The sequence below is a fragment of the Lepidochelys kempii genome, chromosome 9 (genome assembly GCF_965140285.1).
Source record: "Lepidochelys kempii isolate rLepKem1 chromosome 9, rLepKem1.hap1, whole genome shotgun sequence".
Classification (NCBI taxonomy): Eukaryota; Metazoa; Chordata; order Testudines; family Cheloniidae; genus Lepidochelys; species Lepidochelys kempii.
In genome coordinates this window covers 74,598,300-74,886,657 of record NC_136388.1, presented here as the reverse complement: position 1 = coordinate 74,886,657, position 288,358 = coordinate 74,598,300, and the positions used below count along the sequence as shown (strand labels likewise).

At 41.5% G+C, this 288,358-nt stretch overlaps 3 protein-coding genes and 1 long non-coding RNA gene across 28 annotated transcripts; 2 read left to right on the top strand and 2 right to left on the bottom strand.

The window, feature by feature from the left end:
* Positions 1-6,851: 6,851 nt before the first annotated feature.
* Positions 6,852-87,544, bottom strand: RPS6KA6 (ribosomal protein S6 kinase A6). 3 transcript variants are annotated; one of them, XM_073360914.2, is made up of 22 exons: positions 87,242-87,544; positions 74,952-75,011; positions 65,345-65,461; positions 58,241-58,322; positions 57,300-57,380; positions 54,515-54,594; positions 50,108-50,214; positions 49,779-49,816; positions 47,091-47,233; positions 46,120-46,190; positions 44,663-44,751; positions 43,754-43,818; positions 34,224-34,326; positions 31,191-31,315; positions 30,736-30,861; positions 29,873-29,962; positions 27,694-27,852; positions 24,491-24,652; positions 23,156-23,232; positions 20,068-20,185; positions 16,640-16,780; positions 6,852-14,743 (listed from the first exon to the last, which is right to left on the bottom strand). In XM_073360914.2, exons 1-22 carry the CDS (start codon positions 87,320-87,322, stop codon positions 14,618-14,620), a joined length of 2,241 nt encoding a protein of 746 aa, XP_073217015.1. In that variant the 5' UTR covers positions 87,323-87,544; the 3' UTR covers positions 6,852-14,617. The 3 variants fall into 3 exon arrangements, with proteins under 3 accessions (XP_073217015.1, XP_073217017.1, XP_073217016.1); XM_073360916.2 differs by lacking the exon at positions 54,515-54,594 and having other exon boundaries at positions 50,108-50,201; XM_073360915.2 differs by lacking the exon at positions 74,952-75,011.
* On the top strand, positions 78,787-120,512 carry LOC140917646 (uncharacterized). 2 transcript variants are annotated; one of them, XR_012160939.1, is made up of 4 exons: positions 78,787-78,884; positions 112,979-113,041; positions 119,294-119,379; positions 120,283-120,512. It is a non-coding gene; the product is annotated as an uncharacterized LOC140917646 (long non-coding RNA). The 2 variants fall into 2 exon arrangements; XR_012160938.1 differs by having other exon boundaries at positions 78,787-78,931.
* Positions 120,513-164,652: 44,140 nt separating this feature from the next.
* Positions 164,653-276,479, bottom strand: HDX (highly divergent homeobox). Of its 12 annotated transcripts, XM_073360906.2 has the most exons (13): positions 269,460-271,555; positions 268,310-268,368; positions 264,292-264,589; positions 251,095-251,133; positions 246,319-246,465; positions 239,271-240,395; positions 226,759-226,812; positions 206,883-207,029; positions 199,021-199,228; positions 193,583-193,662; positions 190,872-190,955; positions 175,677-175,799; positions 171,921-173,107 (listed from the first exon to the last, which is right to left on the bottom strand). In XM_073360906.2, exons 5-13 carry the CDS (start codon positions 246,463-246,465, stop codon positions 172,982-172,984), a joined length of 2,094 nt encoding a protein of 697 aa, XP_073217007.1. In that variant the 5' UTR covers positions 251,095-251,133; positions 264,292-264,589; positions 268,310-268,368; positions 269,460-271,555; the 3' UTR covers positions 171,921-172,981. The 12 variants fall into 12 exon arrangements, 11 of the variants coding, with proteins under 11 accessions (XP_073217007.1, XP_073217006.1, XP_078710362.1 ...); XR_012160937.2 differs by adding an exon at positions 164,653-166,574 and having other exon boundaries at positions 172,916-173,107; positions 264,292-271,555; XM_073360905.2 differs by lacking the exons at positions 268,310-268,368; positions 269,460-271,555 and adding an exon at positions 274,624-276,479.
* LOC144930838 (uncharacterized) lies at positions 261,646-278,943 on the top strand. 11 transcript variants are annotated; one of them, XR_013636255.1, is made up of 7 exons: positions 261,649-262,412; positions 265,641-265,830; positions 271,777-272,130; positions 274,642-274,682; positions 276,372-276,532; positions 276,873-277,577; positions 278,253-278,939. XR_013636255.1 is itself a non-coding variant. In XM_078854239.1 (5 exons), the coding sequence occupies exons 2-5, from the start codon at positions 262,388-262,390 to the stop codon at positions 278,283-278,285; spliced, it is 567 nt and encodes a 188-aa protein (XP_078710365.1). In that variant the 5' UTR covers positions 261,662-262,257; positions 262,375-262,387; the 3' UTR covers positions 278,286-278,925. The 11 variants fall into 11 exon arrangements, 2 of the variants coding, with proteins under 2 accessions (XP_078710365.1, XP_078710364.1); XR_013636256.1 differs by having other exon boundaries at positions 261,652-262,412; positions 277,259-277,577; positions 278,253-278,935; XR_013636258.1 differs by having other exon boundaries at positions 261,646-262,412; positions 272,021-272,130; positions 276,372-277,577; positions 278,253-278,943.
* The last annotated feature ends 9,415 nt before the right edge of the window (positions 278,944-288,358 follow it).

Here is a 288,358-nt window from a genome sequence, read left to right as displayed (position 1 = left end):
ATTACTTGCCCTATGACGGACAGGTGATGAGATGCAGAGAGGTCAGGGAAAAGACCTAGGGAGGTTCTATGGGATCCAGGAAAAATACAAGAGATCTGCTATGATGACTTATGGAGGCAGACAAAAAGATAGTTTGCCTAGTTTGTCAACACACCTCCACAGCTATGTCCCAGTAGCATGCTTTGCCGTGATTATAGACTTAAAGGTTTGTCCACAAAATGGTTACGGGTAAAAATGTAATTAAAAAATTGAATTTCAATCCTCCCTTTTAGTATTTAGCATTTAATTATAATCTGACTTTAATAATTATTACAGATTAAAATCTATTTAATGAAATAAAAAGGTTTGTAAACTCTCAGTCGGATTACTCAATGGTAAAGAGGAAAGGTTAACTGCCTGAGTTTTCAGTCTAGTAAATGAAGCATACTTTTTGTACTCCCGTCATACTATGTAGCACCGCTTTGATAGTACCATTAGTTTAATTTAGGTAATGGCACCATCTAATGGCCAAAAGGAGAAGTACGGAGGAAAAGGAATAAATGGAGAGCTTTGTGAATAGCGTTCTAGGAATAGGGGAGATTTCCTTTGTCAACATTCTCTGACAACAAGGCCCTGAGTAGTGGCTGCTAAGTGGTGCAGTTGGTAAATGCACTTGATTTTCATAGCTAAAAATCCTGCTTCAGATTTGAGCAGATTAAATTAAAAGGAGCCTTTCATGTCTTGGTTGCTAGGTCACGTCTAGGTAGGATTAACAGAACCCCAAAGTTATCCTCTCAGAGCTGTGCAGTGGCCTATATGTAAGGCTATGATTTTGTCATGGATATTTTTAGTAAAAGTCACAGACAGGCCCTGGGCAATAAAGAAAAATTCACGGAAACCATGACCTGTCCTTGACTTTTAGTAAATATATCCATGATAAAACGGGAAGGGTCTGGGCAGCTCTGGGGCCACCACCACCCATGGGGGCTCAGAGCTGCAGAGGTCCCCTTGCCCTGCCATGGCGTCTGGGGAGCTGTGGGATACCCCCACTGCCCATGGCAACTTGGAGGCCCGCTGCCTCAGGCCAGGGCTGGCTCCACTGTGTTTGCCGCCCCAAGCAGCACGCCTAATTGCCACTGCCATAGACGGCTGAAGATAGAAGCTGCCACCGATTTGCCACCAGGGGCGGCTGAAGGGAGAGGCTGCTGCAGAATTACCACTGCCACAGAAATGCCCTAACGGCACCCGGACTGCCGCCCCTTGCAGATTGCCGCCCCAAGGACCTGGTTGGAACACTGGTGCCTGGAGCCGGCCCTGCCTCAGGCGGAGTGGGTACCTCACAGCTCCCTGCCACTGCCAGAGATGGCGGGACCCTGCAGCTCCCAGACCCTAGGCTGAAGTCACAGAGGTTTTTGGTACTTACAGATTCCGTGACCTCCATGACAAAATTGTAGCCTTACCTATGCAAAATGGGTTGGTGGGCTCAGACCAGCATTTAGTGGACAGTGTCCGTATCACTAAGTCACACGCAGAATGTTTGTAGGCAGTCCCCATAAAGGCATCATGACATTTTAGATTACCTGTCATTTCCTGTAGGTGGGGCACCGGCAGAGCTTAAAGCAGTCTGAAAAGTGTGTTTGTGTGTGTAGGGGGTCTGTCATTACCCCCACATCTGCCCATACCCTTGGTCCATCAATTCTGCCCCAACACCCAAATCTATCCTGCCCTCCAGCCCCATATCAATTCTGCCCTGTCCAGCCTCACCTTTACTCCTCCAGTAACTCCCAGGGTTCTTCACCCCACTCCCTCTCAGGTTGGGGACAGGCTGCATCAGGTTTCCTTTCCCCATTCCCAGGCTGGATGTTGCAGGGAGGGAGTGGGAAGGTAGAAAGAGGAAGTGGAACCACCCTGAGCTGCTGGACTCCCCACACTCCTTCCAATGAGCTTGGGGTGTTGGTTCCTGAGAGGAAGGGAAGAGGGCTTTGCCTGCTTCCTGCAGCAGCCCGGATTAGTTGCTCTTCCTCAGGAGACAAGCAAGTGGGGGAGAAAAAATCCAATCCAAGGGGATGTTCCCTCAGGTGCTACTAAAAACGTGCACCCCTCAGCAGCCCAGCTTGCTTTTTATAAACTTTATTTCCAAGGATTGAGACCTGGGGCACTTTAACCACTGGGCACCAGAACATAAACAAGTGGGAAGATAGGGTGGAATGCTGTATTGCTACTCCCTGCACTATAACCAGTTCTGTGACTAGAGGGCGTTGGTCACCCACGCTATCAAACTCATACAATCCATTAGCATTGGTTTACCACACCAAAAAAAAAAAAAAAAAAAAAAAAGAATTTAGTATATTTAGTGAAAGTGCATTGTGTGGGCTCATCCTAGTTCTCTGTAGATGTTTATCCAGATCTGTTCAGCAGACATCAATAAGGAGAGGCCCCGCAAGAGTGGGGTGCAGTTTCAAACTGAGCAGCATTGGTAGAGCTGTGTCTATTGTAGCGTTGCCAACTTTCTAATTGCAGAAAACCGAACACCCATGCCCTGCCCCCTCCCACTACATTCCCCCACCTGCACTCATTTTCACTGGGCTGGGGCAGGGGGTTGGGATGTGGGAGGGCTCTGGTTAGTGGTACAGGAGGGGGCTCAAGACTGGGGCAGGGGGTTGGGGTGCAAGCTCTGAGGTGGGGCCAGGGATGAGGGGTTTGGGATGCAGGCTCAGGGGGCTCTGAGAGGGGGCAAGGGATTGGGGTGCAGGAGGGGCTTCAGGTGCTCCCGGGAAGCAGCGTCATGTTCCTCCGGCTCCTAGGTGGAGGGGCAGCCAGAGCTCTGCATGCTGCCCCTGCCCACAGGCACCGCCACTGCAGCTCCCATTGGTTGCAGTTCCCGGCCAACGGGAGCTGTGAAGCCAGCGCTTGGGGCAGAGGCAGCACACTGTGCCCCCCTGGGCATCTCCACACCGGGGGGACATGTTGGTTGCTTCCCAGGAGCTGCACGGAGCCTGACAGGGAGCCTACAAGCTCTGTTGTGCCACCAACTGGACTTTTAATGGCCCTAGCCAATTGTGCAGATTATGCGCTGACCATGCCTGTGACCAGTGCCAGATTATGGCATGGTCAGTGCCTCCATATATGTGTCCTGAGTGTAGGCTTCAGAGCCCTCCCCCTTACCTTAAAAGCCAAAATAACCTATTTAAAGAACTAGGAATAATGGTGTCCCATTTTATGGGGACAGTCCCGTTTTTTGGCACTTTTTCTTATACAGGTGCCTATTACCCGCCACCCCGTCCCATTTTTCCACAGTTGCTATCTGGTCACCCGATCTACAGGCATCAACCGTGCAGCAGAGACCAAGACCCCTACACCTCCAAGTTCACACTACCCAACCAACAGTGACCTCCGCAAGGGTTGGAACTTGGAAGGAACCATTTGGGACTAGGAGACTGGGGCTGAAACTATTTGTGTTAATCTGTACACTGGGGTGTTGAGGGTCTGCACATATTGCATGACTGCCAGGGTAAGTGTGTAACTCCTTGTAGACCCACCTCCACCCCCAATCTATTCCTAATATTAACAGAGGGCTTGTCTCTACTCATGAGTGTGTTATATTGTTGAGTGTAGTATTTGTTCTTGAAGTTAATTCCTGCCTCCTGAAGGCTCAGGGACAGGAACCTGCGGGGAAAGGGGATTCTCAGGCACACAGATTAGGATTTGGGAACCAATATTTAAAAAGAGTAAATGGGATGATTCAGCTAATTATAGGCATGACAGCCTGACACAGATCCTGGGCAAAAGGAGTAGCTGATGCAGGACTCATTAAAAAGGGTAATATAATTAATGCTAACCAATTTGGGCTTATGGAAAATAGGGCCTGCCCAACTATCTTGATATCCTTTTTAGACATTACAAATTTTGCTGATAAAGGTAAGAGTGTTTGTAACAGTTCTGTAAGTCATTGGATTTGGTACCACATGACGTGATTAAAAACTATAATAATACAAAAACAATATAGCACATATTAAATGGATTAAAAATTGCCTAATTGTAAACAGGGAATCATCATCCACCAGGTGTATTTCTAATGGGGTCCTACAGTAATTGGTTCTTGGCTCTATACTATAACATTTTTATCAATGACCTGGAAGAAAACCAAAATCACCCCTGATAAAATTTGCAGAGGACACAGACTGGGGGAGTGGTAAAAAACGAAGAGGACACGTCACTGATCAGAGCAATCCAGATCATTTGGAAAGCAAGGCAACAAGCAAAGAATACGCATTTTAAAATGGGCAGATGTAAGTGTATACATCTAGGAACAAAGAATGTAGGCCATCTTTGAGCATAGTTTACAGGTCCCTACTCATGGAACAAACATTTGATCATGGACAAGGTATAACAAGATCCAGTATCTTGAAGTTCAAACTAAATAAATTCAGACTAGAACTAAGGCATATATCAACAGTCAGGGTAATTAAGCAATGGAACAACTTTCCAAAGATTGTGGTGGATTCTCTATCATTGGTAACTTTAAAATCAAGCCTTGATATGTTCTAATTCAAACAGAAATTAAGGCCTATGGTCTGTGCTATCCAGCAAGTCAGACCAGATGATCATAATGGCCCCTTCTGACCTTGGAATCTACGACTAGCCAGCCCCAGGTCCCCTCACCACAAGAGCAAAGAGCAGTCCAACATGAGTCACTTTGGAGAACAGGAAGCCTGAAAATGGACAATTGAAGAACGAACATCCTAAGGGGAAGGGCTGCTGCATTTCAAAAAGCTAGTCTGAGTATTTCAGGGTATGCAGCTTGATTGCTAAATAACAGTTGCAACAATCATGCCCTTCTGAAGACTGGATCATTCTTGCCAACTGTCACTTTGGCCAGGATTGCTTAAACCCTGTCCTGGGTGTTTGCATTAATGGACAACTGCCTGAGCTGTCCAAAAAAAAAAAAAATCCTGACATCCTACCATTAAAGTCCACTGTGGAGAACAAGGCAGCCTTATAGCATGGATCAACTTGCCTGGGTTTTTGTTTGGTTGCTTACAAGTAAGCCTTGCTCTGTGGAGGCCAGAGGGCTGGAGCTGGGGGGGCTTTTTCTGGTACGTGAGCGTCTAGGAGCTGCTGGCAGTAGCTGGCACAGGTCAGGGAGAATTCCAAGTTGTTCCTGCTGGAGTGCTCATGAACCACAAACTGCTAGAGGGATGTTAAGCAATGAACAGGTTAATGGGGCCTCAGAGGCCAATTATGCTAGCTGGCTGCACCTGGAGGATGGGCCAGACAAAGATGAAGGTCAGCCGGGGAAGGATCTGGATGGTTGCTTTAAAGGCAGGACATGTGGAGCAGAAGGAGCTGTGGCAGAGAAAGGGAAGGAGATCTACAGTTTCTCTCCTGGCACTGAAGAAAAGTCAGCAGGATCAAGGAGGAAGGCCCAGGGAGATCCTCTCTGAAGCAGGGAAGTCTGGCAAAAGGCCAGGACTAACCAGGAGCAGCCACTGGGGTGGAGCAAGCATTGGTGGTGAGCCCTGATAAAAAGGCAGGAACTTCCTAGGAGAGAGACCTGAAAGGCATTTAACTGAGGAACTGTGTAAGGGAAACTTGAGTAGTGACAGGTCAAGCCCAAGGAGGGCAGAGGTTAAATTGTACTTTTGGTTTGAGATTTATGGGGGTATTCCATGAGGAGGCCTGTCAGTCCTGGCTCCAGGAGAAGATAGAACATAGAGAGGTAGCGGGGAAGTGGCCTGGTAAAAGGTGATGGTAAGAAGCAGCCCAGGGAGGTAATCGGGGCAGGTCTGAATAGAGCTGGACTTTTCACCCTGAGATAAAGCAGGGGACCCTACATGCTTCCTGGGAGTGATCACCAGCTGGAGTCCATCTTTCCTTACTATTATGGGGGCCAGTATGGAGAAGCTGCTTCTTCAGAAACCACCTCTGAGGTATCTGGCAGCGTACAGAGCACTTTCCAGGTGCAAAGATGATGAGCAGGCCAACCAAAGCACCCTGGAGAGCTCTACAAATCTATTGAATGAGAAATGCCTTTTCTACCCCCACAAAAGGAGAACAATGTGTTGTTGGAGTCCCAGATATCAACCAAGAACAGGACAGTTGTACTTGCAGTAACTTGCTCGTGTGACTGAGCAACCTGGCTTATAGCTGGTGAACAAGCTCAGTGAAAGCAGATTTAAATTGAGCCCATAGTAGGAATATAAAAATCTGGGGACATGAAGGAATCAGTTTTCTTGCAACCAAGAGCACAGTCTGGGAACAGCATCTTTATCCCTCCACATTGGTTATGCCATTTCCTACTGCAATAATAGCCCTCTCATCTATGAGCCAGGCAAATTCTTCAAAGAGCTTGCATTGGTAGTTCAGTTTAAAATAAACTCAAATCGAAGTCAGAGACATGGATTGCAATTCGAGCTTTTAGACCCTCATCTGGCAAACAATGATTTCCATATTTAACTTTCAGCACTTGAGTAGGTCCCACTAGTTGCAATGGGGCTCCTCACATGTCTGAAGTTAAGTATGTCCATGAGTAGGATCGAAGCTTTTGTGAAAAAGCAATTCCTGTAGACCGGGGTAGTCAATAGATGGACTATGGGACAAATCTGGACCACCAGACACTTTTGAATGGACCTCAAAAATCTATTTACCTATTAGTAGTTATTTTTTTAAATGATTTTCTCTGGTGTCTGGACGTTGACTATATCTGGGCCCAGAAATTTGGGCCTCGACAAAAAAAATAATTGACTACCCCTGTTGTAGAGCATAAAAAGGATTTCTTGAACAACCAGGAAACCCACAATAAAAACACCAAAATCATGTGAAGTGGTGAATCATCCCACCGTTAAGTTCATACTTCACTCATATCTGTTGTGTAGGTATGTTTTTTACAGTGTTTACTATACACATTTTAAAACACTATGCTGTGATTACAAATATACAATGGGCTTTTGATTTATGCTTGAAATATACAGCAAGGTTCAATAAATAATGCAACTCACAGTAGAGGTTATTTTATGAAAGTTGGCTCACTGCTTTTTAAAAAAAAATTAAAATGGGCTTGGAAAGTTTCTGAATCACACGATCACACTTGGTCAGTTATAAAGTATAAATTTGCACTTTTTTCCTAGTACCCAAGGAACTGCCAGCTATTTAAAATTGTCCCTCTATAATTATTCACAACGCTTTTAACAAAAATAAATACAATTTCTAAGTCATCTTTGGCATGTTGTAATTCAAGGAGAGAGTAATATTTAGCAGCATAGTGTAAAAGAAAAAATACATACTGTATAATGCACTACTGGATTCAGCCTTACAAGGAGAAGAATGTAGTACAATGCAAACTTTAATGTCAATATATACAGAGCTTTAAAGAAAACATCTTTTAAAAAATGAAATAAATACAATATGATACAAAATCCACAATATGTTTAGAGAAGGAAATGATAGTTACAATATCTGACAACGGGGACCTTTTGTAAAGTTCATCTTTGAAGTACCTCAGCATATAATTGAATTGCACACTTTGTTTTAACTTTAATGCCCTTTCATATATTGAGATTTATGCCCAGTCACATGCCAAAACAGTTTTAGCTATAATCAGAGTATCAGTGCAAGAATGCCAAGTGCTTGGGAAATTATGACAATGCAATAGTTAGCAAATGTTCATAAGCCTAATGCAACGTACATATTATAGTAACACTTTGCCTTGCAAAGGAGATATCTTCTTGCTATTTTTTCCAGTACCCGAACAAAAACAGGTGTAATTACTGCTGATTACTATAAATGGAGTTTGAATGATTATTTCTGAAACATACTTATCAATAAGGAGACTTGCCAATTAGAGTTTAAAGATCCTCTACATACAGCTTTCAGAACTGTTCTTTTCATGAAAGAATTTGTTTTCCTTACACAGAAAAATCCCAATAAGAGAAGGATTTATATTATAAAAGGTTAAAAAAAGACTCGTTACTCTACTATTCAGCTTTAGCCATACAGCTGCTTTTCCTCAACTTAATTTCTGTATTATTTATACTCACAAAGAAATATGCAGGTTTATCAACAGTCAGGAAAATATTGCAGTTTGGGAGCAATTATTCTTAAAAAGATACACTGAAAATAAGGACAGCTAGTATTCTGAATGCACTTAATTGAACCGTTGCTAATACAGAAGTGTGGTATACAGCCAAGTACATGGTTTGTCTTCTATACACACACACACACACGGTAACATGTATGAATGCTTTAATAAGTAATTGTGGATCAATTGTTCTTTCAAATATATTGCTCCTGTGGTATTATATATGTAAAGGATTCCCCTCCTCCCCCCACTTTATCACTACAATTGAATCAAACAGGAGGTTAAACACACTGAAAATTAACTTCTAAAAAAAAATCTTTCATTTATCTTAAACACATGCATGCTTCCAGTTTTTGGCTGGGAGTAAGAAACATAACTGTTATAGTAGTGCACAAAACCCTGTTTGCATAGCTATTTTAGCCTCATTCTGTTGACTAAGTGTGGATAATCACCACACTCATGGACAATTTATACAACTTAATCTCAATCTTTTGCAGGCTCCCCCCTCCTCTAACTGTAACATCTGAAAAAGAAATTAAGTAGTTTGATGTTATAGCAACCTGTTACAATGCACTGATGAACAGATGCCTACAATGAATGTTTGTTAAAGTACATCTTAAAATTTGCTAGAAATCGTTTTAATTATTGGATGTTTCAATTAATTTATATTTTCAACTCTTACAATATACAGTGAGTGTATAAGTTTGTTTTAATTAATTTTTTCAAAGTTAAAGAGAAAAGGATAAGGATAATTCAGCTCTATAGCTAGAAGTCTAAAGATAACAGCTGACTGGTGTGGGGTTTGCTTTCATTTTCATATCCATGAGATGTGTTTGAGATGTGTTCTCTGGAAGTACTCACTAAGCAGGACATCTAAGCTATACAGCTGTGCTACCAGCAATTGGACAGCTTTTGTAGAACCACATACATCACAAGTTCCTAGTGGGGCCAAAGGAATGCTCTCCTTTTGAGCATAAGAAAAATGCATAAAAAACTACAACCTGTGTTCAATAACAGATCACAAAAGCCAAAACATGTTGGCTTAAGACAATCTGCCCATACTGAAACTCCCTAGATACTGTTGATTCTGCAACATCTGCAATTTAGCCACCACATAACTTTTGAGTAATGGGGCCAGGAGCACATTGCAGATCTTTTCATTTTACAAATACCCAGTACTTCAGTGAAACAATCCCGCAGCACACAGGGTATGACATCTTTTATTACAGATCTGCTCCAGTTCAAACTGAAGTCAATAGGAGTCTTGCCACTTCCTTCAGTGGAAGCTGGTCAGGCTCTATGTGAATACATATTTGAAAAGAAAGGCTGATTACAACTGCACTACTGAGACTATGACTTTTGGCATGCTTCTTGCTGGGGAATGATATTTGAGATACTAGCCCATATTGGATCATATTAGGTAGGATGGTAATTAGCACTACAGAAATAGCTCTCTATTCTGTTTTTATAAAGGACTTAAGGATGAAAAAAATTCACTATATTAGTGTATCTTATTTTTAAGCCAGTACCCACAATAAAATGCTAACCAGTTTAGTCTTAGGATTGCCAACTTTCTAATTGCACAAAACCGAACACCCTTGCCCCGCTCCTTCTCTGGGGCCCCACCTCTGTCCCAAACCTTCTCCAAGCCCCATCCCAGTTCACTCCATCCCCTCTCTTTCTGATGCTTGCTCTCCCCCAACCTCACTCACTCATTTTCACTGGGCTGGTGCAGGGGGTTGGCATGCAGGAGGGAGTGAGGGCTGCAGCTGCAGGCTCTGGGATGGGGCCAGAAATAAGGCATGCAGGAGGGAACTCTGGGCTGCGGGGTGGGGCTGAGGGGTTCAGAGCGTGGGAGGGGGCGGGTGTTCCGGCCCAAAACTGGACACCTGGCAACCCTGTGTGTGGTAGCTTTATGTATATGACACAAATTATACTTTTCAATAGCCCCTACCAAAAGATTCAAATAATTGTAATTCTCTTCATTTTCAAACAATTCACAGATTACTCATGAGGAGTTCATGTTGCTTACCTTTTAAATTCCATGACTACTGGGTTCTGCAAAACTGGCATTTTCCTTTAAAATGAGAAAAATCAGCTCAACCCCCAAAAGAGCATTAATGAAGGTTGTGTCATGAAACACTGTAGGGGGGTATTCTGCAAATATGAAGGTGAAATATTATTCTGGATTCCAGCAATACCCAGAGATACTGAAAGACTGACATGATTAAATTGTAAGTCTCCAGACAGGATTTTGTTTGCACTAGTTACAATAAGTGTGCCTTATTCCCAAAATAAAAGTGGAAATAGACATGCCATATATGCCTGATGTTTGTGTCAAATATAACAAAGGTGTTGTCTACACAGTTTATCTCTTTGAAAAGGTTACCCCTGTAACATTGCAGCCAGGGAAACCTTATTTTTGCCCTGGGAGTGCCATTCGTAGTAGAGCTTAGTGATGTTCTTATCTAAACTGCAGGGTTGACTTTGAAAGTGTTCTAAATTGTGTGTTCACCAAGCAGCATGTCTTTGTACATTTTTCTTCTTTACAACACTATCCTTCACTCCAGGAAGATACCGTTACATGCTAAGTATCTTGGCCTGTTTATTACTTATTTAGTGCACAATACTTGTAAGGTGCTTATTGCACAGTGGGTCTGAACAAGTTAAGTGAAAATATCAATGAAAACACTGTTAAATCACTCATGAATAAAACCAAAAAAGACCAGCTGCCACTTTATGCGGGGGGAAAATTGAAGACAATTAAGCTTAGCATCTTAGATGTTCTCTTTCCCTCATTTTTATTACTTTAACATTAAAATATATATTACATATAGATCTTTGTTTTTAAATGTGCTTTTTGCTCTTTGTTCCCCATCTAGAGTCTGATTTTTTGTGATCTCAATTTTGATAGAAATAATATTTAATATTACAAATGAAATTACAATATTAGGTGGGAAATATGGAGAGGTGTACACTTAATTGCACGCAAAGGTCTCCAGTAATGAAAAAATGTTGTAAGATGCAGAATTATTTCTAAGTAGTATGTTTCCCATGTGGCAGCTGTGTTCTTTGATATTTTTCAAGCATTTCAAACAGGCACCTCAAATTAGGTACAAATGGGCCCTAATATTTCAAATACCTATTATACCCGAGAAATTGAGTAGCAGGCATGACACTAGTGTACACATGTTCTTCATATTCATTACATCCCATACCAACAAGCATCCCAATTTAAAATACTTAATTCTTCAGTAAGGCAATTCCTACCTCCTGCACAGCAATAAAAAGTAACTAGCAGCATATCTACAATACTCCCAATGACAACAAAAAAAGTAGTGAGTCACCTCCATATTTTAGGATGAGTTGCTGCTTCTTTTGTTATTTCAGAATCCCCCCCAAACCCTTCACACCATTTTATTATCTCAGTATGCAAAGTCTCCCCTCCCCCCAGATTAACATTTTATGATCTGTTATAAAAACGTTAGGGGATTAAAAATTCAATGACAGCAGACAAGTCTGGACAACAATTGATTTTTGGTCATAATGATTCTCAATGTGTTCAAATTTAGCAGTAGATCACTAGGTATACTTTCATAATATTTAAAATATTTATCATGCTATTATATTAGAACAATTGTGTAGTAGTGTCTAAAGCGTCGTGATCAAATAAAGCATTTCATATCCTCTGAGAATTGCAAGAGGTTCTAGTTCACTCCTAGGTGCAATTCAAAGTGTTGGTTTTGATTTAGAAAACTCTAAAATCATTTGGGACCTGGCAGTGCTACAGATTAACTCTCTCTCTCTGGGGGCTGTGTGTGAGTGTGAGAGAGAGAGAGATACCAAAGTAGTTCAGGTCAACCGAGACACTTAACTAAATGCCCATACATTCAGAGAGGGAGAGGGCAGCAGGATATTTTCAGTGAGGTCCACAACTGTGGAACCTACTCCCCCTCTTTGGTCAAAATCCTGTACCTATTGACTTTAAGGGCACACTTCGAGGCTTACTTATTTTCCCAGGCTTCACCTGTAGTTAGCCAAGGAGAGGGTTTTTAATAGGGCCATGAGTCTTTGCATTTATCTTTTGTAGTATCTGTACATGTGCCAAGGGACATAGGAGCAATTACATACATTTAAATAAATAAAACTAATAAACTATGTGCCAAATATGCTACAATGAAATGTCAATTTACCTAACAATCCAGGATAAGCTAACATTGAATATACTGCTCTTCAACAGAAAAGATTGCCAAAGGAACAGCAATATAGTCCACATACAGAGGGATAGCCAGGTACTGATGGACAGCCTTTGATACAGTGGATAAAACAGCTTTATGGAAGTTGCTATGCCACTATGGAATCCCTCAGAAATCTGTGATCACACAGAGTTTCTGTGAAAATATGACATGCCAAGTAATAAGTAACAGTGAGCTAAGCCAATTGAGTTTACTACCAGCAACTGACCAGGATGCCTTATGTCACCCATGATCTTTTTACTGGTAGCACATTGGGTAATGAGAAAGACCACAGAACAATCAAGTGGCATACAATGGAGTTTCACACAAAAGTTAGAAGATTTAGACTTTGCAGGTGACATCAACTTGCTAACCCATGCTCAGAGAGGCATGCAAGCTGAAACAAGTTATCCTTGGGCATATGCACAATTAGTAGGGTTGAAAATCAACACAGAACAAGAAACACCAACACTTTCTGGGCCTGACATAGAATAGGTCCAATATTTCACATATCAAGTACAACAGGTAGGACAGACATTAAAGTCAGAATATCAAAAACCAGACATGCCTTCATAACTCTAAAGTTAATAAGAAACAGAAATCTTGCCCTTCAAATGAAATTTTGAATATTTAACAACATTGTGAAGTCATTCTTAATAAATTGCACTGAAACTTGGACAATTAAGACCTTACTATCTAAACTCCAAGTTTTCATAAACAACTGCCTTAAACAAATCCTTAATATCAGATGGCCAGGAAAAAAAATAATCAAACTCTGGACGACGACAAAATATACTGATAGGTCAGGAAATTATGGAACAAAAATGAAGATAACTAGAACATACATGGAGGAAAGACCCACATAACATAAGACAGGAGTTGGACTGAAACCCTGAGGGCAAGAGGCAACAAGGTAGACCAAGCACAACATGGAAACACACAACAGAAAGCTATCAAAATGATATGGGAAGAACTAAGACTACAGTAAGAGACTGTCAAAAGATGGAAAGCAGTGGTGAAGTCCCTATGTTCCTCACGGAATAGACAGGCATAATTCAGTCAAGTAACAGAAGGATAGACAAGGTAACTAAAAGCATATGGACTACTTGGAGATATATCACATGTCCTATCTAAAGTAGTACCAATACTATACAGGCTCTCACTCTTGAACACTTACAATCATTTTTATAGCTCAGTACAGAACACAAAGATCTTTTATGTTGAAATCAAGGGGTGTTTCCCCAAGCTTATGACTATTGACCAGTGGTGGGCAACCTGCGGCCCGCACACAGCCCGTCAGGGTAATCTGCTCGCAGGCCGCAGACAATTTGTTTACATTGACCATCCGCAGGCACAGCTGCTTGCTGCTCCCAGTGGCCGTGGTTCGCCATTCCCGGCCAATGGGAGCTGTGAGAAGCAGCATGGGCCACAGGGACATGCTGGCCGCCGCTTCCCGCAGCTCCCATTGGCCAGGAACAGTGAACCGCGGCCAGTGGGAACTGCGGGCAGCCGTGCCTGCGGACAGTGAATCTAAAAGTGTGTCTCAGCCCACCAGCAGATTACTCTGACAGGCCACAGGTTTTCCACCACTGCTATAGACAGAAATACATACTGACATTAGACACACACATTCCCTAAACAAGGTCAGTTGTTATCCAGTTGTATGGTTCACAAGTGATCATTTTAATTTTATGGACAAAGTTCAATGTCTCAGCTGTACACCATTTTTTAATATTTGTACACAAAGCTTTTCAATTCTTGGCACCAGGCAAGTGTAGCTCTCCCATATTAGCACTAATGCATTTTGCACTGGCACAATAAGGTGGTCAGTCTTGTCTTCTAGCATCAATGAGTTAAATGAATGGAGTCCATTAGTAAGTGCCCAATTACAAAGTAATTTAAGTAAGAATTTGCAGATTTTTTACAAATGGGTTTGATGGTAAAAATACGGACGCTGACACTTTCTACGTACAACTTGGTTATTGGTAATGGTCCCCTAAACCACTTCTTCATGAACCCAGCAAAACTATACAGTATGTAAAGAATATTTGCAACAAATCTCTGAAAGGACAGTGTACAGAAATTCTTTATGATCTTTGTGATGTACCCTGATGTTTAAGTTAAACAAACATGGACACCGCCTGTAAAACAACACAGTGTGAATCCCCCTGAACCTGTGGATTTTTTTCTTTTAAAAAAGGACTTTTACAGAATTCAAGTAGTGTAGCAGGAAACCATATATGTCTTTCGATCACAGGTCAGGCAGATATAGAGCCACTTATTGGCTTTTCCTTTGCTCCAGTTTGGCTAAGGTGCCCCAGTGGATCTATAAGTCTGTTGAAGTTAGCTTTTTCATGCTCCGTCGTTGAGCTAAACTTGAAGCTGCAACAGGCTCTAAGACTGGCTGAAATGTCTTGTGATTCAGTGCAGAATATGTGGCAGCCATGGCCCCCTAGAGAACAATGAAATCCACAAAGATTGTAAAAGTTATCTGGGAACGAAAACACTGAATGTTAAATATTAATTCTTTATGAATCCTGGAAAAGCCACAGAGAGAATGTGTATTCGGGCAGAATTACTTTTGTGAAACCTTGTGTTGATAAAGGGATAATTAATATTTATGCCTGGGTCCTCAAGGCTGCTGATCATGGGTTCTTCATAGACCTTAGGTCTGTTCCCTCTTTCCAGTTACATTTATTTCACTTTCCATTAAATTTCCTTTATGTACATGAAGCCAGCAGTGCAAGTAGAATTCATTTCTTACCAGTACGCTGCACCCAGGGGAAGGACACAAAGGAGGGGCACCAGCGACCTCCCCATATGATCCCGCCCCCAGTTCAGGGCTCATGCACTCTCCCCATCATCCATCCCACATTACTGTGGGGAGGGCCTCTGTCCTTCTCTCGCTGTGCTGGAGACTTCTGAACTGCAGGGCTCTCCAGAACAGCAGCGGTGAAAGGAACAGAAAGTGTGGCTGCTGGGCGCGGCTGTACTGCCCCCAGCCCTTCCACGCAGCTGTCTCTCGAGTCCTGTCTGGGGTTTGTACAGCAGCCCCGTCGGAGGACAGGGCTTGGGACAGTACAGCCATGCTGGAAGAGCTGCACATTCTGCTCCTTCTGCTGCTGTGGTTCCTGGTAGAGCCCTGCGCGCACCAGGAGGGGCTAGCCAGCCTGAGATGCTCCTGTCTGAGATGCTAGGTATATATTCAGGGTAGCTAGCTCTTCTTTGTGTTTGTGCTGCCGCAGCTACGCTATTTGTAGCATACTAGCTTGATCAGAGCTAGTGCTGGTAAGTCTCCTCAAGCTGGAAGCTCGATTAGTTTGTCACATTTCGTTTGAATGTTTATGAGTGAGAGTGTGCATTGTGACATGACAGAGAGAATGCTAATTCTAAGAAAGATGTTCAGCATTTAGCTCTGAAAGTGGCTGGTTCCATAGTCTAGGACCAGCTCCTGAGAAATTTCTATCATGAACTACCTTCAACAGTTTCATTGTTCTACATAGTGGGAGGTCACAGTTGCAAAAAAATGGATGCAGAGGTGATTCTCAGGTAACTAGGGCCAATCCCCAAGGAGGCTTTGAATACAAGGACAGAGACGTTGAACTCTGCATTCAATGAGGAGCCAGTATAGAATGGATGACTGGGTGAGGTGTTCATAGCAACACAAGTTGTTAAGTTGCCAGTCTTCCGTGTTTGGTACTACTGGAGTTTTTGGTGGCCATGGATATTCTGGCATCCAACTGAGGAGCCAAAAAGAACCAAAGACCATCAACCAAGGTAAGGGCATATAGTGAAGTATACTTCAAAAAAGGTCCCCAATATCTAAGGGGCATTTCAAACAGTAGATACTCTCCTTCTCACTCCACATACTCCCTTGTGATCTACAAAGTCCCTGATCCCACAGAAATGGGTCAGAGGGGCTTCTCTGGGCAGGGGAGCAAACCTGGGAACAACTGCCCTCCTCCTCATTTCCTCTGCCAACACCCTCCATAGGGCTCTCCTTCACTGGCCATACTGGGGAAGGAGGGAACAAGTATCATCCCCTCAGGCAACAGAGCAACTATGGAAAGGACAACTTCAAGTGAAGCACATAGAAAGAAAGAGAAAAAAAAAGGATTAACCCCTTTTCAAAAAGGTCCTTATTTCAATGCTAACATCCTCTATAATAAAAAAAAACTGAAAAATCCCCAAAGCCATATCTGCAGTTTAGGACAGGAAGTGAAAAGCCATCCTATATCCAGCTGAAAGTGCAACTGGAATTTAGGCAGATGATAATTAGAGTCAGAAAAAGACTGCTTTTCTCTCAGAAGTGTTAAGCTCACACATATTGGAGGACTTTTTGTTTTACCTTAACTAGATGTGGTGCATCTTGTCTGTTTAGCTGATAATGAGGCAACTGGTCCCTGCAGGCTATCCACGAGTGTTTTAATACTTGCTCTGCCGTATATCGTTGATGTGGATCTACATGAAGCATATGGGACAGCAAGTCCTAGATTAAAATAATAAAAACACATATACAGTTGTTACATACAAATATAAAGTGCCAGAAAGTTAGTGTTAATTACTAACATGAAAAAAGCCATTTAATTCATCTGGAAGGATCCAAAAAGCCACACCAAAGAAGAAAATCAATAGCTGAAGTGGGGCATTCTAGGTCTTGACACTGCAAATGTCTGAATACAATGTGTGACACTATATAGATACAATGAAGTCTGTCAACAGAGTGAGCGTTCATTCTAAATAGAGCCTTATTAGAATGTTCATGATTTTTCATATTTTGGTTTGCTTATGAATCCCATCATCTTTAAGAACAAGGACAGAAATCGTTAGCATTAACCCAGAACAAACAAATAAGCAATCCATTTGCCTTGGATGCATTTTTTCTAGTGGCAGATGCTCCTCCTCACTCCCACTATATAATTAATGTCTGGACTACCAGCTGCAAAATCTAAAACTCAAATATAGTGATATGCCTCTAAAGTTTTTCCACTTTAAGGTACAAACTTGAAAGCTAAAACTGACCAGAAGTGTACATTTGGTTTTGCCCTGTTGGAGTATTAAGAAAGTGCTATTTAAGTTAACACGCAATTTGCAAGGTTGGTCAAAGGAAGGTGGGAGAGAGAACAGATTAATTAAAACATTAATAGGTGGAATGAAGGATATCAACAAAAGCAAGAACAAAGAATGATTACTGAGCAATTGGAGTAAGGACAATACAAGGCATTTAAAAAAATATAACAACAACAAAATAAATCCTAGTAATGGTATAGGTCCCTTACTAACAGAGATGGGAAAAGTGTCACTAATGAAACAAAAAGCAGAAGTGTTCAGTAAATATTTATGTGGCTTTTGGAAAGAAGCTGGGTGATGCATTTACATCTCACAGTGATGATTTTTTTGCTTTTTCCAGCAGTAACTAAGTTGGATGTTAAACAGCTACTATGGTTCAACATTTTAAAATATAATTTGCACCTGAGTATTAAAAGAACTGTCCAAGGATCTCTCTTAACCACTGATGTTGATTTTTAACAAATCCTGAATTACTAGGAAATTTTCAATTGGCTGGAAAAAGGCTAATGTGCCAGAACTTTAAAAGGGTAAACTGAATGGCTTGAGTAACTATAGGCCAACACCGATCCTGGTGAAATCAAGGAATGGCTGATACATGATGGTAGATTAGTGCCACTCAACAATATTTTATGGAAAAACAGGTAGTATCAAACAAATCTGATATCATTTTTTATTAAATTACAAGTTGGGTTGAGAAAGGTAACCATGTTGACACAATATACCTAGACTTGTGTAATGCATTTGACTTAGTACCATATGACTGGAGGCTGAAGCTAAAACTCAGATTAGAAATAAATTTTATTTTAAATTAGATAAAACTAAGCAATAACTAATTGAACAGTCTTTAAATCTAGATTTAACATCTTTTTAAAAGATGTCATAAGCTATGGGTTTGACGTGGGAATTATGGGTGAAATGCTACCGCCAGCATTAAGGAAGTAAGATTAGATGATCAATAATGGTCCCTTTGTAGCTTTAAAGTCTATTAACCTACTAATGGGTTAAAATTTATAATTATACTAGCACCATTTTAGATTACTAAAACTGGGAGATTTAAAATAACCTATTTTTTACCATTGACACTGTGTGATTACTTTTGCAGTTCACATAGCTAGGTCATGAAAAAATAGATTAGTTCCTCCAGTTGATTTTCACTGACTAGCAAAACATTCACCACAGGAGATGCAAAAATTGCAGTGGAATGTTTGCTCCCAAACCAAAAACTTGGTAGCATCTAAACATTGTGAGTAAGAGGCAACTTTACATGTTGAAATACTCAGAATAAATAGATGGCAGTCAACTATTTTTTTCTTGTTTTGTTGATTTGAGTCATATCCTTATTATCGTTTGTGTTTTGATTATTAATCTGAGTAGATTTTCCTTGTTTTTCTCCACTATCATGTCATTATATTTCACTGAAATTTAAAGTTTTCCACCTGGAGTATTTACCAATTTTTTTCAACTTTTTATGCTTCTATTTTAATTTTCTAGTTAAAATTCTGAAGTCAAGCAAATCCTAAACAACACATTATTTGATTTAAATGTGAATTGCCATATAAAAACTGTTACTTTTGATATGTCTTTATTGACATACAAGAAACAGTTTTTCCTTTTTCTGGAAGTATTTTCCTCCTGGTTTTTTCATTGGGTATTATCAGATGCAGTCTTTCCAACTTTTTACTGGAAAAAAATAAGTCTTAGAAGAATCTGAAAAGTCACATTTGTAAGCCAGACTGAAACCTGAGCTGCAGTCTTCACGTCAGTCAACTGACAGGCTTGGTGATGGTTAATTTTAGGGAGCTATTTTAAAATGACTCAGATTTTTGTGCTGAATGTCCTCATTAGACAGGTTATGGGGAAATTCAAAGACATTTATAACTAACCCTTTAAAACATTTTTTCCTTTAAACTTCTCTTGGCTTCTAGTTTATTGGTTGTATCCCAGAATGCATTGTCCTGTGCAATCACAAAATACCATGGAACACAAAACTTATTAGTAATAAGTAGTTAGTATTTACATTCCAGAACACCTTCAGTAAACCAGAAGGTAACATTATTTTGTAGAGGTGGGGTGAATTTTAAAAGTCAGTAAAAAACTTATTTCTCTACTGAAATCAACCTTTATCAGCAAGAACATTCAGTACAGCAATTTTGGCTTAACACTTCTCATTTTGGTTTTCCAGTTCACATCAATACAGTAAAACATTAAGCTTTCATCCTTCTGACTTTGTGAATTTGGAGTCCATAATAATATGTTGTTAATAGTGCCAAACAAGAATCAGGTAGCCACAACTCAACAGGAATCAGATTTAAGTAGTCTCACACAATATCCATCCCACATCAGCTGACTGTTGGAAATACAACTCCGGTTTTAGCCCTGAAATATGACATCATCTTTGTCCTCCAAAAACTCCTGAAAGTCTTCCAGTAAGACAGAAGTTGTAAAACACATCCCAAACCTCTTATATAGAGCACGTGGGCTTTGTGAGGCACCGTAAAACATTCTCCCCTTGTTAAAAATGTAGCTTGATATAGCCCTAGCATCAGAAATCATCAAAAAATATACCCACAGGTTCCATACACAGACAAAAATAGACCAAGATATAATGGCTAAGAGTTAAGTTATACTAGTCAGATATCTGATCAAGTTTAACATATATTTGCTTGTACCCTAGATGGTACTATAGAAGATAAAATATATTTACACCTTTGCTGCATCTGAAACAGTGTCCCAGTTGCCTCCACTTAAAGAGAATTTTCCACTGCCTATTCGTAACAGGATTTCCTCAGGAGTATCATTGGGACCATTGGCAAAAGGAGTATAGCTATTTAAAAAAAATTACAAGCAAAGAAAGGATTACATGTATATGAAATCTTTAAAGAAACATGATGTAAGCAAATCTTCAGAAAGCACTGTCATTTTGTCTAAATGCTTATGACACTGCTGTGGTTTGTTACAACAACTAAATTATGTGATTTCAGATATTTACTAAAAATACATGAAAATGTAATCTTTAAAAACTTTTCTTATTACTCATTGCAGTGGCTTATTCAGTGGAACAAACGAAGTACAGACCAAAGACCACAGTAACTAAAGGTTAACAACTTGCAGGCTATACATTCTTGCCATTCCAGAGTTCATCAATTAAATTGAAATATTTCACAAACAGAAATGACCAGGAATATCCTCACGTAAGGTCACACTTTTTAAACTGAATGGCAATGAAGTGACCAAGAAATCTGACTGAAACCCATAAATGTGTCTACACCTTTTATCATGGACAGAAAATACAAAAAAAAACGTGACTGGGACTGATTATAAGACTCCAGTCTGGGAGGCTCTCATTGTTCAAATTACAGAAAAGCTGTTTTCAGAACCTTTTAGAAAGTTTTAAGAAACAGTCTCTGCCTGTAAAGTCAGATCCCTTAGTAACCATGAATCCAACTGTGGAGCGCTCAGAAGAGTTAAAATGACTAAATATAAACCACATCCAAGAGACCTGAACAGTTCCTGAGAATGTTACGTTGTCTTGTTCCTTCCATGTCCAGAAGCAAACACTGAGTAAAACTTGTACAAGATTAGCAAATGACACTGTCTGCAAACATTTGCAACTACCCTTCAATTGTAATTTATAGTGACTTCAATAATTTATTAATCCCAGATGTATGACTGCTTGCTACCCAGAAAGAGCTGCATTTTTGAGAACTTTGTGATTGAAGCCTCTTGCCTTTCCCAAGCTATGAGCATAAGGATAACATACATTAACACTAACATTTTAAGATACACACAGTGAGGGTCAAGTACCTGGTGCATACTGAATATTAATATCCTTTAAAAGTTAATGATTTCATACATTTTGTTTAAAGCTGAAGAATTAACCTATGACATTTGTTATGTAACTGCTTTCATGGAGGACAAAGTCCACAATGTTCTAAAACAATCCTCTTTCAGGTCCTGGAAGGGCACAAAATTAAGCCCCTTTGAAAAGCAGAAACCTGCATATTTTTGTTGCTTTTCTATATCTTAAAAATCAATTACATTCCAGATGTTCCAAAAATATTTATCTTTTGATTGCAAATAATGAGACATTTCAGTCCAGAAAAGTACTTTTTGAAAGTGTTACAGTGGCAACACTTTCAAATGGCAATGGCAAAATTTACCATTTCTTGTCATAAGGAGCATGTCCTCTAAGGATTATTACTTTCAGTACTGTATTCTTGCAAAATCATCTTTAATTGGCCTAACAATTAACGCAATGCCCCTTTAGCAGATTGGTATAGGATAGCCACACTGAGAAGCAGTATGTACCTCAAATTTCAGTAAAATGGGTTGGATTCTTGTCCAGGAATATTATGACAGCTTGTGAAAGTTTTTCCATGTTTATTGCTAAATGTTTGTGTCACTGATATTCCAGCTCAGAGAGATTACTCTGAAGATCCCCAAAATACCCAGCACCATTATATTTTCAGATTTTGTATTCAGTGAATTTGAATTAGCATTCTGGGGAATGAAATCTTAACACTAAGCAGCTGTCTACAAAAGGTTCACTAGAACCTTACACAAAACTAATTTGGCCTGTTCGCTGCAAGGCAGTTATAAAAAGACAGTATGAACGCTTGATCTGCAAAATTTCTGATGCTGAAGCTAGGGTAGAATGTGTGCTAAATAGGAGTTTGACTTCACAATTTTTTAAAGTATTAATTACACACTATCATTGTCATTAGGGTCACAATACAAATATTTATATTTTGAAATTCACATTGATGAATCAACTAATATACTCCTTCAAATAGGTAGATATGAATCTATAAATTTGAATTTGCTGCTAAAATTTAGTCAACTGTCTGCCTAAAAGGAATAGGTGGTAGTATCATATCCTTAATCTTTAGTACTATCATTTTACTAAAAGCCTCGCTTTAAATCTCAATATCAGTTTATTATTTGCTGTGATAACTTCAACAGAAATTGCATCAATTTATATCTGGATGCTACTAAAGAAAGTAACTCAGTTCATTTTTTCCATAATGCTGTAATTTAGAGATTTCAAAACCCATCTAATGTAATGTTTCATACCCATATAATGTATGATTTTTGTGTCAACATCAAAACCTTTAAGGGATGTCGGCCACTTGAAATCTGATCAGAAAAATAGTTGTGTATCTGACCCTAAATCTCCCTGCCAAATCTGGTAGTTTTGTACTCTTTTTTTTTTTTTTTTAAGCACTGTTCTTTCCCCTGTTCCTATACAAAAGATACAGACCAGGATAATTAGCTATTCAGAGCAAACAGTGAAAATGGCTACATACGTAGGGCTGTCAAACACATCAAGCAAAAATGAAATAGAGAAACATTTTTCTCATATTTTAGTTATAGTAATCTTAGATACTACTTATAACGATATTAGGTACATTTTTTTTCCAGACAGGAGCACAATTACATTGAAAGCAACAGATTCTAGATTTTGAATATTTCCACAAGTTTATGTTAAATGTTAACACAAAGAACACTGCTGAATTATGGAAGCCTTCCATTAAAATATACTTTATATTGCAACCCATATATTTTAAGACTGCTACTTGGCATGCCACAATGCCTGATACTGTACACAAAGCTTATTGCAAGTAGGGAAACAAAGATTTTCCTTCAAACAAGTTGTAAAATCTAGAACTTTTACATTCATTATCATGTCTAATCTATCTCGGGGCTGCTGTCATATCAGAATGTCTGTGTGTATACATCATACAAATAATTCCAGGAAACTAAGATGACATCTGAAAGCTGAGAAAAATCTTACCCTGCCAGCATTGTGTAAAGGAGAACACCCAAGCTCCAGATATCACAAGCAGCATCATATCCCTGTCTCATGAGAACCTATAAAACAAAGATCTGTTAAAGTTTTATTTGCTGCATGTAAAAAACTACAGTAAGGGTAGCCAATCCCAACATTCTTTCTTAAAACCAAAACAGAAATATAACAAATATACTTAAATATAGATAGCCAGTATAAATATTTTTAAAACATGCTTGTGTCCTCCTACTGGGGGCCACTACCACCATTTTATTTGGTTTGAGCCACTCCTTGAGAGATCAGCAGCACAAACACACTGATAGTAATATTGTGCTGGAAACCCAAGAACCTGATCCTACTGTCCTTAATCATGGAAAACTCCCATAGAAACAATTTCAAGATTAAGGTCTGCAGTATTGTATCCCAGCGAGCTTTAAGGACAGATATAAAAGGAAAATACTTTCAGTGTCTTTTATTGTGACATTTCTCGTTCTCTGAAGGAACGTGTTCTCTTTAAAGATCTCACTGTAATACTAGACGCACATGGCACAGTTGATACAATCTAAAGATGCAGAATACAAGCAACATTGTCGCTAAGGAAAAAAGCTTGGGAAAAATGAGGAAAAAAGACACGAGTATTTTAAATGCATTTCCTGGACAAATATTTAAAGGGAAGATAAAAATGTTGAAGTTGTAATTAGAACGGTATATCGCCTAAATTAGAGTCTCTGGAATTTATTTGGAACTAATCTTTTTGAGACTTAGGATGGCAATATTTAAGATCACCACTCTAGAAACATAACCAGAGCACTGTCATGACAGGATGCTTCCCTTTTTAACTGTAACAGCCATTTTAGTGTAACAATGACTTCTAGCGGTTTTGGGAAATTGCTATTAATACTAAGAGTAAAACTGAGGAAGGAGTCCACAAAGCCCAAAATGTAGACAGTATCAAATCAATATTTTGTAGGACAAAAAGGGATCTAAATGTTGGTTACACAGCAAGGAAAGAATGTAGAGTTGATTAATTTTAGCCCATTAAGCTAGGAAATAAATTTGTCTCAAATTTCTCATTAAGTCATTCTTTCAAATTCCAAAGGAAGAGAACATCTTATTTGTATTAAATAAAAGCCATCGTGAAGACTTATGTACAGACTGTGAATGACATTTATAGATAAGTTTAGGGGAAAGGAGAACAAGGGTTGGAACAATTAAATGTGTTGTTCACACCTTTTAGTAGAAAAATATGTCCATCTCAGAAAGGTTATAATGGTGGAACATGGTTTCTTCAAGAGTCAGAATGGTACATATAAAGTCAATATATTAAACTGCTGAAGATACCTCTGGTGCTACAAAGTTGGCAGTGTAGCAAGGAGTTAAAAGAAGTCCATTCTCCCCTCGAAGTTGTTTTGCAAATCCAAAATCACAAATCCTGATAGAGTCAGCATTGTTTGAGTCATCCATATATAAAATATTACTTGGCTTAAGGTCTCGATGCACTACCTTTAAAAAAATAAATAGACTTCAAAGTATAATACTTGTAAAGATAACAAATGTTTATAGGGCACATCTGCAAAAATATGTAACTTCCTTACCTGTAACTGTTCTATGAAGGTAGCACAATAGTGATCCATATAATTACTTAAAGTACATGATGTAACTCCAGAAATTCTATATCTTTTAAAGTAACATTACACAGGAGTATCAGAGGGGTAGCCGTGTTAGTCTGGATCTGTAAAAGCGGCAAAGAGTCCTGTGACACCTTATAGACTAACAAACAGATGTACTGGAGCATAAGTAAGGCACTGCATTTACCACTACATGCATCCGACGAAGAGGGTATTCACCCACGAAAGCTTATGCTCCAATACGTCTGTTAGTCTATTAAGGTGCCACAGGACTCTTTGCCACTTTTACAGATCCAAACTAACACGGCTACCCCTCTGATACTTGACACCATGCAAAGCACTGCATTTAGCCGTATGGAGTGGAAATCTCATGCTGGAAATTTCCACTACATGCATCTGACGAAGTAGGTATTCACCCACAAAAGCTTATGCTCCAATACGTCTGTTAGTCTATAAGGTGCCACAGGACTCTGCCACTTTTACATAGGAGAGCTCCCAAATCATGGTAAAGATGCAATTACCCTTTATTGACCCCCCTCCCCACCCCAAACTGAGAAATAAAACCTACTCCATGTCATAAGCTATCAGAACAGTATGATTGTTACTACAATGTTAAATGATTATTTATGATAAAGTATATAATTTTTCTATTTGAAATACCGTTTACATTCTAATCTATGAAAGGTCATTAGCACTGATGTGATGTCAGATACTTTAAGTAACAATTAAATTAAACTTCTTACTTAAAAACTTATGAAAGACCAAATGAAAAAGCAACTTTTCTTCTAAAGTTCTTTCCTGACCTTGTTAACAGGGCTAAATCTGGGAAATAACTCTTTGAAATAAACAGTGTATAATCATAGGCATAAAATTATTATTGTTTTAATTACTGAAAAGATAAATCTCCTGTACTGGATAAGACAAATTCCCTGTCTGATGATGCTAGGAAAGCTTGCAATAAAGTGATAACCTCCCTAACACAAGAAGAGAAAGAGCCTAGGATTGAAATGGATTATGAAAAAGTTACCAGTATTTCTACACAACATAAAAAGATCCTTCTCTTGTTTCGTTCATTGCCCCATACATATGGTTTTGTACTAAATATGGCATTGTTACATATAACAATTTAACAGTTACTTGTTTGCATATAATTTAACCCTGTAAGATTTGGAAAAATGTAATTACTACATAAAATCAGAACTCCTAAATGGGCTTTCATTTTATCAAAAGTGCAGCCTGTAGTGAAAACTACGCTAAGTAGTGGGATGCCTGTGTTCATTACTGAATCTAGGTTTGTACAAATGGAATCAAACTATCTTGCCATAATCTTATGATGCATCTTGTGTTCAATTCAGTAATTTCAAGAAAATGTGAGGGTTTGTACATTTATTAATTATTCTATTACTTGATAGGAGGATATTCGTGTTCATTTTGGTTTTACTATTTGGGTGTTAGATATCTTTAGTGATAGCGTTCCACATATACAGGGGGCCCAATCTTGCAACAATTTCTGATCTAAATAGTCTTTACTCATGTGAGTAGATACTTTATAGCCAATAATCCTACTCTTGAGCAAGAGAGAAAGAGAGGTACTAGGACAGCATCCTCACACAACTCTGGTAATATACCTCAATCATTGTCTTTAATAAATATTTTTTACCAGAAGGCTTCATTTATCTGAATTTTAACACGCTTACATGGTTGCATGTGGACATTTCGAATAAGACTAAGATAACCAATCTCATTTGTGATCTAGACATCTTCAAAAAGTGAAAAGTTGGTGCACTCAGTTAACTAGATTTTAAACCCTTAAAAGTCACTTTGCAATAGGACTTTCATAAGATACATATATGGATGAACTCTCACCACTAAATATTCCTGCAAATAAATGTGTAATTAAAAAAAATCTCTCGCATAAAAACATTTCTAGTACTAAGCATGTGCTTTAAACATTTTAAAAGCTACTAAAATTGGAGTATATTATTGAAAAAACGTATATAAAGATAAATGCATTAGTAGCATTACAGGTTTAACAGACTACAAACTAAAAGCTGGGGCCTTGTAGGTGAATAAATATAATACTGTAGTTAAAATCCAACTACATTTTATTCTGAGTTGATAGTGGCTTTGTATTAACAACGTGTATTAACTAAAACATACAGATTGTACAGATGTGTATATAATGAAAGCAGAAATTCATAACAAAATGAAATCAGACTTCCACAAAATGCCCACTTCGTGCTGTGTGATGCACAAACCTCATTAGTATATATAAGTAGTTATCTGGCTGAGCTCTTCAAGGGGATTAAGCATTATCTGGTCATTATAAATAAAAATCAGATTATGGCAGTGATATAACCCAATTGGTATTTCCAGCTGGATAGTTCTAATAATTCAGATCAATTTTAAATAGAATAGCTGAGTAAACTGTTTGTATACTTGAAGTTCACATACACAATCAGATCTTTGGGCGGCACATTTCTATAGAAAACTTTGTTTCTGGTGGTTTAAATACTAATTTATTTTACATAATTATTCTACAGGAATTAAATACTTCATATTAGAATAACTTTGCATTCTAGTTTTCCATTAGAGGAGCAAAAAGATTTTTCTTTGTCTAACTGCATGAGTCAAAACTGAAATCTTGGTATGAAATACAGAAAAGTACTCCTCTTCCTCACCCTCCACGGAGATGTAGGATAATTAAAGGTTGTGTAATCCAACTAATTTTCCAGCAAGACTTTTTATAAATTATGCATAAAGCTTTAATTATGTTGTACGCAAATGAAGTCTCAACTCTCTTCATAATGTGTTCACGTACTAACAAGTCAACAAAAATTTGTAAGAAACAAAGAAAATATGATTGTTAATTATACAAAGTATAAATACAATCATGACATAATATGTATCACTTACTCCTTGACAATGAAGGTAGTCAACTGTTTTAGTTATAGTGTACAATACAGCACTAGCCTCCCGTTCTGAGAAATACTTTTGTCTGAGAATCCGATCAAGCAGCTCTCCTCCCTTCATCAATTCAGTGACCAGGTAAATATATCTGCCATCATCATATACCTGCAGAAGTTTAAAAACATACACACTCATTTGAATAATTCACAAGTAAATATACGTTCTAAGAATTTTAAGCACTAAATAAAAAAAGTCCTCTCAATCTTCTAAGTGTATATGAATACAGACAGGTATTGCAAAATTTAATTCTTCAACTGAAAATTCATGCTTCATGGCACAAGGACTAAAGAAACCTTACATCTCACTGAACTAGATAAATTCATGGAGGATAGGTCCATCAATACCTATTAGGCTAGGGACACCATCCTTGCCCATCCTGGCTCTGTTTGCCAGAAGCTGGGAATGGGCAAGAGGGAATGGATCACTTTATGATTATCTGTTTTGTTCATTCCTTCTGGAGCACCTGGCATTGGTCACTGTTGGAAGACAGGATACTGGGCTAGATGGACCTTTGGTCTGACCCAGCATGGCCATTCTTATGCAATGTGAAGGTAGTGGGTCATTAAATGATGATTCTGGGATTCATTCATTCAGTCTATGAACCTGTGCTGCCCTGGGAAGAAGCATTTTGTTTCTCCGTACTTTTATCAGATGCAATTTTGAGTGACGGCACTTAATATATCGCCTCTTAAGTAGTTTATTTCTCCATTAGAGCAACATCATATCAGGTGTTCAGCTGAGATAAGGATGGCAAATACAAGCTTCCAATATCAGACTCAGATACATATATTAAAACTGTTCAGGCAGCCATGGAACTTTACATTTATTTATATAACGTAGGGCTCTTTGTTATTATTTTAAAAACTAAATAAGCTCCCCATGCGCTGGCAAAACATATGGAAGAACAACTGCAGTTAGCCAAAGGGCGGCTAGAGATTCTAAATGGGAAGAATCACCCCTGTATCCCTCTACCATGTGTTCTCCACCCTTGTTCAACTGTGACTGTCCCAATCTCCAGTGGCCCATCAATTTGCCACCCACTGAAATGGGAGTGGCATTTTGGTTCTTTATAGCTAATGATGAAAGCCCCAATAAACTTGGTTTCTGCTTGGTTTGGGGTTTTTTTTTTTTGGTTTGGTTTGGTTTTTTTAAACCTTAGAAATAGCAGGAGTATTTTTTTGGTCCTTTTTAAAATTTCTGCTAACAGAATTCTTTGCAATGCCAGAGCACTACAGTAGAAGCTTACTGAGGGCTTGTCTACACTTACCGGGGATCGACAAGCAGCAATCCATGTATCGGCGGTTGATTTAGCAGGTCTAGTGAAGACCCGCTAAATCAACCGCAGATAGGTCTCCTGTTGACTCCTGTACTCCACCAGATCGGGAAGAGTAGGGGGAGTCATCGGGAAAGCGTCTCCCGTCGACATCGCGTAGTGGGGACCCCGTGGTAAGTCAATCTAAGCCACATTGATTTGAGTTACGCTATTCATGTAACTCAAATTGCGTAGCTTAGATCGAATTCCCCCTGTACTGTAGACAAGGCCTGAGCCATCAGTTTAAAGTGTGTAAGTGTTGACTCTTTCAAAAGTAGATCTTTTAACTGTTAGGCATTTTGAGTTAAATCGACATTAAACAAAAACCAAGACATTATTAGTATCTAAAAATCCCATCCCCTCTCACATGCACAAATTCCATTAATTAATTATGGTATCATAACTCTACTAGCTCTCTAGCTGTCTACAGAATCTTCCAGTAGAAACATAACAAAATCTGAATTTCAAATGGGAGGGAAAGTGGAAATAAAAGCAAGTAAGTGCAGAATTTTCTTTTCTTTGCAGGGTCACCTTTAAAGCCCAGAATCATTTAGGAATTTAATTAATTAATTAGCAAAGGCCAAAAACATTTTGAGTCTCCCAAAACCTGGCACCTTTGCAAAAAAATTAAGATATAATTTTAAGTAACAGTATATGCCATATTTAAAATATTTTACCTTTTTTAAACTGTAAGTATTGTTTCCAGTATATTTTACTGGAAACGCAAAACATGGGATCCCTACCCAACCGTTATTTTATTTACTGTTTGACTGCTCTGTGGTAAGAATTGTAAAATTTAAAAAGAGTACATACATCTTTTAAAGTAATTATATTAGGATGTTGTCCATAGCGCATCAAAATCTCAATTTCTTCTGAGGGATCTCTCTTACTTTTATCAATTATCTGTGAAATAAATGGTGGAAAAGGCGTCAATGTTAAATGAAGTATTTCCTCAGACGCAAAATGGATGAAAATCCCGGATTTAGGGTAAGAGACCGCAAAAGCTACAAGTAACAAGAACTTTCAAACTGAGGAAGACAGCAGTTTTGACTATAAAAGTCACACATATTTCTCTTTACTTTCATGCTTCATCCTTAGTAGTCATGAATGACATTATCCAGCCTATTCACTTAAAGCTTGAGGTTAATAGTTACAAACAAGTTCCAGCATATATTGAAAATTGCTCTAATTTGAAGATATTAGTGAATTTATCAGACTATCCTAAATATTCCTACTTCCCTCCTCCCCACTTCCTCACCTGAAGAGCCCACTGATCTCACCTTTGTTGTACTCTTATTGTAAGGTTAAAGAAAAAAGGAAAAGGGAACATTTAACAGTATGTCTATTCAGTCTGTCTAAACATGTGATAACTGAAGTAATTTCAAAGCTAACAGAATTATGTTTCAAATAATTGGATATATTGTTCCATAAGTATTTTTCCAGTAAAGTTTGATGGCAACCTTCCCTCTAACAAGAAATAATGGTAAAAGCAAATACAAAATTTAGCTGAATGGAAAAATGTACTCTTTTTCATTTCTCAAAGTACATACAACATTACGCTGACTGAAAAATTAGGTTAAAAAAGGGGTCTCTTTACTTACTAGTACATTAAAAAGATACATGACTCGACTGTGGAGCAACTATTCAAATACCAAAAAAGAATTTACACCAAGTACCTTCACGGCAAACTCCATATTGGTAGCTATGTGCACACATCTCTTGCAAACAGAGTAGGAGCCAACACCAATATCCTCCTTCAGCTCATACACATCAGTGAACTGTGCACTGTTTCCATGAAGTTGCTTTAAACAAATATAAACTGCATTTTAAAACAATAAACTGTACTTTAACCAAAACATGATTTTTACTTTCTCAAGCAGCACATTTTTCTTTACTTTGCAGTTTTTTCCTTTTGAAATTTGCATTTAAAGAGACATTCAACTTGATTTTTGACACTGGATTAGTTTAAATTGCTGCACATAATGTTTATATATATTACAAGGGTTTTGGTGCTGCTCTGCCGATATAAGGGTCTTTCCAACAGAGGAGAATGGAGGTTAACTATCAATATATACATCAGCTTTAGGCATTTCAGTTAAGAAATATCTATACCAAGAAAAATAAATTTTACCTGTACTATTGGCAATATATTGGTGAGGGGTGAAATTTTATGATCTTCTATGGCAGTAGTTGCAACAAAGCTAAATCCTTTGAACAGCTGATGTGCGTTAGCACTAGGTGGAACTCCTGGAGAATCTAATTGTTAAATACACATGGTTTAATTAGAATCTGAAGAGTATTCTGTTACTACAGTATATTCAAGCTAAGCTATTGTGTGTGTTTACCACAGGTATGTTCTCAAAAGTATTTTGAGGAAAATACAAGAAAGTAGAATTGGTTCTGAACTATAAGATGTAGTCAGGGTGCCAATATATCACCTTTCACTTATATTCTCACTTTTACTTAGTTTAACAGTATCACATGCTAAATGAAATACATGCTTGCCCCCCCCCACACACACACTTTTTTTTTTGTAAACTACAAGGCTTCAAGATGTGCATAAACTAGAATACATGTAATTTCATCTATTCTCTCCAAAAAACAACCCTGTCTGATTATTCACAAAGAAGAACTAAAGACTGGTGCCACGGTTTCATTCATAGTAGCGAGCTCAAGTATGTGGAATCAAAAAGGGTGCATACGAGGGCACTACTTGCTAAAAGTTTCAAATACAGAACCATAGATGTGGGCATGGCAGAAATACAGGGATCCATGGCGACAATACTTGAAGAATGTAGTGATATGTTTCAAACGTCATGAGAGCCAAGATCTTCCCCAGTGTACACTGTGTGCAACTCTAACTTCACTGTACCCTGTCTAAACACAAAGCACAATTTGGCCCAGAGGTATTTTAACATATGTATGTAAACTTAAGAGCTATATTGGAATACAAACTGCTGATAATACCCCACGTGGCCAGCAAACCAGTTTTAAAGTCCAGATGAAACCCTCAAGGGGAGATTTATAAAAGGGACCCTTAAATGAACATACTAATTGCTGAACAGTAATGATTATAAGCCTTAATTGAGTGACTGAACATTAGAACAAAAACGTTTCACTGTGTAGTCATTTCTAAAAGGTATTTAAAAGATGACTTCACAAAAGATATTTACACAAGTTTACTTGAAGCACTCCTAAAATTGATTTGATAGCACTGGCTCAAGTCAGGCAAAACATTAACATACCATTTTACTTTCCCCACACATTGAGTTTTACCACTGCACCTCAATGCTGACATGGAAAAAGCCCTCATCTCTCAAACCTGGATTTCACCTAAATTCAAATTTGACTGGGCAAAAGAAATAGTAAACCCATCAAAAACGTAATTGAGCCAAATTATTTCCAGCTGTTGAGGATAGTGATCCTGAAATATACTCAAATATTCACAAGGGACTAGGATGTCAGTCATCTTCACTTCACTTTTGACAAGATGTGAAGAACTATGTATTAACATATCTAGGCTCACAAGCAATGTCAAAGACTCAGACATAGGACAGATCTGCTCCAACAATTGTATTAACTAGTCCCAGTAATAGGCACACATTCTGCAGAATCAAGGCTTTTAATATAAAAATGGTTCCCAGCTCTTACAGTTGGAAAAATAATCTCTCATAATGTGAAACCAAATAAAACGTACTGCTGTCTTCCTGATCTATAGACAGGCTGGTACAATACCTTTATGAGGGTGAAGGGCACTAATTCATTACAATGGGGTGCTAATTTTGAAATTACAACAGAATTGATATTAATAATTTCAGTGCTAATCATTTTAGCAAAAATATTCAATGTCTACTACTAAATACAATCCCATTAGCTGGATATCAATCACTTAAAAAAAGAACAGTTCTTTCTCTCCATGACTGTCTGGCAGCTCTTACCCTCTAACACACACTGGTCAAAATAGAATAGAAGAAAAATGCGTTGCTGCTCAATTTCCTCTCATCTTATCCACTTAGAGGAGAAGGCAAAGAAAAAACACTTTCTCTGCAGTTTCTCTCTCCAGCAGCTAGGAGGGGATGAATGGGAGAAAATGATTCACTGACTAAGAATGCTCCTCTCTGGGGCCTGCACTGAGGTAAGGATGGTTTGTAAAGGATAAGGAAATGAAGCTAGGTGGGGGAAATTATAAGTCACTTGGGGGAGAGGAGGGAGATTTGGATTTCAGGCCCCTTTTTACCATTTCAAGTCAATCCACCACTGGAGAAAATAGGGATCAAAGAAAGATAAAGGCCAAAACAGGAACAAGAGAAATGGCGAAGGGAAGTAAAATTGAGACAAGAGTAAAACACACTTGTCTATCCACTAAATGACCCCAATTCCACAGCTGATTTCACTATGATTGGTACAGGGGTGAAAGTAAGTCTCGGAACTTCCAGGTATGGGGCTGGGCTGGGGCCAGCTCTGGCCCCCGGAAGGGGGGGGGGCGGGCCTCGGGCGGAAGGGGCAGGGCTGGGGAGGGGTCAGAGCCAGCCCCAGCCCACCCTGTACCGGCAACTGCCTCCTTCCCCCTCCCCAGGGTAACAGCGGCAGCCGGGAGCTCTGGCAGCAGTTTAAAGGGCCCTGGGCAGTAGCGGCGGCTGGAGCACTGGGCTCTTTAAATTGTCCTGGGAGCCTCGCCACTGCTTCCCCAGGGCTCTGGCAGCAGGGCTCCGGGGACGGGGCTCCAGCTGCCACTACCACCCCAAGCCCTTTAAATCGTCCCCGGAGCCTGCTGGAGCCCTGGGAAAGCGGCGGTGGGGTCCGGGGACGATTTAAAGGGCCCAGGGCTCGGCCCCCGCTACCACCCCGGGCCCTTTAAATCTCCGCCCCAGCCCCGCCGCCACTACCCCAGGGCTCCAGCAGCGGGGCTCTGGCAGCAATTTAAAGGGCTGGGGGCTCTAGCCACTGCTGGGAGCTGCAGGCCCTTTAAATTGCGCCTGGAGAAGCCAATCTACCCCCGGTACGGCACACCGGCTCTTGCCTTTCATCTTTGTGCTAACTCCCAAGATCAGTGGCTCTAATTTTATAGCTCTAGCCCCCAGGTACCAAACAACAATGTAATTTAGCCCTCCCCATACAATGAGATCATCATATTGACTCGTTATTTTCTAAATATATGCATTACCTTTGGGGGTTTTTGCTGTGAATTCTGGATCAAAACAGAAGGTATCTTCTGGCTTACCAGAAGCAGGTTTAAATGGGGGCTGAATTTCTCTTCTGAACAGTTTCTGGAACAGAAAAGCCACAAAAGAAGTTTAACTAAAATTCAGAATTACTTTACAGATATTATATATTTTGCTAACCTAAAAGAACCACCACTAGAATGTTTTTCATCTATTTTCAAAAGATTTAGTTTTCTGAAAGAGCACACTTCAAAATAGCAGGCACAAAACAAACATGTATTGCTGATCCTTTTTTAAAAAAGATTTATTCAGATTTTTCTGCTCTCCTGATTCGAAGGGCCATAGCAGGGAAGATAGAGTCAGAAAGGCACAAGAATATACCAAAGCTTTCCCCTGCTCCTTCCGCTGTATACACCTTACCCACCAGGCCTCTCCCCTTCCAGCTTATTAAGTAAACAACAGCATACAATTGCCCCCACCAACTCATCCTTACCTCAGAAGGAGATGGGCTGGCAGTGGTGTATTCCCCAAATACCAGAACTGGAACCCAGTTTCTGGCTATTGTGGAAGGAGCCAGGTTCTCCATATCACTCCAATCCCAAGAGGAGGGAGAGAGGATCTATCCCATACTTTCCCATTCTGGATCCCTAGGGCAGGAGATTCTCCCTACTGTCTTGCTCTCCCTGCTTTAGGGGATGAGGGGATTTGCCACCTCTTAAAACAATAATCCAGGTCTTTCTTAGGTCCCTTAAGGGAACAATGTGGAAAGGCAGCTCCTCATTCTCCGTCCTGATGAGCAGTACAGTAGTAAAGCATTACCCCAAACAGGTACTCCCCAGCCCTATTCAGGGTTTGGGAAGAGAAAAAGGAGACTCATTCAGCATCTCTGTTTTCATCCTTGTATGTCGAGGCCTGTGGAAGGTTGAGTGGATTGTAGGGGCTTTCTGCCTCTACCCTGGCCAGGTGGTACTCCCTGACCATCACCAGACTCCCACTGCTCCCTGTCCTTGTGTGCAGGAATATCACTGAAGAGAAGTCATCCCAGGCCCACTATCACAGGGCTTGGGGAAAATATGCATGAGCTCACCCAGAGCAGTGCATGACACAGGAAGTGAAAATGACCATTACCAAACCAGAACTGATTACACACCAACTGCTGTCAAATATTCAAAGTGCACACTGTAAAAAAGCAGGTACAAAACTTTCAGGTAAAAGTGCAATTTCTCAGTGGTTTTCAACCTTTTTTCATTTGCAGACCCCGGAGAAAATTCTGAATGGAGGTGTGGACCCCTTTGGAAATCAATCTGTGGACCCCCAGTTGTCTGCAGACACAGGTTGAAAACTGTTCTAGATACTGCTCCCTTAGAAATCTCAGTTCCTTGTCAATAGAAATCCTCTTGCTACTGTATAAATATATTTTCCTATTACTCGGTATATAAAAATAGGATTTTTTTCTCTATTTAATATTTGTATTCCCATAACACCTGCCAGACAGAGACAGGTGAGTACAGGGAAATAAGTTAATATTAGTCAGCATGATAGGCAGTGGTCTCAGCACACCAGCTGCCGAGCTGTTAAGATTTTTGTAGGCATCACAGCAAAAGGACAGTTTTAAGGAGGATAATGTTTCATGGTTCAAGGACACTCCTTCAAAGCATGAAGGGAAGCATGGGAGAAAGAACAAAGGAACTAGTTTGAAAATTCAACAAGTGGGCACTGGAAGTTGGCCTCATGGGCTGATTGGAGATGGCAGTTGTCATCTTGGTAGTGAAGGAGAGATGACAGGTAGAGTTAAGACATGAAGGGCCTTGAAAAAGTGAAGACAAGCAGCTTATGTTTGATGGGACAGAGAAGGGGGAGCCAGTAGAGGAATGCAAAAAAAGGCAGGGAAGGGAGGTGATATGATTAAGTCATCGAGCTAGGGAAATTTTGCAGCAGCATTCTGAATACATATGAGCAGGGCAAGATTGCATTTGTGAAGGCCAGGGAAAAGGATACTGCAGTAATTGAGATGTGAGATGAGAATTTAGCTGTGTGGATGGGTTGGAAGAATTCATAGATGAGGCCAGAAGAGAGCACTGTGATCATCTAGTCTGACCTCCTGTACAACAGGTCTTTAGGACTTCCTTGCATTATTTCCTGTTTGAACTAGCGCATGTCCTTTTAGAAAAAGATACAAACACTGATTTAAAGGGCTGTATTTTAGAGATGTTATGCAGAAAGTATCAGTCAAGATTTAGACAAAGCCTGGATATGAGGACCTAGAGAGGTCCAAATGGAAGAGATACTGATGTTATGGGTCTGTAAGACAGTCAGAACAGTGGCGTTGTCCACAGTAATCAAGAAAGAAGGCATCAGGGAGGGTTTTGGTAGCAGAGATTAAAAGCTCTATTTTAGCCATGTTGAGCTTGGTCTGACAGCTAGACATCCACAAGGATATGTCAAAAAGAGGCAGAAGTTTTAGTTTGGACAAACTGAAAAAGATCTGGAGCAAAGAGGTAGATATACAAGTCAGCAGCATGGAAAGCGTAGGTTAATTTGGGCAAATGAAATTACCCAGATAACAAGTAGAGAAGAACCAAGGACAGAGCCCTGGGGAACCCACACAGAAAGCTGAAAGGGGAGGTGAGGAGGAGCACCAGGAGAGGACAGTCACAGAAGCCAAGATTTCAAGAAGAGCATGTCTGACAAGTCAATGAGGATGAGGATGGAGTACTGGTTCTGAGCTTGGGCAAAGAAAAGTTCAATAGAGACTTTAGCAAGAGGAGTACCAGGGATAGAAACCAGATTAGAAAGGGCCTCGCATGGAATTAGACAGGAACTCCAGACAGCAACTGTAAACACTGCATTCAATGAGTTTAGAGATAAAAGGGGAAAGGAGATAGAATGATAGCTGGGGAGGCAAGTGGGGTCAAGGATGGGGCTTTTTTTAAGATGTGAGACTAAACACGATTGTATTATGAAGGGAAGAGCCAGAGGAGAGTGAGATATTAACAAGTGCAAGGGAGAAGATGAGAGTGGGTGACTAGCTCCTTTAAAAGAAGCATGTCCAGCTTCCTTATATCATAGGAGGAGCTCTCATCTGGCCAATTATGAGGGTGGGGCAGTATCTGGGGCTATGGAAGAATCAGAAAGGAAGGAGGTCCATGAAGAAAGCTGTAGGAGGTTCCTGGAAAAAGGCTGAAGGCATGAGAGCAGCAGAGGATTGTTGTCTGACTTTCAAGCCAGACAGCCAGAACTGAGAGCCACAGAAGGCTGAGACAGGGGAGCAGCAGAGGGGTTTACCCTCTGACATTTCCATGGTACAAAGCTGGAACCAGTGGACTGAGCACCAGGATAACAGTGGAAGGGCCTACCTGCTGCCCTGTTTGAGAGTTACTGAACAGGGGAACCAATGGATGCTCTCCTGGTGAGGATGATCTCCCAGCAGAGAGGCAAGGGAGGGGTTACCTGCTGGGAAGAGCTGGGTTATGCTCCTGCTCTCATGGCAGAAAGACAGGAGAAGACCAAAGAAAACCCCAGGTGCGCTAGAAAATGCCAGAGTATAGTACATGCACTGTCGATGGACTAGATGGTTTGGAGTTTTAAGGATTCTATGGACTGGGGTGATAAATGACCTAGCTTTTGGGACTTTTGGTTATGGACTGGTTGGGCTATGCTAAGTAATAAACTGACCCCTGAGGAGGAGTATTACTGAGGCACGACAGCATGTCGTGGAGTCTTTACCGGCCTAAGAGAGCAAATGGAACAGTAACTGCAGCATAAGGACCACCAGCCACAAGAACGAACTCCGGGCAGAGGAGTAATTGTTCACAGGGTATAAATGTGTTCCGAGTACCTTCTCTCCTACCCTCATTTCCTTTCCCATCCACTCACCTTCTAATATTTATACTAATGAACAAGTGGGTTTTTTTAGGACATTTTCACAAAGCTCCACTGAAGAACAGTTACTTACTCTACAATAATTGGGGTTCTTAGACATGTCATCAGCATGGATCCCACTTTAGGTGCACACGCCCCTCATGAGCACAAGAGTCTTTTGAATAGCTGTGTCCACCTGAGTCGTACAGGCACCCCGCACCTCCCTTTGTGAGGGCATAAAGGGCAGTGCTTCTGTGACTCTCCCTCAATTTCCTTGCAACCTGAAGCCAGCATTAGCTGAGGACTCCTACAGCAGGGACAAAAAGTGGGTTGTAGGATTCGCACTGACAGCATCTCAAAGAACCAGTTACATAAAGGAACAGTTCATTCTTAGCTATGTGTCAGTATGGATCCCCTGTGGTTGACTGGCATAGAGAACTTCCCCCTCACCCCCCCCCCGATGGTGAGAATGAGGCATTCCAGCTGCATCAGTAGAATACAGACTGACTTGGTCTACACTTGAAGGTTATATCATCGCAGCAATGTGAGTTAGGGGGATGAAAAACTGCATCTGATCAGTGTAAATGCAACTATGCCAATGGGAGAGGGCTTCTGTTGACTTAGCTAACTCATTTGAGGAGATTGTGCTCCTACATCAACAGAAAAATCCCTTCCATCAGCGCAGACATACTTGTAGCACTGCTCTTCCAAACTTGGCACCTGCTCTGGCAGCTAAGTCCAAGGTATAGTGCTTGGCAGAAGTCAGCAGCTTGTTCTCCGTTGCCACCTTGCCGACCTTTTGACACTAACACATTTCTGAAGTAGGCAGAGGATAAGCAAATAGTGGAGTGAGGCTTGATGTTTGGCAGGAGAGCTGCACCAGTCATTTGTAACACAGCGTGATACACTGCATTATCCATTTAAATATTCTTTGTGTTGAGATGGCCTGACCCTTGGGGTGGCCAAGTCCACCCAGGAATAAATAGAGAGAGCCTGAACAATTTATTTTTCTGAGCATAGAGAAGCAAAACTCTGGAAATGCCCAGTATGTGCAGCTTCTCTCCCAATGCAGAGTAAGGCTTGGGGGGAGGGGGGAGCTGATTGATTCAGAGGGAACTCTGAAACCACCTTGGGAAGGAATGTAGGTTGACATTTCAATACCACCTCATCTCTATAGAATGTCACGTAGGAAGGATCAGCCATAATAGTGCTTGAAGCTCCTTACTCACTCTCCTGGTCTAAGTGATATCAGGAAGATTGTCTTCAGATTGAGATGAAACAAGGAGCATTCTGAAAAAGGCTCAAAGGAAGGCCCCCTTAGCCTCAAGTGGACAATGCTGATATGTCAGGCAGGAGCAGGTTCTTTGACTGGTGGGTAAGTATGTGATAGGCCTGTGAGGAACTCAGATACCATACAGAGGGAGAAGATGGCAAGCAGAGATTGCTCCGAGGGGGACCTTAATGGAGCTGAATGGAAGGCCAGAGGGTTCTAATTGCAGCAAATAGTCTGTATAAGGTCCAGGCCATGTTGGGCCATCCAGATAGAGCACTTCTTCCATTCTGACAAATAAGTCCTTCTGGTAGACATCCTCCTGCTCTATACCATGATCTCCTGGACTTATTATAACAATTCCTGTCCATGGTACCTAAGCAGCCAACATCAAGGCCAACAAGCTCAGGAACTTCAGGTGGATGGAGTATCTGAGGTGCTGTGAGATCAGGTCTGCGCAGTCTGGGATCTGGATCAGAGTCTGAATAGACATTTGTAGCATGTCTATCAACCAAAACTGCCTCAACTAACAGGCAGCTATGAGAATGACTGTAGCTTTGTCTCTTGATTTTGGACATCACGCTGAGCATCAAGAGAAATCAGTCAAAAGGTGAAAAGGAGGCCTGGATTCCACTGCAGAAAGAACACATCTGGCAACGAGCCCTGGCTCCAATTTCTTTGGAACAGAAATTCTGACACATGGAATTGTCCTTGGTCGCAAAACAGGTCTACCCTGTCCTACCATAACACTGGCATATCTTCTTTACAATGGATCTTTGCAGGGGACACTACTGACTGGTCATGTATGGTCTCCTAAATAAGCCAACCGAGTCACTGCTGACTCCTGGAAGATGAAGACCCATCAGGGTTCTCTCATGTTGGTAGCATTGTGTCCAGAATCCGACAGTCTCCAGAAGAGGAGCAATCAGCAGGGTCCTCCTGCTTTCACATGCAGTGGATTGCAGATGAGCTGTCAGTCAGAATCTGCACTGTGAAATTTCAGAGGACAGGTAGGAATGGCATACAGGCTAGCCTGACGAATGAGTTCCAGGACTTATGTGAAGTCCCATGTCTTCTGGGAACCAGGGGCCTTGCATTTGCACGTGGTCCAGGTGGGCTCCCCAGCCTGTCCCTGATGCACTCATAATTAAAATTCCTTTTTGGGGTGAGAGGGATGTGAATATTCCTCTTTTTTCAGGTTCTAGGTACCACATCAAGTCTACAAGGACACGAAGTGGCATAGAGACCTCCTTGTCCATCTGCTGTTACACAGAGGGAGAGACTATCCTGAACCAAAGCTGTAAGGGCCCCAGGTAAAGTCTGAGAAGCAGCACCATGGACACACATGCTGACATATGACCTAACACCCTAAGGCAAGTCTGTACTGTCATGTTTGATTTTATCTCAAGAAGCAGTGATTGCATAACAGGATTCTAACCTCTGAGAGGTCTGCTCTCTCTTACCAAGAGTTGATCATAACTCCTATGAACACTTATCTGCAAAGGAGTAAGATGATTTTTCATTCTTCACAAGGAAGCCCAACCACGCAAACAAGAAGAGTGCATCTTCTAGACTTGCCACCTTCTCCTACTGAGACTTGACTCTTCTCAGCCAGTTGTCCAGGTACGGGTAAATGTGGATGACCTGTCTCCTCAGATGCGCCGCTACCATCACCAACCACCATTTTGTGAAAACTCTCAGCGCCACAAGTCAACTCTCAGAGTTGAATGGCAGTAACCTGTGTGCAAATTTCGGGAATCTATCTGTACACCTTAAGAAATTCTGGCAGATATTATGAAGTTGTTACTATGAAAACTTCTGTGTATGTGGATTCCACCTTTGCTGACAAGGGCTGAATCACATCCCTCCCATACCAGGAACAAAAGGGGGTCATTAGAACTCAATGACTGCATATTCTAATAAAAGCATCTTGGGACAATGGATTAGCTGGAGCACAAGACAACCAGTTTTTCCCTACCCCTCTGCAGGGGGCTGGTGTTTGGAAAGTGGAAAATCCCCAAACACAGGACAAAGAAATCAAGGTGTTGATGCTAACCTTTAAAAACCACAGAGACGAGCTGGGTCACAGGAGATGACTCAGAACCACGCTGGAAGTTTTGGGCAGGAGAAGAGCAGAGATGAGCATGCTTGCATGGCAGGGAGCCCAGTTTAGCTGTAGGACCAAACAAGTCAAAGCAAGGTGACCTGGATAGAGAGGGGCTCTCTGGTTAAGAAACCAAGCCATGAGCTGCAGCAGAAGGGTCCCTCGGACACCTCTAGAGGATTCAAACCCAAGCCCAAAAAATGCTGCAGAGTGACGAGGAAACTGAGTCAGCGAAATGTGTTTCTTTTCTTTTCTTTTTTTTTAAATAGATCTACGCATTTCTTGTGCTAATGAAGAAGGAGCGATGGCTGTTTACAATCCTGTGCAAGGTCTGAGAGTGTGTGTTGTATTACACATATCACAAGCCCCTGAACAGTTAGTTTATGGACCAGAACACCCACGTGCCTGGAGTTCTGCGAGAGTGTGTTTAAGCTACAGGACAGTTTGAGATATCAGCACTGGTCCCAGGGGTGAGGCAATTGTACCAGGAGGTTTCAGCTGAGGAGAGTGTGCTAAACAGAGGTGCTACACACCAACTGTGTGCTCAGAGACCACACATCCAGGGGAATGTTTCAACAGTTCAAACTCCAAAGGTGGAAAGTACATGGGATACAGTGAGGTGGTTGCTCACAGCATGAGTGACCAACAGGGGGTGCTTAGCTAGATCCAACACTTGGTACTGACAGCGATTTGGACCCACTCAGCTATTTCCTGTTGGCCAGACGGATGGCTATGTGGAAGTATGAGTCCTGCAAGTCGAGAGCCACAAACCAGTCCTGAGCCTACATGGATGGAATGGCAGAGGCAAGAGTTAGCATCCTGCACATGGGGCACCAGTGTATGTATTTGTTCAGTCTCCTCAAGTGTAGGATACGACTAAGACCTCTTCTTCAGGATAAGGAAATATCAAGAGTAGAAGCCTCATCCCCTGTATTCCCACAATTTCTCTTCTATGACTCCTAGACAAAGTAACAAGGCCACATATGTTTGCAATAAGCTCTATAATACGTTCTCTGAAGCTGGCCAGGGAGGGTATCAGTCAACACTCAGGAGCAAGAGATATAGGGGGTTCTGCAAGGGCATAACATGGCTTGGTTGTGGGCATCAACACAAGTATTGGGGTCCTGTACCTTATGCTGTTTCCACGAAGGTGGAGGACTTAGAGCTTCCGTCCTTGGAGAAGTGATGGTTTCTGTCCTTGTAGGATGGCCCCAGTATTGTTTGGAGATGCATTTATGCTCCACATGAAATTATGCCTCAGCTTCTCTTCTTCTGTCAGCGTGGCATAGGTGTTGTTGAAGTTGCTAGCCCCAGTTTCAACAATGTCCTCTTCCCCACCTTTCTATCTCTACCTGATCTCAGGAAACAGAGGCATCCCTCTACATGATCGAGTGCTGGTCAAAGCAGCCTCGAACCTCCATCTTGATGGTGATTGTTTCTTCTAGGTCTGAAATGACCTGCATGGATTGCTCAAGCAGATGTAACTAGAACTGTGTGTCTCTGGACTCGTGGGTCTTGGAGGAAAGCAATCAGCACACTCAACACCTGTCTGGGATATGGCTGTCCCCTAGGCAAAAGACATCGTAATCTATGTCTGTCAGTGAGGGGATGAAGCTATGACAAGAGAGGCAGGGTTTGAAACATGACTATTTAGACTCCATATTGGGGGGGAGGGGGCCCCGCAGGGAGAATGTCTTTTTTATTGGAATATTCAAATTAAAGAAAACGAGATAAAAAGGGTGAAGATCAATTCTCCTTAACAAACTAATTAGGAAAAGGACAAGTTTGACATTCAGAGGATGTAATGGGTTGGACGCTCACTGGCAGTAGTAGGGAACTGAGGGAGAACTGTGGCCGCACTGCCTTTTATGGCTTCACACAAGAGCACAAGGAGGCACAGTATGCATGCACAGCCCTGACAAACACTGCTATTCAAAAGAATCCAGCCTCCTGAACACAGGCACCTATCTTGGGCTTACAATGACACACACAAAGGACTCAAATTTTTGTACCTCTCCCCTCTTAGTCATTTTGAAGGAGTTCTATTTGGTATTTTAAGATTTAGAATGTTGCAATTCTAATCACTATTAAAAATGTTAATGTGTGTTTTAAAATTTTAGTGAGACCCTCAATAAATACTGTACAGCAATGAGGAGAAATACAGTCTCAGAATACTATAGTCAGAAGTCTCATTTGTTTAGTATATCCTGTTTAATTACCTTGCAATTTACAGAGACATTGCAAAATGTTGTAGCAAAACTAAAAATGGCTTTGAAATTAAACTGTTTTGTACTTACATTCCAATCAACTGTTGAAAAAAAAGGATGTCTCTTGATTTCTTCAACTCCATCGGAACCAGCTCCTGTAATTAAAGGGAACGAAAGTGACAATTAAAACCAGATTCAGCGTAAAAATCTCTAAACAAAATTGCATTAAAAAGTTAGTCACTTGGTTTCTTAGAAAACTGCATGGAATCACTTATTCATGGAATACTGACTAAGGTTAGCGTTTTCAAGCAAGATATTTGACTGAGAACAGACTGGTGTATAGCTAGTAGAATTCACACACGTTGAAGAAAAACAATCACGTTAAAAGGGAACCTGGAAAAAGGAAAAAACTGGACTTGTGCCTTGTTTGCTTCTTTTGGAAATATATAGGAGCCCTCCTCACAGGGCATCTTTACATCAGTTTACGAAGAATCAGGAGTACTTCCCTGCAAGTCACTAATTTAATATTAAACCTCCAAACAAGTAATTGGAGACTATGGTTGGGGGAGTATAACAGCATTTTCCAATCTGCTTCCTGATTTTTTGTTTGGCAACTTAATATCTAGTTTTTACTCCAGAATTACAGCCATTTGGATGGTCTGATAAGCCACTGTTCCATGCACCTGTGGAGGGCTGCCAGCAAAAACAGGAAGTTAAAATAAGACACAGACAGGCATATTGAGGGAGCTAAAATAAGAGAAAGGCTACTTTTTTCTGAGTGATGGCCTGCTGACCTTCCTCTGTCATTTACTCAGGTGAGCCAAACCCAGAACTCAAGCCATACTGCAAACTCAAGAAAATGAGAAAATGAAGACTGTTGAATAACCAAGAACTGATATGGCTATTCAGTGAAGCTTCACAAGTTCACAAGTTATGCTGTAGATGGTTTTACTTCAAGATCCAGGTCAAAAAGAACCAACCAAAACAAGATCACATTACCTAATCTGTTTGATGGGTTCCTTTTAAACAACATCCGTAGAAGGCTTTGCGCTTCAGGGCTAAGGAATTGTGGCATTCCAAGCTTTGCTCTGGAGAAAGACAATGAAGAAATTATGACTTCAAAAAGCATGTTTTGCTAAAAACGCTCTAGATGGACTCATTAAACTGAGGGTAAGAAACTCTGCCATCAGATCTGTCAATGAGTGTCACAAGACAGTGGAATTGTGTGAACGAGATTTCAAATTGAATATAAATATTAAAATAGCTACCCATTCAAGAAACTTTTAGAAAAAAACACATAGTGTGGCATAGTGGTTTTCAACAAATAGGCTGCTTCAGACTAATGCTGCATAAAGTACTGAAAAGTTGTGTATCCCTGAAGAGATCTAAGTCTATCCAAACATGCTGGCATATGACAAACAGGAAGTATTCATCCTTTCCTACCAGAACCAACTTTTGAAGGCACTTGGAAAGAACCAAAACGACCCCTGTAATCTACACAACCCCACAAGTCACCTTTTTATTCCTCCATTCAGAAAAAGCCTCAAGAATTAGATCATAAAGTCATTAGAGAAGGCCAAAGGGATCAACTTAATGGAGATTATTTTGTAAGGACAATTACTAAATTTAAAACAACTTTAGTGATTTGAACAATTTTATTAATAATCGAAGTGTCTAGTTCAGCCTGAAATTTCTAGGCAGAATTGTAACATTATGTTACACACGCACATATTCATTTTGCTACAAATCCTGAAATAGGTGGTGAACTAACCTATCTTCTGCAGCAATGCTGCTATACATTAGCCACACACAGGGTTTAGTCCCTCCTGCCATGGAGTCAGGACTAAACCCCCTTTTCTTTAGCACCCATCCCCCTCAGAAAGTCCCAGAAGTCTAACCACATGAGCTGCAGGATACCCTTTGACTACTCATAAAAGCAATAAATTCTTGCTTCCCTCATTTAAAGAGTGGCAAGAGTGTACAGTTAGGACTTGTTTACCAATCACCACTGTACACTTGTCTTACTATTACAACATGGATTAAACTATTTGATACAGAACGTGTGTATACACACACGCTTGTACACAGAGAATAGCATACACACAATCTGTATAAAATAGGTTGTTTTGTTTTTATATAAGCTATGTCGTAACACAGACGAACAGCATATAGAGAGGTTGTTGGCAAATAACTCTCTAGTGTACTTTACTGCCCCTATTTTTAATACTAACTTTACACACACACAAGTTTATGTTTACAGTTTTAAGCCTCAGAGATATTCTCCAGTATCCACATTGTTTGTGATCAAATTCTTACTTTTGTGTTTGACATTTTATAATTTCACATCCTGAAAATGAGCAAACTACAATACACAAGCTAAAGCATAATATCTATAGCTACATTTTGGGTTACTTTCAAAAACAAGGGTAATTCTATTAAAAAAAGAGAATACTTACTTTAGTATCATATTCATAGTTTCATTTCGATCTTTACCTTGAAATGGTAGTGTACCAGTAAGCATTTCAAACTGAAAAGAACAAATGTTTAATCAACATCAAGTGGTTAATTTTTTTTTTAAAAGTACTCTTACAAGATTTTAATTAAAATGGTATTTCACTTGTACTACACACACTAAGACCTGAGAAGTCTTCAGGGTGATTAGCAAATACATAGTAATTTTAATTTTTAAAATATCCAAAAGTTAAACATTTTCTCTTCAAAGGCAATTTACATGACAATCAATATCAACAGTAGATGGGATAAAAAGATGATGTAGAACACCTTGGAGGGCTTTACAGACTAATGGTGGTTCAGGGACCATAATTCAAAAGCTACTTGAGGAGTCAAATGGAATTCTCCCTGAAGTCATGTACTGCTACACCATAAAAAAGTAATCAAAAATTTGGTTTTTATTTTTCCTCCTAAGTACAAATGCTAATGGTGTAACAATTTACTATCCACAATGGCACATATATTAGTATTACTGGTGTATTCCACTTTTCTGTGTTGTTCATTCAACAGGCTTGCTGTTAAACATTTTTTTTAAAGGAATGCTTTGTCAAACTCAGTTTTTTTGTTTTTTACTAATAAGCTATATGTCAAAGAAACATTCCAACTGAAGCCTTACAACAACTAGGAAAGTGACTGAATAAAATTGTTCTGGACTGCTACAAAGTCACGTATATGTTAATAATCCTTAGAGGTATGCATTTCCTTAAAGGTCTAAACAAGTCAAGGTTCGACTTATTTCAAAACTATTGTTTCTTCAGTAGTAATCTAGTTACCACCTTCTCCCAGGTCTTCCCCTCAACCTAAAGTCGTCCTAATTCTATTTAGGCAGTTTATTCTAAATAAATTTAACATTACTCTGTGGAGGCATGCAGACTATTTGACTGCAAACAACATTATGCAATTAATCATACAGTACCATAAGAACACCAAATGACCACCAATCGGCACTCTGGTTGTGGCCTCGCCTGTTTACTACTTCAGGTGCCATGTATTCTACAGTACCACAGAAAGAGTAGGCCTTCTTTTCTTGATCTACTGATTCTTTGCTGAGTCCGAAGTCTACAACAACAGCATTACAAAGATATATCTAGTAAAGAACTTTAAAAGCAATATTTTATACAATAATTTTATATTTTGGATTCACACAACCAAAGACTGTTTATGAATAACGAAATGGTAATCCTAAAGCTCACTGGAGAATGAGAGTTAAATAGTGCATTACACAATCTATTGTACTGTGCCAGGAACAAGTGAACTGAAAGTCTCAGCAACCATTATGTTGCTTAGTTTTTCTGCCATTAGGTATTTAAAACTTTACATATTTAGAACCTTAAAATTATGAAAGGTTCTACATTTATATTTCTTATTTGCTGAGACTTTGCTGCTTGCTGTATAGGATGGAAAAACTAGATTTAAATGAGAACGCTTCATCATAGAAAACACCAGACTACAAAGGCCATGTCTATACTTACAAGCTTGCAGTGGCACAGCTGTACTAATATAGATGTGCCGCTGTAAGAGCCCTCGTGTAGTCTCGTTATCCCAAGGGCAGAGAGCTCTCCCGACAACATAATGAAACCAGCGCAACCCGCGGTGGCAGCTATGTCAGCAGAAGAGCGTCTCCCACCGACACAGCACTGTGCATATGAGCGCTTATGCCGGCAAAACTTATGTCGCTCCAAGGGGTGTTTTTTTTCACACCACTAAGCAATAAAAGTCTTGCCGACGTAACTGCTGGTGTAGTCACGGCCTTAACTTACGAAAACAGCTTATGTAAAAATCAGACTTAAGGTATTTCTACACTTAAAAATGCTACAGCGGCACAGTTACACCACTGCAGTGTAGACGCTCCCTTCGCTGACAGGAGAGAGTCTCCCATCAGCATAGGTAATCCACATCCCTGAGAGGCAGTAGCTAGGTCAAAAGAAGAATTCTTCTGTTAACATACCACTGTCTACACCAGGGGTTTACTACTGCAGATATTAGTAGCAAATAATAATTTGCCAAAGTCAGACTTGTTTATATCAAGCACACCTCTCAGTTCTCCTTTCCATTGTAAGAAGGAAAATGGAATTTTATAAGTGCTTGTTCATTCAAAAAGCTGCCTTACAAGCAGCTTCAAAATGCTGATGGGAAAACAAAGCCTCAAAGAATTACAAGAGGTTTTTTCCTTTGGACCCAAGTTGAAACTGAATTTAAGTATTGATGTACCCTGCAAAACAATATAATCTTGTAACCCTGATTTCTCACTACCCCCCACCCTCCCGACCCCACTTTCCCACTAGTCCCTGCACTGTGAAAGCCCCAAATGGCTAAGGTGTTTAAATGTGGTCTGGAAGGAGAAGTTAATCTAAATTAAATCCCTCAACTGGGCATTTCAAGAGAAGCAGAAAGCAAGAGAGAAAACCGCTCAGAGGCTGAAGGAGTCCAAGAGAATGGTATCCAGAAATCAATAATATTGTATAGGGATTCAAATCCCTGTTGTTGCCTAAGAGTCTAAAGCAAGTCTGAAACAAAAACACATCCTGTAGTGCTTTTAAATAATGAATATCCAGTAATTCTGTAATCTAAGCAAAGCCCATTTGGCTAAAAGTTCTATCAGAAACAATAAAAGATTACAAGTAAAACTATTGTGTATATTGTGTACATTGCACTAAATGGATGAGAGTTTAAATAATGTATCTCTTTTTAATCTTGCAAGGCGATTCTAATAGCTGTTAATACTTATACAGCACAGCATATAGTGAACTTCATGATATAATCAAAATGGTTACTTTACTATAATTTTAATATGGTAATATAATTTAAGAGTAAACTAGTTCACACTTTGTACTTATCCCAATGTTTATAATGCAAGTCTTGTTGGTGAACTTTAATTTTCCAAAAGAAAATAGCATTATTTTTTCTTGTAATACAGAATTTTTCTACACCTTTGTTTTTAAACTGATTAGACTATAATTTCTGAAATCACATTTTATATTTTTTAAAGAACATGTTGTCTGCACTAAATCTTTATCTTCCTTAAAAGACCGAGTCAGCATATTGACATTTCAGCTTTGCTGAACATCTGCCTTGCTCAATCGCATTAGCTGTTGATCTTCAGATAAAGAGACATTTTATAATCAACCATCATATAAGCCACTTAAACCTGAACAGTAGTTTATTTCTGTTATTGATGAAGTGTCATCTGAATTTATTTACCTTATTTTTAAAAATGAAGTAGCTTTCAATGTCTATTTTATAAACATTAATTTCTAGAACCACTTTACCCACAGAAATTAACCTTTACAGTGGTTTTTGGTTTTAGGTTTAACATAAATACGATGGCTCCAATCCTGCCATCTAATCCACGCGGGAAGATCTCACTCACGTGGAGTCACACTAACTTCAATGGGATTCTGCCGAGGCATAATAGTCTGCTAATGTAGATCAGACTGCACAATCTAGGGCTATATCAGTTAATTTAAAAAACTGTTAAATTAAGTACTGGTATATCAAGATTGTTATACAAGAAATGCAACTCCATACTAAAATACCTAATTTCATTAAAATATTTGTAATTTCATGAAAATATTTAAGAGCTAATCTATTAAATTTTACCTACCTGTTAACTTGATATGTCCTGCTTCATCAAGCAAAATGCTGAAAATTAAAATTCACATTCACCAATACACGTAACAGGAATATTTATATATAACAATTTAAAGATAGTAGCTAAAGACAGATCTCAACCAATCTCCCAATCTTTAATTTAAGAACTCTGTACATTATATTGCAATCAGTGCATATATTTAACTATTAAACCCAATACATATAGCTTATAAAAACATCTTTTACTCCATTTTTATAAAATTATAGAGATGTATAATGAAAATGCAAAGAAGCAATTAAACAAAATACATGTAATAGTGGATAAAATAAATTTTACTTTACTTTTCTGGCTTCAGATCCCTGTATACAATCCCCAAGCTGTGTAGATGATCCAAAGCAAGGGCCAGTTCTGCGAGGTAGAATTTCACATCTTCCTCTGTAAACATAACCTAATAAGAACTGTATAGATTTACCTTCAGATCTTGTCAGTTTCTAATACTGCAATCTAAAAACAGACAGTTCTTCTGCTTCCCTAAATTCAAATATTTCTCATAACTACTACATTTCACAAATTCTCAGGAGACAATTTCACTTAATACAGATGATATGCAAGAATAAACTATAGACTATGAAGTTTTCTGTAGATCTAACCCTGAAATTATTTTAGTGTTCCTCACAATCCAGCTCTTAAAGAATTAAAAGTAAAAATAAATGTTATTGCAACTGTAAGGTAGCATAATTAAAGGAAAGTTAACTTTTGTATCTGCCTTGCTGGTTTACCAGTATTCTTTCAGCCACAGTGCCCTATACAGAGCATTTCCTATTCCTGTTTTTCCAGTTTAACATGTAGTTTGATGTACTATTGCTTACAATAGTATAAAATATACAGGATGTGTAATTGTAACCTTAAAATTTTATATTTCCATTTTATAGTTTTCAATTGAGTGATGTTAACACTATTAAGACTTATTAAGTTTCCTTCTAAAAAAGGAACTGCTTGTTCCTAAAGTTAAGTTCATACTTCACTGAGGTGAACAAGGTTGAAGAGTGGACAGAATCTGCACATCATTTACATGAACAGAGATGCATTCAAACCTTTTCTGCTCCCTTTTTTGGAGGGGGGGGTTTGAACATTTTGCTACAAGGTTGGGCTGAACAGCAACGGTACATCTTTACATTTTGTTGTATTTTGTCAATGGGAAAAAAAATGAGATCCAGGAATTTTCTTCTTTAGTTTGCCTGCCTCTCTCCCTTATCACCATGGCTTTTCATGTAAAAGAGCCAAGGATGTTAGGGCAATGTCTCTACCTATTCCTCCCCACACCGCCCCCTTCTCCTCTCTTTGGTGTAACAGAAGTAGAGATGTTCTCTAGCAGCCCAGAGATTATTCACTCTCCTTATTCTAGACCTGCTTCAATACATTCTAAGACTTCCAGGTATTTAACTTGCGCAAAAAATCACAGCAGCAGTGTTGACAACTCATGATATTAAGTCTCATGGCATTTGTTGTTCTTCTCAAAGCCCTGGCTCCTCGAGTCAGGAGATTATGTGAAAATCTCAGCTTTCATTTAAAAACAAGTTTGTAGCCCAACTAGTTGTAGAAAAAAGCTCTCTCTCTCACACACACACACACAAATTTATTTGTGTGTATCTGTGTCGCTCTTCCTCCAGCCTCCCTTTCTCACTCTCTGGATATATCATTTTCAAATGCTTTGGTAATACTGTAATAGGTTTATATTTTGTATGCACACCATTTAGACAGTCTCTGCACAGACAGAAATTAGTCTGGGGGAGAACTATTTCAATGGCCATGATTCTCCACTGCATCACAGGGGATGGGGTGGAGGAGGCGGTGGGATTCTCAAATGATCATCTCTGTTCACTTTGTGCAACTTGGCCTATTAGACAAGAAATTCACACTCTAAATGCCACATATAACCCAGGAGACTTGAACATATATTCAATTGTATCTAGCCAAATGTTACACCAGGTGAGGTTAGTAGTGCCTAGACAAGAAGCAGGGAGATTGAGGGAGTTAGTTAAATAAAATAAGGAACAACTAGTCACATATGTGGGGTACAGATAAAGCATTGCTTTACCTATATACAATGCCATGTACGCTAGCTGGTTGACCCTGCATGACTGGGGCCTAACCAGGACTGAGAAAAATATATTTGCCCTCAGTAACAGAGTGAGTTCTCCCTTCTGCTCTCACTACTTGCTGTTCCTTTCACGCACCTTTCTTCACTTAGTTACACATTATTTTACCATTTTAACATGCTGGTACCATATGGCCACACAGACAATCATTATCTGAGGAAATTATAACATAACCAGTAATAACTTCAAGCATTTTGGATGTCTATATTCTTAGAATATTTTTTTTAGGTCTTTAAAACCTCAAATTATATTCCAAGATGAACTATTCTCCATTTGCTGAAATCATTGAGAGTACGAAAGGAGCGTAGAAACTTTGTTCATTTAGTCTCCTTCTATAGGACTAGTTAGTCTTGTGTAAACGATGTTGATTAAGCTTAGTAATATACATCAACATTTGGAACTATGAATACAAGATGTACTCTTATTGCTGAACAGCTCTGCTCAAGATTAAGAAATATTCCTAATTTGCACAGCGCACAGGTATTACTGTAGTTTGTCATGTCAAAGTTGTATGCAACAGAAATAATAAAAGAATGAATTAAGAATGAAGTACAATGAACAAAAATGACTGTTACAGTCCAAAGACACAAGTGAAGTTTCCAAATCTCCAAATACAATTATTCTAATTATTACTTTGCAACCTAACAAGATTGCACAAATTCATTTTAAATACGATTTTCCCCCCAAATTAAATGTGGTAAAAACAAATTGCATTAAGTTTTACTTCTGAAGGGAAAGCTGCAGTAAAAGTGCTTTATTGGATGGATATCAGACATTTTCTGCATTGCAGCGGAAAAAGTCCCATACGTTAGAATTTTAAAAACCAAAATTAACACTTAAATATCTTATTAACAGCTAAACAATCAAAAACAATTTCAAATATGCCTGATAATCCATGTGTGGGATGGTTTCAAGTGGCCCTAGGAACTGACCCCCCCCCGCATTGGCCTGGGTCATTCACTTTCCATTGCCATGTGGTATTGCAATAGAAAACAGTGTTTTTAAAACTATTGTGTTTTCTTTATAGAAAACATCAGGTGTTTTTTAATATACAAAATTAAAAGTTTTAAAAAATCATGGTACTTTAGAAATAATCTGAAGTTTGTTGAAAACCAAATATAAACTTGAGTAATAAGTGACCTCAAAATTATTGCTTATTTCTTTACTCCTAAAAGAGAGATTTCTCTCTTTTTCAGATACCCAGCCAATATTTTTACAGCCAGATTTGCACCCTTCATTTAAGTGTCTATTTTGGAGGATCCGTATATTCTAGCTGCACTATCACAACAAGACCTGAAGTCATTTCCTATTATACTGAGATTTCTTAAGGGAGACATCTCAGATCAAATGGAAATAGAGATTGACCACTTTCCTGGTTTATGCCTCATTCATTCTTAACAGGTCTGCTGACTCCTACAAATAGACAACTCTCTCAATATTTTCATAGCACAGCTACAGGATATTTACATTGAGTTTAGTTGTGAAATACTGAAAGATCACTATTGCAAGCTAATAAAACGAGTTCAATGTAATTTTAGGGCATATACTAGGTATATGTTCCCTGACCCATCCTCAATATGTAGCTTGACTTTAGGAAACAGATGCACTGAGAAAATCCAGCTCATTGGTTCTTAAAGCTTAAGGATACTAATTTGAAACAACTACTGACAATCTATTTCACATCAGCCAGCTAGTTTGCCCAATTTTAGACAATGTCCTCTGTTAGACATTATCGAAAGGAATGTCTTGAAATCATATGGAAGTAGATTTAAAATGAGAAACAGACTCGTGAAATTTATGAAGCACTAAAAACTCATTATGAAGATATTTTCAAAAGTTTAATTCAACACCTAGAATTTTTACAGAAAAGTTTTGAAAAACAGAATATTTCTTAGCTTGGAATATTACAAATACCATTATAGTCCACATGCAATTTCACAGACTGACAGATTTAAAGACATGTCATCAGAGTAGCACAATTAGCATTCCTCCCCAAACAAACAATAGTGAGCTGTCAATCAAGGTTGTGATTTCTCCAAAATTGGGGGGGGGGAGGAAGGAGGGGGGAGAAAAGTATTTTACCTAGAAAAAAAATATTCGGTTCAAGAAACTAAACACTAAAATGATTCAACAAACTCAGGGGCAGCTAAACTGACATCAAACTCTAATCACACCTGTGTTCTTTATTATATAAACCTGATTTACTTCAACTAGGTCTTTATGCAACAAGACCACTTTTAGATTAGAGAATTTGGTATGGGGAGGTACAAAAAAGAAATTTTAGGCCAATTATCAGTAAAAGTTTGACACTGAGGTTTCTTAAGCGATGGAATATCATCCCAAGGGATGGATATTATTATAATATATATATATTTTAGGAGCTCAGTTGAACTTTCACTTTTATATATATAAAAATGAAAGTTCAACTGAGCTCCTAAAAATAAATGGGTCAAGAATTAGAGAAAAAGACAAAAGGAACAATCCAATATTGGTAGGGGGTTAGACAAGGATGTCATTTTCCAGCTCTAATTTCTTTGCGTCTTTGAACCAATTTTTACTATTGTATTCAGTTAAAATGTAGGTACTTACCTCTTTGGATAATCGCGTGAATACATCTCCTCCCCTGAGAAAATCCAATATTAAATATAGCTTCCCTTCGGTCTGAAAGGCTGATTTTAAAACATCACAAAACTTAATGGATAGTTTTATATGACAATGGTGAAATTAGACACAATACTCAGGCATTCTATAATACTTTTTTACGGCTTTTATTTTAGCGTAATAGAGCAGTTGCTTCTGAACTGAGGTAATTCAATTAGGCATGAGAGCCTCATATGAGCTACTGAAATCTGTGAACTAACCTGAATAATTAACACCACACGAATACTGCATCAAAATGTACTATATTCATTTATTTGAGAAATGTAATTTAGTTTTATTCATTTTGTTAATACTTTGTACAGGGAAGTTTGCAAAAAGTAACCATTACTAATATATTACAAAGTGTTAGTGACAAGAGATCTCACTACAGCACTGACGTTCTAGTACATCTTTACTAAGCATGGGGAGACCCCCCCAGTATTTGTACAATAATTATGTTTTTAATTATTGATATGGGAATTAATGAGGTTCTACTATAATAAAATTTGCCTTGTTAGGACTTAACACAACAATTTGAAAAATTAAGAGTTTCGGAATTCAAACAAGTCATCCACGCACCACCACACCCACTGGTGTGCCAAACTCAGTTTTTATATTGGACTAATATTATTGTACCTAAATTATTACAAAGTATTGGTTTTAAAAATGGAAAAACAATATCTGTGGGACATTTTCCAAAAGCTGTAGGAAGTCTTTGGGGAGCTTAAGAATAGTAAAGGCATTCAAAAATAATGAAAATGTTATATGACTGTGATGGGGTGTTGTATTCCTCATTCTGGTTCTGAGAAGGTTGAATTAGGCCAGGCAGACCCAACCAACCAATTAAGCACCAAGTCACGAAGAAGAGGCTGTGGTTACTGGAGCAAGAGGGGCCTTCAAAGTGAGAAAAGACGACTGATAGGGACACCGCCAGAGGAGGGCAGAGCTAATCCCCAGGACTGCCACGAGGAGGAGCCACTAGCAGTAAGTGGACCCCGTGGCAATGGTGTACGATTGAAAAATGAACAAGGGATCAGATTCTGTGTGACTTGCTCATATATATGTACAGTGAATGGGAGAAGCACAAGAAGCCTCTTACTCCAACCCCTTGCACTGCCCATTAAAAGTCAAGTAATTACATTTTAAACTTAGCGATACATTTTAAACAGGGCCTGCCAATCAGATTCTAAAAGGACATTCATTTTTCACTTCTGGTCAAAAGCTTTCTACCTGCAGTTGGTAAAAAAATACTAAATGAAAGGTAAGATAAAAGCACCATTTTCCCCCTCCCCTCCCGTTTGTTTACATTTGACTGCACTTTGTGCAGAGTCTGTTTCAGTTTTTCCCCATAAAGTTAGTCAACTTCCACTTTTGTTTGTTACAGCAACAAGGGAGAAAAATATTTTAAATAAGAAAATTATACTATAAAAATTGACTGGGGGGAGGTATAACAACTGAAACCAAGCTTAACTTTTTTTTTTAAATTGAGTGGATTTCAAGTTGATTGTGTCTCTCCCTATAAAGAAAACAAGTTGGAAGTAGGTGGGGTGAGGAAGAGAAGCATTTCAGCCAGTTAAAGACATAGGATGGCAGTGCTTGAAACCTCTGCCAGTGGAGAAACAACAAGACCAACAGCAGAATTCAGGTCTAATGAAACTTTCAAAAATAGGATTGTGGGGAGAGTCTGATGGACTGTGAATGAGAAAATAAAGAAGCAAAAACGGAGGAAAACAGAAACCAGTGACCAAAAAGGGCTATAATATAGAGGTCAGGATCCCGATAATACATGCCCGATAACTTTTCAAAGGTCATGAAAATCTATTTCTTTTAAAAAGATTAAGATAAATATTTTAATTCTTCAGTCTTATCAAGGGAATCTTTTTTTTTTTTTACACTATACATGGTCTATTTAGATGTTTTCTTATGTGCATGTTACCATTTTACTATGTGAAGATGTTAATTGTTTATAAATCTATCATATGCTTTTAAAGTATTATAAAAAGGTAATTATGTTTTCTTGATTAAGTGCTTAGGAATTGTTTAATGTGTGTTAAATTGTTCACATGCATGTTTTATTTAATGTACTCTTTAGTCTCTTGGGAAAAGCACTATCCTGATCTGAACTACATTGGAACAGATATGCGCGTACATGAGAGAAATATATCCCTGAGAGGTCTGCAATTCACCTTAAGATGTGTTCATATCTTACAGAAGAAAACTCAGACAAAAGGCCTAAATGACAAGACTCTACACCATGCACAGGCTGTCAGTATAGAATGGACTAGGCAGATACTTTGACACAGAGTGAGATGTAACCATAATAGTGAAAACTGAGATATGCTCTGTAATTATAAAAGGAATGTTTACATAACTGAGGGTATAGTCAAACCTCTCAAGGCAGAAAATACTGGTTCTGTTAAACTCTGCAGAGATTAATGCTTCAGAAAGGCTGGATTGATGTTTATCTGTTAATGTCACTTTTTTCCAGAAAATGTCCTTAGTTACATACTGGAAGGTAGAAATTACTAGTCATCTATGCCTAGCTTTCACATTATCTGTACCTGCTTACAATAACTGTTAACAAAAATAAGGCAGAAGAAGATTACATTTGACGTGCTTAATGAAAACTAGGTTTTAGAGCAAATCCACTCCAACTATTAAGAAAGAGACGACTAATGCCCTTAACATGCTAATCCTGCCAAAAATATATAGGCAACGGAACAAAAATACCAACCATAGTGCAGTTTGACGATAAATGGATGATTTACTTCTACTAATATATCTCTCTCCATCTTTGTACGAACTCGATCTCGTACTGAAAAAAAGCAGAATACTAATAAATAATCCTCTATTTCAGTAAAGTGAAGGTAGAACAGGAAGGAATAGATAGTAAGTTCTAAATATCCAGAGAAATATAAAATAATCTTTATTTACCCTTTAAATCATTTCTTTTTATTTTGAGATATTACATTTTCCCTCTTACCACTATATATTTTAACCTTTCTAAATTCTGCAACAAATCCAGCTATATTTAGTGATCTAGCAAGTTTCTTTTCAAAAATCGTAAAAAAGTTGGGGAAGGTTGGGTTGTTTGGTGGTCAGGTTTTGTTCTTTTTTGGGGGGGGGGAGGGGCTTCAGCTAATTTCAACTTCTAGATTCTGCCCCCATGAATATGTATTGTCTATTAAGATCATATTTTGGATTTTCTAGCAGTAACACTTCATGCCCAAATGTAACCCACAGTGGAGTAGAGTCCAGTGATGTGTCTTGTAAAGACAGAAACACCTTATAATTTGGCTTACTTTGACTTCCCCAATAAAGCAGGGTTGACTCAAAACTTGACAAATGAACAGTTTTGACCAAATTAGAACCATGGAAAATACAGGAAAACTGTTTATCTGTAATTCTCTTGTTGTAATAAAAAAAATGTTAAATGGACTTACAGAAGGTTAATATTAAAAAAAACCTGAAGACATCTGGACAGGTTTGAAATAAATTCTTAAGGCATGGCCTCAAAAAGGTTAATTAAAAAAATTGATGTCAAAGAAAGAATTATGACTTCACTGAAGGAACAGCTTGTTTAAGACAGAGGGCTATTTAATACAAAAATATTGACAATACTGACTTTAACACAGGAAGTATTTTCCAAGACCTTTATAAAGAAAACACACTTACCTTTCAGAGAAGCTTTTTTCAATACTTTCATTGCATAAAGCTGCTCAGCATCAGGACCAATTATTTTCCTCACAAGAAAAACCTGACCCAAAAAATATTTTATATTTCAAATTATTGCTAAAATTGTTATATATAACAGTGATTTAGTTTGAACAAAAAGTTATCATGGTCTGTTTTAGTATGAGGAAAAGAGAACAGACTGCACCAAATCATAGCCTCCATAGGGAAAAACTAAAATAATGGGAATAGGGGCAGAGAAAATCAGCAGGTTTTCACAGTACACCATTTTTTTGAGAAAGCAATTATTAAATCCAGTAAGGGACTATGAGATGATCTTTTGGTTGGATGTAGGAAGGAGCACCAGATGCTAGGACACACACACACACACACACACCCCCCGTGCAGGCAGAGCAACAAAAGTAATTGCACTCTCACCTCCACAAGTAACCGGATTGCAGGTGGTAGAAACCCCTAGGGTTCCTGAAGTAGCTAGACCTGGGCTCTAGGCACTCTTCAGTTTTTCTACAGAGATCAGCTTAAATTAATGCTTATAGAATGAATATTAACTTACATGCCACGTACCTGTATATTTTACACTAGTGTGTTAGGAAAGGGCAGCATGTCAAACAGGTGTCCCTAGCTCTGTCTCCTTCCCTACAAATGCTATGTAACCTCAAATACATAATCTCTGAAGTTGGAGTGTGAGGAGAAGGGAGTGGGGAAATACACCATTTAAGATCAAGGCCCTGCACCTTGGGGGAGGAGGGGGTGCCACTACAATTTTTCCCCTCAGTCTGCTTAAATTTGGAGAGTATGATCTTGCAGAGTAACAAATGTGATTAGAAAAATCGATTGCTACGGATTATGTGCATTTCCATACTATGAGCTCTTCCAGCGTAACTACTGAATTACCATTTCTAATACATTTCAATGAGCAAACTTTTACTACATCATCATAACATTAAAGTCCAATCATAGGTTTAAAAGTATGCTAACAAAAACCTGAGGTTCAAAAGTCTTTTCATTCTTATATTTATTTCCAGATTTTCAACACTAGAAGCAAAAAATGTTACCACTCTGTTTATGGTTTTAACTAGAAGTGGTTAAATAAAAGTATACCATATATACTCGTTCATGAGCCAAATTCTTTTAGTAAAAAAGAGAAGCACCAGAGAAGGGGGTCGGCTTATGAACGGGTATAGAGAGGGGAAATAGGTCCTTCCCCTTGCACTTGCCCCTCAACCACGCACCTCATTTATGCTCAATTATTTGAGCGTAAGCTTTCGTGAGCTACAGCTCACTTCATCGGATGCAGTGAGCTGTCTCTAAGGTGCCACAAGTACTCCTTTTCTTTTTGCAAATACAGACTAACACGGCTGCTACTCTGAAACCTGCCAGAAAGAGTGAAGGAGACAGCTTTGGGAGGCATGAGAGAGACAGTTCTCACACATACAGGTGACAGCTAATAGCCAGAACGATGACACCACAAAGAGGGAGAAGAAATAGAGGGAAAATAGAAGGAAGAAAATGGAAAAGGCAAGGATGAAGAGAGCAGGGGAGAGAAAACATTGAACCACAAAACAAAAGAAAGACCTAATCAGAAAAAAACTGAGTGGAGAGAGAAAAATATTGAGATATAAATAGTACTGAAAATTAGTGAACATTAATCTGAGTGAAACAATGAACCCTAAAGACCACTGAAGGAACAAAAGACAACACATTGTGGACAGGGAAAGAAAAAGAAAAAAATATACGTTACTTTATTTTTATAGAAAGACTGCTTTATTCAATGCTTTAATCAATGATTTTATGGTGGTTTGGCTGTTTCCAATAAGACAAAATTTAGAAGTTCTCACAGATTTTGGATGCAGAGGCCAACAACATTTCCCTGTAATTTTAACCCAGAAATTGACAGATGTAGAGTAATAGCTTCTCACCTCCAATCCATGCCTCTTACAGCTTCGCTTCCCTCTCTACAAGAGGTCCCACTACTGAACTAACTGCTCATTCACCCACTGAAACTTCATCCTTAAATCATCACTGGACACATCCTTGATCATGTGTGCATCACAGTCCAAAATATGATTAAAAAGTGCTAGGAATTTGAGGATAAAGAGACTTAATATCGTAGGCATAATACTGAACAACTCAACCAATTTTGTGACTGTATAGTTATTTGCCAGTGAAACTAGACAATTTTAATTTTCCCAAGTCAAATGAGGTCTACTCTGAATAGTTTTCTGCACTGCCAAGTTTCTCATGCAGTGCTTATAACTAACACAAGGACACCTGAAAAAAGTTTTAACTCTGAGTTTTACACTTCTAATGTGAAGTGCAACAGAAGAAAGTTTAACTTCAAAAATAATATTTTTAAATCAGTTCTATATCTATCTTTATATTTATTTTTCAATTAAATCAGGTATAAAGTTTTTAAGGTCTTGAAGCTCTATTTGGATAAGAATTCAATTCTGCATTTTGAAAATGATCTCACCCAGCCATCACTGAAGAAGAACAACTAGAGCCTGGGGTTTTTTCACAAAATGCAAAAACACAACAATTAAAATGAAAAACTCACCCCACAGCAGCGGCCCCTGAGTCTCCTGTCCCACAGCGCTGGGCCCAGCTCCAGCCATTACAACCTGGCACAGGGGACTGGAGCACCACTGAGGTTTGGCCCGTCCACCTCCCTCTGTCATGACCCCCAGACAGGGCCTCCACTGTGCCTGCCCCCCCCCCCGGACCCTTCCCACATACTCCTGAGGGCAGAACCTGACCCCCCAGGTGAGAGGAAAATGGATACAACCAAATAGCAAAACACTCCCCAAAATAAAAAGAATTTCACAGAACTCTAAGTATAACCTTGGTGGTTAAAGCAATAATTAGTACTGAATTCTATCAGATGCTTCATCACTCTGTAGGCCTACGGACAGTGATCAGAAAAGCCTTGTATCAATTTCTGAGGGCCAATATATCCACATTCCTTTCCTACACAGGCCCAGTAGCAGTTGCATGTGCATTTGTCACCTTAGGACTTGATTACTTCAACTTACTGCATATAAAGTTGCTCAAAGGCTTAGGAAGCAATAATCTACCCTCGAATACCAGAGCTAGAGAACTAGACATCTGTCAGAGTAACTTGGGTGGCTTCAGTAGTCCCTCACTGATGAGCACTGCAAGACGTCCAGGCATGGAGGTGTGTAGGAGGTCTAAGAGCTCGTGCAACTTCCCCTGGACAACTTCCAACGGAATCTCAAATGTACCTGTCATTCCGCATAGCAAATTTGTCTGTAAGGTAGATATTACATGTACCACCCCTCATCAAGAGGTAGCAACAAGACAGGTGCTGGGATGGAACAGTCCTCCACCTGTAAGTCCTCATCAGAGCCCTGATCATCCCACACAGTCAACACCACGGCAGCATGAGCTGACAGTGGAGTGGACAGTGGGGAAGGGGTTCTAGCTCTGGACTGGGTGCAGAAGCTAGTCTTCTGGCTTGTAATCTCCATAGTGCTCAATAAGGCCATAGGTTCCAATAAGTATAGGGAGAAGGAGGCCATGGGGTGGAAACCAAGGGATAGTACCAATGGGATAATAAAAAAAAAATCATCCTAGATTCTCACTCTGAGGTGTAAGGGTTTCAATACCTAGACCACAGAGTTTCAATACCTAGACCACAGAGAATGTACTGGAGACTCCTCGTTGCTATTATCTGAGCCTGAGGAAGAAATGCACTCCTCCCTTTGTGGGGCTGGAGCTTGAGTAGTTGGGAGCACACTCAGGCTGTGCTCGGTACTAAGCTTGGGGTATCAGACCATACCTTTATTACCAAAAACAGTGCCCAGTACCAAAGAGGCCATAAAGTAAGGCTATGATTTTGTCACGGAGGTCAGGAAGTCACCGATTCCGTGACTTCAGCCCCCAGGGGTAGCCCTGCCACCCTCAGCCTACGCGGGCAGCAGGGGAAGCCCCACTACCTCTGGCCCAGGGGGAGTCTGCAGCTCTGAGCCGCGGGTGGATGGGCACCGTGGAGCTCCGAGCTGGCCCCACAGCTGCCCAGCGGCTTCCCATTTTCATAGAAGATCATATAGTCCAACCCCCTGCTCAAAGCAGGGCCAATCCCCAATTTTTGCCCCAGATCCCTAAATGGCCCCCTCAAGGAATGAACTCACAACCCTGGGTTTAGCAGGCCAATGCTCAAATTCAGGGACAGGTCTTAATTGCCTGAGACCTGTCTGTGACTTTTACTAAAAATATCCGTGACAAAATCTTCACCTTAGCCATAAGATCCCTTGATATCACACAGGTTTCAGTATCAAGTACATTAGTGCTGCAGGTGGGCAAATGTAAGGTGCCTGTACCAGAGATATCAGTAACAGGGGCTTCAATGCAAGGGGTTTGTACCTGGTAATTTCTGACTCAGTGGAGAAGTTGGTCCCAGTGTTCTGTGACTGATGCCTAAGTGGGCAGCATAGGGTCCCTTCTTGGGCCTTGAACTACTCTTCTCAAATGTAATTCAAGGGTATTTCTAGTTTCTTAAGGTAGGACCCAGTGATGGAGGTCTAGACCTCTTCCCCTTAGAGATTTAGTCCTCCTTCCTCCCCCCAACCTCTGAGGTTTTAGCAGCTGTGGAGGATGATTCTTTACAAGTGCCTGTCTAAGATATAAAACCGAGGAGTACTTGTGGCACCTTAGAGACTAACACATTTATATGGGCATAAGCTTTCGTGGGCTAAAATCCACTTCATCAGATGCCCAAATAAATCTGTTTGTCTCTAAGGTGCCACAAGTACTCCTCGGTTTTTTTTTGCTGATACAGACTAACACAGCTACCACTCTGAAACCTGTCTCAGATATATAAGCCTAAGAGCCAGTGGAAGCACTCTGAGGAGGAATAGTCAATATTTTCACCCCCAGCTGCTTCAGGATCTGAAGAGAAGCGCAATGATCTATCCAGACAAAACAATTCTGAGCAAGACTTTCGACTTTTGAGTTCTTTGAGAATGATTTACAAATGGCACTTCTTTCTTGTATGTACCCCTCACCATGTCACAATAAGCACCTCATACGTCCATCAGAAAGAGTCATTTTTAAGCCTGGAGGTGTGCATTCAGTCATAACGATAGGATCCCAGTACCAGGAAGTCTCACAGACAAAGAAAAGGGCTGCTTCTTACAGTAAGAAAGGAAACAAGTGAAAAATAGCTCAACTAATCCTTTCTATTTACAATACAATGGATAGATCACAGTGAGGGAGAAACTCACTGGTGGTTCCAACTCATAGCCACAGTAGGGACAAGGAACTAAGACAGCTGTGGTCACCCCACCCTTTATGCTCTCAGATGGAAGGCACAAGGACACTCAGGGAGCAGGCGTGGCCCCAAACAAATACTGCTGACCAAATGAATCCAAACTCAAGTTCATGGGGTGCAGATGCTCAGATATTGCAAAGTGGACAAATTCACATTTTTGGTCAAGGAGCATCTGCAACAAAAATCTTTTCAGCAGTGAAATGTTTCATGGTACAGCATTGTTCTAACAGAGTCAATTTAGAAAGTTGGCCACACTCCTGGTTTAAATATTGCATATTGTAAAAAGTTAAGCCCACACAACATCCAACCAGATGACACCTCATGTATGCTGATGTAATACCTAACGAGCAAGTTAAGGACATGTCCCAGCAAAGGACTAAAGTCAACATGACAACACCCCATACCATCCCCCATTTAAGGCTGAAACATGTTTCTCTGGTCCATGCTGTATTCTATTAATAGTTCTTTCCAAACTCTAATTAAAACCCGCCTTCTCAATCTATTGTTTAATGTCATTACCTTCCTAACCCACCTGTCTGTGTGGGGCTATCACATACATAGAATAAAGAAACATTTAAAATGCGGAAGAGATGGACTTAAGAGAAAAGAATTGGCTAAACAACAATTCAGGGGGTACATATGACAGGTCAAGCATATATAACGTATGATTGTAAAAACACCCAACAGGTATAATTAAGAGTTATGGAATAAAAGTGAGAAGGGATCATTTATGCTGAACTTCACAGATGCCAGACCTTGACAGATCTATTAGGCTGTGAAGTAGTCTCCCAAGGAAAGTCTCAACGCATAGGTCAATTAAAGCTAGACTGGACAAAGCACTAGTAAGTGCACAACAGGGAATAATCCTACATTAGCAGGGAGATTGAGTAGATAAAAGACTTTTCCCATCTCTCACTTGTGAGAAAATATGTACTCCACATTTAGAGACAGTAACTGTGGAACAGGATAAAGGAAACTTGCCACAAATATCAAGTGATACTATATACCCTTCCACAAGAGTTTTATCCTCCTCATGTGACATGGCTAAGTAAATGAACCCCACCGTACATCTCTTCTGCAAGAAACTGACAATTGATCTCAGCATGGATAGCAGGAAGAATGGAGTGGAAACACTGGTCTTAGTTAGACTTAGTTATAGCAACAAAAAGGGTAAAGAATGTCTAAAGGACAAGCAAGTTCAGGTTAATAGAGGGCTACTGGGTGCAAGGTTTAAATTTTCTAATACTGTCACCTCCACATAAGAACGTACAAGTCAGGGAATAACATCCTCAAAAACAAGCCAATTTTCACAGGTGTGTGTTTGTGGCTTATTAGGCCTCTAAAAACCATGTCGGCCTTCTCTAACTCAGTCTCAAACTGCTGACAGTAACCTGTTTCATCAAGATTAAGAATGTTTTTGTATTGTTCTGCACCCAGCCTTGCAGTCCTGTTACTTATAGGAAAATTACCCTTGACTTTAATGGGAGTTTTGCCTACATGAGAACTGCAAGATTGTGCTCCTAATGCTAAGGAAAAACAATATGGTGATCAAAGGGAGAAATTCATGTCCTGCTTCACAGGCAGAGTTGCAACATACAAAGGCCTCAAGAATCCATCAGTACCCAGTGACACTGTAAACTCTACAGGAAAAAAAGATGTACTTTTGACAGCAGACAGGAGTATTCAGAAGCTATAAAACCAACTTTAATGGAGAAGTTCATTAATGTTAACAAGTAGGACTAAGTAGCTGTCTATTAGAAGTCTAGGATTGGGATAAAAAAAAGTTTGTATCTTACCTTTCCAAATGATCCCTGACCAAGAACCTTAAGTAATTCAAACTGTGCGGGATCTGCTTTCTCACACCCTTCTTTCACATGATGGGTAATAGGAATTTCTTTCACATTTCCTTCATCCTGTTAAAAAAAATGAGGTGGGGCGGAAAGAGGGAGGAAATCAGCACAACACTGAAAAGTATTGAAATAGTTATCTCTTACAATATGTATATACAACTACCGGCTGCATTTGTAGATAATTATTGAAAGGGCACTAATGTTATTTTTATAATTTAACAAGTCATTTTCCTTACTGTTCATATATATTCTCCTTTAGGAATCCTGAACTTGAAGTCTGTTTCCTCACCAAATTCCCTTCCACTAAGACAATATTCTTTATGGAAGGATTGTAACCATATTATGGATTGTAACCATTACAAATTTCCCCAGAAGAAAGGAATTACAGCATCACAAGGCTGAGATGGCACATCCATTCTAAATCCCTGGCTTCAGTTCCATTTAGCTCTCTCAAAAATAATCATCTGGGGCTGAAATTTATGCTTGGCCTTGGCCAAAATATTGTTAATTAAAACTTACTGGCGATTCCCTCATCCTTCTGAATTAACCGAGAATAAAAGGAAGAGTCCAGAACAAACAGCAAATGAAGTTATTGACCTGAACAACAGAAGGATGTGCATCATTTGGTGACAGTCAACAGAATCTGAATAGTCTATCTAAGCTTAAGAATTCTTCATGGAAAAGCCACCCCTGTGATATGTAAAACAGTTCACAGAAAGATCAGTCTTTGCTGTGATCAGTTCACTTTTTTCAAAAGTTGAGTACAAATCTGAGGTTGGGTAGGAGATTCACCAGGTCTTCAACTACTCTAGCTGCTTCTTGCAGGGATGGCACCTTCTCTAATAAGCAGTGCAGATGACAGTATGAAAATCTGTGTGTGCAGCACGACAGCAGCTACTATTAAGAAAACCCTGGGAGCCAAGGTGAAACCAAATGAGATGATGTACTGTTGATGTATTTAACCCAAGGTGAAAGAGAAAAACTTCTGGTGAGCCACACAGTTAGAATATCAAATAAGCATCCTTCAAATGAAGTTAAGTGCTTAGGTCTACCACAATAACAGAAAAGGTCATTTGAGCCTTGAAATATTTGAAGGTGGAAGAGATCGGATCGAATGAGAAAAATGCTGAAATTTCTTGAGCACTGCAAGCAGAAGTGAATAGACTCCAAAGAATCTGGCCTGAACTGACATTGGGCTTACTGCTTTCAAGTCCTGGAGGTGCCCAGTTACTACCCACTTCCACATTATTAGTTCCTTCCCATGCTCAGAAGCTACGTCTTGAGGGAAGATAGCTAAAACTCAATACATACACTATGGTATTGCACCTTAGATATGTGGGGGGATGGGAAGGGGAAAGCCAACCCTGCCTTTTGTGGGAGGACTGGCTTTCTGGCATCAAAATTTTTCCATGGCCAGTTTGAGGAATGGGAGAGCTACTGCCTAATATCATGCATCAAAGCTTCCAAGGTCAGATATAGAGAGTCTCTTGAGGCAAGAACAGATATGGAAACTCCCAGATGATCTGTGGAAGCTCTGCTGATCCTGATTTAAGCAGGAAAAGCAGTGCTTCCTATAAATAGACAGTCTTTCTCCTTCAGGTCTTGATTCAAGGCCTCCCCCACAAAAGCCTCTTCTTTGTCAGAATCGACAATAAGATGTTTTGTTTGGAATCCCGACAGCCATATTCAAAGCTAGAGGGTCCTTCTACTCATATTAACAGGCAAAAGTAAGAAAACTGTGTGCATGCTTCTGGGGGAAGTATCAAAGTCAAAATCCAAGGTTAGGAGTTAACTCATTAAGCTTTATGCCCAGGCAAACAGGTTAATTTTTTCCTTTGGTGCAAGAAGCTACAACTGTAAAGTTAACTCTCTGTTTTGTGACAAGATCATTTCTCCTTTAACTATATTAAATGCCCAGAGACTTCATTAATACAGCAATACGGTCTCCTATTGGTTTCTTGTGCCCTTCCAGAACAAGAAGAGTGGCTAACCTTAATTTTCTGAAAGGTAGAAAATACAAAGTTAAGATGCATTCCAGGGATGGCACGTATCTTAACTCTGCTTCTTCAGGAGCTGGCAACAACCACTGGGAATGGTTCAGTAAGGATGCTGCAAAGGTTAAACAAACAAAGAAAGCGGTAGATTGTCCATCTCTTGATGTCTTGAAACCAAGACTGGATGCCTTCATTTTCCTCCTTTCACCATTCCCTCCCTAAAGGTCAGCATGGTTTCATGCTCAGAATAACTGATACATATTTTGTTTTATAAAATGCCTCATAACTGATTTGAAAGATCTTTTCCCAATGTAAGTCACCAATACGCTGCAATTGTCTAGGCACATGAATCTTGCCAGCTTAGAGAGAGTAAGAACAGAAGAGAAAGGGATGAAAAGAAGAAAAAATAAATCAAAAAGATCTTTTTTTAAAAGAATCACCACCACCCCCTCTCAGTTGTAGGACAGCACCTATTTCCCCTTTTGTGGAAGTGCTGGGAGTGGTCACTGCTACTGAAGCTTATGAATAGCTGAGGTGGCATCTTCATAATGCTGGCAAACAGTTTGAAAATTTGAGTGCAGGAACAAGTCAAAGCAGGGGGATTATAGGAGTGAATAGTGTGATTTGAACACATAATAAGATTAGTAAGAGATAATTGTACATCTATAAATACTTGTATCCTGACTAAAAACACTAGAGTACAAAGATCCATACATTGTACAATTGATAATTTTGCAAGCTAGATACCCAGAACCAAAGTGTGGAGGCAGATGGGGACAGTCCAGTTATGCATCAGGAAACGTACCATTTCTGAAAAATATGCTGTTTCACCAAAACCAAAATGTTTAGCAGATATGTTTCCACAAAACTTTAATTGGAAAGGTTTCTGAGTCCGAGGAAGAGAGAGAAAAAACACAGTTTAGCTCAGGGGTTCTCAGACTGGAGGTTAGAAGACAAGTGCTCGTTTCCTTTCTTTTCACCTGTTAAGCTGGGGTGGTCAAACTACAGTCCACGGGCCAAATCTGGCCCACCAGCCATTTTAATTCAGACCTTGAGCTCCTGCTGGGGAGCAGGGTCTGGGGCTTGCCCCACTCCGGCGCTCCAGCTGGGGAACAGGGTCAGGGGCCACTCCACACAGCTCCAGGAAGCAGCCGCATGGCCCCACTCCAGCTGAGTAGCAGGGTCGGGGGCCACGCCACATGGCTCCCGGAAGCAGTGGCATGGCCCCCGCTCCGGCTCTTACACATAGGGGCAGCCAGTGGCTTCCACTCTGCACGCTGCTCCCGCCCCAAGTTCCGCCCCTGCAGCTCCCATTGGCCAGGAACCACAGCGAATGGGAGCGGACGGGGCAGTGTCCAGAGCCGCCTGGCCACATCTCCATGTAGGAGCCGGAGAAGAGACTTGCCGCGGCTTCCGGGAGCCATTTGAGGTAAGGGCCACCCAGAGCCTGCACCCCTGAGCCTCGCCCCAACCCCCTGCCCCAGCCCTGATCCCCCTCCAGGTCTCCAAACCCCTTGATCCCAGCCCAGAGCACCCTCCTACACCCCAAATTCCTCATCCCCCATACCACCACACCCCACTCCCCCACCCCAGCCCGGAGCCCCCTCCCGCACCCTGAACTCCTCATTTCTGGCCCCAACTCAAAACCCGCACCCCCTTCTGCACCCCAACCCCAATTCTGTGGGGATCATGGCCCGCCATACAATTTCTATTCCCAGATGTGGCCCTCAGGCCAAAAAGTTTGCCCACCCGTGTGGTAAGCTAAGGAAGCACAGCACAACTTACCACATTTCCATACCCTCCACTTCCATACCACCCCTCAGTGTGTTCTGGTAGGAGCAGTGGCAAAGCTACTTCATTTTAAAGAAGTATGGCTCTCTCCATCAGCACAAGGAAACAGCAGCTGAACCACACTGGTGCAAAAATCCCTAATGTAGACAAGTTCTAACATCCAAGCCCCAGTCCATCCAATACAAGAACCAAAATCGCCTTTCCAACTGGTTTTCATTCTACACATATTAGGAATTTAAGGCTATGTCTACATTAGCAAGCTTACAGCAGCACAGCTGCACTGATGCAGCTGTGACGCTGCACTGATGCAGCTGTGACGCTGCACTGATGCAGCTGTGACGCTGCACTGATGCAGCTGTGACGCTGCACTGATGCAGCTGTGACGCTGCACTGATGCAGCTGTGACGCTGCACTGATGCAGCTGTGACGCTGCACTGATGCAGCTGTGACGCTGCACTGATGCAGCTGTGACGCTGCACTGATGCAGCTGTGACGCTGCACTGATGCAGCTGTGACGCTGCACTGATGCAGCTGTGACGCTGCACTGATGCAGCTGTGACGCTGCACTGATGCAGCTGTGACGCTGCACTGATGCAGCTGTGACGCTGCACTGATGCAGCTGTGACGCTGCACTGATGCAGCTGTGACGCTGCACTGATGCAGCTGTGACGCTGCACTGATGCAGCTGTGACGCTGCACTGATGCAGCTGTGACGCTGCACTGATGCAGCTGTGACGCTGCACTGATGCAGCTGTGACGCTGCACTGATGCAGCTGTGACGCTGCACTGATGCAGCTGTGACGCTGCACTGATGCAGCTGTGACGCTGCACTGATGCAGCTGTGACGCTGCACTGATGCAGCTGTGACGCTGCACTGATGCAGCTGTGACGCTGCACTGATGCAGCTGTGACGCTGCACTGATGCAGCTGTGACGCTGCACTGATGCAGCTGTGACGCTGCACTGATGCAGCTGTGACGCTGCACTGATGCAGCTGTGACGCTGCACTGATGCAGCTGTGACGCTGCACTGATGCAGCTGTGACGCTGCACTGATGCAGCTGTGACGCTGCACTGATGCAGCTGTGACGCTGCACTGATGCAGCTGTGACGCTGCACTGATGCAGCTGTGACGCTGCACTGATGCAGCTGTGACGCTGCACTGATGCAGCTGTGACGCTGCACTGATGCAGCTGTGACGCTGCACTGATGCAGCTGTGACGCTGCACTGATGCAGCTGTGACGCTGCACTGATGCAGCTGTGACGCTGCACTGATGCAGCTGTGACGCTGCACTGATGCAGCTGTGACGCTGCACTGATGCAGCTGTGACGCTGCACTGATGCAGCTGTGACGCTGCACTGATGCAGCTGTGACGCTGCACTGATGCAGCTGTGACGCTGCACTGATGCAGCTGTGACGCTGCACTGATGCAGCTGTGACGCTGCACTGATGCAGCTGTGACGCTGCACTGATGCAGCTGTGACGCTGCACTGATGCAGCTGTGACGCTGCACTGATGCAGCTGTGACGCTGCACTGATGCAGCTGTGACGCTGCACTGATGCAGCTGTGACGCTGCACTGATGCAGCTGTGACGCTGCACTGATGCAGCTGTGACGCTGCACTGATGCAGCTGTGACGCTGCACTGATGCAGCTGTGACGCTGCACTGATGCAGCTGTGACGCTGCACTGATGCAGCTGTGACGCTGCACTGATGCAGCTGTGACGCTGCACTGATGCAGCTGTGACGCTGCACTGATGCAGCTGTGACGCTGCACTGATGCAGCTGTGACGCTGCACTGATGCAGCTGTGACGCTGCACTGATGCAGCTGTGACGCTGCACTGATGCAGCTGTGACGCTGCACTGATGCAGCTGTGACGCTGCACTGATGCAGCTGTGACGCTGCACTGATGCAGCTGTGACGCTGCACTGATGCAGCTGTGACGCTGCACTGATGCAGCTGTGACGCTGCACTGATGCAGCTGTGACGCTGCACTGATGCAGCTGTGACGCTGCAAGATCACTCATGTAGCCACTCTATGCCTACAGGAGACAGCTCTCCCATCTACATAATTAAACCACCTCCAATGAGCAGCAGTAGCTATGTCAGTAGGAAAGCGTCTCCCGCCGACATAACACCATCCACACCAGCACTTCTATCAGTGTAATTATGTCGCTCAGAAGGGTATTTTTTCACATCCCTGAGCAACATAAGTTACACCAACAAAAGTGCTAGTACAGACATAGCATAAGTTTTGCTTTAAAGAAAAGGCAGGAAAGAAATACTAGCAGAATTCAAGTTGCCTGGTGACAGCAAGAATTTCTTTAGTTATACATTTAACTGCCTAATAAAATCTTAAATAGCTGTTGATGCTTCACATTAAGACAGAGAAACATTTTACTTAGAAGCCTTTCTATTTCAACATCACTGTCTTCATTTTTGTTCCTTAATACTTAGAACATTTGCATGAAAACAAATTTCTTAAAAGTTCATCTGCTCTTATGTTTATCACCCACCTTGAATCATTATCCTCTGACATCACAATTGGTTGCTGTGGAAACTGACAGTTATTAAACGGGGAACTCAGGAGAAAAATTTGTTTTTCATGCTAATTTCAATTAAAATAAAGAAGAAGTCAATTATAAAGGATGCTTTATAAAGGTAAAATATTTATTTTAAAAAGCAGCTTATTTTATATTTAGTATTCTCTACTATTAGAGAGTTGCAACTTGGCACCCTTGCTGGACATGCAGAGACCTCTGCAACACCCGTGTCAAAGAATGAATAGATTAAAAAAATGATGCTCGGTTTTACTTTTTGGTGCATAAAAAAAATTAACAATTTCCAATGCTACTTTTATAAATTTCAATTAGGTGAAGCAACTACCAAAGTGTGGTACATTTGCAGTGTATTTGCTATAGGCATGTCTACACAGTCAGTGCATGGCAAGCCAAGGTGTGAATCTACAACACACTAATTGCTGTGCAGATGCTCCTATCAGGCACTAGAAGTTCTGTAGTGCACTCTGACTTTTGGGAGTAGCTTCGGCAAGTTAGTTTGCAGCAAGACAATGCACTATAGATTCACACTCTGGCTTGTGCCCAGTAACTTGCCCTTTGCAAATACATTTCACCACAAGTATAATTCCACATAATCTGACCCTGATCATAAACTTTAAATTTTAATATTTATCCGCAAAGGGTCACTCTCAGATTACAAGTTTCCCCAACAAATCTGATATAATTAAAACTGAAAATTTCTAAATGCTAATTTATTTTACACTATTCCTCTTTACGTTCATTCAGGTTGAACACTGAAAATATATTAACCCGTTTCTATTTTATTTCTAGTCTAGTCTCCCTCGATTATAAATCTGGTTAAGTGGTTTTGTGCTTTGCTGCCTGGGCAACAACATCCATTTCAGGGCTTAGCATGTGCCAAGCCTCACTGACTTGCTTGCTTACATAAGAGGTAGTTAGTTTCAGCTGCTTAAAGTGGAGGTAATCCAGCACCTACAGCAATATCACTATCAGTTTTGGCTTGTTGCTCAATAATTTATTTACAGCATGAGGGGAGGGTGGCTCCAAGCGCTTCACAATCGGATCAAGCAAGCTCTGAGAGATTCCTTTAGTTCAGGTAAAGCAAAGGGCTTTGACACAACCTACTGCTCATCTCCGTTTACCATGTGGAACAGATTTCTACCAAATTGGAGTCTGTTTATTCCATTGTGCTGGAAGATGTACAAACAAAATAAGAGTTGCTGCCCCAGGCTTACAATCTACACCACTTAAAGAAGACTCAGATATTTTGGTAGTAATGTAGTAGCACACATACTGGCTATTATTACATATAAGGTCTATTTGACACCTCTTCTCCAGGGGCCCATCCAGAGGCTATGGATATCATATTTGCTGAGAAACTACTTTTCCCATTATAAATTTAGGCTTTTTACTGTGGAGAATTACTTAGTTTGAGATTACTCTGAAACCTTAGTTTGAGATTGATTCTGCACGGAAAGTACCAATATTCAACATGTTTTGGGGATGTAACTTGACAAAACATTGGACAGGATCTGTCTTTGGTACAGTATTTCTAAAAAGGCCATCTTCACAGAAAGGTCAAAATGACTATATCTTTGTTTTCAATAGGCAGGTTACACAACTTAGTATTTATCTTATGGGAGTGATAGACACTTCAGAAGATGTACAGTCAAACTACCAAAACAACTACAGTAAAAAGGGTGACTGACGTTTTCAAAGTCAAAATAGTAATGCATTAAGCCCTGTCACCCAACACAAGATCTGCCATAGCTGACCAAACAATCTGTCACCAACAAAATCTGGTCCAATAAAAGGTATTACACTTCACCCACTTTGTCTCTCAAACAATCCACACAAATTCAGTATCCCTGTTCTAGCACCTGAAGCTTCAGAGGGCATTGAAAACCACTTCATAAAAGCATTTAATCTCTCATTTAATGTAGTATAGAGCAAGAAAAAGTTCTTTCCTAATCCTTGCCCGTGAGTAGCTCATGCCCTGAAGCTTGACAAGTTTTCTCCCTTTCAAATCAAACTAAATTGACTAAATAATCTGGGCTAGATCAATCAAAATATTTAAATTAAGTGGGTCTTGGAAGATTCACAGAAAATTTAAGAATTCCTAGTTAGCAGCCCAGGATCCAAACAGCCCAATAAAAAGAAACAGGCCACGATTTTTTAAAATGATAGACTTAATTTTTGGGCACCCAACTTGAGACTCCTTTAAGGAACCCATTTTATAGAAAGAGCCTTTCCTCTGAACCTTGAGAAGCAATGAAGTGTAGAGACATAATTGCAAATGAGCCCTGTCCCCAATAAGAAAAACATTTACTGAACTTCAGATGCTTGCTTTGAAATAAAACATCAGATATGTAGCTTGCAGGCTTGTGGCCAAAAGATTCACGCCAGATATCTTTCAGAATTGCACCTATAAATATCAACAGTAGAGTCAAGCTCAGTACAGGACTTTTCTACCTTCTTCTCAACCCCAAAGAATTGAAAAGGGAGCATTATACCTCGACTTAAATGGAGATTTTATGAGCCAGTCATCTTGGCAAGGTTATGTGTTACTTATGAGGATAAGAATGATCAGTCACCATCATCAGATATTAAGTGAACAACTTTGTGGAGTGCAGGCAGCACAAGATATAACACCATAAAATGGAAATGGTCGTTGCCCAGTTTAAATCTGATACACATCCTAGGCATACTTCTGATCAATATTTGGGAGCAAGATGTATACTTTCATGCCTTGATCAGGAGAAAACCTGGAAGAAGCTATGCTGAAACTGAGGGCCATAAACCAATCTGATAATCTGGAGAAGGGAACATTTTCCAGGAAAAAAAAAAAAAAAAAAAAACATGAATCATCATCTTCCTGAGATGCTTAGTCAGTTTTCAAAAAGGTCAAAAATGGGGTACAGGCCTGCTTTTTTCTTTGGAATAAGAAAACCGGAATTAATCTCTTTGCTCTATTATATATCTACTGTAAAATCAACAGTTGAGATCATCCCAAGGAAATGAAAGATTAGGAGGCCAGGTCAAAACCCAGCCCCTTTCCAACTGGAAGGCAGCCTCATTCAGTCATCTCCAATTGTTTATACTGCTTGCTTTGTGGCTCAAACCACGGTGCACAACTACTACAGTGGGTAACTCTTTTAAAAGGACTTCCCCACGGCTCTATGCAAGCAATAAGCATCCAATACTATATTCATCAAAACGTACTTACATTGTAAGAATATGGTTCTCCTTCTTCCATGGGTTCATCCACCATTTTAAGACCATTCAGCTAGAAGGGAAAAAAGATTAATCAGCAGCAGCTACGTGAGAGAGACAGGAGTAAGTTAGAATAGCATTACAACCCAATTCCAACAGAAATACTTTCATTGCTAATCTGATTAATATTATAAAGCAAGCAAAAATGAAAGTTGGGTTTCCTTTTGGATTGACAACTGCAATTTTGAACCAGGTCAGACTACAAAGAGACAGCTGCTTATTCATTTAACAAATTGCTTTGTAAATTTTGCTACGTTGTGTTGATTGACTAGGGATTAATTAAAAATAGAAGCTGTGCACAACACTTATGTCAGACATTGCGTACAGTGCCTTCCCCACTCTTGCTAGGAAATGTCTGCCACACAGTTTAAGAAACTGTAGTTTGCCAGTGAGCTAATTTAGAGTTTAAGAAGGAAAGATTATGAACAGGTCTTAGATTTATCGAAGAAAACATGGAAATATTTATCAAGAAGTTAAAATCAAGTATAAATTCTTTGTGTACTAGAATATTTTGGAAAATAATTTGAGATTCCATAACTATATGTCCTTAAAATAATTTTGAAAATTTTTATACTCGCCATTATTCAATGGATCTAAATCAGTGGTTCTCAAACTAGGGGCACCGCTTGTTCAGGGAAAGCTCCTGGCGGGCCGGGCCAGTTTGTTTACCAGCCACGGTTCACTGCTCCAGGCCAATGAGGGCTGCAGGAAGAGCAGCCAGCACATCCTTCGGCCCACGCCGCTTCCCACAGCCCCCATTGGCCTGGAGCAGCGAACCGCGGCCAGTGGGAGCCACGATCAGCCAAACCTGCAGACACGGCAGGTAAACAAACCGGCCCGGCCTGCCAGGGGCTTTCCCTAAACAAGCAGCACCCCTAGTTTGAGAACCACTGATCTAGATAATTCTACCTTGGCAAACTGAGTAATTCTCAAACTTTGTGACGTACTACCATTTCTAATGGAGGAATTGAGGTCTACAGGATTTTTAAAAAATTAGGAACAAAGAATTATAGATGCCACAGAGAAGGAAACTTGTCTGTGAACAGATCATTTTAAAACGGCTGGTATGTAAAAAGAAAAGGAAAAATAGGAGTAATATTGTGTAGATTTAATACCAACAATTTGGAAGAAATGAAACTAGTTTAATTAAAACACTACCCCACCTGTAACAAATCTTCCTTTCTCAGCTTCTCAACCAACTAGAAGTACAGTAAGCCAACATACTAAAACATGTAATTTATAAAATTAGTAATGTAGATGTCCTGTAGTTAAACTTTTCCTCCTCACTAACAAACACTAAATTTGGCTTAACAGTTGAAACTTAACACAAAAATAAAAGGATATGCCCTGCTTCAACATGCAATGTATTAATTTAAAAACTGGAAAAACCTGGTGAAAAGGGTGAGGCCAATTATTCATTTTGATATAGCAATTACCATGCAATTCAAAACATTAGTAATTATCACAATATCTCCACCCTCATGTGGCACACACATCACTCAGGAAAATGTTAAATAATATAAATTATGAGAAACATATTAGTGAACTAATATTTTTTATTTCTGGAAATGAAAATTCAGGCAATACACTAGGTTACACAGCTAAATACAAGCCAGATTTTAAATTTTACCTACTCTTTTTGGCCTATCTAAAATATCAAGAGAAAGAATAGGATGTTTACCAATACATCTCTTCCTTCACTGTTGCATGTGATTTTTAGGAGAGGTTTAATTCTTGAAGTAGTGAAATCTGATGCAAACTAAATCTGAAATCTGGTTAGCAAAATGCAACCCAGAAAAAAGTGGAAGTATTCTTTTTTTTTTTTTTTAAATGTACTCAAGATGCTGTTCATAGCAAAAGTTGAGGTTTCGGCTAACTTCGGTCTCTTCCTAGTGTTTTTATTTTATATATCTTTTTTATCCGAGTTAGTTGATTTTTTCACATTAAACAAGTATCTCTTAATCTGACCGCTGGTTAATCAGATGCTAGCCAGTTCTGCCCCCTCTTCCTAACAATATGAACAAACTCCCTTTCCTCAAGACTGCAGATCCCTATGCCACTACCTGAAGGTTCTGGATGCTTCCAAAACACTTTTTAAAACAGCTTGCTACTGAACTGTACACAAAAAGTCTTAAGTGAGAAACTTCCGAGGGGAAGTTAACATGCTACCTGGAGCTGTGCATGCGCACGAACATGTGCGCAAAGTACAACTTCTCTCTTATGCACTCCACCACTTGAGATTTACTAGACTTATCGGGTTTTTTCATTATTATTATTATTTTACTTTTAAGTACATTTAGTGTTCATGAAAATTGCCATAACAACAACTCTGGAGAATGAACACTGTTTATCCACTTGTGAATTATAACCACCATCCCTCAAACAAATCCTCAGATAAACTCATGGACTGCAAGACACAATCCAAGGAGTTTTAAACAAGGGCACAAACTTCGTGCTATTGACCTACAAAAAGTCAAAATTATGATAAAGTGAGTCACTAGCTTTTTAATATTCTGTAGAATTACTTGTATTCAGCAAAGGTTTAATATTCAACATTATCCATTACCTTACCTAAAATGTTATACAGCAAATACTAAATAAAATATCAAGCCTAACTCCCACCCGTAAAGAAACACAAAAAAATATTAACTTGAATTCTGGCGTTTCAGATTACTTTTTTCAGTAGAAGTTATTACTGGCAAATGGCTTATCCACGGAGATATATTCAGCTATTTTTAATAAAGTTTCTGATTGTTGTATGCAAAGGATAAAGGAATTATTCTAGCCCATCAAGTAAATAATATGTATCTATTTAGGGGGGCACAAAACTAAATTTAGAACATCTAGATCCTTGGGTGCATTTATCTTCAGAAAAGAAATAAATATGTGAACTAGAAAATATAGGCTAATCCTTTCACAGGCAACTTGTGAAAGGAAACAACGTAGCTAGTGAGAACCAACAAGTGCCATCAGAATGAGAGACAGTGGAATCACTCAGCCCTTCAGTATTTAACTTCGTTGTAATTATTAAAAGGCTGAAAATATTAAACCATCAACACAAAAGCTAACTGCAGCAGTACTTTTCAGCGAACTGTATACATTTTAAAAGGTGCTCTAGGTTGCTGGTTAGTACAGATTAAAAGAAACCTCTGCATACAAAAAAAGACAAGACTAAAATCATATCCTATAAGCCAAGACAATACTAATGGTGAAAACTTACTTTTTCAGATGAACAGCTTTGAAGGTCCAACCAACCTTTCAATGCCAAACTGCCTGTCTACATGAAGTTAAAGTGTAATTTGCTTTCTAATTTAAATACATTGCTACAGCTTCAGTGGATCCCGTGACTGGTTGGGAGTGCACTGTATTAATTTGGGAGAATACATTAATTTTTTTTTTATTTCCTTTAAAATCAAGCCTTTTGGCTACGTAGGATTTAGTCAACAGGCTGAAATATGTCTACTACAGTAAAATATCACATTGCACAACAGCCTGAGTTCCATAACTCCTCCAACAAGAGAAACTTTCAATGTCATCAGAGGCCCCTTAAAAAAAAAAAAAAAAAAGATAGCCACAGTAGTTCTAACACTACTTAAATGTCTCAGCTTGTTTAGTGAGTTTTTTTGCTTTAATGTGCCTGGAGGTTTTAGCTAGAAGAAGAGAAGAACAGAAGTGGAGCATTCCAACAGGTTGACAACAATTCCAAACCATGAGAGAATCCAATTCTCAAAGGTCAAAAACTGGTTGGATTACCCCTCTACTTAAAATTCTTCATTTTGTCTTTCCAACAGAATTAAAGAATAAAAGAAAAATCGAAACAGCAGAAGTGGGCATTTTATACATGCAATACCACCGGGGTGCAGGAATAAGATCTACAGTCAACAAGGTAAAACCACCACATATAAAGGAGAGCTCATAAGTTTGCAGCAACAGGTAAAAACATTGCATTTAGATTACGTAAAAGTTTCTGCTAAATACTATGCTTCCATGAAGATGGTCTTCACTCTTATAATACTCCTGACCATGCTAAGTGACTGCAACTATATTACTTAAGATTTACAGCTTCCCTAACATTCTTTCAAAGGGACACAGGATGAGCCAGTCCTTTATTCTGCAAAAGGGATAGGATTTTTACAAACCCACATTAATGTTTTAAATAAAATGTGTCTACTGAAATGTCAGTTATTTTGAAAAGGTTTTTCAAAAAAAAAGTATTCTTTCTTTTTAAATAAAGCCTGTGCAGAACTTGCCACATTAGTGAGATTCAAAGGACAACAATCTTGCTAATTAAGTTCCTGAGATTTGTTTGGGAAATTCCACATTTCTGTGCACAGGCAGAGACCTCCCCCTCCCCCACTACCTAGAAGTTTCTTTCAGCAGCAATTGTTTCCTTTTTGATTACAGTGACTTGCTCTTACTATAAAAGATGCATCAACTGTATCTGTACCCGACTGAAATGTCATCATTGTGGTATCCGATCACCTGAGTTGCATATGTTAGCTATCTTATAGTACAGGTTTTGCATGCTTCCAGAAGGGGATGTAGGTATAAGTCTCACCTGACACTGTTAAGTAGGTCTGGATGTAAAGCAGGAATTCCATTTTACAAAATATTGAGATTTTGACATTTGTTTTCATTCTAATGTGGAACAAAAACAGACCTTTCAAAAAATTTTAGCAAAAAAAACCAGAGGCACCCCAGAACAAACATCAGCCCAATGACTGCGGCATTCACATAAGATATGGGAGACCTTTGTTCAAGTGCTGTTCTGGCTAACCACCGACTATAAAATCCTTTCTTTGTATGAATAGTTAAATATTCATTGGGCCAAAGTGGAACAACTGTAACTGTGGTTATTGCACTCATCCGAGATGTGGAAGACCCAGGTTCAAGTCAATCATTCACTGGGCTACTAGCTATTGTGGGATATTTCTGTGTCTCCCTCCCACCCTCTTCCAATTATTTTGTTGAAACCAATACATTTCCAAGAAAAGATTTGTTTAAAAAAAAAATCAATACTTTCCACCAAGAAAAACACATTAAAAAAATTCCTAACCAGCTCTAACAGTAAGTGAACAAATGAGGAAATGAATTATGGAGGTTATTAGGGTCACTATACATGGAACTATGAGTCTTGAATAGAACCTCTGCAATACCTGGAAGGACAGATGAGACAAGAAGGAGGATGGTCTACTAGCTAGGACACGAACCTGGGACTCTGGTTAAATCTTCTGCTCCACCAGGGCTGTGTAACCCTGAGCAAGTCACTTAGTCTCTCTCTGCTTCAGTCTCTATCCATAAAAATGGGGATATTACCACCTCCACTCATGGCGTATCAAGAGGATAACTACATTAAAGATTGAGATGTTCAATACTACAGTAATGAAGACCATATGTTTACTTTAGGTAGGTAGGGAAGATTTGGTCTGTGTAGCTCACAGCAGTCTATGTAGCTAAAAGATGTTAACATTTTTTAAGTCCTTTGTATACGATACATATAACTAAGTTATTGGGGCAAGTTACAAAATGTTTGGTCCCTGATCTAGTTCAACTGTATGAAGGATGGATGGGATCTCACCAGGCCCCACAACTGCATTAAATCCCTGAATAGCCCAAAACCAAGGATTTCACCAGCTGTAAGGACATAGTAAGGCTCCTTCCACACTATAAGCTTTAACTAGATTGGGGCAGCTGCACTGTAAATGTGTCCCATATCAGATATAGCGAGGGCCCTGCATAAATCATGATTTCACAGAAGGCATGGATGTGAAAAATGCACTCAAACTGTTATTTTAATTTTGTTTTTAAAGATAAATGTCTACAAAGTCTTTAATATAATAAAATCGCCTTTGCTAGTCAATTTCAAGGACAGAATGAATTTAACAAGTATCCTTAGTCAAAATGAACTAAGTTTACTGGTAAAATTCATTCCATCCTCAAAATTGGCTAAATTTAAATTGAAAAATTCTTTGTCCATTCTATGATAGAAAGACAGTTTATAGAACAGTATTTAGTGTATGGAAGGAAACTATGGTCCATAAAGGAAATTCAGAAAAGAGCTAGAATAGCACCAGGATGATTGTGTTTACTGAGGTTATTGAAAGACAGAGGATGGACAATGAAATAGGTAAGATTTAAAGTTGATGGGGATGTATTTAAACTTGTTCCTTAACTTAATGAAGAGGTCTAAATATGTAAATTAGTTCATATCCCAGATGACAACTGTGTTAACTAGCATATAATGATATTCCCTCAGCTAGAGCTGCAGCAAAGTTTCTTGCAAGCTATCCTGGTGGACTACTTCAAGTAATCTAACTGAAAAGACCAGTGCTGGTCTTTTCAGAGGTTCATACTCCACAACAAACAATTCCAAGATAAGCTACCCCAACTTCTAAAGCAGTAAACAAAAACAGTAATACCAATTATTATAGTATGTAGTTCCACAACTAGCATTAATTCACTGGTTTCAGATACTGTTAAAAGTATTTGTGTGCTTAGATATTTTTGTAAAACCTGTTCTCATTTATGTCAGTTTTCACAAAGTTGTCTATCATTGTGGGGCCTGAGCACTGACATCAATTCACAAGTTATAAAACTACTACTATGCCTCTCAATTCTTGTATCTTCAAAAACAGGTTATAAGTCTTGTAAACTTTCAGCCAAACACAAATTTAGATACTTAATTCACCATCCCAGACTGCCAATATTCATAACAGTTGTATGCCTAGTTTCTAGATACTCTGCCAATAGTGTACACCAGTCTTTACATGGGTCAGTATTTATCAAAATATGAAAAGAACAAATTTAAAAGGATGTCTTATAAACAGCAGCCAAAATCAAAGTGATGCACACTTGTTTCAAACTGATACAACAATAAGCACCAGGATAAAAAAGACGCACAGACTTGGCACAACAACAAAAATAGGAAGGCTTAACTCATATACATAACAATATTTGCCTTCTCCAAAACTAACGGCATTACCCTAAGCAAATATCCCTTTTTTTATGGTTGAATAATTTAATTTCTGGTCACTGTTATTCTGATTTTATTTCCTTGTGGATTTTAACCAATGAAGAGATAGCTTTCCCATGTACAAACCTATTCTTCAAAGAGCTTACAGGATGGGCAAAACAATTTACAAAACTAATAGATGCTAACTGAAGAGACTGACAGATGTAATAAACTCAATTAAAAGACATAGGATTTTGAAGCTAACACTAATTCTAATTTTGCATATTACCATCTTTAGTTGATTAAAGGTTGATTAATACCCAATTTAAGTAGCTCTTTGCATTTCTTAATTCATGTGATGTTTCCAAACAGAGAGAAATTTTCAATTCCCCCTTACTCTCTTCAAAAGAAAATGCTAAAGTAGTGCAAGAATGCTGAAATAGTATCAAAACACAAAAATGCAATATTAGTACAAGTAAATTATTAATTTTAATGACATTTTTAAAGATTGACCTTGAAAACTGAATATATGTTGTAAACAAACAAGTTTACTTATGTTTCTTAGTAGTGCCAGAATTTGCTTGTCTTGTGTGTATCTGGCTAGCTTCTCTAGAATCAGTGAATTGTTCAATATAACCTAATTATTCAAAAACACTTCACATCTAAAAGACCCAACCACACACAACTTCTTGGAGAGTTACAGCTTTTGGTAGGTATATGCAGGCCTTCTTGCATTTGTACATAAAACTGTTCTCTTTACAATTAGCTTTGACGTTCTAAATACATCTGTTCATTGTACATAAGTACAATGTTCATTTTGCTTAAACTGCCTGACCTAATAGACAATGCAGTAAGTTTTCCACTTTTAACAACAACCATGTTTGCTGACTAGAAGATGCTTTTAACTTCTTGCCAATCTTACAGGAACTTTATAACCCAAGTATGTTTTGGTATGAGCCCTTAAACAGAGGGGTTCATACTCAACAGGATTTCTGGTTTTGTTGAATGAATTATTTTAATCAAAACTTGCCTTAGTCTGTTCCAATATGAGAAAGTCAAACATTTGTTAATGATGCTTTACAAGATAACTAGAAACGCAGAGTGAAATAGATTTCCTAGTATTATCTTACACTATTTCTCTATGGAAACACACAAAAGCACAATGAAACACATCCTACAGGTTTAATTAACCTTCAAAAATAGAAGCATCTTTTGGTATGAGTAATGATGAAATTCACTTGACTTATCTTTAAAGTCAAAGTGGCCATAGATTCTACAGACACTGTAAAGGTGACCTGAAAAAGAAGTTATGCCCTATTTCTTTCTTTAATGTGTATAAATAAGATTAGAAAGATGTCCTACCTCTCCCCTCACAAAAATGTCCACTTTTTTGTTTAACGTAATTTCAATCCTTGATAACTGTTTCCAAGGGAGAGTCAATGGACAAATAAAGCAGTACATCAAAGAAAACATATGTGAAACTCGATAGGAAAGAGTAAGTTATTTTTATTTAACATGTTGTTCCACATTTAAGTAAAGCTCCTGAACACCCAGGTAGATAAAAAGTAGTTTCTTTTTGTTTTGGTAAAGATTTGACACCAAGTCCCTTTCAATAAGAGCTTTAAAAAGCTCACAATGTACATATAAAGAGCTCTGTCATACCACCTTTCAGGTATTTTATACATCATAAAGAAACAAATACAGGGCACAACCTCTCCTTCAGATTGCTCCTAAATTGGCTGTAGAGCCAACTGAAATGAATGGATAAGATGTAATTCAAGTGAACCAAAAAGTCAAATGAGGAAGGCATGAACCAAACTGAGAATGGCTCTGACTCTGCAATTGTATCTGGACAAGCAGATCCTTGCACTCACATGAAGCTCCAGTATTTCCAATGCGGATTTGGCTAGACAAATCCAACTGTAGGATCAAAGCCAAATTCTCAAAGTTCCATTCATGTTCTCATCTTGGGAGACAGATTACATTTGTAGAACTATTAAAAAAAAAAAGACATGGCCAACATGTCACTTTAAATAGTGTCCTGGTCACTTTCACTTTCTAATTCTCATGTAATATACTGTTATTACTGCATAGATATTTATAAGCAAAAACTTAGTTTTCATCTATTTAATAACATGAAAACATTTGTGTATACAGACTGTTGTAAAAATATATTTCATTCGCCGTACATATGAAGCGTTAACTACTTGACAGAGATCCTTAACTCACTCATTTAGAAGAGGACAGTTTATAGGAAACAGTGTCAGTGATTACTAAGTGACTTCTTATTTTTGTCACAGGAACATAAGAATTACCACACCAAATAAGACCAGAGTCCATTTAGTCCAGTGCCTCTGATGCTTGAGGATAAGTGCAGAAAAACTGAACTGGGCAACTCTGAATAAATTATCCACAGGGAAAACTTATTTCTAACTCCTTACAAGTTGGTTTTATGCCTTAAAACAACAGTACTTCCCATAATAAATATTTGATTTTCCCTCCTCAATTGTCAGTTCAAAAAATAAGTGCCATTTCACTGGAAATGTATTTATCTACCTTAAAACATGGGATACATTTAGCCAACAAGCGTATCCTCAAAGATAATTTCTGAATGGTCACCTTAAACTATTTAACCCAACAGACTGGAGCACTGATACTAGAGTAAATGACCTGCCCTGCAAAATCTAAGTTATTGAAAAACTACCACTATTAACTCCTTGCAACTCCACAGAGTCCATGGTCACTTTAGACCCTCCAAATCAAAAACACGAAGTGGCATGATGCACTACAAATTAAGGTTAATTCTACACATTTACGTAGAGGATCAAACCCCACCAATATAAAAAAGATTTAACTCAAAATAAACTACAGTTTAAATCCAGTTACTGAGTGAACAGGGACTTTCTAAAAGGAACTCAAAAAATGCTACTGTCTGTGTGTGATCCAATTAATACAAAATAGTATATTGCAAAATGGTAAATATTTGCATTTTTAGTTTATGAAAATGCAGCTGCAAGGAAATGTCCTTTGTGCATTTAAAACATAAAAGGAGAATATAAAATAAAGACTGTTAGGCAAACACAATTTGGTTTTAACATCATGCATACTAATTTCTGTTCTGGAATTACAGTGCGTCCAAAAATCTAAGAGAGTTGTATGAATTCATAACGAACAGTTCATTCCCTCCAAACCTTTAATATCCAAGGCATACTTTATGTATGTTTGTACATACGGACGCACGCACTGTCTCACTAAGTACAGCCCAATGTACCACAGGAAGTGAGTGAGACCTGTTTTTAGAAGCTTTTACTTAGAAAACATCTTCCATATGTGTAACATGTAAATCAATCCCTCAGACACATACGTGTGATCATTCAGTTCAACTGTCTTACCTGACAACTCTGGAATCCCAGGTTCCAGTGCACTTCTGATTTCTACATTTAAGTGCATAAAATAATAATACTGAACTGTTACTACTAGATAAATACAGTACTAAATACATATATAAAAATTACACAGTGCAGCTAAATCGCATTTGGTGCTCCACTTCTGCCTAGGTCTCTGTTTAAGAGGAAGTAAGGAAACTGTAAGGCTTAAGCACTATTTAAACTCCTCTAGCAAGAGCTTTTGATTTTACTCTGCGACTGCTAAGTTCCCAAACCTTTGCTTCATCTCAGACTTCTCCCTATAAATCACTAATTGGCAGATATTCTATGTTTATTTAACGAGAAATGTGGTAGTAGCCTCTGTATGCAGGCACAAAAATACAGGCTAATTGGTAAAATTTTGCAATCAGAAAAACCCAAATAAATGTCTAACAAAACTATAACAGCAGCAAGAGTGTTTAAATTACCAGGATTGTTTATAGGAAGTCCAATACCAAACAGCATTTTCTTCACCACAACCTAATAGCTTGGCAATTGTTAAGTTAAACACACACAGAACGCAGCACCACATCAAATTAACATCTCACACTCAATGACCACTAATTCATCCAAAGAGAAGCTGACACTGCTATAACTTTGCACGTGTTACAGGTAGCATAAATCCATGAGAGAAGAGGTCTGTCAGCTCCTGCTGAGCCTAGAAACAGGGCTCTGGGTGTAAGGAGGTGGCAGCTAACTGAAGGGGATGGGAACAGTTCAAGGCGGTGGTTTAGGAAGTGACTGGTGCCTCAGGGGAATAGTTGAGGGGATGAGTCGGGGGAAGTCTCAAGTTCTTTGGGATGGACAGGTTAATGGGCACTTTGAGACCTCAGGAATGCACAGTTCAGGTGATGCCCGAAGGGGCAATTTAGGATGAGTAGGCTCTCAAAATATGAGGTCAAATTCACTGTGTAGCTGGGATCTAGGAGTGGCTAAGGATGGCCAGGATGAGGAGTATGCAGGATCTATTCAGTCTGACTGGGGGCAGCAGGAAGATGAAGAATAGTAGGCACTGGGGGGGTGGCTGGAGGCAGCAGGATTGGAGTAACAGGAGGGACCTAGCTGGGTTGTTTCAGGCAGCAGAATTGGGGTGAAGGGCAAGTGGTCTCTTGGGGGCCAGGAAAATAAGGGTGAGGAACAGCAGAGCTCTCAGGAGAGTCACAGCCACATCTAGGGGAACAGGAGCTGGGAAAAGCAAGATCAGGATGGGGCAGGTGGGCTCTCAGGGGATGGCAGCAGGATCTAGGGGAAAGGGGCACATGGGCTCTTTGGGAGAGCATCCGGGTGAAGCATGAGCAGGCTCTCCAGAGGTGGCAGTTGGGGGCAGCAGGATTCAAGGGTGGAGACACACATGGGCTCTGAGGGGAACTAGAGGAGGAAGAGCGTGCAGAGGAATTCTGGGGGAGGACTGCTAGACTTGGGCTGGGGGGTTGCCAGACTTGGGCTAGGGAGAGCAGGATCTCGAAGTGAAGGGCAGGGAGGCTCTCAGGGGGAGCAGACGGGGGCGGACAGTCTCTTGGTGGGGGGAAAGTGAGCTCTCTAGGGGACAGGACCGGGACGGGGGGTAGGTGGGCTCTCTCAAGCACGGGATCGGGGGGCCGGTGAGGTCTGACAGACACGGGGGGGGGGGGGCTGATACGGACTGACAGTCTCAGGGTGGGGGTCAGGTAGGCTCCCGGCGGCAGATCAGGAGATGAGAGACAAGGAAGGGCTGAGTGTCTCCGGGGGCTCCAAGCTTTACGCTCTCCGGCCCGCTGCCCCAGCAGCCAGCCCCAAGCGTGGGAGTGGGGCGGAGACAGCAGGTGCCCGCCGGGCGCCCCCATTCCTGCTGCGCGGCGCCCGCCCCCGGCCGAGCCCCGCACTGACCTCGCCGCCACTCATGCACAGCTCCATTTTGTGGCAGGGCTCCGGCTCCTCCGCGTCCTCCAGAGGGGCGAACGGCACCATGTCCCCGCGCCCGCTAGCCGGGGAGCCGCCGCCGCTCGCAGCCGCTGCTCATGTCCCGGCTCCGCGGCGGCGGCTACTGCTTCTGCGGCCTCAAGGGCAGCGCGCTGCCGAGCCGGCGGGTCCCCTCCGCCGGCCCATAGAGCTCGGCGGCGGCGCAGGAACTGGCTCTGCTACTGCTGCTGCCCGGCGGGGGCGGCTCCGCTCTGCCCGCACCGCGCCCCCTCCCCCAACATGGCGGCCGGGGAGGGGGCGGCACCGATGCAGCATGGGAATGACGTCAGGCCGGACTGGAGAATCCCCGGCACGGGGAGGGGGGGATGGGAGGCGCACGTGGAGCGGGCGGTGTGGGGGAGGCGGGGGATGACGTAAGCCATGGCGTGGGTGTGATGCACGTCCTTTGTAACGTCCTCAGCCGGCTGAGCATTCGGAGCCTAGCCGCTGCGCGGGGGGCGCCCTTCCCCCTCCTCCGCCCGCGCCGTGCCCCGGAGGATGCTGCCTGCACCCGCCCTGGGGCGGGGTCCCCACTGCACGGTCCGTGCTGACCGCCTCTCGCTGGCGGTGGCAGCCCAGAGCCCCAGGGGGTCAAACGGACACCGGGGCCAGAGGCGACCCCGCACGGGGTGGGGTGTGATCCTGCCTTATCGCGGGTACTGCTGCTTATTGCAGTCAGTGGGAGTTAGGGCGGCCAGACCTCGGGCTATTATCGGGACCGTCCCCTGTGTTAGGGGTTTGGAGTTATATAGGCAAGGATACCTCCCTCTACTCCCCTGCAAGAAAAGAAAAAAAGTGCCCTGATATTTCATACTTGCTATCTGGTCCCCCTGTTTTGCCTGGGGAAAACGGAGTGAGGACTAAAAGAAGAGTACTTGTGGCACCTTAGAGACTAACCAATTTATTTGAGCATAAGCTTTCGTGAGCTACAGCTCACTTCCTCAGATGCATTCAGTGGAAAATACAGTGGGGAGATTTATATACATAAAGAACATGAAACAATGGGCGTTACCATACACACTGTAACGAGAGTGATCAGGTAAGGTGAAAAGAAAAGGAGTACTTGTGGCACCTTAGAGACTAACCAATTTATTTGAGCATGAGCTTTCGTGAGCTACAGCTCACTTCATCGGATGCATCCAATGAAGTGAGCTGTAGCTCAAGAAAGCTTATGCTCAAACAAATTGGTTAGTCTCTAAGGTGCCACCAGTCCTCCTTTTTGCGGATACAGACTAACATGACTGCTACTCTGAAACCTGAGTGAGGACTGCAGGATTTGGCCCTGTTGCAGAGAGGTGCTGCAAGTGCCAATGCAGCCCCGGGGGCTGCTGGGGATGGGCATCGTATCTTTAAAGCCAAGGGGAGTAGTGCCATCAAAGTCAATGAGGTTATTCACACAATGAAAGTCAGGGATGTGCTTATCTTGTGGAATCGGGCTTAAGCCCTGATCCTGCAGTGAAGTTAAATTGCATACACACAATATTGTAACTATGGGCACTTTGAATTCCTCAGGTAGTAACTGATGACTAGTTTCATAGAGTCCAAGGCCAGGAGGGACTATTGTGATCTTCTAGTCTGACCTCCTGTATAACACATGATAAGACACCTACAGAGCAGCGGCAGTAGTTCATGAGAAGAGGTTGTTCAGTTACCAGTGCTAAACTGGTTTACAGATATCATTTCATATTTGCAGTGAACACCTTCTGTATAAGCAAAAAAATAAGCCAGTGATTAACTTGTGAAATTCACTAAATGGGAGGATGGGAATATATACTCAGGTCCAGAAGCTGCAAGATCAAACTAAGACCCTGTTGGGGTCTTACAACCTTTTAGAGCCAGAAACAGCATAAAAGCATGTACATGTATGCATGAGAAAGGAAGGGATCATGTATTTCACCTTGGTTACAAGCACCAAGAGATTTATTCCTCTGTTTCCAAGTACGTAATTAGGAGGAACATTGCATTGTTTCCGATTCTGAAGGAGTTTGGCACTGTAGTTAGTTTGCCAGATAAAAAGATGTCTGAGATTCTCTGAGTGAAAGGGTAGGTTTTTTATTTTTTTTCCCTACATCATTCTTTGATCTTAGAAGGAAAAAAAGTTGTGGTTCTTGGAACGTGGTTAAAAATGTTTGTTTGGAAATTATTACCCAAGACAGAAAACTATTCTGAGAACATTTTAGACTTATTTAAACATGCTGCATGACCAGGGCCATCCTTAGGATTTCTGGGCCCTACACAGTATTATTAAACTGGTGCCCCGATGCTCCACTGAAGGCGGTCCCCAGCTGGTGCCACTGACCCCAGTGTGTTGAAGGGGCACAGCCACCACCCCGCCCATGGACTCCCGGAACCTCCCCATTGCTGACACACACTGAGCTTCAAGCTTCGTACACCGCAAACACTGCGGCAATGGCTCAAGGCAGGCTTCGCACTGTAACATGGGGGCTGCATCTTGCCAGAGCCCACGGCCCTCCTGCAGTCCCTAGCCACTCCTGGCTCATCACGAGCATTTTGACAGGAAGTACCAAGCAGTAATAACAACAACAATAATACAGGTGTGTGTGTGAGAGACAGAGCCAGTGTGTTACAGTGTGTTGGGGAGTGGGGGAGGGAGGGGGCAGGGTTGGGAGCCGGCAGAAGCCTCCTGGCCCAGCGCAGGGGAGGGGCCAGAGAAGAGAGGATTCCAGCAGCAGTCAGCGAGGGGAATGGTGCCCCAAATTTTCAGGTGCCCTACGCAGTCGCATATGCTGCGTATGCCTAAGTACGGCCCTGTGCATGAACTTTCACAAAGGAACATCACATCAAGCTAGCAAGCACCCTTTCAACAAGAGACAGTTCTTGATTGCCAAATAATTTTTATACAATTGGCAGGACAGGGAGCAAGCTGGCACACCACATGGTTCAGAACTACTCAGCCTTGCATATTTCTTTTTACTAAGTGCGCACAAGAGGATGTTGTGGTGCTGTATTCCCTGAATACGTTTGGAAGAGCAGCATGTCTCACAGAACTAGCCATGATGCATTATAACTGAGCTGTGTGACTACAAAAGAGAATTGGATATTGTGAGTATGACATTATAACAAGATCCAGTTAGCCTGTGAGCACTTCCATTGTAAACCTGTTTTTAAAGGCTTACAACTCAGTCATCGAAAAAAATGTTTTGGCCTGAAACAAACCATATGCGTGCAGGAACATTCCTCCTCCCTCCCACCCCCTATAAAATGTAGTTCACTTGCAAAATATTTAGGTCCAAAATGAACATACTATACACAGTGTTTGAATATTTATGGACAACTAGTTTTGATTCAAAATATGTAACTGCTTCTGTTACATAAAAGGCTACTCAGGTCTCTCACACCTAAAAAAAATCATTGTTGGCTTGCAAGACGGATATTCAGGTTTTAGAGTGATCAGGTGACAGGACAGGAAATGAACTTCACAGATTCTAATGACAAATGCAACCAGGAGATGCAGCCAAGTTTTTGTGCCTTTAGTTCACACCCTGGCTGCTCCTTACTCCTACGCCTCTGTTTGCACACAGGCTTTATTAATGTTATTGATGTGCATCAGCAGAAAGCCAAAGGACCAGACCTCTTCTGTGTGGTTAAATATGTAGGCAAAGAAGTACCACTGGACAGCTATTAATTTAAATCAAAAGGGATGGAAGTGAGAAGTGACTTTTTTTGCTGTTGACACTTCAGCCCTCAGCAAAGCCTGCCCTTTCCTCCTGCATTCCAGTCACTTATTTTGAAGGTTGTTGAGGCAGTTCCTACTTCCCAAAAGGGTGACGGGTTACAGACACATAGTCAACGACATATAACATTTCAGAATTACAGGGGGTTCGGAGAAGAGCAATGTAAAAGGATTAGGGGTATGGGAAAACTTTCAAATGAAGACAGATTGAAAAATCTGGATTGTTTCCTTAGAAAGGAGGTGAATAAGAGAGCACATGGTATATATAAAGAATGAATGGAATAGAGATCAGGAGCTTTGCTTTTCCCTGTTTCATAACAAAAGAACAAGAGGCTATTCAATGAAATGTAAAGGTGGTAAAGTCAAAACCAATAAAAGGAAATACTTTTTTCACTCAATGCATAATTAAGTTGTGGAACTCATTGTTATGGGATGTCATTAAAGCCAAAAACCTGGCAAGATCCAAAAAGAGATTGGATATTTATATGGATATTAAAAATACCCAGAGTTATAACCATTAATGCTAACAAAGTGAGGAAGAGACATTAAACCTCATGCTTCGGGGTTCATGGTTGGGGATGGAATGCAGGACCAGATAGACCACGGGTTTGATCTAGTGTGTAATTCCTATGTTCCCATGTTAACATTTGTGCATAATGGAGCCTTAGTTTGGAGTGTAAATGCCATCTGTTATAGTTGAAATAAAAACATGTTGTCTCATGTCAGCATCAAAATTTTAACTGATATTTTCTGTCAGCTACAGTTCTGTGATTAACTGTTTTAGACAAAGATTTAAAGCTAACATGTAATTTAAAATATTTAGAAGCTGGTAGCTTTGAAATGACTGGTATGCATTGCATGTCTTAGTAAAGTCCAGCTGGCAAAGTCAAATACATTTTCGGTATAATTTGCATATTCACTGTTTCTGTATTCCCAACATCCTTTGAGGAAAGAAATAAAAATAAGGTTCTACAACCTGCATTGAACTTTTTTTCAACTTTTCCTACACCAACTCAAACAGCTCTGTTCCCTTTATAGACCTCAAACTGTGGTCATATGTCAATAACCAAGTTCTTAGACAGGTACAACACAGAGAGTGACCATGCACATCATATCTTCTGTTATGTGTCTCAAACTTATTCCAGTTAGCCTATTTCAAAAGATATATACAGTCTCCATATCCATTCAATTATTGGCTTCTCTAAAAAAACTACAAATAAGGGCATTGTACCATATGGACAGGTTCTTCTGCTTCCCCACCCCATCAGCAGGTGTTAGAATCCTCCAGGAAAATGCTGACTGCGGCAGGTACAGCTCATTAACTCCACCCTGGATAATAAGGGAAGCAGGAGTGGCAATTTGGGTAAAAGGAACTGGGCTGTAGGTCAGAGAGATCTCCGCAAGGAAACCCTTAAAACAGCAATGTTTGACGAGAAGAACACCTAGGCTGAAGTGTTTGTAATTCTGTGATTTATCAATAAAGCCAAACCCCAGGAAGAGAATAAATGTCAACTAGTTGTGTGTAGACCCTGTTCAGAGCAGGGTGGGAACTCAACATACTTGCAAATGTCAATTAGTACCAATTGTGAAGATAGTTTTTGTGATATGGACACATTTACAATTGAGTCTGTCATCTCATTTCATCTGCCTTGTCTACCTACAAAAGATGTATCACTTTAACTGTAGAGGTATAGTACAACCCCATCCCCACTCCAAGTCTATGGATGCAGTTATACAGGATAAAATGTGCTTATAGGGTCTAGTTTATTCCTGTATGGGAAGAGGAATAAGCTATACAGGTTAAGGCACATTTATACTGGTGTTAATCCATCCACACTTTGAGTTGTGCCATTGTATCTATTTCAGTAAAAAAAAAAAAATCACGCTCCTAACTGAGTTATAAGTACAAAACCTGCATGTAGACCAGGCCTAAGCCACCAGTAATACGAGCCTAATAAGCCACCTAAGCCACCACTAATAAGAGCCATTAGTTGGTAATGACTTTTGTACACTACCAACCTGGGTTGGACCTGAACTAGTGAACTAGAGGTTAAAAGCACCATATTCCATTATTGGATCTTGTCTGTACACATACTAAAAGAGCATAAGTAAGGACCATATTTAAAAATACATATATTTACATAAATGTGGTATAAACCATGCTATGAAACTGTTCTGCTGGTTTTGTAAATCAGTTTATTGCATGCGTCATCCCTTTCCACACATGGTAAGGAAAGTCATGTTCACATGATAAGAGCAAGAATTGATTTAATGCACAGTTCTGGTTAACATGGATTTGCCATGAGTGAAATGACCCTAACAGAACTCTTTGCCTCATTTTTGTTTTTAAGATGATTAATACTTTCTCATATCAATCTTTCCTAATTTTTGTAGTTATATTGTTAAAACTCATGGAAAAACACAATCTGCCCCTTTACATGTGATGCATCACATTTATCTGTTTTCCATTCCCAATTTAGAAATGTTCATTAGCCTAGATAAATAATCTGATCTTGTTTTCAAGGATAAGAATCAAGCTGCCTGAAAAAAATTAACTAACTATGGAACCCTTATAGAAAGAGAACTCTATCATACCTGACACTTGGTCTGGCAGGTCTCTTTTAATCACTGGAAGAGCTTATTGTGTACAACTATGTTTTGCCTCCTGCATTATTCTGCTCCAAAGGAGTGTTACTTAGAAACAGGCAATCCTAATTAGATGGAGTTAATGTAAAACTAATTTGAAATGTTAAATCCTCTACCCAATGTAACACAATTGCATTTTTAAGTAAAAAAAATATGTATTTTACAAATACTACTAGAAAACTCACTATGGGCCAAATTCTTCACTGGTGTAAATCCACTGAAGTCAATGGAGTTTCACCAACAGAGAATTTGATCATATATATAGTATCAGATGCCAGTTGCAAAGCATTTACCATTTCAATCCCTAATTTCACATGCTCAGACCTTTTGGAGGAAAGTTTGAGAGCAAAATAGCTGCCACCATTTTTTAGTCAGAAGACAGTGAAAAAATACATTTTTCCCCATTTTAAAATAATTCCAACCACACTTTTTAAAAATAAGACTACAGCAAAAATGTCTGAAGGCTGAAGCTTGAAACTTGTCTTGAATATTGTGCAAGAGGTTAAGGGCCTGACCGTTTAAGGTGCTAGGCACCTTCTCAGAGGAAGGTGAGAGCTCTCATCATCTCTCCAGGTTGTGCCCTACATGCACTCTTGGGGACTACAAGTTTTGATGACAGAATTGTCAGTTCATATTAAATCCGCAAGCCCAATATTTCCAGATTAGGGATCTTGCAAGCTATACATGCCCCATAGATCAAAGATTTTCTTTTCCTATTTTTTCTGTTTAACCTAGGAAATTAAATGACAAAAACTGTTTTAATGCAATATTAAAAACCTGGAGGCTTCCCTATCTGAGAAGCAGAGGCAATATTCATTGGGAGTTCCTCCATGCCAGGGATTCCTGGATTGATGGGAGCAGCAGAGTGTGCTTGAGAGATATCCATGCTGGAAAAGGAAAGCCTGACAGCAGATGAAATTGTGCCCTGGGAATTAAATTAGGCCACAAAAAGCCAGAGAACAGTCTGGCTAAGGACTGGGCCGGGAAACAGAACTTGGTGAAATAGGAGTTCTGAAGGACACAAAACTTGTCTAGAGAAAGAAAGACTTCCTCACACATGTAGACTGATCTCCCATACAGGAACAGGGCCGTCCTTAGGATTTATGGGGCCCTAAGCAGCATTATTAAACTGGTGCCCCTATGACTGATGGCAGCCCAGGCTCGCAGCCCAGGTTGGGGGTGGAACAAGGCAGCAAAGGACATTGAGCTGCCTGGCCTATCTCAAGGCGGCGGAGAGTCAGAGTTCCCTGCAGAGACCCCCGTACCCTCTCCCTCATGCAGAATGTGCGGCACCAGCTCATTCGGCTCTGTGAATACGGCCCCTGCCTAAAGACACTGCAGCGCGCGCTGAGTGTGCGGGAGCCAACCTGCTGTTACCTGCTGTCATAGGTGGTGGGTGACGCTGCCGCTTGGGGAGGCTAGCTCCCCAGCCCACCTCTTCTGCCTGTGGCCCCACCCATACTCCACTCCTGCTCCTCCCCAGGCCCTGCACTCACTCTGCCCAGGCCCTGTCCTCTCCCCACTGTCTCCCTCCTCTCTTCCCTCCCACTCCCTGATCACCCTCTTCCAGCCAAATCCCTGAAACCAAATGAAGCAAATGACATTTGAAAAAAACACTCTTCTGCAATTTCTTTCTAAAGAAAATGGAGCATGTTTTCCACTGCATGCCAGAAGGTGAAGACTGGACACGCAGAAGGTACCTAATTAAAAGCACTACATTTGGGAATAAAAAATGTCAGTTGCGGGTTTTTTGATATACCCAGAAGTTTGTCAGAGATTTATTTGCAAAAACTTTGTAAAAAGGGCAAGTCAGCTGTCCTGCTAAAAACAAAATTAAATATTATGGAATACATGATGCAGCTCTTCTCTGTTTTACGTTTTCTTAATCAGTATTTCTAAGCTGATTTTATATTTTAAATGTACTCTTAAGCCTTCAGAAAGTAATCATTCCAGATTACTACATATTTAACTCACTGAAACAAAGACATTATTTTAAATTAATCAGTCACAGAGGTTTAGTGTGTTCATAACAATGTTCATTGCTTTTAGAAAAAGGGAACACCAGTTTACTTTGTGTGATCTCCATAACAATAGACATGTTTATGAAATTTCACCAACTTTAAAAAATATGTTTCCAAAGATTTTAGGCATAACAAAGGATTTTATATCTTACAAAGGTACTGATTTTGCTAGAGGGTTGTCTTAAAACTAGTTCATCAGATAGTCAGAAGTTAAGAAAGGGAAACTGGTTTGTCCAGCTATCTGGCAGGAAAGGGGTGTAGTCCCTTTAAGGGCTCTCTTCAAGGATTTTTTAGAGATGCGACTTTGTCATTTTCAGCAACATCCTAATGAAATATTTTAAAGCAATTTTTAAACTAAGATCCTGTAGACTAACATGTTCTGAGTAAATATTACAGTAATGCATAACTATTTTTGTCAGTAAATTCAGAAACTGACAGTATACACCTGGGGGTTGGCAAATGCCTGTTAAATGGCTTCATTGCCACTTGAATGGCTCTTTAACAGTTTTAATGTTGTGTTAATAGGTCTGGCAGGGTGGAAGGCTTTTTCACTTTTAAGTAACTAGATCCACTCTGGAGTAAGCTAGCTATGGGAGCCTGCAGGAAGGGTCAGAACAGTGATAGGAAGAGTGGGATGGGTGGACACTAAGATCCAGGGGTGCCCCAAATTTTCGGGTGTCCTATTCGGTCAGGTATGCTGCATATGTCTAAAGATGGCCCTGTACAGGGACAGTTGATAATGAGGCCAAAGTCCATGAAAAATGGTAAAAGCCTGAAAAATTTAACAACCTGAAACATGAAAATATATAGAAGTTATAAGCAAATGACAACAGCATTAGACTATAGAAGCTTATGCTACCACTCCTGCTATAATAAATCAAGGGCCCATCCTACAGTCATTATACAGGCAAACTCTCACTGGATTCACTGGAAGTTTTGCTGCAGTGCAACAGCACAGAATCAAACCTTCCTGGTGTTCTTACATGAGTGTACATAGTATTTAATAAATATATTTGAGGAATTGATCTTTTTCCTAAAAATATCTCTGTTGTCCCATTAACCTTCAGGGCAGTTTATGTGATGGTGTGATGTTACGCTATGAAATGGAATAATGACAAATATGGCTTTACTTAACTTTTGTTGTCTGCTAAAGAGATCATCCTGCCTTTTGACTATAATGGTTTATTACAGACTTGTCTCTTTAGAAAAATATCTTATCTCATAAGACTGAAATGGGAGCCCATATCTCTCTAAAACAGAACAAGTATAGTGGATTGTATCTTTGCAGTTGCAAGGTACTGTTTTAAAATGTTATATTTGGCAGTCATTTGCACTTATTGCTGGACAATGAGATTTGATTACATGTGCAGAATGTTGCTGTGAGTAACCAACAGCCAGGCTACTGACTACAATTTGGAAGATATTAGTTTAGGTCTTAATTAAAGATTCAAAAGTCCTGCACCAGCATCACCGGTGTTAAACATCCAGTATGTAGGCTGCATCTGGCCCACTTGAAAGATTTAGATTCTGCAAACCCCATGATTTTTTTTAAAGTAAGTTTCAAGCTCTTACAATTGCAAAGAAAAACCAAAAAAAAATCCCCAACCTTCTAACCATAAACTGAGTATAAATGGATGTAACATTTATGCAGTTATCTTCCTGAGTCCTTGTTCATATACAAAAGTTGCACTAGTTCAACTAAAATTGGTTTTTAAGTAATTCAAAGTGATGTGAAGCCTCAAGGTCCTGTTTGACTCCTCACTAAGCTTAGACTAGCAGGTAACGCCAGGGAAAACAATATCTTCTTCCATTGCATCTTGCTAGGAACTGTCACCCATTCTCGGAGCCATGCATTTGTTACCTCAAGAACTGATTACAGCAGCTTACTATCTTCGGGTCTTAAAGTGGAAGCAATGTAGAGGCTGCAGTTTGTGCAGAATGATTCAGGTACTGTGAACATATCACCCTTGTGCTCTGATTTCTCCACTGGCTGCCAGTCTGCTGCCAGTGCCAAGTCAAGGTCTTGGTCCTAATCTACAAAGCCATCAAGTATGAAGATGCAGCTTCATACCAAGACAACTGCCCTCTCCTGGGAAAATGCATCTGACAAAGTTGAGGATGAAACATGGGAAAATCAGAAGAAAAAGGGTTCTCAGTTGAAGAGGCTTCAACTGTGGAATGACTTTCCAGAGGAAATAAAGCTAATCCAGAATCTGACTGACTTTAGAACATCTGCAAGACTCTGTTGAGTCTCTTCTTCAATAAAGCTTTCCCACAGTAGCCAGCAGGATGTATCAAATCAGTTCCCTGTGATGCTACTACCCACCTTATAACTTTTAGCCCACTGTTTAAAGCACTCCCCTAGGATGTGGGAGACCACGGTTCAAGTGGTTAATGGGGAAGAAAGGATTTGAACAGGGCTCTCCCACCTCTCAGGGACAGGGCTCTAACCACTGAGCTACAGGATAGTCAGATATGAGGCTTCCCCAGTCTCCCCTGTTGAAACTGTTCCACTGTGGATAAATAATGAAAAAGTGATTGGAGCAGGGGCACCACACCATGGGACTCCAACCTCCAGGTGGGTGCCCTAACCACCAAGCAACAGAGCCATTCTCACTCTTTTTCTGGTCCAGTGACTATTTTAGTATTTACCCGCAACTTGGGAGGAGAGGGAGCAGAGAGAGAGAGAGAGAGACTTTGAACTGGGACTCCATTTCTGCAAAGAAGGGCTCATGACTCCCTACCTAAGGGGAAAAAGACACTGAACTGGAGTTGGGGCCTGGAGGGCCAGTGTGTAAGGACTGAATAAACTGGACCCACGAGGGAAATGTTGTAATTACCTTTGGACAGAATGAGTTATTAAGGGTCCTTGAAGAGGGAAACTGCTGCAGAGTGACCCCTAGCCCCAAGGTGGCAGCCAACCCCGTTACACTCCCCTCATATAGAGTTCTTACATGGACAAAGTTGACTTGTGCCTGCACTCCAAATGTCTTACTAAGGTAATTTCCAATTTTCATATGACTCCGTTTATATACTTGCCAACCTTTTCTACAACACCTCATTCTCACAAAGATGAGGAAAAAATATTTTGGACATCCACTGTGCATCACCATTATACCTGGACAGGACTAAGGCATTTGATCATCCCCTCAACTATTTGTCTTTTCTGCTGATAGAATGAAGGGAAAGCCTGTTACCTGTCAGATGATACCTTCCTAGATCTCCTCCTGGATTTGTTTGTTCTATGATGTTGCTAAAGATCCTCTACCCCAGAGAGTTTTAGCACATCCTACAGGGGCTCAAGCACCTTCAGCAGCTTTCCTGGATCATGTTCCCATTACTGACATTTGCAGGGCTTCCACCTGGTCTTTGGTTCATACATTCAGCACTCATTATGCAACCTCCCAGGCCACTAGGGATGATGCTAAGTTTGGAAGAGTAATGCCTCAGTCCTTGTTTAAACAGACTCAAATACCGTCTCCATATGGGACCACTTGTGAGTCACCTAAAGTGGAATGGACATGTGCAAGCACTCGATGAGGAAAAAACTGATACATACCTGCTCAGTAACTGTTCTTCGAGATGTGTTGCACATGTCCATTCCATGACTCACCCACTTTTTCCTCTATATTGGAGTCAGGGGAGTGCACAGGAATAAAAATTTGGCTGCTTTCGGAGGGGCATTTTCTGTGTCCTTCATGGCTGAACAAGCTGGCTCTCTCCCCGTCCTCTGGTGGGCATGGCTTTCCCCTTCTCCACCAGCAGCCCTGGGCTCAGAGGAGCTCAGTCTCCCTGCCTCAGAGGAGTTCTGTGCCCACACTGATAGGGGGGGCATGCCCCTGCTTGCTCCCCACTGTGCACACCTCTGATTGGAGTAATTTAAAATACTGGCTTCTAGTGTGAAGGAACTGACGGGGATCAAAGTGTCTCCACCCATTTATACTCTCAGCTGGTGGCATGAGTGTGCAGAGGGCACGTGTGTCGCCCAGCAGGTACCTCTATGGGAAAAAGTTCTCCATCTCTGGAGCATGGACACCTAAAGTCAAACAGTCACATGCAACACATCTCAAAGAATAATAGGTACTGAACAGCTATTTAGCCCTTTATTAGATATGAAGGGTTCATTACTAAATGCCCTTTCAGAATATTAAGCAGGAAAATGTTCTTGGTGCTTAGGAATTGCTCTCAGTAGGAGAAAAGTTTATCATGATGAAAAAAACAAGTTCTTATGTGATCTCTCTTTTAAAAGACAAAGATATGTAAACCCTTAACAACTACTATTTTTATAAGAAGCTCTGGAACATTAAACAAAAATATACACATACCTACAGGTAAAACAGAAAGACAGACAGCTGAAAAAGTGAGATCAAATCATACTTGCCACAGAAACAATTTTTAAAAAACCTAAATTAGCTTCTTTCAAGAGAGTGTTTTAATTGATGCACTTGTCTTTTTTCAGATAATTATTAGAGTACTTACTTTAGACTGGGAGAACTCCCACTCCTTGAGAAACAGAAGGCAACTTATCTCTCCCATCCAATATTATTACATAGCTTTCATGTATCACCATAACTTGAATCAATTTCTATTTCTTCTTCACTATCAAGATTACTTTCAGACCACCTTGACTTCTCTTCTGTCCAAATTTGGCCACACCTTGATTCATCAGTTCTTTATCTGGAATACACATCACGTTTCTTCCTTAAATAAGCTTTCTTCTCAGTGAGATCATCAGTTTATGGTCATTCAATCCTTTCTTCAAGTTCTGACTTCTTAATTGCTAGTAGTGCCAAGAATCTTCCTTAGGGCCACAATTCAGTAAAGTATCCCTAATCAGGAAAGCATTTAGGCACATGCTTAACTTAATGCATGTGCTTATGTCCTACTAGAGCCAATAAAACTTAAGCATATGCTTAAAGTTAAGGGCATGCTTAAGTGCTTTCTTGAATCAGAGCCTAAGGGCATGATCCTGTTTCCACTGAAATCAATGGCAAAACTCCTCATAGCATTCGTGGGGTAGGATCATGATGTAAGTCATTGCTATCAAGAATGTAATTAAATCTCATGTGTTTGACATTTTTTGTTTGGAAGGTTTCTATTTCAGAACAAGTGTCTTGCTAAAATATCTCTCTTCATCTTAGTCATGACTGATAACAGATTAATCATCCCAGCTTCTTTTCACTTTTTTCTGAATATGAATTTTTACACATCAAACATACAGGACTTGAGTATGGCTGTCCTTCATAGCCGATGATGTCACAGCATCTCTTGTGGCTGTATAGTCTGATCTGCGAGGATCCAGATCACAAACAGATGTCACATAGTAATGTGTAGGCTCCCACTAAAGACTTGGCATGATGCTTGACCCTTTTTTTTAAAATCAGTCTTTTGCGTCTGTCTCTCCCAAAGTGTTTACAACCTTTATCGAGAGCTGCTCTCCATTGAGGTCTGTCCTTGGCTGTGTCTCTGAAGTTATCAATATTTATGCCACATGAGTTGAAATTCTGCTCAAGGGTGTCTTTGAAGTATTTACATTGACCACCCTTCCTGCATTTTTCAAATTTCAGCTCACCATAGAAGACTTTTCTTGGGAATCTGTCATCACCCATTCTGATAACATGACCCGTCCATCTAAGCTGAGCTTTGATAATCATTGCCTTGATGCTGGTTGTGTTTGCTTTTTCAGGGATGTTAGTGTTTAACATTTTGTCTTCCCATTGGACCTTCAGAATAGAGTGAAGATAGCTCAGGTGAAATTTTTCAAGTTGATTAATGTGTCTGCAATAAACTTTCCATGTTTCAGACCCATATAAAAAGGATGTTATCACTGCTGCATTGTATATCATCAGTTTTGTTGACAGTTTAATAGTATGCTGGTTAAGTATCCTATGGTGAAGTCTTCCAAAAGTCTGGCTTGCCTTTCATATTCTGTTTGATATTTCTCGATCTAGGGAACCATCACTTGAGTACTGTCAAGTTATATAAAGTGATTGACATTCTTTAATTTTATACTACTGATGGTGATGTTTTATTCAGTGGCAGTGATTAATGGGGCTGGTTGGAAGAGGACTTCTCTTTTTTCCAGGCTGAAAGTAAGACCAAACTGTTTAGTTGCCTCTGGGAACCTCTCAAGGCTAAGCTGTAGGTCACTTTCACTATAACTGAGAGAAGGACAATTATCCACAAAAAGGCCTTCACATATGAGTTCCTCAAGGAGTTTTGTCTTTGCAGAAAACCTTCAGAGTCTGAAGAGTTTTTCATCAGTTCTGCAAAGAAGAGACCAAAGTGAAAATGAAATGAAAAATTACTCTGATGCAATCTTCTCTTGATGCTGATCATCTATGGTGGCCTTTAACCGTAGTCTCATCTCAAGCTCTTTCCACCTATGGAATGCTCTCTGGTGATTTGCTGCCTTCTCATGGCATGCCATATTTCTAGCCAGATTTTTCCAGACCTTTGTTCCTGTAGAACCCAATGTGGCTGGAACATTAGACTGGAAGACTCTCTCTCCCTGCAGCTCCTGCTGCTTTCTGTTATTCCCTCTCACCTTTTCTCCTGCCTGCCTGTTATGTCTCTTGTGCCCTCCTTCCTCCAGCACAGCACTCCACCATCTCTGTGCAACTAGAGCAGAGAGAATACATATGCACCAGCCGCAGACACAATTTTCCACACTCTGGGTCCTAGTGGCGCCCCCCCCCCACACAGTCTGGTACCTGAGGTGGCCGCCTCAGTTCGCCTCATGGTAAGGCCAGCTCTGCACACATGTATTAACTGGAGAACAGATCTACTAAATACCTAACTAGCACGTCATACAATTGCTTGTTACTTCATTCTGTTTCACTTAGCCTACTGTTCTTCAAGAGTTAACTGTTCAGTCTTGTAAAAGCTGTCTGATAGTGGAATACCATCAGCAAAGTCAGAACCGTTTATCTCAGTCACACTGTGCTTCTTCAGGACAAATCTAAAGCCACAATTACAATTGTAATTTATTTTTAAACAGAGTCTTCCATACAGAGAAGCACCAGAAAATGCTTCATAGTTCATTTCATTATCTTGTTTCCTCTAGCACTTTAATAAAAGATTGTAATCACAGGGCAGCCGAATGCTAAGATGCAAAAGGATGTACTTGTGGATATTCCTACTTCTTTACAACATTTTCTCATTTGCCATAAACCACATTTGTGAGATCCACATATTATGAAGCTTTTTAAAACCAGCAGACTTTAACAATGAAAGAGCTGCCTCCCTTTTTAATGATGACCCTCAAAGCTTTGGTTAATAAAACCCCACATTAAATGCCAGGCATTTCCTGCTGTCTCCACCCTGTAGGTCTGCCTAACCTAATAGATGCTCATATTCAGTGAAATCCACTTGAGAGCCTGACCCATGGGTATGTTCGCTCTCCTCTAGCTGACAGGTGCATTCCTAAATCCTGTAAAGGACAGACAGTGATCTCAGAAATGTGTCTTTATTTCCTGAAGTATTGGAAGAAGCAGAGACACTATACCAGGATACCTGCATATCTCTCTCTAATCTCTCTCTCTCTCTGTTACTGACTGTCTGACGTTATGAATTGATATTTTAATCATTCAGAGAACCTTAACTTTGCCACTCTTGCAATTTTTTTGGAAAAAGGGAGAGAGTAGTTATCAAAGACATTTAAGACCTCCAACAGCAAAAGAGAATACATTTCTTCCCTCAGCAAAACTAACAGAAGGTTAAAAATTAAGCCCCAAACCTGCAAAAAAATACGAACATGCTTAACTGTATCCATGCAACTCATCCCACTGAAATCAATAGGATTACAAGTGTGCGTAGATCTTTGCAGATTCAGGGCATTAACAAATCATATGAAGCAGGACATTCTATGATGAGTTATCTGGCCCAATCCTCCATCCATGCATACACTGAAGAGATAGTTTAGCTTTGGGAATAATTCTCTAGCATGGAAATACAGTGTGTATTCTTGTACGGGGTTAAAAAGCTCTACTGAATTACTAATTGTATAAAATTGCCACCTCACTATTGTCTCTATTCCTCTTCATAGCCAGGTGTCACATAAAGGTAACAAAATACTACCAATCAACAACTTTTTGAGGCAGAATGCTTACTGAATCATTAAGCTGGGCAATTTTTTTCCAGTTCCTGTGGATCTGCATGGACTCATTCCACAGAAACACAAAGCCTTCAACTAAATCCTATAAATCCTCCGCATCCTTAGATCACAGGACGCTGCAAAGCAATTGTCAAAAAACAACCTCCCGCACATTTTCAACTAGCCCATATGTGTATTACTCAGCAGCAAGGCACTAATATTGACTGAACCAGGTCATTGAAAGTCACACCAGTATTGCCACTAGCAACATGGTGCATGACAAACACTGTAATCTAAATTGATGGTGCAATCTAGTCGCGGGATTCTGAGGTCAGAATGAAACACAAAGGAATTAGGCCAAGAGCATGAAGCAACTCTTTCCTAATGCAGAGGGTCCGTGTCCATTACGGCTGTTTTTGAGTTAAGTTTCTCACTACACCTGGTGACTCTTGTGTGTCACGTCAAGATTATTACTCAGAAAGGACTTGCCTACATTGTAACCTCTTTCTGCAACCTGGCTCCTGCCTGCATCACAACCTGACAGGCAGCAGCCTGAAAAATAAAATATTCAACAGATTTCAGATACATAAATATGTACTACAGCTACAAAATACATGTTTATGAACATATCGTGGTCTTCTAAAAATGACTATTACTGTAATTTTGTATGAAGATATCAGTCCAGAGCATCAGCTGGTATACATTGGCACAGTTCCATTTACTTCAGTGAAGCTGCACTGATTTACACCATTTGAGGATGTGGCCCATTCCGTTTAAGATTCCACATCTAACTTTAGAAACTACTGACTGAGATTTCCAGCACTTAATTCTAAGGTGGTTACTCAATCCATTCTCAGGCACAACTCCCAGTAAAGTCAGCGGGAACAAGCTTGAGCAGGGACATAGTAAAAATTGAGTAAGGAGCTCAGAACCTAGCCCCTAGTGAATAATGAGTCACAAACACATACACCTACACAGTCTTCGTTTTAATGATCACGCTCTCCGGCCCTATCCTCACACTTAATTTTTCTTTGATAAATATGAGAAAGTCTAAGGTTAAAGTGAAGAGGTTACTATCTTTTGGGCTAGTGCCTATTGATTCTACAGTTTCTACATTCCAAATTGTGATAAGCAAAATGTGGGCTAATTACATGGAAAGGTCTGTTTATTCCTGCTGAGAATGTATACAGTACAGTACTTGGTTTAAAAGAATCTTTCTGCTTTATCCTTATTTAATGTTTGTATTTAAATGAGCAGTTGCCCAAACCTTGCCATGAGCCTCTAGGGTTTTCTAAGTATGTTTTGCAGCAGTATTCTTAGCATTCAGGTGGGAGGGGGAGGGAAGGAGGGAAATGATCTATTGCTGCAGTAGAAATGAAAATGGTAATGCACACATGAGTAATGCTTTGGTGCTCTGAGCTGTATGCTAGCTGAAGCTTAGTTGAACCACTTACTGATGCATGTACTGATTTAAGTCCAAACATCGCCTTTTAAAATTAATAACACAGTCAGTATTCCCATGGAATATTTCGGCCATGAAGGTGAATGTTATCATTATCTTACTTGTAGAAAGACATCAATAGTTTGAGTTCCTTTCAAACTCCTTCTTTATAAGTATTCAATAGTTAAATGTCTATTTGACAAATATCTTACTAGCCACAAACAAATTAGCTGGCAAAATCCATCATTCTCAAAGATGCAAATACATAACTAACCTGTAATCCAACATTATCTGGGTCTTGGCTAAAGAACTAAATTCAATCTATTCTCATTTCAAAGAAGGGTAGAGCAAAGTGCACTAACAAACTGTAAATGCATATCAACGGGGTCCACATGGACAGTTAGTTCGTGAGAGCCTAGTGCAGGATAGAGTCACACTCCAGTTTGTTAAAAGAAAAGGAGTACTTGTGGCACCTTAGAGACTAACCCTATACTGGAAACCTACTGACTGCTATTCCTACCTACATGCCTCCAGCTTTCACCCTGACCACACCACACGATCCATCATCTACAGCCAAGCTCTGTGATACAATCGCATTTGCTCCAACCCCTCAGACAGAGACAAACACCTACAAGATCTCTATCAAGCATTCTTACAACTACAATACCCACCTGCAGAAGTGAAGAAACAGATTGATAGAGCCGGAAGAGTTCCCAGAAGTCACCTACTACAGGACAGGCCTAACAAAGAAAATAACAGAACGCCACTAGCCGTCACCTTCAGCCCCCAACTAAAACCCCTCCAACGCATTATTAAGGATCTACAACCTATCCTGAAGGATGACCCAACACTCTCACAAATCTTGGGAGACAGGCTAGTCCTTGCCTACAGACAGCCCCCAACCTGAAGCAAATACTCACCAGCAACCACATACCACACAACAGAACCACTAACCCAGAACCTATCCTTGCAACAAAGCCCGTTGCCAACTGTGCCCACATATCTATTCAGGGGACACCATCACAGGGTCTAATAACATCAGCCACACTGTCAGAGGCTCATTCACCTGCACATCCACCAATGTGATATATGCCATCATGTGCCAGCAATGCCCCTCTGCCATGTACATTGGTCAGACTGGACAGTCTCTACGTAAAAGAATAAATGGATACAAATCAGATGTCAAGAATTATAACATTCATAAACCAGTCAGAGAATACTTCAATCTCTCTGGTCATGCGATTACAGACATGAAAGTTGCGATATTACAACAAAAAAACTTCAAATCCAGATTCCAGCGAGAAACTGTTGAATTGGAATTAATTTGCAAATTGGATACAATTAACTTAGGCTTGAATAGAGACTGGGAGTGGCTAAGTCATTATGCAAGGTAACCTATTTCCCCTTGCTTTTTCCTACGCCCCCCTCCTTAGACGTTCTTGTTAAACCCTGGATTTGTGCTGGAAATGGCCCAACTTGATTATCATACACATTGTAAGGAGAGTGATCACTTTAGATAAGCTATTACCAGCAGGAGAGTGGGGTAGGGCGAGGTATTTTTTCATGCTTTGTGTGTATAAAAAGATCTTCTACACTTTCCACAGTATGCATCCGATGAAGTGAGCTGTAGCTCAAGAAAGCTTATGCTCAAATAAATTGGTTAGTCTCTAAGGTGCCACAAGTACTCCTTTTCTTTTTGCGAATACAGACTAACACAGCTGTTACTCTGAAACTCCAGTTTGTTGTGAACTAAATGTTTGTGTGAACAAGCCCTCCGGGTTTCCTTTCAACCAAAGCATTTTTGAGACTGTCGCATTGAATTTCCTCCTGTAATTTTTATCTGGAGTATTTTGCTTTTAATACTAGTTATTATTTGTGCTTAGACTTTATTTATGTGATTTTTTTATATAATATGCTACGTGCACTAAATCCTTTCTTTCATGCTTTATGAGACACGGAAGAGGAGAACAGATGTGCAGCTCCAGGGTTAGTAATACTGAACCATATCTTCCCCTACAAGACAACCTTGCAGATTACTGGGATGACCTTAGGCATCACTGGTCTTCCCCATGCTGGGTGTTTTCTTGGCACATCTCCAGGCCCCCCGTCTCCCCTCACCCTGCTGCTGTGGCTTGATTAATGATGCAACTGAATGCCACCTTCCTTCTGCCATTCAGAAAAGCTGGAGAGGGGAAATCCAAGGTGTTGTCTTGAGCTGTCTGTAAGAGCCATACTGAGAATTCAGGGGTGAGGGGGAGCAATCTCATTCCTTCCACCATCACAAAAACCAAGGTAGCATTGGAAACACACACACACACACACAACTTTGCAGCACTTCCTACTCCCTCTGTGGGAAGTGTTCTCATATGGGAAGTCCTCCCCTCATTGATAAAATGCAGCCACCTCTAAGTGAAACATGGCAGCTGTTTAGCAACACACAGCAACAGCAACAGCGAACACCACTTCAGGCCAGGGATTGACAAGGAGTTGGACTAAAGCTGGAATTTGGTCACGATACTGGTACTCTCGTGAAAGATTTTAAGGGCTCGTTAATGTCCACAAGTAGTCAGGACTTTGATACAATATAGTAACTTCTAACACCACATTCAGATATTGATTCAGCACTGACTCAGAGGGGAAAGTGCCACCCCCAAATCACCAGCACCTCATTTGGATTACATGCAGTGCATATGCACACCCTTTTCTTTCTGTGGATACCCTTTGAATGCACAAAGAAACCTATGTGTGTATAGCTACATTATATAAATCAGACATTTATACATATAATGTGCTGTCAGACTTTTGAGTTTTAACTATTTGACTGATGTGGTAGCTGGGAAATCAGATGTATTTTTATAGCTTCCGGATGCACAAATCAATTACACACCAATTCAACTGCTTCACTGTGGAAGAAGCATACAGTCAATGATGTCAGCAATCTCTTGCTGTCATGGAAGCCAGCATTGTCACCAAGCACTTCTTTTCTCCCATGCTAAAGTAATCTAAGGAAAGCTACACCAAGAAGCCTTGGGGCTTTGACTAAGCAGCTAAAGTTAATGATTTTGATTTCAGATATTTTAGTGGATTGTTGTTTAAGCTGAAACCTCTATGAGACTTAAAGGGAGACCACATGTTTAATTCACACACTATAGCCAGAGCTGATTGAACTCTTCATTATGAATAATAATTGCATAAATTTTTCCCCTTTCAGTTAGCAAATTGTCTGTGGACCAATTCTTATTTTCTAATAACCCCATTCACTTTTTCTAAGTACTTATAGGTAAGTCTGCGTAAAGTTGTGACCCATCCTCTGCAAATTAAGTCACATGTTTCCGCTCCCTGAAAGGGGGTTAATCCTGCAAGGGGCTGAGTGTGCTCACCACTCACTGAGCTCAGCAAAAGTTGCGGGTGCACCGTAGCTCACAAAAGTACTCAGGATCCTGCAGGAACAAACCCCAGATGAATGACATTTTTTAAACAAGAGCCTAAAAAATAGGGGAGGGGGAAATCACATTTCAGGGTGAATTGTTGGACAAATAATAATTTATATTACAGTTTGTGAAACTTTTCTAAATACCCAGTGATTTGTCCAATTCTCTGTAAATACAGCATATGACCCCATGACTCATAGCAAACCAAGCTATTCACAACAATACTCTCAGATTTACTATTCAACCTGCTATGTGCATACAGCAGTGTGTTGAATTGTTAAAACTGGGCCAAAGGTGGGATTACAGAGCTAAGAGAGTGTGGATTGCTAAAAGAAGAGATTGTTGAACTAAATATTTGGAAGAATTAGGGCTATTGGGAGAGAACTGTAGGCAGAGGGAGATAAAATAATTTAATACTGAATATTTGGCAGACTCCTTAAAACATGTTTATAATGCAGATGGGAACGTGGGTCTGATCCATTCACTGAGCAAGCAACTTGCTTCCTATTATAGCAAATAAGGCACATTGTCAAAGGGCTTTTGCTTATGATGACTTGGTCAATATTACACAGTGAAAGAGATCTCATAGCAAACCTAAGTGTATGAAAATTGTTAATGAGCTTGGTTAGAAGGGGAATAGTTTATAAATTATTCTATAATATGCTGCTTTGGAGGTTTTGTGTGTTTGTTTTTCTCCTCTGTTCTGATTTCTACGGGATTCTTTGCCCTTCTCCTCCTGATATGGATTTTGATCTCTTCCTCCTTCTGTGTTTTCTGATTTTGTATTTCCTTTTCTTCATTTTGTACCTAATCGGCATTTTATTATTAATCATGTTTATTACAGTAGTGTCTAAGGGTCAACCAAGAATTGTGCTAGGCACTGCATGGACACATAGCAGTAGACAGTCTCTATCTTCCATCCTTCAATCTACATCCCCTTTCCACCTAGTCTTTGCCCTCACTTGCCCTCTCCTTTATCTATTCATCCACATTTTTTCACCAGTTACTTGTTCCCCTCGCCCCATCATCGTCCTGGGAAATAGCCCACTGTCTGCCTTTGAATTCTGAAAAGTAAGATGCCTTCTATACCCATGGACATGTGGAGAAAAGCATTCCCAATTGCCAATCGTGGGAGACTCAGACGCTGTAGTAGATATGACTGTGAACTAAAAGGACCAAGTGAACCCCAGTCCTGATGCAGTTTGCAAAAAGGGAAAAGGCTACATTAAAAAAAAATCTTGGTGTTCTGAACCATCTGGCCACCCTACTCAAGCAGGCTGGAAAGAAGGGAGCAGCCCATTGGAGAGTCAGCTTTGCAACTCTATGATGGGGCAGAGACAAGCCACCTACCCTCAACTAGGGTGCAGTTTGTGTCCATTGTGCTAGCACAGTTGACTCAAGCCGTAGGTCTCTAAATAGGGATATTTCAGTCATTGGGGACAACTCAAGCTCAGGGTAGGACATAAGAATAAATATAAACCTTGCGGATTGAGAATTAAGAGGCTCATTTGGGGGAACCATACTCACTGATGCAGGCCCCAGAGAAACCCTTGAGCACAGTTCTGTGGGACCATGAGCACTACTAGCCACACAGGAGATGCAGAAGGGCCTACTGAGACCGCCAGACAGCACCAGGAAAACAGAAACCGCATCAAGCTCAGGCCTGATTTTGTTTGCCCTCTAAGAAAGAGATGGGTATGAAGAGACACTTGTGGTCCTAGAGTTGAGGAACCCCAAGAAGTCAGGTTCCCCTTGTACCTCTCTGTTGAACAATCACCCAGTAGAACTTCCTAGGGACTATATCTTCCATATTTTTTTCCAGTAAAGTGTAATATATCAAGTCTATGGGATGAACAGCCTTTCTTCCTGCAAGCCCTAGTAAAGATCATCTTTATTAGTAGACATGTGAGTGTGACTATTAGGAACCCTCCTAAAACAGGACCCTATTAGGCCTAGCATTTGAAGTGCCTTCAGCACTTACCTCAGAGCCTCTTGTACACCTGGCATGATACCAAGTATCTAAAAGGATTTGGTGTGCTACAACACTTATAGCACTTTACGGGGGTTGATTTCAGCTTCTTGTCTCCTATACCAATGGAGTCAGCTCTCTTGTTTGCTGCTACAGCTCTGCAGCGAAAGCAGAAATCAGTGCCAAGGATTCAGTGGCAGATGAAGAAGCAGTATTTTCTTTCTAAAAACACAATTTTATAATGTTTTTGATAAATACAGGAAGGATTTTGGAAAAACATACTAAAGTTCTTGAAGCTGGAAGAGGCTAGGAATTTTGAACAACAAAAATTAAGCAGTGGTCCCTTAGGAGTTATTTTCTGTTCTTCTTCCAAGCTGGTAATAAGGAGAGTGGAATGGGGGGTTGAATAACCACTGTCTCCATGGACTACAGCAAGTGAGTCTGGATGTGTGCATGTGTGGTGATTAGATGTTGGATTTGATTGCTAGCATGGTGAAGGAGAGCCATTTTTTCAAGAACTTTAATGTGAACAAGACTGTCATGAGAGAGATTGTTCTTCAGCTACTTGTGGTGATCAGAAATTACAACTGAAAATAGCCAGGAAAAGCTTTAAAGGTAATACGTTCAACCAAATCAATCAAATCTCTGTTTCGCATAAAGAATCTATTGGACAACTCTTTATTTGAGTTTCTTTTATAGTTTAACACCTTCTAAATGAGGATTAACGCCAATGACAGGTTGTAAGGAATGTGGTTCAAATATAAACAAAAGTGAGAAGCTGATTCTATGTGTAGTACAATTATCATCATCTTTGTTTATGTCTAACTTCTTATTTGTGAAACATCTTTCCTCAGACATGTCAAATGCTTTCGCTGAGGTCTAAGTTCAAATCAAGTGTGAGTAAAGAACTAACCTGCTTTGAGTTATCTGAGCACAAAAAGGCAACTTATTTTTTTAAAAGGGACTCTTCTTCCAAGTTTGCACAAATCAAAAATAGGTCAACTGACTTTGCTAAAACTTTATTTAAAAAAAAAATTATGTTGTGGCTGAGGGAAAGCAAGAGAAAAAAATCAATAAGAATAGTCATAGTCAATGTCTTATATTTATATAGAATCATTCATTCTGCAGGATCCCAAATTTTAACAGCACACAATGCAACACTATACAACAATTTAGGGACCTGATTCAGGAAAGCACTTAAGCATGTGCTTAACTCAATTGAGTTCAATAGGCCTTAAGCACATGTTTAAAGTTAAGTAGTACATATTTCAGTGAATTTCTGAATCAGGTTCTAGAACAGGAAGTGAAGAGTACCTTATCCAGTTTAAAATGTAGCATTTTACCCACACTAGAATGTGGACTGGACACCAAGGATACGCTCCTAGAGCCCAATCTGCATGTGCCATACAGAGTTAAGCTGCAACAGGAAGTTTAAGGTTGCCATGTATCCTGCAGGACACGCTTCTTGGTGACTCTCAGGATGTTTCTTGCACTGGAGCTGGAAGATGTAATTTCTGGCTCAAGTAGACAAAGTCCTGCTAGCTCTGATCAGGCTAGTGCTTTAATCAGGCTAGCTCTGATCAGGCAGTGCATCTGGACAGCATGAGTGACAGGAGGGGCTAGCTGCCTGCATGCATACCTAGGGTTTCAGACAGGACAGTATTTGGAATGGCTAGCCCCTCCCACTGCTTGTACTGCCACAGCCACACTTCTATTTTTAGCGTGCTAGCTCGATCAAAGCTGGCACAGGTATGTCTACCCAAGCTGCAACCAGTTCCAGTGTAGACATACCATCAGACTCACACCACCAAATGCTGGACCAATTGTAGAGTCTGAGGCCAAGAACACAGCCAGGCTAGGTTACAGCAGCATCAGTACCTCACTCATCACTGAAATACTGTAATACATGAAAAAGCCTTATTCACATGATCACTCCTTCCTCACATGAGGAGTCAGACTGAAATCTACTATTACTCATATGAGTAAGAGTTTGTAGGATTGTATCATAAAAGAGCTATGGAATACTGCTAAATTAGCAGTGTATGGGGAACAGAATTGGAATGGAAATTTAGTTTATTTGGCTGATTTTAGGTTCTTATTGTTTCTGGATGGGGCAGGTAACCTTCCGAAAGACCTCCACTAGTACAAAATCTACTGACATTTTAGCCCAAGAAGAAACACCTTGAGACAGTTCTGAGGGAATTAAAATAGGGATCTATGCTCCGCTCCTGAAAAGATTTAAGCACCTGTGTTTTCTGACTGACATGAGTGGTCTCACTGATTCGAAACTTGTTTGCATGATTTCAGGAATGACATCAATGGGACTACTCACATGAGTAAAATTATGGATGTACTTTAATCTTTGCAGGATTGGAATCGTGGAATGGAATACTCATACTTACTCTTGCAGAGGACAAAAGGAATTGGAAAGGTACTCGTACCTATTTTGGTACATTGCTAATTGCATTTTTAAGGGACAGGCATAATTTTTTTCTCCCTCTTTCTTTGGGCTCATTCAAACATGTTTACGCTTCTGCATGAATTAAAAAAAAACAAACTTTGCAATTCATCTTAAACAATTTGGACCAAAATCATCCTATTGATTTCAGTGCAGTCACTACACTGGAGATAAATGTAGTCCCTCACTTAAAAAATAAATCAACAAAATGCATTTTCACTTCTACGTAAATGGAACAATGATACATGCTAGCTCACTGTTGTAGTTAGGATATTCCTTTTGACACAGTGGAGAAGAGAGTTACCAAAATACATAATCAATGCACCACATATGTTTTCCACTTTCATGGTATTTGGAAGAGAATACATCAAAGCTGCTCAGTTTTGCCTGGTCTTAAACCAGTTTTGTTCTGGAGTCTCAACCCCTGTTTTTAGAGGACCTGCTCCTCTCTCAAGTTGACATGCACCTAGCTACACTACCTAGCTGTGTTGTGGGATGCCAAAGACAGGGCAATACTTCACATAATTTCCATGTCATTCACACAAGTTTTGGAACACAATGTGCAAATCAGGATTGTGTAACTCATTCCCTGATAGCGAGATAGTTCCCTTAGTCTTCACTTCAGCCAGCCAGGCCCAAGTTGTCAAATGTGAAACTTGTGCCGAATAGAGAAAGCCCTGTGGGTACAGCAAGTACAATCTTGCTTAATTCTTATCTTTAAAAAACAGACAAGAAATGATATGATCTCTCCTCCCCCTCAGCAGCCCAATTACACAATATTCTAAGTTATAAAAATGGGCTCTTGCCCAGGTCCATGTCTGAGGGATCCCCAGATTTCCTCTTCAGTGTGGTACCTTTGCTCCTTTGATGTCTCCTATCCTCCCAGTCACTGTCAGGGCTGAGTAGATCTAGAATTTGTTAGGATAGTTTGAGGTATTTAAAACTTATTAGTTGCTAGAGAGATGGAGGGGGAAAATACAGAAACAGACATGGTTAAAGAAAACAACAGAGGCAGAAACAGACGGTGATCCTGCTCATTGCATCACGTGTGCACTGTTGCATGCCATTGCTTTTTTTAGTGACACTAAGGCAAATGAGGAGTCAGCAGTGGAAGGAAGGTTGTTTAGTTTGTTTGATTCACATGGGCACAATAGAGGAAATCCAGCATTTCCAGTCAGAGAGGAAGGTCAGCTTGGAGAAGAGTGACCTACTATTTTGCAAGCTAGAGTTTATACACAGTTTTATTCAGCCCTGAAAACTCTGGCTCTCTTCAAAAACAGGCAGATTATATGAATGGCTTCAGCCCCAAATAATAACACTACATTTTTATTTTTATGGCCCTCCAAACCCAGAGGAAGGGTTGGTTCAAGGGAATTTCAGTGTCTGACCTTTCTTCACTCCTCTTGCCCCAGACAATGGCTGTGTGTGTTTTTGCAGAGAAATAAAGGAGTCGTTGATGGTGGTTTCCTACTAAAGAGGAGAAAAGAGGAACAGATGACAGAAGGACTGAAGCTGGTTAACATTTTTCTGTCAAAACATTTTTTTCACTGAAAAACAGCCTTTTTTTAAAAAAAATGAAAATGTTAGTTTGTCTCTAATATTTCCAGTTTTTCAATTAAAAAAATCAAAAATGGAAATACAAAAACCACCAAACCCAGAAAATGTTTTAACTTTCGTAAACCAAAACTGAAATGTTTATGGGTTTTGGTTGTTTCAGGTTTTTGAACCTTAGAAGTTTGAGGTTTTTTCCCATCAAAACATCAGATAGAATAAGAAGTTTCAGAAAAGGTTTCCCCCCCCCATTTCTTTTTTAAGTTTTCCACAGCAAAAACGTACCGTTTTCTACCAGCTTTGTGCCCTCAGAGTTGCTGTGCCCTCACAGAGCCCTCAGAGCTCAAGGTACAGTGGATAAGCAGTAAAGAGTAAAGACACTGCTGTTTCAGCCTATCCCTCTTGGGATGGCGTCTGTGTGGGCGTGTGGTAGGCATGCTCTGGGAAAAGATTTGGCACTGTTCTATGAGCCAGTCCTGTCCAAAGTCACCTGAGCACCTTGTGACCACCTCTCCCTCAAAATATCTTACTAGGCAAGTGTTCCAATAATAAACCAGATCCAACATACATATTCACCAACAACCCACCACATTAGCAATAATAAATGAATCCTTACAAGCAAATACAAACTGACTAGGAAACCAAATGTTTTTCCCAGAAGGGTGTCACTGATGACCGTGTGTATGGCTTTTCTTCAGGGAGCTGGCTATCTGCAGTGTGGACAAGAATGTCTTGACCACAGCTGCTGAGGCAGAAAAGCCATTTGTACTGTCACTTTTCAGAACCACACTTCAAGGTTGCCCAGAGAACCTTGATTTTTGAAAGCCTTGGTTTTTGAGTTCTTAAACTGTTAACTTTCACATTATATTAACATGGATTCATGTATTTAATTAGATTATAATTAGGGATAGATCTGAACCAAAACCTAAATGTGTGTGGGATGTGAGGACTTGGAACCAAGCTACAAAAATAAGATCTGGAGTCAGACTTCATCTATTATTTTAAACAGTGCATCTATTATTTTAAACAGTGTAACATTCTTATTGTGGGGTTCAACGTTCATTGTTGCTCAGTAATCCATACCTACTGTGTTCAGCTTTCTAATAAAAAAAATTGGCCCAAATTTTCAGAAGTGGCTAATGACTTTGGGTGTTTCAGTTTCTGGGCGCTCAATAAGAAACACCCAAAATGATGAGTTACTTATAATGTAGGCTGTTTTTTCTGTCAGCTCTGTGCATTCAACCCATGTTCTGCAACTCTACTGGAATGGGTTCTTAGGCCATTTTATGCTTTCAGCGACACCTGTGCAAACCCACTGCCTTCAGGAGGTTTGTACAAGTGTAACAAGCTAGAACTTTGTTCAACAACATAGAACTAACTGGACTTTAGAATAACAGTTCTGCTGCTGATAATCAAGGACAACTAGAATTTCAATGGCAGTCACTTGAATCCTGGGGGATGGGAAGAATAGGGCCCTGTTCTCTTTCTCAGTTGTATTGGCTCAGCAGGAATAACAGGTGTGAAAATAGTAGATATCAGATTGGATTCTGATTAATATACATTGGGAGTGGGCTCTGCTGAGTATGAAGAGGCTATTTTTCCATAGCTCTTTTTCAGAGTAGAACTGCACTTACACTGTCTATTAATACGTGTATTTATTAGAATTACTATTACTGCAAAATATGTGTAACGTGGGTGAACTGAAGTTATTAGAAGAACCTTAACACTAGCAGCTCTTGACTTTTGAGCATTTTCAGCTATAAATTTAAGGTAACATTAGCTACAATTTTGAATTTGTTTCCTCATTTTGTGTGTTTTTTAAGAAAAAAGAGGAAGGTGACAGTTGATAAAAAGCCCAGTCTCGTGGATTTCCTGGTGCACTTCCACAGGTGAAAGTTCATAATCTTTGGGACTTTGCAGTGAATTCAGTATGGTGACCAGATGTCCCGATTTATAGGGACAGTCCCGATATTTGGGGCTTTGTCTTATAGGGGCCTATTACTCCCCACCCCCATCCCGATTTTTCATACTTGCTATCTGGTCACCCTAGAATCCAGTCTGTATTATCTTACATACACACCCCAACCACATTCCCCCTCTCCCTACACAAAAGTAGAAAAGTGGAGATTATTCCTCCTGTGCAGTAACTCTTCAAGTAATTCTTCAGGATGAGTGTCCCTGTGGGTGCTCCACTCCAGATGTTGGTGTGTCCCTGTGCCTTCACTCGGAGATTTTTACAGCAGTACTCACACAGGCCGCACACGATGGTGCCTCAATAACGCACGCACAGCCCGGGCTCCTCAGTTCCTTCTCTACAACGGAGACCACTCCAAACTCTGAAGTAGAGGAGAGGAGGGTGGGTAGTGGAGTACCCACAGGAACACTCATCTCGAACAACATCAGGTGAGTAACCTCCTCTATGAGAGAGAGAGATGTCCCTGTGGGTGCTCAACTCCAAGAGACTGAAAAGCAGCATCTCTTGAGGAGGTAGGGACTTTGGATCTAGTAAGAAAGCTGTAGACAGCACAGCTTGGCCCATTTGAGGGTCCCTGAGTAAGAGCATAATGTTTAGCAAAGGTATGACCCAAAGCCCAGGTGGCAGCTTTGCACATATCTGTGAGGGGAATGTTACATAAGAATGCCACCAACATTGACACAGGTCTGGTGGAGTGTGCCCTAACAGAAGTTGAAGGATTCATATTATTTAGTTGGTAGCATAGGTGGATGCAGGCTGCTATCCAACTGGATAGTCTCTGGGTAGAGATCGATTTGCCTCTGGATCGTTCTGCAATGAAATGAAAAGTTTAGGGGAAGCCCTAAATGGCTTAGTCCTGTCCAAATAAACACGCTGAGTGTTTGCATTGCTGCTTCGAAAGTGTTTGCATGCAGTTTAGGAAAGAAGGTTGGTAGATGGATAGGTTCATTGAGGTGGAAGGACGAATGCACCTTCAGGAGAAATTTGGAATGTGTTCAGAGTGTGACTTTGTCCTTAAAAAGCATAGTGTATGGTGGGTCAGCCATAAGCGCTCCAAGTTCTCCTATACATCTGGCAGATGTAATGACAACTAAAAACATAGTTTTCATGGATAGATGTTGGAGGCAGCATGTTGCTAGCGGCTCAAATGGTTGGTGCATCATGTGAGGACCAAGTGCAAGTCTCAGGGTTGAGTGGGTGGTCCAGGTATAGGGTCTGGAGGCCCTTGAGGAACCGCTTTGTGATGGGGTTGACAAAGATAGTAGTGTCTCGGTCTTATAGTGAAACACCATAATTGCTTCTAGATGTACCTTTATGGAGCTAAAGGAGAGCCCAGATAGTCTAGTAGTAGTGAAAGAGGCGCAGAAGCAGGAATGGTTTGCCTGGCGGAGCACCAGTGAATGAACCTAGGCCACTTATGGACATAGCACAACACAATCCACATGTACCACCTATGTGACAGTACTCTTTGTACCTGTTCACAGCAATCTAGTTCCTCATTAGAGAACCATTATTGAGCCATGCTTTGAGGTGCAGCATCATTATTTTGGGGTGGTGTAGTTGACCCCTGTGTTGTGAATATAGGTTTGGAAGGGGCAGGAAATGGAATCGGGGAGCAAACTGACATCCTTGTTACAAATGGGTACCATGCCTGCCTGGGCCATGTAGGGGCTATTAGTATGACCCTGGCCCTCTCCACTTGTATTTTTTGTAATGCCCTGTGAAGAAGCGATATCAGGGGAAATGCGTATAGTAAATTGTCACTCCATTTGATCATGAAAGCATCTCACATCGAGTGCTTTCCTAAGCCCGCTCTGGAACAGAATTCTGGGCATTTCTTGGTGGTCGTGGTTGCAAAAAGATCCAGTTGTGGGTAGCCCCATATTTTGAATATGTTGTGTAGGATTGTATCGTTTATCTCCCATTCATGATCTAGGGGGAAAGATCTGCTGAGGTCATCTGCAGTGGTGTTTAGTGAACCAGGTAGGTAGGAGGCTGAAATTTGATATTGTGTTGGAGGCACCAATTCCAAAGTTTCATAGCCGCCATGCAGAGTGAGTGGGATTGAGCTCACCCTTGTCCGTTTATATAAAACATGCAGTTGGTGTTGTTGGTCATGATCCTGATGTGTTGGTTCTGGATATGTGGGAGAAATTGGTGGCAGGCGTTGTGGATTGCTCAGAGCTCTCATAGCTTTATGAGTGTAGTGAAGCTTCTGTAGGGGACCAGAGTCCTTGAGTGGTGTGGTGTACCATATGTGCCCCCCAATCCATGAGGGGAGCATCTGTGGTAATTATAACAGAGGGGGACTCCTGCATGAACGGGATTCCGGAGCAGAGGTTGTGTGGAAGAGTCCACTGTGTGAGTGAGTCCTTGACTTTGGTAGGTATGGATAGAAGTTTGTTTAGACCATGCACATTTGGTCTGTAGATGGTGGTCATCCAACCCTGCAGGCACCACAAGTAAAGGCATGCATTCTTGACCACAAAAGTGCAAGAGGCCACATGGCCGAGAAGTTGCAGACAGTCGTGGACAGTGACCTGGGGGCTTCTTTTGCAACTTGGCGACAAGATTCTTTATGGTGTTGAATCTGTCAAATGGGAGAAATGTAAGTCTGGTTATGGAATCAAGGTGAGCGCTTATGAACTCCAGTTGTTGAGTAGGGGTTAATGTGGATTTTTTTTGTTTATTATTTGTAGGCCAAGCCCTGGAAGCAGTCAATGGTCATTTCTGTGGCTTGGATGGCCTCATCGAGAGTGTGCGACTTGAGCAGGCAATCATCCAGGTAAGGAAAAATTATTACTTCTTTTTTCTAGCGGTGCACCATTGCCACCATGAGAATTGTGAAGAAGACGCAGGGTGCTGTTTAAAGGCCACAGGGCAGAACCCTGTATTGGTAGTGATTTGAGCCCATAACAAATCTGAGAAAAATGCCTGTGGGCAGGGTGTATAGTTACATGCAAATAAGCATCCTGCAGGTTGAGGGCTGAAAACCAGTCTCCCTGCTCCAGAGCTGGAATTATGGTTGTGAGGGTAACCATTTTGAATTTTTGCTTTTTAACAAACTTGTTGAGTAGCCTGAGGTTGAGAATGGGTCGCCATCCCACACTTTTCTTTTCTGTCAAAAAATAGTGGGAGTAAAACCCCTTTCCTCTGTGCTGATTGGGCACTGTCTCCACTGCTCCTATTTGTAGAAGATGTTGCACCTCTTGGTGGAGCAAGTGGTCGTGAGAGAGGTCCCTGAAGAGGGACCGGGTGGGGGAGGGTATGGACAGGAAGTTGATGGAATAGCCCAGTCAGATGACCTCAAGGGCCCATCTGCCCATAGTGATGGCTCGCCAGTTGTGGTAGAATGGGAGCAAACAGTGATCAAAAGGTTGGATGGGAAGTATAAGCGCTGGAGTGGGTGGGAGGTCTTCTATACCCTCAACCAAGGCTTCAGATCTGCTTATTAGGTGGAGGGGGTTGAGACGGTGCCAATGGTGTGAGGTGTCATCGTTGATGCCTAGATCTCTGGCTTTGCTGCTGATGGTCGTACGGCCTCTGTTGTTGTTGTGTGTAAGCTGGGTATCATGGGTATTGGTAAGGCTGATACCTGTATTGCCTTCTTTTAGTATGGATGTCTAGGGATCTCAGCGTCACTTGGAATCCTTCCTGATGTGCAGCACCTCGTTGGTTTTCTCTGCAGATAACTTCTTGTCATCGACGGGGAGATCCTCCATGGTATTTTGTATCTTGCATGGGAAAGAAGAAGAGGTAAACCATGAAGCTTGACGCATAACAACGGCCATCATGGTGGACCTGGCAGCTGTGTCTGCAGCATCAAGGGCAGCCAGCAGTGCCATGAAGGAAATAATCTGCCCTTCAGAGACTACTGCTCTGAATTGTTGTCTCTTGTCTTCTGTAATGTCATTAATAAAGTCCATGAGTTTCCCACAATTCCTGTGGTCCTGTTTGGCTAGTAGGACTACATAGTTTGTCACCCTGAATTGCAGCGTAGGTGATGCATAAACTTTGTGGCTGAGTAAGTCCATTCTTTTACTGTCCTTATCAGAGGGAGTGGACCGGAAATGTTGCTGTTTGTTCCTTTGGTTGGCTGCTTCTACTATCAGTGAATCTGGTGCTGGATGCGTGAAAAGGAACTCAGAGCCCCTGGAGGGGACATAGTATTTCTGGTCTGCCCTTTTGTAGGTAGGGGGTGTGGTGGTTGGGGTTTGCCAGATATTCTTGACAGGGTCCAAAATGGCTCCATTAATAGGTAGGGCCATCTTGGAGGAGGTTGAAGGGTGTAATATGTCGGTCATCTCACGCTGAGACTCCGACACCTCCTCCGGAGTGATCTTGAGCTCATTAGCCACTCTTTTGAAGAGCTCCTGAAAATGAGTAAAATCATCTGCTGCTGTTGGGGGTGGGGGCATAATAGTCTCATCTGGTAAGGAGGATGAATTATTATTATTTGGAGAGGTATCAGGTGCCTCCTCTTCTCTTCCAAAAACTATCATGCAAACCCCATTTTTAATTTCTCTCTTCATATGATAAGGAAAACAAATCATCCCCATTCATTTTAGGACCATGTAGCTCTGACCCTACAGTGCATTCTGGATATTCTAGGTAGCAAGTGCATAGGGATTATTTCTTCAGTCAGATATTATGGCAGCTTCCAACATGTTTAGTTTGTTGAATATCCTAGAGCAGCTACTAAACAGTGCACAGAACTATACACTCAACTCAACAATACAGCTGGGTTGTGGCAAAGCCTCATCTCTGATGCAATCCTTTTAAGTGCAGCAATCATTGCTCTGATGGGAAATGAAGGACTCAAGCCTCTGACTGAGAGCAGGTTTATACCATCACTTATGTCACTCTAATTTACCTCACTCAGGCGTGTGAAAAAGCCACTCCCTGATCAACACAAGTTACAGCAACCTAAGTGCTGTCCATGCCAACGCTATGTTGGTGGGAGACGCTCTCCAGCCAACAAAGCTTCTGCCTCTCGCAGAGGTGGAGTAATTCTGCTGATGGGAGAGCTCTTTCCTATCGGCATACAGTGTCTTCACCAGACACACAGTGGAGGTGCACCTGCACCGATGCAGCGCTTCTAGTGCAGACTAGCCCTGTGGCATCATTCATGTCTCTATGCTTGCTGATCAAAGCACTGCATCAGTTACTGGTGGTGAATTAGTGAAATGAGCTTTCTTTACCTGTGGTTTGGAGGGAGTAAGTGGGACCTGATTATTAAGGATTTCCATTCATTACATCTGTTGGATTGCATGCGTTACTCAACCTGCTAGAGAATTACATTGACCAACAATAACGTCCCTAGGCACAGAGTCAAAGAAATGAAAGATTAGCTAATGATAAGTTTCACTCCTGATGAATCTGTCAGTGCAATTAACAAAGCACAAAAGAGAAGCTTAGAGAAGGATATGGGGGAAGACAGCCTCGGTTTAACATATGGGGATATTTTTTTCCAAATTGCTGAAGGCCCAAGACATTCTTGTTAGAAACATGAGAGATAATGCTGGCTTCCTACCACCCCTTACAGAGGGGAGAGTAGAATGTGCTGCTGTTATATATAAATATTTTTTAATTAAAATCTTTTTGTCCACAAAACAGGATCAGCAATACAGCAAACATCCCACACAGAGCCCTGCTGACATGCTTTATGCCTATCTTGAAATGACCATGTCTATGAGACAGAGATTAGGTCAATCTCCATGCTCATTCAGTCCACTACCTCTGATGAGACTACAAGTAAGAGTGCAATCCATGCTCACTTGGGTCCTCTGATGTTGTCCTCAACTCCACTTATTGCTCTGTCTTCCCTGGCATTCAGAAACTGGATCGCCTTAGACAGTTCCAAGCTCTGAAACTTTCATAATGGGTGTTGTACACACACTTCTTGTTCTCAGCTCCTGCAGAGGAAACATTTAGTTTGATAACACTCCTTCAGCAGCCAACCAGTGCAAGCATTAGCCTTACCCTCTGTGGGCTAAATTCAAAAACAGAACTGAAGAAGGGCTCTGTGGAGCCTAAAAGCTTGTCTCTTTCACCAACAGAAGTTTGTCTGATAAAAGCTATTACCTCACCCACCTTGTCTCTCTCATATCCTGGAACCAACATGGCTACAACAACACTGCAAACAATAAAAAAGGTTAATTGTGACCAGATACTTAACACAATTAATATTAACAACAAGGGGAGGGGTGGGGGAAAGGAATGCAAGCCAAAATAGGGAAAGAACAGAATAGGGAAAAGAATATTTAAAAGATATGTTTGATGTATTCCAGTCAACTGGGCCTGATGAAATTCATCCGAGCGAACTTAAGGAATCTGGGATCTATTAACCATTATCTTTGAATTGGGTGCACAACTAGTTGAAAGATTGTACTCAACAAGTAGTTATCAATGGTTCATTGTCAAACTGGGAGGGCATATCTAGTGGGGTCACGCAGGGGCCAATCCTGGATCTGGTACTATTCAATATTTTCATTAATGACTTGGAAAATGGAGTAGAGAGTATGCTTATAAAATTTGTGGATGGGACCAAGCTGGGAGGGGTTGCAAGTACTTTGGAGGACAGGATTAGAACTCAAAATGTTCTTGACAAATTAAAGTATTGGTCTTAAATCAACAAGATGAAATTCAATAAAGACAAGTGAAAAGTACTTCACTTAGGAAGGAAAAAATCAAATGGACAACGTCAGACTGGGGAATAACTATCTTGATGATAGTACTGCTGAAGAGGATCTGGAGATTATAGTGGATCACAAATTGAATATGAGCCAATGTGATGCAGTTGCAAAGAAGGCTAATAATTCCTTCTGTCTTTAATCTCTATGAATCATTCTGGACTGTATTAACCGCAGTGTCGTATGTAAGACATGAAAGGTAGTTGTCCTGCTCTACTCAGCACTGGTGAGGTCTCCGCTGGAGTACTATATCCAGTTCTGGGCACCACACTTCAGGAAAGATGTAGACAAACTGGAGAGAGTCTAGAGGAGAGCAACAAAAATGATAAAAAGTCTGGCCGATGAGGAAAGGTTAAAAATGCAGGATATGTGTAGTCACAGAAAAGAAGACTGAGGGGGTATCTGATATGTTAAAGGGCTGTTACAAAGAGGACAGTGATCAATTGTTCTCCATGTCCACTGAAGGGAAAACAAGAAGTAATGGGCTTAATCTGCAGCAGGGAGGTTTGGGATAGATATTAGGAAAAATTTCCTAAATATAAGTATAGTTAAATTCTGGGATAGGCTTCCAAGGGAGGTTGTAGGATCTCTATCATTGGAAGTTTTTAAGAACAGGTTGGACAAACACCTGTCAGGGATGCTCTAGGTTTACTTGGTCCTGCCTCAGCTCAGGAGGCTGGACTTGATGACCTTTCAAGGTCCCTTCCAGCCCTACATTTCTATGATTCTGGGTTTATTATGTGATTAGTGAGGTTTAGTCCAAGTTTCAAAACACAGCTGATCGTGTCTTGCATACAGTGATTTTTGAATGCCATATGTTGTTGGCTACTGGTACAGGATCAAAGAAAATAATTAATGGCAGATTTTAAATTAACTAATTCTTGGGCTACAGTTAATTAGTTTTTTCTCAAGTAGTATTTTTTTTCACATTACTGGATTCATTTTATCCCTTGAGATTTCCATCAAATGTATTCTGTAAAAGCAATTTCTTTTAAATTCATCAGTTCCTGAAAATGGTTGATATCTGAGGAAAATGCATTTAGTCAGTTATTGAATCTTCCACTGAGCAAATGGCTTGGATTTAGTTTGAATGGTGTCAGACCTAGATTAAAAAGTAAAGTCTCCTCACCCATAAACATTTCAAGAGGGCAACATAAATAATTCAATGGAAAATAGAGAAGAACACATACATTTAGGGAGAATTTGTAAAAGGTCTTCTGTGATGATGATGATGAAGAGGAGAAGGAAGAGGAGAAATGCATGCTTCTATTTATTCTCCCAGCTGGCATTGCTGAGATATCTAGGGCCCAATTCTCACCTCACTTAGCATTTTATGCTGATGTGATTCCTTATTTACACTGGAGTAAATATGATCAAAATTGGACTCCTAGAATTAACTGTTCTTCAGAAGCCTCTTTCTGACACTATTATAAACTAAATCAATTGATAGTCCATTGCTAATGTCTAGACTGTTTTTATGAGGAGACCAAATGACACACACAAAAAATTGGGGGCCAAATGCAGCTGTGTTGTAAGAAGAGACAACCCCCCGCTCCCCCACGGAAGAGAGTGGAGTTGTGCCCGCTTATGCCAGGGCTGAATGTGGCTATTGTGTACAGTACATGATATTTCCCACTTTATGTCTGTAAAAAGTCACTTACAAATGTGCATACAGTATTCCATGAACATTAAGATACTTTATCTTCCCTCTGCCTAACGTTTAGAGATTTACAGTCAGTGCTGCAATGTTTATTTTTTCCCCTTGCAATGCAAGGTCAGTGTGCATATGCTTTCATGCAATCCAGTGCAAAGTCTGGTTCCACTGAAAATATCAAATGTTAATTTGCTCCTTACTTATTAATAGAATCTACACTGACTAAATTCCAGCTAACACTAATTAGACCATTGCAATCTAATTTCCTATACCATAACCCAGTTTTTATATCAGATGTTTGAGAAAGGAACATTTCAAGACTTCTCTGGATGGAGAAAAGACAATCATCTTTCACTCTCTTTAAAGTTCACTGAGAGTGAATACATCTCATTTGGACAAGTCTAAATACATGAAATGTATCAGCTGCCACAGTTTCACATCTGGCAATGTTCCTTTCTGAAGGATGTGGGACAGAAAACTGAGTTGACCTTTCAGAAGCAAAAATATAACATTTTCTTGAACAAAAAAAGTGTATATATTTTTAACCTATTGTACTCTAACAATTCAATTACAAGCAATTACTACAGTGTAGCACAAAAAGGCTTTTGTTTTAAGGAAGATGTTAAATATACATGTACAAAACTATTTAAAAATAAATTAACAGAATAAATCAGCATAACAGAGAGGATCCTTTAAACACTATATCTAATTATAAAGAAGAGTAAATCAGGGGAGGGGGCGGGAGTGTCTTAAATAGGAGATGGAAGAAACCTCACAGTAACTAACAATGAAACAGGAAGCCAGCAATTTGGCAATTTTAAATAGTGCAAACTTGTGTACAGATCCTGCAACTGTGAACTGCCACACCATCTGGAGCGTCAATGAATGATGCACCATATGGGCACAGACATTCCCATTGAAACTTCTGATTGCAGGAACAGCACAAACATAAGAATATAAGAACGGCCATACTGGGTCAGACCAATGGTCCATCTAGCCCAGTATCCTGTCTTCTCACAGGGGCTAATGCCAGGTGCTTCAGAGGAATGAACAGAACAGGTAATCATGAAGTGATCCATCCTCTGTCACCCATTCCCAGCTTCTGGCAAACAGAGGCTAGGGACACCAACCCTGTCCATCCTGGCTAATAGCCATCGATGGACCTATCCTCCATGAATTTATCTAGTTCTTTTTTGAACCCTATTATAGTCTTAGTCTTCACAACGTCTATGGCTAAGAGTTCCACAGGTTGATTGTGCATTGTGTGAAGAAATACTTCCTTTTGTTTGTTTTAAATAAGCTGCCTATTAATTTCATTTGGTGAACCTTATAACACTTCCTTATTTACTTTCTCTGTACCTGTTATGATTTTATAGACCTCTAGCATATCCCCCCTTTGTCATCTCTTTTCCAAGCTAAAAAGCCCCAGTCTTTTTAATCTGTCCTTGCAGGAAATATGATATTTTCTGTCTTCTTATTTATCCCTTGCTTAATGATTCCCAACATTCTGTTTGCTTTTTTGATTGCTGCTCCACATTGAGTGGATGTTTTCAGAGAACTATCCACAATGACTCCAAGATGCCTCAGAGGGAATGAACAGAGCAATTACAGAGTGATTCTTCCCGTCAAACAGGCCCAGCTTCTAGCAGTCAGAAGCTAGGGACACCCAGAGCATGGAGTTGTGTCACTGACCATCTTGGCTACTACCCATGGATGGATCTATCCTCCATGAACTTACCTAATTCTTTTTTGAATCAAGTTATACTTTTGGCCTTCACAATACCCCCTGGCAATGAGTTCCACAGGTTGACTGTGCAATGTGTGAAGAAGTGCTGTCTTATGTTTGTTTTAAACCTGTTGTCTATTAATTCCATTGGTTGACCCCTGGTTCTTGTGTTATGTGAAGGGGTAAACAACACTGTCTTATTCACTTTCTCCACACCATTCATGATTTTAGAGCCCTCCCCTTAGTTGTTTCTTTTCTAAGCTGAAAAGTCCCAGTCTTTTTAATCTCTCCTCATATGGAAGCTGTTCTATAAGCCTAATCATTTTTGTCACTCTTCTCTGTACTTTTTCCAATTCTAACAGATCTTTTTTGAGATGGAGTGACCAGAACTGCATACAGTATTCAAGGTATATGCATATCATGGATTTATATAGCAGCATTATTATATTTACTCTCTTACCTATCCCTTTCCTAATGGTTTCTAACATTGTTAGCTTTTTCTACTGCGGCTGCACATTGAGCAGATGTTTTCAGAGAACTATACATGAGTCCACAATCTCTTTCTTGATTAGTAACAGCTAATTTAGTCCCCATAATGTTATACATATACTTGGGATTATGTTTTCCAATGTGAATTAATTTGTATTTATCAGCACTAAATTTCATCTGCCATTTTGTAGCCCCATCACCTAGTTTCTCTCTTTATAACTCTTCACAGTGCACTTTGGACTTAACTATCTTGAGTAATTTTGGACTGTCTGCAAACTTTGCCATGTCATTGTTTACCCCCTTTTCCAGATCATTTATGAATATGTTGAAGAGCACGGGTCCCAGTACAGATCATTGGGGGACACTTGGGGGATCTCTCTCCATTCAAAAGACTCAGTGTGTCCTGCCTTTTAACCAGTTACTGACCCATGAGAGGACCTTCCCTCTTATCCCATGACTGCTTACTTTGCTGAAGAGCCTTTGGTTAGGGACCTTGTTAAAGGCTTTCTGAAAGTCCAGGTACACTATATCCCCTGTCTCACCCTTATTCACATGTTGTTGTTGCCACCATCAGTGAATTCTAATAGATTGGTGAGGCATGATTTCCCTTTACAAAAGCCTTGTTGACTCTTCCACAACAAATCATGTTTATCTATGTATCTGATAATTCTGTTCTTTATTATAATTGCAACACATTTGCTTGGTACTGAAGTTAGGTTTACCCACCTGTAATTGCTAGGATCGCCTCTAGAGCCTTTTAAAAAAAATAGTGTCATATTAGCTATCTGCCAGTCATCTGGTAGCTTTACACATGTGAATAGTCCCATTGAACTCAAATGAGGCAATCTGTGTGCCTATATGTTTGCAGGATCAGGGCCTAATACATATACAGGTATTTGCCACAGATACAACAATACAAAGAATCCAAGAGCACATCCCAATAGTCTATTCAGTCATTTCTTCTAACAAAGCATTATGCCAACAGCTGTACACATTTTTTAAAAAGTAGAAGCTGCTCAGTTGCTTAAAGTTCTGAAGTTTCTCTCGGTAGAGCCCAAATCCAGTCAAAATCAGTGCTGTCAGCTAGGGATAGTACAGATATGCTCTCTTCCTGAACTTAATCCAGAAGATGAGTCTTCAGATTTCTACCTCAAGGCAATTTTTTTGTATTGATAGTCAGAGGGCTCCCGCATTATAATATATTTTTAAGACCATTTACATTTGTAACCTTACTCTATACTGTAGGCAGAATTTAAAACTAGGGCTACTAGGAAGTATCTTTACTAATTTTGGACATAGCTGGATAATTTCTTGTCAGTGGGTAGTTTTGGGCCACACTAGAACATATTGCCCAAATTTACAAGGCATATCTGGCAATTAGAACTAATACAGTATTGAAAAGCCACATTTTTTTTAGAAGTTCACTATGTTCTGAAGACTGTATTAAGACCCAGGTCTGCAATCACTTATGCAAGTTAATGGGACTGCTCACACGAGTGAAACTGCCTAAGTGTTTGCAAGGTCAGAGCCTCTGACTAAAATAAATTTGTCTGTGTTTTATATTCATAAGATTTTGGTCCCATTTTCAATGTCACAATTTATGTACAAGCAAATTCGAAAGTTTGAAAAAGTTTTTCTTCTTTGCTGAAGTGTAGATATTGTCAGTTTCCCCCCAAAAGCCACAGTTACATTTTGAAAGGGATTTAGCTGCAAAGCCCCAGTTTGGGTTTATTTCTGGTTTGGTTTTGTTTGTTTAACTCTGAAAAACAACTTTTTAAAAAAAAGATAGAATTAGGCATTTCCCAGTCCCTGCCTCTACTGGTGGAGTAGAGGGAAAATAAGTCAGTGAAGTTTGTTGCTGACCGGCTTCCTGACATGCTATTTTTTTCACCCCCTACGAGAGTCTATTTAGCAGGGTGTAAACTGAATTGGAACTAGAACCCAAAGCTCCTGATGGTTTGTTGTGTGCTTTGTCCACTAGATATGCCTCTTCCTTTTTAACTCAGAGGCATCTGAGCCTACAAATGAGACCAGTTCAAAGTTCATCCCAGGCCTCAATATGCTAACCTGTGCTGGGTTTAAACTGCTGAATGTATTAAAAAAGTTTCAACTTATCAACTCTTAATGTTCAAAACATTATAACTTTTGAACGAATTTTCTTTGAAGTTGACTTCTACTGTAGATCTCATTGAGACTTAAAAACAAGCCAGGCCTGAAGACAATATATAAGGACTTATACCTCCAGTTTGTAGAATATATTCTATATTTAAGTTTATTAAGATAGAAATTAAGACCCATTTTAATGCATAAGCTCAAAAGGGCAGAGTTAAGGTTGAGCATTCAGTCTTACCACTAAATCTGCTGACTTCTGAGTGCCTGGTTTCTCAACCTTGATGTTAAATTAATGCTTGTATTTTTAAATGAAATTTGCTAAATTGTACTGTTTTTCGGTCAACCATTTTTATTCAGTTGTTTATTATGTACCCTTGCCAGCAGGTGGCAGTATAGTAATATACATCTCTTCAATATCACTGATTTTCCAAGAGATCTATAGTTGTCAGTGTGCCACCTTCAAACTTTTCATCAAATATTTAAGTGTCAGAGGTTATCAACTTGCTCTTCATTCCTCTGCATTTTTGTCTTAACTCTCTCACGATCTTTTAAAACCTTTTAAACCTTTTAAAACCTACCTCTGCACCCACACAAACAGGTACAGAGACTACCAGGTCAATTCCTTCTTTGGTATAATCGACATAACCACCATTAACTTGCATGGAAACTACCTCCATGGGCAGAGCAGAGAATAGACCCTATAGTTTCTAATAAATTCAAGTGTTGTCAAAATTATTTTAATCTGTTGGTAAGTGCCAGGATTTTATGCATCTCCTGCATTAGCTACCATGGGAGAGTCTTGATACAGCATTCAAGAATTGCACTGAGCATGGGAACATACAAAGTCCCTCAAATCCAGTATCCTGGATCAGACAGTGGCCAGTACTAGACGATGAAGCATTCCCACATCTTCCTCTGAAACGGGTAAATGTAGGGTAATTTGCCCTCATCACAGTTCACAGCGAATGCACCTGTATTTCCTCCATGTGATCCAGCAAGAGCACCTTCTCTATGGCTTCTGGCTCCCTTCTTGTGTTGTGAGACACAGCAAACAGGCATCCGAGATCGACCTTCTCTATGCCTCTCATTATTTTATATGCTGTATTGTTATCATCTCCTTTTTTTACCTCCTTTTTAAAGATAAACAATCCCAATCTCTCTTTATATGAAAGGCTTTGCATACTCTAGATCATTCTTATTACCAGTCTTTGAACCCTTTCAAGTTCAGCAATATATTTTTGAGACGGCAACATTCAAGATAGCTCACAAAATGCAAATGCGCTGTCCTCTTTAAGCCTATAAGTGGACCACACAAATCTACACACTTTATAAAGCACACCGAACACTGGTTCTCCCCACTTCCCAGCAATGATTTACTAGCAAAGTAACAGTGAATTCTCACATCAGCAAAACGTGAGTACTGTTATAGAACAAGCTAGAGAATATTTACATTGTGATACATTATCCAAAATAATTAAAACTAAATCAAGTGTGTCAGAACAAACATATTACATTATTATGCAATAGTCCTGCTTTAATTGTCTGTTCATATGGAGTCCCAGCATGTTCTCCTAGCAGAAACAGCACTCCCACTGGTTTCACTGGGAGTTGTCAGTGATGGGGCCTCCTAGTCCCCTTCCTAAGAATCATGGGGTTGGTTTGTTTTTTGTAAGAGCTCACTTGTAAGTACTAAATTGCTTCCATAGCTTCACAATAACTAAATTACCTTATTTTGGCCAACAGAATTCTGGTGTCACAGAAATACACCAAAAGAAGCTTCTGATCAGGGCAGAGTGTACAAGTGGAAAAGGAAGAGATGGTTTTAGCCTTTCAAAGTGGGTCTAAGTTTAAAATTGTAAATTCTCTACATGAAGCACTGCCCAGGGAATACTGCAAGTAAATGTTTGTAATGATTTCTCAGATGCACAGAACTGTCATGCCACAGCTCTGGCTGAATCGGCTCTAATTTGACCCTCAAAGAACCACACTGATCATGAATAACAATGAGAAAAGCAGAAAGATAAATGTTTCAACCAGCAGTGAGCACTGGTTATACAGAAGGATGATCTTTAGAACACTGGTTATTTCACTGTTACAATGGTTAATTTATACCACATTTTCTATTTGTGGGTAATGGAAGATTAAATACTCGACTGTAAAGTTACCTGGTTTTGGTTTAACAAGCTGATATTTCCATTTATTTTATTTTTGTATGGGGCAAATCATATAATGCAGGCCTAGTTGGCAGCAGCATTCAACACTGGGCCCTGGCCCCATTCCGAAGGATCTAAATCAGCAGGATGCAGAAGCAAAATTAGGACCGTACAATGTCAAAAACAACCTTGTACACATATCCATTAAAAAGGTCTGGTACTTATGTAAGCAGGGGAATAGTCCCGCTACTGTGGGGAAATTTCCTGGCTTCTGCACTACCACGGTGAAGTGGGCTAGAAAAAGGATCCAAGTCCTTGCTCCCACTTCCTTTACCCAGTGGCCTCCCTGCCCTTGAGGACTCCCCTTCCACTCTCCTGTCTGGCAGAGTCCTCGTAACCCCAACAAGACTGGGCCCAGCATTCCTGTGGGGTTTGACCCCCAACCCTGCTGTGGTCACCTAGGACAGGGGCTAGGGTATCCCCACTTCGGGGTACTCTCTCTGCACTGGGCACTTCTCTGACCCACTAACCATTACATACAATTTAAAGCAAATGCAAGTTATTTAATCAACAATTAATTTTAAAAAGAATAAGGAAAAATGGAAAGGTTAAAGGAAACACATGAACCTGCTCTGTGGCAGGGAACATCACAAACAGTGTCTCTGGAATGTCAGGGCAGTTCACAGTCTGTTCCTTGTAAGTCCCAGGCCTTCTTCTCAGGCCCTGGCTGTGCTGCAGGGATGCTGTGGGTTGGACACTTGGGAGCTAGCCAACCAAAACACCCCCACTGAATGTTAGTAAGGGGGCAACGGTCCCCTTACACTTAGATCAGCACAAAAGCAGAAGAAGAGGTATCTTCCGACCACTGATACAAAACAAAATGATGGCCCCAACAGTATGTCCTCAGACACAAGCACCACTGAAACTAAGCAAGAGAGCTTAGCAGCCAGGCAGGTGAAAGAAACTCTATAGAGCCTTGCCATGATAATGGGAAAGCTTTAAGATTTCCGGTTTGCGCTGCATTCCATCCTAGGGGATTTTTTACTAAACTGGAAGACCTGACTGAGAATCAGTGAGAGGGACATTCCGCAGGAGCAGGGATTCCTGATCCCTGTAAAACAAACTATAACAGCCTGAAGAATAAGTAGAAGAAAGCAAGAACAAAGGTTTTAGGAAAACATTAGCATAATACAAATGCCTGAAGGTGCTGATCTGCCTCCATCTGCTTCATTATTTGAATCCTAGGTTCTAAACTAAGTTGAGATGCCAACAAAACCCAGGAAGCCGAAAAATGAAAGAGCACATGACATACTTACTTGTCCCTAAATCTTCAGGCAACACAAGACCAAGACCTCTGTGTCACTCTGCTTCCACAACTACAAAGATGCCCAGGTGTTTTAGCTGCTTCCGTTAAAAAAGGATCAGTGACAATGGCAAGAATATCATGTTTTCCCAAGGTTTCTCTATAGCACTGCAGGAAACACACAGCCTTTCATACAGTGTGGATGCTCTTCCAGCAACACTTACAGGTACTATACCATCAAATCCAGCTACTGTAAAAAAAAACATGACCAGAAAAGAACACAAGAACTTCAAAACAACCAGACACATCTGTGAAGCATGCTGAAGAGCTGCATACACCAACAGCACTGAGATAAGCTCTTCACAGTATAGACCATAATTCAACAAAGAACTTTTGCACATGCTTAATGTAGGCATGAGTGATCCCATTGATTTACTGCCACATATTATGAGGCTATTTCTGTATGTTCGTCTCTTGCTGAAGCTGACAAGCATACTAATGGCAGGAGCCTGCATTAAACTGGCTTCAAAACCTCCTGATTCCCAACACCATAGAACTAAATACATGTTAGCTTCCTGTACAGACCATACACAAAACCAGTCATCTAACAGTACAAACTGGATGCAGATTGCAGAACTTCTGTAATGTTTGTTACAGGAAATGAGGAAGCCACCAGAAGACAAAGTTTTCCTTTATATGTGTCCACACATCAAAGTCAATGGGAGCAGAGTGGATGTATATGAGGTCAGAATTTGGCATAATCCCAGTGTCTGAACTCAGGGAAAGTTCTGAACTGAGCCTTGAATTTGTGTCTACTCATGCCACAAATAGGATGTTTGCTCCCTCTAATTAAAGCTGCTCATTTTAGTTTCTCATTTGTATAATTTTTGTGGACTTCTACTACAACCATCTACACTGCAGTGATCATTCGAACTAGCCCATTCATGTTCAGGTAGTGTTAATTAACAGCTGGTATGAATGGAGAGCATCAGACAACTGTACAAAGGCAGCAGCGATGTGTATGACTTTAATCTTTGTCTTACATTGCTGCTGTATTAAGCAAGCAACCAGGCATAGTATCTTCAGAGTTCTGATGAGACAATAAGAAAAAGAGATTTATAACAAAGGTGAAATACTGTCCCCTTGAATACAGACTGGCTTGTCCTGAAGTCAAACAACAAAAAGCTGAATGAGGTTTCTAAGTAAGCAATAACACAGGGTGTGTTTTCTGTATACCACCCCCTGTCACCTTTGGATACATTTACACACAAGAAATTGCATAAATTGGTCAGCACACACAAACCAATAAAACAAAGAGATTATTTTTCTAAAAATTAAAGTTTTCAGATTCATATGATCAGTTTTAAAAATACCAAAGCTGCTTTTCAAAGCACAATGGGAGACTTTCCACTGAATTGACTGGGGGATGGATTTGGGTCCTAAATCAGTTTACTCCAACACTTCATTTACCATCTTGGGAACCCCCTCCCCTCCACCCAGCTTCTGACCCAAGCAGATTCTCAGACATTATCACAGTGTAGCCTATATCATAACTGAGATTATGTCATGGACCAAATCCCTTCCCATGGGTCATTAAATACATCTCAGAGGCAGCTACATCGATTGCAGACATGGAAACCCAATACTAGGAAAGAGTTGTATGTGTTAATGTGATGTGGCAGTTGAAATGAGGAAAGTCAGCACCACGTGACCAGACAGGTCTTCACAGAGCACCAGAAAATGGCCTGCAGCCCACAGTTTGGGAAGCAATGCTTTAGGAGAGTACTGGAACTTGATACTATGTGAGTTGTGAAAGACTGCTTTATTCAGATGGACAGGGAGCTCTGAAAACACTACCTCTTATAGCTTTGACAGGCTTTGAAGTGCAATCCTGACCAATAAGGGGTTGTGTCACCATTTGCCTTGTAGCACTTATGATGTGCCTTATGATGCTTTGCTGCTGTAGCTCCTAGCCTGGGCTGTTCCCAGCCAGCCTACAAGCATGCAGGTCACACCCTGAGTGTCTTTGTGTTAGACAGCCATGGTTCAGCACCTCTGACCCCAGCAGCCTGTGTACAGTCCCACCCTGGTTTCCGCCAGCCTTGGTTACAACCAGCAAGCTGACCCAGCACACTCCCAGTCCTTTGGTTTCCCCCAAACCATGTGCCCTGTGTCCAGCCCTCCCCAGGGGAACTGAGAGACATAATAAAGTTTGATGCTCCTTTAAAGAGACAAAAGCACAATACAGATTATTAACCTAACTCAGGTAAACATACCCTTCCCTTCAAATACAGCACTGAGTTGATTGATAGTAAAAATAAAACAAATTTATTAACAACAGGACATAAATTAAGTGATGCCAAGTCAAGGGAATAAAGTTAGAAATGGTTACAAAAGCAAATACAAGTGAAAACACACATCTAAAAGTCTAAAATTTAATCTAGCAAGGTACAGACTTTGGTCAAGATGGTTTCTCTCACCAGTCATTCTTCTTTCCAACCATGGCTGACTTTCCCTCAGTAAGGACCTTCCCCAGAAGTACAAGATGGTGGACCAAGTACAAGACCAATTTTTCTCTGCTTGCGAGAGCTCTGTTGCCTTGTGTCTGTCTAGTGATGCCAAAGATAGCTTTTGTGTTTGCTTACATCTTACAAAGTTCAATGACCTTGTTTCAAGAAGCAGGATGACTTCATGCTGTTTTTCCTTTCCTGTGGGCTTCCCATCCCCCTGTATGTACATGGGGCTTCCATTTTGATTCCACCAACCTTAATTTAATAAGAGACAGATAAATAGCTGTGAAATTCCCTCCTGTCAGGGAAAGATCTGTTTCTCCCGTTTGTTAGGACACAATCTGTAAAGCCTAATATCAATGAGTATCCATAATTCTTTATATAATGGTAATACATACATTTTACAATCATATTAATCACCAGTGTCTCATAAGCTTTCATAAAACACCACACGTGATAAACTTTTATAGTACAGTAACATTGCATACAATCAGCTGATTTAATTGCTTATCACTTAAGGATCACACCCTATCTTTATAACCCAGATAAAGTTTCTCTTCCCTGCTGGAAACTGTTTCCTCCCTGCATAATAGCATTGTTTATCTAATTATGTAATTGGACCTTCATTATCTCAGCCTGATGACCTGACTGGTCAGAGAAGGAAATACACATTCCATTGTCTAGAACAGGGATGGCCAACTTGAGCCTGAGAAGGAGCCATAATTTACCAATGAACATTGCCAAAGAGCTGTATATGTCAGCAGCCCCCAGCAGCTCCAACCAGCTGCTCCCAGTGTCTCCCACCCACCAGCAGCCTCGCCAATCAGCGCCTCCCCCTCCCTCCCAATCTGCTGTTTCGTGGCGTGCAGGAGGCTCTGGGGGAGAGAGGGGAAGAAATGAGGACACAACAGGCTCAGGGGAGGGGCTGGGAAGGGGTGGAGTGGGGGCAGGGCCTGTGGCAGAGCCAGGGGTTGAGCAGTGAGCACCTCCCGGCACATTGGGAAGTTGGCGCCTGTAGGTCCAGCCCTGGAGTCGGTGCCTGTACAAGGAGCCGCATATTAACTTCTGAAGAGCCGCATGTGGCTCTGAAGTCACAGGTTGGCCACCCCTGATCTAGAAGGTAGACCTGTTTACCAAATGCCCCTGATATACCTGGCTCTCATTTTGAAGTTGCCATCAATTTAAAGCCACAGGGAGAAGTAATTAAATGTAATAGAAGAAGCAGCTTCTATACAAAATTATTCAGTAATTCTGATTGCTTGAACCATGGAACTGCTGTATTTTCATGCCTTGTGCTGGTCCCTTCTTCTGCCCATCTTAGGTGGATGGGCCATGTGGGAACTAACAAGCTAATGGCACTTATGAAAAATAGTAGGGAATAAGTTCACCTTTTTGGCCACATTCATTTCTTTTAATAACAAAACAAACTAATATTGGAGACTACATGAAAGCTACCATTGATTGAATTCTAGCTGCTCCATTTGTCTACATCCAGTAGTCACTGGACTATCAATGTTTAGCTCATTACTTTGCAGAACACTTTGAATATGAAAGGCACTGTATAAAAGCAGATCTGAAGGCTGATTCTCCTGTATACTAATGTAAGGGAACTGTTCTCCCCTTACTAAAACTCAGTGGGGGTGTTTTGGTTGGCTAGCTCCCAGTACCAAAAAAAGGGGAAGGGTCAATGGGAAATCAGGACCCTGAGACTGACAGTCCCCAGGAACAATGGGGAGAGGCCAGTGCTCCAGGCCAGCCTGATTGACAGGGCAAGTGGGCTAATCAGGGAGTCAGGCGGCCAGGGGGTCCCTGTCCTCTGTGTGAGCTGGAATTGGTTGGGTCAGACAGAGCGGGGCTGAGCTAAGGACAGAGCAAGGGCCCAAGCTGAGCTGGGGAGCAGAGTTGTGCCAGATCCAGAGGGGCCAGAAAAGCAGCCCAGGAAGCAGGTCAGTGCTGGGAGCAGAGTCACAGAAGCAGCCCACAGAGCAGACCTGTGGCGGGAGGAGAGCTGCAGCAACCAGAGCCAGAGAAGCAGCCCAGGGAGCTGGAGGCCGAGGAGCAGTGCTAAGGCAGAGTGGAGCTGAAGCAGTCCGGAGCCAGGTGTGATGAGCAGCTGGGTAGAGCAAGGGGGACCCTGGGCAGCGGGCCCAGCACAGGGAAATGCCCCCAGCCAAGAGGCCTTGCAGGTCAAACTTGGAGGAGGATCGTAACCCCGACGGGGTGGAGGTGACGCTGGGAAGAAGGGTCCTGCCACCCAGAGCCTGAGAGCATGTGGCTATCTCTAGAGCAAGTGTCCAACCCACAGCATCCCTGCAGCACAGCCAGGGCCTGAGAAGGGGCCTGGGACTGGTGAGGAACAGACTGAACTTTCATTCCAGAGATGCTGGTTGTGATGTCCCCATGCCACAGAGCAGGGTGACGTGTTTTCCTTTCACCTTTCCCAGTTTTTCCTAATTTTTTAAAATTGATTGCTGTTTAATAAATTGTACTTGCTTTGAACTGTATGGAATGATCAGTGGGTCAGGGAAGTATCCAGTGCAGAGGGAGCATCCCGGAGTGGGGACACTCCAGCCCCTGGCCTAAATGACCACGACAAGGTTGGGGGTTGAGCCCCCCAGGAATCCTGGACCCAGCCTTGTTGGGGGATTAACTTTCTTTTGATCTCAGTCACAGCACTGAGATTAGCTGTAGGCAAGGCAAGATTTGTTTAAAAGTGTTAGCTAGTTTAAACCCCCTTAGTCATGACCACAACCAGCTAATGCATCTTAATATGACTTGTCCTATCTACATTAGGTGAAAATACCTGTTTAAGATTGTTGTATGCAGTGTTGTTGTTGCTGTGTTGGTCCCAGGATATAAAAGAGATGAGGTGGATGAGGAGGTATCTTTTAGAGGACCAACTTCTGTTGGTGAAAGAGACAAGCTTTCAGGCTCCACAGAGCTCTTCTTCAGGCCTGGGAAACATACCCAGAGTGTCACAGCTAAATACAAGGTTGAACAGATTGTTTAGCATAAGTAGTTAACAAATATGTAAAGGGACAATTCAAGGTGACATGGCCTAACACCGTTCCAGTCTTAAGAAGGAAAGGAACCTGGAGGAGGGGTTTTTTTAGTTGGTTACAGATTGTTGTAATAAGCCCTAAATCCAGTGTCTCTATTGAGTGCATGATTTTTAGTGTCTAGCAAAGTTATGAATTTAAGCTCCCAGGCCCAACTTTTGAAAGTATTGTGCAGGTTTTCTTTGAGGATGGGACCCGAGAGATCATACATAGAATGATTGCTTTGTGAAGTGTTCACCCACAGCTAGTTAGAATGCTATTTATTAAATATTTAGCAGACAACCCATTTTTCCTAGACTAAACTTAGCCTAAATTGTTTCAGGTAAAATCCTGGTCCCACTGAAATCCAATGTACATGACAGAGGGGCATTGCTGGCACATGATTGCATATATCATCAGGTCTCCAACCTGAAGCAAATACTCACCAGCAACCACACACACCACACAACAAAAACACTAACCCAGGAACCTATCCTTGCAACAAAGCCCGTTGCCAACTCTGTCCACATATCTATTCAAGAGACACCATCATAGGGCCTAATCACATCAGCCACGCTATCAGAGGCTCGTTCACCAGCACATCTACCAATGTGACATATGCCATCATGTGCCAGCAATGCCCCTCTGCCATGTACATTGGCCAAACCGGACAGTCTCTACGCAAAAGAATAAATGGACACAAATCAGACGTCAAGAATTATAACATTCAAAAACCAGTCGGAGAACACTTCAGCTTCCCTGGACACTCAATTACAGACCTAAAAGTTGCAATTATTCAACAAAAAACCTTCAAAAACAGACTCCAACAAGAAACTGCAGAACTGGACTTAATTTGCAAGCTGGACATCATTAAATTAAGACTGGGAGTGGATGAGTCATTACACAAACTAAAAACTATTTCCCCATGCTAATTTTCCCCTACTGTTACTCAGACCTTCTCATCAACTGTTTGAAATGGGCCATCCTGATTATCACTACAAAAGTTTCTTTTCTCCTGCTGCTAATAGCCCACCTTAATTGATTACTCTCTTTAGAGTTGGTATGGCAACCCCCATTTTTTCATGTTCTCTGTGGCCTGGTCTACACTACAAGTTTATGTCAGATTTAGCAGCATTAAATCGAATTAACCCTGCACCTGTCCACACAACGAAGCCATTTTTTCGACAGAAAGGGCTCTTAAAACCGATTTCTGTACTCCTCCCCAACGAGGGGATTAGCACTGAAATCGACATCGCTGTTTCGAATTAGGATTAGTGTGGATGCCATTCGAAGGTATTGACCTCCGGGAGCTATCCCACAGTGCACCATTGTGACCGCTCTGGACAGCACTCTGAACTCGGATGCACTGGCCAGGTGTACAGGAAAAGCCCTGGGAACTTTTGAATCTCATTTCCTGTTTGGCCAGGCGAGCTCATCAGCACAGGTTACCATGCAGTCCCAGAATCAAAAAAGAGCTCCAGCATGGACCGAACGGGAGGTACTAGATCTGATCGCTGTTTGGGGAGAGGAATCCGTGCTATCAGAACTACATTCCAAAAGATGAAATGCCAAAACATTTCAAAAAATCTCCGAGGCCATGAAGGACAGAGGCTACATCAGGGACACAACACAGTGCTGCGTGAAACTTAAGGAGCTCAGATGAGCATACCAGAAAACCAAAGAATCAAATGGATGCTCCGGGACAGAGCCCCAGACATGCCACTTCTACGCTGAGCTACATGCAATTCTAGGGGGGGGCTGTCACCACTCCCCCACCCCTCTCCATGGACTTTGATGATGGGGTACTCTCCGCCATGCCTGAAGATTTTGTGGACGGGGAAGATGAGGAGGAGAAGGACAAGCTTGAGGAGAGCACACAGCACACTGTTCTCCCTGACAGCCAGGATCTTTTTATCACACTGACTGAAATATCCTCCCAACCCAACAAAGCCGGAGAAGGGACCTCTGGCGAGTGTACCTTTTAAAATATAATATATGTTATAAAAGCAAGCATTTTTTAATGATTAAGTAGCCCTGAGGACTTGGGATGCATTTGTAGCCAGTATAGCTACTGGAAAAATCTGTTAATGTGTCTGGTGATGGAGCAGAAATCCTCCAGGGACATCTCCATGAAGGTCTCCTGGAGGTACTCTAAAAGCCTTTGCAGAAGGTTTCTTGGGAGAGCAGCCTTATTCCATCCTCCATGGTAGGACACTTTACCACGCCGTGCTAGTAGCAAGTAATCTGGTATCATTGCATGACAAAGCCTGGCAGCGTATGGTCCTGGTGTTTGCTGGCATTCAAGCAACATCCGTTCTTTACCTCTGTGTTATCCTCAGGAGAGTGATATCGTTCATGGTAACCTGGTTGAAGTAGGGGAAATTAATAAAGGGGATATTCAGAGGTGGCCATTCCTACTGGGCTAGTTCCTACAGTTAGCCACACGGTGGCGGGGGGAGGAGGGGCATTGGTGTTGAGCTGCTCGCGTTTGGCTAGCCAGGATCTTCCCTGTTACCAGCCACGCGGTGGGGGGAGGGGTAAAGCGATCATCCCAGAGAATTGGATGGGCGGGGGGTTAGTTTGGTTTCTGCTGCTGTACATTAACAGGAAAATTGCAGCACTAAATGGCCAACTCAACATGCTTTGCTTGGTATGGGAGAGGAGGGCGCTGCTGTTATGAAGGTTGCAAAAGCTGAAAGACTATAGCTTACCATGGCTGCCTGTAAGCTGAATTCTGTTGCCCGACACTGCATGTGTGATCTCTAATACCAAAACTGCAGGCACTCAATATAAGATGCAGAATGTGACCTTGTACCAAAAAACACATGTGCTATGTAATGTGAATAGTGTTGTTCACCGTGAAAGAGTATAGCCATTGTTCTGTAAAATGTATCTTTTTAAATACTTCATTCCCTTTTTTTCCTCCAGCAGCTGCAAATGTTTCAAGCCTCCATCCTCCGTCCAAAAGGCTATGTCAGATAAGGCGGCGAAAAAAACGCACGCGCGATGAAATGTTCTCTGAGCTCATGCAGTCATCTGGCACTGACAGAGCTCAGCAGAATGTGTGGAGGGACACAATAGCAGAGTACAGGACAGTGGCCGATGAACGTGAGGAGAGGTGGCATGAGGCAGATCAGAGGTGGCACGAGGCAATGCTGGGGCTACTGCGGGATCAAACAGACATGCTTCAGCGTCTGGTGGAGGTTCATGAACAGCAGCAGGATCACAGACTGCGGCTGCAGCCCGTTTAACCGCCCTCCCTCCTCCCCAAATTCCATAGCCTCCTCACCCAGATGCCCCAGAATGCAGGGTGGGAGGCTCCGGGCACCCAACCACTCGACCCCAGTGGACAGCCCAAGCAACAGAAGGCTGTCATTCAAGAAGTTTTAAAGTGGCCTTTTCCTTCCCTCCTACCCTCCTCCCACACCACACCCGGGCTACCTTGTGAGTTATCTCCCTATTTTTATAATCAATTAATAAAGAATACATGTTTTTTAAATGACAGTGACTTTATTTCCTTTGCAAGCAAGCTGTGATCGAAGGGGGGAGGGTGGGTGGCTTACAGGGAATTTAGAGGCAACCAAGGGGGCGGTTTTCATCAAGGAGAAACAAACAGAAGTGTCACACAGTACCCGGGCCAGTCATGAAACTGATTTTCAAAGCTTCTCTGATGCTTTCTCTGATTCTCTGATGAAAGTGCCCTTATGCATATGAAAGTTTCGAAGCCACTGGGAATCATCCCAGACCTGCAACACTATGCAGTCCCACCAGTCTGTGCTTGTTTCCCATGCCCAGAATCGGCATTCCACAGCATGAGCCTGCACCAGTAACACCATGATCTCCAATTTGCTGGGGACTGCGGTATTAGAGAAATCTGTGTTCATGTCCTCATCACTGCGCTTCCATCGCCTCCTCGCCTGGTTTTTCAGGTGCTGGTTCTGCATAAACTGCACGATAATGTGCGAGGTGTTTACAGTGGTGATAACTGCTGTGGCGAGCTGAACAGGCTCCATGCTTGCTGTGCTATGGCATCTGCTCAGGCAATCCAGGAAAAAAGGCACAAAATGATTGTCTGCTGTTGCTTTCACGGAGGAAGGGAGGGTTGACTGATGACATTTACCCATAACCACCCATGACAAATTTTTGGCTCCATCAGGCATTGTGAGCTAAGCCCAGAATTCCAGTGGGCTGTGGGAACTGTGGGATAGCTACCCACAGTGCACCGCTGGGAGTGTCGACGCTTGCCACGGTACTGTGGACCCACACCGCTGAATTAATGTGCTTAGTGTGGATGCATGCACTCGACTTTATACAATCTGTTCCCAAAAATCGACTTCTGTAAAATCGGAGTACTTTCGTAGTGTAGACATGGCCTGTATATATATATATATATATATATATATATATATATATATATATATATATCTCTTCCTACTGTATTTTCCACTGCATGTATCTGATCAAGTGGGCTTTAGCCCATGAAAGCTTATGCTCAAATAAATTTGTTAGTCTCTAAGGTGCTAAAAGGACTCCTCATTTTTTTAAAATATGGTGAAGGATTTGAAGATGTCTATAATGTTTTATGATCATGCTCTTGACCAGGTTATTGTGATGCTTACTGTATGCAAATACCGAGTAGATTCAATAGCAGGATTGTCAGGAAATGCATCCAGGAAGGGAGGGTGGATCCTTAGAGACTCTTCTCAGCAAACACCTGAGAGATGATGCAAGAGCCATCCACTTTGTTGCCTGACTTCTCCCCCCTGCTTGCCTGCCAGACCAGTTTCTGCAAAAGTGATGCCATCCCTGAGGGAAAGGGGAAACAAAGGATCCAGGAGGCTTTAAAGAGGCACACATTCCTTCAAGAGTCTCACAGGTTTCTGAGCCTGCTATGTGGTCGGGGCAGGCGGAGCTAGACCTATTGGAGTCCCACTCAGGAAGATAGACTTGCATATAGACCTTTTACATAAGAACAAAAAATTGGTGATACTGGGTCAGACCATTGGTCTTCCAACAGTGGCCAATGCCAGGTGCTACAGAGGGAATGAACAGAAGAGACAATCCTCAAGTGATTTATCCCCGTTGTCCACTCCCAGCTTCTGGCAGTCAAAGGCTAGGGGCACCTAAAGCCTGGGGTTGCATCCCTGACCATCTGGACTAATAGCCATTAGTGAACCTGTCCTCCATGAACTTATCTAATTTTTTGTTAACCCTGTTATAGTTTTGGCCTTCACAGCATCCCCTGGTAACTAGTTCCACATGTTGACTGTGCAATGTGTGAAGAAGTACTGCTGTACGTTTGTTTTAAACCTGTTGCCTATTAATTCCATTGGTTGACCCCTGGTTCTTGTGTTATGTGAAGGGGTAAACAACACTGTCTTAGTCACTTTCTCCACACCATTCATGATTTTATAGATCTCTATCACATCCCCCTTTAGTTGTCTCTTTTGCAAGCTGAAAAGTCCTAGTCTTTTTCATCTCTCCTGGTATGGAAGCTGTTCCATACTCTTAGTCATTTTTGTTGCCCTTCTCTGTACCTTTTCCAATTCTAATATATCTTTTTTGTGATTGGTTGAACAGAACTGCATGCAGCATTCAAGCTGTGGGTAAACCATAGATTTATATAGTGGCATTATGGTATTTCCTATCTTATCTATCCTTTTCCTAATGGTTTCTAACATTCTGTTAGTTTTTTTGGATTGCTGCTGCATGCTGAGTGAATGTTTTCAGAGAACTATCCGTGACTCCAAGGTCTCTTTCTTAAGTGGTAACAGCTAATTTAGACTTCATCATTTTGTATGTATAGTTGGGATTATATTTTCCAACGTGCTTTACTCTGCATTTATCAACACTGAATTTCATCTGCCATTTTCTTGCCCAGTCATGCAATTTAATGAGATCTCTTTGTAGCTCTTCACAGTCAGCTTTGGACTTAACTATCTTGAGTAATTTTGTATCATCTGCAGACTTTGTCATCTCATCATTTACCCCCTTTTCCAGATAGTCGATGAATATGTTGAACAGCATAGGTCGCAGTACAGATCCTTGGGGGACACTGCTATTTATCTCTCTCCATTCAGAGAACTGACCATTTAGTTCTACCTTTGTTTCCTGTCTTTTAGCCAATTACTGATCCATGAGAGGACCTTCCCTACTATCCCATGACTCCTTCTTTTGCTTAAGAGACTTCGGTGAGGAACCTTATCAAAGCTTTCTGAAAGTCCAAGTACACTATATCCACTGGATCACCCTTATCCACCTTTGTTGACCCACTCAAAGAATTCTAATGTTGAGGCATGATTTCCCTTTACAAAAGCCGTGTTGACTTTTCTGCAACATAGCATGTCTATCTATGCGTCTGATAGTTCTGTTGTTTATTACAGTTTCAACCAATTAGCCTGGTACTAAAGTTAGGCTGTAATTGCCAGGCTTACCTCTGGAGCCTCTTTTAAAAATTGATATCACATTAGCTATCCACCAGTCATCTGGTAGAGAAACTGATTTAAGTGATAGCTCTGCAGTTTCATATGAATTCCTTCAGAACTCTTGGATGGAACAGCATCTGGTCCTGGTGACTTATTGTTGTTTAATTTATCATTTTCCCCCCAAACCTTCTCTATTTTCCCCTCAGTAGAGGAGGTTGTGTTGTTCTGAGGTTTTGTTGTTTTAAAATTGTTTTCCTTTTACATGTTTTGTTCTCATGGTTAAACAAACAGTACTTTTGTTTTAGAAAGCTGTTTTGGATCACTGGTCACAAGCCCCAGCAGGGAAGAACTGCAGGTACCTGAACCTTGTGGGACCAGCAGGGTAAGGATGGTTGGTACTCAGGGTACTGAAGCCCAGGACCTGGTCTAACAGTGAGAGATTCCACAGTGAGTGAAGTAAAGGCTTGAGGCCTGATACTTGAGGGGTGCACTCTGAGAGATCAGAGATGGGGTCAGAGAGTGGCAGCTAGTTCTGTAACCATGGTACATACCTTTATAGTTTTAAGAGGGAAGAACTGGTCATGTGTGTTGCTATACTGCCACCTGGCAACATCTGTGCATAAGAGACACAGATCCAGATGAATAAAAATGGCTAATCAAAGGCATTGTATTGTTGAGTGCAGTCCCATGGGCTAAATTCTCCTCTGGTAAGATGGTGATATCCCATTAACTTCAATGGGCTACAACTTGGGAATTCGCATCAGAATCTTTACCAACTTTTTGTATTTAGAGTTGAAGCTCAGATGCCATGGATTGAGGATGCCTTACATAAAAGTTCTCTTTTTCACAGTTAATAACTTTGCTTGCTAATACCCACATTCTTGAAATCACTTTTAAAAATCTTCATACAGCTTTTAGTTAGAATATTTTCTGCTCTACCTTGGTGGGTCTTGCGCTTATTGGCGGATTTGCTCGCCTTGGAGCTTCACAGCAGCCCTCAGCTTGACCTGGACTGTGAATTCAGAAAAACAGCCAACTCCTCCTGTGTCTGACCAAGAGTTGGGAGGATCTGGGGGGAACGCGGGCCCGCCCTCTACTCTGGGTTCCAGCCCAGGGCCTTGTGGAATGCAGCTGTCTAGAGTGCCTCCTGGAACAGCCGTGCGACAGCTACAACTCCCTGGGCTACTTCCTCATGGCCTCCTTCCAACACCTTCTTTATCCTCACCATAGGACCTTCCTCCTGGTGTCTGATAATGCTTATACACCTCAGTCCTCCAACAGTCCACATTCTCACTCTCAGCTCCTAGTGCCTTTTGCTCCCAGCTCCTCACAAGCACACTGCGAACTGAAGTGAGCTCCTTTTTAAAACCCAGGTGCCCTGATTAGCCTGCCTTAATTGATTCTAGCAGCTTCTTGATTGGCTGCAGGTGTTCTAATCAGCCTGTCTTAATTGTCTCCAGAAGGTTCCTGATTGTTCTGGAACCTTCCCTGTTGGGAAACGGAACGTCCTTTGCTTGCTCCTCAGCTATCTGCTTTCTATTCTTTTCTAAAGCCCCCTGGCCTGGATTTTTCTTACTTTTTGAGTCTGCCTTAGTTTTCCCCACCGACCGGTCCAGATGCTTTTTGTTTTGGTTTGATTTTGTTATTTTTTTCTTCTTGCCGTTTACGTGCTGGTCGGCCTCCAGCTTGCCGCCAGCACCCGCCCTCCCCCACGCCTGCTTTCGGGCACAGCTATTTGCCTCAGCTGAGCCCCCCAGAGGGCGGGGGGGAAGATTGCCGATTTTGCTGTCTGGAGGGGGGAGTGGAAACCCCCAGACCCAGCCGTTTTGCTGGCAGCTCAGACTTTACAACATTCTCAGCATGCCGGAAGCCTTGGAACACAGCCAACACAGCTGGAGAAGAAGATTTCAGAAGACAGGAGAAATAACCCAGGGAAGCTGCAAATCATTGTGAAGGGGGCCATAAGACTGAGTAATTTTCTGAATTATACTCTCGTGAGGGGGAGTTTGACTGTGGTTTACTTGCGTTTGTGGCAGCACAGGGGGTGTGGCACGGAGCCCCCCCCGATCCATCGGTGCCCCTAACCCCCCCCACCATTACTACAACTGTCACGGCCCCCCCCGCCATCCGTCCCTGCTGGCAACCTGCCATCTCCCTTCGGATCCAGCTGTTCGCTTTGAACTTTGCCTTTCGGACCGGACATAACAGCCGACCAAACGAGACTCTTTGGACAAACATGTGTGGGTCTGCACCCCCCGCCCCGGATTGCTTATCCCACAGCTTGCCCCTATTACCGGACCCCGATTTTGTTTCCCCCCCCAGTCCAACCCCCTCGGCATTCCCCCCCCCCCGCCTGCAGCCCAGTGGGGAGGAGCGGTTAATCTGCTTCCCCCTCCCTCCTCCTCCTTCCGGTGTCTCCCTGTCTCTCCCTGCTCACAATGGCGGGGAATGAGAGGGGTGAGGCCCCTCCAACAAAATCAGTTGTCCCTCCCCCACCTCCCCCCTTGCCTGACCCCCAAGGTCCCCCACCACCACTATTGTTAAGGTACTTTCCACCCCCCACCCCCCGCTGGGGCACCGGTGGCAGGAGGCACCGGGGTGATCACTGCTGCTGCTGCGCCCACCCCCCCCCCAGATTCTAGGAAACCCCCCCCAGCTGGCCGGAAGGGCCAGGGCAGGAAGAAAGGAAAAGGTCCCGCTAAAACCACTAAGCCCTCCATGGCAGGGGCTGCCCCCACCGCTGTGGCCTCGTCATCAACCGTGGTGCCCCTCCCTGCATTTCCCTCTACCAGCTCTGCGACTGTCCCTCCCCCGGCCCCCAGGACGTATGCCCGGGCGGTGACAGGCCCCCCCCTGCCTGCCACCTTGTCATCTCGCCCCCCCCCCCGCCTCCGCTACCATCACCAGCGGCCGGGGCCCTTTCCCTGCCTTGACCAGCAGGCACGGTGTCCGTTGCCTCCTGGTGCCCGCCTCGCCCCACGCGGAGACATACGTGCAGGCGTTGGTGAAGGTGGTAGGACCCACGGCTATTGTGGCGGCCTCCAAGATGTATGGGAAGGTTGTTTTTTTCTTAGCTTCGGAGGCTGCCGCCCAGGAGGCGGTAAAGAGGGGCCTGACGGTGGGGGGGGTGTTTGTCCCCCTAGAACCGTTAGAAGACCTGGGCGTTCGCCTTGTCCTCACCTCCGTTCCTCCCTTCTTACCCAATGTTGCCCTGTTACCCGCTCTCTCCACTCTGGGGAAACTTGTTTCTGTCATCAGCCCTCTCCCGTTGGGCTGCAAGGACCCCACACTCCGTCACGTCCTTTCGTTCCACCGGCAAGTGCAGCTTCTACCGCCAGCAGGGGCGCGTGACGGAGAGGCGCTCGAGGGGTCTTTCCTAGTCCCCTACCAGGGAGCCCGCTATCGGGTCTTTTACTCCACCAGAGAGGCCCGGTGCTACCTCTGCTGCTCAGCGGGGCATGTCCGCAGAGACTGCCCTTTGGCCCGGGGGGGAGGGGCACCCAAAACCCCCGAGACCCGGCAGGACATCGGCCCCGTCGCTGCCGACGCCCTTGGCTGCCCGGCACCTGAAACCAACCCTCCTCCTACTCGATCCATCGCTGCTCCCATCCAGGCCCAAGAGATACCTTCCCTACAACGCCTGGGTGAGCAAGGGAGTTCCACCCTTGCTATTACCAATCCAGCAGAGCCTATGGAGGAGGGTGTGGCAAGGATATTACCTGGTATAGGAGAGGGCCCGCCCCAAGGAGAAACCCCCACCCCTCATGCTGCCTCACCGCTATCCCCCCGAACCCCTGAACCCCCCCGACACAACCCCTGCTAACCAACCCCCAGATGACGCTATGGAGGGCTGGACCCTAGCCCAGGGGAAGCGAGGCAAGCAGAAGGCTTGAGCTCCGCTGCATCCATCCGACGCGGAAGCCCCCCAGAAGACCAGGAAAGGAGGCACTGATATTGAGCCTCCCGCTATGGCCACGAGCGAGATCCATCCGCTGGTGTTGGGAGGGGAAGACGGACTGGCATTGGAGGGCAGAATCCCCCCTCCACGGGAGACCCTCCCCTCCGAGACTCCTGAGGACGCCCCTTCTGCCTGGATACCACCTGAACCCTCCGCGGACCCCGAGGCGACTGTTGAGGCGGGCCCTAGAGGAGAGGCCCCCGGGGTAGCAGGATCTGGCCTCTCCCCCATGTATGCGGAGATTGAGGCCCTAGATTTGACCCCGGTCACCCAGGGAGAGGATGATCTACTGCCGGCTGGCCTCGAGCTGGGCAACCTTACCCCAGCCCCCCTTTCCCCATGCTCCCTCCCCCTAATTGCCTTCCTGGGTGAGCACCCTGCAGAAGGTGGTCCACCACCTGATGCCATGGCCGCTAAGACCACCATGGAGCCAGTGCCTAGCATTATTGGGAGCCCCTTCCCTTACCCCTTAACCCTTGACTCTGCTCAGGAGGCACTTTCCTTTAGCTGCTTGCCTCCTAAACCCCAGAGCCTTACCCCTGCCCCTGCCCCCACCCCTGTCCCTGCCCAAGTCCCCTCCTCCTGCAATGTTAATGCTGCCCCTGGGGTTATTTCCTTCCCGCCTTTTGCAGATTCCCCCCAGGGAGCAGTCTTTGCACTTTCTAGTCACGACCCATTAGGAGTTGCAATTTTTTCCCTGCCATCCCCCTCCACCCCAAGGCGTGAAATGAATTTAATAACCCCAGCCTGTCAGACGCCCCGTCGGTGGTCCGCACCCTGTCTACCCGCCTTAGCGGACCACGAGGCTGTATTAAGAGTCCCACCAGGGAACACCCTGGAAATTGTAACCCCACCCCCCCATGAGCTGTGGCATGCACTACGGAAGTTCCTAGAACACACCCGTGGCACCCGCAATAGGGTACAGCTGGCTCTTCAGCTATGGGGGACTTTGATCAAATCCTCCAGGCCACAAGGGCCCTTATACAGGAGGGCAGGGGGCAAGGAAGGCGCGGTGCTGCGGCCTACGAGCGAGCCTGCAGCTTCCGACACGATCTACTCATCCACGGGATGGGTCACGGGTTGCTGTGCAACCCGCCGGGGGCCCTGAACACCCCCGCCAACAAGAAACCCCCACCCCCCCCAGCCCTCCGCATGACGCCTCTTATTATTGCGACCCTGAATACCAGGGGCTGTAGGATGGCTCTCCGCAGGTCCCAGGTGCTCTCTTACCTTCGGGAAGGGAGGTACTCTGTACTTTTCCTGCAGGAGACCCATACGGACCCGGCCGCCGAGGACAGGTGGCGGCTGGAGTGGGGGGACGGGGTATACTTTAGCCACTTCGCGACCTGGCAAGCTGCAGTGGCGACCCTGTTCTCCCCCAACCTACGGCCTGAGGTGCTAGGGGTCAATGAGGCCGTGCCGGGCCACCTGCTGCACCTTCGAGTCCGTATGGAGGGGCTCGTGGTCAATCTTGTTAACATCTATGCCCCGCAAATGAGCTCCAGGCGGCCACAATTTTATCAGCGGGTGTCCGACTTTCTTGGCACCCTGGATTCGCATGAGTGCCTGGTCCTGGGAGGGGACTTTAACACCACCCTCGAGGAACGGGACCGCTGAGGGGCCGAACCGAGCCCGGCCGCTGCGAATATTCTCCAAGGGATAGTTGAACATCACTCCCTAGTGGACGTCTGGCATGACCATCACCCAGATGACACCTCCACGTTCACCTTTGTCCGGGTGGAGGCCCATCGGTCACACCACTCTCGGTTGGACCATATTTACTTATCCCGTTTCCATCTTTCACAGGCCCACTCCTCTGCCATTCGGCCGGCCCCATTCTCCGATCATCATTTAGTCACCGTAACGGTCTTCCTCCGTGCAGAGAGACCGGGGCCGGCCTATTGGCACTTTAATAACAGCCTGTTGGAGGACGAGAGCTTTGTGACATCCTTCCGGGAGTTCTGGCTGGCCTGGCGAGAGCAGTGGCGTGCCTGTCCCTCGGTGCGGCGATGGTGGGATCTCGGGAAGGTGCGCGCCAAGCTCTTCTGCTGTGACTACACTCGGGGCACCAGCTGACGGCGAAATGCAGCGACAGAACAGTTGGAACGGAAGGTCTTAGAGATGGAGAGGTGCCTGGCCGCCAATCCCGAGGACCCGCCCCTCTGCGGAGCGTGCCGGGAGAAGTGGGAGGAGCTCCGGGCCCTCGAGGACCACCGGGCCCGAGGTGCCTTCGTTCGGTCCCGCATCCGCCTCCTTCGGGAGATGGACAGCGGCTCCCGCTTCTTCTAAGCCCTGGAGAAAACGAGGGGGGGCGAAGAAACACGTCACCTGCCTTCTTGCGGAAGACGGCACCCCCCTCACGAATCCGGAGCAGATGTGTGGGAGGGCCCGTGACTTCTACACAAGCCTTTTCTCCCCGGATCCGACCGATCCTGGCGCTTGCAGGGTGCTCTGGGAGGAACTCCCCATGGTCAGCGTGGGCGACCAAGACCGACTAGAGCTGCCTCTCACCCTGGCCGAGTTCTCGGAAGCCCTCCGTCGCATGCCCACCAATAAATCTCCGGCATGGACGGGCTGACCGTGGAGTTTTACCGCACGTTCTGGGACATTCTCGGCCCAGACCTAGTCACCGTCTGGGCTGAGTCCTTGCAGAGCGGGGTCCTCCCTCTGTCGCGCAGGCGAGCGGTGCTCACTTTGCTGCCGAAGAAGGGGGACCTCCACGATCTACGAAACTGGCGTCCCGTCTCACTCCTTAGCACAGATTTCAAAATCGTAGCGAAAGCAATCTCGCTGCGGCTAGGGTCCGTGATGGCGGACGTGATCCACCCAGACCAGACCTATACTGTCCCGGGTCGCAGCATTTTTGACAACCTCTTTCTAGTCCAAGACCTTTTGGAACTCGGGCATAGAGATGGTCTGTCGTTCGCCCTCCTGTCTCTTGAGCAGGAGAAGGTGTTCGATAGAGTGGACCATGGGTACCTCCTGAGCACTCTGCAGGCGTTTGGATTCGGACCTCAGTTTGTGAGTTTTCTCCGGGTGCTGTATGCCTCCGCGGAGTGTTTGGTTAGGCTCAACTGGACCCTGACTGAACCGGTCAGCTTCGGGCGAGGAGTGCGGCAGGGGTGCCCCCTCTCGGGCCAGTTGTACGCTCTGGCGATCGAGCCTTTCCTCTGTCTCCTCCGCAGGAGGATGACAGGGTTGGTGCTGCGGGAGCCGGAGCTGCGGCTGGTCCTGTCGGCGTACGCCGATGGCGTACTCCTCGTGGTCCAGGACCCGGGGGACTTGGCGCGAGTGGAGGCATGCCAGGCCATCTATTCGGCAGCCTCCTCCGCCCGAGTCAACTGGGTCAAGAGCTCTGGCTTGGCGGTGGGGGACTGGCGGCAGGTAGGCTCCCTCCCACCCGCACTTCAGACCATCCGGTGGAGTGCGGGTCCACTGCTCTATCTCGGCGTTTACCTTTCCGCCATGCACCCTTCCCCGCCGGAGAACTGGCAAAATTTAGAGGGCCGGGTGATAGAGCGGATCTGGAAATGGACAGGGCTACTCCGATGTCTCTCCCTCCGAGGGAGAGCACTGGTGCTTAACCAACTAGTCCTGTCCACACTCTGGTACCGGCTAAACACCCTGGCCCCGGCCCCGGGTTTCCTGACCCACCTCCGGAGATTGATTCTAGAGTTCTTCTGGTCAGGAATGCACTGGGCCCCTGTTGGAGTTCTTCATCTACCCCTGAAGGAAGGAGGGCAGGGCCTGAAGTGTCTGTACACTCTGGTCCGCGTTTTCCGCCTCCAGGCCCTACAGAGGCTCTTTTATAGTGTAAGTAGTTCGGCGTGGAGCATACTGGCGCACGCCATCCTGCGCCGCTTCCAAGGGCTTCGATACGACCAGCAGCTCTTTTATCTTTCTCCGAGGGGTTTTCCGCGAGACCTCTCCAGGCTGCCGGTCTTCTACCAGGACCTCCTCCGGACCTGGAAACTGTTCCTAATGACCAGGTCCGTGGCGGCCACCGTGGGAGCAGATCTCCTCACGGAGCCCCTGCTACACAACCCCCAGCTCCGTGTGCAGGTGGCGGAGTCCCGCTCGGTGCGCCAGAGGTTGGTCCTGGCGGAAGTCACGAGGGTCGGAGACCTCCTGGACTATGACCGGAGAGACTGGCTGGATCCCCTGATGCTCGCTCGGCGCATGGGGCTCTCCAGCCCCCGTACCTCCCGGCACATACTTCAGGAGGTGAAAGCCGCCTTGACGCCCGCTGCTCGGGCTTATCTCAACCGAGCCCTGCGTGAGGGCACACCCCGCCCACCCTCTACCCCAAGCCCGCCGGACCTTTCCATTGGGCCCCTACCCCGTAGATCCCAACAAACCCCTCACCCTTTCACTGCAAGCCGTCTGCATGAACTGCAGCCGGTCAGTTTTCAAATTGCACCACGGAAATATTTATACACACTCACGCTTCACACCCTTCACGCCCACACCCTGGTGTCCCGCCCCGATACAAAGTGGCGGGACCTCCTGCCACCTTTGGAGGGTGAGCAACCTCGATGGGCCAGCCTGTATTCCACCTTGGTCCCGAGGCCCGTCGGGGACATCAGTTGGCGGCTCCTTCACGGAGCTGTGAGCACGGGCGTTTCTGACACGGTTTACCCCTATCCCGGATACTTGCCCTTTTTGTAATGTGAGGGAAACCCTGGCACACGTATATTTAGAGTGTGCCAGATTGCAGCCCCTTTTACGGCTCCTCACAAATATTCTATTGCGCTTCTGGCTTCATTTCTCCCCTCACCTTTTTATCTATACACTTCTCATCCGTGGCCCCACAAAGTCGCAGGATCTCCTGGTCAACCTCCTCCTAGCCTTGGCTAAAACAGCCATTTATATAACCAGAGAGAGGAGGTTGGCCCATGAAACGTCCTGCGATTGTAGGGCCTTTTTCCGATCCTCAGTACATTCACGTATCCGGGCAGAGTTCCTCTGGGCAGCGTCCACCGACTCCCTTGACGCCTTCGAGGAGCGGTGGGTGCTGTCCGGGGTTCTCTGCTCGGTGACCCCGTCCTGTTCCCTCCATCTGACCCTTTGATTGAGGGGAAGAGCAAGAGATGCCAGCCCCAGCCATTGCCGCTGTGGACACCACTTCTCCTGCTCAGACGCAAGGGGCACCTCCCCTACAATGCCCAGACAAGCGGAAGAGCCCGGCCCTCGCTGCTGACAATCTGGCGGGGCCTATGGAGGAGGGTGTAGCAGAGATACCACCAGGCATAGGAGAGAGCCTGCCCCAGGGAGAATCCTCCCTCCCTGATGCCACCCCACCCTCCCCCTCAAGTCCCTGAGCCATCGCCTTTACCCCCTGATATGACCCCTGCTAACCAGCCCCCAGATGATGCCATGGAGGGCTGGGCCCTAGTCCAGGGGAAGCGAGGCAAGCGGAAGGGTTGAGCTCCACCTCATCTACCTGAGGCAGAGGCCCCCCGGAAGACCACGAAGGGGGGCACCGATGCCGAACCTTCCACTTTGCCCACGAGTGCGTCCCATCCACCGGTGTCAGCCGGGAAAGACTTGGTAGCACCGAAGGTTAGTGTCTCCCCTCCACAGGAGACCCTCTCGTCCGAAACCCTCAAGGAAGCCCCTTTTGTTCTGACACTACCCAAAGCCCCCGTGAACCCCAAGGCAACCGTCGTGGTGGGTGCCCGCGGGGAGAACCCCGGGGCGACGGAAAGTGTCCTCTCCTCCATGTTCGTGGAGATCGAGGCCCTAGATCTGACCCCGGTCACTCAGGGGGAGGACGACTTTTTGCCAGTAAACCTCGATTTGGGCGACATCACTCCACCCCTCTTTTCTCCATGTTCCCTTCCCCTAACTGCTATTTCTGCTCCCACCTACGAGGAGCCCCTGGACTCCTTCATTGACCTGACCGCTGATGGCACCCCGCTGACGACCACCGAGCCTGCTCAGGTGACAGCCGGCGCACCCCCCGTTGGTGCGGTGCAATTGACTTCCTTCCCAGGCGGGGGCCCAACAGAAGATAATCCACCTCCTGATGCTGTGGCCGCTAAATCCACCATAGATCCTGCGCCCTGTGTCACTGAGAGCTCCCTCCCCACCCCCTTAACACTCGAGCCTGATCGGGAGGCGCCACCATTTTGCCTCCCGAAACCCAGAACCTCGCCTCTGCCCCTGCCCCTGCCCCTGCCCCTATCCAGTCTACCTCCTGCGATGTTATCGCCGCCCCTGGAGCTGTCTCCTTCCCTTTTCCAACTGATGACCCCCAGGGAGCGGCCTTTGCATTCTCCTGCCCTGACCCATTAGGGGCTGCTATTTTCCCTCCACCGCCCCCTATCGCCCCAGGGCTTGAGGCGGGCCTAGAAGCTCCAGCCCATCAGGCACCCCGTCGGGAGTCCGCACCCTGCTTGCCCGTTTTAGTGGGCCATGGGCTGCACCAAGGGGAACAACCGGGAAATTGTAAGCCCACTCCTCCATGAGCTGCGAGGAGAGCTGCGGAAGTTTTTAGAGGATGTCCATGGCTCCCGCAACAAGGTACAGCTTGCTCTCCAGCGATGGGGGGACTTTTTTCAAATCCTCTGAGCCACAGGGCCCTCATGGGGGAAGGTAAAGGGACGGGGAAGCAGGATGCCGCAGCCTACTGGCGGGTCCGCGTCTTCCGTGAGCAATTACTCACCTACGGGACGGGTCAAGGACTGTTGCGCGGCCCGCTGTGGGATGCAAGCGTCCCTGCCAGTGAGGATCCCCCCCCAGCCCTCCCAATGACACCTCTCACCATCGCAATGTTTAACACCCTGGGGTTGTAGGATGGCTCTCCGCAGGTCCCAGGTGCTCTCCTTCCTTCGGGAGGGAGGGTACTCTGTGATTTTCCTGCAGGAGACCCATACGGATCCGACCGCCGAAGACAGTTGGCGACTGGAGTGTGGGGACAGGATCTACTTTAGCCATTCCACTGTTTGACAGGATGGAGTGGCAACCCTGTTCTCCCCCGACCTACAGCCCGAGGTGCTAGGGGTCGCCAAGGCTGTGCCGGGTCGCCTGCTGCATCTCCGGGTCCGTATAGAGAGGCTCGTGGTTAACCTTGTTAAGGTCTATGCCCCAACATCGGGCCCGGAGCGGCTGCAATTCTATCAGCAGGCGTCCGCCTTCCTCAGCACCTTAGATTCTCACGAGTGCCTGATCCTGGGAGGGGATTTTAATACCACCCTCGAGGAGCGAGACCGCTCGAGGACCGAGCAGAGCCCAGCCGCCGCGGACACCCTCCGGGAGATAGTTGAACATCACTCCCTAGTGGACATCTGGCGTGACCACCACCAGGATGACACTTCCACGTTCACCTTTGTCCGTGTGGAAGCCCATCGGTCGAGCCACTCCAGGTTGGACTGCATTTATTTATCATGCTTCCATCTCTCAGGAGCCCACTCCTCCAGCATTCAGCTGGCCCCATTTTCTGACCATCACCTAGCCACTGTGACAGCCTCCCTCTGTGTGAAGAGGCCGGGGCCGGCCTATTGGCATTTTAACAACAGCCTGTTGGAGAACGAGGGCTTCGTGACGTCCTTCCGGGAATTCTGGCTGGCCTGGCGAGGGCAGCGGCATGCCTTTCCCTCGATGCGGCGATGGTGGGACCTAGGGAAGGTGCGTGCCCGGCTTTTCTGCCGCAACTACACCCGGGGCACCAGCCAACGGAGAAATGTGGCGATAGAGCAGTTGGAATGGGAGGTCTTAGAGCTGGAGAGGTGTCTGGCTGCTAGCCCCGAGGACCCGCTCCTCTGCGGAGAGTGCCGGGAGAAGCGGGAGGAGCTCCGGGCCCTCGAGGACCATCAGCCTCCTTCGGGAGATGGATCACGGCTCCCGCTTCTTCTATGCCCTGGAGAAAACGAGGGGGACCAAGAAACACGTCACCTGCCTCCTGGCAGAAGATGGCACCCCCCTCATGGAACCGGCAGAGATGTGCAGGAGGACCCGAGCCTTTTACGCAAGTCTTTTCTCCCTGGATCCGACCGACCCTAGCACTTGCAGAGTGCTTTGGGAGGAGCTCCCTATGGTCAGCGCGAGCGACCGAGACCAGCTAGAGTCGCCTCTCAATCTGGCCAAGTTCTCGGAAGCCCTCCGTCATATGCCCACTAATAAGTCTCCAGGCATGGACGGGCTGACTGTGGAGTTCTACCACGTGTTTTGGGACGTCCTCGGCCCAGACCTAGTCACCGTCTAGGCCGAGTCTCTGCAGAGCGGGGTCCTCCCTCTCTCGTGCAGGCGAGCTGTGCTCGCCTTATTGCCGAAGAAGGGGGACCTCCGCGATTTACGAAATTGGTGTCCCGTCTCGCTCCTCAGCACGGACTACAAAATCGTAGCGAAAGCAATTTTGCTGCGGCTAGGGTCTGTGCTGGCGGACATGATCCACCCAGACCAGACCGACACTGTCCCGGACCGCAGTATCTTTGATAACCTATTTCTGGTTCGGGACCTTTTGGAACTCGGGCGTAGAAACAGTCTGTCGTTCGCCCTCCTGTCCCTAGATCAGGAGAAGGCATTTGATAGGGTGGACCACGGGTACCTCCTGAGCACTCTGCGGGCGTTTGGCTTTGGACCCCAGTTTGTGAGTTTTCTCCGGGTGCTGTACGCTTCCGCAGAGTGTCTGGTTAAGCTCAACTGGACCCTGACCGAACCGGTCAGCTTCGGGTGAGGAGTACGGCAGAGGTGCCCTCTCTCGGGCCAGCTGTACGCTCTGGAGATCGAGCCCTTCCTCTGCCTCCTCTGCAGGAGGTTGACAGGGTTGGTGCTGCGGGAGCCGGAGCTGTGGCTGGTCCTGTTGGCATACGCTGATGACGTGCTCCTCGTGGTCCAGGACCCGGGGGACTTGGCGCGGGTGGAGGCTTGCCAGGCCATCTATTCGGCAGCCTCCTCTGCCCGGGTCAACTGGGTCAAGAGCTCTGGCTTGGCGGTGGGGGACTGGCAGCAGGCGAGCTCCCTCCCACCCGCGCTTCAGACCATCCGGTGGAGCGCGGGTCCACTGCTCTACCTCAGCATTTACCTTTCTGCCACGCATCCCTCTCTGCCGGAGAACTGGGAAAATTTAGAGGCCGGGGTGATAGAGCGGCTCCGGAAATGGCCGGGACTACTCCGATGTCTCTCTCTTCGTGGGAGAGCGCTGGTGCTTAATCAACTAATCCTGTCCAAGCTCTGGTACCGGCTCAACACCCTGGTCCCAGCCCCGGGTTTCCTGACCGACCTCCGGACATCGATTCTGGGGTTCTTTTGGTCAGGAATGCACTGGGCTCCTGTATGGGGTTCTTCATCTACCCCTGAAGGAAGGAGGACAGAGCCTGAAATGTCTGCACACTCAGGTCCGCGTTTTCCGCCTCCAGGCCCTGCAGAGGCTCCTTTATGGTGCGGGCAGTTCGGCGTGGAGCATACTGGCGCACGCCATCCTGCGCCGCATCTGAGGGCTCCGATATGACCGGCAGCTCTTTTATCTCTGTCCGGGAGGTCTTCCACGAGACCTCTCTGAGCTGCCGGTCTTCTACCAGGACCTCCTCCGGACTTGGAAACTGTTTTCAATGACCAGGTCTGTGGCGGCCACCGAGGGGGCAGATCTCCTCGCGGAGCCCCTGCTACACAACCCCCAGCTCCGTGTGCAGGTGGCGGAGTCCCGCTCGGTGTGCCAGAGCTTGATCCTGGCAGAAGTCATGAGAGTCTGAGACCTCCTGGACTACGACCGGGTAGACTGTCTGGATCCCCTGACGCTCGCTCAGCGCATGGGGCTCTCCAGACCTCATACCCCCGGCACATACTTCAGGAGGCTTTGCCACCCGCTACTAGAGCTTACCTTGATTGGGTCCTGCTCGAGGCACACCCCGCCCACCCTCTACCCCAGGGCCGCCGGACCTTTTAATTGGACCCCTGCTCCGTAGACCCAATCAACCCCCTCACTCCTTTACGGCGAGCCGGCTGCATGAACTGCAGCCGGTATGCTTCCATACCACGCCAAGGAAACATTTATACACGCTCGTGCTCCACACCCTTCACGCCCTCACCCTAGTGTCCCGCCCTGACACAAAGTGGCAAGACCTTCTGCCACCTTTGGAGGGTGAGCAGCCCCAGTGGGCCAGCCTATATTCCACCTTGCTTCCGAGGCCCATCGGGGACATCAGTTGGCAGCTCCTTCATGGAGCTGTGAGCACAGACACGTACTTGGCGCGGTTCAACCCCATCCCAGATACTTGTCCCTTTTGTGGTGTGAGGGAAACCCTGAAGCACGTATATTTGGAGTGCACCAGGCTGCAGCCCCTGTTCCGGCTCTTCACAAATCTTTTATTATGTTTCTGGTTGCATTTTTCCCCTCACCTTTTTATTTATGCACTCCCCATCTGTCGCCTCACAAAGTTGCAGGATCTCCTAGTTAACCTCCTCCTGGCCCTGGCTAAAACGGCCATCTATAAAACCAGAGAGAGGAGGTTGGTCGATGGAGTTTCCTCTGACTGTGGGGCCATTTTCCGATCCTCTGTCCGTTCACATATCCGGGCGGAGTTCTTCTGGGCAGCGTCCACCGACTCCCTTGATGCTTTTGAGGAGCGGTGGGCACTGTCCAAGGCTCTCTGCTCGGTGTCCCCATCCGGCTCCCTTTGTTTTGACCCTTTGATTGGGGGAGAGAGTAAGGGACCGCAGCCCCAGCCATTGCTGCTGCGGACACCACCACCTTAGAGGGGTCCTTTCACACGTGGGTGCACGTGTCCCACCCGGGTTGTCCACCCCACAGCCTGCCCCTTTTGTTGGGTGCTTTCAGAGGAGGGAATTGTTGGTGACTCGGGCATGGCGCCAGGTAACTCGAGGGGGTGCCAGACCTTGAGAGTAGATGAAGCCCCCTCACTCTAGACCACCAGGTAACTCGGAAGGGTGGAAGACCACGAGAGTTGAGGAAGCCCCCCACTCTGGGCCCAGGCAAGCTTGAACACTTCCCTCCCCTGAAGTTAATGAGAAAACAATTGTGATTGGTTGCTGTGTTACACATTGCATATGCTGTTGTTTTGTAAGTGTGTTATGCAAAAAAAAAAAAAAAATTACTCTCCTATATCCTCCATCCATTTATGCCTCCGGGCAGAGTTCCTCTGGGCGGCATCCACTGACTCCCTTGACGCCTTTGAGGAGCAGTGGGCACTGTCCGGGGTTCTCTGCTCGGTGTCCCCGTCCAGTTCCCTTCGTTTGACCCTTTGACCACACTCCTGTCCCTGTTGTTCATTAGTTGTCCCCCGTAATCATTTGGTTTTCCAGGTCCTGTGGACCTCCCTCTGAGGCTGCGGGGGGGGGGGGGGATCCTTTAGCAGTGGGCGGGCTTTGCCGGCCCACTTCCTGGATCCCAATAAGATTACTCTCCTATAGTCATCTGGCCTGACCCTGTCACAATTTTTTTTACTGCAAAGTCCTTGGGGAAGGGGCTTCATCTATTCTATATGCTCTGCGGTACTGAGTACATTTGCCACTGGTTTAAAAAATAAATAAAAATTAGTATTAATAATTTTTGCCTGAATTCCACGATACAGCTAATCACCAACCTGCAGTTCTATTTGTGGCTAAAGGTAACTAGTAGCAGTTAGCTCATACATGTTTGGAATGTGCTATGTAAGTGCTAAGTAGTGTTATCAGCAATACTGTTCTGAATAATTTAGGAACATTATGGTTTGATACTTTAAAGAGCTGGCATTTAAGTTTCCCTTGAGGATCCCTTGATATAATTTAAGGAGTTATGATTGAGGTGTGCAAATTTGTTTGATTTCTCTCAGCACTGTAGCAAGAATGTATAAAATGAAGATTTTCAAAAATGCCCAAGGGACTTAGGAGCACAAGATCTGTTGAAATTCTGTACCTGCTTTTGCAAATCTCCCCCTAAATGATTTAGCGTCACAGTTATTTTCATCTGTGGTCTTTAGAACTGGTCGTCTTTGAAAAAAGAGCTCTACTTGGCAGACAGCTTATGAGCACAAGAGCAGTCAATGTTGTCTTCTGATTGAGGCCAATTAGTAATGGCAAAGTTTTGTTAGCATCCCATTACCTCATTTAAAAGACATCACAAGAGTCTAATCTAGGCCTCATTGTGTTCCTGATCTATATTCTGCTCCAGTATTATTTGTGGAGATTTCCATGTTCAGGTCAATGATAAGCAAATGGTATTTTTTAGTGAAATGTATTCCATCTCAATATTGGTCCTGTTCGCTAGGGATAAAAGCTGGAGCATGAATAATTAAATCCAATCAAATATCAGGAAGGTAGAGGATATTCCAGCTTGATTGCCCAGTGAACAGTTTCTTACCTATGTTTTATTGGCAGTGTGTCATCTCAAGTGTCATTATACTTAATAATTCAGAAGAGTCTGGCTACTCAATTTTATATTCCTATTCCAGCCTTTAAATTATTGCCCAGTTACACATTCTTCGATCTAGATGATGCAAAGAGCCTTGTGCATTTGCTTTATTTCTTTATATTCTGACTGCAATTTCTTTGTGTCTTGATGATGCTGAATTAGATAGCTGATGATGAATTATACAGTTTGAGTAGGACTTAAGGAGCACATAGGCTGGTGCTGGCTCTCTGCCCTAAACTGAATTTAATCCCTTTGTGTTTATATATAGTGCAACCGAGCACGCTGGTCTTAACAGAACTATTAGGTTCCATTTCTCTATTTATAAGAAATTTTCTCTCAGGAACTGGTTCCTATCATCAAAATGCTTGGTGGGCAGGCACTGATGATATAAAAATGTTCAAGTGTCATTTGTATTTATTTAAAAATATAATAAAAGGTCAACATTCAAATGCATTTAGGGAAGGTCTGAAGGGATTTTTTTTTATAAAAGTATTCGAAGTGGCTTGAGAAATCCTTCCAAAAAAGAAGGAAGACTGAACACAGGAGACCTAATTTAGACTACTAGGATACAAGACAATGGGGAAAAGTGGAGTTATACTAGGAATGAACTGGGCCAATTGCCTTTCATATTTTTACAGGCTGAACTTCCCACTGGGAGTACTTAACAGGCACACTCATTTCCCTTCTGCAGTACTGAGGTAGAGTTTGTCTGTTATATATACATTAGCTTAACAACAGATGGATGTCTAAGCAACACACATCCACCCACATTTTAGTACATCTCTAGAACACTACAAACATTAAAATCCGTACTTCTCTTGGATATTTTTATGCCAAATTAACTGCTATATTGGTAAAAATTAACAAAACTTTACATGAAAAATATGTATCAATGCACTGACAATTCAGCTTCCCCTCCTCCCCCAACATACTGTAGGTCTCTTACAGCTTTGAGAACCATGCACCTGGCCTGTACCTCAGCTTCTTAAAACACACACCCCTCTGAAGATGTATTTTACAAAAATATTTACTGCCAAACTATGACTAAAAGAAAGGAATATTCATCTCATTTACTCAAAATCTCTCATTATCTGAAACTTGGTTATGTCCCTCAACATGCATCATTTGTATCAAATAGTCTGTTGTTCAGGCAAATAAATTCCACTGCACCCAGCTATTTGGATAATGATTCTTCTCTCTATATTGCACATTACAATTTATTCACTATTTAGGAAAAAATTGATTTTAAGTAATCAACAGTATGGTTTATTTTTGAAATCTGGGACTGCAGTAGATTGTTTAGTATTAAACAGCACATGTTCATATGCATGAATTTAACCTTTATTATTAAAGTTGGTTGGCAACATGGTTGTAAGCTAGCAATAATCAGGCTTTTGCAGTGAAGCATGCGACTTTCAGGAGAACAGCATCTAGATTGTCTTCAGTGCAGAAAGCAGGCATATATATTTTCAGTTAGACCGTAAGTAAATTCAGCAAACATATACATGAATTCAAGTATCTGTACTCAACTTCAGCTCTCTGGGAAATCTTCAGCTGAGCTATTGAACCATTTTAACACACTTTTCTACAAAACCAATAGGAAGAGAACTTTCATTCAGATGAAAGTTTTCATTGTCTGAATCATCCCATTCCCAAAACCTCTTCATCAAGGCATTTAATCATTTAAACATATTTTGTGTGTGTGTGATTGACATTTTTATGAATTAGAAATAGAGGACCTGGTCTGAATTAATTGTAAATAAATTTTAAACATTTTAAATGATAAAGCTTAGATTGAATAAAAGGAACTTCTTTATGAAACCCTTAAAGTGGACAGCCATATTTAGGCTCTGATCCTGCCATTTGGTTTCCCACACAGCTCTGATTGCAAGCGAGTAGGGCCCTTGCTAGTAAACTAGCCCCACCTTATAAGTAAGCCATGTGTATTGTACAAAGAGAAAAATAACTGAGAAGGTTTAAGTTTTGTGCTATGATATTACGTACAGAGCATTATTTTGACCTGAGTGCTTATACTGAAAAATTAGAGCATGAGAGATTCATTCAGAGCTATTCCATCAAAAGGAGAGAGAGTTCCTTTTACAACTTAAATTTTTTTTTTAATGCAGAATGTCCTGAACTTTTGAATATGATCTTTGTTTCAGCTCATGACTCCAGCAAAGTCCTACAGTGTCTGACCTACAGTGTCTGAGACTCTTGGGCCTGTCATATATCATTTAATTCTTATTCTTTTTTTCTCTGTAATACCCTGCTCTGAGAGTAGTAGCTGTTATTTAGTAGTTGCCCTGCTGATGCTGGGAAGATAAGCAGCTCTCTTTGAAGTTGATAAATCAGAAAACTATTTCCCTTGGGGACACAAAATTGCAATCCCCATAGGTTAAAACATCCCCTCCATGAAATTTAGCCAGCCTGAGCTGTAAGAATCCAGAGGACAATGATGAACCCAGGTCTACCATGTACTGTAAGGCAATGCATTATCTACTGAGACTGTGAGCTGTTAAAAATTAATATTTCTTTAACATGATGCTTCAAAATGTCAAGATGCTATTCAGCTATGGCCCCTGTATACCCGTTGATGCCACCTGCTTATTGTGCTGAAAAGGAACTTCTTTTCATACCATAATTTGCAAAATTATCAGGTCTTTGTAATCCAGGTGGTTACTGCCATATTGGTGATGAATCTACTGAACAGTGAGACAAGCAACCCTACAACATGCCTCTCCCTTTTCCCAACACAGTGCTTTAATAAGGCCCTGGTTGCATACAAAGTTTCCATTGACTTAAAAGGGGAGGAATTGGGGACACAAGAATGTAGTATCTGGTTTTAAACATCTGGTTGTACTGATTTTTACAGGTTAGTAATGACTAAAAATATAGAAACTGAGAACTTTATGTAGGAAAATGAATTCGTTAACCTTTATTTCATTTCTCCAGATTCCCAAACCTGATCGACTTAGAAAAATATCCTTGAGTCTAGTAGACAAATTTACCAAAGGTAAATAGCCCTTTACTCTGACCAATTGGGTCAATATAGATACATTTTTTTTATAACCATTGACTCAATTTCTTAAAGGTTTTGCCAAACTATATATGATAAACTAATGAAAAGTTATTGCTACTTAAACTAACAAAGCGTGCATATGAGGATAGATTCAAAAGCTTTAAAGGACAAAAAAGATTAGGGAAGAAACCCTTGATGCAGATATACAGGATAAATAAATTAAAACAACTTTAAGCAAAAAAGATTAATTTAACTATCAAATAACCACATAAAATTGGTCACAGTTTACTTAAATGTGAACCAAAGATGAGCCAAAGCAAGTTCTATAAACTATCTGTAGTTAAGTTAGAATATTCTATGGCACAAATTTTCACAAAAAAGTTAAGGCAGAGACCAACATTTATATAAAAATAGCTGGGCAGGTTTCTAAAGAAGGAAATAACCATTTTTCATTATGAGTTTTGTTAACATAAGATTATAAATACCCTTATATATACAGACAAGATCAATAAAACTGGATGGAATATTTCACTTGGCATCCATCTTTCAAATAAACCAAGATCATATATCCTGGATCTTAATAGAGGTACTCAAGTTCAAGATTGGTAAATCTTTTTGCTACACATACTGATACATACAATAAAAATGCAATATAAATATTGATTTTCACAGAGAAATTCAGTATTATACTAAATTTACAAAACTTGCCAAATTGGCTCAAAAGGACATCATATTAAGTTAAAGAGAATGAGTTACCTTAACACTTTGTAGGCAAATTAAAATAGCATACCAGCTTATATAGTAACACTTAAACTTTCAGTGAAGTCACCTTTTTCAAACTTTAGTGAAACTAAAGTGGACTCTGTCTTGGTTGAAGATTGTTTAAACTCTTCATGAGTGCAGCACAGTTTGTGTGCTGAGATTACTTAGGTGTAGTATTATACTGGGCTTTTCAAGATAGTTTTAAGCCTAAACCTAGCAGCATTATTCTGAATTATGAAAGATTAACTATAATCAATATTTATATGGATGAGTTCAATTTAATCCAAAAGTATGTCTTGAATATGAGAAACAACAAAAATGAGGTGGTAGTTACCTTTTACAACTGATATTTACTTTACAAGTATTGCATTTGGAATTTCCTCAAGTGAAAATGCCTTTGATGGTGCTAATGTGAGTGAATCATATTTAACTTAGTGTTTTATATCTATATGTGTGTACACACACACACAAAACACACACAAATGATGTATGTAATAAACTTAGTAAATTGTATTTAATTTCTATGAGAGCACAGTTTATCTTAAGACACATTTTCAATGGAGTTTCCATAATTTTATACTTTTCATTTTATAATATTTAAGCACTTCCACCTTCCAAAAGCCAAATTTTCCACTTAAGAGATCCTTCGCATTCAGTTTATATCCATGCTTTATTGAATTAAAACCCAAATATTTTTTAAAAAGTTTGTTAATTTTGTTGATTCAACTGACATGTTTATGTGCACCTGACTTTCTCCCCACACCTAACACCTTTTAATTTTTTTTTTTAAAAACAGTCTGCAAACTATTTCATGGGTTGTTGGGAAATTACAAGGGCACTTTTCTTTTTGATGTGAAACTTTTATAGGCAGTTTGGTCTGCACTTCGCCCCAAATCCTGATCCAGTTAAAATTGAGAGCTTTGCCACTGATTATTCTTAGACTAGGATTTGACCCTTTATTGCAGCAAATAAAAATACTCTCTTTCTGTGCAGACAAGTGTAGACGCAAACAAAAACTAAAGATAGATTAGTTTAATCCCATATAGTGATGTACCCATTAGATTTTAAATCTTACTCTTTTCAGTTTGTAGCTGAGATTCATCACTTGGCTGCTCTCCATCACAGAAATTAATTTGTTTTATGTTAGGAAATGTCACATTAGTCCTTTGGCACTGATTGAGCTCTCTAAGTGCAATATCTATTGCCTGCAATAGCTGCACCAAACACATCACAGCTATTTACTATCTTAACAGTATTTGAACCCAGAAGATGGTAACATTTCCACTGACCCTAACATATACATGCCATATTTTCTTCCCCATATTGTAGACTCAAAGGTCAGGGACCATCACGATCATCTAGTCTGACCTCCTGCACATCGCAGGCCACAGAACCTCACCCTCCCACTCCTGTAATAGACCCATAACCTCTGGCTGAGTTACTGAAGCCCTCAAATCATGATTTAAAGACTTCCAAGTTGCAGAGAATCCACCATTTACACGAGTTTAAACCTGAAAGTGACCCATGCCCCATGCTGCAGAAGAAGGCAAAAAAACCCCAAGGTCTCTGCCAATCTGACCCTGGGGAAAATTCCATCCGGATCCCAAATATGGCTATCTGTTAGACCCTGAGCACATGGGGAAGACCCACCAGCCAGACACCTGGGAAAGAATTCTCTATTGTAACTCAGAGCCCTCTCCATATAGTGTCCCATCACCAGCCATTGGAGATATTTGCTGCTAGGAGTCATGTCATCATTCATTGCTTTCCTTTGTCAAAAGTTTGAGTAGCTTGGAAGAGAGAGAGAGAAAAAAAAAGGGAAAACTAAAGAAAAATATACAAAACTAAAAAGCATAAATCTTAAATGCAACACAAACACTTTACTAAAAATGAGTATAAAGCTGAAGGAAAATATGTCTATTGGAAGTTATTGCCCCTTATAAAGTTAAAAAACAAAAAAATTCACATTTTTTGATGTGGTCTTAAGGTGGTATTATGTTTCAGAGGTAGTATGTGTAAAATGTAACACAGGATTCTAAAGGACTTATTCAGTGATACAGTGAAAATGCTTAACATTACCACAGAAATTACCAGAAAGCATTCACCTTAAAGGAACATTCTTTTAATATTTCTTGATTAGAGATTTGCTTTTTTGTTAAATCACTCTTTTTTTTGTATCTTGCATCCTCTAAGCAGAATGCTAGCCATTTTTGGTCACAGGGAAACAGGCTTTTAGATTTGAGTAAAACTGTGGGTTCTGCTTTGGTGAAATGTGGTACAGTGCAATCTGCCAAAGGTTGTTCCAGTCTTCTGGTACAATTTAGTTTTTTTCCGCTAGCTTTTTTGAGGCTGCAAAATTTGGTCAGCCAGTGTGGTAAAATATTAACTTGCTGGACAAATCAGATGCCAAAATGTGGCATTGATGCCTTCTGACGAGTAGTTAGTCAGAGATTTTGTTCCAGCCATTTTCTGACTTTGATCAGAAATTTGATAACTGATTAACTCATGCAGTCTTGGATTTTTAGACAAAGAAAGCAGAACCTCATATTAAAGTTGAAAGAATGCTTCAAAGATAAAGATACACTGTTCTATAAATAAGCCAGCCTACTGTATAACTGGTTGTTGCTGACAGGTCTGGGTAGTGGAACTGGAGGTAGTAAAGTACAGTACAGTAAATTAAGCTTTTGGTTGTAATGTTATTAGTAAACTAAATTTTGATTTTTCAGATGCTCTGCTTAATTTTCCATTCATGTGCATTAATTATTTTCTTTCCTCATGCCATCAGAATCCTGAGAGCGAGAATCTGCTATGGTTAAGTGCCAATGGGAAAAGCAGCACTACGCAACTAGTTTTTAAAGGGTTAATGCTTACTAATATGGTAACAATAGTACAGTTCTGCTATTAGATAGGTGACCACTGTGCAGCAGTAAGTTCCACAATAAGATTTTCAACACACATATTCCTGCCATATAATTCTGATTGTATAACTGCATTGTTATTTGACACCCATACTTCTCTCTTCATTTGGTGGGTAGAGGTGATTAACTGCTTCCTAATTTAAGCTGGCATGTTACATTTTTGGTTTATCTCCTTATTTTGCTCCCCACTTTGTCTCTGAGGAGCTGCAAAGCTCTTTTTTTCTTATCATTTTTAGTACTGACTTCGGTCACACAAAAGGTACTTTAATATTAAAGTCCAATGCTACTCTCAAAAGTGACTACTTAAGAAAAGGAACACCTTCTTAATAGATCAATTCTCCATGTGTATTTAAAGCCTTACCTGCTTAATTTACTGACTAGAAATATTCATTACTACTCACTCCTGTTAGCACTGTAGGCAATACAGGAAACATTTTCAGGAAATGAAGACAAGCATCTCTCAAGGGTACAACTTTCCCTAGGTATAGCAAGTTGACTAGCATGAGACATACTTTCATTTCTCCCTACAGGTAGATAGCGCCTTATTGCTGGTTTAAAATGCATGTCTGTTATCAATTGCCTTTTTTCATGTTAGGCTTTTTCCAAGTAGGATACAGTAACTCCCCACTTAACATCCTCCCGCTTAACATTGTTTTGAACTTACATCCCTTCTCCATTACAGAACATGCTTGTTTAAAATTGTGCAATGCTCCGCTATAACGTCGTTTGGCCGCCTGCTTTGTCCACGGCTGGTAGCCCACCTATCAGCACCCCCACGCACCCCCCCCCAGTGCCTCCCACCTGCTGGCGGACCCCGCGGATCAGCGCCTTCCCTCTGTTCCCCCCGCCTCCTAGCCACAGCAATCAGCTGGTTTGCGGTGCTCAGGAGGCAGGAGAAAGGACGCAACGCGCAGGCTCCCTCTCCCTCCCCTGCCTCCTCAACGCCGCAAACCAGCTGATTGCTGTGGGCAGGAGGCAGAGGAGGCTGCGCGCCAAGTTCTCCCTCCATCCCCCTCCCCCCTGCCTCCTGAACGCCGCAAACCAGCTGATTGCCGTGGGCAGGAGAGGGAGAAGCGAGGATGCAACGCACGGAGTAAAGGGGGAGGAGAAGAGGTGGGTTAAGGGTGGGGGTTTGGGGGAAGGGATGGAGTGGGCGGGCCGAGGGTTGAGCCCCCCGTCCCTGGCAAAGTCAGTGCCTATGCTTGCAAGAGGAGCAGGGGGACAATCTACCCTCTTCCATTCTCTGACTCCACCACCTCAACCAAGTTTCATACTCAGCAATGATGACTGTAGTATTAAATTGCTTGTTTAAAATTGTTTAAAATGTATATAATGCCTTTTGTCTGGCAAAAAAAAAAATCCCTGAAACCTAACCCCGCCCCTATTTAAATGAATTCTTACGGGGAAATTGGATTTGCTTAACATCATTTAGCTTAAAGTTGCATTTTTCAGGAACATGACTACAATGTTAAGTGAGGAATTACTGTATACTCTTCTATAATCCACGTTGCAAAAGATGTGTCAGGAATAACAATGTCTCTAAAGTCATCCCTCACTGACAAAGCAGGAAGTTGATGGAAGGTTCTTCAACTCATGGCACTCTTGCTGTATCTGTTGTTTAACTTTATGATCCAAAGAAGTGAAATGGCTGCTTTTTAATACTTCCTCTGTGGTACCATAGTACCAGCTATGATTATTTCTCCCATTTTTTATGGAAAAATAAATCCTCCTTGCAATCTATAGTGCAGTGGAAGATGAATTAGCATCTGCCTCTGAACAAAGGAAATAATTGTAAACCAAAATCCTAAAAATGTCCAAGATCAACAGAGCCATCATTGCTTTCTGTCAGCTGGAGAATACCTAGAATTCATTCAGGAGACGAACATCAAGGTGTTCTCTTCTGGGAATTAGACACAGATCAGCTAGCTATCATGACAAATTTAGCTGGAAGTATGGATGGACAATATGACGTCTTAGGACCAAATTCTGCCCTATCTTTCATGGTCACAATTCTCTATTATTTAAGTGAATAGAATATGCACCCATTGAGGTCGGGACTGAATTTGGCCAAGACTATAGCCCTGTGTTTGATCACAGAACTGGAGAAGCACCTTCCAACCTCACCCTCCACAAACATTTAATATGAAAAGTGTGTGCACCTTCCTAGACAAGCACTGCTCCTCAACCAGATGCCAAAACAAGAGAAAGGGTGCAGCAAATAAAGAACTGGACAGAGACATAGGGGGACTTGCTGATGTCATGCTTACTAATCTGAACCTGTGAATTTAATTATTATATCTAACTGTCTTTCTGGAGAACAGAACATCAGATCATGAAGCCTTGAAATATGTGTGGTGACAGAGCATGGCTGGAATGCAATATTCAGAAATGGCCATTCATGACTTTCAGAGATAATTGTTCTTCCGAGTTTTTACCATACCGTGCAGTAAAAGAGCAAATCTGCTGTTCTGCAGCCTCTGTCCTGTAAATATATATTTCCTCAATATTTTTAACTAGCACTGGTAATAACTCACCATTAAGAGTTTTGTTTTTTGTGCTGCAGGTATTATGGATGAAGGTTATTTTGAGGAGAAGCATGGAGGTACTCATACAACTGTATAGTACTGCTCTCTAGAGCATCTTATTACATAGGAACATACTTCATATTCAATATTTCTTCTTGATCATCCTACATTGCTGCTGATTGTTTCTGGATGTGAAAGCATGACTATTTTATTATAAATGTTCTGTTATCCTATATTGCAGAAAGAGTCAAAGCATATTTTGCTCAAAGGAATACACTAAGTACAGACTCCAGCCAAGGAGTGTGGAGCCTAGGATTTTAGATGTATATCATGAACCAGGATTCTAGTTTACTGAATTCTGTTTTTGGCACAGTTCATCCAATTTGAACTTGCTGATTTAGTCTGATGTTGTGTCAAGAAAAAAGCAGGTCAGAACAATAAAAAATTACTAATGGCAGTGATAAAATTCTACTTGGCTACTAGTGTAAAAGATAAGGAGTACTTGTGGCACCTTAGGGACTAACAAATTTATTTGAGCATAAGCTTTCGTGAGCTATAGCTCACTGTATCGGATGCATGCAGTGTTTTCCACTGCATGCATTTGATGAAGTGAGCTGTAGCTCACGAAAGCTTATGCTCAAATAAATTTGTTAGTCTCTAAGGTGCCACAAGTACTCCTTTTCTTTTTGCGGATACAGACTAACACGGCTGCTACTCTGAAACCTAGTGTAAAAGGTGAAATTGCAAAAAGATTCATAGACCACAAAATTAAGAATTAGCTTTAAGAAGATGCTGCCTTTTGTCATAACATGTCAAGGAGAAGTAACAGGGAATTAAGGTCCAAGTTTTGGAGCATGAGGGCCAGACACCACATTTTAAATTTTTTTAGTAAAGCTTCCTGAAAACATGAGGGTTTATTGTCAGTTGCTGGATCTTCCTATCTAGAGAAAGTACAGTTAATAACCCAGAGCAGAAAACCTATCATAAATCACACCTATTGTCTTAGGGTGTATAGTAATGTAAATTAAATGTATAATATATTTAAATACAGTACAGTGATTGTTTCTCACAGTACTGGGTTGAAATGACTGTCAGATTTAGGGCTGGAAGGAAGTTAATACATTAACACCATATTTATGATAGAATACATTTGTCCCTCAGAAAAAGTTCTGACGGCAGTTTGTTGAACACCTAGGAACAGGAATTCAGTTTAAGAGAGAAGATGGACAGAGGGTGCAAGCTCTGCATTGATTTTCCTTTTTGGACATTTAAGACTGTTTTCATTTAGAAAGACCAGATTGTTCAACCCTTACTCCCATTATACAGTAAATAGTCTCATTAATTTCAGTGGGACTACTACAGAATAAGGTACCATTCAGCGTGAGGGTGAAAGAATCTAGCTCTCAAGCTGGTGTGACCTAAGGTTTTAGTGAGGCCAGTTTGTAAAGATTCAGACTAGAAATTACCAAGTTCTAGCTGTATGCCGCAGTACTGTTTACCATACTGAACTTATTTGAATGTGTCAGGGTGAATGTATTTATTCAAATGAGATGTGAGATTTAGTATGAATGAGCGCTGAGAAAGGATAAGTTAGCAGAGAGTGGCTAAAGCTATCAGGCACACAGTTTAGAAACTTCAGCTAAATGTATTCTTTGTCAGCACCTGGAGTCTGCTGGCGGAATGACACAATGTATTAAATTGGGCTAATTAGTCAATGAATCACGCTGAGGAAATTTGTGGGGCCCAGATTCCAACACTAAAACAGCTTCGGAGGGAGACGGGATGAAAACTGTCCTTGGCTGACAGCACTGTTGCAATGAAATAGAGTATAGTTTGTAGAAAATCCATGTAGCTGATTCTTGAATCTTCATGAACCAGAGCCTTTACTGTTCAGGTTTTATAAAGTGAAGTGAAATAAAAACATCACTATGACTGTAGAACTCTAAATATTGGTGTAACATTATCTAATCCCATCACTATAGTAAGAATACCAGAAACAGTTGCCTTCTCCAGCAATCAAGAGTTTCCAGTAAAAGCCTAATGGTTTACAACATTTAGGTCTGCTTCTGTACATTAGTAATTTATTGAAGCCAATTAAATTTATTCACTTTGTCTTCCAAGTGTTTTTCAGACATTTTTATGAGATAATGGGAGACTCAACAAGTTGCACTTATATACCAATATGCACCTTAGTTTAATCTTTTAATTCAGATTTTTTCAGGGGTCCAAGAACAACTCTGCCCATTTGCCCATAACAAGCTCATTTTTCCATCTGGATTCCCAATTTTCAGTCCACCTACCTGAGTTAGAAGGGGCAAGGGAAAAGGCAATGATCACAAACAGGACTGGTGAATATTACATGACAAGCAACGCTGAAATGTTACCTGGCTGTGTAACTGCAATTTATTTTCCATTCTTGGATCCCTGCTCAGAATAGATTTTGCTACAAAGCAAGAATTATTCTGGAAAATTATAAATGACCTTAATCAAGGCTGTGATGCTAAAAACTAAAACTTTTTCCATGTAGCTTTATCACTTGCCAAAAACAAAGTTCCATATTCCTTGTCACCACAAGTTGCAGTCATATCACATCACATTCAACCTTCAACAAGGTCTGCCTAGTTAACCCAGGTTTTTGTTGACTGAATGATATCAGGTAACAAAATGCAGTTATCTTGAAATGCACACCTGTTAGGCAGTCTAAGATTGTGTGTGTATATATATATATATATATATATTATTTTTCTCCAAAGATCACAAACTGTCTGAGGCATTTTTCTCTGATAAAGACGACAAGCTGAATGAGGTATCATCAGGCTCTGGAGATACATGATTGAAATCCATCTCTTCTAATTCAGGAGGTAAATCTGACAGCAGTGCCTATGTTTAAAAAAAAACAACTTTTTTTAAAATTAGTATTTGGACATGTTTTTCAAGTTTCATGTTAACTCATTAAGTACTTTGTACAGTAAAGGATCACTTTTTATGATTTTTTCACTGAAAATGGTGAAATTTCCAACACTAAAGGAGAAACAGAATGCTGTCCAAAAATGATGTAACCACTGTACTATTGCCAGATAACAAGCTTACTGCTGGCAAGCACAGAGGAAAACAGTGATATCTCAGCTATAAAATGAAAACATAATAAGTGATGTTTACCATATTTCAAAATAGAAACTACTGTATCCTGAGATGCATACATAGGAGGCTATCCAAAGGTGAACCTCCCACCATCAGTAGTTGAAGAGGGAAATTCATAATTTAATCTTTTCTTCTTGGGACACAAGAAAAATGCCTTAATATACTGGTCAGTGACTCCTTTCTACTCCTACAATGTCTGTTCATCACAGTGATATATTCTATATTGTAGTTCTTCCATTAACAGTAACACTTTTCTAGTTTGTATGGCATATATTTATTTTAGATTTTCTTTGTACCTTAGAGTGAATACATTCAAGGACAAACTAAAGAAGTTTAGCCACTACATTTTTTTTCCGAACAAAGACATTTTTAGGATGATTATATTTTACAATACATATGCAGACTTGCTAATTGTTTCAGTTACAATAAATGCTACAAACCATACCCTTTGCTCACAAAGAAGAAAGAAAGAAACTACATATAGTGAAGGATTCCCAGAATGTTTTCATGAAATTAGACCCTGTTCTGTGGTTTATATGATGTAACAAATGAATAGCTTGGCTCTGTACTATTGATTTATAGGTGTGTCAGAAGCAGAAACTATAATTTTTTAAGAAATACTGACAGTTGGCTTATATAAGATAAATGTCTGGACTTACTGTTTAAATTTGGAGTACTTATTTTTATTGTCAATATTTATATTAAGATAGCACCAGTTGGGATTGGGGCCCCATTGTGCTGGGGTCTATACAAACACAGATGAGACAATCCCTGCCTTGGAGGGTTTACAGTCTAAAGATTTGCACAGACAGGTATTTTCTTGGGGCCTTGATAGTTCCAGATCTGAAAGGAACTGTACTGAATTGCACTGACTTCAAAAGCAGATTGATGTCCAATGTTATTTCTAGTATTATAGTATGTTAAAAATTCATTTGAAAAATGTGATTATTTTAATGCACAATTACCTCAAGATTTAAATTTTTCAAGTATGACAATGAATTACTATATTATAATAACTATATAAAAAAAGGAATATATAAGACCATCTCTACGGATCTGATCCTACATCATGTGAGTAAGGGACATGGGACTGGGCCATATGTACAACATCATTAGTAGTTTGCTGTAATTGATGTTTCAGTTTCATGGTTTGTGACACCTCCAAGACTCCAAATTAAGCTTTATTGTACATTGTCAGCTGTGCTCATTCCTTAAATTAAATACTGTAATAAACAAGGAGCATTATTACTTTAAAAGAAATTATTAGAATGTATAAATTTAGCTTCAAAATGTTGCACTATTTTTTAACATCAAAAGCTATGTAACAAAAAGAGATATTGGAGATTTGATATTTTTTGTACAGCAGTATTCATTTACTGTTTGTGGATGATCCCCACAACTTACAGTTTGTGACTGGAAAGCTGAACAAACCTACACACACCCCTGAATCAGTATTCAGCCTGTGCACATAAACCCTGATCCAACAATGTACCAAAGCATGTGCTTAAAGTGAAGTAATATATTAAAATGTTTTGCTAGATTGGGGCCACAGTTCCACCTAACAAACTGAGGAGGAAAATGGTAATGTTTTTATGAATGACTAGAAGAAACTCTACTATCTTATTGGTATCACATTATGCGTTACCACAGAATACCAGATCCTCAGCAGGTATACGTCTACACTGACATCCCTGGAGACTACACTACATCAGCTGAAGATCTGGCCTTCCGAAAGCCACTTGACACGGTACAAAAATACTGATCCCTCAGAGCAAACTAAGACTAAAGAGCGTAGTTAAGACACTGGCAGAAATTGAGGAGATCTGGTTTTAATTCCCAGTTCTGCCACAGACTTCTTATGTAACCTTGGGCAAGTCGCTTTTTGGTCTAGGCCTCAGTTCCCTCTCTGGAAAATGAAGATAATACTTTCGCTCTCTTATCCTTTGCCTGTATTGTCTGTCTAGACTGCAGAATGTCAGGGGCAGGAACAGTCTTACTGTGGGGATGTCTACACTGCAATTAAACATCTGAGGCTGGCTCGTGTCAACTGGCTTGGGATGTGAGGCTGTAAAATTGCAGTGTAGACATTTGGGCTCAGATTAGAGCCCAGGCTGCGGCACCCACCCCTCACAGAGTCCCACGAGTATTTAATTGCAGTGTAGACATACCCTATGTGTCCATACAGTGTTGATCACCATAGGGCCCCAATCTAAGTTGGGGCCTGTAAACACTACCATAATATAAGTAAGTACAAAAATGACAAAAGAAAAAATGTCTGACATAGTTTCTGCCTACTTCTTAGACTTACCTGCTGCTGTTCTTTATCATCTGATTTAATAGCAAGTATCAAGCTCCTAGTGAATGTCTGTAGTTCAAAATATTTCTGTTTGTGATTCTCCAGTTCATTTTCAATGAACCTAACTTCTTCATTCTGAGGGGAAAAAAAGATATAATTCTCCAAATAATAATTAGTATTGGATAAAATTATGATATTAAATGTACCTATATTCAAATAAAAAGGAATAATAATGAGTTTCTTATTGTTATGATAAAAGTAAAATAGGGTAAAACCAAATAATTCTAGAGAATAAAGATTTCCTGTGAAAGTATCATCATGGAAAAATTCCTCACTGTCTGATTTTATTACTTTGGTTTGATAATTAGGCATTAAGACAGAACAAGGCATGTTTTATAAGGCTTTAGAAATTAACACAATTGGGGCATTCTAACTGGCTGTGAGTGATGTCATACTAGGCTTATAATGCCCAGTAAATGCATAGGCCAAACCATTTCTTCTGATCCTATATAAACTCAATTTATTTATTTGACATATACAATCAATGATGTTCAAGGCACGAAGACCTCAAGAAAGCGGAGTCATTTTGCATATTAACTCCATGCATAATAGCAATCACACTACAGACAAAGCATTTCAGGGGAATTACTGTACACCTCTAGAGCACTTTTAATAAGCACTGTCTTTTGGCCCCAGAGAGGAGAATCTCTTCTATCACCTTAAAGGAAGTTTCTACCTCTCTCCCTCGCAAAGTTAGTCTTGAAAATGTAAACCAACTGTGAGACACAGACAGCAGCTAGGCTCCTCTACTGCCGCAGGAAGCTTGAAATGGGAAGAATTGAGGGAAAAATCCCTAAAATTCCTTAATTCCATGGCACCCAGAAAAACACGTGTTATGTGGAGTCAGCTAAGTTTGTACACCAAAGGATCACCTCAATAACCTTCCTCAAAATCCAAAAGCCAGCCATGTAAATAGTGATGCATTCACAGTAAACTGTTTTGTTTGGAGAATGGGAAGATAATTTTTTCAAAGGCTCACCCAAAATACTAACGCTTGTCTGCTTAACTTTCTGAGGTTGGGACTGAGCCAGACACTGCTCATTCAGACAGCTACTGAGCCACAAGTTGGATGCACTATTGCTGCTCCTGGCACCAATCCACCAGCTGCTCCAATAGAGTACAAGGAGAAGAGCTGGGATCAAGCTGGTGCTACACAGAGTGGAGGTCTTGAAGCCTGCCTCTTTTCCACCACTGTTTGCCTGCCTATAGTTTGCAGATAGTATCATCTTAGATATGATCACAGGATATTAGAGAGACAGTGTGGGTGAGGTAATACCTTTTATTAGTCCAATCACAGATATTACTTCATCCACTTCGTCTCTCATTGTTTACAGAGACAGTATTAGAGGGGAGTCTATAAACTGTTTTCCCCTACCAACCCTGACTCCTACCCAAGAAAACCCTCTTCTTTATCTGCTCCTGTACTAATTAGGAGACACCAACCCACCTAATTCAAAAGCCAAAGCCAAAAGCCAAAGAGTAGTCATCCCTAACCAATAACCTAGCCCATCATTGGAGGGGACCTGCCAAACCACTCCACAGCCAATTTATTGCCACCAATGCCGATAAAGGAATGAATCTTTACACATTTAACTCCCCTTTCCATGGTTGAGTTCATGGTTGGTTGAGTTTAGGATCCTGACACAGGGAAGAAAGGTAAGCAGTAGGATACGGACCCTGGACTTCAGGAAAGCAGACTTCGACTCCCTCAGGGAACGGATGGGTAGGATCCCCTGGGGGACTAACATGAAGGGGAAAGGAGTCCAGGAGAGCTGGCTGTATTTCAAGGAATCCCTGTTGAGGTTACACGGACAAACCATCCCGATGTGTTGAAAGAATAGTAAATATGGCAGGCGACCAGCTTGGCTTAACCGTGAAATCCTAGCGGATCTTAAACATAAAAAAGAAGCTTACAAGAAGTGGAAGGTTGGACATATGACCAGGGAAGAGTATAAAAATATTGCTCGGGCATGTAGGAATGAAATCAGGAGGGCCAAATCGCACCTGGAGCTGCAGCTAGCGAGAGATGTCAAGAGTAACAAGAAGGGTTTCTTCAGGTATGTTGGCAACAAGAAGAAAGCCAAGGAAAGTGCGGGCCCCTTACTGAATGAGGGAGGCAACCTAGTGACAGAGGATGTGGAAAAAGCTAATGTACTCAATGCTTTTTTTGCCTCTGTCTTCACTGACAAGGTCAGCTCCCAGACTGCTGCACTGGGCATCACAACATGGGGAATAGATGGCCAACCCTCTGTAGAGAAAGAGGTGGTTAGGGACTATTTAGAAAAGCTGGACATGCACAAGTCCATGGGGCCGGACGAGTTGCATCCAAGAGTGCTAAAGGAATTGGCGGCTGTGATTGCAGAGCCATTGGCCATTATCTTTGAAAACTCGTGGCGAACGGGGGAAGTCCCGGATGACTGGAAAAAGGCTAATGTAGTGCCAATCTTTAAAAAAGGGAAGAAGGAGGATCCTGGGAACTACAGGCCAGTCAGCCTCACCTCAGTCCCTGGAAAAATCATGGAGCAGGTCCTCAAAGAATCAATCCTGAAGCACTTACATGAGAGGAAAGTGATCAGGAACAGTCAGCATGGATTCACCAAGGGAAGGTCATGCCTGACAAATCTAATCGCCTTCTATGATGAGATTACTGGTTCTGTGGATGAAGGGAAAGCAGTGGATGTATAGTTTCTTGACTTTAGCAAAGCTTTTGACACAGTCTCCCACAGTATTCTTGTCAGCAAGTTAAAGAAGTAGGGGCTGGATGAATGCACTATAAGGTGGGTAGAAAGTTGGCTAGATTGTCGGGCTCAACGGGTAGTGATCAATGGCTCCATGTCTAGTTGGCAGCCGGTGTCAAGTGGAGTGCCCCAGGGGTCGGTCCTGGGACCAGTTTTGTTCAATATCTTCATAAATGATCTGGAGGATGGTGTGGATTGCACTCTCAGCAAATTTGCGGATGATACTAAACTGGGAGGAGTGGTAGATACGCTGGAGGGCAGGGATAGGATACAGAGGGACCTAGACAAATTGGTCCGAAAGAATTCTGGATTCTGAAAGAATTCTGGATTCAGGATTGGGCCGAAAGAAATCTGATGAGGTTCAATAAGGATAAGTGCAGGGTCCTGCACTTAGGACGGAAGAACCCAATGCACAGCTACAGACTAGGGACCGAATGGCTAGGCAGCAGTTCTGCGGAAAAGGACCTAGGGGTGACAGTGGACGAGAAGCTGGATATGAGTCAGCAGTGTGCCCTTGTTGCCAAGAAGGCCAATGCCATTTTGGGATGTATAAGTAGGGGCATAGCGAGCAGATCGAGGGACGTGATCGTCCCCCTCTATTCGACATTGGTGAGGCCTCATCTGGAGTACTGTGTCCAGTTTTGGGCCCCACACTATAAGAAGGATGTGGATAAATTGGAGAGAGTCCAGCGAAGGGCAACAAAAATGATTAGGGGTCTGGAACACATGACTTATGAGGAGAGGCTGAGGGAACTGGGATTGTTTAGTCTGCAGAAGAGAAGAATGAGGGGGGATTTGATAGCTGCTTTCAACTACCTGAGAGGTGGTTCCAGAGAGGATGGTTCTAGACTATTCTCAGTGGTAGAAGAGGACAGGACAAGGAGTAATGGTCTCAAGTTGCAGTGGGGGAGGTTTAGGTTGGATATTAGGAAAAACTTCTTCACTAGGAGGGTGGTGAAACACTGGAATGCATTACCTAGGGAGGTGGTAGAATCTCCTTCCTTAGAAGTTTTTAAGGTCAGGCTTGTCAAAGCCCTGGCTGGGATGATTTAATTGGGGATTGGTCCTGCTTTGAGCAGGGGGTTGGACTAGATGACCTCCTGAGGTCCCTTCCAACCCTGATATTCTATGATTCTATGCCTCCAATAGCTATTCTCTGGATAACTGAAATCCAGCCTAGGAACATAGTGGCTGGAAAGTCAGCATCTGATTGCTTAAAATAGCCTATGTGAAATGAGCTGGTGGTTTCAAATTCCCAGTTTCCACTATCCATAGCACCTCCGATACTACAGTGACATGCACACTATAAATACCCAAATAGAAAAGAAAAACCACCACAACTAACATCCTCATTGACAGGGCAAGCAAAACAGCAGTGTACTAGTGTCTCTCTCTCTCAAGATGGTCCCTTGATGTCAGATTTGTGGCATTCTGGTAAGGGAGTGTGGGGAAGCATTGACAGTGCCAACACAGTAGATGAACAAGAAGGCTTCAGCCAGGCATTTCTCAGCCATTCTATAAACAATGAACAACACATATTATTCGATTTACAAAGCACAAGTTTGATATCTAGATGACAAATCTCTTAAATCAAAAGTTCAGATTTAACTTCAGGTTCAGTAAGTACTTCAGCTAATTCCCACATAGGCCTTACTAGACTTACTGCACTGTATATATTCTAAGTTAATTTCTTGCATATAAAAATGTAATTTTCCCTAGGTATTTAATCCCTTTGCAAAGACCAGGTTATGTGAAGATTATATGTAATTAACTACCTGTGTTCTGTTTAGATTTTCAAGATTAAGAAAATGGTGTCTCTGCAAAAGGTGTCCAAATGATGGCGCTGAACACCAGTTTTCCACAAGATAACAGATATAAATATGCAGAAACTACATCACAGCCAGTGCAAGATTTCTCCCATATGTAGTCTTCAGCCTTCCTCACCACATGTGCCTCAATTCTGTTCTGGAAGACTCAGTTTTAGGGATGAGAGGGTAATTTGGTATCCATGCTAATTTAGTGTTTTCTTTTTGCTGTGACTCCCAAGGGATTGTCAGCTTTTGGTAGAAGTTTTTGGCATATAGATTCATGTCTGCTAGAAACTGAACTGAGAACATCAAATTATTTTGCAACCATGTTTTTTTCTTCCTACATTTATTCATCCCTAGCTAAGAATTTCTGAATGCAAAGTTAATAATAATCCATGCATACACACAACGTGCTTTCACTGTTACACTGTTCATTAAGCTTCGGGAGAAATATGTATAAAACTTCACAACATAGAGCACTTAGAAATAAAGAATTAATAATTAGCACCAGGAAGCTTGAATGCTGGTGCCATAAATAGTGATGTTACAAAGTAATTCTTTCAACAAACATTGGAGTTAACATGCCACTAAAATAAACATAGCAAAACATCATTTCAGTTAAGGATTCATTACACATTCTTCTCTAAAAAAAATGTAAGCCTTCCTAAATTGAAGAGGTGTAGGTAAACTCTCACAAATCTTGGGAGATAGGCCAGTCCTTGCCTACAGACAGGCCCCCAACCTGAAGCAAATACTCACTAGCAACCACATACCACACAACAGAACCACTAACCCAGGAACCTATCCTTGCAACAAAGCCCGTTGCCAACTGTGCCCACATATCTATTCAGAGGACACCATCATAGGGCCTAATCACATCAGCCACACTATCAGAGGCTCGTTCACCTGCACATCTACCAATGTGATATATGCCATCATGTGCCAGAAATGCCCCTCTGCCATGTACATTGGTCAAACTGGACAGTCTCTACGTAAAAGAATAAATGGACACAAATCAGATGTCAAGAACTGTAACATTCATAAACCAGTCGGAGAACACTTCAATCTCTCTGGTCACTCGATTTCTGATCTCAAAGTGACTATCCTTCAACAAAAAAACTTCGAAAACAGACTCCAACGAGAGACTGCTGAATTAGAATTAATTTGCAAATTGGATACAATTAACTTAGGCTTCAATAGAGACTGGGAATGGTTGATTCATTATAAAAAGTAACCTATTTCCCCTTGTTTATTCCTCCCCTCCCGTTCCTCAGACATTCTTGTTAAACCCTGGATTTGTGCTGGAAATGGCCCACCTTGATTATCATACACATTGTAAGGAGAGTGATCACTTTAGATAAGCTATTACCAGCAGGAGAGTGGGATGGGGGGAGAGAAAACCTTTTGTAGTGATAAACACCCATTTTTTCATGGTCTGTGTGTATAAAAACATCTTCTGTATTTTCCACGGTATGCATCCGATGAAGTGAGCTGTAGCTCACGAAAGCTTATGCTCAAATAAATTGTTTAGTCTCTAAGGTGCCACAAGTACTCCTTTTCTTTTTGCATACACTATATATTTCAACAACCAGGCATGATTATGTTTTTCTTATTGGATGAATAAAATGCAAATCAGAACTCAAAGTGGCTCTTTTTGATCTAATAATTTTTGAAGGCATATCCTAGTTGTTTGGCTCAAACTGTAAATTAATTTCAAAAATCATCTGTGAATGTATAAATGTGCATGTTTGCGGATTTAAGATGTGGAACTGTAGTTTGCTGCAGACACCAGAATTTGTAGCCGTTTTGTACAATCCTCCTATGCATAATTTACGATGAACAAATGATAAAGTACAACTATTCTGACAGCAAGAAATTAAGGAAATTGTGTTAGCACGATTTTATTTTTCCTTTACATAATCAATATAAAAAGCCAAATTTCAAAATCATTTAAAATTAGGTCCACATATCTGTTCACATGATTATTTGGGCCTGCAATGATGCATATAAACCAATTCCTACAGAAACTTTCAGGTTTTGGTAGTGAGAAATTATTGCATGTGCAAATTTACAAATCTAGTTAAAAGGCATCTGAAAACTTTGCCAAAAGATTGTGCAAAAAAGTTCTGCAGAACAGGCATTAATTTATTTTATTGTATTATTTTAAAAACCTGTGAGACTTAATACTATGTTCTGGACATGAAAGTTTTGCACACAGATTTGTTACAGACTGGCTATCATTTCACATTAATAAAACCTGTCTTTCAGTTAAGATTAAGTGATAATCAATTTCCCATCTATGCCTAACAATCCGGGATGAATTTTCAGCAGACCCAACCTTGGTTGGTGTAGCTATTTTTGTATACAAACACATTTTCCATGAACAAAATGGACAGTTAAACATGCATTTGCCATTATGAAAGCCCTAATGTAATTGACAAACATTGTGAGCTGACTTTTACAGGCTTGCTGAAGAGTTGGTCCTAACAATGTTGGATCATATTAAAGAAGTTCTGTATTAAAATCACAAATGAGTTTGATTCCCCAGAGTTTAAATTCCAGGGTATTACTAATTAAGAGGTCTCTTGGTTTTTGGTACTGTTTCTCTCCCTCTATGTGTGAAACTTGCAAGCTGCTAATTGTGTTAGTACATTCTAAGACAGAGTCTGTTCTCAAAGCAATTCACAGAGAGAGAGACTCAAAGCAATACTCTAACAACAGAAACAGCACCCAGAGACTCCCCGCCCTTTTGTTGTATTAACAATTGTGATTAAAATAGAGATAGAGGATGTATGTGGATGGATGCTTGGTGTGGATAATAACTGAATGATCAGGGAGGTGCCAGCCTAAGAATCCAGTGTCCATCGGCTGAAGAAGGCGTCAAGTGGAAATAACCAGAGGACCCCCCGGAGGGCAGACTGGAATCCACCCAACAGCCTCAAGGATGGGAGAACCAAAGAACAAGATAACATCTTGGAGCCGTCAGGAATGTGCTATCTGCTGATTGATTCAGCAACAGCATGATGAAGCAATTCCCATAGACTGGCATAGGAAGAAATTCCTATAAAAATAGACTCTAAAAAGTGAGAACTTTGGGGTCTGATTCTGCAAACCAACTTCCAGGAGCATCAGATGAGCATCTGACAAGGCCCTGCTCCCTCCTCATTTTCAGGCCACCTGGCCAGTGGCTTGGCATGAGCAACTCTAAGGCTGGTAACTATGATAACAACCTTGCAGAACCTGTGTGTGTGTGTGTTTGTATGAATGAATGTGTGACTAAATATGAGATTGAATGGAATGTTATAACTATAACTAACTGCTTACTATGATTCTTTCTGTATTCACAATAAATGTGGTATTTTGCCTTTTTCCCTTTAATAAGATCCTGCTGGTTTTTATTTTATTGGTACAACATTTTGGTGGAGAATTGCGAAAGGGGGAATATTGGTAAAAAACCTCAGTTATTGTAAATATTGGTGTGCACACCGCCAGCTCTAGTGAGCTAGGCATTTCTATTAGGTTAACCAGACCTGCTGGCCTCCGAGAAGGTAGCAGGGGACCTGCTGGCCTCCGAGAAGGTAGCAGGAAAAACAGATTAAACCAGACCTGCTGGCCTCCGAGAAGGTAGCAGGGGACCTGCTGGCCTCCGAGAAGGCAGCAGGAAGAACAGATTAAACCAGACCTGCTGGCCTCCGAGAAGGTAGCAGGGGACCTGCTGGCCTCCGAGAAGGTAGCAGGAAAAACAGATTAAACCAGACCTGCTGGCCTCCGAGAAGGTAGCAGGGGACCTGCTGGCCTCCGAGAAGGTAGCAGGAAAAACAGATTAAACCAGACCTGCTGGCCTCTGAGAAGGTAGCAGGGGACCTGCTGGCCTCCGAGAAGGTAGTAGGGAAAACAGATTAAAGCAGACCTGCTGGCCTCCGAGAAGGTAGCAGGGAAAACAGATTAAACTAGACCTGCTGGCCTCCGGGAAGGTAGCAGGGGACCTGCTGACCTCCGAGAAGGTAGCAGGGAAGAACAGGTTAACCGGACCTGCTGGCCTCCGAGAAGGTAGCAGGGAGAAACAGGTTAACCAGACCTGCTGGCCTCCGAGAAGGTAGCAGGGAGAAATAGGTTAACTGGACCTGCTGGCCTCTGGGAAGGTAGCAGGGGACCTGCTGGCCTCCGGGAAGGTAGCAGGGGAAAAACGCATAGATTAAGCTATGATTTCAGAATCTAGGCTGTGTCACTTGCTAAGTAATACCAGCAGTGACAAAGAGATTGAAATATCCATGTTAAGATGTTTAAAAGAAAACAGGGTAAGCCAGTACCAGAGGGAGGAATGGAGTCAGAAGGAACTCCAACCTCACCTTTTGTTAAAGAAATTACACCTTTTAAACAAATCCTTCAAAAATGTGGGCACAGTCCTTGGACTAAAGAAGCCCTAGCTGATGTCTGCACTATTTCGGACTTAGAGGATAGATTGGCTCAGTATATCCTCATATACAAACCTTCTAGTGCTGCCAAAAGAGATGCAGCAGCAATTTGGTTGTTGTGGGAGGCATGTAAGGATTCTTCCCTCCGCTTGTCTTCATGTAAAGAGGAAAAGGCACAAATGGAAAAGGGAGCAGACAATTGGAAGGTGCTGGCTACAAATATCCAAAGCCAGCTGAAAATAGTGAAAGAGGCACTCCAGGAATACAAAAAGAGTGAAAAAGTTAACTCTGCAGAGGCTGGAGGGAGGCAGGTAAAGGGGGAGAAGGTCCTATGTATGGCACCCCCAGGCATAATTACAAAGAGAAAAGAGAGTAAAAAAAAAAAAAAAAGAAAGTTAACTCTGCAGAGGCTGGAGGGAATTAAGCAGTTAAACTTTGTATTTCACCCAAACAACTTTTAACCGAAAATGTTAAAAAGGAAAAGTGTTAGAGCATTCTTGGTTTCTTTGCAGCCATTCTGAAAGAAAAATGGGCCCTTTTCCAAAGGAATGTCCGTAAATTAGCCAGGCAAAAATAAACTATCTGATTAAAATCATTTGACTGGACAATTTAGTCAAATTTGCTAAAAGAACATAAGAGGGTTCTATTGGAACTTAACTGCCTCAAATGTATAAAGGGAATGTAAGATGTAAAAAACAGAGCAGTGTGGAAGGGATGTTAAGGAAAAGAAAATGTGTATGTATCTGTCTGTGTGTGTGTAAATATGTAAAGTTCTAAGGACCAGTTAGTTTTGTTTTTGTTAATGCCACTAAAAATCCATTTGACTCTTTAATTCAAAGTTGCAAAACTGACAGACCTTTTTGCTAGACACAGGTAATTAGTGTTGTTTGGCTTTGGGATTTGGCATTTAACCCTTAAAAGGTAACTCAATGCTTTACAAAATTTAAAATGTTTTTAAGTTGTGGCTGCAGCAGGGCAGTCAAAATCAGGAGAATATAAAAAAAAATTGTTTTGGATTCTTTTTGTTTGTTTTTTGTTTGTTTGTTTTTGTAACAAAATAGCAGATGAGAGTTGTAGTAAAAAAAAAATTAAAAAAAGACAGTGCCTCTCTGAAGCAACAGCAGGGGTGAGGTGCACAAAACAAAAAGAAGCAATGTTAGAAACACTGAGTCTTAAAATGGCTCTGAGTAATCAGACTGTCACTTTGATAAAGGTACATGAAAACTCTGTAAGCAAAAAAAAAGAAATAGTGACACCTTATGTAAAAATGGATCTGGACAATGTTATAGAAGTTAAACTATGGAAGGAATGTGCATTTGCCCCAGAACATGTGCAGGGTATATTGTAGAAGGGGCAAAAGAAATGCAAACATACCATGCTACTTAATTAAAATGCTATTAGGGCTCCAAAGGGAGCCACAATAGGTTGGGTTTTCTTTTTCAGATTGCTGTGTGTTTTGGAAGCAGAAGTTAAAAGTAATCAAAACTCTGGTGAAAGTTGATTGTGTCCCTTTTAAGATAGAGTCTCTGAGCTGCTGATGGTTTTAAATCCAAAAGCAGGAAGTTTCTGTGAAAATGCAAATGACCTAAATGATAAAGGAAGGAAAGAACTAGCAGCACAAAGGAGCTGCAGATAAAGGACATACCTGGTCAGCAAACAAATTGTCTAAATAAAAGGCATGGGATAACAAGATAATTTTAATAAATGTAATGATAATAAGTATCCCTGTAACAACGTATAGTGTGTATGATTTTTGGAAAAATCCTTTAAGGTCGTATGGTAATGATGCTTCTCAGTTATTACCTGTAAATAAAACTTAAAGCTTAACACAGCAGGAAAAACATTATAAACTTAGTCTGCTGTATAAGAAGGAAAACTCAGGGATTTAATGACTAAACAGTGGGATAATTTCCCCATAACCCTTAAAAGATAAAAGCCTTTGAAACCTGGCCTGCCTATAGAACAAAAACAGGAAAATATGGGGGCAATTTCTCTGTTTTGCCTGCAATCAGCAAGGGTATTTGTAAAAGAAATATTTTAAGCAATAATCTGCCACCCCAAAAAGGGTAGAAACATGTTTTTTTGTCTTTCAGAAAATCAGGAAAAGCTGCCAGCTGAAAAGCAACCCAATACCATGAATCTACTGTCACAATAGAAATTGTGTTCTGTGTTCTATGTTTTGTCTTGTGTTTTGTGTTGTTGCTAGCACTGTTGTGTGTTTAAAAAAAAAAAAATACTGAAGACCTGCAGGAACTTAAAAATAAATTAAGCTTTCTGTCCCAGCTACAGGACAGCCTGATACAAAAACAAGTACATGCCAATGTAGACTTGGTCCAAATTGGTCTAGGTAACCTAAAAGGCCAATGGAATCTTTAGTAATGGCTTAATACTACCACATGGCTTATCCATAAGAAAAAAAAATATTAGAAATAGGAAACTACACAGCCATAGCTATGGGATGCACTGAAATGCAGATACTTGCACTAGCTACTTTGGAACACAAAATGTTCTGGGTCATATTGGGAAATATTAAGGGTTTGATGCATTTGTTAAAAAAGAAAGAGATCATTGTTTGACACTTATCAATATGAATGGATGCAATATGTTTCCACTATTGTAAACCAGACTTGTTAATGGGAGAAATTGTTGTCAAAATTGCACACCAACAGTCCCTGGAGGCAAAGGTATTGAAGGTTAACCCACTCCCCATATTACACATGGGATCCTTTTGGCTACCCTGGACCTTGAGCCAGTGAGCTGGGGAGGGAGGGAAGCTATTGGACACTAGAGGTTGTACCGAATGGACTCCTCAAAAGTGGGTGTGCCTCACCTTGCCTGTTGCCCCAGAACCTTGTAGTAAAGATACATCACTAGGATCATGTATGTGGCATGAATTGGAATCACAAACTCAAATTGCCTCACAGTACTTTCTCTTGAATAGGCTACATAGAAAGTGACACTGACGATTATAAATCTTAGTGTCAAAAGGGGGATTATGTTGGATCATATTAAAGAAGTTCTGTATTAAAATCACAAATGAGTTTGATTCCCCAGAGTTTAAATTCCAGGGTATTACTAATTAAGAGGTCTCTTGGTTTTTGGTACTGTTTCTCTCCCTCTATGTGTGAAACTTGCAAGCTGCTAATTGTGTTAGTACATTCTAAGACAGAGTCTGTTCTCAAAGCAATTCACAGAGAGAGAGACTCAAAGCAATACTCTAACAACAGAAACAGCACCCAGAGACTCCCCGCCCTTTTGTTGTATTAACAATTGTGATTAAAATAGAGGTAGAGGATGTATGTGGATGGATGCTTGGTGTGGATAATAACTGAATGATCAGGGAGGTGCCAGCCTAAGAATCCAGTGTCCATCGGCTGAAGAAGGCGTCAAGTGGAAATAACCAGAGGACCCCCCCCGGAGGGCAGACTGGAATCCACCCAACAGCCTCAAGGATGGGAGAACCAAAGAACAAGATAACATCTTGGAGCCGTCAGGAATGTGCTATCTGCTGATTGATTCAGCAACAGCATGATGAAGCAATTCCCATAGACTGGCATAGGAAGAAATTCCTATAAAAATAGACTCTAAAAAGTGAGAACTTTGGGGTCTGATTCTGCAAACCAACTTCCAGGAGCATCAGATGAGCATCTGACAAGGCCCTGCTCCCTCCTCATTTTCAGGCCACCTGGCCAGTGGCTTGGCATGAGCAACTCTAAGGCTGGTAACTATGATAACAACCTTGCAGAACCTGTGTGTGTGTGTGTTTGTATGAATGAATGTGTGACTAAATATGAGATTGAATGGAATGTTATAACTATAACTAACTGCTTACTATGATTCTTTCTGTATTCACAATAAATGTGGTATTTTGCCTTTTTCCCTTTAATAAGATCCTGCTGGTTTTTATTTTATTGGTACAACAACAATACATTTAATATAGTAGCTTAAAGAAAATATTCCCTTTTGGTAGAAAAATCAGCTTCATGGGATTTGTTGCTGATGAAAGCTTGCAAGTCAGCAATTTACTCTGGGCTTTGGTCCAGTAAAAGCTAGCATGCATATTTATGCAGAGAACATGTGACCATGAAGACTAATAGTTTATGTCAAAACCTAATAAAAAAACAAACAAGATTCTGTAGGGCATGCTGTCACAACAAGCCATTCAATTCAGTGACAAGTGACATTAAGAAAAGGTCATTCGCCATCCATATTCATCCTGCATTGCCCTTACCCTGAACACACTGCCCAGAGGATTCATTTTTGTGCCCCTAAGGGTATAGTCTATTTTACTTTTTAAAATATTTTATTCTTTTAGAAACAGGTTCCATTCTAATAAAAGCTGTATATTTCACAAACAAGGAAGTTACAAATTTGTCAGTTTCACACAGAAAACACAAGGTATAAAATGAAGCCATGGCAACTCTTACATGAGCTATAACAAACATGTAACCGTTACAATTTTGGCAGAAGATCCTGAATGTCAGGGTATCCAGCATTTTTTTCATGTTACTGTTTCAAAGACAACTCTATATAGTCATATTATAACTAGAATGGGCAGCAATGTTGTTATACTGTGGTCTACGTTATTAAAGCCATTGCTTTCTTGGACCTCCCTGCTTTATTAGAGGACTCTAGCTGTTATGTTGCCTCCCAATGCTGGCAGTATTAGGCTATATATTTAAAATAAAACCCAAAAGAACAGACTCCTGGCACAAAGAATGTTTGTATTTGATGAAAACTGTAGCTCATAGGTTTATTTTGCTAGCTATTATATCCTACTAATCCGGCCAGCAGTATCAATTAATATGTTTCTTTTTCTGAAATTAATCCATTTTATTCTTATGTTTTATCAGTATTAATTCCTTGGAAAATGTGTTGAGGCATGTGTTTCCTAATAATAAGTTTTGCTGAAATGCAAGAAGCCTACTGGCCTATAAGATCCAGTAAGATCTGCTATATAGCAAAAAGTATGATCAGTTATAAATATGTCAGCATAAACGCTGGCAACCTTTGGCACAGATAAAAATGGTCCCTTAACTTTGAGAAACCAAAGGGAGGAACTATCCACATCACATCACAGGTTTATCTGGCTTCTACAACCAGTTGGTAACCGCAGGGTACACCACAACTTGGGAGGTCGTCAAGAGAGCCTAGGTTGCCAGTTTTGGAATGAGATAATCCTTATTAATATATTTAGAAAAAGTAAGTGTCATAATCCACAAACCTATAGGAGAAGGGTACCCTTCTACAGAATTTCTTAGGGTACAGAAATAAGATTTGGGTATAATAGGTTGGGCCTGAGTTCTTAGTAGTTGAGTTCGGTTCTGCTAAGTTCAGCTCTTATAAGTTCTAAGCTCTATCTATCTACTATCACGCTATCAGCTCAGCTTGTGCAGTATAGTATAAATACTCAACATTCCTAACCATTGGGAAAGCCAGCACCATCACGTGATTGGGCATGCCAGGAGTGAGGCTGGTCCTTCACCTCCTATTACCAGGTCCTCAAAGAAGGGTGCGAGTATGTTAAGGTACTTATAATAGAAATGGTACCACCAGGAGTTTTGGAATTCTTTTACTGTTTTGCAGTTATAAGTTTCATTGCATTTCTTATTTTTATGTTAATTTCAATAAAGATTTTATCAATTTGGTATTGTCCTCAGTGCATGTTCTTGCCAAGCACCCCGAGAATCCTCTCCCAATATAGAACTCTCTGAATTCTTCAGCTCTGTAGTATGAATTGGATAAGAACCTATAAATCTTCTGGTCAGATGCGATCAGTGGCGAGCCATAACAACTAACCCATCAAATTCAGGTCAACAAAATGCAGATTTCACTTAAAAAATTAAAGGAAAAAGATGTATGTTTTAAATGCTAAATAAATTGCCTTGGTGTGAGATACCCAGTGGAAGCTATAAGCTGCTAGAATCATAGTAATTTAGCTGCTATGAAGGACTGATGCTGCTGCTTCTTTCTGTGTTCCTTTCATTTTGCAGAAACAAAGATCCAATGGCTAAGAACCCACAAATAGATGACGGAGCTACTATCACAGTTTGACTGCTGGAACAGAGGTCTTCCTGTGGTTGGGGTGAATTCCACCCTTCCACATTCCTCCCTGCAAAAAACCTGTTTGAGCTTTCTGTGTAAAGGGAATGTCTCTCTCAGCATTGCAAGATCTCAATCACTTACCTTATAATCCAAAAGAGAGCTCATCTGATCCACTTCAGAATTACTAATCATATCACTTTCTTCATCATCTATAATTTCTATTTTCTGAAATAGAAGTGAAAGGTATTTCATTCAGAAAACTAAACTCTTGAATTTCTAGTTAAACTTGTATTGCTTGCCAGCCGATGAACATACATAGGATCTTCAGCCTTCTGAAGAGCCTCTATTGGTTCATCAGGGCTGACTCAGTTTTTTTTCCCCCAAATGGATCCCGATAACTATCTGAGATCCAACCATCAATCCTGAAGCGAATATTCCTTTGTTTGTCAGATTGGGGGAGGAGCAGGAAGGCTAAAATCCAGTTTATGATAGAAACTCAATTGTGACTTAACTATGGAGATCTCACACATCACTAATTCTAAGGTATTTAAATTTTACCATAAAAATTAACATATTTTTCCTAAATTCTATAACCTACTGCCCTTTTGAAGGGTTAAAATCCATTGCTGATGTAATAACCTAGTATATGGATTTGTGTACAGGCACAAAGTCCAGAGTTTGGTCAAGAGGTCAGAGGCCTAGCAATAGCTAAGAGAAAGCAGAATAACCAAAAATAGCCTTGCTTTTGCTAAGATATGCCTGGTCAGCAAAACACCAGATGTTGGGGGCAATAATTGTCTTATTCAAAGTTGCAAATAGAACAAAGAAGTTAGTTTCTTCTGTAGGGAAATTTTCTTCCCACACATCCAACCGTGAGTTTATGAAAGGTTCAAACATGTCAGTATAAGATATGGTCTCCTCCCACCTTCCTTTCCCAGGGACCAATGCCTGCCCTAAAAACACAAATGAACAACTTGAAAGACAATCTTTATTGCCATATACTTTCACTGTTTCTTTGCTTTTACCCCTAGATATGTATCTGTTGGACAATCAAAGGAGCTACTTCATTCCTATGGACCCCAAATCAGAATTCAACATACATATTTTATAGTAATACATTTATTAAAGTACTAATTAAATGTTAATTTGTTAACTTGAGACCATGGGCAGAGAAATGATGTAACCTTTGACCATTGGCTACTGTGCTATCATGTCTTGCTGCTAGACCTATCCGAGGTTGTGGGACTGCCTACCCCATCACTTTCCCCCGCCCATGGAAAATCCATATATTCCATTGTAATCAATTGATTGACAGTGTCTCTGAGCCTAATAAGGTGACACTCCATCAGTGCTGTACGTAATAAATTCCTGTGGTTGACCTCTACACGGTGTGGATTTATGTCCTTCACCTTTTTATCTCAGTGTTTATTTTTATAACCTTGAAAATGATTTAATTCAAACACTGTTCTATTAAACAGCAATAAAATTGGTTAAATTTATTATACCTTAGCCCACAGAGATTAAATACTGATTGAAATACTAGAATAAAAGCCTGCCCTAACACCATTATCTTCCTCATTGATCCCACCACATCCAAAAGCCGAGAAATATAGATTCAGTAATTTCAGCTGTTTGCAGTTTATCTCTTTGATTTATTGGCAAGAATGCCAGCCTCCTATCACAAACTGATTTATATTCATTCCATCTGCTCAAAATCTAATTTAGATATGAATAAAAATAAAAACAACCTCATGGGCATTGTAAAAACCCATAAACGTGACACACTTTGTTCTGTCATAACACACTTTCAGAATCATTCTTCTCACCTCACTGAGTTTTTTCTCAAAAATATAACACATTAGAAAATACCGCATAAGTGCTAAATACTGTCAAAATAAACATTTTTCAACATGAAATACGGTAGTAATACTGTACTGTGATTGAAAGAATTTATGATTAACACAGAATTTATGTTTAACACACTGGCCTTTTACATTCTTAATTAGATATATGTTTGAAAAGTGTAAACCTCCCAATTTTTCATAGAATTAGGTAAAAACACCCAGATAAAAATCTTATTACTTGACAGAATTAAAAATAAATTGATAGTAAAAGTATATGAACCAAATTCATCAACAGCAGAAGTAAGGCTACCTCAGTGTAGTCAATGGAGTTGTACCTAATTACTCAATGGTGAATTTGCCCCTATACTGTCATGCAGTACACTGGGCTTTCCAAGACACAAAATTATGAAACACATTATAGTGAGACATGTACCGAGGTCTCTGGGGCATCTGGTCTCTCAGGCTAGCTATAATCAAATAAAGTATCAGTACTAGGAGGAGCTCCATATGGCACCTACAACCACACAGAAGTTCCTTCCTGGATCAGGGCCTAACCAATCAACCTGAATTTAAACTGTTTCAGGCCTAGCTAGTACACCAAAACTAAGCAGGACAAAACATTCTTTCAGTACTTCCACATGTCCCTGTACACAGAGCATAACTCTACTGAAGGGAGAGTGTTCCAGAGCTAAGTAGAGTAGAAGAATTACTCAGGACTTTGGAGATGAGAGAGACTAGAATGTAGTAATGCAGTTACACTAAGTAGCCTCCTAAAACACAAGATTTCTACTCATTATATTATATTGAAAATTTTTTTAAATTTTTTGATTGAATATGCACAATTCTATCAATAACTGCTTATTTTTAGTATTAAAGTTATAAAACAGGGTTCTTTTTAACAGGACATGAAAAATCTTCAGTAACTTAGACGTACTGCCTTTGGAAGACAATTTATACAGTAATAATTAAGAAAGTCGAATTGGTAAGATATGAAAAAAATGTACATACCACATTATCTGCAGATAATGTATTTTGGTCCTCTTCTTTGTGACCAATTTCTTCATTTTGAATAACTTCACTGGTTTCTTCTGCAGAAATAAATGAGCTATTATATCTTCCTTGGAGTGTTAGCTTTAGTACCCTATGCCCTTTTTATGGAATTCCTTTAAGATTTTTCTTCTATGACTTTTAAGCCAAAGTTTATTTGTAATTTAAAAAATTGCATATAATTGTTTGACACAAACATTTCAAAATCACATTTATACCAATCACTGCCTGAGAAGACAGACATTATTCCCGTCAGTTACTCTCCTACAATATACACCAATTTCTCACTGCTTATAGCTTCAGGCTTGGGTTTTCAAAGGAGCTTAAGGGAGTCTGGCACCCAACACCCACTGAATTTCCACAGGAGTTGGGTGTCAAACTCCCTAAGCCTTTGAAAATTCCAGCCTAAAAGATATGGGGTACATATATGTGTGGGTTTGCCTGTCTGTGTATCTTACTCACATACATGCATATACCCCCATGTTGGTGTACTGGAACCACTAAACCCTGGTCTACAATACAGAATTATTTCGGTATAAACAGAACAGCTGATTGGATGGCTCATTGGTTTGTACCTGTATGGCAATCCCTATATTCCCAGTTAATTCATACTGCTCTAATTGCAGACATATATTCACAGTAACTATGGATCTGTGCAAGGCAGCCGCTTCAGTTCAGGAAGCTTCATAGCTCCTCTGGGGCCCTGAATCATAAGAGCTACAAAATCCTACTGCACTGCCCAGGGTCATTGTGGAAAACAAGGGAGACATCTTTATTATTTTATACGCATAGGATATGTATCTCAGTTTTACCAGATGGATATTTAATTTGCTCATAGACTTTTGTTGTTTTAACTCACTTCTCTGGCTGCAATGTAGCATTAATATTTTGTTTTGATGAAGCTGTTTTGTGTCACTTCAATCACCTGTTTGTCACAGGCTTCTGGAGAAAGTTCTTGCAGGTGCTGAAAACAGTTAAGTCTGTCAATTTATCACTGGTGGTAAACAATTGGACTGCAGCCCAGAGATCTAGTCTAAGAGTAGTAGACCAACTGGTTCCATCCAGACAAGGGTGAAGGAAGCAAAAGCTGTCACCAGAGGGGTGCACATGAGGGGGACTGAAAAAGGATCTAAAGCGTAACTTGCCCTGTAATCTCAACAGTCACCATTTGTTTAGTTTGACCAGTGAATCCAAATGTTCAATATGAAGAATCAGTTCTTCAACTAGTGTAAATTGGCACAGCTCACTGACCTCAGAGCTGCACCAATTTACACCTAATGTGGATATAACTAACGCAAAAGACAAAAGGGCCCGTTAATGTTACAAGTGAACCTTAACGTTTTCCATTTTCTGATTTTGATAAAGTATATAACCTTAATTTTGCATCAAGTTATGGTTTTGATTTTTGTTTTTTCATCAGCTACTTTTAAAGACTAGCAGCATTCACCAGCCTCATTCCACTTATTTCACTTACCTAGTTAGTTCTTTTACCCCTGGGGGAATTTTGCACCACTGCACGTGCGCATAATTCATGTGCCATGCATATTTTTTTGTGTGACCGAAAATAGCTTCTGTTGGAAATTTATTGAAGTTCTACCTTTTGCTCACTAGAGGGTGCTATGGCGCTAGACCAGAGCAGCCTCAGCAGAAAATAACTTCGGCTGGAAAGTTGCTGCAGTTTCGTCTTTTTCCCACCAGAGAGTGCTGTGGCATTGGAACAGAGCCACCACTCAAGGCTAGCTAGGGAAGAGAAAGAGCCTGTAGTGCCTTCTTCACAGCACAGGGCCACAGGGGTGAGGAAGGTGCAGGGCCACATGGGGATGGAGGAGGGGGTACAGTGCCACATGAGGATGGGGGAAGTGGGTGTCTGAGTGGGGGTGGAGGGACACATTTGGCCAGGAGGTGCAAAGACACATGGGGGTGAAGGGACACAGAGATGGGGCAGGTGTGCCTGACTGAATGGGAGAGGCTGGGGTCAGCCAGGGTCTGCATGGGAGAAGGTCCCTAACAAACCCTCCCTGCCCCCCTCAAAAATCTATTCCATACTTTTCCCACCCATACTCAACCACCCCAAGTTCACACCCAGGCTCCTTCCCAGCAATTACACTTCCCTCTCCCTCAGCTCCTCTGTTACCCCTGACTCCCCCAAGCCTTTGCACTGCTTCTGAGGGGTGCAGGAAATACGGTTCTGCATTGTAGTTTAAATGAATTATTACTCAGAGTTATGTATTAATATGCCTAATAAGGAATCTATTTGTCAAAAAACATTTCCTGAATTGTTTTTGTCGCCTGTATTGTTATAGACATACTTGCTGACAGGTATTCTGAAATAAAATGACCAAAAATTATTGAAACTGCTGTGATTATATTGCGTTAAATATGCAGAATTTTGCAGATTATTAAAATATCGTGTGCAGAATTTTTATTTTTTTGGGGCAGAATTCCCGCAGGAGTACTTCTTTTCAACTCTCTGAAAGTCCTTTTGGAACCTAGAGTTGTATTTTCCGAAAAAGTTAAAAGGGTGATTACACAGCTCTGATAAAACAGCTGTTGCGTGTAATTCTGGACTACTTATCTTCTCCAGGAGTGTCAGCTCTTTTTTCAAGCCCTCATTGATATAATTAGCCTCTCTCTCTCTCCTCTCAGAAAGTCTTTATTATGGGGTTAGCAGACTGGAGACTTAAAGTCAAGTGACAGTCAGTGCCAATAAAAGACATAATGTCTGCAACCCAACAATAAAACTGAAATCATCATTTTGGCATACAAATAGATTCAAGTTTTAAGAATTATCAGAGTCAAAGTCCACTACTATATCAAAGGGGGTTTAGTTACAATTTAGTCCAACAGCTTTTCCACAGACTTGGGCAGGGTCTAATAAAGTAGTTTACTTATTCTTAATTAACCCATTTTAATTTCCAATAAAGGTTCTCTTTACTGCCTCCTAACCTATTTTGAACTACTTTCTGGGTTGTGGCTGGTAGGAAAATAATCTTTATGTTGAAAATAAAAATCTCTCATTTTTGTTACTAAAGAAATCCTGTGTTTGTCCATAGCTCCATAAGCTTTATTATAGTCATATTCTCCTTGCCTGGATCCCTTACAGCTCTGTGTTCAGCTTCAAAAGCCCTAGCTCAATGAATATTGAGTCATCCTTCATTTTAAATGGCATAACATTCACTTTTCTGTCTTTAAAATAAACATCCTACTGGACCAGTTCCTTCTCCCTCAGGCAAGTCAAGGATTCTCATACTTTGGCATCTTCCCTGGATCTCAATCAGTTCTACCCAATTCTGTATCATCTTATTCTATTTATAGTTGAATTTAACAAAGACATCACGAGTTCGTTCACAACAGTTCTCAATGTCCCTAACGCTTTCCTCTATACCATTCAAACCAATTGACAAGATCCTATGTGGCCTACAAAGCTCCAACAGTGTGCACTAAAGCAGACTTCCTTTTAGTTTAGCCAGCCCAGGCCTTATTGATCACTTCTAATCAGAAGCACTGGGAGCAATTAGTTCAACTTTTGAAGCCAGTGAAACGTGCAAAGGTGGCAGTTCATCTCCTTTAGGGCCTAGAGTTTTAATTTTATGGACACAGAAGACTGGTTTTGGTCATTCTATTTTGTGCGACAGAGCAAATGAGTTGATCATCTAATTCCCATTTAACACTCAAACTCATGAAATTGTGGGGGTGGGAAAACAAATTCATTCTCTCTCTCTCTCTCACACACACACACACACACACACACACACACTTTAGGTGCCCTCCAAACAGCCCAGTGCTACTGACTCTGCTGCCTAATTCTCTGCATTGTTACCAGGCTATTTAAAGAGGCTTTAATACTATTGTAGGTTTGTTTGGACTAGACTGTTCTGGTTGTGTTGTAACTCTAGTTAAACAACATGATTGTGTATTTGAGTTGATCTAGAGCAGTGATTCTCAACCTGCTTGCGGCCCAATCAGCACACAGCTGTGGCCCACGTGACATTCTCAGGGCCATAACTAGGGCAGAGCAGGGGCTGCACCCACCCCAGGCACAGAGCCAGCAGGAGGGGAGTTCCAAAATGGGGCAGTGCAGGATTAGGCCAAGCGTCAGCCCCCTTCTGTAGGATTTGGCCCAGGCGCATCGGCAGGAGGACTGGGTGCTCAGCACTCCCCAGACTCTGCAAGATCGCAGGTCCATTGACCCCAGCTAGAGCAGGCTCCCCATCAGTAGGACCACAGTAGCAGGTGGGTAGGGCCGCTGGGCAGCTGAGCTACTGTCGAGGTAGGAGACCAGCCTGCGCAGGGAGGAGGATGCAGGTGGGTACAGTTGCGGGGAGGGGGGTGCAGCTGGTGCATGGGGGACAGACTCTAGATTGGGGACTGCTGGCTGGGAGCAGTCCCTGGATGGGGGGCTAGATATTAGGGCACAGTCCCTGGACGGGAAGGTTCAGTGCTGGGGGGGCAGTGCTTGAGGGGGACTAGATGAAGGAGGGGACAGTCCCTTGGAGCAGGGCAGTGTTGGGGGGGAGGGGGGTCAGCACTGGACAGGGCACCCTGTCTCTGCAGGGCAGGCACGTGTGCCACCCAAGTGTTGGGGTAGGGGGTCTGGATGCTGGGGGTACAGTCCCAGGTGGGTTGAGTGATGGGGGGCATTCCCTGGCTGGGGGTAAAATGTGGGGAGGGGCTGGGGGGCAGTCCCTAGATGGGGGTGGCTCGGCACATGAGGGGCGAGGGGGAAGTCCCTGGCTTGGGGGGTGCCATCTTTGCAGGAGCAGCGAGGAAGTGAAGGTGGCAATACACCATACCATGCCACCCTTACAGTAAATTAATTCATTTTAACAGTTAATTTTTGACTTATTTTGCTAATTTAAAATGCTCTTGGTAAACATTTGCCAGTGTTGAAATGAAAGGTACTATATCAGTTTGAATCATACTGCTGTCATATAACAAATACTAAACCTTATTTTATTTTTTTATTTAGATCTGCAGGTAGGGTGTGTGTGTGTATATATATTAGTGTGGATGTGGCCCACATAATGCACGGAGAGCTGCATATGCGGCCCACAATGGTAAATAAATTGAGAACCACTGATCAAGAGGAACTGACAGGTCTAATTATTTTAGTGTTTTAGAAAAAAAATTGTTAGAGTGGTCAGAGTGCTGAATGGGTGCTACAGTTTGTATAAATCTACATAATAGCTCAAAAACTTGCCTCTGCCACCTTGGCAAGGACAATGCCAAATGACTGTAATTTTAAAAATACTGGTTTGCATTTCAGAAGGCTGTTCATTTCATAGGTAAGAAAAGCAACTGTTTCAAGCCCTTCTGAATGTATACACTAGAGAGAGATGAAAAGCACACAAATTGCAAAATATAATTAACAAAACAGTAGCAATTGCAGTTTCAAATACCTTGTGAACTTCCTTCAGATAAGCAGATTGACACTTCATCATTCCTATCATTATCATCTCCCACTTCAGTAGCAGTTTCCTCTCCTGGAGTAAGTGCTGATTTAGCACCAGATTCAGAATGGTCACAGAAATCAGCAGGGCCTCCTCTAGGGGGTGGGACTTCAATCCCCATTAAACGATATTTTCGTCTTCGATTCCCAATCCAAGTCTTATAGAGAGAAATACAAATGGATGATATCAGAAATAGTAACAAAAGTCTCAGTCCTAAAACCAAGAGTAATGAACTTTTCTGTGCGACAGGGAGAGGGCAAGATCCTTGGCCCAATTTCCACTGCTCTACCACATGCCAGTGGAACAAAGCAGCCCAAAACCCACAGCATATTGTAAATCCTCCAGTGTTATAGCTCTCTCTCATTCCCCTCCACAAAGAGGACATAGCCAGAGAAAACTAGGCAGAGCCAGAGCACCACTATGCTTTGGCTTTCCACTGTAGTAAGAATAGCCTTTAGGAGTTATCAGTCACATTGCCCAGGGATGCTGTGGAATCTCCATCATGGTGATTTTTAAGAGCAGTTTAGATAAACACCTCTCAGGGATGGTCTAGATAATACTTAGTCCTGCCTTGAGTGCAGGGGACTGGACTAGATGATCTTACGAGGTTTTAAGAGCAACCTTCAGGCCACTCCAAACTACGCAGGAGCCTGGGGTAGCCTCAGGGTCAAGTAACCTTAAGGTGACTTAGAATCAGACAACACAACCTTACATTCCATTCACATTCCTTTCACATAATCCAAGTCACCACACCTCTCAACAGATAAAGATTTACTTAAAAGTATACAAGTATGACCATATAGCTGGTAATAAACATGCTTATTCTTTTTCCTAAATTATGAACAAAAAACATTAAAAGAACATTTTTAAGATTGCAAAAGTCAAGCATTCAAAAATTTTAAATGCCATAATTAAGGTTGCCTGTGGCTTCTTGTCTGATCTGTCTCTTCCCTCCTCACCCACATTGGCTCTCAGTCCCAGACCCAGGCTTTGCATCCAGTGTTGGTCATCCCTTTACAACCCCACCCTATCTCCATGTCCCAGTCTCTTTGCCCAGCCAGTCTCAGGCTTTCTTCCCACCTAATCTCCCCTCACCTCTGTTCCTCCCCAAACTGGTTCCTTGTCCCAGTCTCCTTGCCCAACTAGTCCCAGCTTCTCCATGAGCTCCCACTCTTGGTCTCTGTACCCAGCCAGTCCATGTTTCTTGCCCCTCCAGTCCCAGTCTCAACAAACTTCTTGTTCCAATCCACTCCACTCCTCTTCTTTCCCTCTAAAGTCTGTTTTTTTGTTTCCTCTGTATTCAAATCAGGCAACTTCTTCCTCCTTGCTACCTGGGTGTCATCAGGGGAGTCTCTGAAAGCACAGGAGACACAAGGTCTCTGGGATCAGTTTCCATTCTCAGCCCCACCCTGACTTTGGGATGGCACAGGCAGAGTCTGGTCAGATGTATGAGCTGTGAGGGAATGGAGCAGGCTCAGTTTTTTGGGTGGATGGCACATGCAGAGTCTGGTCAGCACTAGGAGCTGAGAGGCACTGTAACATGCTCAGTGAAGATGGAATCTTCAGATATTTTTAGCAGCTATATTCAAGTCATCTCTAATGAGCATGTGCAAATTGGGATTTTCTTCAAAGGTTTATAATTTGGCCAAAATTGGGCAGATTTTCACAGAGATGGAAAAGGCACATCCTCTGATAAATTTCTAGTCCTGGCTCCAATGCATGGGCGTACGAAAGCTTAAAAAAATAAAAAATAGTTGCCAACATTTTTTAACATTGGCAAAATAATTTATTTTTCCTTGCCTCGTTCTCAGAAACATCTCAACTGTTTTGGATGAAATTAAAAAAAGCCTGAAGACACTCGGCATGGAAAATTTGAGCCCAAAGTGTTAAAGTTTTACAAAGATATAAGAAACTAAAAACAGGGTCTTATAATGCAAAGTGTCTGGCAACTTTAATAACAGATAGGGATACCAGCTTTACCTACAAGACTTTGCCATGCTGTATGTAGCTTTTTTCAAAATCAAGTACTTTTGAAACAAAATTATTTTAAAAAAGTTCCAACTGGTTACTCATCACATTGTTTCTGATGATCCCTTGCTCTTGGATAATATGCCCCTTCCCCTAATCTACATTTTCATAATAAAAATGTACAATAGTTCCAAAAATGGGCAAATTATTTGAAGTTAAGGACTTTCTCATAAAATAATTTGCCATATATTTAACTTCCTTGTGCTTATGGCAGCAATGCATGGTGCTAACTACTGTAGGGTTCCTGCCACATTACCACAATTTATCTTTCCTTTATTTAAGAGTGAGTCTGCCTCTTTATTCCCTTCTACAGTGAATTACTGAAAAAAATCCAGCAAGAAGTTATTGGAACATATGGACAAGGCAGACTGTTTATTTTTCTTTTTGATGTGTCATTTCTGCTTTCAAAATTCTGCCAAAATAGAACCGTGCATTCACTACTGTATGTTGAACATGCCCTTTGAAATACATGTATCCACTTCTGTAGCATCCAAAGTTAAAATTAGAAAGGAAGATATATGCCATGTATTTGTAGGCTTTCCTATAAAAAAACACCACTCTAGAATGAATATTTTGGAGCAGTGCATTGAGAAATGTACCTAAATATATACATTTCTCTTTTCCTTAAACCAACTGGCTTCACCCCTAGGAGGAATACTGATTTAAACATATTCTAATTGAATTTCTTCATTATACTATCTCCTTGAGAAACTCAAATCAACACTCTACAAAGAATGTAAACTTTAATTACTTACAAAACTCCATTGTCCTGCATCTGTCCTCTATTCCTCAAATTATTTCTGATTATGAAATTGTGCAAATAAGGTTTTTCTTTTCTAGTCATCATCCTTGTGTTCCCAAGACATTCAGATGTCTGAGAGCCCTGGTCATCACCATGAAAGCTCTTCTAATGTAAAACCCCGAACTTTGGTATGAATGAATAAATCAGTCAAGAGAAGAAGGATTAAAAAAAAACAAACTTCTAATTAGACACAAAAAGCTACGTAATTAATCAAAAAAGAAATGAAAGAAGTATTGGACAATTTTATGAGGTTTTGGTACAGAGTTCACGTGTCTGAGAATACCACAAAATAACCAGCTTTTCTTCTGGTACCTTGGAAATCCATGAAAGACCATCTGGGGGTGTCAAAACATATGTAAAATTAATGTACAGCCTGCAGTCACTCTATGTGACCACAATCCCTTTGGAAACATTGGAGCCAGGGGACAAACTAAACCATTGAACCTGAAAAGACTGAATCTGCTTGAATTTGACGGTGCACAGGCGTGAAATGTCATTCTTATGTGAGAAAGGAAAAGCAATAGTTTTTACTCATACTCTTTGCGCTAAAGAATTCTAATTATACACGGGGCCATGTTTATAGATCACGTATGTGTGCATTTCCAGAACAACATTTCTTGCTGGGGATAAATCATTAAGAAAAAATGATCCCCCTTAAAAACCTACTGCAACGGGGTAAAGCCTGGGGGGATGGGAGGGGGAAGGACAACTGAATAAAATTAAAACAAAAGTAAAATTAAAAAAAAAGACATAAAATGTGAAAATTGTGTACGTACATTAAACCATTTATTTTTGTCACACTTCTTCACAAAGTGAAAGAACACAGGGAATATTTGTTTTTGTTTCATGTAACTATACCGCAGTGCTATGATTCAAGTTTGGTACTCACTTCTTTGAAACAATGTAACCAATAAATTATTAATTCATTGATTACAGGAATTACTCCCCAAAAAATCTTTGTTAGCTAAAAGTTAAGGCTGAGAAGTATTACTCTAAACAATATGCTCAATGAAAACAATATTTAAAAAAAAACAAACACGCAGTCACCAGCTGATGTTAAACGTACAGTTCTGACAGCAGACTTAAATGAAGGCATAGACTGCAAATCTGTGTCTGTTAAGCAATCTTAAAAAACTCAGCCCTTGCAGTCCTGCCAGCCTCCAATCTTTCATGATTTGTGGCTTTCATAGCTAGTTCCTGCTCCTGTAAAACCTCTAAATGATAGCATCTGTCATTCTGATATGAAGCATATTTAAAAAGGGCTTTCAGAAGTTTGCTAATTATGGTGAAAATCTTTTTCCATATTAAGATGTCCACATATTGACCCAGTAGCAACACCACGTCAACTGCCTTATCTCCTTTGAAATTTGGATAGTGGTGTACTGTTAGGCCTAGAAGATTTATACACATAGGACCACTAGCTCTGAGCTGAAAAATACTTGTAATTGTCACATCAATTATACTGGTGTTTATATATCACAGCACCTTCAAAACCCTAAAACACATAGATACATTTTTTACTGAAGAAGAGGGACTGATAGCCATCTCACTCCTACTGGTACAATCAGGAATTGGTAAAATATATATTCTTTTGTATATCGTTGTAAAGTAGAGCAGAGTTTGATTAAGAGCAGTGCATTCCAGATATTGTTACCCCGAAAACAGATTTAGGGTACCCCCAGAATAGCTCACCTACTAACCAATCTGTTTTCCTGATGTATGGGTCTCCAGGGTGGCTAAGGAATACCTGGAGGACACAGGCTTCTGATAAATGACTGACACAAAGACAGTGTTCTTTTCAAAACAAGGCACCTTTTTATTGGTGCAAATAATAATCCCTAATACAATAATAATCTAAACCACAAATCTCTTATAGCAAGTTAAAGAACTCCCCAAACCATACTGCCTTACAGTTGAGATGATCCTAAGTGATACACCCTGCTTATGGTGATCAGTAGTTCAGAGGTCGCTGACACCAGTTTTAAATTTTCTTTAAATCCTATGTATATACATTCTCTTTACAAACAGCACAACGCAAACACACATCTTTATTAACCTAAGCGCACACATACATACCGATACTCACTACACTATATTATTCTGTAATATTGTCTGACAGACTCACTCCACGCTTGCTGACTGTTTCTTCTGAACTCTCTCTCTCTCTCTGCCTCCCTCTGCCGCTGTGTTGTTTTTACTTCTTCTCCCTCTGCTGCTGGACCGGGCAGGATATTCTGCTGCTGCTACTGCTGCTGCTGTCAATGGACTGCTCAGGCAAGCTTTGCTCTTCTTCTCTGTCCTTCTTGCCTGTCAGCTCCTATTCTCTCCTCCTATCAGCCCACTGACATGCTGACTGTCCTGCCAAAGCTTTTTAGACACCTTTGATAATTTCTTCCAGTCAGATCTTTACTGCACATGCTCACCGCCAGCATTCCATGCATGCTCATGGCCAGTTCTATTTTTAGCATGCAGCTGTTGTTTACCTCAGCTGACCTTTCCCCTACTTTTGAAGTATCATGTAGGGTGACCAGATGTCCCGATTTTATAGGGACAGTCCTGATATTCGGGGCTTTGTCTTATATAGGCTCCTATTATTCCCTATCCCGATTTTTCACACTGGCTATCTGGTCATCCTAGTACCATGTGACCTGCAGTTTCCAATGGTGGAGTGATTCTTGCTTATTCAAAAGCGGGTCAGGAATACAAAATAGAATCTGGGGAATTTCTTTGGTATCAATGTGATTACTACTGATGGGATTAAGTTGTTTGTCATGGCTATATAGGGACAAGGGTGAGGCAAGAAATGGCTTTCTCCCATCCAGACCCATCTTTTTCAGTCAGTGTACTGCTGCCCAATTACAAATGCCATAGATGGTGGTCAAATACACTAGATAATTTCTATTATTGAACACGCTCTTCTTATGAGCACAAGGCCTGATGCTGAAAACAAAACCACACAGCCAGACCCCTGTACCCATACAATATTCCACTGACTTGAATTCACAGGCATCCTGAGGCATATTGTGGCTTGCAGAATTGAGGGATCAAAGGGCTTGACCCATCAAACTCTATCCAAGATGTCCTATTAAATAAATAATTGGGTCCATAATGCTGAAAAAAATATTGATTTACTAATCTCCAAAGAGAGCAGTACCATGCTCAGTATCTGATCATTTCCATAGACCAGTGTAAAACACCCAAATATTTGAGAAAGGATAATACCTTTTCAGTAGCCTAAATCCCAGCGTATTATGTATTACCTATCCCTCTTCTAGCACCTCCAGTCTCAAAAAACTCCCAACACTATTAAATGTGAATGTAGAGAGTGGTCTCAGTAATTAACCTTTCAAAAATGAATTAATGTACAAGACTATATTTTTCAGTTCTAATGTTTTCTATTTTAACAAGTACTGGTCAGTACTTAATATGACACTAGAGTGTCTCCTGGGGCACAAAGAGATTTAAGTAAATTTACATAAAAGGAAATAAAAAAATTTTGGTCACACAATGGTAAAAAGCCTTTAATCCAAAAATTTCAGAATTACAACAAATGAAACATTCCTTTAAGTGCTTGTGTATATTTCAATTTATGATGAAAATTTTATGCATGCCCCCCCACATAGTTTATAAAAAACTATAAATGCTACTTAACTAAATAATAAATATTTTCATTAGTGCTTAGTAGAGCTCCTAAAGAAAGATGATGAAACATCAAGTTAACGAAAATGAAAGATCGTCATACAGTTAGCTTGGACTCAAGATAAAAAAATAATCCTATGATTAACACCTACTTGTCAGAACCATGAAAAGTGAAGGTCAAAGTAACTTGTCACGTCCATCTTTCTGCTAATAAAAGACTGTTCTCTACACTATACTGTCCTGCATTTTTCTCCAATTACTCTAAAACAGTAAGGCAAAAGAACTTCCATCACTTGATTTGGCAAACCCAAGTTCAATATTTGTAAACTGTTCCAACTGCGCTCCCTCTTAGTCATCATACAGCCAAACTACACACATTACATTTTTTTTGAACTCTTAAGTCAATTCCTCCACCTCTAATTGCTCTAAATTCCTCCCGACTTTCTATTAGTCAGGGCTCAGAATTTTAGGCTTTACTTTAGGCAGAATTTCACTAGTATTGAATGACGAGATTATCACTTTCCTAACCTATGGGAATGATGCATCTGTATAAACTCTACCCATATGTGACCATCATGTTGATCACAATTCTGCAGTTCTGTCTTCTGCTGTAGTATCCACATTCCAAGTTTAAGGTAGAACAGATCCTGAAATCCAGACATTTTAGAATGCCCCCAGGATTGCATTCCTCTCTACACCTCTGGAACGTCTGTTCACTGGTGTCCAGTATCATTTTACTATTTACTTCAATTATATTGCATGGCTCTCTAAAATGATCAACCACATCAACCTTGTATTCATTTCTCTTCCCTAAGGAAATCATTGATGACTATGTGGACTACTAAATGGAAATTCCCCAGTATCCCTCAGAATATCCTTTGCCCACTTTGTCACATCTTGTCCTGGTTCCTGCAAAGTATTTCTCCCCCGCCCATTTTGATCAATTTCTTTCACATGTTTTTGATTTTACACCAAAAGCATTTTCTTATCCCTAGAGGGACTTTGTATTTTAGTCCCATCATAACTGCTAGTTCTTTTCAATCTGCTGGGATAGTCCTGCTCATTTAAAATCTTATATTAATTCCACTCTAAATGGAATGTCAAATTTTTGTAAAGCTGCTCTTGCTGCTAAGAAAGAAAGAAAGAAATTTAAAAAAATCACCTGAGGGCTTTTATCTATATATAGACTGGTGAAAGAGCAAGAGTACATCCTTGCAGGCCATTCATTATTTAATATGGTGAAATATATTTCTGGCTACCTCAAGCAATTTTTAAAGGTTTTTTTTATCTATGCTATTTTTGCTTCTGAAACAAGAGAAGGGAGAGACTGTACATTTCTTACCCGCACTATTTCACAGTCAACATTTAATTCTGCAGCAACAGCTTCAATTTTTTCTCTGCAGACTGAGCCCAGGCTGGTCATGCCATTGTCCCAGTATTTCTTGAGAGTAGCTAAATCTCGGTCACTAAACTGTGTGCGGTCCTGTAGCTGTAAGACAAGAAGTTATGATTAGAACAAGATATAAAAAAGGCTTTCAGGTGATACTGCCTTGTTCACAAACGAAGTACTTTGGAATTACAAAAGCAAAAATCACTTCATGGCCTTCCATTTCCTTAGCTTTTCTGTTCTTTAAATTCTCTCATATTAGTTTCCCTGAAGATGTCAATTTTTCAATCTAGATTGTCACAGAGTTCTCTGGGATTCACCTCTGTTGGTGGTTTTAGAACCAATGCACGTTTTAAATGTGCTAGCATTGTTTAATTCCATCTTATTTGATTTGCTTTATTTCATTTTTATAAGGTTTCATGAGTAATCATGGGGTATTTTTTGCTTCAGCTGTTTACTTTCTCTTCACCCCATTATGCGTATTATCCCTTGGGGGCGGAGAAAGTTGCCTTTTTTTTTTTTGTTTTTGCCAGAACCCTTTTATCTTACTGATAACTACAATACATGCATAATTCAAAGGATTCCAAGCCCCCTAAAGGGAATCCTTTTATGTTTATATGGTAGGCTCTGGAGCTTAAATTGTTTTCACTATTTATGATTTACCAAATGTTGTGTTTTGATAAAACTGCACAATAGTAGACAATAGATATAAACAAGGACACTGCAAAATGATTCCGAGGTTACCTACCATTTCCTTGATTTGTATGGTTGTGTATTAAAAATGCGTTATGTATGTTGTACTGCACTGCAAGTAAAACCATTAGCTCCAGTAACTCTTGTTAGTCCAACTATCTTAATCATTGTTTCCATTTCCTCACGCTGACAAACAGATTTACCACTTCTTGCTGCGAAGAATCCATAGAGGCAGCTACTTTTGAAGTCTACATGAAGAGATAGCAGAAACACATCTGCAGATGCTTAGTTACTTGTTATTTACACCAATTACTGGAATTATATATTTAAACCCAAGATTTCTATGTCAAAAGAGAAGAGAATTTTCAAATAAAAAGCTATTAAAACATTAATTTTAAAATGAGTCAGCAAAATTAGTGGAACAAAATTATTGCTAAGATTTTTGATAGAATCCAGTATTGTCATCTACCTCTTTAGTTATAAGTATCTGCTGTTTTCTCCCTTTTTAAATAAATCCTTAACAAGTCATTAAAAGAACTCCAGCTTCTTCAGTGCTAAATTAATATAAAATAGGTGTGCCAAATTATAGTTTCAGAGTAGCAGCTGTGTTAGTCTGTATTCACAGAAAGAAAAGGAGTACTAGTGGCACCTTAGAGACTAACCAATTTATTTGAGCATAAGCTTTCATGAGCTACAGCTCACTTCATCGGATGCATCTCACGAAAGCTTATGCTCAAATAAATTGGTTAGTCTCTAAGGTGCCACTAGTACTCCTTTTCTTTCTGCGAATTATAGTTTGTTTCCTAAAAAAATAATGTCCTGTTTAGAGTGATTATGTAATTCAGCACATGTATAGTGTAGTATTAACAGATTATACTCACTACCAAAAAATACTCCAAATACTCCCCTGCTATGTACAGTTTCATCCATCTAGGTACAGTCAATTCAGAACCTTTCTTCACAATCTACCATTCAGAAGTGAAAGAGAAGAGGAATGCCGACTTCCTAACGGACTCTGTTCTGAGACTGAGGGCTCTACAAATATCTGAACTGTTCCACTTTTTTCCTATGGACTTAATTTGAGCAAAATGACAGAGTAGATACTTCCAGGCCCACTGATCAAATACCCCCTTTTTATACCTACTAGGATGGGGTGTGTTTGGCTTCTAAAAATGACTGGAGGTATTCTGCCTCATTCTCATTCTGCCTGCTTGGAACAGGTGGGAGGATAAGGAGCAGCCCAGTGACTGAAAGAACGGAAGGAACTGCTGAAGGTAAGAGTAGGTGCATGATGGAAGACATTTAAGAATGTTTCAGTAAAAACATGGGGACATTAGACTGCTCATAGCTCAGTGGTTCTCAAACTTTTGAATTGGTGACCCCTTCTCACACAGCATGCCTCTGAGTGCGATGACCCCCGCCCGTAAATTAAAAACACATTTTTTATATTTAATATTATAAATACTGGAGGTGAAGTAGGTTTGGGGGTGGAGGCTGACAGCTCATGACCCCCCAGGCAATAACCACATGACCCCCTGCGGGGTCATGACCCCCAGTTTGAGAACCCCTCTCACAGCTAGTTCAACTTCAAGGCTGATTTTTTTTTTAAAACCTTGACAGTAAAGAAGTACTGCATCTGCTCCTGCTTCTGGGGATACCATAGGAATCATTGCTGTAGCTACTTGCCACTCAGGCAGCCCTACATTGTCTTTGCCTGAGAGTTGGCTGATAGCAGAGGAGAGGGAACCAGGATTTGTGGATTGCCTTCCAAGCGATTGGACCCTTTGGCTGCTGGAGAAAAATTCCTGGGAGCAAACCATGCAGCTGTCTTTCAACACAATGATTCAGTTCATGGCCATGAACAGATACCATTTCACTTTCTCCCCTATACCGTTATTCCTTGGGGGTAGAGAAGAGGGAAGCCACTACTGTATCGCAAAGAGGAGGGTGGAGGCAAAGGAAAACCTCCAGGAGTTAAATTAGCCTATTCCAAGTTGTAGTAAGGCTCAAAGTCCAGTTTAGATATCTGGTTCCCAATGTTTCACAATATTCTAGGATGACAGTTCTCTTGCTGCAAGGTAACAGAGCAATATGGCAGCTTTTTCAAGGTGAAAGTGCGAAAACACAACCACTGCAAGACAGGGCAGGTTCTGCTGCTAAAATTAAACCACCTAACAGTATATACCTACAACCTTATGCGAGAATTCTATTACCCATAAGAACATAAGAATGGCCCTACTGTGTCAGACCAAAGGTCCATCTAGCCCTGTATCCTGTGGCTAATACCAGGTGCCCCAGAGGGAATGAACATAACAGGTAATCATCAAGTAATCCATCCCCGTCGCCCATTCCCAGCTTCTGACAAACAGAAGCTTAGGGACACCATTCCTGCCCATCCTGGTTAATAACGACTGATGGACCTATCCTCCATGAACTTATGAAGATATGAACCCGGTTATAGTCTTGGCCTTCACATCTTATGGCAAGGAGTTCCACAGGTTGACCACCCACACAACACATAGCTTGATCAAACATCCACTACTAACTGTATTAGCAGTGGTTAATTTTGCAATGAGGTGTGTGGTGTGGAGAACTGGGGGCAGAGCTAAAGTTGCAGTGTACAGTAAATTGTGAGAACAGTAGGATGATTCCAGGGGGAGGGAGAAGAGAGAAAGTATAGAGGGTAAGTTCTGTTAAGTAACCTAATTTTTCATTTCCTCACTTTTGTGGGTTTGAGCCAGGTAGGTTATGTGTATAGCAACCCTAACTACTTACAATGGTGTTTTGTGTTTTAAAATATGAAGAAATTAAGTAGGGAGTGTTAACTCTCTTTCCCTGGACAATTTGTGACAGACATTAACAGTGTGCTTTCCCTCTGACACATGAAAAAACACTGAAGTAGCAATTCAGCCCAAGTACCAAATCTTGTTTTAATTTTTTTATATTAATAAACAGAATATTTTAAAGTGATGAATGTATCTGTGGCACTGACATTTCTCACAAGGCATTTTAAAAAAAGCCCTGCTGTTGTGACCACAATAGTAGAGATGGGCAAGCTAATTAAGACTCCAGTCTGCCTTGAGCAGAGTGCTTGGCGGTGTGTCAATGAAAAAGGAATAGTAAAGACAGACAAGTGAGAGAGAACATTTTGGCATTACTTCCTGGGGGCCACAATGACCTCACACTTGTCTATTGTCTGTCCTTCAGTGCTTATACTTGTACAGCCAATGTCATCTCCTTTTGTCCTACCCATATATACAGTGACCCTTTCTAGCTAGATAAGCACTCTGTATGATGTGTTAGCAATCTCCTACAATTGTTTTTATGGAATTTTTATTAGAGAAATCAAATTACGGTAGTTTGCTCCCTGTCATTGTTAAGCACCACAGAAAACAGAAAAAGTACCTAGTGGGTCGCTGCATGTAGGGAAAAAAAAGTCTGAATGGACTCAATCAAAGCAAATATGTCTTGAAGTAAAACTGTGGGAAATGCCCATTGGCAACATCCCTACAGAAACCTTGTTTTTTCCACTTACTGCTGTCATACAGAAGAAATTTAAGACAGTTTTGGTTTTACCTCCTTGTCAGAAATAAACTCTAGTCTTTAAGATGCCACTAGCCAAATAACATTTTGCTTCATTTACATGCCAAATCAGGTATTTTAAATTGCTACTGTACATCTCCTTCAAGAGCAAGTATAAGGAAAAGCATGCTGATATTGCTTCTAGGCAGAAATAGGGGGGACAAGTTTCTTCACATGGCAACCAAAATAGGAAATAAAATCTACTCTAAGGATTCCAGATAGAGACAAATTTGAGGGTGGGGGAAAAGAAATATATTTAAACACAAAACAGGGTACTCAGTTAGAAAATGGTTCTTACTAGGAAAGTTTTACATCACAATGGAAATACATGTTTCTCTCAAAACCTTGAAAGGGGAAGCCTCATCACAAGACCCTAGAACCCCAATTCTAGCAAGACCTTTGCATCTGCAAGCCATCTCTTACTTCTCTTCTGCTTTAACTTCTGTTTCCTCCTCCTACACCTCTTCACTTTTTGGTCCAAGTCTTTGCTTTGTACTTCCAGGTATCAAATGATGGCTAAATATTTACCCCCTGTAATTAAATTTATCAGTTTTGTTATCCATATTCTGAAAAGCAGATTGTGAGACAGTTTTCTGGTGAAAAGCTTCAAAAATTAGCTTCAGAAAGCAGTCCTAGTTAGCAAACTGAGTCAACAACTCTGCCAGACTCTGGGTTATATGCTGCCTATACCAGGGATTCTCAATCTTTTTCTTTCGGAGGCCCTCTCAACATGCTATAAAAACTCCATGGCCTACCTGTGCCACCACAACTGTTTTTCTGCATATAAAAGCCTGGGCCAGAATTAGGGGGGAGCAAACAGGGCAGTTGCCTGGGGCCCCATGCCACAGGGGGCCCCCATAAAGCTATATTGCTCACGCTTCGGCTTCAACCCCGAGTGATGAGGTTCAGGACCCTGGGCTTCAGACCAATGCGGTGGGGGACTGGCTTTCTGCCCTGGGCCTCAGTGAATCTACTACCACTGACCCTATTTGTCGAACCCTCTGAAACCTGCCCATGGCCCCCCGACTCCTAGTTGAGAACCACTGGCTTATACAATGGCTGTGTGTGTGTGTGAAGGCAACATTTTTTATAAGAAATTATCCAGTTTGCATATTATGGGCACTGCTGGCATTAGCCAAGTGTCACAGAATATGCACAACATATCTAAAAGTTTTGGTGCAAAACCAATACCTAAAGTTGGTAAGATCCATCAAATTTCAATGGCACTTTCCTATCATGTTACTGCCTTTTGAGCACTGGCTCTGACTTCCCAACTTTTATGCATTTGTTGAAGATGTTTCAGAGCAAATGTACCAAAGCTATACAGGAACAGTATAACTTCATTTTAACTTGAAGTCATTTAATAAAATCAATATTAAATAATTAGAATTTTTAAATATCAATTCTGGGTATTATATGTTGTAGTTTCCATAAAAGGAGATGTGTACACCTAAAAAATACCATTTACCCAAGTTGGTTTATTTAAAGTAGACTGAATTTGCATTTATTGCTTCTGAAATTCACTGTTTTAAACCATATTAAAAAAACCCCACCTCACTAAAACGTTCATTTCTTTCTTTCACCCAAAACAGACATATGACAATCCAGAATTACCTTCCTATTCTTTAAAGATACAATCTACTTCATTCTGATGTACAGACCAAACCTATATCCTGAGAAATGAAAGACTCAATTGTTCACTGAGCAATTTTATAAAGTTTCTATTAGGAATCTATCATTCATTAGTTTTGTCTCATTGTATTTGTCATGATAACAAGATGGCTTTTATAGAAGTTATGTCTTCTTTTATGAAAATCTGAAATTTGATCAGTAGCAGAGGCAAGACTTGATTTAATTTAAATTAATGAAATTGCTTAAAAACAAATACCCTCTCTGTCCCTCATAAACTCTATCACTGAGACTCAGATGGGAAAAACAAATACTTTAATAAAACATATTTTATTAGTGCATGCAGATTATCAATCTCAAAAGCCTACTAAAATAGTTTTATTTCAATGTGCTTTTTTACTCATTTCAGACAACAGAATAATACGTCTGTTTTTATCCATTATTTCTTCTTGATTTTAGGACACATACCCCTACATGTTCTCATATTGTATCTTTAAATACTCCATAAATTATATCTATATATTTAACCACAGTAACACAAGTTACTGCCTGTTTTTTTATAAAAGAGATAGGTCAACTTCTGACCATACATATTACTCAAACATATAAAATTCAGTTTTTACTTTATTTCATTTCAGAAGTCAGAATGCCCTCCCTTTTTAAGCACTGACCCATTAGCACTATGCCAGATTAGCTGCATTATAACACATCCACAAAAACCTAACAGCCTTGTTCCAAGTGTTTGGATTAAAATGTACATCCTTTATAGGTTTCCTGTAATGGATAGCTATATCAGGAGAACAGATCTATAATTCTGTCTAACACTCCTCAGAAGCCATCATACACTCCAGTCCCCATTACTATAGGTAAATTAGTGGGGACACTCCACCCGACTCTCGTTGTGAGAGAGAGAGAGAGAGAGTGTGTGCGCGCACGCGCATTTTATTTTTAGAAATGGAGGTACTGGTGAACCATAACCACAAATAACTTCAGCATGTGGGGCAGGAGATCGTCCACTTGGAATCCACACATAGCTAGGGGAGCACGTTACACTAAGAGGTTACTAGTTCTTGACTCTCCCTAGAGCTACATAAAACCTTATACAGACACTCCCCGGGTTACACAACACCCGACTTATGCAAATTCGTACTTACAGAAAAGTTTCATAAGCCAGACATAGGATTTTCGAGTTGTGGAAATTTTTGAGTAACATACGGGTATATGTTTCCGACTTACACAAAATTTGAGTTATGCAAGGCTTTCTGGAATGGAACGATTGCGTAAATTGGGGGGCATCTGTAGACCTCTGCTGAGATTGGAACCTGATTGGCGGGAGAAGCATGGAAGAAGTCTGGGGTCAGCCTGAAACAATAGGCCAAAAACAGTGCGAACTGCCTGTCTTCATTTCAGAGTGTTGATATTTTGCCAACTATTTCACTGATGATTTTAGAACAGGGGTGGGCAAACTATGGCCCACAGGCCGCATCCGGCTCACCGGACCTTTTAATCCAGCCCCTGAGTTCCTGCTGGGGAGCAGAGTTGGGACCTTTCCCTGCTCCGGTGCTCCAGCTGGGGAGCAGGGTCGGTGGCTTGCCTGGCTCTGCTCCACACATGCAGCAGCTCCATTTGGCTTCCGGAAACAGGGGCAGCCAGGGGGCTCCACACGTTGCCCCACCCCAAGGGTTGGCTCTGCAGCTCCCATTGGCCAGGAACTGAGGACGGGGCAGCACGAAGACCGGCATGGTCCCGTCTCTGCGTCGGAGGCAGGGGCAGGACGCTGTTTCCAGGAGCCGCTTCAGGTAAGGGCCACCCGGATCCTGCACCCGAGCCGCCCTCCCCCCCGACGCCCCAACTGCCTGCCCAAGCCCTGATTGTCCTCCAAACCCTTTGATCCCAGGCTGGAGCTTCCTCCTGCAGCCCAAACCTCTCATCCCCAGCCCCACCACAGAATCTGCATCCCCAGCCAGAACCCTCATCCTTCCCGTGAGCCCCAATCCCCTGCCCCAGCCAGCCCTCCATACAATTTCCATGCTGTGATGTGGCCCTCAGGCCAAAAAGTTTGCCCACCCCTGTTTTAGAAGAACCATTCAACCAGGATACTCATCCCCTAGTCTCAGGGCTGGTCTACACAGTTTTTGCACTGATTTAGCTATATTGGCTTAGAAACCAAGCTACTGCAGTTATATCAATATAGAAGTGTTATCTAGCCCTACCAATAAACACTTTTATACTGACAGAACTGCATCCATACTAGGTCATTATACCAATTTAACTGTATCAGTTTCTAAACCAACATAGTTAAATCAGTGCAAAAACAGAGGTATTGTCTATAAACAAACTGCCTCCCAAGCCTCTTGAAGGCTATAACTGCCAACTGCCCCACTACAGAGTTTCCAAACCCATCAACTTCCACACCCATCCGCCAACCCCATAACTATAATTCAGTTACGTGTTTTCAATACAAAAATTTGCAAGACACTGAATGCTGAAAATTCAAGGTCAAAGTAAAGTAAATAGAAATTGACAGCAAAATAGATATCAGAGTGGTTCCATACTGATTCTATTTGTTTTCGTATTTAAATTCATTTTGAATCTCACTTTTTGAGTTTGCCTGCAGCTGCCAAAGAATTTCCTGTCAGCTGCACTGGCCTACCACAGAAACCAGGGAACCTTGCAGTGGAACTTAGGTCCAGCTTGCCATGAAATAAACAAGGCCCCAAAAAAGATTATATTGCTTGAATTTTAGAGATCTTCAAACTTGCCTTCCTTCACCTCAATTAAGAAGATTGCTGTTAAGAGGCAGTACTGATTGCCTATTTTGTCCAAAAGAATGTTGCCTACAATAGGGGCTTTGCAGGTGAGGATAGTTCAATGCAAAGTAAATACAAAAAAAAAAAGAAGCAGGTTGGGGAAATAATGAGGGACTCTCTATAGAGATGTATAGGAATCTTCGAGGAGGAAAGAAGAGTTCGTCAGTGATCCAGAGATTACAGCAAAGAACCGTAAACCCGGAGAATCCTAACAGTAATTCAACAATGCAAATACATTAACCATTGTGACCTTCCATTCTATTCAGGTTCATAAGAATCTGAATGCCTCTTCTCATTATGCGACATGACTAGGATGTGTAATGTGTGGGTTTCTTTCTTTGTCTTCCCAAGGAGAAACTGTGTGGTCTCCCCACACCACCAATAATTTTATATAGTATATGTACACTGCTGTCTGTTTATGCTAGCAAAAGCAAGGCTGAAGTACGCTTTGACTGGAATATGGTGAAGCTAGTAGTGGTTCTTATTCTTATGGGAGTTCATTCCTGTTTTGGACTGATCCCAAAGAAAACTGTCTCCAAAGAGCTTTACCTTGCAAGAGTCAGTTCCATTGTGCCTGAGTGGCCATGGCTCTTACCACAAAGCAGGAGGTTACCTTTTAGGTATCCTGGGCCCAGATCATTGAGTGTCTTGAAGAGGACGACGCAGACCTTGAATTTGACATACTATTCAATGGGGAGCCAGTGTAAAGAGCAGAGGACAGGTCTGATGTACTTATGGCAAACCAAGTTACCGAGGAGATGTGCTAAAGCATTCTGTACTAGAGTAGATGGAGTTTTCTTGAGACTGACAATCTGCATCCAAGTAGATAGAATCACAGGGCTAGAAGGGACCACCAGAGTAACGCTGCCGCAATCCATTTGGGAAGGGAGAAATGCATTTTTCATTGATGCCAGGATACCAGCAAAGTGCAACCATCTCTGGGATGAAGGGCAGCACCCATCTGTCTCATGGCACAGTTCACAGCGTAAGGTGAGCGAAACTTTGTAGCCACAGACACTGAGTCAAACCAACCAAGAAATGCCATGAAATCTTTTGGCCTAAACTGTTGCTTTGTCTGAGGAATGGGAGGTGGTGAAAGAAGACACAAAAGGGTCTTCATCCCTTTACTCTGGTGTCTACATACAAAGGCCAGTAATAATAGTCCTTGAACTCCCTTAGCATATGGACTGCTTCCAGCCATCACCAGCATCAGCTACTCTGACAAGACTGGGATAGGATGGGGTGAGTCTAGTCCCATTGCTCCTGATTTCTTACCCATTAGCCAGCAGAACTGTTAGTACAAGGTGGGGTAGGTATACATTGCACCTATTCAAAAGGTAGCAGAATTGTCTTCCAAAATAAATTTGCCCAAAGCTCCTGCAATTCAGGACAGGTTTCAGAATAGCAGTTGTGTTAGTCTGTATTCACAAAAAGAAAAGGAGTACTTGTGGCTCTAGTACTTAGAGACTAACCAATTTATTTGAGCATCAGGAGAGTGGGGTGGGGGGGAGAGAAAACCTGGATTTGTGCTGGAAATGGCCCACCTTGATTATCATACACATTGTAAGGAGAGTGATAACTTTAGATAAGCTATTACCAGCAGGAGAGTAGGGTGGGGGGAGAAAACCTTTTGAAGTTATAAGCACCCATTTTTTCATGGTCTGTGTGTATAAAAACATCCTCACTGCATTTTCCACTTTTATGCATCAGATGAAGTGAGCTGTAGCTCACGAAAGCTTATGCTCAGATAAATTGGTTAGTCTCTAAGGTGCCACAAGTACTCCTTTTCTTTTTGCAATTCAGGACAAGTTCCCTTGCAGGTCTCCTGCAGCTTTGATGCTTCTCCATGACCCTCACATGGACCAGCCACAGTCTGACTCTTATCATACACGGAAAGCAGACAGAACCTCTGTTTTTAAGATCTCATTCATAACACACACATACAGTAAACTGCATAGACTTAACCCATCTGTCTGAGAAGGAAGAAGGGCTGAAAGGCCTCTGCTGAGATCTGAACTTGTGTTCAGAGTGTCTTTGTATTCCAGCAATGCTTAGCCCATAACCCCTCACATTGTGATTCCATGTTCTAGGCAAAACTTCAATGCTGTGGCTCAAAAAGACCAACTTCTACCCTTGACTGTGGGCAACTAAAACAGAACTAAGGAATACCAGAATTCCAGCTTCACTCTTGTAGATGGAGTAAAGATAGGGGAGTCTGGAAGTATCATTCTAGTTAACTTATTTTGGTTTAATGGGTACTACAATGTCATCTCAGAGTGAGAGTGAATAAACTAGAGTAGAGATTTTGCAACACTGTCTTGTTTATCACAGCTGTTGGATGAATACTTGTTTCTTTTTAAACTGCAGAAGTTAAAAACCCACAACACCCAAAAATATCCAAGCTTTCACTCATATCAAAACACAAGTCTCAATAACCTTAATTACATGTGGAGTAGCAGTAACAGCTATGGTTAAGATTATATTACTGTTTCCACTCTAGTTTCTCAATTGTTCAGCTTTGTTTTTTCGAATTTTCACATTTGGGGCTGAAATTTTCCAGGATTTGCTTCTATCTTTGTGATTTTAAAGGAAGTTTTAGCAAGAATGATCCAGTCACTTTAAGAAAAGCAAAACACAACACACATTTCTTCAACTTAAAAATAAAAGACCATACTATAGCTGAAATGGGCAGGAATTTTTCCTGGTCAGAAAAACTTTTTACTGTGCAGCCGCACCTGTATGCCTAGTGCAGCCTTCCTTCTCTGTACATTTTATAAGCTTTGTGAATAAGTTGTGCAAACATAAAAAACAGTTATCCACCTTCGCCTACTGTTGTTCTTCGAGGGGTTTTGTATGTGTCCATTACACTAAGTGTGTGTACCTCCCAGGTACCTGTGCCAGAGGGCTTCCCCTGGCAAGACACATAGGGGCAGCCATGCCTTCACCCTGGTGTTCCTCATGCACCAAGCTGAGAATATTAAGGGGCAGAGCTGCCCTGTGTGTCCTTCAGTTCCTTCGTACCAGACTTTTAGATGATAGACTTCGCTGCATTGCGGAAGGAGGGTGGGTCAGGTAACGGACACATGCAACACATCTCAATGGGTGAAAGGTACACAAAGGTGAGTAATTGTTTTTTCTTCTTTGAGTAACTGCATATGTCTATTACACCAGGTGACTCCCAAGCAGTTTCTGGGGGAGCTAGGAGTCTCAGTGGAAGAGAGACTGCAGAATTGCTTTTCTTACATTAGCATCTTCTCTTGATGTGGTTGTAATGTCTAGCAAAAGTGTGGACTGAAGACCATGTTGACGCTCTATACAGACACCCATGACAAGAACATTTCCCACAAATACTGTACAGACTGAGTGTGCAGAGAGCTTTTCTACAAGTGCGATGTTCTGGATCCTGTAGCGCATAACAATTCAGCTAGTGATCCATTTGGAAAGTTGTACTGTGATAGGATGCCTTCCTATTCATTCTGAGTAGGAGACAAACAACTGGGAAGAGACCCACAAGACTTTGTTCTTTTCAGATAAAAAGCTCGTGCTCAGCAAACATCCAGAGTGCAGAGCTTTTGCTCATCTTTTTGAGTATGAGGCCCTGCAAAGAAGACTGGTAAATATATAGATAGGTTGGGGTGGAATCAGATACTACTTTGGAGAGAAACTTAGGGTTTAGCCTAAACTGTACAGCATTCTTGTAAAAAAACTATATGGACAGTCACTAGAGCATGTAATTCCCCCATTCTTCTTGCTGAGGCAATGGCTATTAGATAGGCCACCTTTGCAGAAAGGTGCAACAAATGGGTAATTAACAGTTCGAAAGGGAGCCCATAAGGGCTCACAACACTAAATTCCAATCCCAATATGAAGTAGGGTCCCTGATAGGAGGGAACAATCTTTCTAGGCCTTTAAGAAACCGTTAAGGTGGTCATAGGATTGGAGAATGCGGTCCCATGACGTGAGAGTGAAACTCCAAAATTGTGACAAGGTGCACTTTTATATAGAGCTGACCACCAAACCTTACTCTTAAATGTAAGAAATAATCAAAAATCTATTGAATAGTAGATTGCATAGGAGACCCAGGGGATATTTACTCCGCAATTAAATGCCCAGATCTAGCCCATGTCAGCTGACTCAGGCTCACGGCGCTCAGGTTGTGGGCTATAAAACTGCAGTGTAGATGTTCAGGCTTGGGCTGGAGCCCAGCTTTGGGACTCCGCAATGGGGAAGGGTCCCAGAGCTCAGGGTCCAGGCTGGACACCAAACATCTACACCACAATTTTACAGCCCCACAGCCAGAGCCCTGTGAGCCTGAGTCAGCTGATATAGGCCAACTGCAGGTGTTTAATTGCAGTGTAGGCATACACACCCAGATAAAGAAATGTTTCCACTTATTAAGGTATGTAGCACTTGCGTATGGTTTCCTACTATTTAAGTAGGACTAACTAAAAACTGAACATTCACTGCAATCTCCACTGAAGGAACAGACAGACAGAATACTCCGATCGAACATGGATGGTAGGAAGGAACTGAAGGATGAGGAAAGCTTCACTCCTTTATAGCTTCAGAGGGAGCACAAGGAGCACCAGTGAACAAACACGGCCACCTCCATGGGCACCATTAGAGAAAACTCTCTGGCACCATTGCATGAGATGCACGCATCCATTGTGTAATGGACACATGCCATCACTCTAATAACTTTGCAAACAGAGCATGTAATTTTTCAGTCAAGAATTGGTTAAATCAACCACATTTCACTAGAACACTTAAAAGCATTTCTCTTCAGTGAGGGTTATATTCATGCCACTGTACAGAGAAGTAAGGCTGAACAACTCTTACATATCCAGCTAACTCAGCCACATAGGGAAAATTTTTAAGACAAGAAAGAATGAACAGAGGGATATGTTTTCAGGTAGGATGAGGGCAAATCTCATGGGCACACTTTGGCAAAAATTTTCAAACCTGAATGTTTAAAGTTAGGCAAGTTGGTCCATACCTAGGCAAGGCCATAAGTGCCCTGATTTTTTGAAGGTGCTGAGCACCCATTATACATTAAGTCCGTGCCATCCACTCCCAGCCTCCTCCCCTCACAGGAGACTTGTCAGGAATGTGTCAAGGATGGGAGAGGAGGCCCTCTGGCAATCTCCAGCCAGCAGAGCAGCCCCATGGGGCCACTGCATCCAAAGTGTGTAACAGCAGCCCTGAGGCTGCTCTTATTGATGCCAAAGGAGGACAAAGGTGGCCTTAATCGACATTTGCTTTCCCACCTGGGGTCCTGAGCTTGAAGATCAGACTAAGTCATTTCCATTTCTCCTTCTGATGACCTGTTACAGATGGAAACCTAAAACCATACTGAAAGACTTGTGAATATTCTTTTAGAATGAGTGCAATTTATCCATCATGCCACTCAATTAAAATGCAAGTAAGAAAGCAAGTATGTAGGAGTTACTTCAAAATGAACACTAGTATCTGCCACTGAAAATAGTAGTTTAAAAGCTGATGAAGTGTCTAGTGCAGGAATCGGCAACCTTTGGCACGCGGCCTGTCAGGGAAATCCGCTGGCAGGCCGGGATGGTTTAGTTACCTGCAGCGTCCGCAGGTTCAGCTGATCGCAGCTCCCACTGGCCGCAGTTCGCCGTTCCAGCCCAATGGGGGCTGCAGGAAGTGGTGCGGACCAAAGGATGTGCTGGCCGCCACTTCCTGTGGCCCCCATTGGTCTGGAATGCCAAACTGCAGCCAGTGGGAGCTGCGATCGGCCGAACCTGCGGACACTGCTGGTAAACAAACTGTCCCAGCCAGCCAGCGAATTTCCCTGATGGGCCGCGTGCCAAAGGTTGCCGATCCCTGGTCTAGTGTTAAAGCTGTAGATCATAAGAAAAAATTAGTTGTTCAGATGAAACTACATTTCTCACCTAAATTCCCAGGGTTTGTTTTTCATACCAGGTCCTCCATGTGTGCACATACAAACTTGCCACTAGTGTACACAAATGACAGAAGCATCAGCATATATAATCCACATAATTTAATATCCAACAATTTTATTTATTTTCTTCTTCTGTAAATTACCAATTACTTATATTAGGTTAAAACTCTCAAGGGAAACAGATCTCACAGGAAGCACCAATAGGATTTCCAGTCTACAGCCCATAGGTGTGGAAAAGGACTGTGGTTTTGACTCTAGATCAGTTCCTCAGAAGGGCCTGTGGATACTATTATAGATAGCAGAAAGTCAAATGACATAAGTCTACAAGGAAACTCCACAACAATATTTTCTATTTTTGCTTTCCTTCCTCATTTTTTATTAGTTTTATTGGTTTTTAAAAGGTGATCTACCAAGAGTATGTATGTGTATTCTTTTTGTGATTATTTCTTATAATGACATGAAGAGGAATCCATCTACTACTCAGGGCACCTTTCACAAACAAACAACGTAGTAGGGGTTTTTTGCTTTCTTTTAAATAGAAATGTTCTGTCTGAAACACATGAGGAGTCTTAATTCTTCTCTGTCCATGGAGGTCTCCTCGGACAGATGCGGATTGTGAACTTTCTTTGCCCTTAACTGAAGGGATCGGGTGTTGAATGTTTAATATATTACCTCCCGAAAGTTTCAGTTATTTTATATAGCCTACTATTTTTCTCGATTGCAAAGTTATTTTTTGCTTTAGAGATAACCTGAGGGCTTATCCACACATAGACTTGTTCCTGAATAATCAGGAACAGCTAATTGGGAACAACTCCATGTGGAAACAACCTCTAAATTTAAAGGCTGCCAGAAATACCACTTCAAATTAAGTTCAACTGTACATGCTAAAAAACTACTAACACTGTACAGCCTTCTGTTTTTCTCCAATTTCTCTCTACACAACTCTATTTAGAACCCCACCCTAGATTATTCTGAATCACAACACAAAATTAGATATTTTGTTTTCCTACCACATGTTCAGACAAATACAAATTATTTTGTCCTTTTCTTGAATCTCATTAGAAGACAATTTGCCTTGTGTGAGATTATGTGAAAGATGGGAAACTGAGGTCATTCATTAGACTAGTAAATCTGCAACAGTCAAAAATGGTTTACAAAGCATCTTCAACTGCACTGATTCAGGCTATTTAACAACACAGATTAATAGCAAGATAGTTAACCAAGGTTACTAAACAGCAGTCTTGGCACACACATTATTGTATGTCCAGAGCAGATTTACAGTTACTACATAAGCTAAAACATTTATGGATCTACATCAGCACATTTTAGTTCCTGTACATGCCAAGATAATCTACAATCTAAGATTTCAGTTCATGTAAATTAAAATGAAATAAAGCAAAATAAATAAAAACAGAAGAATATTTCAAAGCTTATTTAAAGGATTATCTAAGATTTAGGAGAATAAGAACTTTACATTACTTTTAAACTAATTTTAGAAACTGTAGGTAAAAAGTTTCATTTTGAGGGAGCTCACTTGGAGGGAGCTTCATTGCTCTTTCCATTAGCAGGGCTTTAAAAAAAAAATGAAAACAAAGTCTTATGCTGCATTTCTAAAGAACTGTGCTGAGCTATTTTTCACTCCACTGGGTTTCCCAGTTGCTCTTTGTGACATCAGTCTGTCACTAGAGTTATTCTACCTTTGAAAATCTACTGCATTCTGACTTACAGAGGGAGGACTGCTAATAGTGACTTTAAAGTATCTCACTATTACATTGTTTCTGAAACTGACTGCTGTAAATTATGCAACCTGCTGTAAAACAAATTAGCTTCTCTGTAGATAGCAGTAATGAAAGCCAAAGCAGGGACATACAGACAAGTTAAACCTACATTTAAAAGAACCCCTCAGCGTTCTACCCTTGGTGAAGTAGCCTATCAGAAGACAGAGATCTTGCCATGGGCCCCAAACCTCACTTTTTTTTTTTTTAAATACATATAAAACATGAGCTTTTTGATTAGATGGGAAACGAATGCTAGAGCTGAGCACCTCACCATCAACCTTGTGATGCTTAACTCTAGGGACTGTAACTCCAATCGTCACAGTGGTACATGAGGAAAACAATGGTTTCTGAGGCCATTACACAAAACTAATCTATCCTGACATTATATTTATGGAACACGATTATTCCCCAGGAAAATAATGCCAGAGAATATTCCTGCACATTCCAAGAGCAGGAAATCAGGAGAAGAGCTACTTCAGTTTTAGTTTCATTCAGAAAATTATTTTTTATAAATATGTGCATACACGTGCACACATGCAGTCAGGGTCAGCTCAGGAGACTGAGGACTTCTCTACACTGCAGTGTTAGCTAGAAATATAACTTGAGTGCTGCCCCATACCAGATTCCCACTCATGCACAAAAATTTCCAGCTCAAGTGCTGACTGACCCATCAGAGGGTATATGAATTGTTAATCATGTCTATTATGGTAGTGCCAACCAACCACGAACAGGGCCCCATTGTTGAAAGCACTGTACAAAATACAGAGTAGTACATGGCTCCTTTCCCGGAGAGCTTACAAAAAAGCTTGAGTCCTGCTAACGATGCAGCTACTCTGTGCTGCTCATACTACCACTTTGTGCTGCTCAGATGTTGTTTTGCAGTGTTACCACGCTCATTTGAACTAAGGAAACTCGAGAGTAGTTACCGAAGTGTAGAGAACTCAAGCTAACATTGCAGTGAAGACAAATCTTGAAGCAAAAACATTCTTGTGACAAGAGTAGTAAAGATATGAAACACATGTGTTTATTAAGCCATGTCGGAGATAAATGGACTGTGGAAATTTCCTCCTGTAGGCACTAGCAGCCACTACAGAAATGAACCAGCTCAATTTTGAGTTAATTAAATACTTACTCTATGTGGGAACAATGGATGCAGTCAAATTGGATGGGTCATTAACAGCAAACAGGGAAATACTTACATGTCTTTTGTAAGTGAGGGATGGGGAGAAAATGAAGTTAACTGTCCTTTTCGGTTTGTCAGACAACTTTTTAACCGTGCACTCTCACATCCCTGACCATCCTATTACATGCCCAAAGCCCCTTTATACCCTCATATTGTATCCTTTCACCATTTCTAGTATAAGCTACGTTCCTATATAAAGTACCCTGGATACTATCCCATACTCTTCATATTGTGTTACTCCACAACATGTGCAACCATTATCCACCTACACCAGAACACACCCTCCTGCAGATTGCTCTCCCTTTGTATCATTATCTCATCTCCTATCCTTCATATATTGGCTAAGAACGATCATTCTGATATCCTACCTTCTCACTAATGAGATCACAACATATCTATCTTACCCTCTACATACATTCTATAAACACCCACCCTTCTAACCACTATTTCACTGTGAACCACAATACATCCTATCCCTTGAACATTTTGAAGTCTAAAAACAGTACTATACTTCTCTTGATCTTATGCCTGACATGGATTCAAACACCCCTTTAACCATACAGAATCCATATATCCATTCTAACCCTCTCTGCAAATATTGCCCCCTAAATATCTCATTGTCCCAAAGGCTAGAACTATTTACTCTACACAGCAGGGGAAGCTCCCACTTTTCCCCCATAGTGTGGAATGCAACTTACTAGGGATTGTCTTGTGCCCACCTGCCCTCCCAAGCAGGATAGCATAAAGCCCGTCTGGCAACTATAGCAATTGATTACATGAAAAAGCAATTAGACAAGTATTTAATTAATTTTAGCTGTCTTTTAATGTAATTTAGCAGCTGAGAATGAGGATGACAGGCAATATCATAGGCCTGATCAAATCCCATTTAAGTCAATGGAAAGACTCCCATTGACTTCAATGGATTTCGGAGCAGGCCACATGTGACTCACTGAACATCTGTAGTGTGCCAGAAAGTTCTCCATGGCCCATCACTGGAACTGCTAACAGACATCAAAGAAACTGGCATGTGCTTACAATATGAAAAACATTTTTCCCCCTATTTTAATCATTTTTCAAATGTGAAATTCAACTGTTTTCATGCTTATCACAAGCTCAGACTAATTTTATGTGTAGAGTGCACAGCATAATAGAATATAAGGGCAAAGTTATTAAAAATGTGGAATGTCTCTGAATTATCCAGCTCACAACATTTAGGTTTAGGGTTTTTTTAAATTTTTTTTAAAAACTACAATGTTTTACTAAAAATTCCTTTGTGTAAAGCATATCTATTTCTCATCTTTATCTTAAAGTTCTTTTTATGCTTTGGGAAACATGTAAGCACGAACAGCTGCCTCTAACATTTTATCTTTAAAAAGTAATATTAGATGTATTAAATAGAGGTGCTTTTATATCTAGTTAGGATTTACTGATGGCTGAATTGATACATTCTATCACTCAGAACCTTACTACATGTAAATAACTGAGAGCAAATATTTTCCCTCCCACTGTTATACCGCAACACTGACCCTGATTATTTTAGAAAAATAGACTTTGAGCTGGAAGACAAGAAAGTTATGACATTTTCAATAAAAGTTCGTAAATATGAACAGAAGTGTAGTTTTATACTATATTTAGGAATGCCTTATGACTTCAGAACACCAATCTGGTTGATTTCGCTTAATAGGAAAGGGTATAAAAACTAAAATGTGGATAAAAATTACACCTGAGATAACTATGACATACATTTTGGACTAAATCCTGCTTCTCATATTTTATATATAGACATACAGATAGGATCTAGCAGGCTGACAAACTAGGATTTGTCTCCTTATGAGTTTAGTTTTCCCTCTCTGAATTTTTGGGTCATGACCAGCCTTTGTTTCATTTTTAACACAAATCACATCAAGTCTTGCAGTCTTTACTCATGGAAATAATCCCTATTTGTGCACTTCAGATACTTGGACTACTTACATGTGTAAAGGTGGCATGATGGGACCTAGGTTTTCAATTTTGGGCTTTTAACACTAGATACTGTACAGCTATTTATGGGGTATATTTACAGGCTACTGTTTGTGGCTACTATGAACAAAAAATAAAATAAAGCAAAAAACACACATTTCTGTTTTACCAAATACTCAAAGTGACATTTTTCTAGAGGTCATTCAAATTTTTTTTAAATGTGTTTCCATGCCTTTACTTAGCTCATTTGCTGCTTCAAGTGAAATGTACTTACTGCTCTTTTTCTGGAACACCCTGTAATCCAAGGCACAGTGAGGTTTCCTGAAATCTGTGGAAGCAAAAAAACAATTACCAATAAGGCACACTCTCAGACTGCTGGTATGGCAAATAATACTATGTACACAGCTTTTGCATGACTTGTGCAAAATAATCCAGCTTCAAGAGTGTGTATTCATTGTGATAAGTGTCTATAAACATGAGTCCAGATCTAAATACTCTTCCTTTCTGCTTAAGAAAAATGCTTGCAAGATTTTCAGAGGGGGCCAAATTCTGTGTGTTATTCATGTGAGTAGCCTGATTACTGTGGGACTCCTCTGACAAGTTAGGTGAGCAGAGTTGCTCTTATTGAACTAAAGTTTCAGGACTAACTTTGTACTATATTATAGTAACACCAGTCCTAAAACGTTTTTTTTTAAATGATGTGGAAATCAAAACATTTACAGAGCCCTTAATAAAAGAGTATCAAATTTATTCTGTAGCACAGGCCAAAATACATTTTTTATTATAGTCTGTAGAACAGAACTACTAAATTAAATCAACAGCCAGCCAATCTCCCGTTAATAAAAATGGCCACAATACTGAGTGCTGCTGAGCACCTACTACTATCATTGAAAAAAGAAAAGGAGTACTTGTGGCACCTTAGAGACTAACCAATTTATTTGAGCATAAGCTTTCATGAGCTACAGCTCACTTCATTGGATGCATACTATGGAAAGTGTAGAAGATCTTTTTATACACACAAAGCATGAAAAAATACCTCCCCTCACCCCACTCTCCTGTGGGTGATCACTCTCCTTACAATGTGTATGATAATCAAGTTGGGCCATTTCCAGCACAAATCCAGGTTCCCCCCCCCCCCCGAGTGGCTAAGTCATTATGCAGCAAGGTAACCTATTTCCCCTTGTTTTTTCCTCCTCCCCCCCCCCCCCCCCCGGACGTTCTTGTTAAACCCTGGATTTGTACTGGAAATGGCCCACCTTGATTATCATACACATTGTAAGGAGAGTGATCACTTTAGATAAGCTATTACCAGCAGGAGAGTGGGGTGGGGGGAGGTATTTTTTCATGCTTTGTGTGTATAAAAAGATCTTCTACACTTTCCATAGTATGCATCCAAGATCTTTTTATACACACAAAGCATGAAAAAATACCTCCCCCCACCCCACTCTCCTGCTGGTAATAGCTTATCTAAAGTGATCACTCTCCTTACAATGTGTATGATAATCAAGGTGGGCCATTTCCAGTACAAATCCAGGGTTTAACAAGAACGTCCGGGGGGGGGGGGGGGGGGGAAACAAGGGGAAATAGGTTACCTTGCTGCATAATGACTTAGCCACTCGGGGGGAGGGGGGGAGAGAAAACCTGGATTTGTGCTGGAAATGGCCCAACTTGATTATCATACACATTGTAAGGAGAGTGATCACCCACAGGAGAGTGGGGTGAGGGGAGGTATTTTTTCATGCTTTGTGTGTATAAAAAGATCTTCTACACTTTCCATAGTATGCATCTGATGAAGTGAGCTCACAAAAGCTTATGCTCAAATAAATTTGTTCGTCTCTAAGGTGCCACAAGTACTCCTTTTCTTTTTGCGAATACGGACTAACACGGCTGTTACTCTGAATACTATCATTGAGTTACAAAGATTTAGCACCTCGTTGGATCAGGCCCAGTGGGAGATTTGCATAAAGACTATGGGTAGAATATGGTCCTCAGTAATAACTATTATTTAAGGGCCAATTTGTTCAGTCAGTTATATGGATGCAACTTTCATTTATTGTAGTTGAAGATGCACCAGTGGAACTGAGAGCAGAAAGCAGAATTTGGCTCTTAATAAAGCTACTGTTGTACTTGGCAGGAAAAAAGGATACAAAGCACTAAAATCAGTATCACTTCTGCCCTTTGTATATACGACTAGTGGCATGTGCCATTACCCAATTTCAACGCACAATTACAGTAACTGCAAGTTAGGCAAAGTTGTACACCCAAATTATTTTAAATTTTCTTGTTTTTAAAGTGTCACTGTTAGGTTTCAGAAGTAACACCTCAACAAGATGAAAGTAAAAGTCAAAATTTGGAAAATAGTTGTTTCAGGCTAAGACAAAGTTACATGACACATTCAGATGAGGCCTAGAAATCTGAAATGAAAACTTGAATTCTACATTATTTGAGTTTGTCATAGAGGCCCATCAAGCAGGCTGGATCTGGCTCATGGGCCAAATGAATGAAACCACTCACTGCCGAAACACACCTTCCAATTGTATCTGTTATGTGTATTGCTTTTCGTGTAATGTTCCAGGAACATTAATAAATGTACCAGATCCAGAACAGGTGGTTTTCAGCATCAAACTTTTCTAGATAGCAGAAATTTGCATTTTAGAGTAATAAGTGATCTTTTTCAGGGGATCTCTCCTCTTGATCACCACAAATTCCCACCCTTCCAAAGAGGCATTTGCTTACATAAACCTGAAGTGTACTTCTTTCTCTCTCTGACTGAAACATGCAGGGTATGAAATAACATTCTAGGCTGGTTTTAGATTCTGGTACAAGCATTTTTTATGCACAACAGAAACTGAAGAGACTCTCAAACAGTTCAATAAAAGGAAGACAAGAAATCCATCATAGATTTAACCCACCTATTTCAAAATATGGTAAATATAATATTTCCCTCTGAATTATACTCATCATTAAAAACATTTACTAATTTCTGAACAAATGCATATCCAAAAATATAATTATATCTTCCTCAGCTAAAAGTTTATCCTTTGTACTTGCTACCTAAGACACTTCTGTACAGAAAAATACACTTTAAGATTCTCCAAACTTCCTGTTTAGCCAGCCGTCTTCTAGCTTGATTAGGATGCCCACTCACTTTGGACCACAATGGGGTAGGGTTGCCAACTCTGTAATATTTAAAAACGTGACACTCCAGCAGGAGTGCTGGAACGCCCCCATCACCACCTCTTCCCCGCGAGGTCCCGCCCCTCTCCATCTCTTCCCCCAAGGCCTCGCCTCCATTTGCTCTCTTCCCCCCATGGAGGGACTCGCCTGCAGAGCCGGGGCTGGGAGCTGCAGCTGCCCAACACAGGTAGGAGGCGGCCCTGGCTGAGTAGGGGCTGGTGCGGGTAATGACCCGGTGCCTCCCCACCTGCAGTAACTGGACTTTGGGTATCCAGTCAGTAGATCTGACTGGACACTGCGGCGGTCCGCTTTTCAACCGGACTTTCCGGTCGAAACCCGGACACCTGGCCACCCTATAAGGGGAGGGAAAGAGGAAAGTCAACATCACCAGTGTTTTTGTCAAAATACCATCCTGTGGTTGCTGCATGCACGCATTGTCCTTTTCACAGATTCTAAGGCCAGAAGGGATTATTGTGAACATCTAGTCTAACCTCTTGTACAACACAGGCCATAGAACTTCCCCAAAATAATTTCCAGAACCTCTCTCTTAAAAAAAAAAAATTCTTGATTTTAAAATGGTCAGTGATGGAGAATCTACCACAATCCTTGGTAAACTGTATCAATGATTGCTTACTTTCACCATTATGTAAGGTAAAGGCAATGTTTGTATTTACATAGTATCTGCAGTTTGTCAGGTAGGGTTTTCAATACAAAACAAGAAGAAGAAAAAAATCAAGAATTTAAAGCTACTATGTATATTTTTAACATTTGTCCACCAATTCATTTTAACATAATTTTAAGAAGCTAAACCAAACTGTTATACTGCTTATGTGATTCACATTAATTTTTAGGGGCTAAACTGCAGTACTCATACTCATGAAGAACAGTATCTAGCTCCTTGAGCAATCACACTGGATTTAAATGGGACTACTCAATGTGAGTAAGAGTATCAGAACCTGGCCCTACATTAACACAGTAGTATGAACAGACAAATACATAGAAGCTGATATTTACAGAGAACTGTCCTAATTGACATAAATCACGTTAGACAATAAAAGGCCCCACACCATACTTGTTTTGCTTAAAAAAAAAAAAAAAGCACCATTCTCTACTACAGGTGGTGTTTTCAATTTCTATATCTGTCAGTCTACTGTTAATTTCAGATAAATCTAGAATGTCTATCTTGACATTTTCATGTGTTCAACAACTCTTCATAAGAAAAATAAAGTGGGACCAGTTCTTTTTTTCAAAAAGAATGTAGAAAACATAACCCATAATTGCCATATCACTAAATAAACTAATAGCTTTATAACTAACATTTTAAAGAGGTATCCCAGCCCTCCTCTGTACCTGGCTGCAATGTTCTACGTTTTCATGTACAAAATAAGGGCAAATTACAGACAGCACAGAACAGGATTAACAATAATGTTTCCAAACAAGGAAAGCTAATGTATTAAACAAAAAAGCATCCCATGTTCATTTACATTTAGCTAAAATGAAATCCTAACCTTTTCTACAAAGAAGCTTAAATACATAATTTCACTTTATTCCCTCCTCCCAGCCCCCAAATAAAAGTCAGACATTAATTTAGTCCTGCAAGTCATGCAACTTGGTAAAATTGCCTTGCTCCATGTTAAAAAAGTCTGAAGACACTGATTACTCATTTTTAATAGTTTGAGCAGAAAATTTCTGATGAATAAATAACTGGATAAATAATTCCAAGGAACCCCTTTGTGTCATAAAAATTGATTATTACATTTGTTCTTATGTTAGATTAGCATGAATTTGATTAAATGATTTCAATTGGGGAGTTTATGACTAATTGCTTATTAGATATCCCACCAATGTTTAACAGTAATGAATTCATCACTTCTTGCTCTCAATTGCTACCTGTTATAATAACTGAGCATTCAAACAATTCAGTAACTCAAGCTTCATATGTTCTGAATCTGAAGGATTTCCCAGGAATTTAAGAATAAGGATATTCATTCCCAGGTTGATGGATTAAATTATATTACACTTGAGCAAAAACATGAACAATAAATGACTGCATGTGCTAGAGTGTCAGACCACAAAAATCTAAAATCTTTTTCTTTTTTTCCAGGTTCTTTCTAATGCCTCTTCAAAAGAACAATAAAAGCCGACACTGAAAAACCATTACCAAAATATGCTTTATGTTCCCTCAAGCTTTTAATATGTAAAAGCATAATATGTCATAAATATTCATGAAAGTAGATTTTCTTAATGGGATACCATCCTAGCTCTTAGCCAAAAAGCCAGCCTATCTTGGCAGTTTTCTCATTATGAAATTATTGCCATCAAGAAATTCCCTCTGTGGGGAAAGGGTCAGAGATGGAATTGGTTACTCACTTGATGGGGTGCTCTACTATCCAATGATGCATGTGATTTTAAAGGATAATCAGAGCTTTAGACATGTGCCTTTTTGTTTTAGGTATTAAAAACAGATCAAATTTAAAAGTGGATCCTTGCCACGTACAAAAATGTATATAAGAAAATAATCAATACATAAATTACTGCAATGCATAAGTAAAGTTAAGTGGTAAATGTTCTAGAAGCCCCACTTGAGGAAGTGGTAGGCTGCCTGTGACTCAGGAACCTCTTGGTGCCAAATGGCAGAAGGCATAGGGCTGCATATGGTTTGGGATCCCCTGGGTCTGGTAGCTCCATATTTCTTTCAAAGAGTGTCATGAAAGGTCTCTACTGAAAGCCTCTTTCACACTGATCATCACTGAAAAGTGCATGTACAGTAATATGTATATATGCTGAAAACTGTGTTCTTAAGGCAAACGAGACAGGTCACCAGAAGGTGATAAATTGGTTCTGTTCAGGCAAGAGATAACAGACACTTATCTTCATAGGAGACATTTGTGTGTCTTACAAGAGAAGTCTGATGGAACACGGTATCACCAGCTAATCAAGATTGCAAAGTTTACAAGAGACCACAAAATCTACAGGAAGAAATACATGACAGCAGGGTTGCCAGTTTATGACTAAGATCAAAGAATTAGTTTGGTATATCAGAAGAATGCAAGGAGACACACAATAATTTTCACCTAGGAGTATGCTGACAGTGGGCTTGCTTCATGAACAAAAAATCACAACCCTGGCTTTAATACACTGGAAGGATTTTGGGTGAGCTTTTGCTCTTATGACATAATGTCTTATTAGTTAAGTTTAGGCTGTAAGTTAAATAGGCAATTTTATTTCATCTGTAACACTCTGTTTCCAGTGTTTATGATTGCTATCATTGGAATCTCTGTTCTTTGTTAAATAAACTTACACTTGCTTTCTCCATAAACAAATCTAAGTGCTATGTGATAAGCAGAACTGTGCTCTACAGCTTAACTAGTAAGCTGTGGTATACTGTTCCTTTAGAAACAGAGGACCTGGGAATTCTGAAAGTGTCCTGAGTACCAGGGGCTAGGAAACTCCAGGGAGACGCTCAGAGGTTGGAGTGTGCCTATCATTAACCTGCAAAGAGAAAGCGGGACCCGTGGAGGCCTCGAATGCAGGGCCTGCGACGCCAGAGCCTGGTGGTGATGGGGAACTGACTCACTGCAGACACCAACAAGGCTTCCTTATATTAAGGGCAGGTGGTAGTGAAATGCCTCCCAACCCTGTGTACCCCCAAAAAGCATCATAGTGCTCAGCTCCCAAAAACCAGCAGATTCCCTCAAGATCCCATGGGATCTACACAGTACCTGTGCCAATATCCCCACCACGGACACATGCTTTCTGCAGAACCAGGATGCCACGAGCTCCTGCCTTCCCCCTCATCACACACTGCTACCCCCCAAATCTACCATCTTGGATTTCACAGCAAAGAGGCCAGTGTCAAGTAAATTAATGCTGACAGGTCTGTTTTAACTTAGTCACAAAATTTTTGCAAGGCTGGAAATGGGCGCAGGGTCAAAGGCACTAAGAAAAAAAAATATAGCTGTTCCCTCTGTGATGCTGCCTAGCAGGTTGCCAGCTCAGACCAAGGCAGCAGGCTAATAGAACTCAAAGGAGTGTCAAAAGATATTGTACTGTGATCAGACTAATTCACTATTTTGCTAAAGTAGTTCAAAGAAATGTTAATGTTATTGTCTTCACTCATCTGTAACTTGTTGATTCACATTATCTTTGTCCTTGTAGTTAATTAGCCCTAGATCAGAAGGATGTATTAGCATGTAATAGGGATGTAAATATCGTTTTAAAAGTTAACCAGTTAAACCATTAAAATTATATCGTTTAACTGGTTAACCAATTAAAGGGAGAGGGGCCAGGGGCCACCCCGACTCCTGGCCTCCTGGCTCAGGGCTGCTGCTGGGGCTGCTCCTGTTAGCGCAGGGCTGAGGCTGCTCCATTGGGCCGGGGGCTGGGGTCAGCAGGGCAGTGCAGCTGGTGCTGTGCCAGCCCACCCAGGGCTGGGGGTTAATGGTTAGACTGGGTTATCCGGTAATACTAATGCTTACCGGTTAACTGTTTACTATTTTACATCCCTAGCGTGTAGATGAGAATTTATTTAATGTGTGAAACTGCATGAAGACTAATGAAGGATTGTTTCTGGCTATCACATTGTTCATGAAAACTAATGAAGATTGTCTTGATTGCTGTAACTGAATGCATTGTGCATGTATGTAACTGAATTGCCCATCAAACAGGATTGAACTGTAAATGAAGAAGCATGTTAACTTCAAAGTATAGATCATTATGTTCAACAATGGAAAATTCACAAAAACTTTGTCTGTTTTTAGTCAGCAAAGGGAGGGCTCATGCTGTGATGGGAAGTTGCCAGATTGCCTTCTGGGGAAAGTAGCTATCAGAAGAAATGCTAGGAGTGATCCAATATCTCTGGACTGATGGATTCCAACAGGGGGAAACCTGAGCAATTGGAAAGGTCACCAAAGCCATTTTGGGTAACCTTGAGAGACTCATGGAGAACTAGCATACTACAGCTCTGCTATCATTTGGAGTAAAAACTCTAACTCACCAGTAATGTATTTTACCTGCTTTAATATCTCAGTAACTCTCATTTCTTCTTCTTAGCTAATAAATCTTTAGTTAGTTTAATAGAGTAATTGGCTACGGCATTGTCTTTGGTGTGAGATCAACAACATCCTCAGCTCTCGTCCCCTAACGCCTCTACTCTACTTGCGCTATATTGATGACATCTTCATCATCTGGACCCATGGAAAAGAAGCTCTTGAGGAATTCCACCATGATTTCAACAATTTCCATCCCACCATCAACCTCAGCCTGGTCCAGTCCACACAAGAGATCCACTTCCTGGACACTACACAGTGCTAATAAACGATGGTCACATAAACACCACCCTATACCGGAAACCTACTGACTGCTATTCCTACCTACATGCCTCCAGCTTTCACCCTGACCACACCACACGGTCCATTGTCTACAGCCAAGCTCTGTGATACAACCGCATTTGCTCCAACCCCTCAGACAGAGACAAACACTTACAAGATCTCTATCAAGCATTCTTACAACTACAATACCCACCTGCGGAAGTGAAGAAACAGACTGATAGAGGCAGAAGAGTTTCCAGCATCACCTACTACAGGACAGGCCCAACAACGAAAATAACAGAACGCCACTAGCCGTCACCTTCAGCCCCCAACTAAAACCCCTCCAACGCATTATCAAGGATCTACAACCTATCCTGAAGGATGACCCAACACTCTCACAAATCTTGGGAGACAGGCCAGTCCTTGCCTACAGACAGCCCCCCAACCTGAAGTGAATACGCACCAGCAACCACATACCACACAACAGAACCACTAACCCAGGAACCTATCCTTGCAACAAAGCCCGTTGCCAACTGTGCCCACATATCTATTCAGGGGACATCATCACAGGGCCTAATAACATCAGCCACACTATCAGAGGCTCGTTCACCTGCACATCTACCAATGTGATATATGCCATCATGTGCCAGCAATGCCCCTCTGCCATGTACATTGGGCAAACTGGACAGTCTCTACATAAAAGAATGAATGGACACAAATCAGATGTCAAGAATTATAACATTCATAAACCAGTTGGAGAACACTTCAATCTCTCTGGTCATGTGATTACAGACATGAAAGCTGCGATATTACAACAGAAAAACTTCAAATCCAGACTCCAGCAAGAGACTGCTGAATTAGAATTCATTTGCAAATTGGATACAATTAACTTAGGCTTGAATAGAGACTGGGAGTGTCTAAGTCATTATGCAAGATAACCTATTTCCCTTTGTTTTCTAAACCCCCCCACCTCCCCCCCATGTTCTTGTTAAACCCTGGATTTGTGCTGGAAATGGCCCACCTTGATTATCACACACATTGTAAGGAGAGTGAGAACTTTAGATAAGCTATTACCAGCAGGAGAGTGGGGTGGGGGGAGAGAAAACCTTTTGTAGTGATATACACACAAATCATGAAAAAATGGGTGTTTAAAAACAAACATCTTCTGTATTTTCCACTGTATGCATCCGATGAAGTGAGCTGTAGCTCACGAAAGCTTATGCTCAAAGAAATTGGTTAGTCTCTAAGGTGCCACAAGTACTCCTTTTCTTTTTTCAGTGAAATAGGGTAAGTGACTGGCCCTTTGGGGTCAGGAGTGGCCTAATGTGTGGTGACTTTTGGTTTTAATAACCTTTTATCACAAATTCCAGTTTGTCTTGGTGGTAAAGTAGGGGTTGGAGAGCCAAAAGAGGACTCTCTGTAGCTCCGTGGTAAGACTAATACAGTGATCCAGAAGTTCACACTTGTTACTAGCTTGGTGAAATAGAATAATAAAATACACCACCAGTTTGGGGTGTCTGTCTTGTTTTCTGACAGTCTGACCTGAGATTGGCACTCATATCTGGAGCCATACCTGTCATGGTGACACCCTGATTCCTGGCCTTGCCAAAAACTGCACATTGCAAAACATGCATGAGGGACATACACAAAAAAGTCAGAGGAAATACAGAGGCAAAACTGGCCCCTTTCTAAGGCTCACCGACCAGGATACACCTTATTTTCATCCCACTAGCCATAGAAAAAAAGGGAATGAAAAGGAATCCCTAAATGAAGAGCCAGGTTTGATTGTAATAGTTCAATTGCATTTGTTAGTTTTTCCTCACATAACTGTAACAAATCTGTACAAGTAATAATGATTGGGATGTTCTGATCTGTATTATACTGTATGTTACCCTACTGCAGGCACCATGAACCAGCATGAGGAATCTCAACATCTTTCAAAAGGGGAAACAAAACAGACCAGAGGGGTGAGGTAATATCTTTTATTGGACCAACTTCTGTTGGTGAGCAAGACAAGCTTTTGAGCCACACAGAGCTCTTTTCGGGTCTGGAAAGGTACTCCCAGCTTCACAGTAACATGCAAGGTGGAACAGATTGTTTAGCGTAAGTAGTTAGTACATATTGTAAGAGATGATAGTAGCTAACTACTTACGCTAAACAATCTGTTCCACCTTGCATGTTACTGTGAAACTGGGAGTATCTTTCCTAGACCTGAAGAAGAGCTCTGTGCAGCTCAAAAGCTTGTCTCATTCACTACCAGAAGGTTGGTCCAATAAAAGATATTACCTCACCCACCTTGTCTCTCTAATATCCTGGGACCAATATGGCTACAACTACACTGCACACAAAGGGCCAGTCAGTTTTCATTCAAAAGGGCTCTTTCCCTAGGAAGGGATGCATTCCTAGGAGATATACTTTAGAAAAGAATATACTGAATCACTGCTAACTAGTACAAAGCCATACTATTCAGACTAAATAGAAAGACTCCCTTTCCCAGGAACAAAAGAATCCTTTGAAATAGGCTGATGCTGTCTGAAGTCTTCTTACAGCAATATGAGGAAGAACTGGTCTATTTGTGCAGTGGAAAAAAAACCTGATTCAAGCCTCCTGATTATAAAATAATAATGGAGATGTATTATATGGGAAGGCTGGTTACAGGTTTGCTAATTTCTCAAGTGAACAGCTGGCCTAATGCTTAACAAGTTAAGGAGGACTTTTGATATCTAGTTTCCTAAGACCAATGATGAGTAGACACCAAAAAGACTCTACCACTGCCACCATGTCATGAACTAAACCAAGAATGACAGGTTTCAGAGTAGCAGCCGTGTTAGTCTATATTCGCAAACAGAAAAGGAGGACTTGTGGCACCTTAGAGACTAACCAATTTATTTGAGCATAAGCTTTCGTGAGCTACAGCTGTAAGGTGTACTCTTTTTCTTTTAAACCAAGAATGTCATTTGTTTGCAACAACAGCGAAGAAAAACGAGAAAATACATTTAGGTATGTGAAGTTTCAATTCTTAAGCTGTACTGCCTTTTAACAGCTTAAGCTGTTGCAGCTTTTAACAGCTCATGACTAAATAAAAATATGTTTACAGGCTTTTCTTCATTTTCACAAATCTGGTTTTTCTTAAGTAAAAGCACTTTGTTAATAGCAAGTGCTAACTGACCACCTCTAGAGAGGAGAAAAGCTCTATCCATGAAAGGAGAGGTGAGCATAGCACATGCACCCAAAATGGCAAGAAGATGCTTGAGAGGATTTGCAATTCCTATTAATAGAGATCACAAAAACTATAGACAGAGTCTATGCTAGCACATAATGGGCCTTCAAAACTTGCAACTGTCACAGAACTGTGACATTCCTGGTAGTACCTTATGATGAAAAGTGACATATATTTGAAGAGTTAACAAACCACAGTAGTGAGAAAAGTATTTAGAAAAAGATGTTGAAAGTTGAGGCATCCCAGAAGTTCCCATTAGAAGACTACAGTTCCTCTGAAAGAGGAACAGCAACCAATGTCATGTCAGGACACAATGCTCAATGCTATCTCCCCATCATGATCATCAAGAGCACCTTAACTCAGGCTCCAGGCTCTGTGCTATGCTGGAAAGCACAGCAGTTCTGCCACTTTGAAACCAACTCTGACGCTTCCTGCAGTTTCTCTTCCTCCAACAAATGAATCCACAATGGTCTGCAATGCTCCAGCCACTGCTGGACACAGGTCTTTTTTCTTTTTTCAGCCCCCCAGTAACCTGAACTCACATTTCTCCTCTCTTTTTTACCCCTATAAGCATATTTTATGAGAACGAGATGCAACTTGGGTCCTGGAGATGCCCTCATTACATTTCCTGTAACACAAATGGAGTAAACTAAACTGCAAGGGTGAAGGACTCACCTCCTTGTAACTGGTATCTGCCAACACCCTGAATAGTTGGAAGGAGATCCCAATCCCCATCAAAAAAACAGGAAGCAAAAAAGAGTAGATGGTAGTTTAGTGAGCGGGGTAGTATAGAAGGAGGAACTGATGCTTACCATTTCTAACAATGAATCCAAAAAACTTTCATTTCAAGGACAGGGGATGGGTGCACTCAAAAAGGAAGGAGCGAATGATATGATTTGACCTATATGCCAGACTCAGCTCATAAGGAGAAAACCTGAAACAGTGCCAAGGAACAGTGTAAACTTTCATCAATGGATCAAGATATATTAGTCTACATAGATGTATTAGTCTACATTCTCAGCTCTCACAGGAGAAGACTGTCCTGAAAATCTGAAAGGCAAAAATAAATTTACAGATTACCTGGTAGTTGTTTTGGTTTTGTGACAGCCTCAATTGATTTGAAGATGTAAAATGAGGAGAAAAGTTACTTCTTGATGGATTAGCACTACTATACAGTGTACTGGATGGTGTATGTAATGAGGTCCGTGGAGGCAAGCGATAGTCTCTGTTATGATATAATATATTGTCCGGCAAGTCCCTGGCATTCACCATCTGTGAACTGCAGCTCACATTTCTGCCTGGTCCAGACAAAGCTGTGCTTTGGTTCTCCACTCGAAGGGAACTGCTATTTTCACAAAATCTTGAATAACTTTGCATTTGTGCTCCCATAGATGCAAGCTCTTCTTCTCTAGCATATTCATCATCAGCATCTCCTGTTTCCATTGCAATGGACAGGCAACTGCCTTCGACTGAACAAGGCTTCTGTGTTGTATTTCCTCCCATAATTCTTTGAGGTTGATTGGTAACTGCTAAGGAAAAAACTTCACGAATTTCCAAGTTTTGTGTGCTACAAGAAGGGTCTCGAACATTGGCTCTTTGTCCAGATGGGATGTGTGATGCAAGGGCTGTGTGTTCTGTTTTGTGTAATCTCTGACTCCCCACTGGTTCAGCTTTACATGGCCTGTGGCATATTATTGGCTTTTGAGGTAACACCAACTCTGCAGTCTGGACTGATGAACCACCATAATTTTTCTTAGTATGATTGTATATGGAGTTTGCAGAATTCAACACACTTGTTTGTCTTGACAAAATAATAGTTTTTTCCCCCAGGAGCAGCGAAGCACCTTTACAATGTGGTGCTTGTCGTCCTACAGGGATATGCTGCTGCTGAAATTCTGTATCACTTTTTCCAGGTGGTCTCTGAATAGAGTTTTTATGTATCTCAGTCATTGAAGTATTAGTCTGTTTTGTGGATCCCTGCCTGCTGGATGAACTAGCTGGGCTATATATACCAGTTACTATTACATCATTGTTAGATGATGTCCAAGAAGACTGCTGGCTTTGGGATCGAGCAATGTTTACCACATTTCTGACTGCTACTTCTGGAGGCACTGTAGGGGTGCTAGGAACAGTCCTTGGTGGGGTGCCTCCAGATTCTGCAACATTCTTGCTGCTCATCTTTCTTCTTTTATTGCCAACCCAAGTCTGCAAATACAAAATATTAATATACAAGAATGTTAGCCAGTCAGTTTTTTTTAATATTCAAAGCCACAATCTTACAAAGACTTCAGCATGTATAGAGTCTTTACAATTAAGATTTAAATTACTAATACATTAGAAATGGGTAGCAATCAAAAATAGTTTTGGGGGAGGGGAAAGAGACATGTCTTGATTATGCAAAAACAAAACCCACAGACGATGGGGATCCAGGTCCCATTTTATCCAAATGCCTGAAGTTCAGTAGAGTGCAGATTTCCAATTCTGGCCCATCTCAGAAAAGAATATACAACTTGTTGCATCTCCCCTCTTCTTGCCCTAAAATTATCTTTGCATAAATATGGCAGCAGCTTGTGGTTTTCTCCTCCACATATTTGGACTTGGTTTTACCTTTCATTTTTTATTGTGAAAAACAAACAAACAAGGATACACTAGGTGTTTAATTCCTTCCCCTTCCTAATTTCAACTTTTACATCTAGTGAAAATAAGGTACTTCTGAAATCAGTCACTATACTGAGAGATTCAGCATAATCAGTATCTTTACTATCCAATAGCTGAGGAGATGTTTTCAAAATTGCTACACTACAGACACTTCCATCGTCTCTTATTTTTTAATTTAATAAAAAAAAATACAAGCATAGTCCTCAAAGTACGAATGAAACCCAAGAAGGGAAAAAGTTTTCCAATAGAAAGGGACTGAATTGAAGATTGGTCAAAAAAGAATTTTAAAAAGTTAAATTAAAAAGACAAACATTTTTATATCATATACCTCCAGAGCTGCTTTTAGTGAGAAATTGATTTGATTACACAAATATAATACAGACTAAGGGGATTAGGTTCAACAGACGGAATAATTTCCCATTACAGATATTTCAGAAACTAACAGTGAAGATGTATAGAATTATATTCAAGATATTTAAAACGGGTGGAGGGTGTTTTATGCGAAAGTCTCTCTCTTTTGAAGAAAACAAGCTAGAGTTCTTTAGTGATTTTGTACAAAATTGTTCCAAAAACACATGACTGGTTTCAAACAAAATATATCCTTAGGAAAACTTGCTCTGAAGCCAATGAATAAAAATATATTTAAGAAAGTCGTGGGGAACACTAATTTCAGCATTTCAACAGAGTGTTGCTAGTAACTTATTAGAAGCAGCATGCCTAGGTGCCAGCTCCATGAGTACTCCAGGGCTGGAGCACCTGTGGGAAAAAAAAATGGTGGGTGCTGAGCACTTACTGGTAGTCCCTCTATCAGAACCTCCTGCTCCCCCCAGCACCTCCCGCCCGCCATGGAACAGCTGATCCGCGGCATGCAGGAGGCACTGGGAGGGAGGGAAGAAGAGCAAGGGCGGGGCAGGGGCAGGAAGAGGCAAGGTGGGGTGGGGCCTTGCAGTAAGGGGTAGAGTGGGGGCGGGGCAGGAGGGGAGCACCACTCCGGCACATTAGAACGTCGGCGCCTCTGACAGCATGTATGGTATTACAATATCCGTACTACAAAAACAACCTTTACCATGAGAGCGGTGGGATGAATTTACACACTCATAACAGTTTCGTATTAAGTTGTCTGCAGCGTTGTAGCCATGTTGGTGTCAGGATATTAGAGAGACAAGGTGGGTGAGACAATCTCTTTTATTGAATCAACTTCTGTGCTACAGAGAGGGCTTGTCTACACTGGCACTTTATAGCACTGCAACTTTCTCGCTCAGGGGTGCAGCAAGTTTCAGCACTGTAAAGCACCAGTGTAGACACCAGTGTAGTTCCCAGGGCTGGTAGCTATGCCCTTCGTGGAGGTGGTCTTTTTAGAGCGCTGGAAGAGCTCTCTCCCAGCACTCTGCCATGACCACACAAGCCACGTTAAAGCACTGCTGCCAGCGTAGACTACCCCAGAGCTCTTCAGGTCTGGGAAAGGTACTCAGGGTCACAGCTAAACAGAAGGTGAAATAGGTTGTTTAACATAAAATAGTTACCATGTATTCTAAGAGACCATTTAAGGTGAAGTGGCCACTTAACACCTATGCTGTCACAGGAAAAAAAACAGTGGTTAGTATGTTACAAACTGTAGTAATAAGCCATAAATCCAGTATCTTTATTAAGACCATGATTTTCACTGTCTGGCGAAGTTATGGATTCAAACTCCCAGGCTTAAATTAAATGTAGACAAAGATGCTGAACATGCCTATCACAACATGTGCCCCAATAACAACTATGTGGGTGAAACCAGACAATCACTATGCTCTTGAATGAACTCACACAGAAAAATTATAAAAAAGACAAAAAAACACAATATCACAATTTTCAGATCATTACATAACTGACCTCTCCGGCCTCATCCTCAAAGAAAATCTGCACAAACACATTTAAAAGATGAGCCTGGGAGCTTAAATTTATAACTTTGCTAGACCCTAAAAATAACAGTTTTAATAAAAACACTGGATTATGCCTTATTACAACAGTCTGTAACCCACTAATCCTCCTTTTATTGTCCTATGACTGCAGAGGTGTTAATTGGTCACTCCACACTGAATGATCTCGTACAATATGTTAACTACTTATACAAAACAACCTGTTCCACCTTCTCTTTAGCTGTGACATTTTTGTATCTTTCCCAGACCTGAAGAAGAGCTGTGTGTAGCTCGAAAGCTTGTCTCTCTCACCAACAGAAGTTGGTCCAATCAAAGATACTACCTCACTCATCCTGTCTCTTGCCTATTGAGGCCTGGTCTACACTAGAAAAATCAGGTTGGCTTAACTATGTTGGTCAGGGGGTAAAAAATCCACCCCCCTGAGCAGCGGCATTAAACCGCCCTAAGTCCCCGTGTAGACAGCAGTAGGCCGACAGAAGAATTCTTCCATTGACCAAACCAATGGGAGAACCCCTCCCATCATACAGGTTGCATCTAGACTGAAGCACTACAGTGGCACAGCTGCCGTGGTGCAGCTGTACCACAAGCATTTTAAGTATATACAAGCTGTAAATTGGACTTCAGATTTGTAACTGTCGATTTCTGCTAATTTATATGCTTTAGTATAAAGAGGAGAGTTACATATATAAGGAACCACCAGAAAACAAGGGCTTCCTTCTGCTCACATTCAAGCTAGTGACAAATCTCCTTAGACATCTATGGGTGCAGGATCAGACCTTAAGTGTGTACATAGAGCATATAGTGCAATTTTTTTTTTCTGCTGTTCCCCTTTGCTGATCTTTGGTGTGCAGCAAAATGGTGACCAGTTAACTCAAACAAGAGCTGAAAATTCAGCAAACCAAGTGATCAATTTTACACAGAACAAAAGGGAGATTTTATTCTGTAGTTACTCTGGATTTCTATAAAAGCACTTAAAAAAAAAAAAAAAAGCAGCCAACCCTACCTTACATTCTGATACACCCACATAGTTGGTTTTGGTTTTTTAATATTTGAACCTCATAACTATAGAATTTCACTGGAAATCTCACCCCAATACAAAAGTAATCTGACACTCATGTTAACAGAAGAGAGCAACTTTCTGCATTACCATCCATCTACTAGTATGTATCATGCAAAATAAAGAATGATACCAATGATGACATCTCATTTACAAGCTCTAATGATCAGTATAAAAACATAAATTTAACAATTGTAATGATATGTAGCCCTCGATCCAGCAAAGCACTTGAAGTTAAGCACAAGATAAAGCATGCAAATCATCTCATTGACTTCAATAGTTACGTATATAAGTGTTTGGTTTCGGAAGGGCTTAAATTCCTCACATTATGTTTTTAGTTTTGCTCTCTTCTTAAGAGGAAAAAACAGAAACAAGCAGCCTACAACGCAAAAATGACTAGCCACAAGTTTCAGGAAAAAGCAAATTAATTTCTCTCCCCATTAGCTCACAATCACAGACATAAATTTGAGATGGATAATTGAAAAATTATTGCATCCGGTGGTACTATTTGTTTTACTTCTATTCAGATAACATCCTTTTCAAATTGAAATTATATCAAAAGAAAAAACTGTAAAATATATTAAAAAAAAAAAACCACCCCCCACAGCTTGGAACTTATAGAAAAGTCACCTCATCGTTCAGCAAAATTAATACTCAGTTGTCAAATCAAGGTTATTTTAAAACACATACAATAAATTGAAGTAAAACTGCTTTGGTAAAATATTTTACAACTATAGTTATGTTAATTATTAAAGAAATAGCTTATTTCTGAACTTTTTATGTTGGGAACGTCCAAATCCCTTTTGGTTTGAATGCTTAAGTATCCCAGCAAGGAAAAAATCCTCTTTCTTTGTAGGACTGGCTGTACAGGTCCTAATTTGGAAACAACCAATATATTGCATCATCTACTTTTGTCATAAAGCTTATTTTTGTTTTTTAAATGGTATCACAAACCAAAATAAGTCATTAAAGAGAATCTCAAAATAAGTCTTTACCTTATCCCCAAACCAATTCAAGGATTTGTCAAGATGGCAATATACTAACCCATAAAACTAACAAAGACTCCATACAGAGATTAACATCAGAAACACTATGGTATTTTCTGTATGACTTTTACATTATTATTAATTTTTTCCAGTACTATGGTAGCATCTATGCGTCCCAACTGAGATCTAGGTCCCACTGTGCTAGGCACTATACACAGTACGAGATAGTCTTTGCTTCTACAATCTAAACAGACAAGTTAGACAAGGAGGGGTCAGGATTACAAAATGCCAGCACAGCAAACGGTATGTTGGTCTGCAAATGGCATGTTACTGCCACAATTTTTGTGGAAATGCTTTTGTCAGGAAGGCGATGGCTAAACAGGCAGAAAACTGAAGGAAGAATGGACCTTCAGGGAACAGAGCAAAGGGGATTGGAGAAGAAAGAAGAGGGATGGAAGGCAGGGAGTAAGTACTACAGGTAGAGTGAGGCAAAGAGACTGTGAGGGACCTGATGCAAACAGACAATCAGCACAGGGGAGAGAATGTCCAGAGCAAAAACTGTAGAAAGCATCCCAAGTTCCCTACTGCAGCTACTTGTCTGCTCCTGCCAGTCTGAGTTTCTGGTGAGCTCCCTGGGTTTGTGTTTTTTTCCTATCCTGAGCTCAGGTTTCTCCAGAGAGACAAGGCTACTTAGAAGCTGGTGCCCCTGGAGTGGGGGGATGGGAGGGGAGGGGCACTCCCCTACATGGTTCTGGGTCCACAGGGTTGGGAAATAACTAAATGGGTCTAATCTCCTTCCTACCTCCCACACGGTGTTGTAGATGTACCCACTGCAGCTGCTTGTATCTGCTCCTGCCTGCTTGATTGTTGTACCAACTCTCAATTATTGCTTCGTGATTTCTGCTTCCTTGTGAAACATTAGATAACAAAATGGCTCTTCTTTCATAGAGGGAGCATTATCCCGCTCTCATGGAATTCAGTGTCTACAGAAGAGACCCCAGAAGCACTAAGCTACTCAATGATATTATTGTTTAGAGATAACTGTAAATACCAGTAAGCAGCAATGCTATCTACTTATGACAAGGAACACAAACATGAGAAGACAGCAGTTTTATCTCTCTCTCTCAATGTCATTTTTAAAGGACACAAAATTTCTATTCTATTCCAAAGTGGTTTCCTGATATAAACAACATTCACTTTATGTAGTATATAATCTAGGTTTTCAGCAGGAAAACCCTATTTGGAGTTTAACTTTCTTGAAGAGACCCTTGCTGCTTGCACAGTATGAAAGTCCCTACTAACACTTCAATAACGTCAAAGCGTTCATAGGAACACAGACTACAAGCAGCCCTCTCTCAGGAAAAAATGAGCATATATTACAGCTGGGGATGGAAGCCTTTTTAAAAAAAATAAAGTTAATGATTCCATCCCCTACAGATATTTTATGTAAACAAATGTACTTGTTAAATAATTATGTAAATTCAAGTGTGGAAGGCCTCAGTACTTACCCTGACTACACTGAAGTCCAGCTTAGTTTCTTGTGCACACTGTAATATGAGCTGAAAGCAATTTTTACTTTGATTTGTCATTCCATTTTCATAATAACGCTGTAATATCCTTTGTTGTTCTACAGTAAATACAGAACGCAGATTCATCTAAAAATAAAAGAAGATACTCTGAAAGTTGGAATAAATATTTTAATACTTGTAGAAATTACTCATTTATCCAAACAATCATAAAACTAGTGTACACATCTCACTTTTTTCCTTAAAAAAAAAAAATTTATTCATCCTGATATTTTTATTTACTTTTCAAAACTTCTGATACGAACTATGTTCGTAGTTTTCCTTTATGAGATGGATTTAACCTGAGCTGTTAAATTATATAATCAAAAAAGGCTGTCACCTTTTTATAGCAATACTAACTAAAAACCTCTTCTAACTAATTTCAGTTAAAAAGGCTTCTTCCTGAAGATGCTAATGTTGCTTGTAACAACCACGAGTAAATTCTCTATGGAGTAGCACAAAGTATGAGATGAAGTCAAACTGTCACCTTGGGGGCAGTGAAGACTCATCAAACATTTACCCAAGGCTGTAAAGGCCTGGTCTACACTAAAAAGCTATGTCACTCAGAGCTGTGAAAAATTTCACATCCTGAATGCAGCAGTTAGATGGACCAAATACCTGGTATAGAAGCTGTTAGGTTGACAGAAGAATTCTTCCATTGACCTATCTACTGCTTCTCAGAGAGACAGATCAACTACACTGACGGAAAAAACCTTTAGTAGATGTAGGAAGTGTCTACATAGCGGCACTGCAGCATCATAGTGTGGTGCTGTAGTGTAGACATGCCCTAAGTCAACTTTGCTAAATCTCCATAAAAACGTACTAGTCCAGGCATAAAGTCTACATGTCCACCTTTTCCATAAAATTAAGAATACACACTCCACATAAACCTAATGCTATTTTACATTATCATCCAAAAAAAACCCTCACTCCTGGCAAGATGAAGTTGTTACCTCAAAGCATGCTTTTTCACTTTATCACCATTTAACATTTTATTGCCTGATCCTACTACCCCTATGCATCCAAAACATTAGTGGGAATTTTAAGAACACGTACAATTCAGGACTAGGCCCTTTATTTGGCTTTAAATAAAAGATGGCAGCGGGAGAAGAGCATGATAGCACGTGATGCCAGTTTTGGAAGTACCTGATATAGTGCCTCAGGAAGCAAAGAACAACTGACCATACAAATTCTTTTTACACTTAAGTAAATGCAGAACACAGTAAAAAGAAAAACAAGAAATCCATTTCGTGGGAAAAGAGGAAGAAAAAAAAAATCAATCCCAGCTAGTGGGATATTTTAAGGAGAAAACTGTTAAAATAATTTTTGTTCAAAATAAAATTTAAAACATCTAAAAATTGTAATTGGCTGTAGATATTAGACAGAATCTTGACTATAACCACAATCATTAGTTTCCTATAAAGTAAAAAAATTTCATGTAGAAACAATAAATTCAGCTTGTTTTATACAAAACAGAATGTTAGACTGACATTTCTGAACAAGAGAAAAAACTTGACCCTCAGCAAAATAATTCTTTAAAATAAAAAGAAATAGAAAATCATGTTACAGTTAACTGAAAACACTGTACCTTTACAAACTATCAGGCTGAAAAACTAGAGATTTATTTTCTTTAAATGTAGGTGTCAAAGCAATGATTGGAATTTTTTTTAATACTCTGATCTGAAATCTGTCAAACTTCAACAGGGTGTTTCACCACCAATATCATCAGTCATTAATGTAAAATTCCACTATTTCCCTAGGCCAGAGCTTTAATGGCAAAGTTTATTTTCCTCCAAATGCTAATAATGGAAAAAAAGAGAATGGGGAAAAAGAGGCATTTTCGCAAAGATTTTTAATGTGGCTTTCAAAAATTAGGCGGTTAATTCCTTTCCTTCCAACAGTGCAGACTGAAGATGATTTGTCCATACCATATTTCACCTCCCCTCCCGTCCCTTACCTCAGACTGTCAGTCTAACAGAAGTTATGTTGTTTACAGCACTAATAAACCTGCCAAGCGTCATGCATTTTTGCACCAAGGTCTATCGTGCACCAGGCAGAACTAGTAAAATGTCATACACTGGGGGGAGGGAGAGACCATCCCTCCCAATACTCTGTAGCCTTGAGGAATGTACAACAAACTACAAGGCAAAAGATATGAGAGCATCTCTTCCACTAACGAGCAAGACTTCACACCCCTTTCATAAGAGAGGCAACTATCATTCATACATTTTACAAATAAGGTAACAGAGTTTTCATAAGGCCCCCCACAAATAGAGCTAGAAATAGAACCCAGTTCTCTGATACTACAGACCTAAATTTCATCCACTGATTCACACTGCCTTTCTGAAGAAGTATTTGAACGCTGGGTATCTTTGTCCCTATCTGGACGCTAGACCACGTGTACAGTTTATGAGTCTTCTGCTGCCTCGATATGAATGGAACTCAAATGATAGAGATCCCAGGTTCAGTTCCTATAGATGACCAAATTGATCTGTTATACTTGGTGATGCTGGCTCTCACAACTAGAACCCACTCTCATCACAGAGCCAGAAACCAAATCCTGATAACTCAACATGCCACTGTATGTCATACACCTGAGGGCATTCTGCACAAAAAAATTAAAAATTCTGCAAGTTTTATTTGTCAATAAATAAATGCAGAGGCTCCAGCATGGCAGTGGGGAGCACAGGCCACTGGCTGCATGAAGGTGGGAGATCACCCTGCAGGCCTCCCCTCAGCCCCCATCTACCCCTGGGACACAGACTCAGCGGTGTGGCTAACCCTGACACAACACAAGGCCTGGACCTGCCCCATAAACACACTGGGCTCTGCGCCAGATGCACCAGGTGTGGGGAAGGCGGACTCAATGAGGCAGGATCCAAGTGTGAAGGGCCTCAGTGTGGGGGGATACCTGTGTGGGGTGAGAGGGTTCTGTGTGGGACAATCTGGGTGCAGGCAGCTCAGTGGGGGGGGGTCTAGATATGGGGGGATCTGGATGCACAGCAGCTCATTGTGGGGGTTCCAGATGAAGGGGTTGAGGTGCAGTGAGGTGGGGTTCAGGTATGGAGTGATAGGGGTTCTGGGTGTACAGGGTAAGACTTGGCAGGGGTGTCTGGGTATGGGAGATCCAGATGCATAGGGGTTGGGTGGATGGGGGAGCAACTCCCCGTACAGTGACCCTTCCCCACACAGCTGACAAGTGATGGGGGCAGGAAGCAGGGGAGGATACTGAGCTTCCTGCAGCTGGGGGAGGTTTCTGCAGGTGGGTCTGACACAGCCCCAGCCACTCCTTGCAGGGGAAGAGGAAGTCCCATCCTCTCCTGTCTCCAGCCCAGCCAGGACAAGCAGCTGATCTAAGCTCAGGATAGGAGCCACTGGCTGGGTTGTCCTCAGCCCCATGGTGATTTACCTACCTGCTGGCTGCTCCAGGTGCCTGAAATGATGTACCTGCAATGCTAGGGAATGGTGCATGACTGCTCTTGCAGCTTCCCTTTGCTTCTCTGTCAGAAAGTCATTTTTCTGCGGGGAAGCAAAGAAATCTGCAGGGGACATGGATTCTGCGCACACACAGTGGTTCAGAATTCCCCCAGGAGTAATGTCACAAACAGTTGTATAACTGGCAAATCATGTTATGTCTCCTTCTATGGGCTGGTTCACTAAAATGATAGGAGCATGTTTGCCCTAGCAGTTTCTCTTATAAAGTGTATAGAAGAGGTCTCTCTGTGGATCTGAATATTGTGGGGTCAAGTCCTGATGATCACCTATGTGGGAAGGGGGAGGGAGAAATAGAAGTTTGTTTGAGGACCCTAAAATAGTTTTTGAAGTAATTTTATATTGCAAAATGTTGCATTTAGAAGTGAATTAAGATCTATGCTAGTATTTGTTTTATTCTTTTTTTTAGTACCTGTATATTTTTAGATAATGGTAGATATCTATAAGGAACAGGGTGGAGCATTTAAATTATAGAGTTTGTCTGAAGAACAGCAAGAACAATGTGGGAGATTTTGCCTGTGAGTGCAGAGTTGGTGAACCTACCTATGTAATCCCCCTATAGGTAAAAATTTACTAAAAGAAAGATCCTTTCAGGAAGCCTACCTCAGTCTCAAAATGGCCATAGAGTTGGAACTACCTGTTACTCTTAAAAGAATTCTCCCCTTCCCAACATAGCTGTGCTGGCAGCCGGTATGTGTAAGAAGCTTGCCCCTGCTTCTCCTGCAGTAGCTCTACTGAGAGAGAACTTCATCCACCAGGGCTGTCAACTACATGCCTCTCACCTGCACTGAACTTGCACATTTTTATGGTGTTTAATAGTTATGTGTGAATTTCCATAGACATGTTAGCCTATTTAAATAATTTGCATAAAATATCATACATGGTGCTGCACAAATGTGGCAGTTATACACTATGCCCCAATCCTGCCAAGACAAGCAGTAGGTAGACCCTTGCACAGAACCCCACAAAAAGTCACTAAATGATTAGGTTCCCCCTCCACAAAGGATCTTGATAATCAACAGACATAACAAATGGAGTAAGTGAGGAGGCTTTCCAAGGTGGGTAGGATTCTTACTCCTGATATTACTTTCAACAGTAGCTTTGCAGGATTACTATCTAAACAGATTCACAAGAGCCTACTTCCTGCCAGGAAGACTATTAGATAACCCTACAGATATTTTGGAATCAAACTATATAGCAGGGTTATGTTTTGAATCATTAACTTACTTGGAGGTTTTGGTTGCCCAAGGAATGCAGGATCCAGCCCTAAGAGAACAGATGAGCATTAGTTCACTAGAGCAATTTGCATCTAAGGTTTATTGAATAAACCTGTTAAGAGTGAGAGCCAACAAATGGGTCTGCATTGATTTCTCCCCCTTAATTTTAGTTTCTTTTCATTTCCTAAATTTCTATGGATGACAAATCCATTCATTCAAAGACCTATCCAATGATACTCCTAGTCAATGGAGAGAGAAATAAAAAGACAGAATATCCACTTTATTCACACTGCTCTTCAAATTCATCTGTCCTAACGTTTAAGTACTGTCCTTTTCCAGAGGCAGAACAAATTTAGGCTTAATCTTGTTTCGTATAAGGTTCTTTAGTGAGCAGAAATTCTAAATTAAAATTGTGACATTACAATACAGATTTCAGCTGAGAACAAACTTATTTACATCTCAGAAATTATATTAAATTGAACTGAAATCTTAGAAACGAAAGAGCAGTGATTTTATCCCTTTAGTTTTTATACACACACGTTTAAGTTTATATATAATGTATTAAACTAATAGTGCAACAACTTAAATGATGCATTATCTGGATATTTCCCTCATGTCTATTTTCTTGTCCAACATATATCTAATACGGGTAGTGAATGACAACTGCAGATGTGAAGACTTTTCTCTATGTTACCCAGCAACTGAGTTAGTTTGTTGCACAAGCAGTGTTCCACTTGAGTCTGAGCCGAAATTTTCAGTGATAAAACTCTGAAAAAAAACCAGATGAAAAACACAAAAAAGTCTCTCAAATTATTTAAACCCAAAGGAAATTAACAGGATGGTGACAGGGCTGCTGCTTTGTTGAGACACTCTAATATTAGTGTTTGAACACTGCATTGTAGTTACTGCTGCTAAGTCATACTAGCAGGTGGATTTTTTTTGTTGTTTCAGCCATGATACAAGAAGAGTTGTAGCATCTCACCGAGAAAAGTGAGCCAAGGTCTGGGTTGGAGGTCTTAGCAAAAACCTAGAAATGACCAAACTGGAGAGAAAGCTTAAACTGAGGTTCATAATTGGTTGTTATTTGAGTTACAAATAAAGCAAAACCCAGGAATGAGGAAAGTTTGGAGTCTATGTTCATAGCAAGATGGAAAACACACTGTCTCCCAAGACATTAGAAGAGAATTTTAAAAAAGTTGCATCCATCTTGCTAGTCTCAATTTAGGAACTGAATAGTAAGCAAAAGTAAAGTTTTCCATTTGGAGATCTTTTTGGCCATGAGCATAATGCCAAAAAGGGACACTATTTGTGACATTAACAGTAGGAAGCCCTGAACATTCAGTCATACAAGGTTTGCCAGTTGTCATTCTGTTTTAATACTGGTTTAATAAGAATCCAAGGTGCAATCAGCAACATTTCTTTTCCAGTTATTAAAATAAGTGTAGTTGGAAGTCAGTTTACACCTAGTGCTTTTCACACTGGATTTTTGCCAGTAATTAATTCACACTTCAGAAATATAGCTACGTAACTCATAGCTAGAGCCTCAAGTACCTATTTAAAATGTTAAACTTTATAAAAGTTATCAGATTTGAGGGAACTATATTAACTTTCAGGAGCTGCACTGAGATAAATGAGAAGCATTTTGTTTTAAATCCCTTAGTTAAGTTAATTAGACCAAGTGAAAGTCATCCTGCAAAATACAAGAGCTGCAGTGAGTCACATTTCCCATATTTGAACTAATGAGGGTTTCAAAGTACTGACATGGAGAGGGAAAAAAAACCCTAAAACCCACCAAAATAAGTATGTAAAGAATGTTTATGTTAAATTAATAAATGCTGAGTAAACAAACACCACAGATGTACAAGCCTAGCAGCTATTGTAAAATAAGCCGACATTGGTTACTTAACAATATAAAAATCCATAGGTTCTTGTACACAGTAACAGCTCATTAGAAGTGAAATTTTGCTACCTTGGATTTTTTCATAAACAAACATCCAGTTTTATTTGGAAGTCAATAACTGCCCTTAAAAACTGAGCACTAAAATAAAGAGGCTCCCAAGTACTGTCAGGAAACAAAACTGAAAAATTAAATATATTTGCGGATACCAAAACCTCACAAAATTTGACTGTTTCCTGTCTCCAATACATGTTCTAAAATTCATCATTTAGACTGGGCACTACTTCACTATGCCACAATGAAGAAGACTTCAATTCACTGTAATAGAGTTCTCCAGCAGAAAACTTTAAAATTTCAGAATACCCTAACCATAACTCCCACAACTGTGTTTATGAAGAATAACCCATTAAATGGAAAATTTTTCTCTAAGATCTTTATGATTTCTCAAAGGTCTATATTTCACTTATTTCCTTTTGTGAAACATAATCAGCTTGTATTAACTAGATAATTACTACAGGTACATAAAAGTCTGAGATGATATTATTTAGCCTGTAACCTTCTTATTTGAGAAGTCCACTGATAAGCAGGGGAAAATGTGTATACAAATCCATGCACAAGACATCTTTAACTTACAGTTAAGTTTGCTTTAGTGCATTTCCTATCACTGCAATCACATAAAAAAAAAAAAAGTCAGCAGTTAAGACAACATTAACACCCAGATCAGCCTCAAATACAGACTCCTCAGTTTAAACCAGCTCCATTTCCAATTACAGCCACCCACAAAGCACATATCCAGTATCTCACAATTTCACCAGAACTTGGATCTCAGACTTTTAAGTTAGAAACATGGACTTTTGACTTCAGCAAGACTAAAATAACAATGTTCCTGTGAAGTGTGCATCTGAAGTACTGGATGTCTGTATACTTGGTAGTTGGAATTGAAAGGTAGTTTCTTGTAGAGTAGAAGAGTCTGTGAATTTGGGTATTATGTTTAGGTGACAAGGCGTGAGAGTTGAGGTTGCATTGGTTATTTTTTCTTGAAGCAGGATAACAATAATGAGGAAATAATTAGAACAGTTGCAATTTGCCTATCTTGCTAGTAAGATAAGACAGTTTTCATCAAGTGTTATGTTTGCTAAATGTTATGGTGTCAAAGCACAATTATATTTTATACCATTTATAATTTGTTTTAACATTATATCACACGTGTGGAATTTAGAACTCAGTTTTATGTCTAACATGTCAGTGCTGACATACTCATTTGTATCTGTATTAGCTTTTCCCATGTTTGACAAAAGCTGATTGACCTAAACAGTCAATATAAGCTAGGAAGTAGGTCTCCCTACTAGTTCTCTAGCCCCTGCTGCTCACTTATCCTGAGCCTAGATGACCAGCCCCACTACTCCCCTTGCTTCATTTAGAGAGACTTTTTCTAAATGTAATGAACACAAAAAACACAGTCTACAGAGAGAGGTTAAGTGAGGGAATCTAAGTGAAGCCAAAGAACCAGGGAGCCAGGCACCGGGGCCAAGGAACTGACCTAGGCAAAAAGGATGGTGAGTATCAGGGGCCAAAAAAGTCAAGCTCCATCCTCTTGCAGCTTCTCTGCAGCTTTGTTTAATATGAACATTAAGAGTCAAATCTAAATGCTTTTGTGAAGTCTGTCCAAGCAGTACCCAACCTCTCATGAGCCACAGTAGGTTCTCTACATGCAGAAGATTCTTCTCCGGCAGTGCTGAAACTTCATTTTTCAAGCATCTTTGGCTACAACTCCCCCTCTTTCTCCAGCTGTCAATGTGCCCTATTTGTAGCAGGAGCTAGGACAGGTGGGAGTGGGGGAAAAGGAGATACAGGAAATTGGCCTGAGAAACATAGCACATAGCTCCTGTTGAAAGGTAAGTTCCTAATGGAGTGAATCTCCTATAGCTTGCCTGAGGGGACCACCACTCCCTCCACTTTTAGGTTATGTCTATAGACTATGGACCCTACAGCTGCACACCTGTACCACTACAACTGTCCTGCTGTAAGGTCTACCATGTAGCCACTCTTTGACAGCAGGAGAGCTCTCTCCTGCCAGCATAATCAAACCACTCCCAACAAGCAGCGTTAGCGTTATCTCCTGCTGACATAGTGCTGTCCACAGCAGCACTTTTGCCGGTGACACTTATGTAGGTCAGGGTGTGGTTTTTTCACACCCCTGACCAACAAAAGTTTTACCAACAAAAGTGGTAGTGTAGACAAAGCCGATATTTGGTATATAGGACTAGGGCTCCCTTTGTGGGAGGTTCTTGTAGTTTGTATAAGTGAGACTGGGTGGAACCTAGAGACATATAATTAGGAACAAAGGTGTATATCTTGGTGTCTCAGGAGAAAACCACACCATGAGGGCCATTGAAAAATGGGAGTCCTCCCTGAAGATTCAGCGCTCAATGGCAAAAGATATATTCAGTTACCACAAAGCAGTCAAATGACTGTTTGTATTTTAAGGTGTTTTTTTCCTCCCCCAGAATTTAAACTGAATTCAGTTTTTCCAACTATGAAGCCTTGTGTGTAATTTCTGACTTTTGAGATTGCGATGTTATAGGGACCCTAAGCATTGAGGTCTCTAGGATGGTTTTAAGAATGTTAAGCCTTTTAGAATAAACACACTGAAAGCTCAGAGTTTGAAAAATGCCTAGAAAATTAAAGGTTTCAGAGTAGCAGCCGTGTTAGTCTGTATTCTCAAAAAGAAAAGGAGTATTTGTGGCACCTTAGAGACTAACAAATTTATTTGAGCAGAATGCATCTGATGAAGTGAGCTGTAGCTCACGAAAGCTTATGCTCAAATAAATTGATTAGTCTCTAAGGTGCCACAAGTACTCCTTTTCTTTTTTAGAAAATTAAAGTTCATCCTTCAAATAGTCCATCTCTCAGATTGATTTCTCAAAATTATATTTAAAAGGATATATACTTTAGTGCAAAACTCAACACAACCTTAACTATGGAGCCGCTAGGAGCCTCTATAGTCTTAAACAAAGAAATCATCATTTAAAATGAAAAAACACAGGTTAAGTTAGTGTGTTGATAGTCAAGGAAAGAGAATGTTACCATTAATGGACATAATGGAAGCATCAGGGCTTGAAGTACAGTACTCATTCCTTGCCATTTCTACTCCATCCATTTTAACAGGTAAACCTTACTCCCACAGAATTCTTCTTTCTTTATCATAAATTATCTTTTCACATGCCATATTGGCCTGTAAATATTCCCTCGTACTTATTATAGTCTGGATACTCAAAGCAGATACAATGTCACTCTTTATGCTCTATTTTTGACAATGCAGATTTCCAGAAGTGATATAATCTCCAAAGAGTCTGATACAAAAAACCAAAAATGAGACAATTGCAAATAGTAAAACATATTTAAAGATACATACACAAACAAACTAAACTGTCAGTACAGATGCTAGGAATCAGCCACAGAATTAGAGCCCTGCATTTTAAAATTATATTCATTCACTTCCCTTTCAACTCCCACTCAACAGTTCAAAAGTTCTCTGTTCTATGTTTGCCATAAAATCATAAAAAAAAATAAAGGACACAGTCTGTATACAAGCATACAAGGGACCAAAATTACAGTAACCTGAATATTATATATTATGTGAGTTACATAAAGGAAAGGCAGCAGTTATCTATAATAAGCAGAACTCCAAATAACGATGTGGTATTCTAATTGATTTGATACTGTTACTTTTAACTATAGTAAAAGCAGTTTTATCAGGCACTTCACCAACTGGAAAGCTCTATAAATCGGCATTTCTGATCTTCATTGAAATTCCAGTTTATAGTCCGGTCGGTGTGGGGACGGCAGGAGGTTGGGACGGAGGAGGGGGTGCGGGACATGGGCTCTGGGAAGGAGTTTGGGTGCTGGAGAGGGCTCGGAGCAGCAGGTTGGGGAACAGGAGGAGGTGCGGGGTGCTAGATAAGGGGGATGCTCACCTCAGGCAGCTCCCCACAAGCGGCGACTTGTCCCAGCTGCTCCTAGGCAGAGGCAGCTCTACGTGCTGTCACCACCCCAAGCACTAGGTCCGCAGCTCCCATTGGCTGGGAACTGCAGCCAATGGGAACTGCGGGGATGGTGCCTGCAGGCGGAGGCTGCGGGCAGAGGTGCCTGATGCACCTCCGCTTATGAGCAGCTGGGACAAGTCATTGCTTGTGGGGAGCCGCTGAAGTGAGTGCCTCCTGGATCCAGCACCCAGCTCCCCCTCCCGCGCCCCAACCCGCTGCCCTAAGCCCCCTCCTGCACCCAAACTACCTCCCAGAGCCCTTGCCTCGCACACCCTCCTGCGCCACAACCTCCAGCCCCACACCCCCTCCCACATCTAAACTCCCTCTCTCTTAGTTAACCGGCATTTTTCACTTACTAGCACCCACCATTCCCCCAACATGCTGGATAAAACAGCTTTTACTGTATATTGACATCCTTTTTCACTACCTAAAGTACTCACTGTGTAATAGGCTACAGCAGTGGTTCTCAAACTTTTGTACTGGTGACCCCTTTCACATTGCAATCCTCTGCGTGTGACCCCCCTTATAAATTAAAAACACTTTTTATATATTTAACACCATTATAAATGCTGGAGGCAAAGCGGGGTTTGGGGTGGAGGCTGACAGCTCACAACCCCCCCATGTAATAAACTTGCAACCTCCTGAGGGGTCCCAACCCCCAGTTTGAGAACCCCTGGGCTACAGTCATTGAATTACCAGCACTTTAACTTTTAGAACTCAATCCTTTATTGAAGCTGAGCAATGTTTCTATGTGTGGATCCAACTAGAGTTGGCCCCAATTCTGCTAACACTTATGCATGTGCTTTACTTTACTCTTGAAAGTTCTAATGACATCAACTGGATTAGTCACCTGCTTGAAGTTAAGCTTGTACATAAGTTTGCACTATTGTTGCCTACTTCATAAAACTACGATACTCCAAGCAAGCAAGGAACAATTAACTACAATTGCTCCAAAGGGGCGGGTTGTTTTAAAAGGTCACCATCAGAAAAGGTCTGCCTAAAATTTGGGTTTTATAAAAGTTCTAAAAGACAATTTACTAAATATGGATATCAACAGAATTTTTTCCATGAAAAGTGTTTTGAATAATACTACCAGAAGTCAGTAAGTTCTCATGGTAGACTAGCCTGTTTTCGTTTCCAAGCCAAGAGAAATGCAAAAAAACATAGTAAGAAGTATCCTGCAGACACTTAGGCAAATGCTTAAGTTTAAGCATGAGTAGTCCCATTATGTCCAGTAGGCGTATTCAAGCTATGTACATGCTTAAATCTTAGCAGGATCAGGGCCCATATGATATATCCAAGTCAATCATGAATAGTGTGGAGAAAGTGAATAAGTGTTATTTACTCCTTCACACAACACAAGAATCAGGGTCATCCAATGAAATTAATAGGCAGCAGGTCTAAAACAAACAAAAGGAAGTATTTCTTCCCACAACCCAGAGTCAACCTGTGGCACTCATTGCCAGGGTATGTTGTAAAGGCCAAAACTATAATGTGGTTCAAAAAAGAATTAGATAAGTTCATGGAGGAGGTCCATCAATAGCTATTAGCCAAGACGGTCAGAGATGCAACTCCATACTCTGTGTCCCTAGCCTCTGACTGCCAGAAGTGGATGGGGTGGGGGGGGAGTGGATGACAGGGGATGGATCACGTGATGATTGCCTGTTCTGTTCATGCCCTCTGAAGCACCTGGTACTGGCCACTGTTGGAAGACAGGATACTGAGCTGGGTGGATCATTGGTCTAATCCAATAAGGCCATTCTTACTTTACTCACTACTCAAAATAGGCGTTGTACTCGTGTGCAAAGCAAAAAGTAATTGGGTCTTAGTTTACTGTATCTGCAGAATTAACACTACTTGCAAATAATTTAAAGGAGCACATGGGAAGATAGTGCTATAAACATTTTAAGAGTCTGAGCGTGCTCCATGGGCAACTAACTGCTAGGAGCCACAAAACAGGATCTTCATTTAGAAACACTAATAAATATAAAGATTTACATTCAGCCTCTGCAACAAAGTGTTCGTAAAAAAAAAAATAGGTAATTAATAGCAAATCTGATCAAAATATTTTAAAGTAAATCTTGCTTGACAAAACAGGTTTTTCTTTAGACCTGCATCTTGCAACAATTTGAACATATCCATAACTTTACACACGAGTATTCCTTCTAAAGCAAATACAGTACTCAGACATTTCACACCTCATCTACACAGGGAATTTTACAAGCACAGTTATACAGTAATAGCTCATGTGGTCGCTCAATTCCTTATGTAGATTGTGCATATTCTTAACTCATTACAGTATCAAGGGCGTTATTAAACAGAGTGACATATCTCAGGCTTCTGGGATGCAGCATGAAGCAATTTTCTTTATCCACTGCATATTGATGCTCCTAAACCAAGGCTCACACCATCAGCACTGAGCACCACCTCAAAACACAAGCTGGAAGACTTGCATGCCACCCACCATCTCCCTTCACCAGCAAATACCCAAGGGCTAAATTTCAGAGTAGCAGCCGTGTTAGTCTGTATCCGCAAAAAGAAAAGAAGTACTTGTGGCACCTTAGAGACTAACAAATTTATTAGAGCAAAGGCTTTCGTGAGCTACAGCTCACTTCATCGGATGCATACAGTGGACAATATAGTGGGGAGATTTTATATACAGAGAGAACATGAAACAATGGGTGTTACCATACAGACTGTAACAAGAGTGATCAGGAAAGGTGAGCTATTACCAGCAGCAGAGTGAGGGGCGGGGGGGGGGGGGGGAACCTTTTGTAGTAATAATCAAGGTGGGCCATTTCCAGCAGTTGACAAGAACAGTAGGAGGGGAAATAAATAAGGCAAAATCATTTTACTTTGTGCAATTGACCCATCCACTCCCAGTCTCTATTCAAGCCTAAGTTAATTGTATCCAGTTTGCAAATTAATTCCAATTCAGCAGTCTCTCGTTGGAGTCTGTTTTTGAAGTTTTTTTGTTGAAGAATTGCCACTTTTAGGTCTGTAATCGAATGACCAAAGAGATTGAAGCGTTCTCCAAGTGGTTTTTGAATGTTATAATTATTGATGTCTGATTTGTGTCCACTTATTCTTTTACGTAGAAACTGTCCAGTTTGGCCAATGTATATGGCAGAGGGGCACTGCTGGCACATGATGGCATATATCACATTGGTAGATGCGCAGGTGAATGAGCCTCTGAGAGTGTGACTGATGTGATTCGGCCCTATGATGGTGTCCCCTGAATAGATATGTGGACACACTTGGCAACGGGCTTTGTTGCAAGGATAGGTTCCTGGGTTAGTGGTTTTGTTGTGTGGCTGCTGCTGAGTATTTGCTTCAGGTTGGGGGGCTGTCTATAAGCAAGGACTGCCCTGTCTCCTAAGATCTGTGAGAGTGTCACAACAGCAGCAATAGGAGCAATGTTATTTGCCCAATCTCTCCTCCTCCACCACCACTACCCCGCCTTCTGCGGATACTCTCTTACACCTCAAGTAGAGCACATAGCACCTCCACAACCCCTCTTGCCCCAAGACAAGGGAGAATGAGCTTTGAATTATTTTCTTGCCACCCCCCCATCATGCCCACAGCTTCACCCCACTGCGTAGGCTGCCATGCTACCAGCAATGAGTATTTATACTACCGAGCCAGGAAAGGGGATCCAGGCAGGATGGACACCCACAATCCCAGCCCACGCACCCAACCCTGCCACTAGGAGATTGCAGCTAGAAAGCGTCACTGAGTCCTAACAGCCCACATATGGCAAATCAAGGAGCCTTCATTGCGCATGCGCAAGATTTTCCAAAGACTTAAAGACGCCCTAACTGTGAAAACGCCCATGGACCAGCTACTAAGACGCAGTAACGTGCGAGCGCGCAGAGCTGCAATCTGCGCCTCGCACTCCGGCCGGACAAAGTCAGAAATCACTCAAGTGACTGTGAATACGCACGCGCACTCACTCCAGCAGAGCTCAACAGCCGCAGAGCATGCGCAGCTGCCAGCCCATACAGAACACATCGGTAGTACACATGCGCACTTCCTTCGCAACGGCGGACGGGGCTAGCCAGCATCTGCCGCAGCAGAACCGAGCCGTAGTGCGCATGCGTGCCTGAGTTTGCTTTGCGAGCACCAGCCCAAGCGGCTGCCCTCCCCCACATCCAGGCCCCCAGCCAAGGGGCATCTTCCCCAGTCCCAGCCAAGGCTGGCTGCCCTGCCTGCCCAGGCTGAGCGCTTCAGCGCTTCCCCTCCCTCCTTGGGGCTCGCACACATACCCCGCCCCCCGCGGACAGTGCCGGACTTACCGTGCTCTGCGGGGCGGGTGGAGTTGGTCCGGGGGGCTCCGGATTCAGCCGGTTTCGGCTGGGTCGGTCCCGGCGTCACACAATGAAATCAGCGCCTCCGATCATTAATTCTCATCATGATCGTGACGTCAGCGCAGACAGCGGCCAATGGCAGCCTAAGATCAGCGCCGGCCGGGACAGTCCTTGCCCCCGCCCCTCCCGCCAGGGGGAGCGCCTGGTACAGAGAACAGCCCGCCTGAGGTGGGAGGGGAGGCCAGTACAAGGAACAGCCGCGCTGCTGCGATGGGTGGGTGCCTGCCTCAGGAAACAGCCCCGCCCAGCTCGGGATCGGAGCGCGAGGCCCAGGGAAGAGGCGGGGCACAGACGGGCGGAAGGCGGCGGCGGGAGTCGTCTGCCTCCTCCCCAGCCTACGGGGGCCGGGCTGCGCCCCTCGCTTCCTTGTGGGAACGCCGCTGGCCCGCAGCACACCCTGCTGCGCCCCTTGGGGAGGGGGCGGGCTCTTCCTCCCGCCTGCCTGCCGGCCGCGGCCGCGGGCGCTCCCGCGCAACCTGTGCTCAGCTGCGCTCATCACAGCGGGCCAGCGGCGGTTTGGCCGGCGTGCTGCTGCCGCCTTCGCCGCGCGCGAGCCCGAGCCCGAGCCCGGCCGGCATTGCCCTCGCCCCCCTCCCCTGCCAGGGAGCCGCCCCGCTTCCGCCGCGCGGCGCTGGTGATGGGTGGGGCAGGATCGAAGTGTTTCACGCGCAGAGGCGAGCGGGGCCCGGCCTCCTGGGCCATGGGCAGGACTGGCTGCCTTGCAGCGCTCTCGGCCCTGCTTGGCTTGGGAGAGGAGCCTTGCACGGTGGCCATGGTGGCCATTCCTCCCTTGTCAGGCCCGGGGCTCCCACTGCCGCCTTTTGCTGAGGGTAGTCATGGCATGCGGACTCTTCCGTGGGGCAGTAAGTTCTCCTGGGAGGGCTGGCTCAGTCATTGGAGTCTGAAATAGCTGGGCTTTCCTAACGACTCCTTTGCCTTCTAGCAGGGGCAGCTGACCCCTTCCTCCACTTTCTCCACAGAGAGAAGTCTGCTATGATGTTTTGTTTGTATCTTTCAGGTGAGACGCAATGTCAAAGCCCTGCCTGCTTTATGTGGGCATCAAAAGTCTTGGGGTACTTCTCGTACAAGTGAAGTGTTTTGTCTCACTATTTTCAGCCACCCCACCGCTTAAGGTTTCTACTGTTGTTAAGGTGGTGTTTCACCATCCCTGAGGTGGCTGTATTACCGTGCTGTATTCATATAAACCCTGAACCTGCAAAGAGCCACACTGATGCAGACCCTCACCTTCACCTGAAGACCCACTGAAATGACAGGAACACACTGCAGTCAATGAGACCACACATAAACATGAGGCACCATACCAACTCATCTGTTTGCAGGATTGGGGCTAGAGAAAAATAGTTAGAATCATTGACGGTCATGTAAAATTATTATTTGCTGCTTATATCGCAGCAGCACCCAGAAGCCCCAGTTGGGATTAGGGGCCTATTGTGCAGATTCAGACAGATACAAGCTCCTTGCTTCAAGAGCTTACATTCTAAGACTCCCGATCCTAAAGAGATTTATGCAGGGGCTTAACTTTATGCACATGAATAGTACCAATAACTTTCATTGGAGTACTTGGGCATAAAACTTTGCAGTAATGGTGGCCAAAGAAAGCACGTGTTATATGTAGGGTCAGTGTAATAGGGATACAAGTAATGTGCATCAATAGTGTAAAGTGGCAGATTTGCATGTAGATTACAAATTTAGGTTTCAGAGCAGTAGCCATGTTAGTCTATATCAGCAAAAAGAACGAGGAGTACTTGTGGCACCTTAGAGACTAACAAATTTATTTGAGCATAAGCTTTCGTGGGCTAAAGCCCATTTCAATTTATGGTCAAATAAATTTGTTAAGAACAAGGAGTACTTGTGGCACCTTAGAGACTAACAAATTTATTTGACCATAAATTGAAATGGGCTTTAGCCCACGAAAGCTTATGCTCAAATAAATTTGTTAGTCTCTAAGGTGCCACAAGTACTCCTCGTTCTTATTACAAATTTAGAGATCATACACATTCAGAATTTATTTTTAGTGCATGTTAGTGAAAATGTTTTTAAGTACTCGGCTACAATGTATAAAACAATATTCATATAAAGGAAAAATATTTCCAGATTTGTGCAAGCTGTAATAGTCTAAATTGAGAGATTAAATATCTTATTGGAACACACATTGAAAAATCGTAAAATATATTTTAAAAACTGTCTTGCAATGTATCCAGAATAAGGGATCTTCTCATAAAGGGACAAAGCTGCATCTCAGAGTGGGTTCAATTCTGTACTTGTTACACAGGCAAAACTAATTTAATGGCAGTTTTGCCTCTGAGGGCTGCAGGACTGAGTTCATATTGATTTTTCTGTGGGGTCTCAAATGAACAACATATAGCTCCTAAAATAACTAATTTTTGATGAACCCTTCAACATCTAGCAAAATTTTAAAAGGGATGAACCCATACAGAATTCTTTTATATGGAATGGAGAGTCTACATGGTCTTTCTTGTTTGTTTGTTTTTTACTGTATGATTGAGTCCTTTAAGCTAGTAAAATATTTTGCTGTTTTAATGTATATTTCTAGAAGATGTAATAACCCATGCATCAGAACTCAACATTTCAGATGGCCTAAACTGGGACCTAGAATATAATTAATCATCTCTATACCCTTTTCTTAGGGTTAAATGGAGTTTTCTGCTTGTGTAAGCAGAGGGAACTGTTATCCAGTATATAGCTTTTCTCCCACAGGAGAAAGAGATTTGTAGATTTTACTTTATTGTGAACTGCTGGAAGGTTTTTCAGTTGCTGTAAGATTATTCTGTGCTTTAGCCTTTCAGAGACCTTTACACAAAATCAGTAATTTTAAATCCATTAAACACAGATGCAAAAAAATACTGACAATATACCTAAATGCGTAGACTGTTGGTGCTTCATCAGTTGAGACTGAGCCGATCACAACATGTCTTCCAATCTTCTCTCGCTCTGGCCATTCTTCCCCATGCTTGTTCATATCTCCTTGTTAGGAAGTCAGCCCACATCTTTGAAGGCCGACCGCGTGGCCATTTCTGTTCTTGCGGATACCACTCAGATATAGCTGCGGTCCATCTGTTGTCGCTGAGTCAGGCCACGTGTCCCGCCCACCACATTTTGCTGAGCCTGCTTTCAACAACAATATACCTAAATATAACTTTTATAAATTTAATCCTGTTTGAGAGAGACAAAATTTCATTTTAATGAGATTATAAAACACACACACAAAAATTATGCAACAGGCAGTACAAGGCTATGTGTGATGTAAGCATTTTTATGTGTGGAAAATTCAAATGATTTTCTACTAGTTTTTTCTTTTGTGAGGATAATGAGAATATTTCCTACTGTGATATAATAAGATAATATGCCATCTACTGGCAAACCATGTAATATCTTAGTTGCATAAATTTAAACAGTGATTTTGAGATTTTTCAACTATATTTTCATGCTACCTGAAGTTTTTCAAAGTATAATTTTACTATTTCTAATCACAAGTTTTTGGCATATGTACTGAACACTTTGGCATACATTTGCTTGAGCACAAAATATCTTTCTAGCGGTATTAAAATACGTCTCTTTCAATTGTTCAGCAAAAATAACTCTCCCATTAGTGTTATAAGTTAAGCTTCTGTAAGAAGTTCCATCATGTCTTCCTTCAAATCGCTCCTCCAGACACATCTTTTCTGCAACACCTATAGGGAATTAGCCAATGAATAAAGCCTAGTTGAGGAGCGGATAGGAATAGCAGCATTCACTTTATTTTATTTATTTATAATTTCAAGAGCCAGATTTTCCAGTCCCCCCAATATCATTTTGTTCTACATACACTTACACAGCATAAAGAGAACCTAAAGTTCCTGAAGATTCCCATTGGGAAATTCCCCCTGTTCATTGTGCATTTCTGCTGGGATAAAACTGGTGGTGGTTCTGCTGCTTCCTACACCAGAACCATCCCCCTGTGTAAGGGAACAGGGTAGGCATAGTAGGAGAGGAAATGAGAGGGGGCATGATAAGCAAAAGCTCCACTATAGCTAATTCTCATCTGGCGTAAGGTACCTGAAGAACCTCATGGCATCTGCAGATGAGAATCAGAGAGCTTGGACTGGCTCCCTGAAAGCCTTCCTTCTCCATTGAAACCAGACAGAGAATCAAGCCCCAAATGTATATAATTGTATATGATTATATCTCCCCCCCCCTTTTTTTTGTATGTCATTTGTTTTCTTAGGTCCAGATCCTATACTATTCTGGGCTGGCAACCAATGCAGAAGGGATCGATTTAGTGGGTCTACTAAAGACCTACTAAAATGGTGGCAGAGCACTCTCCGGTCGACCCTGGTACTCCAGCTCTCCAAGAAGAGTAAGGGAAGTCGACCAGAGAGCATCTCCTGTCAACACAGCGCAGTGAAGACACCAGGGTAAGTTGACCTAAGCTACATCAACTCCAGCTACGTTATTCGTGCAGCTGGAGTAGCATAACTTAGGTTGATTTACTTCTGTAGTGAAGACAAGCCTTCAGTGTAGACTTCGCAGCCAAAGATTCTGATCCTGCAAACAATTATTCATATACTTAATTTTACATTTTCCCTTTGGAAGAAAAGGATTCCTCTCATGCTTAAAATTAACGACATCTGTGTTTGCAGGTGGAGGGTCTGGATTACAAATGCTTAGAGGCAGGGATCATGTCTTTCTATGTGGTGATACAGTGTCAAACACAAAAGGGCCCCAATTTGATTGGGGCTCTCGGTACTACTGCAGTATAATTATTAAAACATAATAATATTCCCCATTCTTTCTAGAGGTTTGGATCTGAGTTGTAGAAATTCACTACACGTTTGGCATACCAATCTACGTCCAAAGTTTGAAGTCATTTCATTCAAAAGTTGTTTGTTTGGTCTTTGTTTTGAGAAGGACATCTTCTATTATTTTAAAATCTTTATAAGGTGTTTGACAATATACATTTAATTCTCTCCTCCTTTAATAGTTAAAATATTTATTTGAATATCTTTTGCAAAAGCACAATAGCACCTCTTCCCGTCCTCTACTTCCCTTAATGTGTAGCGAGAACACTTTTCATGTCATTTTCACAAACTGTGGTCAAGTGTTATACCTGGATCTTGATCCTATGCTAGCCAAAGGAACTACCTGATTGCAGAAGAAAGGGAGGTACTAGTTAGGAAGAGGACACTAAGATGCTCCTATATTCTTCAGCTACCAAAATTCTATTAAGGAAACATTTACCCCTTTAAATATAGCTTTAAACTAAACCCTGGTAAAGAGAATAGTTTAGGAGTGTGAGAATTCATTCCCAGCTTGGAGGGCTGGAGTTCAGATATATGCCCCCTCCAATTTCATGTATTCTGGATAGAATAAGGTCCTTTTCTTTTCCTGACAATTTGATAATCACTCCCAAATTCTATTGGCCCTAGAAAATCTCAGCTTGGTTGGCAGGATGGCACACAAGCATATGTTATTCAGCTATCTGAATGGAAAGAGGATATAGTTAGAGAAAACAGCCAGTAGGCGGACAATATAATTATTCACTTCTGCAGCGTTCTCCATTTGAGGATTTCAAAGTTGTGTACAAACTTTAATTAAGACTTATAACAAGCTTGTCACCTTATTTATGTCCATACATTTTGTATATAACAATCCTTAATCTTTTATGCTGCTGCTGCTTTCCCTTTATATATTCCCCTTCCTTCTCCAGTGAGCTTTTAACACTTGCTATGATAAAAATAAATAAAACAATCCCCATAAAAACCTCTACACTTGAGGACATCACAGAAAACTTTGTCTGGGAATTCCTTGTGCTGAGCCAGAGAGTCAAGACTCCAAATTTTGACACATTGCCTCTCTTATTATCTGAGGACAGGGGAACCACAATGGTTTTTAAATGCGTCATATTATATAAACATTACCATGGCTTTCTGCTTTGGAATGATACAATATCTCTTAAATTCCCTGAAGAAGAAGATGATACAACGTTCTTGGATTAAAATACTCTTCCTTAATACAGAATGAAACATGTCAAAGGTCCTTTTCTGTTCTGGACTGAGAATAGGTTCACAGCTGCTATTTCTATACTTTGTATCAAATAACCAGAAAAAAAAATATATATGTATAAAAATACGTTAATATGCACACTTGTGGCCACATTAAAAAAAATAGTAGTTTACAGTAGTAGAAGTTTGCCTAGGTATACAAGTTCATGATGGAGCTGAAGCTTAAGAGGTCTGTATTCAATAAGTGGAATGGAAAAGTGTAAAGGGGAGGGATGGTAAAGAAGAAAAAAGGATCAGTGAATTTTTAAAATTAATTGTGGTAATTTTTTTTCTTTCACTGTAGACAGTCCATGGGGTTTGTTTTACAGTGTAGAAAAGCAAACCGAGATGCATAGACTATGAGGGAGAGAAGGTAGGTGAAGGGGAATTAATAGTAAAAGCTACCTATCACGAAAGCCTTGGGACATCCTTGAAGCTAGCAGCTATATATCATGATTTTTGTTTTGAACTTTAGCTTGATGTTTTGGACAAAAATGCATATGTAAATATACACAGTGTGCTTGGTTGCTTAAGACAGGAGCTGAGTGACTTACTCCAAAGGACTGTTTATATTATTTACTCACGTCCCTGGTACTGCCTTTCATGGGAACATAAGCCCACTGTGACTAACTGTATTCCTTATTGTGACGCAGACATGCTCTGGCAGGTGTGTTACATCTGTGTCTGACCATTTTCTTGATATTACACTGAAGGGGTTAATACCGTGTGTTGTCTGCTGAGAGCTAAGAACTAGCTGGTTGTCACACTTACTGTAAGATGTTTGTACGTGAAACAATTTTAGAGTTACATAATATGTAGGATATTATTTTCCAAAACTGGAAGTGAAACTTACCGCCTGAGGCAGAGGAGTCCCAGAGTTAACCCAGGTTTCAGAGTAACAGCCGTGTTAGTCTGTATTCGCGAAAAGAAAAGGAGTACTTGTGGCACCTTAGAGATTAACCAATTTATTTGAGCATAAGCTTTCGTGAGCTACAGCTCACTTCATCGGATGCAAAAGTCAGCACTGAGAAGGAGGGATGTCCTTTGCTTGCTGTTTGGACCAGGTGGAGACTTGAGCATTTACAAAAACACACCCCAGGAGAGCTCTCTGAAGAGGAGCCCCCCACCTTAGCTAAAAGACAATGCCAATGTATCAGAGCAGAAGCAGTGGGCCAAGTTGTGATCCTTTACAGGTGGAGATTCTCTGTCATGGGGGTAGCTCATGAAAGGGGGATCCCAGCTCTCTGGGCTGGGCAAGTGCTGCAAGGACTAATCTTTGGGTGAGAAATACCCTATTAGACTAAGAAGTAACTTGTTTATAAGTATAGGCTATAGATTGTCTTACATTTTTGTTTTACTTGCAACCTTATGTTTCAAAACCATTATATTTGCCTTAATTTGAATCTCTAACTCAAGCTCTGTTAAATAATCTTCAGTTTGGTTTCAGTTTGGTTTTACTATAGGCACATCTAAATGCCTTATGCTAAGGAGAGTGCTGAAGAGAGGTGAAACCAGGGGACAGGCATGCACTGCTTCCACAGAGGCTGCAGATCAGTACATTGCAGGTGTCCAGAAGATAAAGTAGCATGTATGCATTGCTAACCTGCTTAGAGAAAGAGGCGGGGTTGTGGATCTCAGAGCTGCATGCCTGAATTTCTAGTAGCCAGAGGCTGGAGCATGGATAGGACTTGCTCCTGCTGTTAGCAGGTGGTAGTGATTGCCCTTGGCACCTCAGCTAGTCCCAGAATGTGTCTCACTTATTACATGAGATGAAATATCTGTTCTTCTATTCCATCCAAACCATACACTTGCCAATTTATTATAGCACAGCTAGGTGAGGAGAAGTTGGAAAGAGTAAAGGTTGTCTAGTGATTAATGGCACTAGTCTAGGATGTGGGTTCAGTTCCCTGTTCTGCCACAGACTTCCTGTGTAATCTTGAGCAAGTCATTTAGCCCCTTGGTGCCTCAGTTTGTCATATATAAAATGGGGATAATAGCCCTACCTGTAGGAGGATAAATACATAGAAGGTTGAGATGCTCAGGTACTGTTTCTACCGACTTGTGTCTCCGACATAAATAGATACAGTAGCGATTTGGAAGATATGTATTAGGTCACTGAGCCCATTGGCTTGTAAGGGTATGGTCCTGAAAGAGAGAATTTTAAAATAATGGCAAAAAACTACATCTCTTTTCCAAATGTTGGCACTTGCCCACCTTTTTCTCAAAGTAATTAGTAGTGCTGGGCTTCTGCTAGATGCCTCTTTTCTCTGAAGTTTCAGATAGCCCAAGTATCAAGAAAATTCCCTTTTCATCTCTGTTTGGCTAAGATAGTATGCCAATTCTTTCTAGATGGAGGCCTAGCCACCATCATCAATGCCTTTGTTATCTTAAAGCGATGCCCACTCCAACTTACTCTATCTGGGACTAACTTTGATGTACTTAAAAGCTTCAGGTAGTGTAGAATGTAGCTTTCTGCCTTTTACGTAGGACAGATCAAAAGGATCATGTTGCTTCTTTGCTGTATATTCTACACTGCCTGCCAGTTCACTTCTGGATGAAATTCAAGTAACTTTCTACTGTCTGTAAGCCTTAAAAGGGTCCCAGTTACTTCACAGACCAGCTCTTTTCCAGAATGCCACCATGACAAGGGTACTCAGAAAGAATTGTTTTAGCTGTCTATTCCAAGGTTGAAACACATAGTAGGCAACATTGGATACATTTGCCTCCAGAGCATGACCTCTCTGAAAAAACGTGATGCTGAACCTGGATACATTTACAATAAAAGGCTAAACATATCACCTTGTTCAGAGTTTCGCACCTCAAATGACTATATGGGTCTTGGAATCTCAGGGCACTTATTGTTCAAGTTGCCATTTGCCATCTATAATGTTTGCTAGGGAGCTGGACCAGCTACTGTGGAAGTTTAGGAAGTTATATTAAAGATCTTTATGGAACCCTTTAGTATTGTGAAATGCACCCATACCACGATACTGAGCATCCTTGAAATTAAAAATAAATAATATCAGTTAACAGTGTAATGCCTAACTTTGATCTTTTTGTAGAGTTTAAGGCCAGAAAGGACCATTAGACCATCTAATACGACCTCCTATACAGGATACCCCTATACTAAGCCCAAAGACTTTAGACTAAAGCATTTCAATAGTCAGGGGACTAAACTATGTGTCACAAGTAGAAAGCTTGTGACCAAGCTGCCCCAAACTGCAATGGCAGGGAATTGATTAGGTGAGGCATACTCAGAGGATCTCAGCAGATGAACCATGCCCCAAGCTACAAAGGAAGGCAAAAAAAAAAGGGGGGGGTCCCTGCCAATTTGTCCTGGAGCACATTCCGTCTCAACCCCAAATCCAGTAATCAGTATAAGCATTAAAGCAAGACACACCAGCCATGTATCTAGAAAGAAGATTCTCTGTATCACCTTAGCAAACTGTTCCATCTGGTCTGGTGTCACATCTCTAGCTGTGGCCAATCACTGATGCTTCAGAGGAAGGTTTAAAAAAAAAATGCCAGAACACATCTAGTTAATTGTGCATCGGGGAAAAAAAAATCCTTTCTGACCCCTGTAGGTAACCTGCTGAAGCCCTGAAGCATAAAGATGTAATTTTTCTCATGATCTTAAATGCAGAGCTGAAAGTTTTCTGAGCATGTTGAGGGTAATGCAGACAAGTACAATATTTTCCAAATGTTCTAATTACAAAACCCCCAGTTATTATAAAATATTACTTAAGTAATAACAACAACAACAACAACAACAAGTAGCTACTTGGATCTAAGAACACAACTTGTCCCAATATTCCCCTGTCTCACAATCTTTTGCCTAGTGTAAAACAACCCTTCATCAATAATTCTTATCCCACCTGACTTATACTGTCCTTTCAGACTTACCCTTGCCCTCTGAAATTTGTAAGATAAGTACATGCAAAGGTCAAAATAACATTATGAGAAGGTTTTAAAATCCAGTTTCTTATTCAAGGGTTCAGTTTTCAATAATCTCATAAGCATATGTTATTTTGACCTTTGCATATAATTTTGCAAAAGTATTGGGGAGTGACTCTGGGCAAACAGAACAGCTGTTAGGCAGTTGTGCCTCAGGGACCCCTTGGTGACAGCTGGCAGATGGCACATAGGTGTATAGGGTTTTATAGGGATCCCCAAGGTTTGATATCTGCATAACATTTTACCAAAGGGTGGCATGTGAAGTCTCTACCAGGAGCCAGTTCCCACTGATTATCATAATCAGTTGCAAAATGTACAGATAATATTAAGGAGTTATGTATGTATGTTGAATATTGTGTTCTTAAGGTCTTGGTGTTAAGGCAGGTCACCAAGAAGTGATGTACCTCGGAGATGTTCCTTTCAGGGAAGAAGTAACCACCTAATCCCTGGCTTGGCCATTTGTGTATTGTATGCCTATTTGCATACTGAGCCAAGTGAGAATTGACAGATTACAAAATCTCCAAGAAGGGAAATCTACAGGAAGAAACAAACAGCAGGGGGTGTCCTGTTTATGAGCAAAGATAAAGAACTGATCTGGTACATCTTGCAGAGTAATGAGACACACTGAATCCATCATCTAGGAGGCAAACTGACAGCATCCATGTCTCATGAAAGAAAGATCAGAGCCCGTCTGGCTGTAAAGCACTGCAAGCATTTTGGGTGAGCAATACTTTATTAGACATGAGAGTATCTTGTTACGTAAGTCAAGACTCTGGAATGAATGTTATAATTTGATTTTCTGTATAACCATTTGTTTCCAATACTTCTACTTGCACCTCTATGCTTTGTTAAACAAATATTTTTTTTCACTATAAACAAGTCAGGGTGCTGTGAGTTAAGCAAAGCAGTGATCTGAGGTGTACTGCTTTTTTGGAAGCAGTGGATTAGTAAAAACAGAGTGTGCCGTTGAACTAGGGGTTAAACATTCCAGGGAGATGCTTAGGGGGCTCCAGATTTGGAGTGTGCCTATTGCTAACCTGTAGAGTAACAGCAGTCCTATGAGGGCTAGAAGGGAGTACTTGTATTGTCTGAGGCTGATGGAGTTGGGGAGCTGACCCACAGCAGGATCAGACAAGGCTTCCTCAAGCTAAGGGCAGGTGGTAAGGAAGTGCCTCACAATGTTCCAGCATTCAATAATGTCTCTGAAATAGCTTTTAATAGTGTCTCTGAAATAGCAATTAAAGTATGTTATACTGAGACAGGAAGTGTTAGCCAGGATTTGGGGTTTATTCCTTGTTTTCTTAGTGAAGAATTCAATCCAATATTTAGATGCAAATGTCTAGCTTCCTAAAGTTTGGGACAAGTTTTAGACACTAAGTTTTGGCTTCTCCCCATATAAAGACCAGAGAGATTTGCAAAATTTTAATCTAATTCAGTTTGGTTTTCAAACATCTCAAAAATATAGGGGGATATGGATCCATGGCCTTACTTCAGGGGCTCCTCTGTTATGTGGCTCACAAAGGGATCTTTAACTTCCACCTAGACAGCTATCAGAGATGGACGGAGAGGAACTCAGTTTAGTATCTTACCTGAAAATCTGAACAACTAACGGTGCACTCCATTGTACTACAGAAGAGCTTTGCTTGTTTTCCACATAATTTATACTTGAGGCCAAAGTTTTAAGTGCATATACCACATTTGAACAGGCAAACAGACATTTGCATGTATAGAATGGATTGTCAACTGCTTGAGTGCATATTGAATATTGGTATTGACAATCACATGTGTAATCGTTCAAATGCAGAATTCATAGACATCAGGTCTAGACAATTTTACTCACTGCTTGAGTAAATTGTTTGTGTACATTCAATTATAATAATTAATTTGGACCAAGATAAGGTCCACGCTGCCAAGATTTAGGAATACAGTAGAGACCTTGTGATTGGTTTCATCTAATAATTTTTGATAGAAAGCCCACACAAATCCACTAATCACCCAAAAAGATTTTAGGGCACAGTAGTAACACATAAATTCATTATGAGAATGCTTGGTAAAGGTGTCTCAGCTCACCTTGGACAACTTCAACAATTACTGAAATAAACAGAACCAGAAAAAGGACAGTAGTTGGTATTTGGAAAGGGCACACTCATAATTATATACTCTAGTCATGTCTTTCTAACATAATAGTGAAAATACAGCAGTACTTGGTAGCTCAGAGCATAAAATAGATGAGTGGTAGGAAGCTGATCAGAATCTTGAGTTTTACAAACAGAAAATAATCTATTTGGTATAATCTGGGGGAAAGAATAATCAATCTCCTTCTATAAATGTCCAAAAGCCAAAGCTATTACAACAAACAAGAAATGCATCCCAGCAAGCCTCATGCCTGATGTATTTGCCTTGGAGCACCTGCATTACTGTAATTGTCTGGGCTTCATAATTAATGAGAACTGTTGGAACATATCAAAACCCCCAAGCTTCAGCTTCCACTGACTGATATAGCTAACTTCCAACTCAGGAAACACAAAGATGGACAGCACAGTATTGGTAAGCAGTTGTGTATTAGATGATCACATTGCAATTTTGGAGGACACTCCGTTTACTAGCCCAAAATACATGGTTGTGCAAGAGCAAACATAAAAAAAACAGACAAAATCATTTGAGATTCTAGAAAGCTCTTTGTTTTTGTTGACTAATGTAAAACAGGACATTGAAATAAGCAAATGGGAAATAGTAACTGTTGGTTCGGTAGGCAAAGAATAAAACATGAAAATAACTTCATTAACTTTGGCCTCAGATGCTATGTATATACAGGTTTCAGAGTAGCAGCCATGTTAGTCTGTATCCACAAAAAGAACAGGAGTACTTGTGGCACCTTAGAGACTAACAAATTTATTTGAGCATAAGCTCACGAAAGCTTATGCTCAAATAAATTTGTTAGTCTCTAAGGTGCCACAAGTACTCCTGTTCTTTTTATATATGGACAGGATCTCTAGCTGTGGTTGAGATTAAGTTAATGCAGCTGAGGAAGATGGGGGTGGGGCACAAAGCTGGCTTCGTGATTTATTTGTGGCTTCCGGATTCTGGAGTTCAGGGGACTGAATCATCCTCCAGCTTGACTGTGAGCAGCCTCAGACTGCACATTTGCTGAATTGCTAAGCATTAATGTTTTAAGGCACTTTATTTAAGATAAATATTTGTAAGTGAACATACTCTGTTTTTTGTTTGCAGTCTTGCTGTAGCCATGTTGGTCCCATGATAAGAGAGATAAGGTGGGTGAGGCAATATCATTTACTGGCCCAACTTCTGTTGGTGAGAGATACAAGCTTTCAAACTTACACAGAGCTCTTCAGGTCGGGGAAAGGTACTGAGGGCAGGTCTACACTTAAAACACTGCATAGGCATAGCTGCACTGAGCGACGTAGTTATACCATAGGTTTCAGAGTAGCAGCCATGTTAATCTGTATTCGCAAAAAGAAAAAGGAGTACTTGTGGCACCTTAGAGACTAACAAATTTATTTGAGCATAAGCTTTCGTGAGCTACAGCTCACTTCATCGGATGCATAGTAACTCTGTAGTGTAGACCACAGCTTAGAGCAGTGGTTCTCAACCTGTGGCCCAATCAGCATACCGCTGTGGTCCATGTGACATCCTCAGGGCCATACAGGTAGTATATAGAGCCTGTGGAGGGGGCCCACATTACACCGAGAGCTGCATATGCAGCGTACAATGGTAAATAGGTTTAGAACCACTGGTTTAGAATGTCATGGCTAAATACAAGATGGACCAGATTGTTAAACATAGGGAGTTCATTTTGAATGGTCTCTTGTACTGTGTTAAGTGGGCAGTTAACACTTTCTGCAGTCGTAGGACAAAGGAGGGTAAGTGGGTTACAGACCTTTCTAATGAGCTATAAATCCAGTGTCTTTACTGTCTGTGATTTTTAGTATCTAACAACGTTATGATTTAAGGTCCCAGGCTCATCTTTTGAAAGTGTTGTGCAGATTTCCTTTGAGGATGAGGACTGGGGAGTCAGCTATGGTGTTATGGAGGTGAGGGTGTTTATCATCCTAGCCGTGGACATATGTCTCTATTGGTGCAAAAACTACCCCAGGCATACCAAGAAATCTTATCTACAGCCAGGCATTCAGATACCACAGAATATGCTCCAAAGAGAAAGTCCTTAACACACTTAAAATCACCTCCAGCAAATAAGGACACACCACCAGAGAAGTAGATCACATCATGGAATGGGCCACCCAAGTACCCCGAGAGAGTATTAATATGGCGCAAAAAAATCAAACCTCCAACTGCACGCCCCTTGTTGTCACCTGCCACCCCTCACTGCAACCCCAAAGGGGTATCATTAAACAATTACAACCAATGGGACCACCTCCTGAAAGAAATCTTTCCTGAACCCCCTCCTTTTCTGGCCTTGAAACAACTCCTGAACTCTGGAGCTTATTCCGATGATGAGCTTGTCCACAGACCAGGACACACATAAAGCAGCACTGAAGCCAATCCTAACAAAAGAAGCAAAACCTGCAGACATATCTCCACTGCTATGATGATCAATATCCCTTCACAATACACCTTTCAAGATCCATGGGTCCTATACATGTTTATCACCACATATGTCATCATCATCCAGTGCACTAAATTCCCCAACAGCATGGGAGTAACCGGACAATGGCTGCATTCTCAAATGAACACAGAAAAATGATAAAAGTCAAAAACACCATGTGACCCAGGAGCAAACACTTTTCACAAAAAAAATCACTCCATATCACACCTCTCAGGCCTCATTCCCAAAGGAAATCTGAACACAACCTTAAAAAAACCTGCCTACATTTACAATTTTGCTAGATACTAAAAATCATCGACTCAGTAAAGATATTGGATTTATGGCTCATTACAATGATCTGTAATCCACTAACCTCCTCTTTGTCCTATAACTGCAGGAGTATTAACTGACCACTTCACCTTGAATGATCTCTTGCAATATGTGTTAATTCCTGTTGTATCCTGGCAGCAGACAGTACAGTAGGTCTGCAAACCACAGTCATTGAACAACCGCTTCCGCTGCAACTCTGCTCGGCTGCTCTTGTCTCGCAATACCATGGCAAGTGTTTTTTTTGCCTTCTTATCTGTGCTAGCCTCTGGGACGGAGATGCTAGTCTCCGCGTTGAAACATTTTCAGCTGTGGGAGGAAAAAAAGGGAGATTAAAACTGAAAAAGACACATTGGCCATTTAAAAGGAGGAGCTGTGTTTTCGGGTTAACGTGCAGCACAAACCCAACTAACCCCCCCACACATACCCAATTCTCTGGGATGATCACTTCATCCCTCCCCCCACCGTGTGGCTAACAGTGGGGATGATTTCTTTTCCGTCATAGGCAAACAGCCCAGCAGGAACGGCCACCTCTGATGTCCCCTTAATAAAATTCCCCTATTTCAACCAGGTGACCATGAATGAAATCACTCTCCTGAGGATAACACAGAGAGCTAAAGAACAGATGTTGCTTGAATGCCAGCAAACACCAGGACTGCACGCTGCCATGCTTTCTTATGTAATGATTCCAGACTACGTGCTACTGGCCTGCCGTGGTAAAGTGTCCTACCATGGAGGACGCAATAAGGCTGCCCTCCCCAGAAACCTTTTGCAAAGGCTTTGGGAGTACCTCCAGGACAGCTTCATTGAGCTGTCCCTGGAGGATTTCCGCTCCATCTCCAGACACGTTAACAGACTTTTCCAGTAGCTGTACTGGCTGCGAATGCATCCCAAGTCTTCAGGGCAAATTAAACATTAAACACACTTGCTCTTAAACTGTGTATTATATTTACAAAGGTACCATAAGGCGAGGGAGGCAATCCATCACTCCGGTGCTGCACCTAAGACTTGCCAGTTCTATAAGGAGCTGGACGCTATCCTCGCTGGTGACCCCAGCTCCACTGCCAAGAGCCCCGTGGACACTTTGGTGGGCCTGGAGGCAGCGGAAAGAGGACCTAACCTGGAGGGTGAAGTCATTGATGAAGAGGTGGAGTTAGATGATGATATGGAACTCCCAGTGGGGCAGGCAGCCAGGAACTGTTCACCGCTATGGAGGTGTCTAGCTAGTCTCGGCAGCTGCTCTCTGGGGAACAAGAAGCAGGAGAGGAGATGCCTGGTAAGTGGCTGTGGTTTACGTAGTGCGGAGGTGCTTTCAGGTATAGAAATGAACATGGCTGGCTGTGTTTCTGTGTGCTGGACATTCCCCTGTGTAGCTAATCAGTATGGTGGAACAGGGCGTTGATGCATACAGAGATCTCATGGGAATCCTCCAGAGAGATCTCCAGGAAAGTTTCCTGGAGGTACTCGGAAATCCTCTGCCGAAGGTTCCTTGGCAGAGCTGCTTTGTTCCTTCTCCCATTGTAGGAAATTTTCCTCGCGCCGTTCAGCAATCACTTGTGCAGGTAACAAAGCGGCACACAGGCGAGCAGCATAGGGACCAGGGCGGAAGCCACAAGAGTGTAGTAGATGTACCTTTGCTTCCCTGCTTACCCTTAAGCAGTGAGATATCTGCTGCAATGACCCCCACCTGTGGAAAAGTGTGGGAGAATTTTAGAATTTTTTCCCTAGTGGGCTGTACCGCAACCCGTGCAGAGTACTCTTTTCCCCATGTAGAGCGCCCTCATCCCCAGCCACCACTCACCATGCTTTGGGTGTTCGCAGAAATGTGTGCTTGCCAAAGGTGAGTGAGAAAGTGATAGTTATGTTACAAAAGGTGTACTTTGCTGAAATGTTTCAATGTTGTGCATGAACTTAATCATGCTTCTGTGCATTGTTCCTTCTACTTCGGCAGATGTGGCTTTCAGGAACACCCCACACACACTAGCCAAACGTCTCCACCAGATAAGAAAGTGTCCAAGACACAGCAAAGAAGACATGTTCCAGGAGGTACTGCACTTCTCCAGTGCAGAGAAAAGGAAACATAAAGAGCGGAGGGAAGCCGAAAATCAGAACAGAAAAGAAAATCAGGAGTTTAAGGACGCTACTGAGTGGATGATTAAAGTCATGGGGGAGCAAAAGCAGATGCTGAAGTCCGTAATAATACTGCAGACTGAGCAAATGCGTCCCCATCCTTCCCTGCAGCACATTCAGAACTCTTTTCCATGCCTCTCCAAACTCCGCCCACACTGTGCTTTCCACTTTCCGGGACTTCTTGGTTTCCCCTTCACTCCACCCCCTCAGACAACTTTCAAAATGATAGCTGGACCTACACACAGCTCTGAAAGTCTGCTCTTCCCTGGTACCTCCTTTCCCACCAAGCATATTTGGGGTGGGGGGAGGAGTTTCTTGTGCAATAAAAACAAAGTTTTTGAATGGTAACATCTTTATTTGTGTCTTACAAACTGAGATAGCAGGCACTACCAATACATACACAGGCAGTTTAATCATCTGCTTATGGGAATGTAAGGCCCAAAACGTCATCATTGCTCCCTAGGAAAACTATATGTAATGTAACATTGCAGCACCCATCACAGAGATAAACATTACTGGTTCTCATTTTCAGAGTGTTGCCTCAAAGCCTCCCTGATTCAAATTGCCCCCCTCTGGGCCCCTCTGATAGCCCTGGTATCTGGCTGCTCTAAATCAGCAGCCAAGCAGTCTGTCTCAACACTCCACCCCTGAGTAAACCTTTCACCCTTAGCCTCACAAAAATTATGCAACATACAGTACACGGCTATGACCATGGGAATATTATCCTCACTGAGGTCTAACCTGCCACAAAGGCATTGCCAGCATACCTTTAATCTGCCAAAGGCACATTCCACTGTCATGCGGCATCTACCAAGCCTGTTGAACTGCTTCTTACTGCCATCCAGGTTTCCCATGTAAAGTTTCATGAGCCACAGCTGTAAGGGGTATGCCGGGTTTCCCAGGATCATTGTGGCCATTTCAACATCCCCCACTGTAATCTTGTGATCTGGAAAGAAAATCCCCACTTGCAGCTTTCTATACAGTACGGTGTTCCTGAAGATGTGTGCGTCATGCACCTTCCCAGACCATCCCACGTTGATGTCAATGAAACGGCCACGGTGATCCACAAACACCTGCCACACCATGGAGAAGTATCCTTTTCTATTGGTGTACTCCGTCGCAAGGTGGTCTGGTGCCAAAATTGAAATGTGTGTGCCACCTATCACCCCTCCACAGTTAGGGAAACCCATTTCTGCAAAGTCGTCCACTATTTCACACACATTTCACAGAGAAATGGTCTTTCGTCACAGGATGCGATTAATTGCCCTGCATGCTTGCATTGATGCAGCCCCAATGGTCGACTTGGCACCTAACCAGTAGAAGTCTGGAGTTGCCGACTTCCACACAGCAATTGTCACACACTTTTCTACCAATCGGGTAGCTCTCATTCTGGTGTCCTTGCGCCGCAGTGTTGGGGTAAGCTCCATGCACAGTTCCAGGAAGGTGGCTTTCCACATCCAAAAGTTCTGTAGCCACTGCTCATTATCCCACTGTCACGGTTCCTCCCCCACTCTGAACTCTAGGGTACAGATGTGGGGACCTGCATGAAAAACCTCCTAAGCTTATCTTTACCAGCTTAGGTCAAAACTTCCCCAAGGTACAAAATATTACCCCCGTTATCCTTGGACTGGCCGCTACCACCACCAAACTAATACTGGTTACTGGGGAAGAGCTGTTTGGACGCGTCCTTCCCCCCAAAATACTTCCCAAAACCTTGCACCCCACTTCCTGGACAAGGTTTGGTAAAAAGCCTCACCAATTTGCCTAGGTGACTACAGACCCAGACCCTTGGATCTTAAGAACAATGAACAATCCTCCCAACACTTGCACCCCCCCCCTTTCCTGGGAAATGTTGGATAAAAAGCCTCACCAATTTGCATAGGTGACCACAGACCCAAACCCTTGGATCTGAGAACAATGAAAAAGCATTCAGTGTTTTACAAGAAGACTTTTAATAAAAAATAGGAGTAAATAGAAATAAAGAAATCCCCCCCTGTAAAATCAGGATGGTAGATATCTTACAGGGTAATTAGATTCAAAAACATAGAGAACCCCTCTAGGCAAAACCTTAAGTTACAAAAAAGATACACAGACAGAAATAGTTATTCTATTCAGCACAATTCTTTTCTCAGCCAATTAAAGAAATCATAATCTAACACATACCTAGCTAGATTACTTACTAAAAGTTCTAAGACTCCATTCCTGTTCTGTCCCTGGCCAAGACGACTACAGACAGACACAGACCCTTTGTTTCTCTCCCTCCTCCCAGCTTTTGAAAGTATCTTGTCTCCTCATTGGTCATTTTGGTCAGGTGCCAGCGAGGTTACCTTTAGCTTCTTAACCCTTTACAGGTGAGAGGAGCTTTCCCCTGGCCAGGAGGGATTTCAAAGGGGTTTACCCTTCCCTTTATTATTTATGACACCCACACTTGCATGATGATACGATCCCATCATTAATGCTGTTTCCTGAACCCAAAAGCAACGGTCCACCCTCTGCAGCTGTCCTGCGAATGCCAAAAGCAATCTAAAGTTGCTCCTATCCATATCAAACTGCATGTCAGGCAATTGGGAGTCGTCTTCAGTTAGGAACTTTTCAATTAACTGCACTGTCATCCACAATGTCTTCATGACAGTTGGCAGAGCATAGGAGAGCAGTGTGGGATCCATCCCTTCTCACAAAGATTCCAGGGTGCACAGCAAACTAGGGCAGTTGAAAAATGCCATGAAAGAAAGCCAGAAGCCCATGAATGTTGGGACAGAAAGGAATGCATTGTGGGACATTGAGCCCAGTCCCAAGATGTGCCACAATCTGCTCTGCCTTCCCATAAGACCTAGCAGCAGAAGGTGTCAAGCTGGACTGTAGGATAGGTACCCACAATGCACTACTCACACTGTTGATGCTAGTGCCCCAAGTGTGGATGCGCTCTGTTGACAGAGTGAGTGAGTGCTTATTATAGCACTTTGAGTGTAGACATAACTTTTGTGGACAAAATTGTGTAATGTAGACAAAGCCTAACACTCTACTTTGACATGACTTGAAAAAAAAAATCTTACCAGCAATACCGTTATCTGTGCTCTTCAGAAACATTTAAACCTTTCATACTAAATATCAAGCTGTTCCTTTTGATTGAAATTCTGGCAAATAGGGAAATTAGCATAATCCACTCCCCCAGTACAAATAGGCACATAGTGACTGTTCAAGTGATGTTAATATGTGACCATATTCTGGTTGAGACCAGCCATACACGTTGTCCCATCATCCTTTCTATTCTTGCTACAAGTAAAAATAACATGGGGAGGGACAGGGGAGGAGTAGGAAGCTGTAAGCACAGACCATTGCTCAATGTAAATGTAATGCTGGCAGACCCTGATCGTCGTCGGGCAGGATCGAACCTGGGATTTCTGGAGCTTAATGCATGAGCCTCTATCGCATGAGATAAAAACCAACTGGCTCTTAGCTAAGGCTGTACAGCAGACTCATTTTATCTCTCTCTCTCTCTAAGTGGTCTCAGTGCCACTAGATGGGACAGAACACTACACGCTGGAGGTGTGTGGGTTATATAAAGAGCTACATGTGTGTATGAATGTTAAAGATGTTTGGGAAAATGTTGATGAAATATTTTTTCATTGGAATGTGAAGTTCATGGAAATCTAAACAGTTTGATTTTTATGAAGTTCCAATAGAACTCTGCCTGATTTTCTGTCAACTTGCCTGCCCACCTGGCTCCCTGCCAGCACCCCTGCTAGACTGCTTTGGAGTCAGGGCCCCAGGGCTTCCCTCATCCCTGAATCTAATTCAGTCAGTGACAGATAATGCTTGGAAGTAAGGAACTCCAGGGTCATGGCTCATTACCTTTCACAGGTTTCAGAGTAGCAGCCGTGTTAGTCTGTATTCGCAAAAAGAATGAGGAGTACTTGTGGCACCTTAGAGACTTAAAAATTTATTTGAGCATAGGTTTTCAATGAGCTACAGCTCACTTCATCGGATGCATTCAGTCATTGGTTTTCATTCTGAATCTGAACAAAACCAAATGTTGAAATATCAAAATCCTCCATAAAATGGGATTACCTTTCTCTGCACAGCTCTAATGAAAAATGTGGATCACACCTACTCATGGTCATGCCTCATTGCACTCTTCCACGATATTTGCTGTGGACCTAATTGCTCTATCATTTTCTAGAGGAGGTAGAATCAGGACACCTAGCTTCTGCTGCATGCCTGAGTGTTGTCTACTGATCTTCTGCCATGCATGGCCTACCGGAATTTGGCTTATTACTTTCAAGCTTTCAAAGTTGTTTCATGACCAACATACAACTGATTCTCTTTTTAAATATAAGTAGAGTCACTTGAATACCTGGATTTTCAGACAGCTTAGTTGTGCAACTGCGTACATAAAATGTGTGCAAACTTTGTGAATTCAGGTGCAAATTGATAATTGAGAATGAATGCATATAATTAGCTGTTTATGCACTCAGCTACCCTATTTTCACCTGTAGTCATATAATTGGACATGCAAATTGCACATACATTTTGTGCCATTAAACTAAGAAAAACAAGGACTGTCAGTCTCTCCCTGCTGTTGGGTGCCTTCTGAAATCTGTGTGTCTTTTGACAAAAATGCTTTTTGAAATTATATCAATTTAATGTACATCTCCACAGATAGATAAACCCTCCATGTGTACAAAATACATGAATGCTTAATTGGAAGTAGATTTTGTTTTGGAAATTGGAGGCCATGGGAGCGTAGATGGTTCAAGTGACTGGTAACAAGATACAAAGCAGGTTTCCCATAAAATTTTATGGGATTAGACAGGACTAGTACAAGTAACTAGTAGGAAAAAAATAGTTATTGGTGAAACTGAAATGTTGCCACAATAATTATACTTCATAATAAAATAAACACAAATCCTGATTGTACCATTGTATTCCAGGATTATTTGAGGGAAATACATCTATATTTTTATAAAATATGAAAAGCATCACAATTACAGAACACAAAAGTATGATGGGAGATAATGAGCAGGCTGAAAATGGAACAATAAAGAGATATATGTGAAAAGTTAAAAAATATAAAGGGACCTAGTTCCAAACTTCACCTTAACACTGTCTCTAATTTTGTACCCACAATTATGTGCAGGCATAATTACTTTCCTTTAAATGTTTAAATCTTGATTTTTCCAGGAATTCAGGTACTTAAAATTCCAAGTGACAGTAATAATAAAATAACGAATTGCCAGCTCCTGTGGGCATGCTCTATAATAGGCACACAGCATGTAGGTACCAGATCTGCAAAGCATTTAAGCACATGCTACAGTCTATCCCTATTCAGCAAACCCTTAAATATGTGCCTAAGTCCTACTGAAATCAATAGATTTGAACATGTGCTAAAGTGCTTTACTGAACAGGGATGGGGCCATAGTGCTTATTTATATGTTGGCTTTGTGTGGTTTTATCGGCTGCTCCAAACCAATGTAACTGAGAATTCTTCTAGAGTCTGATGCTAGACATGCCAGTGGGCAAGGCAGTCAAGATGGCTTTGACGTAGAGATTTTTAATTCAGTCCACAGCTGCAGTGATTTCTGATGTTTTTTTCACGTCAGTTGGTCTCAGAATCATAATTTGAAAGGATTCTGTAGTGAGTCATGTAGCTCATCTTCCCTGCATTGTGTCAAGAGCACAAAGCATAATGACATCCATCCCTAACTGGTGACTGCCTAGTCCAGTCCTGAATTTTCTAGGAATGATAATTCTCCCACCTCCCTTTTTGGGGAACCCCAGATTTTCAATAAAATGCATTGTTAACATGCTGTGAAATCTATTGCATAAAGCAATCGTTTTCAACCTTTTTTTCATTTGCAGACCCTTAAAAAATTTCAACTGGAGATGTGGACCCCTTTGAAAATCTTAGATAGTCTGCAGACACCCAGGGGTCTGCGAAACACAACTTGAAAACCACTGGCCTACAGCATATGAACAGAAAGAGTGAACATCTAGTGTCATTCAGTTAAATTAGCCACATATAGGCATTGAAACATAACCCATTTTCAAACTTGTTTTCCTGGATATTAAAACAGCCAGAAACAAGAAAAGACTAAACCAAATTGATGGCTACAGTGTGTGTGTGGTTTGTCTTTTTTTAACTCCTTTGGGATTATTTGCTCTGTTTGAACCATTTTGTTTTGATTTTAGGTTTCTTTCAACCTCTGGCAAGCGGATTACAATATCTTTTTTGGGGTTTCATATGCACAGGACTCTTTCAGTAGTGGAAAAAGGAAGGTGCTTCTCTTTCTAATTTAGATGCTTTTTTACTAAAATTCTCGAGAGAAAGCTCCCTACATTTAAAAGTAGTTACCATGCTTTGCTTTTTAGATATGTTTTACTTTGGTGTTTTCAATCTTTATTTAATAAAGAACACCACACACACACGCACAGAGTTCATTAGTAAATCAGACCATTGCTACTGTTTACTTTTTTCTCTTACACTGTAATTCATAGACTGCCTTGGATTGTGACAGGGTATATTATTCATGTGGATCCCAGAACTATGAGGAAGGAGGCTGGGCCAGCATGCCCCAAGGTTTCAGTATAAGGCTATATGCCAGCAGGCAAAGGTTAATGGACAAGGACCAAAGTCAGCTGGAGCCCATTAACACTTGCCTTCCAGCATATGGTTCTAGTCTGGAAGGGGGTTTCTTAGCCAGGCTTCTTTCCTGAGGATCCCAGGCCCCAAGCTGATAACATAACTTGTTACATGGCCCAAAATAAACACATTTTTATTTAGAGATTTTTCATGAGAATATCAATTATATATAGGAATATTTTTCCATTCATGAAATGTAACTGTGATTTTATTTTATTTATTCTTTTCTGGCTGTGCCAGTGTTTTGACCAATCAGTCGTCAGTGGATGACTTATTCAAATGAAATAAGGAACAAAATATTTCTCTGTTTTCCCTACTCTTCTGAACAGCTTTCAGCAGATTGAGAGACTCCATAATGCATTTGGAAATCTGTTTGTTTTTAAAAATGATACCAAATGTTCTGTACTGAATAACTTATGTTAACAGATACAAAGAAATGGATGAGCATATCAACTAAATTATATATTTTTATTAAAGCCTAGATTTTCCCCTTGTCTAAAATGCATTTGTAGAATACCAGCTAAATAATCGTCACGCTGGGCTTTTACTTGAACATAGTAATCATTCACATTTTGTTTTTGTTTGAGATGGTACCAAAAAGGCTGTGCCAAAATTTTCAGCTTGGATGTTTAAAGTAAGGACACCTAAATCCACACTTAGGCACCTAAGTCATTTGCCTGATTTTCAGAGATGATGGGCACTTACAGGTCTCAAACAGAAATAATTGATTTAAATACCCAATTGATGACGACTTTGTCATTGGTCTAGAAAACAGTCCAGGAACAGAAAAGCTCCTAAGTAAAGTTCTATTAAATGCAACTTTTGTTCTGTATTTTACTGCAAAGACATCAGTCCTTGCCTGTCTCAAATCCCAACTACATTGAAGAAAGTTGACCCCAGTTACATGCTTAACCTCTGGGCCCTGGTGTAGTCGTGCCTCTCACCTCCAGAGTGCCTTCTAGCGTCCAGGTGTGGTGTTTCAGAGATTTTCTCAGACTAGTGGCCCTTTTATAATTCTGGTACCATAACAGTCTGCCATTGATTGTGGTCAAGCTCTCCAGCTAGGATAGTCTCTGTTCATTCTCCTTTCAGGGTTAACACAAAAATCTAAAAAATAAGGAAACCAAAAGTCGAATATTCTTTTAAATCCAGCCTTCAACCCCCATATGGGGGGGTCACAGTTCTCAGCCTCTTCCACTTCTGGTGCTCAGCCCTTCCCTATTGATCTGGGGGAGAGCAGACCTTTGATTTCTCCGCCACTTTACTAAGCTGCTCCAACCTTCACCCTACATGTCAATGTCTTCGCTAGGTGTCTGGAATCTGCTATCTCCACCTGGATCTGTCATGCCACACAGTTTCTCCCTACCAGCTATGAAGGTGCTTTCTCAAAGACCACTGCCAACCCTTTTCTGCAGCATTTCAGCTATATTGTGAGCAGTCCCTCAGTCTCTGGCCTTTAGAGCAGTTGCTAGCTCCCTCCTCTAGACAGGAGTTTCCCCTCAGCCTTCTCTCTGGGGATGACAGTTGTGTTCCATGCAATCTCCAGCAATATCTCCCTCCTCCAATCAGGAGTTCCTCCTCAGCCTGGGGTCTGTGTCTCAGATCTCTAGCCTTGGAATAGTCAGTTTGGGTATGTCTACATTGCAATAAAACATCCGGGGCTAGCCCACATCAGCTGATTCGGGCTTGTGGGGCTTGGGCTACAGGGCTATACAATTGCAGTATAGACATCTGGGATTGGGCTGAAGGCCAGCCTCTGGGACCCCAGGAGGAGGGAGAGTCCCAGAGCCTGTGCTCTATCTGAAGCCCGAACATATACACTGCTGACATGGCGCAGCTGTGGATATTTTATTGCAGGGTAGACATACCCTTACAAGGCTTTCACCATTTCCCTTCAGATGAGCACTTTCCAATCTGGAGGGTTCAGTACGCCAGCCTTCTCCGGTCAGTGTCTGCCTGCTGTGAGGGAAGAGATGCTGGTCCCCTTCTCCCAACTCCTTCCCAGTTGATTGGGTGAGTGATGAGTCTTGCCCTGCCCTCTCAGCAAGGCTTCAGTTCCTTAAAAGGTACAGGATTCCTTCCCCAAGCACCATTCATTCCCAGGACCATTAGGTCTCTCTCTGTATCTACTGGACCCTTTCAAACGCTTAAAAGGAGTCATTCCAGGTGGCAGGGTGGTGCTATAGCCCTCCATGGCAAACTACCCATCACACCTTTCTTCTGTTCATTGCAGAAGGAGAGAGTTTAGAGTCTGGGACTTCCTAGACTGTGGTATTACAGACACAATGACCAGATTCAGGCCCAGTGTAAGCAGGTGTGACTCCATTAAAACAAGGCCTGAATCTGACCCAGTATCCCTTTCTGGACAATAGACTATGGAAAGACATTATATAGACCAACAGGTTGAGCATATTTATAGAACACTATATTTAAAATTGGTCAAATTATGCAAAGGGAAATACTTGTAAAAATTACAGTAACTAAAATAAGAGAAAATACAATTAACATTTTGATTGGTCTAGGAGAGCATTTATACTGTTGAAGGCATATGTGTAATAATTTACAGAAATAGTTTGAATCACATCATCTTTGCCACTGAACATATTCAGATGCCTGTCTGCAAGTTTCTCCCTCTCCCTGGCTCAAAGCAAGATTGAAAATCCTGATTTGACATCAAAGACAAGGCTCTTCTGTAAATTAGTCATTTTGATTGGACTATTCATGGTTGCCAAGGGAACCCTTTTTCCTCAATGTTTACCTAATATAAAGAATAACACAATGGGGATATTTTCCAATTGTCCTGGAGACCTTCCTAAAGGGTGTGCACAGAATGCCCTGGGCATTCACACAAATGGTCCTGCTGGCTGAAAAGTTTATAGTTTTCAGTACCTTACCAGAACATTCAAATGAATGCTGAACCCCAGGAAACAGCACTGGATTTCTGAAAGCTTAATGTTTCTTTCAGGTGAGACACTGATTTCAAAGAGAAGGGCTTTGTGGGGGGTCAGCCAACCTGACTCTGCAATGGAGAATATTGCAAAGAATCCTTTAATCTGCCTCTGGACTGAGTTTCAAATACTGTTTCATGATATATAATAAATGTGAAATTCACATTTCATGTTACTGATTTTTTTTAAATGCTGAAACCTTATTATGAATCATCATAATATTCCGGAGCAACATTTTTTAAATTATAAGGGGGTAGCCGTGTTAGTCTCATTGGTTTTGTGGATACAGGAGTCCAGTGGCACCTTAAAGACTAAGAGATTTATTTGAGCATAAGCTTT

Coding starts and splice junctions, on each gene's coding strand:
- HDX (XM_073360905.2), bottom strand. CDS start 246,465: ATGAATCTGCGTTCTGTATTTACTGTAGAACAACAAAGGATATTACAG. Junction 193,663..199,020: donor ATCTGAAGGAAGTTCACAAG/GTATTTGAAACT, acceptor TTATTTCTGCAG/AAGAAACCAGTGAAGTTATT. Junction 173,108..175,676: donor ATGATAAAGAACAGCAGCAG/GTAAGTCTAAGA, acceptor TTTTAAACATAG/GCACTGCTGTCAGATTTACC.
- RPS6KA6 (XM_073360914.2), bottom strand. CDS start 87,322: ATGGTGCCGTTCGCCCCTCTGGAGGACGCGGAGGAGCCGGAGCCCTGC. Junction 49,817..50,107: donor AGGGATCTGAAGCCAGAAAA/GTAAAGTAAAAT, acceptor TTTAATTTTCAG/CATTTTGCTTGATGAAGCAG. Junction 16,781..20,067: donor CTGTTTCAGATGCAGCAAAG/GTGTAAATATAT, acceptor ATTTTAATCTAG/GACTTGCTGTCCCATATGCT.
- LOC144930838 (XM_078854239.1), top strand. CDS start 262,388: ATGATGTTTTGTTTGTATCTTTCAG. Junction 262,413..265,640: donor GTTTTGTTTGTATCTTTCAG/GTGAGACGCAAT, acceptor TTGTTTTCTTAG/GTCCAGATCCTATACTATTC. Junction 277,578..278,252: donor AGCAGGAGAGGAGATGCCTG/GTAAGTGGCTGT, acceptor CTACTTCGGCAG/ATGTGGCTTTCAGGAACACC.